General features: G+C 35.8%; 4 protein-coding genes, 1 non-coding gene and 2 pseudogenes across 12 annotated transcripts; 5 read left to right on the top strand and 2 right to left on the bottom strand.

Moving 5' to 3' along the window:
* The first annotated feature begins 22,097 nt into the window (after positions 1–22,097).
* On the top strand, positions 22,098–22,175 carry LOC129071440 (uncharacterized; annotated as a pseudogene).
* Positions 22,176–30,199: 8,024 nt separating this feature from the next.
* Positions 30,200–60,145, top strand: CUNH1orf141 (chromosome unknown C1orf141 homolog). The gene is made up of 6 exons (XM_054572193.1): positions 30,200–30,274; positions 32,881–33,041; positions 39,179–39,291; positions 56,066–56,135; positions 57,467–57,656; positions 59,558–60,145. The coding sequence occupies exons 1-6, from the start codon at positions 30,200–30,202 to the stop codon at positions 60,143–60,145; spliced, it is 1,197 nt and encodes a 398-aa protein (XP_054428168.1).
* An 18,910-nt stretch (positions 60,146–79,055) lies between these two features.
* Positions 79,056–125,971, top strand: SLC35D1 (solute carrier family 35 member D1). The gene is made up of 12 exons (XM_054574439.1): positions 79,056–79,503; positions 80,338–80,371; positions 80,469–80,555; positions 81,254–81,321; positions 82,861–82,932; positions 83,533–83,601; positions 85,705–85,807; positions 89,624–89,716; positions 110,199–110,266; positions 111,440–111,518; positions 114,597–114,679; positions 121,290–125,971. The coding sequence occupies exons 1-12, from the start codon at positions 79,088–79,090 to the stop codon at positions 121,396–121,398; spliced, it is 1,281 nt and encodes a 426-aa protein (XP_054430414.1). The 5' UTR covers positions 79,056–79,087; the 3' UTR covers positions 121,399–125,971.
* LOC129071474 (U6 spliceosomal RNA) lies at positions 106,546–106,652 on the bottom strand. The gene has a single exon (XR_008529255.1). It is a non-coding gene; the product is annotated as a U6 spliceosomal RNA (small nuclear RNA).
* Positions 125,972–141,571: 15,600 nt separating the features above from the next.
* MIER1 (MIER1 transcriptional regulator) lies at positions 141,572–198,251 on the bottom strand. Of its 8 annotated transcripts, none has more exons than XM_054574421.1 (16): positions 198,083–198,251; positions 196,900–197,000; positions 194,300–194,406; positions 193,726–193,810; positions 182,929–182,953; positions 178,347–178,492; positions 170,301–170,462; positions 169,292–169,424; positions 167,467–167,531; positions 163,894–163,966; positions 156,402–156,553; positions 155,574–155,655; positions 154,752–154,846; positions 151,750–151,877; positions 146,774–146,913; positions 141,572–144,486 (listed from the first exon to the last, which is right to left on the bottom strand). In XM_054574421.1, the coding sequence occupies exons 1-16, from the start codon at positions 198,147–198,149 to the stop codon at positions 144,182–144,184; spliced, it is 1,866 nt and encodes a 621-aa protein (XP_054430396.1). In that variant the 5' UTR covers positions 198,150–198,251; the 3' UTR covers positions 141,572–144,181. The 8 variants fall into 8 exon arrangements, with proteins under 8 accessions (XP_054430396.1, XP_054430404.1, XP_054430359.1 ...); XM_054574429.1 differs by lacking the exon at positions 194,300–194,406 and adding an exon at positions 182,759–182,795 and having other exon boundaries at positions 193,726–193,799; XM_054574384.1 differs by lacking the exons at positions 193,726–193,810; positions 194,300–194,406 and adding an exon at positions 196,772–196,813.
* A 96-nt stretch (positions 198,252–198,347) lies between these two features.
* DNAI4 (dynein axonemal intermediate chain 4) lies at positions 198,348–287,407 on the top strand. The gene is given in 18 exon segments (XM_054572654.1): positions 198,348–198,402; positions 198,405–198,516; positions 213,507–213,684; positions 224,449–224,633; positions 225,912–226,024; positions 235,714–235,870; positions 238,945–239,084; positions 249,848–250,003; positions 254,511–254,705; positions 260,207–260,412; positions 267,159–267,245; positions 268,477–268,628; positions 270,495–270,652; positions 271,374–271,495; positions 278,851–278,949; positions 279,572–279,798; positions 281,901–282,057; positions 287,343–287,407. Coding segments are annotated over 18 exon segments (2,550 nt in total). The 3' UTR covers positions 287,394–287,407.
* On the top strand, positions 270,321–270,425 carry LOC129071433 (uncharacterized; annotated as a pseudogene).
* Positions 287,408–288,358: the final 951 nt, after the last annotated feature.

Below are 288,358 nucleotides of genomic sequence, written 5' to 3'. Positions count from 1 at the left end.
TGAAGGAGGGAGCCATGGAGTTCATTGAAAGGAAATGCTCCAGGCAAACAAAACACTTTAATGACTGGGGCGGGGGTGGGGGGAGAAAAATAAGCTCTGGGGTGAATTAGGGGCCCAGTAGGGAAGCCACTGTGGGAGGAGCAAAATAAGGAAGGGGAAAACAATGGTAATTAAATCAGAAGAAAATAAATTCAGAGAACACTGCAGTGAGGGATGGTGAGCAACAGTGTAAGGCTCTGGAAGGTCTTCAGCTCTTCTGATAATTGAGTGACGTCATCGGAGAGTTTTAAGTGTAGATGTGAAAATGATTTGACTCCAAGGGTTCTAGCCTAAGCAACTATAAAGGTTGGATAAAGTGGTCATTGATTGAGGTGTAATAAAACTTGAAGAGGAAAATACTTTGCTGAGGAATGGGGAAGGGATTTAAGAATTTGTGTTGAGACACCTTAAGTTTAGAAGGCCTATTATGCATCCAGATAGAGATGTTGAATAAGCAGTTGGTCATATCATCTAGAATTCAGAGAAGAGACACAGGCAGGATATAAAAATTTGAGTTTCAACTACACATAGATGAAATTTAAAGTTATAAAAATAGATGAGATTACCAAGAAGGTAGATATAAACTAAAAATAGAAAAGGGAAGTCTTAAGACTGAGCCCAGAACATGCCCTTTGAAAGATATCAGGAAAAATAAACCAAGGCAAATTTTCTAATAACTTAAGAAAGTTACCAGGAAATTCATTTATGTATTATTGGGAAAATAAGTAGCTATATAAATCACAAAACTAAAGAACTTTAAAGCTAAAGTAGACTTTAAACTAAGGGATGATCAAATTCAGTCTGTTGGCCTTTTGGCAGCAAATACTTTGACCTTTAAAGAAGTAGCTGACTGAGTCATTCATCCAATTTTAATTTAGGGTTTTAATTTCAGTCAAATTATGGGCAATGATTGAAATATGAACTTTTAGTATAAAGTAGGAGGATTAGCGTAAGTATGCTCAGACAAAAGAAGCATCTAGTTTTAACTCAGGGGTTAAGTGGGTAACCACTCAATTCACAAATATTTATTGAATGTAATACACTTGACGGGATCATTTAAGAAATACAAATATGAATAAGACACAGTCTTTTTCTTCAGAAAGAGTACTACAGAAAATGAAGAATAAGTAAAATGTGATAAGAGCCCTAGAAAGGCAGAGATATTTCATGGAGGGTCAAGCTAAAGAAAGTTATTTTTCAGTGGAAACATCTTAGAAGGCTCCATAGAGGACATGACATTTAAAATAACCCTTAAAAAATGGTAGGATGGGACACTGACAGGTAGAAGGTAAAGGCCCTACAGTGGGAGTTTGTTTCACTCATGGGTGTCCATGTCCCAAAACCATTGTTATTGTCATCCATACTGTTTTCTTTCATTGTTTTCTCCCAAACTGGAGAAGCAGAAGGTGCATGAATAATTACTACGCAGCAGAAAGAAAAAAAGAACTACTAAACTTCACAACAGCATGGATGGAACTGGAGAGCATTATGCTAAGCGAAATAAGCCAGGGAGCAAAAGACAAATACCATATGATCTCACCTATAAGTGGAACCTAACCAACAATACAAAGATGCAAGGAAAATAAGACCAGCAACACTGAAAGGAAAAGAAACTAACAGAGACAAGAGGGAAGGAGGGAGGAGGGGGTGGGGAAAAGGAAGGGAAGGGGAAAGTCAAGGAACATATAGCAAGGACTCATGGACAAAACCAAAGGGGAAGAGCTGAGGGAGGGAAGGAAAGAGGGGGCAAGGGAAAGTGGTGGGGGGTAGGCAGACAAATGTATTTGAAAAAATAAATTAAGAAAAAGAATAGTATAGGAAATAAAAAATAATAATTATTAGTTTGAATCCATCAAGAAAATATGCGTATATTTGTAAACCCATGTTTACAGCAGCATTATTCACAATAACCAGGAGGTAGAAGCAATCTAACTAATGTTCATCAATGGATGAACTGATAAAAAAAAAAAAGTAGTATATACATGAAATGCAGCCCCTAAGAAGAGGGAAATCCGGTCATATATTATAACATTGATAAACCCTGAGGACATTATGCTAAGTGAACTAGCTGGTCACAAAAAAGACAAGCCCTGCATGATTCCACTTATGTAAGATATCTAAAATAGTCAAACTCATAGAAATAGAAAGTAAAATGGTAGTTGCCAGGGCTAAGGAGGAAGAAAAAGGGAGGACTTGTTGTCTAATGGTTGTAGCATTTTAGTTTTACAAGATGAAAATTGTCTAGAGATCTGTTGCACAATTTACTACTACTGTAGCACAATTAATACTACTGTATTGCACATTTAAAAATAGATGATGGTAAGTTTTGTTATTTTTTTTACCACACTTAAAAAAGAAAAGTGATCAATTGTAAGTGACTAAACCAAACCAGAGTAGTTTAGTCAAACAGAGGAGGAATTTTGGTTTAGAGAACCTAAGAAACAGTAAGAAGGCAGCAGGGCCTTCAGAATAACTGCAACAGGGCTTCTGAAAACCCCCTAGGTACCACCCTCCATCTCCTGACTCATCTTTCTCACTGTGAATCTGCGTTCTCCAGAGTGCCCAACATAGCTGATAACTCCCAGGTTTCACACCTTCAACTTTCTGCCACAGAAAGGGTGCTCCATGTTCTCCCCCTAAGTTCAAAGTGTTGAGAAAAGTTCTAAGTGATCCAGCAGGTCTCTGAAAAAACCGATGACAGGATCTTGTAAAAATACCTAACAAGGAGCCAGGTCTTATAAGAAGAACCTGGTAAGTCCTATGGGAACCATATGGTTGGGAATAGAATGGGATGGGAGGTATATCCACTAGCTATTACCACCCAAACTAGTGGTTTGAAACAATTGTCATTTCAGATCTGCATATTGGCTGGAGAAACCCAACTTCAGACTGTGGAGGCCAGGGTGGCTGCGTTCCTCACATTGGTCATCCTCCTTCTGGGAGCAGCAAGCTAGCCAGGGCACATGGGAGACCTCAGAAGATTAGGCTCAGAACCATCCTAACACATGCCATTGATCAAAGCCACAGGTCTGAACACTAGGTTAAGGGGCAGAGAAATACTTTCTGCCCACGGTGAAGCTTTAGTTAGAATGGGATACAGGTGATAGCATAGGATGGGAATAAATAATTTAATTTACCACAAAGTGGATATGTAAAATAGTTCCCAGAGAGCAAAAGACAAATACCATATGATCTCATCTATAAGTGGAACCTAACCAACAATACAAAGATGCAAGGAAAATAAGACCAGCAACACTGAAAGGAAAAGAAACCAACAGAGACAAGAGGGAAGCGGGGGGCAGGGAAAAAGAAGAGAAAGGGAAAGTCAAGGAACATATAGCAAGGACTCATGGACAAAACCAAAGGGGAAGAGCTGAGGGAGGGAAGGAGAGAGGGGGTAAGGGAAAGTGGTGGGGAGTAGGCAGAGACAAATGTATTTGAAAAAATAAATAAATAAATAAATAAATAAATAAATAAATAATATTTAAAATAAAAAAAATTATAAAAAAAAATAGTTCCCAGAGGAAAAGTGGATGCTGGGCAAACAAGATAACAGGTGTCCACTATAGTATTATTATGTAGATACAAACACAGTAAAATCTGAAGTAGTAGATTTTATTAATCCCCCATGTTAATCTAGAGAGCAATGAGAGCTAGTTAACCCTTACAATGTAACAAGCACTCTACTAAGAATTTGACAGCTATCATTTCAAAGGTGAATCAATATAATTTTTCCCATGAACTCTCTTAGCTAGGTTTCAAGGAAAGTGTGTGTGAGGATTCCAAGCTTGTATCTCTTTTTTTCAACTGTGGCTGTTTTAAGAATAAAGGAGGGAGGGGGGTAACAGGGAAAATAAGGGGAAGGGTCTAATCAAGGAACATGTATAAAGGACCCATGGACAAAGCCACAGTGGGGAATGATTGAGGGTGGGAGGTGGGGGTGGGCGGGGCAGGCGGAAGTGGTGGCGGGAAAATGGAGACAAATGCATTTGAATAATAATAAAAAAAAATTACACCACTAAAAAACAAAAAAAGAATAGACCATGCCTTAAACTTCCTAATGTTTGCACCTGGGAGACAAGCTACCAACATGGAACAATTGGAAAGAAATGTTCTGGACCCAGAGAGACCCAAATTTAAATTCGAACTTGGCCATATAGTAGTTGAATGACCTCAGACAAGGCACAGACCCCTTTCAGCATAGTTTTCTTCTCTGTAAAATGTGGGTAATACATATATACTTTAGGTTTTAGGGAAGGGTGAAATGACAGTATGTCTCTCAACTGTACATCACAGTGCCTGGTACATAAGTAGTTAATAAATGTTAGTTTCTTGGTTATGGGAGTAACAAATGAAATAAGGCAAAACTCCCGTATTGAGTTCAATGCTTTGCCCCTTTCCATGTTAATAATCTAATACCATTACAAAATGAAAAAAAAAAAATCTTAAATGAAATGAAGCACAAGTTTACTTAGGAAAAAAAGTAAAATGCTGAAATCATTGGCACTATTCTTGAAACCAAAATTTTATGGGGGAAAAAAAAAGCAGTTGTTTGTTTTGTCAACTATTTCTCTTAGTAGAATCTCTGGCAAACTAATTGTGAGCACTTCCCTTTCATGTTTCAGTCAGCAGTGGAGCTCATGTCGCTTATTTTTAAATTTTGTGAGGGGACAGTGGCTTAAACTCTGAGGAACTTACATCTTTCACCATTCACAATGTGCAAGCACGATTAAATTATTTTTAACTCAGGAGAAGTGTAAACCTTATAGTCAGTAGCTAACTGACTTTCTCTTTCAGGATATTTCTTCTCGGTGTCTCCTTTTCTTTACAGTATTGGAAAGTCAATGTTCACACCTGTAATCACATTGTACAAAGACAATTTATAATATAAATTAGGTTGTCAAATTTCTATTTTTTCATTTGACAGAGTAAATCTTGGGTGATAAATTTAATGTTTGTCTTCTTTAGACATCTTTATACTTTACACATTTCAAAAGTGGTTCTTGCTACGGCCTTGTTTACAAGAACCTTTATATTTTTCTGAGATTTTCTTCTTAAGTTAATACTAATCAGTTGTTAAACAAAAGAATGATTCAATGTTAGAGTTAAACCTTTGTTCATGGCTCACTCTAAAAACCAACAGAAAATTTTATTATATCCAGAACACAGTTGTGTTTAATGGTAAACAACTCTCCAAGAATTTTATTACTATTTATTTTATTTATTTATTTTTAACTTTTTTTATTGTTGACATTATTACAGATGTCTCTTTTTCACCCACTTTGCCCACCTCCACCCAAACCCACCTCCGCTTCCTTCTGTTGTCTCTGTCTATTGGATTATGCGAAATGTTCTTTGGTTTACTTTCTTTTTATAAAAATATATTTTATTGATTATGCTATTACAGTTGTCCCAATATTCCCACTTTTGCCCTCCTCCACCCAGAACCTCCATTACCTCCAGCAATCCGCCCCTCCCCCTTAGCTCATGTCCATGCATATACGTTCTTTGGCTTCTCCATTTCCTATACTATTCTTAACACCCCCTGTCTATTTTGTACCTACCAATTTATGCTTCTTAATCCCTGTACTTTTTCCTCCATTCTCTCCCTCCCCCTCTTTCAGCTGATAACCCTCCAAATGATCTTCCTATCTATGATTCTGTTTTTGTTCTGCTTGTTTGCTTAGTTTGTTTTTTAGATTCAGTTGTTGATAGCTGTGAATTTGTTGCCATTTTAATGTTCAGAGTGTTGATGTTCTTTTTCTTAAATAAGTCCCTTTAACATTTCATGAAATAACAGCTTGGTGATGATGAACTCCTTTAACTTTACCTTGGCCAGGAAGCACTTCATCTATCCTTTCATTCTAAAGGATAGCTTTGCTGGATAGAATAATCTAGGTTGTAGGTCCTTGCTTTTCATCACTCTGAGTATTTCTTGTCAGTCCCTTCTAGCCTGCAAAGTTCCTTTTGAGACATCAGCTAACAGTCTATGGGAACTCCCTTGTAGGTAACTCTCTGCTTTTCTCTTGCTGCTTTTAGGATTCTCTCTTTATCTTTAACCTTCAGCATTTTAATTATAATGTGCCTTGGTGTAGTCCTCTTGGTGTCCATCTTGTTTGGAACTGACTCTCTGTGCTTCCTGGACTTGCATGTCTATTTCCTTCAACAAATTAGGGAAGTTTTCTTTCATTATTTTTTCAAGTAATTTTCAATTTCTTCTTCTCCTCCTCCTCCTCCTCCTCCTCCTCCTCCTCCTCCTCCTCCTCCTCCTCCTCCTCCTCCTTCTGGCACCCCTATAATTTGAATGTTGGTACATTCGGAGATGTCCCAGAGGCCCCTTATATTATCCTCATTTTCTTAAATTCTTTTCTTCTTGATGTTCCGATTGAATCCTTACTTCTTCCTTATGTTCCAAATCGTTGATTTGAATCTTGACTTCATCCTCTCCATTGTTGGTTCCCTGTAGATTTTTCTTTGTTTCACTTAATGTAATCTTAATTTCTGTCTGGGTCTTTTTTATGCTGTTGCCATACTCAGAGAGTTCTTTGAGCATCCTGATAACCAGTGTTTTGAACTCTGCATCTGATAGGTTGATTATCTCCATTTTGTTTAGTTCCTTTTCTGGGGTTTTGTTCTATTCTTTTATTTGGGGCATATTTCTTTGTCTCCTCATTTTGTCCACCTCCCTGTGTTTGTTTCTATGTTAGGTAAACCTGCTTTGACTCCTTATCTTAATAGTGTGGCCTTGTAGAAAAGGCACCTGTAAATTGTGTGGGGCGGTGCCTCGGGTAATCACCAGGGCAAGAAAATCTGCTTCTCTGCTTTGTGGCGCTGTGTGGGAGAAGGTCTCAGAGAGGGGACAATGCCACTCCCTGGTTTCTGGAGGTTTATCCGGTACTCAACCTGTTTCCAGTCACTTCACTTTCTCTCCATATAAGACTGGTGTCCTTCCACCTGTTGCCCTTCTGCTGAATCCCAGATGGGGTTGGTCTGCATGAGTTCTAAGTCAGTGGGGGCCCTTTAAGAAGAGTCCTCTGAAAATCCAGCAATTTCTTCTGCCGCCCTAACCCCCACTGGTTTACAGCCAGAATTTATGGGGATTTATCTTCCTAGTGCTGGGACCTTGAGCTGTGTGCTCTGGCCTGGGGCTGGGATCCCTCACTCCTACTATATCCCTCCTGATTTTTATCTACATGTTAATGTGGGAACACCCATCCCATTGTCTCTCTGCACCACACTGCATTTCCCTGCCTCCCTGCCCATCTCTACTTCTCTACCTCTCCTACCTATCTGGATAAATGTGGCTTCTTTAAATCCTTGGCTATCCAACTTCCATACAGCTCAATTTCCTGATGGTTCTGGGTGATATTTGTTTTGTGGTCTAGTTGTAATTTTTTCTGTAGTTGTATAAGGAGGTGAAGCATGTTTAACCTACGCCTCCATCTTGACCAAAAGTCTGTTTCTTCATATTGTATCAATATCTTTTCCTTTGTGGATAGCAAAATTATAGATATTGTATATTCATTTTTTTAATATAAAGTTTTAAATTAGAATTGCAGAAGAAATTTAGTAAGACTGAAACAACTTATAAAATTGTCAATTTACCCCAACAAAGCATAGATTTCATAATTTTTTTCCATTATGAAAAATTCTGAAATCGAATTTCCTTTTCTTGAATAATTTGTTAACCTCAATAGATCACAATACATAACTGCAAGTTATATATAGAACATTGATTCCTTACTAGATACCTCTTTAAATATACTGCAACTTCAGCTGATTTTTACTTTAAGCAATTTTCCCATTACAAATATGAATGACTTATAGGTACCAACAATAAGAAAATATATTTTTATAATTTTACAGTGCTGTACTTGATTTGTTCTGTACAATAAAAAATAGTCAGCATTTTTTATTATAATTGACAGAAGTCCAACTGAAACTAGCTAAGCAAAATTGGGAATTAATGGGGAAAAAAATGGGGCTTCTTATAGAATTGATTGAATTTCTGTGGAGAGCAAATAACTTCGGGTATCTCAGGGAGAGAAACTTCAAACCTGACACAACCAGGACTCACTCTCTTTCTCACCATTCATCTCTCATCTGCTTAATTTTTCTGGGCATCATCATCTCCTCCAAGTTTTTTCCACTTGGAGCCCAAGATTACAGCCTTCTTATTCTATTCTTCAAGAAAGAAGGCGTCTCTTTCTTGGGGGGGGGGAAAGCCTTTGAGAAGTACTCTGCCTGCCCTATCTTGGGGCCTGTACTTGTTCTTCAGAACAGTCGCTTTTCCTAGGAAGATGAAATAAGTACTGGGATTGATCAAAACAGGGTTGTGTTCCCACTGCTATGGGCCAGGTGGAGGAATGTACTGTGATTGACAGTCCAACCACAACTAATTGGAAAGGGGGAAGGGCAATTTCCCCAAGGCAAAGTGTAGCTGTTAGCAGATGAGGGTGGGGAGAGAAGAGATACTCTACACTAATTAAAAATAAATAAATGAATATTCCTAGTCTTTATCTACTAGAGTTTGAGCATGTTGAGCCTCTTGGTTTCAGTCTTCTCTGCATAAGTCTGAAGGTCTGGTGGAATTCATATCTTAAGATCTCTTTACATCAAGGACTTGGTACCTCTTTGAAAAGATTTTAATCCCAGGGAAGGGAATGTCATGGCACAGAAATGTTGCTTAAGGACAATGGCCCAGGATAAAAGAAATGATCATGAATGTAGCATTATTTCTGTCTGTTATCCCATAACTCAGATTATTTATTGGACCAGCCCAATGGATTCATGCTTGAGTCCCAGCGTGAAAGCAGTGCAATGAAAATGTGAGTAAATCTGAAGGGCTATTTCAAAGTGATCTCTGTGGAATACTGAAGGGCAAGAGCTCAGCAGCATTTATGACAATAACTTTTGTAGTGACTTGAGGCCACACCCCAGTGCAGACATCTGCATTCTCAATATCAGGCCCTAGAGCATTAACAAAGACTTTGGTAAGCAGCGGTAACTGTGGCTGAAGCACAGGAGCCCCAAACTAGGCAGTTGCTTAAGTGTTCATGATATTCTGAAGAAAAACAAAAAACAAAAACCAAAAAAAAAACCCCCACTCAGTTGACTAGCCATGTGGACATACCATTTATTACTCACATTGTGGAGGAGTGCACCAGCGGTGAAGGGTTGGTGTGAGAGAGGCCAAACCTCTTCCAGTCTGAGGTTCATTATAAGGGGTCCTAGACAAAGGAGGCACGTGTCTTATGCATGACTCTAAAATACATTACCTCAGTGTGTATGTGCAAAGGGAAAAGGTCAAGAAGCAGTCGAAGGACAAAAAGACACACCCAAAAGGAGATAAGGAGGGAGTTACAATCCATTCCCAAAACAATATACATTCCTTCTGGCCAGGGGCCCCCTGGCCAGTCCTCCTCATGAGTGGTGGGAAAGCCATGTATTGACCCCACAGTGGCAAAAACTTTGGAAGATGGCAAACTTGTCACTTTTGTCATTGCATGCACAGGAAATAATAGTAAAGCTGAGACAACTTTATAAATTGTCATTCTACCCCAATAAAGCCCATATTTTTCACAAGATCACATAAAGCCAGAATAGGAGAGAAGGAGTTGATTGGGCCATACTCAGATGTTTTTCTGTGCCACATAATGTTACCTGGAGCTGCAGTCATCTGTGTCTCAGCTGGTCTGGAACACCCAAGATGGAACATTCCTATGGCTGGCAGCTCATGCTGGATCAGATGGGACTGTTGACCAGAGTGTCTCAGTTTTTCCACCATGACTCTGCTGGTTTCCAAAAGGGAATATTCCAAGCAAAGAATTGGAAGTTTTACATAACTTAAACTCAAAACTTAGAAGTTATACAATGTCACTTTTGCCCCTTTCTATTGATTGAAACTGAAACCAGGGCAAGCCCAGATTCAATGTGGAAATCATTTACATGAAAGTGTGAATACTGAGAGGCATGGTTCATTGGGGGCCATCTTTATAAACTAGCTACCACAGGCTGAGAATACAGTTTTGTGACTATTTAATGATACTGTTTTTCCCTACAGGCTAGCTAGGAAACATGATAGCCAAAAATATTATTCATTCATTCATGTATTCATTAATTCATTCAACAAATATTTAATTTCCTAATATGTGTTATTCACTGTACATGGTAGTAAAGACATTAATATATTGGGTTGGCCAAAAAGTTCATTTATTTTTATCCATAAGATGGCTCTAATAGTGCTTAGTTGTCTTTAATTTCATTTGAAACAGTTTTGTTAGACTGTATTGTAACAGCTGTCATATCAGTGTGCATTAAAAGGAATTATCAGAATTGGTGAATTTTTGTCTAGCCATTTAAATATTGAAGATGAAAGAAAATATGCAATATTTTTGGCATATTATGCTTTATTATTTCAAGAGAGGTAAAAACGCAACTGAAACACACACAAAAAAAATTGTGCAGTGTATGGAGACGGTCCTGTGACTGCACATATCAAAAGTGATTTGTGCAGTTTTGTGCCGGAGGCGTCTTGCTGCTACACAGTTGGGTAGACCAGTTGAAGTTGATAGCAATCAAATCAAGACATTAATTGAGAACAATCAACGTTATACCATGTGGGAGATAACCAATATACTCAAAATATCCAAATCAATAATTGGTATTGGTGAAAATGAAAACTGAATCTTTTACAAGAAAAACCATATGGACTTTTGGCCAACCCAATCAATGTGATGACACAGTAAAATGAACACAGACATGAAGTTACACAAACAAAGAGTTACAATGCAATGGCATAAAGGATAGAAAGGAGGCGGGGTGCAAGGACTGTGGGAGCACAGAAAAGAGGAGATAGAATAAAGTGACAGGGAAATTTTTTTTCTCCAAGGCAACAACCAAGTTGAGTTTCAAAAGATGTGTAGGAGAGGAATTCTCAGAAGGAGTAGAATATTAGAAAGCAGAATAAGGTGTGTCTAGGGTTCTGAGGGGAGAGGCCAGTGAGGTAGGTGTTATCAAGCTTGTCAAGGATCTTGTAGCTCATGCTGAGGAGTTTGGACATTACCTGATGGAGAATGGAAAGCCATTTAAAATTTTTAAGTAAGAACAGAGCATTAGTGTAGTATTATTTTAAGAGGGTCACACTAGCAGCACTGTGTAGTATGAGGATGGAGGTTGTAAGTTGTTTAGAAGGTTTTGGTAACTGCCCCAGTTAGGGAACTAATGAGGGCTTAACCCAAGACACAGTCAGAAAGAAAGAGAAGAAGAAGAATTAAGGAGGAATGAGAAGATTTAGTAGCTGATTGGATGTAGACAGTGAAAAAGAGGGAGGAATGTATTGGCATATGCTTGTATTGGTCAGGAGAGGCTAGGAATTCTGTGAAAACAATACTCTGTAATCTCCGGATCTTTTTTCTTTCTTGGTCAGCAGCTCCTCCAACTTGGAACTCTGCCATCTTCCATGATTCATGGCCTCTAAATTTGTCACAACTGAGAGAAAAGAGAGATTGAGAGGAGTGCCATTTCTCAGGTGCCTGAAAAATGAAGAAAAATACCATTTCTTAAGTGCCTTGGCCTAGAAGAGACATACATCACTCCCATTTCCACTGGTCAGAACCAGGTCGATGATCCCAACCTAATTGCAAAGGAGGGGAAAGAGTGTTTTGAAACATACGGATATTTGGTGCTATTACTGTTAACAATGTGGATCAGCCAGCATGGACTTTGAAAATGCACTCCTTGAGTTTTAATCAGTTCCTCTCCTTACTAGTCCTGTGGTTGTGGACAAGTTTCTGTTTTTTCATTTGTAAAATGATATTAACAATAGTATTTACCTCATAGGCTTGTTTTGATCATTGATAACTTAATGCACATAAAAGACAGTGCCTGGGACAAGGCAGGCTCTCAATTAATAATAATAATGATATTCAATTTAAAACTAGTCCAATATTTTCTTCTCAATGACCAGGTGAAAAGGATAAAGGATGTGGGATGAAACAAGTTTGGGAAAGGATATAATTAACTTGTAGACATGTTGAATTTCAGTGGAGAGGTTTAGAAGGCAATCAGAATGAAACTGGAGCTTCAGAAAGAAACAGGGCTGACAATTTAAACCTAGGAATCATCAGTAATTAGGAGGTAACTGAAAGTTTGGATGTGGGTGAGATTGCCAGTGGAAGTGAGTAGCTTGAAGGAAAATGGAAGTTTGAAGGCACAACCCTGAATAATACCAACATTTTAAGAAGAGGAGAAAAAAGACACTACATCAAAACAATCAAATCAGTAGAAGAAAACAAAAAGGAAGTAAAAGGGGCATTTGAGACAGTATCGATCCTTTTAGAATTAATGACAATTCATCAACATTTTACATTTAGTTCAAAGACAATGGTATTTGATACAAACTTTAAACTAATCAATAGATTTAAGTGAATATTATAAGTAGCTTAAGAGAAAATGTTTATCATGTTTATAATACAAGGAGTGAACACATAAGAATGCTTATAGTTATCAACATATAATAATTATTTTTGTCAGCATTTTGGTTAGGAAAACAACCCTCTCTTACTAAAAAGAAATGACTTCCTTTTTCTATAAGGAATGCCAATGCAAAGAAACAAATCAGGCCTCGGTGGCTGCAAAAACTACAGAGACATACAAAGTAAGAAAGTGGCTTAAGTATTAATTCAATAGTTTCACTGCACTGTAATAGTAGTTTCATGAATCTATAATAGATGTAAATGTGGGCAAGGGTTGTGGGACAAGGAAAGCATTAGAGAAAGAATCTTTCTGAAAACTTACAATACAGAAACAGCAGTTTAATCTCCAACTAGAAAAGGGCACATGTTGGGGAAGTTGCTTTGCAGCCATCATTACGGAATATTTGTTGTCATTTCAAGTCATCATTGCTAGTATTATTCCTTTTCAACCACCTCAACTTTGACATACTGCCACCAAGTGGTAGGAAGTTTATAAAAGAGGATATACTTTTCTCTGCATTTTACTCTTTTGAAACTATAGTACATTTCTTCTGAAATTCTATTTTATTCTACTGAAGTTACACACACACACTCACACACGAGATTACTTATTGGTCCCTGTTGATATACTGCCTATATCCCCTCAGTCAGCTCTTGAGGTCACTTGAAGCTTCATGAAATTCTTTTCTATGAGGTCTGTCCAGAAGGTATCCAGACATGTAATATGAAAAATAGAGACATTTATTGAAGAAGTACAAGAAACATTGCACAGCCCTGGCTGTTGTGGCTCAGTGGATTGAGCACTGGCCTGTGAACCAAAGGGTCACTGGTTTGATTCCCAGTCAGGGCACATGCCTGGGTTGCAGGCCAGATCCCCAGCTGGGGGCATGTGAGAGGCAACCACACCTGATGTTTCTCTCTCTCTCTTTTTCCCTCTCTTCCCCTCTCTAAAATAAATAAATAAAATCTTAAAAAAATATATTGTACATAGGACAATGACACCTCAGTCTCCTTCAAAGGAATAGGCACCTTGAGACCTCACACAATTCTCCCATTTGCCATCAGCTGCCCGGTCATATTTTCCTGAATCTCATCGATGGTATAAAATCTCTTCCCTTTCAAAGGTGATTTTAGTTTTGGGAAAAGCCAGAAGTCACAGGGCACCAAATCTGGGCTGTGTGGGGGCTGAGTCACCTGGGTGATTTGATGTTTCACCACAAAACTCTGTATGAGACATTATGCCTGAGTGGGTGTTTTGTTGTGATGGATCTGCCAATCACCAGTTGCCCATAGCTGCAGCCTTCTGAATCATCTGAATAGTTTCCTCGGAGAAATGATCAAGCTTAATGCAAAATTTGATACAGATTCATTGCTCTACCTATTCAGTCATTTTGAATGCAATGGCCACACAGTACACATGCTCACTCAATGGCATCTATTGCCCCCTACTGACTAGTACAGTGAAGTTGTCACTGTTCACACATGTACATTCCAGTCCATTCTCCTTGGCTGCTAGGTTACATCAATGTCAAGCAAATCATTCTTAGTATATTAACATTGGCTGGACTTTTTCCAGACAGACCCTATGCTAAAGCCATTTTACCTCAAGCATCTGTGTCTCTCTGCCTGGAGACTTTCCCTGGTCTGAGAAGCGTGCTCAGTCCATTTGTGGGGCAGGGTTATAATGGCCCAGAATAACCAAATAAATGAGGGGTGAGAGCTGTGGATAAATATCCTTTCTTCCTCATCCATTGAAGGAACAATTCCATATTGAGTCTGATCAATTTTATCAACTCTCAGAGCTACCCAGGGAAATTGAGTCCCAGTTGTCCACAGCAGTAATCCATTCATTAATGCATTGACCTTTCTTTTTTTCCTTGCTTCAAATCATCACTCTCCCTGGGATTACCTACTAAATAAACTCCTTGTACCAAACTCCTTATTTTTGCTTGGTCTGCTTTGGGAGAACCCAAATAAGATAGTAGAACCCTTTGTGATGATCTTTATATTTTCATTATCAATTCACTTTTAATTTTATTTTAAAGAAAAAATCTTTCCCAGCACTGTCTTCTAAGTCATGCTATTCATTTCAAAATAATCTAAAGATTGTCTCTTTTTTGGGAACCATCCCGCTTGGTTTCAGGGACTGTAGCCTTGCTGACAGGCGAGAGGGCCCCAAGGCTGGAGCTGAGCAAGGAGGCCTTGGGAAAATAGGCCACTATTCCTGTCCCTCTGACAGGTTTTGTCTCCTCACATCACCCTGCTTGGCCCTGGAGGGTGGCTGGTTAGTCAATGACAGGTAAGACCCCTCGATGGCAGGGGCAACCTAAAACAGGCACGGTCATATAGGGGCCATCAGGGAAGGACTTGGGAGACATGGAGAAGGGCAAAAGACCCTCATCCCTCAGCTTTGTCATGGCTGGAGTCCTCATTCTATCTGAAAGAGGTCTCCTTATTTCTTGGCAGCTATACCCACTGCCTGGCCAGGTCAGTGAAACAATATTAAGGGCATGTACAGCCCTAAACTTGATCAGGTGGTTCCTGGGGGCAATTATACCTGCAAAAGAAATGCGTTAAATCCTATGAAACATACTTTGCTAATAATGCCCTCAAGTTAATGAGTACTGATGTTTGGGGTTCAGCATATAATGTGATCAGGGTCCAATGGGTACCACCCTCTCTACCACACCTTGACCTGAGGCAAATGTCTGTGTTCCTTCAATTATTATCTATGATCTCTATTTGTTTTCTGTAAACATGGCCTTTTGAAATTGATTGATGAGCTTTGCATGCATGCTGTATACCCCTATGCATATCGTTCTCAATAAAAGCCCCCTTCTCTTGAAGAGCATTCGGGGCATTCATCACTAGAGGGAATCACCACCCTCTTTTCCTGCCAGACTGTCTGGAAAGACATTTCCTTCACCTGTGGTAACCCACAGGGGGATTCTGCACGGGACGTGGTACCCCCCATCAGTCTCTTAAAAGACTGCAGAATTTGTTTTAGTCACAAACAGGATACTCACTCTGCCTAGATTTTGCCTGTGAAGCACATGTTTGATTTTGTTATCTTGTAAGGAGGGATTATAAAGATTCTGACTTTGAAAAGAAATAAAATTAACCTCTTGCTTCCTAAGTTACTTTGTGAAAGAACTTAACCTCCTGAGTATCAGTTTTCTCATTTATAAAATAGGGATAATTATGCCTACCTCTTAAGCCTGTGGGGAAGATTAAATGAGGTTATGCCATGAACACAAGGTCCAATTAAAAGTGGTTCATTCTTTAATGAAATAACGTAGATAAAAATCTAGCAAAATACCTCACACGTATCTTAGTTCTTTTCTCCTATCCTCTTTCTCTTTAAGTTTTACCTTCTTTTTCTAAATAAAACCAAACAAAATTAAAAAACCCCATATTCTTATTTGTACCATAAAACCCTTCATAACCATTTTTCCTTATTTATAAATAACCTGTTTTTCTCTTTAATGCTCTCTCCAACCTATTCAATTTATTTTTATTTCTCTCTCTGTCTTCTCTTCTTCCTATCTCACCAGGAATACTCTTCTATCCAACTTTTCCTGTTTTTTCACTAGTCTACTATGACTATAATAATATTTTTCTAATTTCATTTTAGAGTTTTTCTGAACAGTTTAAAGTAATAAGACAGATTTCTTAGAACTTTTCTTTAAGATGATAGACTCCCTTGCAAAATATTTTGAACAAAATATATATATTTTATATATATATATATTTTATACTAGTTTTCTTTAGTGGTTCTGGAAAAGTTGACAAAATGAATTTGGAATTATAATATTTCCAACTCTTAAATTAATCTAAGCAAGAATTCTATGTTCAGCTCAGCAGTAGAGATTCTATTTTCATTCAGTTGGAATTATCCTCACTGATGTCAAGCAATAAAAATATTTAGATCTGATTTTATGAGTCAAAAGCACAACTAATCTACTCTATTATTACCCTATTATTTCTATCCTAAAATATAGTCTCTATTTAGGAAGTCTAAATTAACTTAAAATCTAAGTTAATATGTCTTGCTCATTTCAGATTTTCCCTGCCTTAGGATCAAAACAGATTACTGTATTGTATTTGTAATATATCTTCAAGAGCAGACCAGTTAGACAGACTCCAGCTTTTACCACAGACAAGTGTCCTGGTCCTTCTCTCAGGTACCACACTGTGGAACAGAGAATAGAAACATTTCAAAATTATCAACAGTGTTTTCCTGCCTACTCTTAGCTTTTCCATTTTTATTGGCCTACGCATTACTTTTGAAATCATTAAGTAAATTCTTTAATCTTTAGCTTTCTGGGTGAAAAGGGGGCTCCACAGAAAGTAACCTCACAGGGCATCTGATCATAAAATCAGAACTGGGCAGGTCATGTTGGGTAGTCACACCCCACAATATGTAATTTTTTTAGTAAAAGGTTAACCTGTGCCCTGGCTGGGTAGCTCAGTTGGTTAGAGCATTGTGCCAGTACACCAAGATTGAGGTTCGATTCCCATTCAAGGCACATGCGAGAATCAACCAATGAATATATAAATATGTGGAATAACAAGTCACAGTTTCTCTCTCTTTCTTCTCTCCTCTCTAAAACCAATTTTTAAAAATAGGTTAATCTTTGCCTTAAGCAAGTCCTGTTCACTGTTTCTGTTAACACACCTTCAAAATGCCTCCTTTCAGACTCCTCAGAAGAGAAACCACCCTCAATACAGCACATAGTCTTGTTAACTGACCTGTTATCTGGACCCCACCTTCCTTTCTCCCACATACATGTAACCTTCCTTACAGTCCCTCCTTAATTCCAAATGCATAAAAGAAGCAGCAAACCACCATTTTAAGAAGCATTTTTGTCTTTCTATTGAGATCTTGCTTCCAGGTATATCCTTTTTCCAGCTCAAATACATTTTTATAAAAACTCTCTATAGGTTTAGACATTCTTCTGTTCACTGCTTTGTGTACTTTTGTAAAAACTTTTTTGAATACCAAATGGAAACATATTTCAAACTGTTTTGAAAGAGGCTTTTTATTTTTCAGATCTTACAAGAAGAAAAAAATGCTTTTGTCCATACTGAAGTATTTTAATAAGTTGACTGCAATAATAATACACATTCATATATACTCCCTACTATGTATTAGTCTTTGTGCATTTAAAAAATACAAAATACCAACCCTGGCTGGTGTGGCTCAGTGGATTGAGTGCCAGCCTGCAAACTGAAAAGTCAACAGTTCGATTCCCAGTCAGGGCACATGCCTGGGTTGCAGTCCAGGTCCCCAGCTGAGGGCATAGAAGAAGCAAATGATTCATGCAATGGATTGATGTGTCTCTCACACATTGATGTATGTCTCCCTTTCTTTCTCCCTCCCTCCCCCCTCTCTAAAAATAAATAAATAAAATATTTTTAAAAATACAAGTGGGAAAAGTAATAAAGAATTTCAAAAGTATAAATTTACCACCCTAAGATAACTATCTTTTAAAGGTGTTTTATTGCAGGTTTTTTCTGTGAACAGAGACCCATGGTTTTGGTTTTTAAAAAAATCCTTCTGTGCGATAAAATCTTATCTGATTTTTTTGTTAACACAATGTCATAAACATTTTCCTTTACCTTTTTAGTATACTTTTATATCACTTTATTTTTTTTAATTTATTTACTTTTTAAATACATTTGTCTCTGCCTCCCCCCGACCACTTTCCCTTGCCCCCTCCCTCCTTCCCTCCCTCAGTTCTTCCCCTTTGGTTTTGTCCATGAGTCCTTGCTACATGTTCCTTGACTTTCCCCTTCCCTTCCCTTTCCCAATAGCTGCATCACATGGAACATCCTATGACTGGACAAAAATTTTGACAAGAAAATCTAAAAGTAGTAGATAGGCTTTGGAAAGAAATAAAATTAAGTTTAAATGCTGCCATCTGCCTCTTACTAGTTTTATGGTCTTGATCAGCATGCTTAATGTCTCAGAGCCCAATTTTTAATTTATAAAATGAAAAATAAATGAGTCAATATATGTGAAATTCAATATAGTACTTGACACAAAATAAATTTAATAAGTGGGAATTCAATAAATAAATAATAGATAGATGTATTATACTATTTTTAATTTTTCACACCATTATAAAGAATGTTACATCAACATTATTGTTCTTAATTCTTTGTGAATTTCTATGATTAATTTCTAAATATAAATTTTTAGAAGTAGAGGTGCAGGGCCAAATGTTACCTATATTTTTGAAAGTTTTATATAAATTGTAAATCACCATCCTAATAATTTACACTTCTACCAGTAGAGAATAGGTGTGCATTTTTCTCTGTTCCTTCCCTCAACTTAACATAAGGGAAGAGTTATAGTTTGTTGTTTTAATGCATATAACTTTGAATATTTTGTTGATATTAAAAATGTAATTCATGGTCATTTATAGGTATTCTTTTGCAAATGGACGGTTTATAATCAACATGTATTTTTCATTATATTTATCCTTTTCTTAACAATTTGTAAGATTTTTAAAAAAGATTTTATTTATTTTTAGAGAGAGAGGGGAAGAGAAGGAGAAAGAGAGGGAGAGAAACCCTGATGTGTGAGGGATACACTGATTGGTTGCCTCTCACACTCCCCGAACTGGGGTCCTGGCCTGCAACCCAGGCATGTGTCCTGACTGGGATTCGAATCAGTGATTTTTCGGTTCACAGGCTGGCACTCAGTCCATTGAGCCACACCAGCCAGGGTACAATTTGTAAGATTTTTAAGATACTCATTTTACAAATGTTGAGCAGTCTACCAAGTTTAACATGTTTGAAATTTTTGTTTTAATTTAATTTTGTTTTTTACTTAAATTTATTGGGGTGACATTGGTTAATAAGATTATATATTTTCAAGTGTACATTTCTATGATACATGGCCTGTATATTGCATTATGTGCCCACCAACCAAAGTCAAATCATCTTCCATCACCATATATTTGGCCCAATTTACCTTTTACTACACTCCAATTCCCTTCCTTCTGGCAACTACAACTGTTGTCTGTGTCTATGAATTTTTGTTTTATATTGCACATATGAATGAAATATATGGTTCTTAGCTTTCTCTGACTAACTTATTTCACTTAGCATAATATTCTCAGGGTCCATCCATGTTGACACAAATGACATTATTTAATCTTTTCTTATAGCTGAGTAGTATTCCATTGTATATATGTACCACATCTTCTTCTTTACCTAATCCTCTATCAAAGAACACATTGGTTGTTTCCATGTCCAAGAATAATGTTGCAATAAACAGTGAGGTGCATATATCTTTGCAAAAGAACATTTTCAAATTTGGGGGGTAGATACACAGAAGAGGGATTGCTGGATCATATGGTAACTTTGTTCTTAATTTTTTTAGGAAACTTCATACTGTTTTCCATAGTGACAGTAACAGTTTACATTCCCACCAGTAGTGAATGAGGGTTTCTTTTTCTCCACACCTCTCCAACATTTATTATTACTTCTCTTGTTGATAATATCCATTCTTAGAGGTGTGAGGTGTTATCTCATAGTTTTGAATTGCACTTCCCTAATAGTTAGTGAAGTTGAGCATATTTACATATCTGTTGGCCATTTGTATGTCTTTTTGGGAGAATTATCTGTTCAGATTCTCTGCCCATTTTTTAATTGGATTGTTTGGTGTTGGGTTGTATGATTTTATGTATAACTATGTATGATATATATATATATATATATATATATATATATATATATATATATATTTGTATTTATTTATTTTTAGACAGAGGGGAAAAGAGAGAGGAAGAGAGAGAGAGAAACATTAATGTGTGGTTGCCTCTCACACACCCCTTACTGGAGACTTGGCCTGCACCGAGGCATGTGCTCTGACTGGGAATCAAACCAGCCACCCTTTGGTTTGCAGGTCAGAGCTCAGTCCACTGAGCTACATCAGCCAGGGCTGAGTTCTTTATATATTTTGGATAGTAATGCCTTATCAGAACAATTGTTTGCAAATATCTCCTCCCATTTGGTTAGTTGCCTTTTTGTTTTGTTGTTGGTTTCTTTTGCTATGCAGAAGCTTTTTAGTTTGATATAGTTCCATTCATTTGTTTTTGCCTTTGTTTCCCTTGCCTTTGGGGTCATATTCATAAAATATTATCTAAGACCAAGGTCCATAAGTTTAGTACTTAGGTTTCCTATGTTTACTTCTGTGTAATTTATTGTTTCAGGTCTTATATTTAAGTCGTTGTTCCACTTTGAATTAATATTTGTCCATGGGAACAAACTGCATTCTAGTTTTATTCTTTTGCTTATGGCTTTCCAATTTTCCCAGCACCATTTATTGAAGAGGCTTTCTTTTCTCTGTTGTATGTTTTTCACTCCTTTGTCAAAAATTATTTACCCATATGCAATTAAAAGGCCCAGAGTAGCAGATTGGATCAAAAAACAAAATCCAACCATATACTGCCTTCAAGAGATACATCTAAGCTGCAAAGATAGACTCAAAGTGAAAGTATGAAAAATGATTCTCCAAGCAAATAGCATCCTCAGAAAAGCAGGTGTAGCCATACTTATATCTGAGAAAATAGATTTCAAGATAACAATGGTAACAGGAAACAAAATGGACATTTTAAAATGATAAAGAGGACACTACATCAAAAAGACCTAGCACTTTTCAGTATATATGTACCCATTCAGGGAGCACCAAAATGTATAAAGCAACTGCCAACAGAACGAAAGGGAGAAACTGATGAAAACACAATCATAGTAGGGGACCTAACTACTCCACTGACAGCTTTAGATAGATCATCCAAGAAAAAATCAATAAATATCAGCCTCCCCTGACACATTAGACCAGATGGGCATAATTGACATTTACAGAGCCTTTGATCCCAGAATATCAGAGCGTACATTCTTCTCCAGTGCATGTGGAACATTCTAAGGATATACCATATATTGGGTCACAAAACTAGCCTCAACAAATTTAGGAAGATTCAAGTCATACCAAGCATATTGCCTGACCACAATGCTTTGAAATTGGAAATAAAATTGCAAAAAGAAAGTTTTAAAAAAACCCAAACATGTGCAGATTAAATAGCCTACTACTCAAAAATGACTGTCAAAGAATAAATAAAAAGTGAGATCAAAAGATAGATGGAGACAAGTGAGAATGACAATATGACATATCAAAACTTCTGAGATGCAGTGCAAGCAGTAATAAGAAGGAAGTTTATATCATTACAGGCCTATAGAAAGAAACAAGAAAAATCTCAAGTAAACAACCTAACATTACATATTTTTAAAAAATATATTTTATTGATTATGCTATTACAGTTGTCCTGATTTTCCCCCTTTGCTCCTACAAGGTGCCAGCCGACGGGAGGCTGCATAATTGTTGCATTTCAAAAGTGCTGAGACAGAATGGACCTGGGATACACTGGTGGACGTTGATCACTCCTACAGTAGTAATAGTGGTGTGACTTGATTTTGAGTTTGCCAGTGGATTCTGCCAATTGTTATCTGATTGGTTGCTCATAATTAATACTCCCCAGAGCATGTACATCATACTTTTAAAACATCCTTGATACTGTTTCTTGGCCTTTTGGCTAAGATCAAGTGTAGTAAGTAAAACATCCTTGATATATTTTTTTAGAAGCATCTCATACAACCTCAAATTGGTGACAGAGAAATTTTAATAAAGTTTCCAATCAAAGAGTAAATTTTCTCTTCCTGTGTCATAACAAAAGGAGACCACACAGACACACAAAAAATTATGGTGTGGTTCTAAACCATGGGCGAGGTTTAATAGTTAACTCTTCCAATGAGTTTTTTAATTAGTTCTCATGATTTGTGGGCTGCATTGGTTTGCTAGGGCTTCCATAACTAAAAACCACAGACCGGGAGGCTTAAACAACAAAAATGTATTTTTCAAAGTTCTGGAGGCTAGAAGTTCATGATCATAGTCCCTGTAAGGTTACTTTCTTCTTAGGCCTCTCTCTTTGGCTTGCAGAGGGCCACCTACACTCTGTGTCCTCAGATGCCCTTTCCTCTGGCATGCTGTCTGTGTCCCAGTCCCTTCTGGTACAGTCATATTGCATTATGGTCCACTGTAATGGCACATTTTAACTTAACCACCTCTTTAAAATAAAGTTCCTGTCCCCAAATACAGCCACATTCTGAGGTACTGAGGGTTAAAATTTCAACATACGTATTGGGGGAAAGAGCATAGTTCAGCCAATTAATATGAGCTGTTATCAATATTTTAGATGTAAAAAAATGATTTTTTGTGTCTGTACTTGGAATGCGAGTTAAGGAAATTCAACCAGTTATCTCATTATTGAATAAAAAGTAATCATTTAACAGAGAGTGCTTATTATGTGGTCAATATGTAAGAAAAAAGTATAAGACAGAGGCCTTGCCTTCAAGGAACAAATATTTGAACTGGTAAAGCCAGAAAATGGAAATAAATTTTAATTTAAGCTTTCATTTTCTAGAAAACTGCTCAGTCTTTCTCTTTTGTGTCTGAATTTAGAACCACTTCTAGTTTTCCTGAACTCTTTCTTTAGTAGGAAACGGTTAGAACTTACTGAAGAGGCCTTCTTAGCAGAGCCTATTGAAGTTGGCAACACTAGGGGTTTTTTGTTTTGTTTGTTTAAATTTTTTTCAGTCCCAAAGGTTCTAACTGTTGAAATGAAGTAGTGTTCTGTTCTCAAAAGTAACTTTTTAATTTGATATTGTTATTTTTAGTAATGACTTAAATTCTAATGTGCTTATAATGTTGGCCCTGCAACCTTGAAATTATTCGTTGATGTAGCCAAGTCCTTGCAATGAGGCTTGTGGATGATTTATGGTGGGAGTGACTGGGAATTTTATTCTGTCCTAGTTGGCAAGGTCTCTATTTCATTGTGTTCTTTTTCAAAAAACTGTCATTACTGAGCCAGTAATTAAGAACATAAATCCAAATTTCCTTTGAAAATAATTTTACTGAATTTAGATTTGACAAGAACCACATTTTATAATAATTCACTCAACTTCATATTTTATCCCCCTCAGTAAATCATAATAAATTAACATAATCTATTACAGATAAACTGGGATTATTCCCTCTAAAATGTTATAATCAGAGACATCTCCAAATTAAATTGTAGTTTTCAGATCCCAGTTAGGCACTGAGATTCTGAGGTGGGGAAGTCCACTGTTGTTTTAAGTGAGCTTTTAATACAGTTAGAAAGAGATTTGTCAAAGAGTGAATCTCGATAGCACAATGTGCCAAGTTCTATAGTGAAGGACATGCCTGGGAAAAAAGGCAGGAAGCCTCCAGGGAACAGGAATAATAGGGTATGGCAGAGAAGACAGGAAACAATAGATTAACTGGAAAGCTAGACTGAGCCAGATCCTGGACTGTCTGTTCTTGAAACACCTTGTGCATCATCGGAAGAGTCTCTGTGTTATTCTGTAGGTAATGGGGAGCAAGTCAAGGTTTGTGGCCTGGAGCTGGATTTGATTGCTGTCCTGTTTAAGGAACATAGCTCTGATGGTATTTTGAAGGATCAATATTTGAGAGATAAGGAAGGGAGAGATAAGAAGGGAGTATATAGTACAATAACCTAGAGGAGGAAAAGTGAAAACTTAAAGATCTGAAGGAAGACAGTGGCAATGGAAAGAAGGAGTGAAAAGGTCTTGTTCAGTTGGAGTCAATGTTGCCTCATTGTTGATAGAACTTTGTGGAAGACTGTTGACCCATTCTGACCTCAAGATTCTATGAGTTAGTCTCCTCTGACCACAGAAGAACCCTAAATTCAAGAAGAGAACATTTTCCCCCAACTGTAAGTACATGTAAGAATGCTTCAGATGTATTTGTACATATTTAAGAAGTGAGATCTCTCCCACCCTGGTTAATAAATCATTTGCAATGCAGATAATTAGATCTATTTACTAGAGCAAAAACTGATTTTGTTTTTTGGCTTTTGTTGTTTTTTTTGTTTGTTTGTTTTTTTAAGGAGTTTCCAGTATGGAGACATAGTAATGCTTATCAGAGTAGCCCTCCTAAATAGGAGGCCTATACTTACGTTTTATAGGACAATGAGTTTTAGTTTCTGTTCACTGAACTCAGACTAAGAATTTAATATAAAATTGAGAAGTAAAACTATGAGAAAATTAGAGAAGGAAAGGAAACAAGATAATCAAATGACATGGTACAGAAGATACTAAATTCCCATATTAAAATAGAAGATATTGACTTACTGAATAAATTCTCATTGTTTCCCAAAGTTACAATGATTTAGATTAATTGAAGAAATATACTATGAAGGAAGCAAGTGGGCCATCAGATATATGGACACCATTGGTGATTGCATAGTGGCACGTATGGCAGACAAAAACAAAATGATATACAGATGGAGAACATGCATTTTGGAGCACTTATAGATGTTCTCAGGTGTCTTATCTTTCACTCGTAAGTATATCATTACTTGTATTTATTTGTTTTATTTGCCAAACATTTATATATCATTTACATTCACTCAATTAAACCTCATAGCAACCCCATAAATGTAGGAACTTTTATTATTCCCATTTTACAGATGGGGCAACAGAGAAGTTAAGCGATTAGTTCATGGTTACACAGCTGGTTAAGTAGCAGAGCCAACAATTCAAAACCAGGTATCCTGACTTCAGACTTTATGTTCCTAACCAGTACACCATGCTATTTGATGATGGGAGAGAAAGCAATGTTTTTTAATTCTATGGTTTGATCTAGAAGAACCTCAGCAGGACTCTGTCAAAGATTTGTTTATTCTCATAAATGTAAATGCAGGCTAAAAGCAATCATAGCACTTACAAGTGTCCATTGCCTTTATTGGTGATGGTTAATTAATTCATTCAGGTTGTTAGGTATTAGGGATGCAAAGATGAATTAGATATGGTTTCTCCCTTCAAGAAACAAACAGTATAAAGAGGGGATAAAACAAGTATATGAAATACTTCAATAGAGTGTGATAAATACTAGAATAGCAGTATATATAGTCTATCATGGGAGCATAGATACTGGACATTTCAATCATAGTGTATGAGGGAAAATTTCCCAACAAAAGTGTTATATTTATGTTGGGTCTTGAAGTATAAATAAGACTTATAGGATTGTCGGCAGAAGGAACAGCCAATGCAAAAACAACAGTAAAGGAAAATACAACACATTTGAGGAACTACAGGCTGTTCATTAAGACTGGGATATCAGGTATATGTGAGGAAGAGGCAGATAAGGTTAAAGAGTTAGAGGCAAAATCAAGAGCCTTGAAAAATAAGTCAAGGAGCTTGACCTTTGTCCTGAACACTGTAGGTAGGGGTTGAAGCTTTAATCAGAGAAGTATGTGAATGTATTTTTTAAAAATAATTCAGACAGATGAGAAAGACAGAATGGACCAAATGTGTGTGTATATATTTAAGCTATTGCAATAATCCAGGTAGCAAGCTATGGAATCCTAAACTGAGGCAATAGTAATGGCTATTACTATTAGTAAATGGCTAAGAGGAGAAAAACTAATATAAACAGATATGTTTGATGTATCATATACAAGAGAAAGCGATTGTGTGTGTTTAGGAACAGTTTAAGAAGGAGTTTTCTGGGAGAGTGTCAGCCAAATCCTCGTTTGGGGAATAGCTGCATTAGAATGACTTTAAAAATATACAGCCCTAGTCTTTACCTACATACATCCTGATTTGGGGCCTGGGGTGGCATCTGGAAATCTGTATTATTTGAAAGCCTTTGAATTCATTCTGAAGTGTAACTAAGATTGAGAACCATTACAACTTCTAAGGTTATAGGCTAGATGCCTAAGAGATAACTAATTTGATAGCAAATGTTGGAAGACATTTTTGGCTGAGGGAGAGGAAGGATGGGTATACTTTTAGACTTACATTTGAGCCTACTGTGGAGAATCTGGATTGATCTAAGTATGTAAGTTCAGGACTGAGAAGAGAAATTTAAAGCTGGTTTAAAGTTGCAAATAGATGGTGGTAGATGAAGCCATTGGGTTTGGGTGGTCATCCTGGAAGAATATCTAGAATGATGAAAGAGATGGCTGAGCATTTAGGAACACTAGTATTTAGGAAGTGATCTAAGGAAGAAGAGCAAGTTGAAGACACTGTCAAGGACTCTTCAGAGAAAGTAAGAAAATGTGACTATTGCCATAGAAGCTAAAAGAGGGGAGATTCATAGAAAAGAGTGGTAAATATTAGCCAAAGTTGCAAACATTGCAAACATTCAAGTAGGGTAAATCAGAACAGAAAAGTATCCACTACTATATAAGATGGTGACCCTGGTGACCTATGAGAGCAGATTTAGAGGTACAGTTTAGAAGGAATGGTGATGGTAGACTGAAAAGGAGAAGGAGTGTAAGAAATTAGAAACCCCAAGTATAGGCTGCTATTTAGAAATCTGGCAGTGAAGGAAAAATGAGCAAGAAAAATGGCTAGTAGTGTCAGGGAAGGAAATTTTTTATTTTTTTTACTTAAGAGTTTTATTATATTGAGAGAGGGGAAGGGAAGGAGAGAGAGAGAGAGAGAAACATCAATGTGTAAGAGAAACATCGATCAGTTGTCTCTCATGCCCTCAACTGGGAACCTGACCCACAATCCAGGCATGTGCCCTGACTGGGAATCTAACCAGCAACCCTTTGGTTTGCAGGCCGATGCTCACCCCACTGAGCCACACCAGCCAGAGCAAGAATTTTTTTTTTTAAATAGAATGACTTGAGCATGCTAAGGAGAAGAAATCAGTGAAGAAAAGAGATGAACCTTATAGGAGAGAGGATAACCAATGGAAGTAACTCTTTAAGGAGACCAGAGATAGGAGAGTCTAAAGTATATTGGGAGGGATTAGCTTTGGTTGAGAGAGGCAACACTTGCATTAAAATTAAAATGTAGGCAGGATGGGAATAGACTCAAATAAGATTTTGGTATTGGAGGTAGAAGTCAAAGAATTTCTTACCTAATAGTTTTTATTTTCTTAGTGAAATGGGAGAGGCTATCTGTCTTGCCTGGGAAGGTGGGGCTCACAAAGAAAATTGTCTGCCAGGTACCAATGTTCTCAATAAATTTGATAGAATACTTAGCACAATGTCTTTCATATAATATTCAACACATTTAGGTAGCCACTGGCCAAATAAACAAATAAATGTTCATCTTTAAATGATAATATATGCTCACAGAAATAGAACAAGCGAAGTAAAATATATGTCCACAGAAACAGAAAGTGAAATCAAAGTATGAAATATGCTGGTTTAAAGGAGACATTAAAATTAAAGATTAAATCAAGAGAGAACTAAAATACATAAGGTCTTACTAAGGAACATTTAATGTAGTCTTGATACATTTTGCATTATAAGATTAGTTTTTAGTTCTTGCAAAACAGTTTGGATATACCATCACATTAGATCTGATATTCCTTAGCTCTCAGCATTTATTTGAAGAAACACAGCTATGCCCTTGGTACCCTTGGTATAACAATGAAAGCAAGCATGATAGTGTTTGGGGCTTCCTCACCTCCACTTTCTTCCAGGGTCATTCATCCATTAGGAACCACTGAGACATTGTCAAAAACGCGTGAAAACATTTGAAAACAAGCAAAAAAGGTATTGGTTCCAAAATATGAAAATAAAACTGCAAAACAAACTAATAACATCCTGTCAATTTCATAAACTGTGAGATGTAGTATTTATAAAATTGTCATTGACCCTTAAAAATAACTGGCTGGTTTTTCTTAAAAAAAGAACTCGTGATATACACAGTGATCTTCCAGAAATCATATTATAGCTAAAAAATTTGCTCATAGCAAAATAAATTTACCTCAAGAACATAAAATCATAACCGAGTGTGTGTGTGAAATGGGATGATGTGTCACATATTAAAATGTCTGATGCACTGAAATAAGAGGGGTAGGACCTCATACTCTTTAAAAAGACCTGCTTTCTAGACTCTCTCACAAGTAAACATCATGTCTCAGTTGTTACTCATATAATTTATACCTTCCCAAAATTGGGGAACTCATTTACTTCGATATGCTTGTTCTTCCAGTTATTTACCATTCTATTTCTTACTGAAAAATAGAAGTTTTTGTCCCCAATAAAAGAAATTAGTGAAAAATACAGGAGCCTTGTCAACCTCTCTAAACTCATATATGTTTAAGTGAAACACAAAAATTAAAATTCCTTTAGTTGTTTTTAGAATATATGAGAGGTCTGGTTTCTGGGTCTGAAAAGACCATACACATATACTGTTCAGATAACCTATATTCTTCCAAAACCTGTCCACTACTCTCCTGTAGGATACCCAGAGAGTCTGAGGCATTCACACTGTGCTAACACTCTTTCTGCACTTCCCCTTCTGACATGCAACCTAAGGTTATGTGGTTTATAATAGGGTGTGCTGTCTGCTACAGCCCCATGACCCAGAAAAGTTCTTTGTCACATTGAATTACATCACAGGATGGAAGTGGAGGATCTGGATATAAGAGCACCAGCAGACAGCATGCTGGGATGGGAAGGCTCTCTCAGAGCACCAGGAATTTATTGCCAAGGCAATATATGGTGAAGGAAAGAGAGTAGAAAAGAGAACTAAAAGAAACCAAGTAAAAGAAAATACCTGATAATACCTGAACTTTTGACATAGGATCCTAAATCCTTGTCTTTTCATGTATTATCATCGTCTTTGTGTGATATTGATTGAATAATATATGAGAGAAATAGCAGAGTTGTTTTTTTTTGAGCTAAAAAGAACATTAGTGTAGACATTGATGGTCTTTAGAAACATTAATGAATTCAATACTTTCTATTAACCATATGATTTTTACACTTAAATACCAGTGGAAGCCATTCAATTCACTGAGAAAAAGTATATGATTATTCATCTACTCAATTTTAAGAATAAATCAAATCGAGGGAACTTTAGGTTTGTTTTCTGATCCTTGCCTCCACTCTGCCCTAGCAGTTTGCATTACATTAAAAAGGTGGCTTCTTTGTGGCTTTTAATTTTTTTCATATGAAAATGGAAATAAATTAGACTAGGTCCTGATGTCTAACATTCAGTTCTCCAAGTCTAATATGGATTACCTGAGCTCAGATGCAATTTTCAGCAATATTAATTAACTAGAAAATATGAACAATTATTATGGCCATAGGACCTAAGTAATTTGGCTGCTGCTCCTTTTGTGTGACTGATTGCCTTCTAAGTGCCATATTAACAGTCTTGTAACATTGCCCAATTTAATTTTAATGCAATTGGTTATATAAATGTGAGCTCTTGACATTTACTTTTATTAAAATTATATCATAACAAAAGAACATAGATATAAATCAAATTGCATATTCTTCAAGTATGCTTCAAGTATGAGTCACATCTGGTTCTCGTATGGTAATCTCGAACTTTGTTCAACTCACCTTTATCATACATTTAAACGTTCCTGGGGCCCTCACACATACGCGAGTTCTGATCATAGGACTTTCTGTCCAAAAAACTTGGACCTCTACAATTCTATGATTTATTGCATGATCTATATAGTTTTACTTTTTACCTGAAAACCTAATATAAAGGTAATTCTGTTAACTTATGCCTAAATAATCAATCATATGTTTAAGTTGTTTTAAGGATTTCTTTATTTTTCTCCTTTTTAAGTAGGAATTTATTGACTGACAATGGCAGAAAAAATTTTGGAGAAGTTAGATATTCTAAATGAGCATGCTAAGATACTCTTGGCCAGAAGAATAAAGGTTTGTGAAATAAAAGCTAAAATTTAATTTAATTATTAAAAAGTTGTCATTTCAAATGTGATTAATTTTACTTTTTAGTTATTATGAAGATATAAATTAATTTTTAAAAAACAAATAAGCATATTAGTTGAAAAAAATCATCTATGTAAGTGGATCCTATAAAGAATTAATTAGATATAGGGTAACTTCTAGATAGTTGCCATATTAAGTTATGGTATATTTAAACTGCTTAATATTTTTTTAAAATCCTAGGCAGTCACATAGTAAATGTGACTACACCTATTGTTCTTACTAATATGTTAAACATATTAGAAGTTATTTCCTTAGTTTATTAAAAGGGAGAAAATATTTAGTATAGTTACCAAACTAGAAATAAGTAAAGCTCATAGAAATTAATTAAATTAAAAAGGTTAGATCCTATGAAATTCAATTAATGAGAAATAATGAACAATAAATAATTAAACAATAAAGAATATAGTCCTCAAAAACAAAATTTTTAACACATATGAGCAATTTAATTTGGTTACACAAATTTTCAAAATGTATAACAGTTGGATAAATAGGGCATGAATAAGAGCTTTTTCATTTGCTTTTTTAATGACCAAAAAAAGGAGATAACAACATGTAAACCAGTTTGGAAATTGCTTTTTAAGTTTTTAAAAACTTTTTATTTTGAAATAATTATAGACTTATAGGAAGTTACAGGAACAGTATAAAAAGTCCCATGTGCCTTTCCCCCAATCACCCCCATTGGGGACATCTTATATAGAGCTGTATCTTGACTGTGGTGCTGGTTTACATACATCTGTAACGGGATGAAATTGCGCAATATCAAAACCAGTGTGAGTCATAACTGATATCAAGAACACTGGTATATTACTGTTAATAAGACTACAGATTTTATTCGGTTTTCACCATTTTAAACCTGCATTCATTTGGTCATTTGTATATTTAGTTTTATGCAGTTTTATCAAGATACAGCATATTTCTAACACCATAAAAATTCATGTTGCTTCCTTTTATTTATATCCATGCCCCTACCTTATTCCTTATTTCTGTCCCTGACAATGTCTAATCTCATCTCCATCTCTATAGTAATTTTGAAATTTGGAGAATGTTATACAAATGGAATCATTCAGTATGTAATAATTTTTTTAAAGATTTTATTTATATACTATTTTTTTAGAGAGAGGGGAAGGGAGGGCGGGAGAAAGAGAGGAAGGGAAACATCAGTGTGCTAGAGAATCTTCAGTCAGTTGCCTCTTGCATGCCCCCAACTGGAGACCTGGCCCACAATGCAGGCATGTTCTCTGACCAGGAACTGAACCAGTGACCTTTTGGCTCGCAGGCTGGCACTCCATCCACTGAGCCACACCAACCAGGGCAAGTATGTAATATTTTGACATTATTTTTCACTAAGCATAATGTCATTGAGGTCCATCTGAGATCTTACAGGAATTAATAACTTTATTATTATAAATAATATATAAATGGTATTGTTGAACAATATTCCATAATGTGGATATGCAGAGTTTCAATCACTCATCCACTGAAGGACATTTGGGTTGTTTGCAGTATCTTGCTTTTAAGAATAAAACCTGTTAAAAATAAGACAAAATAACGTTGCTATGAATGTTTGTATACAGGTTTTTGAATAAATATTTCTCTGAAGTGAATGCCCAAGAGGTGATTGCTGGTGCATTCTCTGTCTCTGACACGAAACAAGGTCGAGGCCACAGTTTGGGTTCAATTTCACCTCCTTGTGCCTCGGCCTGGGAACTGCCCCCAGGAAGTAAGCTGGGCCATAGCAGGGTTTGCTGCATTTGCTTCCCTTTTCTCAGGGATCGTGGTCCTTCTTGGCTGGTTTTCTAATGCCTGCTTACATTTGTTTTTATCTATTTAGTCTGCCTTTCTAGTTGTTTGAAGCAAGAAAGCAATTCCCATAGTTCTTCATCTAACATCATAGGCAAAAGCAAAATTTCCCATAGTCTTTGACTTGCTTTCAAATTTTTTATTTTTTTATTCCTCTGTGCTATGCTCTGAGAGAGTTTCTTAAAGAAGATTTTTGGCTCTTTTACTCACCCTTAAGCTATATCCTTTTTCCTCTTTGGTCCATCTATATAAATATTTGAACAAACTTCTCCTTTGATTGCTTTTTTAACTCTAGTACTTGCTCCTGCTACTAGACAAATGGTATGATTCACTACATATGTGGTCACAAGAAGAGGAACAGTTTGGACAAACTGGCCTGCTCTGGTTCCAATAACTCTATGGATCAATATTGTTTTTGCTAAAGATATATGTTGTTAAGTTCTCAATTTTAGAATTAGGAGAGACCCTTCATTATCATCTAGTCCAAGACCCTCATTTCATAAATAAGATAAGAACGGCTCAGGTCATGCAGCAATGGCATAAAATAGTTGGTGTACAAGGCCCCCAAATTTCAATTTATATTTCTTTTCAATTATTGACTAATTGACTACCACATAAATTGTATATTCATGTATATGTATAAAGTAAGGTTAATTTTGTCCTTTTCACACAGGATTTTCCCTATATGGAAGGTGTTCTTTTTTTCACAGTGTTATACTTTGGCTTTTTTGCAGAAAAACAGTCTTCAGAGTTGCATAAAGAAAAAGACTTTTGTTACACCCTTAACATTTGATTTTCAGTTGGAATTTGAAGAGGCTATTATTGATAAATCGACCTCTATGACAGTACCAAAGAGCACAGAAGACAAATCACAAGGAATTAAAAAAACAAAAAGGTAACCATCATAACTACTTCAAACTTTCAATATGGAGTTTTAAAACATTACTTTAGATTTGTCTTCGATTATGCAGTCTATGTTAAATGTCGGCTTTGTCAAACAAAGGTATATTACATCATGGCTATAACTTATACTAGATAAGCATTCAGAATATTCTTGTATATAAAATAGTTATTATAATATTACACATGTTAATTACAGATAGTAATTACAATTCTGAACTTTTAAAGAAAGACTTTTCTTGAGCTGTATTATATTGCCACAAATTAATGCCAGGATTTATTTCAAACTTTAACCAATGTACTACTGTCAACCGATGGTTGTTGGTACCAATTCATTGCCAACAGGAATCCCCAATATGGGGTGCAGTGAAGAAGGAAAATGTTCAGTATCAACAACTCAATTGTGATACAGCACAGCTGTGAGAACAGCAAGAATGTGACCAGCTCAATAGTGTTACAGCTCAATGATGATACAGCATAGCTATGGAACGTGAGGTGACCCTAGAGCAAGGCAGCTCTGGGGCAAGGCACTTTCCTGGCTGGATAGTTCTGCTCTGATCTGCCCTGCTTCGCTTGCTCTTCTCACTCTGGTTCTGCAAGACATCACTGTTTCAGCTCCAGCTGGGCAAAGTCTTCGGGCTTTGGTAGAAAGAGAAAGTGCACCCTCAGAGCCAGAGTGGAGCTGACTTACATAGAGAGAAGTCACTACGCCTAGTCTCTGATTGGTCTGTCTTCATGCAAATTAAAGTGCCAAATCCTAAAAGATTTTTTGGTAAAAAGGTACTGTCTTGATTGGTCAGAATGGAGCTGTTCTGACTGGTCAGTGAGGATGCATATGGGATATAACTGCAGCTCTGATTGGACAGGGAAAGTCCAGTCCTATTGGTTGAAACAATTCCAGGAACTCCTTTATAAGGGCTGCTCAGAGGGCAGGAACACAGTGTAGGCACGCAGTTCAGTGCAAGCTTCTCCCTGTATGTGCAATTTGCATGAAAGACCCCTGTGCAGAAATAGCTGCTAGGCTTTGATTTTTAAAATCTGAGTCCAGTGAGGCAGCAGGAGTCATTCTTAGTAAGTATCTTCTTTCTCAGGGTCTACATTGCAAGGAAAAAGAAAAGGTCCACCTTGAAAATTAAGTAAGGAAGTTTCTCTCTGTACTTACAAGGAGTAGTCTGAATATGTCAAACTTGGTCTTTCACTGGCATTTTATATGTATGTAGCGCTATATAATTTTTCTAAGCATCAGAAATGTAGAAGAGAGTCCAAACAAAAGAAATACTGATATGTAGAACCAATAGAACCTCTTTGAGTTTCTCCTATCTCCTCACTCTTGGCCTCTTAATTTCCTACTGTTTTTAGGGAGCTCTTAGATGTCTTTAAACAAATGTTTTAACATTTTGTCCACATTTTTTAGTTGTTCTCAGGAGGATAGCTGGTCCAAACCACCTAGTGTATTTCCAGAAATGAGACATACAGTTCTATTTAAATTAATTCTAGATTTTACTCATACTTGAATAATTCTCATCATTCTGATACAACTTACAACTTTCTAGGGCTCTAAACCAAGTTCAAGGAAAAAATCCTTGCAGATAACTTTTGTTTATCTTTGTTACAGTAGCTTTGCTATCACATACTATTGTAACTTTCATTTATTGATTTTCTTCTACAAATATTTAATTGACTGTTGTACTCTGGAGATAGAACAGCAACAGGGAAATATACCCGTGTATTAAAGTTCAGTGTCTGTGGGGGCAAGAGGAAATTCAGATAAGTAAACAGGCAAACACCAGTTACTACAGAGAGATTCCTAATGGGAGGATTAGCAAAAGTTTCCTAGAAGAGATGGCAGCTCAGGTGAGATCTAGAGAGTTAGTGGAAAGGCAACAGATTTAAAAGAAGAAAATGTGTTCCAGGCCAAAGCAACAATATGAACAGAGGGCCAGAGAGAGGCAAAGGAAGGCCCAGCTAATTTGGGGAACCAAGAGAGTAGTTCAGTGTTGTAGGACTTGAATGGGATATGGGGTAGAGATTGGAGAGGGGGCTAAAGAAGTGAGGCTAAAGAGGTAAGTAAAGGCCAGATCACCAAAGGCCAGGAAAGGGCTTTGGACAATCTCCTGAACAAGTATGGAGCTACTGAAATGTTCAAACAGGGCAGTGCATATTCAGATTTAGATTTAGAAATATCATTAAACAGCCAAAGAGGTCATTAAAAATTATGAGGGCTCCTCAGAGAACTTGACTTTTTACTCAATTCATATTATCTCCAGAAACTGCCTCTTCCAGGAGCAACCCATCCTTTTTCGTCCTTTTTAGTCATAACAGGAAGATTGCTTATATAACAGAGCATAAGGCAGAAAGTTTCTATCTTCATATCAACAATGATATGTTGGTTACATCAGTTTAATTGTATAGATTCGGTTCCTCCAAATCTTGAGGTGCAGCTCCTGAACTTACAAGCTATTTTAATTATAACTAAAATATGCATCTTCACCAGTGCTCACAAAACTTCACTGCAAGATTGAACCAAGATGTTGATCTATTCACACAGCTTTCCAAGGTTTTGATTCAGTAAGTCTGGCTTGGGACCTGATAATTTGCATGTTTAGTAATTTTCCAGGTACTGCTGAGGCAGCTGCTCCTGGTACCACCCTTGGAGGCACTGCTGTAGCTTATGTCCCGCTCTAATCATGCTGCCTCATGCCAGCTTCTATCCCGTTCTTTCCCTTAGCTTGCTGAAGGAACATCGTAGCAACTCGCAACCTGGTGCTGGGATCACCTAATTGATGAAACTTGCCCAGGTTTATTTGTAGCTGAGCTTTGCTTTCAAAGTAGTAATTTCCAACCCAACTGCACATTAGTATTACCTGGGGAGCTTTAAAATAATTGGATTCTACTTTAATTGGTTTGGAGTGCAGCCCAGACATTACTATTTTTAAGATCTCCCAGATGATTCTTTTATAAAACTAGGATTGAAAACCATTAAAATTCTTTAATGAAAGATGCCAGAGACATCTTTTCTATGTTATTATTAGCTCAGGATGTCTACACTTTTCTTGGATAAATGAGAACCGATAAAAGTGATTGCCTTTACGCTCTGGAAATATCTTCCTAGGATTACTTTTCTGATGAGCAGAGAGTTTTATGATCATTCAAAAATAACTCTCAGTCCTTTGTTTTTAATTTGGATATAGTCTTTACTATTTCTCAGTAGACACCAAACTTACTCTTTTCTGCAACTTGTTGTAATTGGATCTTTTACAAAAGATCAACGTATCAGCATTTGAATCATAGAGATGCCAGGAGGAGAAGAGGAAGAGCAAGGAATTGAAAAAATTCTTACTTGAAAAAATAATGAAAGGAAACTTCCCTAATTTGTTGAAGGAAATAGACATGCAAGTCCAGGAAGCACAGAGAGTCCCAAACAAGATGGACACCAAGAGGACCACACCAAGACACACCATAATTAAAATGCCAATGGTTAAAGATAAAGAGAATCTTAAAAGCATCAAGAGAAAAGCAGAGAGTAATGTACGAAAGAGTTCCTGTAAGACTGTCACGTGGTTTCTCAAAAGAAACTTTGCAGGCTAGAAGGGACTGACAAGAAGTATTCAACATGATGAAAAGCAAGGACCTACAACCTAGATTACTCTATCAAGCAAAGCTATCATTTAGAATCCAAGAACAGATAATGTGCCTCCCAGAAAAGGTAAAGCTAAAGGAGTTCACCATCACCAAGCTGTTAGTTCATGAAATGTTAAAGGGACTTATTTAAGAAAAAGAAGAAGCTCAAAACTCAGAAAATTAAAATGGCAACAAATTCACAACTATCAACAACTGAATCTAAAAAAACAAACTAAGCAAGCAAGCAGAACAGGAACAGAATCCTAGATATGGAGATCATTTGGAGGATTATCGGGTGGGAGAGGGAAGGGGGAGAATGGGGAAAAAGGTGCAGGGATAAAGAAGTACAAATTGGTAGGTACAGAATAGACAGGAGGATGTTAAGAATAATATAGGAAATGGTGTAGCCAAAGAACTTATATGTATGACCTATGGACACAAACTAAGGGGGGAGATTGCTGGAGGGAATGGGGGGATACCAGGTGAAGGTGGATAAAAGGGGGGATATTGGGACAACTGTAATAGCATACTCAATAAAATATTTTTTTAAAGAAAGGCAAAAATTTTTTTAAAGAGAGATGAAGTGATTTCTTCTTTAGCCAAACATTCAGTACTACATTATCACATGAAAATGGCAATTTTACCGTGTATAAAGTAGTAAAGAAACAGAAAATAAGTTAGAGGTAGGTGGATAAAGAATATTTTTTTAGATTTAATAGAGTGTTCTCATTAGAAAAATTTTTCCTAAAATATATATTCACAGTGATACCTGTCAAAATATTCCTTCTAGAAATATTTTTATGACAGAAGGATGAACTTACACACAGAAAACATAATTAAATATAAATAGAGAATGCAGTTGCAGCCTAGAGTGTAATTTAATTGGTCAAATCCCTTCTTCCTTTAGCTTAAAACATACCTTAAATTCAGTGTAACATTAGCCTGACAGAGATTAAGAGGATGGCATTTATAAACTCGTTGCAGCTTTGGATCCTAGCTTCGCTTCCTAGCGGCTGTGACCTTGGACAAGTTATATAATGTTTTGGTGCCTCAATCTCCTCATCTTTTACAGGAACGATAATAATAATATGTATCCTATAGAGTTGTGTGAGTTAAATGGTTTAATATATGTGACGAGCTTAAGAATTCCCATACAGTAGGCACTCAAAACAACAACAGAGACTGATTTCTCTGACTGAAGGGAGTTAGACTTGTCAATACCTGGGGGAGAAATATTATAGGCAAAGGGAAGAGCAAGGGCCAAGGTCCTTAAGTTGGAGCTTAAGTTCCTTTTCTTAAACCAAACAACCAGATAATTTACTGTGCCTCCACGTGGAGGTGAGGGGTGAGTGGGAGTGCACAGAGAGAGGCCTGGAGGGACATTCAGTGGCAATTCCTTTACTTAGAGATATGAGATTTGGGGGAAACTTCTTCTGTCTTGCAATGAGAATTTTAAATTTTATTTCAGTTTGACAGGAAACAACTGAAGGGAAATGACAATCACATTTGTATTTTACAGGAGTCACCACGGTTGTTAGGGGTAGGAGTGATAGCCTAAAGAGCAGGCAGAAGGTTAGAGGCATTCAGTGGTTCAGATAAGAGATGAAGGGTCTTGGGCTAGGGTGGAAGTGATAAGGAAAGAAGTGGGTTAGATTTGAAGTGTATTTCAAAGAAAGATCTAGTGGAATTTGCTGACAGATGGTGAATGGGGAATGAGAGAAAGAAATCAAAGAAGAGTTTTTGGCCTAAGCCTCTGGTTGAGTGGAGAAGGGGGAGGCGGGGTAAGGATCAGATTGAGAAGAAAGCAAGAATTTGGTTTTCTAATATGTCAAAATTCAGTTGGCTATAATGTGTCTAAAGGCAATAGTCAGGTAGCAGTTGGATATACAAATCTGGAGCTCAAGGAAGAGTTTGGGGTCTATACTATACATCTGGGGACAGCAACCTATAGGTAACATTTAAAGGTGTGGGGCTGATGATATTAATTATGGATGAGTGTCTGAGGTCTGAGGACAAAAACCATAAGCATTAAGAGATCAGAAATAGCATGAACTATATACCATTAACTTTCTTACATACCATCAATAGTTAAAAAATTGAGTGGAGAAAAATTCCTTTTTATACTAAATAAATGCTGTGATCTGGTACCTGAAATGATCCTAACTCAATGTTCCACCGCTTTGACTCAAGTCTGGCAGTCCGTAGTATCTCATTTAACAATTTTCCAGCATATTTTCTAAAAGGATTAATTAGTTCCTGAACAATAGTTTCTTGAGGTACACTCAGTTTTATGATAACAGCAGTTTCTTGTCTGTCTACTTCAAGTAAATGTCACTAATATTTTCAGCTCCTGCTTAATCCCAATCTTTTACACTTTGTACTATAATATATTAATAGAACAACATCCCAATCTTTATCAAAGGGACTTCACCACATTTTTCCAAATTTATTTTTAGATTGGTTTTATAAATTTTCTGATTATTTTAGTTGCATTAATTTTATTTCTTCCAGGTATGTCTCCTTCAAAAATGAGCCTGAACCTAGAAAAAGTAATTTTGGAAAGTTAAATTTAAGGCCATGCTTTGTGCCAACAAATATAAAAAATCAAGAAAGCAAGTCAATAGGTAATGCCGTATGTAATGTATTTATTTCTCCTTTGATTTATCAATGCATGTTTTTATTGTGTACTTTAGTATTTATTCATTTGTATTTTAAAGTTTCTTGATAAATTGATGTCTCTGCTGAAAGCATTTGCTTGAAAGTATATGGGTTATAACTGCAGTGTGAAAGATTTTAGTAAGCTATAAAAAAGAGTTTCTTAAGAGAAAGATATGTTAAATATTAGAATAGATCATTTATATAACTCAAAAACTGGGAATATATTTGTATGTTTATTTAGTTTTCTAGAAAGAAAATTTCTGAGTTTCCTTTCAGTTCAACCCTGAGTTCCCTTGTTATTGTTTTTTTTTTTAATCAATCAGGTATGGACATCTTGCTTAATAGAATCTTATTTTACAGGAATATTAATTTCTGTAGCTTAAAATAACCTTCATATATGGTAGAATAACTCTTCCCACCTTGTTCTTCAAGAGTAATGTTTCTATTTTCTCTTTTTCATTATGTTTTTTTCTTTGACCTATCAGGTTTTTAAGAGTATATCCTAACTCAAAATATATAAGTCTTTTCAAATTATCTTTTTGTTATTGCTTTTTTGCACAATTACACTGTAGTTTGGGGATACATTCTACATGTTTTCAGTCATGTAATTAACACTTGCAATATTACACATGACATGGTCAATTGTTGCAGATCTTCCAGGTACACTCCAAAATAATGTATATTCTGCAGTTGCTCAATGCAGTGTTTTTTTATATATTTATCTTTTAGTACAAACTTGTACATTGTGTTTTTTAACTCTTCTATATCCTTACTGATTTTCCTGCTTGCTTGTTCTCAGTTACTGAGAAATTTTAGATTTACTGTCTTATTTGTAGCATTGTAAATTTTTGTTTTATATATTTTTAATATAGTTTAGGCCATGTTAGTAACTGCATTAAAATTTTAGAATTATTAGATATATAGGGAATTTAACCTTTTTCTCTGTAAAGTGATTTTCATCTTATCCAATATTACAGTAGTTACAGGTTTCTTTTGGCTAACATTTGTATGGTATGTCTTTCTCCATCATTTTATTACCACCTTTCTATAACATTATGATCTAGGTTTATCTCTTATAAACATCAAGTTGCTAGATTTTAAAATCTACTCTGGTAATCTTTGTCTTTGGAGCATTTAGTCCATTTATACTTAATGTAATTAGCAAAATCTTTGGATTTAAATCTGCCATCTTATTTTGTTCTTCCTATCTCTCCTGTTGACCCTATGCTTCTTTTTCTGCTATCTCCTGTTTTCTTTAAGATTTAATTTTAAAAAATTTAAACTTTTCTCCTTTAGTAATTTGGAAATGATATAATCTCTTCCTTTAAATTATTAAACTAGAGATTACAATATGCATCCTTTCAAAATCTAATGTTACCATCCTCTGGACAATAAAAGCATTTTAGAACACTGTAATTATTTTACTCTCATGTTGAGTTTTACATTATCACTAAAGTCCAAAGTCTCATCTAGATATCATCTAAGTCAAATATAGGTGAGACTCAACATATGATCCATCCATCCTGAAGCAGAATTTGTCTCCAGCTGCAAACCTATGAAATCAAGCAAATTATGTGCTTCCAAAATACAAGGATGGGCCAGACATAGCATAGACATTCCCATTTTAAAATAGAGAAATAGAAATAAAATAAGGGGTGATAGGTCTCAACCAAGTCTAAAACGTAGTAAGGCAAACTTTATGGGATTTTAAGGCTTAAGACTAATCCTCTTTGGTTTGATGCTCTCTCTTCTGGACCCACTAGGGCAGAGGTCTTGCCACTACAGCTCTGCAGGGTAGAGTCACAACCCCCCATCCCAGAACTCTGCTAGGCAAGGATCCCATTTCCACAACTTTGCCCACTTGGAGTCATATTCCCAAGGCTTCAGATTGTCCACCCAAAGACTTTGGATGGAATCTATCAGGCCTGTTGCGACTGAGACAATGGCCTCCACTTTTGAAACTGAAGACGGGGCCCTGATTGTCTTGAAACTGCCTTCACAGTCACTCTCCTTTCCTGTTGTTCACTCTCCAGGCCTGTTGTTCATTTATCTTGATGAACAACACATGTTTGCAACAAATAGCTCTATGGTCCCATCCTGTAAAACCCAGGAAGTCCAACAACCTTCCTTCATTTTATCCTGTCTCCATCCCCTTCAATTCAAACTGACAGCGTCTCTGCTGGGGTGGCTGACTAGGTCTGTGGTTCACATACAAACCAATCTCCTTTCAATGATCAGTCCCTCCTACCCTTAGTGTTCTCTTTTGAATATACTTTCTCATTTTTTGTAATATGGACACACTGAGAATTTTCCAAATTTTTAAGTTCTGGGTCTTTTTTGCTTAGCAATTTTGTCTTTAATCCATTCTGCTCTTCTCACATTTTACTACAATGGTAAGGAGAAACGAAGCTGCTCCTTCAGTACTTTGTTTAGAAATCTTAGCTAACCATTCAATTTCATTGGTCACAAGTTCTATCTTCCACGAAACACTAGGACACAAACACAATTCAGCCAAGTTCTTTGTTACTTCATAACAAAGATAGAATTCTCTCCATTGTCCGATAGCATGTTCCTCCTTTGTGCCTGAGACATCATCAGAATGGCCTTGCCCATCCATATTTCTCCTAACATTTCTGCACATGATTATTTATGTATTCTCTAAGAAGATGGAAGTTTTCTCTATAGCTCTCCTCTTTTTTTCTTAGTTTTCACCAGAATTGCCTTTGAAATTCCTTCATGGCCCTATTGGATTTTTCTAGCATGCACATCAAAACTCTTTTTGCCTCTACCCATTACCCAGTTCCAAAACCTCTTCCATATTTTTAGATATTAGTTTCAGCAGCACTCCACTTCTCAGTGCTAGTTTTTCTCTTAATTCCGGCTACTATAACCCTCTACTAGAGCCTGGGTGGTTGAACACCCAGGCTATACTTATTTCTCACAGTCGTGGAGGTTGGGAGTCTGAGTTCAGGGTGCCAGTCTGGTCAGGTTGTGGCAGAGGCCCTCTTCCAGCTCTCTCCCATCTCTTTTCTTATGAGGGCTTTAATCCCATCTCAGGGGCTCCACCCTCATTACCTCATCTAAACCTAATTACCTTCCAAAGGCCCACTTCCACATAACATCACATTGAGAATTAGAGCTTCAGTGTACCCATTTTGGGAGGGAGACAAATATTTAGAACATAAAAACTATCCTGTCTAAAATATACTTCCCTGTAGTATTCTCACTCTCCAAAATCTATTTCTCTCACAGAATGTATCTCAATTTATAATTCTTTACTCCTTTGTTTCTTTACTCATTTTCTGTGTTACCCACTAAAATGTATGCAGCATTGGGCAGGAATTACAATTCCAGAATCTAACACCAGTGCCTAGCATATTGTAGGTGATTAACAAATAAGCGTTGATTGAATGAATACCACACACTCTGTATTCAGTTTGTTACGTCTAATTTTTAAAAATCTCATTTAATCCTCACAGCATTCCTGTTAAGATTAAGTACTATTATATCCACTTAATAGATGAGAAAGCTAAGAATCAGAGGGGTTAAGTAACTTTCCTAAGGCTACATAACTCATACACACACAAAGTAGGTTGTCATCTCAAACTATCTAAATCCAAAGTCTGTGTGCTTGACCCTACGTTATGCCAACTTTAAGACAATCCATTAAATGATAATCCAGATTAATAAAATTCATAATAAGAGATGGAGGGATTCAGGTTGAGGTAAATACAGGGTCTGACAAAATAATGCCCTTTTTTTATTACACAATCATAAGCATGTAATTTTGTAACATAACAATATCACACTCAAGCACACCATATGACGTTTTAGGTGAAATGTTCAAATTAAAACTATAAATTACTACACCCATATTATTACCCTACCAACCATATTCAAGCAGGCATTACTTCTGCTGAACTATGTATATCTCTTTTCAAAGGAATTCATGAAAAGATTTCTTTGACTGTCACGTATGATTCTATTTTATTTAGAATTTCATTTTTTCCCAAGACACAGTTTTATTGTGTCATAGTAAGTAATCGAAAGTCTTGTTCTGTTAATAGAAATTCACTTTTAAAGCAAATTATTCTAGAATATATTTAGCTCTAAAAATGTAAAACTAATTCTGTATAGCAAATAAGATGAAAACTACATCTCTAAAAAGTTTACTACATGTAGAGAAAATAATTCATTGAATTAAATTCAAAGTAGTCTAATAGTATGGAAATATCATTTATATTTGGATTTGTTTCTTTAGATCCAGAAGAAGAAAATCTAAAATCAAGATCTAATAGATCTTTTCTTTATCTTAAGGATATAGATGAGGTAGGTTTAATTTTTATGTTTATAATTACTTAACAGTAATTCAGATTAACCCAAGTGATTTTATATATGCTTCTACCAATCCCAAAACCAAATGGATATTAGTATTCAAAAGAATAAGATTTTAAAGTGATTTTATCTCTGATATTATGGAAAACTTTACATGCAAAGATAATAGAGAAAATAAGTTATTTGTTAGACAGTAAGTATAATAAAACTTATTTATTGAATATTATGAGGCCTAGCAGTTTTCATAAACTTGGTGAAGACAGGGCATCATAAACTTTACATGCATAAATTAAATACTTTTTTCAATTTAAAATATGAAAATATACATCTATTCATTAATCTTTTTATTCGTAGCCAAGACCATTTTTGAGCATGCTATAGTTATTTAAACTATATAATTACAATAACAACACTCTTGAGTCTTGATAATGAATTGAGCAGAGGTTCATGGACATACTGAAAAGTATCTGACTAGCCTTGAGCATTCAGCATGCCTTATATATCATTCAGTAGCTTTTATCTAGGAGACTAGAGAAAGAAATTAATTCAGAGAATCAGCAAAAGAAAGTCACTTAAGAGCGTCTCTTAGATACCAATTTATTTATTATTAACCTTGTCAGTATAGATAATGAAACATGAAGAAATACATACTTTGGACCATAATTAATAACGTCCTATAATTTTGTTGCATATTCTTGCTTTTTATGTTTTTAAAAATATTGGCAGGATCCACTGTCCAGAATATTAATTTTGTTTTCAACTACATGGTTTATTTGGGTTCATGTTTAATAAAAATCTCCCAAGAAAATTATAACATCACATTAAGTTTACTCATAATAAATTTATTAACATCCTATATAAAACATATAACATTTTAATTAAAAAATTAATTAAACTATGATATAATTTTAAAAATTAAATAATACAGCAAGACTAATAATTAGACAAAGCCCTTCTATATGTTCAGCTTCATTTTTTTGCCTGCTGCAACCATGTTCAACATTTTGGGGTTACAATTCCTCTTAGGAATAACTTGATAGTTCTAAAGAATGAGCTTCTACTACTGTTTGGTTTTTTTTTTGTTTATGAACTTTAAACATTAAATACTGAAGAATCAATAAAAGAGATTTGAATTAGCTTATTTACACTGCTTCACATCTCATCTCTCTTCCTCTTTTCTCTACTGGGTGACTACTTTTTTGCTTCTATTGTTAACTTTTGTGCCTTGAAATAAATTTTTTTTCTATCAGCTTTAATCACTAACTTATAATTCCCCTTTATATTAGATGAATTTTGACAGTCTTGTTCTTTTCTCCATACCTTTTCCATAGGTCAAACATTACTTTACTTTTACAATTTTGAGGTCAATGATTATATTCACTTTGCAACTCTGATTAAGCCCTTAAGTTTTGTCTATAAGTTAATTCTAAAACTCCAAAATTCTTTTAAGAGCATTTATGCTATTACAACATTGTAAATAGTCATTCATTGTAGAACAAAGTAATGTGCTAAGATTATGTTTCTTCTCAATAGATATAAAGAAATAGGCTCTCTTTTCTTATTCTTCATCAGTTACTCAAAAATAATGCTATGTATTAGTTTTCCACAAATTTAGATCCTGTGTGTCTTGTATCATTTTCTGGAGTTTTAATTGCCTTTTTTTCCTTGTTTAGTGTGATGATAATAGCAAACACTTATAGAGTACTTAGATTTGCCAAGCAGTGTTCAAAGGAATACATACATATATTGTTTTGTGTGTGTGTGTGTGTGTGTATACATACATCTATATATGAGTTTTATAAATATGCATGTACTAAAAGAAATATGTGTTTTATATACATTATATATACATAAATGTACAAACTTTACACCCTCAATAACCCAATACAGTAAGTACTATTATCATTCCTATTTTATAGATGAGGGGGGAAAGCCATAAAGAAGATAAGTGATTTGACTGACATCAAATAATAAGTGACAAAACCAGGAAGAACCCAGCAGTCTGACTCATATTTTTTACCTCTAAGATATGCAGCCTCCAAAAAAGGAAGCATGTAGCTTAAGTGGAATCCATTCCAATCTTCTTAGAGGAATTGTTCATGAAGTCCAGTGACTATTTGTTTTAAATTTGACCCATTAATTTTAAGCCTCTTTGCAATTGTCATTGGGTTATCCACCCTTGGTTTTGTTTCTTGAATCTAGTATTCCTTGTCTTATTTCTGGTATTTCATCTTTATTTTCCTAAAATACATCTTTAAGAAGTTTCCCTAGAAACGATACATGGATGTTTGGGAGTCTGTTTATTTTCTATATACTTGATTGATAATTTGGCTGAGTAAAATTATAGGTTCAAAATCATTTTTTCTCTAAACTTCTAAGACATTGCCCTACTGTCCTATACCATTCAATGTTGCTATTGAAAAGTTCTCAGTCTTTTGTAAGTAATCTTATTGTTTTCTCTGGCAACTTTTAGTATATTCTCTTTATCAGTGTTGTTTTGAAATGTCTTGAGGATATGACTAAGTGGTAATTTTACTTCAATTTATTTGGTTCAGTGTTCATTAGACCCTACTTTAAAGCCAAATATCTTTCTTTGGACCTAAAACATATCTTTAGAGTATATTTCCCCATTTCTTTTCCCCTATTTTCTCTGATTGTTAATCCATACCTATGATTCTGTTCCTCTTCTGATTGTTTGCTTTGCTTTTTTTTTCTTAGATTCAGTTGTTGATAGTTGTGAATTTGTTGCCTTTTTAATGTTCATAGTGTTGATCTTCTTTCTTTTAAATAAGTCCCTTTAACATTTCATGTAATAAAATGGTTTGGCGATGATGAACTCCTTTAGCTTTATCTTGTCTGGGAAGCACTTTATCTATCCTTCCATTCTAAAGGATAGCTTTGCTGGATAGAGTAATCTAGGTTGTAGGTCCTTGCTTTTCATCACTCTGTGTAGTTCTGGCCAGTCCCTTTTTGCCTGCAAAGTTTCTTTTGAGAAATCAGCTGATAGTCTTATGGGTAACACTTTTGTAGGTAACTCTGCTTTCTCCTGCTTCTTTTTTCTTTCTTCTTCTTCTTCTTTTGTTTTTAATTGTTCAAATATATTTGTCTCCATTTTCCCGCCACCTCCTTCCCTACTTTGACTTTGTCCATGGGTCCTTTATACATATTCCTTGATTTGACGCTTTCCCTTCCTTTCCAACCGCCACCCCCCTCTCTCCTTCCCTCTTGTTTCGTTTTTCTTTCAATGTTGCTGGTTATATTTTCCTTGCTTGTTTGTTTTGTTGCTTAGGTTCGACTTATAGGTGAAATCATATGGTATTTGTCTTTCACCGCCTAGCTTACTTTACTTAGTACAATGCTCTCCAGTTCCATCCATGGTGTTGTGCAGGGTAGTAGCTCTTTCTGCTGCGTAGTATTCCATTGTGTAAATGTACCATAGTTTTTTGATCCACTCATTTACTTATGGGCACTTAGGTTGCTTCCAGCACTTGGCTATTGTAATCTTTGCTGCTGTGAACATTGGGGTGCATAGGTTCTTTAGAATTTTTATAGAGTCAATGCAATCCCTATTAAAATACCAATGACGTATTCCACAGACATAGAACAAACATTTCAAAAATTTATATGGAATCATAAATGACCCCGAATAGCCACAGCAATTTTGAGAAAGAAAAACAAAGCAGGAGGGATCACAATACTTGACATCAAACTATATTACAAGGCGACTGTAATCAAAACAGTCTGGTACTGGCACAAGAACAGACACATAGATCAGTGGAACAGAATAGAAACCCCAGAAATAAACTCATGTCTCTATAGTCAATTAATATTTGACAAAGGGGGCAGAAGCATAAATTGGAGTAAAAATAGCCTCTTCAATAAATGGTATTGGGAGAGCTGGACAGCTACATGCAAAAAATTGAAATTCAACCACCAACTGACACCATACACAAAAATGAACTCAAGATGGATAAAAGACTTAAATATAAGTTGCGACACCATAAAAGTCCTAGAAGAGAACATAGGCAGGAAACTCTCAGATATCCCATGCAGCAATATTTTCACCAATATGTCCCCTAGAGCAAGGGACATAAAGGAAAGAATAAACAAATGGGACTTCATCAAAATAGAAGCTTCTGCATGTCTAAAGAAAGCATCAGCAAAATGAAAAGGGAACCAACCATGTGGGAAAATATATTTGCCAATGATACATCAGATAGGGGTTTTATCTCCAAAATATATAAAGATCTCTTGCTGCTCTTAAGATTCTCTCTTTATCTTTAACCTTTGGTATTTTAATTATGATGTATCTTGGTGTGGGCCTCTTTGCGTTCTACTTGTTTGGGACTTTCTGTTCTTCCTGAACTTGCGTGACTATTTCCTTTGCCAAATTAGGGAAATTTTGTTCATTGTTTTTTCAAGTAGGTTTTCAATTTCTTTTTCTTCTTCTTCTCCTCCTGGCATCCTTATGATTCAGATATCGCCATGCTTGGAGATGTCCCAGAGTCTTCCTATCTTGTTTTTTTTTGAATTCTTGTTTCTTCTTTCTCTTCTTGTTGAATATTTATTTCTTCCTTATATTCCAAATCATTGATATGAATCCTGGCTTCCTTTCCTTTACTGTTGGTTCCCTGTAGATTTTTCTTTATTTTACTTAGTGTAAACTTCATTTCTTCCTTTATGATGTTGTATTCAATGAGTTTTTTAAGCATCCTGATCACCAGTGTTTTGAAGTCTGCATCTGATAGGTTGCTTATCTCCATTTCATTTAGTTCTCTTCCTAGAGTTTTGTTCTGTTCTTTCATTTGAGCTGTATTTCTTTGTCTCCTCATTTTGTTTGTTTCTGTGTATTAGGTAAAGCTGCATTGACTCCCTGTAAAAGACACATGTAAATTGTGTGGGGTGGAGCCTTAGGTAATCGCCAGGGTGGTGCTTCTCTGCTTTGTGGCTCTGTGTCAGGGGAGGGCTCTGAGAGGGGACTGTGCCACTGTCTGGCTTCTGGAGATTTTCCCAGTGCTCACCCCATTTGCAGTCACTTCATTCACTCCTCGTATGTGACTGGTGCCCTGCCAGCTGTTGCCCTGGTATTGAGTCCCAGAGTGGGTGGGTTTGCACACATTTTAAGACTGTATGCATCCATTAAGCAGAGTTTCCTGACAATCTAGCAGTTTCTTCTGCCACCCCCGCTCCAACTAGTTTTTACAGCCAGAAGTTAAGGGTATTATATTCCCGGCGCTGGAATCCTGGGCTGTACAGTCTGGTCTGGGGCTGGGATCACTTACTCCCAAAGTATCCCTCCCGGTTTTTATCCACCACACATGAATGTGGGACCTCCTGTTCTACCACCTGTCTGTACCTCACTGCATCTCCTGACTTCTCCACCCCATCTCCACATCTCCACCCCACCTACCCCTCTCGATGAATGTGGCTTCTTTGACTCCTTGGTTGTTGGACTTCCATACAGTTTGATTTTCTGACAGCTCTGGGTGTTATTTGTTTTGAGATTTAGTTGTAATTCTTTTTGTGGTTACATGAGGAGGCAAAGCATTTCTACCTATGGAGTAGAATTTACTTTCTTAAGTTACTTTATGTTTCTTGAATTACCTGTTTCTTCTGGTATCCATGTTCTTTTTGTTAATCATGGCATGTATCTTTGGACTGACTTATTTTTTATCATATCTGGTAAATCTTCATTTGTTCATATTTAAGAACGAAAGACATAGATTAATTTTTCTATGAAACTGCCCTTAATTTTACAAATAAGTCTCTCTCCAGAACCGAAACAGCTTTATGCATATGGCAGAGTTCCCAACCAGGTAGCTTTACTGTAGGGCAAGACAGCAGAAACAGCTGTTTGCCTGGTAGTCATCTTTCCAGATGTTAACATGAAAAGAGTTTCATTCTGAGAAGCTAAACCAACACTAGCAGGAATTTCATTAAGAGAAGGGCATTTATTTTAGCCTGGGGTTAATTAAATACTATTTTTTATAACTCTATCTGTGGAATAAAGTAACTGAGAGATGGGGGAAAGCAGCAACGGTTCAGAAATTCCATAAACAGATTTACAGTTAAGCTGTCTCTTCACAATGCTTGTTCTTACTCCTACAATCAGTATCTGCCAATTCTAAGCTTGGAGTTTCATCAGAAAGATGGAAATATAATATGACATATTTTTAGTTGCTCCACTACTGCACTTAAAACTTCAATTAACTTTCTGTCTTTAAGAAATCTGAAATTTTTCATGGACTGGGGTTTGTTTGTTTTTTCCTCTCCTCTTTCCTCTCTCACTCTCTTCCCTTCTCTTCTCTTCTCTTCTCTTCCATCCTCTTCTCTCCCTTTCTTTCTCACACACACACATACAGCCCCCTACTTCTTCTCTTTCTACTGAAGCCCCATTTTCTATGTAGAAGCCCTCTCCAAATCTCTCTCTTACCCATGAACAATGATTGTTTGGGGAAAAGTACAAGTAGCCCAGCTAAAGGTGAAAGAAATGAACTGAAATTTAAGCTGCTGCTCAAAAGACAGAGTTAATATTTTGAGCCCAACCAAGTTAATTGGCTGCTAATGAATGAATAAATAAATAAATACTCTTTGTAGGAATATAACAGATTCCAGACTCTCCACATTATAACAGTGATAACATCCAGGATAAATCCAATTTGACAAAGAACCAAGAAAATGAAACCTAATCTCAAAAAGGAAGACAATAGAGAACAACTTTGAAAAGGTCCAAGAGTTGGAATTAATAGATTTTAAGTAAGATTATAACTATGCTTAATTAAAAAATAAAATATGTTCCCAGTGAATGAAAAAAGAGGATATCTTATAAGAGAAATAAAAACTGCTTTAAAATATGAAAATTCTAGAACTAAAAGTATATAATACCTAAAATTAAAAAAAAATTTACTGATTAAGCTTAAAACAGAACAGAGATAGTGTCAGGGAACTTTAAGATACACCAGTGAAAATTGTACAATATAAGAAAAGGAAAAATCTTTTTTTTAATAAAAAGGGATACAGGAACCTGTGGGACAATAATGAAAGGTCTGCCAAATGCATAAAAAGAGTCCCCAAAAGAGAGAAGAAGTAGAATAAGGTAGAAAAATAATGGTCAGAAGCTTCCTTCTTTGAGGAAGACAAAAATTTATGAATTCCAAAGCTTAGCAAACCCTAAGCAGGATAAATATGAAGAGAACCGTACTTAGGCACATAGTCAAACTGCTGAAAACCATAGAAGAGAATACTTTGAAAACAGCCCAAGGAAAACAAATTATATAACAATTAAAAATACTCCTGACATCTTACTAGAAACTATGGTGGTTAGAACTATAAATGCCAGTAGACAATGGAACATCACGAATATACTGAAAGAAAAAAAAATTATCAGCCAGAATTTTGTATCAAGCAAAAATTTCCTTAAGAATATTCTTACAACATTTTCAGTAAAAGAAAACTGAGATAATTTGTTGCCAGCAAACCTCTATCACAAAATATACTTAAGAAGGTCCTTCAGTCTGAAGGGAAGTGACATAGATTCTTATCAACGGTGGTTGTTGAATTTATTAAATATATTTTAAATATTGCAGCTATGTTAATTGCATTATTTTTCTCCTTTAACTTATTGGGTGATAAATTATAATAACATATCAGTTAGTAACCTTTAATTTCTTGATAATTTTATTTGGTCATTATGAATTGTTCTATTTGTATAGTGTTGAATAGTGATTTATTTTGAATTTGTAAAAACTCATCACCTTCTGGTACATCATCTTTTCAGACTTTGGTGCCAAGATTATGCCAGTTTATAAAAAGAACTGAAAAGTTATTGTTGTTTTTTTATTAATTAATGTTAGCTTAGTAATTTTTCTTACATTAAAGTTTCTTTGTTGGACTTTTGAGACATCTGTAGCCTATTTCTCTCACAACTCTCCTTACCTATTCAAACTTGTCTTTTACACTTAATAAATGATGTCTCCTGTTATAAGTATGCTATTTTCTTGACTGTCTTATGAATATTCTAGACTTCTTCTGAAATATGCTCATATTCAAATTCTAGCATTAAGTTCTTCTTCATTGATGAAATCTTTCCTGCCTATTTCAGCCCTCACCAATATTCCTCTTTTATAATCTCTTCTTTATTTATTAATTAGCTTGGTTCTTAGTGATATTCTCTATTATATTATTTACTAATGTTTCATGTATGCTAATCTTATCTATCCAATAAGAATGTTCACTCTTTGTGGCCTAGATTTTTATCATATGCTTTAGTTTTATCTCATTATCCAAAACTAAATATATTCTGTGCCTAATGTGAAAAAAATTGTGGTGTTAAACAAATATTTGATTTATTGATGAAGATTCACAAGTTACGCAGTTTATATTTACATATGCATATGTATATTTTGGATATCTATATATGTGTATTTAAGTGAAAACTTATGGAACCAATGTGAGACTCTAGCTTAGGAGAATCTGGATGATTTTTTCCAGTTTCTTCCCCTTTATTCAGGGCTATTATCCTGCACCAATTCTGTGTATGAGAGAGTAAAGTTTCTGTTTAAGCTGAGAAGGTTATTTGTTTCTCAGTATTTGAACTTTAGACTTTCCCTGAATTTGGGGAAATAAATTTTATATGGATATAACGGCTAGGCATTAAAGACAAAGAATAAAAATTAGTAAAAGTGTGAATATAGGCAAATTTTAAAATTTCTGCAGATTTGTTTCCTTATTCATAAAATGGTAATAACACCCATCTCATAGGGTATTTTTTTAGAATTAAATGAACAGCCCTAGCTGGTGTGGCTCAGTGGATTGAGCACCAGCCTGTGAACCAAAGGGTTGCTGGTTCAATTCCCAGTCAGGGTACATGCCTGGGTTGCAGGCCAGGTCTCCAGTAGGGGGCACGTGAGAAGCAACCACACATTGATGTTTCTCTCCCACTCTTTCTCCTTCCCTTCCCCTCTGTCTAAAAATAAATAAATAAAATCATTTTTTAAAAAAAATAAACATTATATTTTAAAGTACTCAAAGAACTAGATAGCTATTAATTATAATAGTTAGACATTCTAAATGTGAATCATCAAGTATAAATTATCAATATACACATGGAAAGAAATGGTTTCTGAAACAGTTTTTCCTTTTTCTTTTCTGATGTTTAGGCAGAATACGCTAAGCCTTTACATGATTTATATTCAAAGCATAGGAAAGGATGTAGAAGAACATTGGGTTCTACAATCTCTTCTATACCCAGCATTCAGTCTAATACTTATAAGAAGAAGAAAGATGCTATTTTATTTACAGGTATACACATTGTGTATTTATATTAAAATAACTAAAAATTAACTGCATCTAACTTTTAGACATAGCATTAAGAAAACCTTTAACCAGGGCTATCAGAATCTGGTCATATTACCATATTATTTCACTACTTAATAACGTCTGAAGACTCTCAGTTAGAAAAAATGATAAAATCCAGATTGCCTAGTATGGAATATAAGCGCTCAAAAACCTTTTATTTTCTCTTTACCCAGACTGATTCTAGTCATAATGACCACTCTGTTCCACCTACTCTGTGATTTGAAACATTCTTTTCTGTATGCTCAGAACATATTTTGCCACCTGATAGATTCCCATTCATCTTTAATAACTGGGACACAGCAGTTAAAGATTAAATGTGGCCTAAACAATAAGATATTTATAATATCAAATAATAAGTCCTTCAGTAAAGCAATTCCAGGGCTGATTATTTCAGAGGCTTAATGATGCCATCAAATATCCACTTCCTCTATCTTTCCTCAGCTGTCTTACCAAGGAGCTTATCTTCCCAGCCTTGCTATACAATACAGTGACTACTAGTTAAGATAACTTTTATGGGTAACAATATCCACTGAAAAAGAAAAGCTCTTTGGTCCCTTTGTAAAAATGAGGAAAATGTTCCCCATAAGCCCTCCAGCAGACTTCCCTTTGCGTCTCCTTGGCTAGAACATCTCCATGCACCTGTACCTAAACCAATAAATCATGGTTGGCTTAGAGCAGTTTTTCCAAATTTTAACATGATGACAATAAAAACTACTTTTTATATTACAATCCAATATGTAGTGGAGCAGAAGATTCAGATTCACGGAACCCTAATTATTTGTCTTTCTCTGTGTAAGGTGAACTTGATTGCAGTCTTTTAGTTTTCAGTACATTTATTACTAAAGATCCATGTGATGCACTCTATTTCATTTTTAAAATGCTGGTCAGGAGATGCTAAATTGATTTAGTGTCTAAATTGATGAGTTGTAGCTCACATTTAGAAAGGCATAGGCTTAGATCATTCAAGATTCACCCCTTGAGGTAGGAAGGAGCCCAGAATCACTTGAAGGACATAGTTGCTTAGAGGAAGACAAGAACAGAGTTCTGTTTAGAAAAGAAAGGGAAAAATAAATGTTAAATAGGCAATCCTCTTTTTTAACACATTATTCTTTAAGATTCCACTTATGTGTCTCATCTTTTCCAAAGTGCTCCCTGATATCAGTGACAGGGTGGTATACTCATTTATCAAAGCAAAATTCCTTTTATAAAATGTCTTGAGTCTCTCTGAGGAGAAGGCATTATAATTCTCTTATCCAAGTCCCAAGCTAAGACTTCTGGGACAGATGGCAACATAAATAGAAAAAGAAGAAAAACTTATTAAATTAAATTAAAGCTAGAACATTTTGCTCCAAACTCAGAGTACATCTGTTATATATTACAATATGAAGTAGTTTGAAAGAAGATTCCAGAAGTTGGTGCACACTTCCATCTCGGTTTGACTTAGTTCCTGTATACTCAGTTGGCAGTGACAAAGATTGATTTTTAGTTTCTTTTCACAAGCCAGGTTACTGCAACACAGCTCTTTGTTTCAAGCAGTGGACCTTTCTCCTACTTGCCTTTCCCATTTGTATGAATGGCATCTAACCAGCTGCAGAGGCCAAAAACCTAGAAGTCATCCTTGATTTCCTTTTTTCACTTATACTCCATATTCAGTCCATCAGTCAGTACAGCTGGTTCTATATCCAAAATATAACCTGAAGCCCATCATTGCCTCTGCTACAGTCCTTGTCTAACCCACCAACATGCCTTACCTGGAACACCGCAACAGTCGTTACTCCGTTGCTACTCTTGCCATCTCCATTCCTCCTTACCGCCACAGACTATCCATCTCTGAGTGGTCTTTCTAAAGAATAAATCGAACTATTTTATTATTCCATTTAAACTCTTCAAATGATCTTCATTATAACCAGACTAATATCGCAACTCTTCACTATGGCTTTTGTGGTCCTGTATGATTTGGCCCCTGCTCTTTGTCTCACCTTATCTTACTCCAATATCCCCCTCATTCACTATACTCCAACAACACTGGCTTTTCAGTTCCTTCAGATTCCAAGGTGGTTTCACAGAGACCCTTACACTTGCTCTTTCCTCTGCCTAGTAGGCTCTTCCTCAGCTCTTCACCTGGCTGCCTCCATCTCTTCCTCAGATTCTTGAGGGAGGTCTTCTGTAGCCTCCCTTGGTGAAGTACCATGTATACATTTTTTCATAATACCTACATGTATTTGAAATTATTTTATATATTTGTTTTGATCAATTTACTTATTTATTTACTATTTCCTCCCTCTAGAACAGAGCTTCCTAACGAATATACTGTGGCAACCTGCTGTGCTCAGAGGGTTATAGGTGTGCTATAGGTGTGCTGAAATATTGATCTTTTAACCTTCAAAACTGCTGGGTTGACCCTAAGGTAGTCTGGATACAGGTGCACTCATGTGTTTATCCTGATGTGCTATGCAAATGATATTACTTAAAGTGTTTGCCATGTTGTGGAAAAGGTTGGGAAGCACCACACTAAAATACTAACTACTTGAGAAGAAGAAAAAAAATAGAATTTATTACAAATAGCATGTATGTCTGGGGACACTTTTAAGAGGATAGAGAAATGCTGGATTGGCTACCAATCATACTTGGAAGAGTTCAACCTTGGACACTTTCTTTATGTCAGTTGGCCAGATCTATTTGACATTTGCTAACTAACTTCCCTCCATACCATCTAAGGCTTCCTACTGGCTAATAAGACTTTACATATTGGAAATATTTGTAAATTTGGGAATATCTTTCTGCCACAAAAATCTTCAGGACCTGTTTTATGTTTATTTGTCTTAGCTAAACATTAGATATTTGATAGTATAATTAGATCCAAGATAGCCTTTTCCAATTCTATCTTGTTCACTGTAAGAAGCCTTTACTAAGTAACCACTACAGATCAGGACAATATACCAGGTGTTTTGTATATGTTATTTTATATTGTAAAATATTTTATATAAGATATTTTCTAAATGCCATAGTATATATGTGCCTTTCATAAAAAATCCTTTATAATTTCAGCTCAAACTGAAAAAAACCCTAAGGAATCTTTTGATTTGGTTGGTCACTTAGAAGATTATGTAAATAAAAGGTAATTTATTTTTAATATTTAAATACTTTATTTTGTTCAATGATTTTTTAATAAAAAGAGTTCTGCCTTTTATTTTCTGGAAGACCAGAATGAATTTATCCTGGCTTATTACTATTTAGTAATCCAATGACTGATCCTAGACTGTTCAGCTAGTCAGCATTACATTCAAATCTTGAACACATGTTCTATCTGCTGCAAGTTTATAGCCAATGGAGAGAAAGACATGGAAAAATGAATGGAGAGAATAGCATACTGGGTTTTTTTGTAGTAGAGGCACAAATTTAATTACACTGCAGCATGGATGTAAGAAATGTAGCTTTTTATTTTTGTAAAAGGTCATAATCATTTTCATGAGATTCTCAAACTCTGTAATGAAAAAAATCGTATTAACCCAGTGTGCTTTACAATTTGTTTGGAACAATAATACGTAGGCTTCTTAGGTTTATCTTAGTCCTTTTTCTTTCTGAGATGGACTTTGTGACTTTGAGGAAAGACACTTGACCAAGGGTCTTTGTCAATATCCTTGTGCTGCTGTACTCATTCCTAGGTGTTCTGTGACTGTTACTCTCTGTGGTTCATGTATGTATGGTCTATTCTGTCTGAATTTAGATGGGTTCACTCTTAACTGTCATTAGTATGGTAGGACTCTCTGAATCTCTGCCATGTCCTTCCTCTGCCTGCCCTTCCGGGGGTGTCCAATCTGCAGCCCACTCAGGATGGCTATGAATAAAACCCAACATAAAAATAATAAATTTACCTAAAATGTTTTTTTGCTCATCAGTCTTTGTTAGTGTGTGTATATTTAATGTGTGGGCCAAGACAACTCTTCTTCTTCTCCCAGAAATACCAAAAGGTTGGACACCCCTGCTAGACTATATCCAACACTTATGGCAAGTTTTTGCCATGGGTTACCCCATCCTTGCAATGCAAGCCCCTTGGCAAACCTAAACTTGGTGACTATGTCACATGTGAACCAAGGGAGATTTGGAATGAAAACTATATCATCTTTGTCTAACCACTTTTCTCCCAGAATCTCAAAAAGGATGTAGAGATGTCTCTCTATCTTTGGTGTCCTCCTCAACACAGGTAATATCCTTTCTCCCACTCAAAAACCAAAGAGGCACACAGAATACTGTCTTGCTTTCACCACTGATTTGCTGTCCCCCCTGCCAAACCAGGCAGGAACACATGTTTTGTCAGGTTGAAAGTCTATAGCAGAGGGTTGGGGGGAGATGTTGGCAGTGACTTTGAGGAATGGGTGAGACAGACAAAAGCTGATGAGCTGAAATCAGCCCTATAGACATTTATGCTGAACTTGGGTTCATTTTCAGAAAAAAATCTCTTCAAACGATGAATGATTTTCATGCAAAAGAAAATAAATCTGACAGAAATGATCAATTAAATGAGTATTGTTCAGCAGGAAAGAAAAGCTTGATCCCCTTATGCTTTGAGGATGAACTGAAAAAGCCAAATGCCAAGATAATCAACATTAGTCCTGCAAAGACTGTAACTTCGCACATGGTAATAAGAATATCTACTACTGTTCAGTAAATATGTGTATTCTCGCTCCTTCTGGGAATATATATTCTAGTTACCAGAATCTTTGATAATTCCTTCTTTTGGCTTCACACTTGTAAAGTCTTAATGCTCTTTTTGTAGAACCACCACCCTCAAACTGGGGATTCCTTTGCACCAGCTGAACATTTTGTTTTCTTTATGAAGAATGTTTTATCAAATTTTCTTGATTGTAAAGAAATATAAAACTAAAATGGTATTTAAAAAAAATAAATCATGCACTGCCCCATGGGTCAGTTTGTTGCATTGTCATAGCCGAAAGTTTCTGGGTTTGATTTCCAGTCAGGGCACATATCTAGGTTGCAAGATTAATCCCCAGTCTGGGCAACATCTGGAAAGTAACTAGTCGATGTTTCTCTCTCACAACGATGTTTCTCTCTCTTCCTCTCTCTCTAAAAGCAATGAAAACATATTCATGGGTGAAAATTTTAAAAAATGAATCATGTATCACTTTTCTATCAATCCACTTTAGCTATATCAACCAGAATAGACATTTATTAAAGGCTATTTGGTAGCTCAAACGGTCTCTAGGAAGGCTGGGAAGACAGTCTGTCTTGAAAGGTATCCAGTCAGAAGTCACCACATTACAGCCTCAGAGTGCTCTACTGGGGCCCATGCTATAGATCACAGATAACAGTTAACAACTCTGATTGTGCACAGGGGACACTATTTCTAAGATCTTTGCCACTGCTGCCCTTCAATGCTAGATATATCTACCACCATCTTCAATAGAATAGTTTTCACAATGCTCATTTTTTCATAGTGATTGCTTTTTCTGAACTAAAGACTTGTCTTAGATACAATTTATTGGTAGAGCCCAGGACACAAGCCTGTGCCCTAATCTCAAGGGAGGCTGATAAAGCTAGTTTCTGCTTCTCTCTAAGGGCACATGGACTTGAAATGTGAAAAATTCCCAAAGGTATTGGACAGGCCAAAAAATATGACAAATCTCCACTACGGTGGCTAAGTGGATAACACTGGCATTATCAATGGATTGCAAAACTAAATCTTTTGTCCTTTTTGGAGAAATCATAGGTATTAACCTGTCTTTCAAAATAAGTATACTAATATACAATCAGATGGATCCTAGTTTCTTATCATTTTAATTATACTTCTAAAGGTAAAGTAGCAGTCATTGAGTCAAAGTTTACGAACTAAATAGTAGTAATCTTCATATTTAACAGTTTCTTTAGAGTTAATTTTTTTGCCCTAGAATGGAAACTTGTGAAAGAGTTTAGTGAGTAGCTCATACATGCAGATTTTTCTACCACTGAGATAAAAATAATCTATTTTTAAGTCAATCTACTACTTTAGCTACTTTATTCTACAAATATGTACATTTATCACTTTTTATGTGCTGTGTTGGGACATAATAACAAATGTAATCATTGTAAAGGTAATTTTAGATTTTCTAAGTTATTTATTAGGATATCCAGACTTTGTAATTTGAGCTTGTAATCAGTTAGGTCCCTTATGACTTTTGACTCAATCCATTTTTTGATATATATTTTTTTAATTTTTGGACATGGAAGCTAAGAAATGCCAGAATAGTGTTTCATTCTACCAATATCCCACTTTATTTCAGAAAGGATTTTAGGAAGCCAAAAGTTCAGATTTTAGCCCTAACATCTCAGTAGAATGTTAAGAAGAGAAGGAAGTGTGTCATATACAAGTACTTGGTTGTGTGTGTGTGTCGTGTGTGTGTGTGTGTTTGAATACCACTATTGTTCATATTAAAATTCCTATGTAGTCATTTTCAGAATATTTTATTTTATGTTTAAAAATATATGTAGTTTTTTCTTGCCTCAACGGACTGATGACTAAGTACTCTTTTCTTTAATCTACAGGAACAAAATGATACAAATCCCATAATTTTCCATGAGACTGGATATGTACAAACATTACTTTTGACAAAAAATAGATTTCCTCTCTATCCTATGGAAAAAAGAAGCATTTACCCACATAAAAAAGCAAATTTTGTTTTAGAAAAAAATCATGAACTTCTCAAATCTTTAATTAATGATAAATTTATTACTTCTTCTAAACCGAAAAGCACTGCACCAACAGCATGGAGGAAAGGTATACAAGCCATAACTTTTGAAGTGAGCCATAGAGTTGTAGCAGATAAATTAAAGAAGAAAACTACTATGCAGACATTCAAAAACACATCTTGGAATAAACTCCAAAATTTCTCAGGACCTTTTTCCAGCCTAACAAAGAATTTTGTTGGTTTCCTTGGTAAAACTGTAATTCAAGAAATGAGTCCTAAAGCTGGCAAATTTGAAAGACTGCTGTCTACAGTAACACCAATGAGCAAATTTAGTGCCTCACCTGTCAAATATTGTTCAAAGCCTTTAAAAAATGTACTCAAAGTCCATAAATTACATAATGTAACACCACTGGATGATTTGTTAAACCTTTTGAGTGGAAATTAAATGTCTCGTAAAATACTGTTAGAGAAATACTGGAGTAACAAGAATCAAAAAGTTTCAAGATCACTGAAGAAATTCTTATCTAAATAGAAATGTTCTGATGGATGGTATAAGAAAGCAAAGCATAGAAATTGGAGTTACAAATCAACAGTAGTCTAAGAAAAACCAACATTATTACAAAATAAGAGGACAAATGAAATAATTATTAACAAGAGGAAGTAGTTCATGAATTTCTATTATTTCAACTGGATTCCTCAATCACCAGCATTCCTACAGTAAATAGTGATTTGGACCAAGAATGTCATAAACCGATTCTGGAATCTGGCTATTAGAAGCCAAAACATCAATAACTTTATCTGAATATATAACTGAATATAAAAATGTACCATTAACCTGATACATGAGGAATTAATCATATCAGTGTTTTGGATAATCATTGAAAAAAGGTATTTTACATTAGCATTTCATGCAATTAAAAAAGGCTTTGTAAAATTTCAAATAGTTTTTTGTTAGTAAATGTTAGCACTTTGTTACTATAAAAATGCCTTTTTTCAAGTATAACTTCATTTTTTTCTGAATTGTTAAATAGTTTGAAGGAATAACATCTTTCATAAACTAAATAATTTTGGTAGCAAAATATATGAAGTGTTGAACATTTTAAGTATATTATTACATTCCTATCTCGCTGTTTCTCATTAACTTCCCATTAACCCAAACAGTATAAAGGTAGAATTCAACTTAGTAACATGATGCATTTCAAAAGTTAGTACTTGAGGAGGTGTGGGTTTAATTAGAAACATTTTAGTTAGGGGAAGGCTTTGGAGGTCTTTTGAAAACTTTCAAGGGTGAGGAGATAAACTTGCTCAGGTTCTTGTTTCCACTTCAGACTGGAGGTTTCCTCATGGTGTGTCATCAGGGCTGCTCTTGGCTGTCTCTTCAGAAGATGCAACGGTTGGCCCTCAAATAGAATGACAAGGACAGAAAATGGAGATGGGAGGGGGTGGGGGGTGCTTGGAAACTCTAAATGACAAGCAAGAGAAAAAAGGCTTCAAGCTAAGGTGGTGGGCTCAGGTATGTCAGAGGTAGGGGAGGAGATACAGGCTTTCCTGGCTGTGTACCTTTCTTCTGGCTCCTGGCTGGGGAGAGGCTGCCGCCGCAGATCAAAGGCAGGAAGTCATCCTCCTCTTTGTCCAGCAAACTGAGGCTGGCCCTCCTGTTCTCTTTACTTGCTGTCATCTATCCCCTTCCCACCTAAGTTTTCCCTCCTCCCAGGCTCACTAAAAAGCAAAACAGTTTCCCTAACTACCCTGCTGGTTGAGATAAAAACACACTCTTTTTTAATCATTGACAATAATAATAAAAAGAAATAGAAAATGTACCTAATGATAGCACAGTAATGATGATTTTTTATTTCCTGATATTCAGTATAAGATAGACAACTGTGGGCCTTGGACTTGGGCAAATAATGTAAACTATCTGAGCTTCACTTTACGGTATCCCCTCCTTAAGATGAGGACATCATTACCTACTACAGCATTATTATTTTCAGGACTAAACAAATAATGTGAAGTATCTCAAGCATGGTAAGAAGTCATTAAAGATTTCTTTCCTATTCTCACCTGTTCCCCTGCTCTTAATCTAAGTATAAATCTTAAAAGATGTTCCTCAAAGTCTCTTAATTCAATCTTTTCTAAATTACATGTTAAATCTAACCACAGTATTTAGACTTTAGCCTATAGTAGATTCAAAATAAAAATGATGATTTTTGTATTAGCTCCTTTTGTAGGTTTCTGCTTGAGCTTGTGAGCTTTATCCTTTAGGAAGGCACTCAGTCAACTTAAAAATTCCATTTGGCTGATTATTCTCCATTAAAACAGCTGGGTAGCTGGGAGCAGTGGATTTTGGGAAGATGGCAACCTAAACTCAGCACCTTTCTCTTTTACTCTCAGCTTAAACCTATCATCTCCTAAATCAAACAGCTGCTGGGATCTTCAATCAGCGGGGTGCAAGGCTACACATGGTTTCCATTCTAACACTGAAATCCCAGTATGGCCCTGGAGACCAGTCCCTTAGTCACAAGGCAATGATGGAGGTTGTATAAGTCGGGAATAGCTGGCCATTTGGGGTCTGTGGATTACCCCAGGCAGAGGTTGTCTTTTCCCCTTTATAAGTGTTCCTGGTCTCTCTGGTCCCCTGGGAGGCCAAGAAGGAAACACTAAATCTGGGAGAAAACTAGAAAGTCAGAGATCCATGAACTTTCCTTTAGATGCCTTACCAGGGGATTGGGGTCTACTTTCTTCTGTAGCCCTGGTTCATAATGGGTAAGACTTTGTCTTTCACAACTTAAGACTGTAGTCGCTAGATACTGCAGTAAATAGACCTGAGTTTCGCTGAGCCAACTAAGAAAAATAGCAATCGATCTACAGGGCCCAGCACTTGACAGTGGCCAGCCAGGCAGAATGTAACAAGGAAAAGGGGAAAATGTGAGAATTACCAGAGATTTCACCAAGTGATGGGGGAGAATAAGTAAACATAGTAGCTTTGTAGGATCAACAGTAAGAAAATTTTTTGACAAAATGAAAGTTTTTTCCTATTTGCTCACCCTGCCAAGTCCAGTGCACTTAGTAACCAGCTATAAAAATAAACAGAACACATAGAGGTGCTAGAGAGGACAAAGACAAGGGACAATTTCATGAGAAAAATAGTAGAAGCACTTAAGGATATTCAAGTGCAACTCCATCCCACCCTTACCCCTCCCACACGCATATGCATATTATGCCATTTTCTATAAGGCAACTGTTTAGTTAGATTTGTTATTACTCTCAAGCATAATCTTAATTGATAGAAGAGTTAGCTATTAATTGAATTAAAAACAATAAGCATTCCAAAATAAAGGGAAATGGGATTAATAAAAAAGACAAGGAAAATAAAAAACAACAAACAAAATCATAAAAATATTTAAATCAAGTATCCATCATTATACAATATTTGAATTGGTTGGATTTTCCCATTAAGAGACAGACTCTCAGACTGAGTTAAAAAATGCACTTAACAATATATTGTTTATAAGAAATACAGTTCAAGCAATAAAGAAAGCTTGAAAATAGAGAAGTGGGGAAGGAGATACCAAAATAATGAAACCAAAAGAAATAGGAATGGCATTATTAATAACAGATAAGCTAAAATGTAGGGTTAAGAACAATAACTAAGACAAAGAATTACTTATGTTTTATGTGATAATAAAAGTACAATTTATGAAAAAGATATAACATCTTTGGTGTACTTTGTAGGTACAAAACAAAGTGTCTAATTATTTAAAGCAGACTATTGGAAATCCCAGAAGAATATAATAAAAATAAATTATAATGAAAGACCTCAATTCATCTCTTTCAGAGTTAAACAAGTAAAACAAAACAAAAGTACAGATACAGAATAATTATTTAATGAAATTAATAAAGTTGATATCAATATAGACTTTCTTTCTTTGAAACAGAGATAATATATTTTGGAGTTTATCCATAGAAAATTGGTTATGTGCTAAGGTACAAAAAAAACACTTAAACTTTTTACAAACAAATGTAGGGACTTCTTTTTTACAAATAAATGTGGAGACTTCTTAAATAATCCAATAAAAGTTGGAATTAAAACAAAGCAAAATCCAAATATATTTACTATTTAAGAATGAAAGGATGAAGAAGAAAACTCAAATTATAAAGTAGAATATAGTGAAAAGGAAATCATTTCATTCCAAATCTTATAGCACACAGATAAAGCTAGTTCGAGAGAGAATGTATTGTTTCCATTTTTCTCTCACGTTTTCCCCCTCCTCCTCTTACCTGCTTCTCCTTCTCCTTCTTTTCCTTAGTGAAAAGGATCCTAAGGTTCTCACCTTGGGAAAAGAGAAAAAGTATAAAATAAGTCAGAAGAAATTATGAATAGGAAATTAATACTGATAAAATACTTAAGTAGAAATAAAAATATAGTATAAAAACATAAATAAAAGCAAAATGTTGTATTGTGTGTTTGTTTTTAAAACACACTAAAATGACTAAACTTTTCTCAAGCATGATTTAAGGAAGAAGAGCAAAGAAAAAAACAGTATACGATTATAAAAAAGAACCATAGATATAGGAGAGTTAAAAAATCGTAAGAAATATTACATGTAAATTAATGCCAACAAATTTGAAGATCTAGAAAAAAGTGGGTGGTTTTCTATCAAAAAGAAAATGAATGAAATTTTCCCCTAGGAATGGATATTTAAATAGAACAATTCCCTAGAAGGCAGTGACATGGACCAGGTCTAGATGAGTTCTCAAGTAATTTTTCTCTATTATTGAAGCCTGTGTGGTTGGCAGAATTCCAAAGATATCCCCCCAAGATACCCATCCCTTGTTATTCAAACACTAATCTAGATACTGCCTGGAAAGGACTTTTTGCAGCTGGACATAGAGTGACTATCTATCTGACCTTAAAATATGGGAATTATTCTGAATTACTGATGTGCCTAATGTAATCACATAATCCCCTAAAAGCACAATGCAGAAGTAAGAGAGAAGTGGCAAAAGAGAAAATAAGAAAGATGGGATAGAAATGGAGATTGGAGACTATTTCATAAGGGAAAAAATGTTAAACAATTGTTTGTGATATTCCTGATTTTTCACAATTATTCATTTCCTCCCTGCCTTTACCACGCTTGTGCATAGCTGACGTGCTATTCCCCTACTCTGTTGACTTAGGCTTGGTCATGTGACTTATTTTATTTTTTAAAAGATTTTATTTGTTTGTTTTAGAGAGAGGGCAAGGGAGGGAGAGAGACAGAGATATCGATGCTCGAAAGACACATCAGTTGGCTGCCTTTCGCACATGCCCAACCAGGGACCTGGCCTGCAACTCAGGCATGTGTCCTGATCAGGCATCGAACCAGTGACCTTTTGGCTTGCAGGCCAGCACTCCACTGAGCCACACCAGCCACGGATATGTGACTTACTTTAATCAATAGAATGTGAGCAGATATGACGTGCATTATATGGTTTTGCTCCTCTTGCTCCTGTCCTCCACCATGCAAATAGCATGTCTCAGTTAATGGCCATTCCTTGAGCATGGGTGCCAGTCAGTATAAGACAGATGGAGCCAAGGGCAGCTAAGTCTTGCAGAAACCCTGAAGAGCCTCAGCGAATTCATGGCCCTCATGTAATATGATCAAGAAATAATTCTGTACATCACTAAGACAATGGAATTGTTTCTATGGCAAAGAGAGATTAAAACAATCTTTTTGACACTTTAACCTTTGAATTTAATTTCTCATAAGGAATTTTATATTGGGAGGGTGTTGTATTCAAAATTGGGCATTTCTGTGTTGTTAGCATTTTATGGGAGTATGTTAATCTTGTGACAGAATCTCTTATGGATCATATTGAGCAATGAATGGTCTGGCCATAATTTAAGATGGGAAATGGAAATTTTATCTTGACACATCATGGTCTTGGAGTTAATTAATATAATGATTAATGTATTCTGGATGCAAAATTAACCCTATTGAACAGCATGTCTGAGGACACCCAAAAGGCGCAATGTTGGAGCAATCTCATAAGTAGGACTTCCCTGCTAGCTACTAATCTCCTCTCCAGAGGGTGCTAGACCCATCCCTGGTTGACCATGGACTGATGAGTAAGTTCAAAAGGTAAGGGAAAGTTAGGGAAGAACACATTTTCCTCTCCTCTTGTTTCCCTCTGGAGAGATTTCTCTACGGTAACACTCATGGTCTCATGCGCCCATTACTCACTTTTCTTTTTGAAGTCTTATTAAGGGTGATAACAATTAGCCCAAGTTTCTTGACTGGGTAGGACTAATGTATTTAAATAAAGACCCTTAGCCTAGGCAATTGATTATTTTCTTCCCTGTTTGCCCCAAGTCAGAGAGAGCAGCAATAAATAGAGTAAATCTGTGTGTTCTGCAGACTCAAACATTCCACTGAAAGGGATATCCCATATTTGGAGGTGGGGAGACAGAACACAGTTGTAAATAAGTCCACTTAGTTCTCAAACCGAAACCATCCTCTCCAAACAGCCTGAACTGTGTGTTATGATTGCTATCAACCTTCCTTCAGCATCTGTCTCTCAATTACTTCCAAATTTCAGTGGGGAAGGTGAGCATTATTCTTTATGTCAACATATATTTTCCGATGTACTTTCCCAAAATGCCTGTAGTCAAAGATACTGATTCCATCTTATGACACTGAGTGTGGATATGGATGGGGTGGCAGGAAAGTGCCACCAGAGCAATTCAAACTGTTTGCCAGTCTTCAATCTCCTTCGCTTCCTGAGTTATATTTTCCTAGATCTCTGAGTCTAACACACTAGGCCAGCTTCATCTATTCCCATGCCTACTCTAGCTCCTAAATCACTAGCCTGGGCTGAACCTAAGGCCCTACTTATTCCAGCATGGTGACTGGAAATTTAACATACTTATCTACCCACAAGGAACACCTACTTTGGGGAATATACATCATTACATCTGAGATGACATTTTACCACCTTAACCATATTATCACTGGCTTTGGGTTCTTGGGTTCCCTAAAATAGAAATGGTGAAGAAATCCCAGAGAAACTTGATTTTATTAAGCTTAGGCTCGAGCACAAGGGAGGCAGCACAGAGGAAAGGAAGCACTGACTCGCGGTCTGGCTCTGCTTGGCTACTTTTATAAGCAAGAGACAAAGCAGGCTTGTGAGAAAAGGCAGGCTTTCTGAAAAAGGCGGGCTTGCAGAATTTTTCATTTCCAGGTGGGGTGACTTCTTCATCCAGCTCTGTTGCCTGGTAACTATGTTCACGCTTGCACTTTGGGGTAAGATAGTGAACTGCTCATTACCGCCACTCTAGGAAGGTCATGTATTGGTCAAATCTTGATCAACTGTGCCTGCAGGTCAGTAGTTTCAGTATCTTCAAGTAAGCAAGCTTTTAGGAGGGAGATAAAATCTGCCACCTCTGCATTTTTGAGTCAGCAGTGGAGGGGTAGTGACGTTCTTGCTATCAGCTTATCAGGCATTCCTTCTAGCCAACTGGTCTTAATTTGACTTCCTCGCCACTGGGTATTTTTCCATTCCTGGGCCCTTATGCTTCCTCACTATAAGCAGCACGTCTGGAAGCTTATCTCTATATTATGTGGGGAAAAAAAGAGGCCACACACTAAATCTGACAAGCTCAGGGGAGGTCTGCACAGTGGGCCTTACAAACTCAGGGACCTAAAGCAACCACATAGGGTGGTCTGAAATTAAAACTTCCCAACTAAAAGCAAGTCATGGCGGGAAGTCGTGTCCTAACTTAGGTCAGTATCTTCTTTGAGAGAGGTCAATCTTTACCTTAACTGAGCCTGTCTATTGTCGTTTTGCATCTATGATAACATACCTTTGGAATGTCAATGTAATCCCCTTTTCTCCAGCCACCTTAGGGCCCAATCTCCCACCAAAATGTGGTTATCTTGTTCTCCTGTTTACATCTCTATGTGCTGTAATTGTTAACTACCTTAGACATACCAATGTAAAAGAAGTTATGTGCCTCTCCATTTTACTTTTCATCCCATCTCAGAGATTTCCCCACTTTGCTTTCTCCTGCCTCCGTAATCTATCACTGGTGGATTTCATGTTAACCCCCTACGTCTTCCCCTTTGATTCTGATGTATAAGACAGGTGGTAAAAACTGCCACTTTTCGGAGCATTTTCTCAATCTGTTGAGAGGTAGCTTCCCAGCAATTGTCATCAGTTTGCCTCAGATAAATTTACAAACATTCTTACAGGTTTGGATGTTTCTTATGTGGATAGTTACAGAGAGTATTAAAGGCTTCGTACACCTGATGTAGCATCTTTGTATACCTGAGTATTGCAAGATGTGTTTACTCCTATCAGGAGCACACAGCCAGGTACCCATTTTAAAAAAGCAGACCTAAATGTCTGCTAACTTTTGACACATTTGATCCAGCAAAATTTCTCCCTTAACTCTACTGCTCTTAATCATCGACCTAGATGTCCCTTCCAGGTATCACCACCAACTCTCCCATTTACTACATATTTGGTAGCAAGGCAATACATTTCTCCTTTTTCACTTCCACTTCCTTTTCCCTATCCCCATCATTCCTAAATACACACACACACACACACACACACACACACACACACACGCGCACGCGCAGCATAGATTTTTGTGGGGCTATGAAGCCTCCATAATTAAAATATCATAGTCTAATTTTAAAGCAGAGAACTCCTTTAATGTTTTAGTGTCCCCTGATCATCTGGAAGGGAGTGAAGTCACTATTCTTAAAACAGTTCATGCCATTTCCCTGCCTTGTTAATTGTTTGTCAGCTAGGAAATCTGACAACAATCAGATAGTCAAAATTATTCACAATTGCCCTGGCTGGATAGCTTAGTTGGTTAGAACATCTTCCTAATATGCCAAGGTTTCAGGTTGGATCCCTGTCAGGGCACATAAACGAGAATCAACGATTGATGTCTCTCTTTAAAAATCAATAGCTTTAAAAAAAGTTATCGACAATTAAAGTGGACAATTTGAGGAGAATTTAATAGGTGGCTACCAACAGTTCCTTCAGTTCAGTGTAAGGAAACTACAAGGGACAATTTAATGCCCAGAGCTAGTAACCATACTAGGCCTACAGGGCTGAAGGAAAGGGAGGATTAGAGGTATTGGAGAAGAACAAACTTTACCCTCTGGTACTCTTTGGATGGTCTAATAAACAAACATGAAATGGATTAGGAAGAGAAAGAAACTAAATTTAACACATACATATGTTTGGGAACCCGCATATATTAGAGAGCCGGAGATAGAAAAGGGAGTTAAAGTATATAAGACATCCTGAGCTAGGGATAAGGTAATGTGCCCTGGAGGCTTCAAAATGTCTTTGCAGGATGATAACAGACATTTAATAAATAGAAATTTGCCCTGCCCTATAGATAGGTCAGAGGAAGCTCTCTGTATAATCTCTTACGGGCAAGGCCCCAGATTCAAGTTCTTCCAGGTAGTCATAGGAGGAGCAGAAGTTTCTCTTGAGCCTGAAGCTAAAGTTGGCATTTACTCAAAACAATCTGAATACCACAGAGACACATCCTGGGGTGGTTCATTCTGATCTCCCACAGAGGAATGATGATAGAAACAGGAGCATGACAGCCCATGGTAATACCCCAGGGAGGAAGCCGAGGTATAAATAAACACCCTGGAACCTCACTTTCCTTTTGCCCTCTTGTGCCTATAGTGCCTCCCATTGGCTAAAATCAACCAAAAGTCCAGGGTTTAAGACAGGGCTGGGGTTACAGTGAGGGAAGAGAGGTGCCTAGGGGACAATATATAAGGAGGTGCTGTCAGAGTCCTGCAATGCAGGGTGAGCCCCGAGAGTGAGTGCCTCCTTAAATGTCATGCCCTAGGGGCCTCTCTGGCCTCACTCTAGTCCCAGCCCTGGATTCAGAGAGCCCATTGATATAATTCATAGAAATAAAATCTCCCAGGGCACAGAGCTGGGTTGGTGAGTAAATTTTGGAATCAACTGGAGGATATTCAGCACACACTATCAGGAAATTCTTATTAGAGTAATTACAAAATCTGTGGCTTCCTCTGAACCTCCTTGATCTACTATTCTTGATCTAGGCGTTCGGTTTTATTTTTCCTTTGCTTAATCCCTTTACCTTCTTCACTGAGCCCCCTACTCCACACCCTGACAGCAGTCAGTTTTCTGTATCTATGAGTCTGATTCTATTTTGTTTGCAGAGGATCTGAATAGACACATCTCCAGAGAGAACATACAGATAGCCAATAGACATACGAAGCGATGCTCAATGTCGCTAAATGTCAGAGAAATGCAAATTAAAACCACAATGAGATATTACCTCACACATGTCAGAATGGCTATTGGGTAATTTTTAAAAACATTTCTCCTTTTCCTAGAAGCCCCTCAAATATTTTAAGACAGCAGATATGTCTCATTTTTCTCTAGGAGTCAGATGTTCAGGATTAGACCCAGGTGTGGTATGAGCGGCAAGGTATTTTATTTCAGTGCCCAAAGGGAGAATCAAAACCAGTCATTATTAAACCTGAGGAGGTATTATTAAAAGTAAATCCTATTTACCACCAATTTAATTCTTTAAAAAACCTTTATTGTATATGTTCTCTGCCCAGAAAATAGGCAGGACATTGCGTTTATAATTATAGAAGTAGATGACAATAAGAATGAGACAAAGAGCAGATCAGACCAGCAGTCACAACGTAGATTCCAAAGTGGCATTTAGTTTGTCAACATGCCTAATTTATTTTAGTCAATAGTTAATTTGATCCAAATCTAAGCGTAGACTTCTATGTGAACCAGAAACTAAATATAATCTCTCTGTTTCAGATATGAACTGCATGTATTTAGTGGCAATAGGTGGTAACTAATGCCTCTAAAGCCAATTTTACGTAATTCTTTTGCCTTATTTTTTTCTCCCAACACCCTTACTATCTTGCTCTTTTCCTCTTTTCTTTCATTGATTTGCTTAGGCCCTCAGATTTAAAAAGGATCTTGAAAATCTCCTAGGCTAGAGCTATCGTGTAGAATGCTCTGCAACGATGGAAAGGTTCTATATTTGTGTTGTTCAACATAGTAACTGCTAGCTACATGCGGCCATTAAATACTTAAAATGGTTCTACAGCAGGGTTTCTCAGACTCAGTGTTATTGACATTTTGGGCTGGATAATTCTTTATTGTTGTCGACATTGCTGAGAAAATCCACCATGCTGAGTGGGTCCCGGCACAGTTATTCTATTTAACTTCAACCTCATCCTCTCAGCTCTCAGCAGTCTTCTTATTGAACTCCTGTTCACTTCCCTCCACACAGTCCATGGTGACTGTTCCAGACTCTCCCACTGTGCTCAATTCATGATTTCACCCTGCCCACCAGTTCCAAGAATAGGAGGAAAGCAAAACCAGTCACAGCTGTAATATGAGATTACTTCCTCACGTAATCCTAGAGTTTAGTTAAAATTTCCAGTTCCCATATGGGCGACAATACTAGTCATCTCTGAATTTCTCTATCCTGTGAGAAATTCAAGGTGGGGTTACTTGTCTCTTTGGATCTAACAGAGGGAGTTCAGTGTAGTGAAAAGAAATTTGGATGGCAATAGAAGAGGCCAGAGTTCCATAAGTCTTAATGATAAGACATATGGCTGATTCAGCAAGACTTTCAACCTGGCCTGCCCTGGATTCTCCATCTGCATATCATAAACTTTTAATGACTTTTTTCCTCAATATTTTAGATATATTTTCAGGTCTAGACCTTTAAGCTTCAACCTTCTTCTCTACTGTACAGCTTTTAATCAAAAGTTGTTTGAGTACCAATGATGTGCCATCATTGTGCTAGTTGCTGGTAATGTAACAGTGACTAGAGCAGTCTTGACATATGTCCCCATTTAATTTGATGGAGACGCTACCTGTCCAATGCTCCATCCTGGGAAAACTCAGCTTTAGGGAGAACAATCAATTTAAGCAATGAGGTTGTATTTCTCTAAGGCTAACCCATTGGGTATCAGGAGAGTGAAACTAGGCCTCTCAGTTCATGATTTCTTTCATGTAGCTATATTGACTGCTTAGTAGAACCAGGGATTGTATGTAAAAGACTCAATAAGCACAGTACAGGAATTGGCCAACCAAACTTATAACTGAAGAAGGATGTCACTCCTAGACTTTCTCCTTTGGTTGCTGGTTTGTGGGAATTCCAGAGGAAGGGTTAGCATGACCATGGCAGTACATTGAATTTCAGAGGACCAGGGCATGTTACTGTTTACCAGCACTTACAGAAATATTCTTATATTCTAGCTATAGAGTGACCTTACTGGTGTGTTGCTTCTGAATATCAACCTTAAGTAGAATTAATGAGGCAATATGGACACACAGCTATGTTAATTAATCAACATCATTGGCCTTTTCAGAGTCATCAGGAGAAGCCTGCAGTATCCCAACATTTCTTAAAGATACCTGCATGGATGTGTATATGAATGTAAACCCTACATCTTAACTTTAATTTCCTCTTTGACTCCACCCAATTTTCCACCCCGGGACCTCCCTCTCTGGGCCATCTTGTAGCTCTGCCTACCTCAGAGTCCAAACAGGCCCAACACTTCCTTGTATTCATTCACATGGTATCTTAATCTGTGTAGTACTTACGGATCCTAGATTACCTCAGTTGGCCCAATATATTGTTTTTCTTGGAAATAACTCTAATAGTTATTTTCTGCCAGGTGTGGAGAAGACATACTATGCTTTTGTAATCTAAATTATGAAAAGAACCACCTCACTTTTTCTTTCTTCTTTCCTACCTCTTTTTTAACCTGTGTATGTTGTATAGTACTGTTCCAGGTACTAAGAGTACAATTGTGAACAAAAAGAAGTCCTCCACTCTCAGGGACATGGACCATAAAGCTAAGCTAATGAAACTTAAGCTTCATGCCCTTCACTTATGTAAACTTTTTCTAGGTCCTTAAGATGGATCCTAGAAAATGTTCACCTGGTTTATATATTTTATGCATTCTATAAAATTTACATAGGTGAGATATTTTAGCTATAGTTGATTAAGAAGAATGCTGTCTCTTTCCATTCCAATTTTTCTACCATCATACTTCACCTCATATCAGATAACATTTGAGTGGCAGAAGGTATTTTGGAATTCCTAAGGAAAAACTGAGTTCGAGATATGTCTGGTCTGGGTTTAGTAGGATATGGATATATGGTATGTAGTCACTTCTATATAAACCTATTTAGTTTTTTTAATGTGTGAATGGAATCCAAGAAAACTCCAACTGTCTCTTGTGCTACTTTACCATGCAACACAAAGTTATAGGTCCAGAGGACATATTATGAAATAAAATGTGACCCTGACCAGTGTGGCTCAGTTGGTGGGTTTTGTCCCACAAAGTGAAAGATGACTGGTTCGATTCCCAGTTCAGGGCACATGTGAGAGGCAACCATTTGGTTTCTCTCTCACATGGATGTTTCTCTCCCTTTTTCTCCCTCCCTTCACTTCTCTCTAAAAATAAATAAGTGAATAAAATCTCTTTTTCAAAAACATTTAAAAAATCTTTTTTTAAAGACATTTTAAATTTCTTTTTAAGATTTTATTTATTTTTAGAGAGAGGAGAAGAGAGGGAGAAAGAGAGGGAGAGAAACATCAGTGTGTGGTTGCCTCTCACGTGTCCCCCACTGGGGACCTGGACTGCAAGCCAGTCATGTGCCCTGACTGGGAATCACACCGGCAACCCTTTGGTTCACAGGCCGGCACTCAATCCACTGAGCCACATCAGCTGGGGCAAATGAATAAAATCTTGAAAAAAAATAGAAATAAAATGCATCCTACATTTGGCCAGTTCCAAAATTTTGTGGCTAGATGAAAAGAACTAAGATCTGAAACATATAGAGTCTAACGCTATGTCTGAAACCTTCCTCCAATAATCAAATATAATTATTAGCAGAGAATTTGGGCCTCATCAATACTTAGTCAAAACAGAAGTTGTCTCTCTTTTGCAAATGGTAGTATAGCATATGCTGTTATAAATGTACTATACAATTTTTTCTGTTTGGTGGTAATCATGCAAAATAGAATTCATCAGAATGTATGTTTGTAGGGCACATTTGTGGCAGCACTACAGTGAGTTTGCCTAGGCGTGAGGATGCATGTTCTGCAAATCCCATTTATTAATAAATAATCAAACCAGTCAAACCATGCTAGAAAAAAGACTGAGTTATTTTTCTATTACCTCTATCAGAAATATATTATAAACTCCTTGGCAATGGACAAGGAAACACTTGATTGGTGGTGTTGCTCTTATATCATTCAGGGGCAAAGCAGACGTACAGTCCTTAATAGTTCTTAGTTCATTCTAGCTACCTTGATGACCATGTTGGTGACCAGAGCTGTTTCATACCTGGGGATATATATATGTACAATTGTATATTTAATTGTATGTGTATATACAATTATTATATATCATATATAACAATAATATCTATTATATTTATATATTATTCACATATAATTTTATCATTATATTAACATATAAGTACTATATAATTATATATTAATGTATTATTATTAATTTATGTATTTAATTTTTATATTTATATAAAATAAATATTTTAAATATGTATACATAAATATTTATATAGGAAATAGAAGGATATACAAAGAAATATATTATTTATTACTTTATATATTAATATATTATACAATTATAATATAATTATATATCAATATTTATTATATATTATTTGTAAAAATACAATTATATATTATTTTTATACTATATAATTATATATCAATATATTATTTTTAATTTATATAAAAATTTAATTATATACCACAAACATGTATATATTGTTTATAATATTTATACTTATATAATAAAAGTATATACTGATATAAATATATATATTAATTTATATATCAATATATTATATAATTATATATACTAATTATATATAACAATTGTATATAATTGTATATACATATATACATATATATACAATATATGTATTGTGTATATATGTATATATACATATATACACAATATATGTATTTATACATATATGTATATTGTATACATATATGTATATATGTATATACAATATAATTGTGTATATACATATATTATACATATATGTATTGTATAATATATGTATATATGTATTATACATATATAATACAAATTGTTATATACAATTGTATATAATTGTATATACATATATACATATTATACATATATACAATATATGTATAATATGTATTATACATATATAATACAAATTGTTATCACACACAGAAGCAGTAAATACGCAGCCAAAAGTATAGAGCAAATTATAGAACTATGACTGGCACAATAAAAACATATTAATTTTCTGCTGTTTTTCATATTTAAAATTTTTGTTAGTTCTGATTTCTTATGTTGGGTAGATATCCATTTTTGTGCCTCATTTTACATAGTTAATTTTAGATTTTTTAAAAGCAGTCTCACAAAAGTTTCATAAAACTTGTATCTATTCTTGCTCATATAGCTAATATAGAATAGAAGAGGAAGTACCAGGAAAGCAGAGTGAGAGGGGACATCCAGAGAATCAGGAGAGGTCTGAGAGACTATGGTGTCCGGACAGTCTTGGGAAGTGAGTGCAGATAAAAGAAGGGAAGTGCAAATGCTGTCAAGTGGTCAAGCAAGGGAAGAACTGAGAGTGCCTTCTGGGTTTATTTCCATGGAGATCATTGGAGACTTGGGGCTGAGCAGCTTCAGTGTAGTGGAGAGGATAAAACTAGTTTGGTGTGAGCTGAAGAGTGATTAAGGGGCGGTTATGGAGAGAGAAGAGTCATGGTGAATAGGTAGAAGGTAAGGTCCACCAGGATGGAAGATTCAAAGAAGTTGACTTAGGATGAAATTCAGTTGTAAACATGTTGAATTTGAAATGTCTTCATATTTTCAAAATGTTGAATTTGATGTCCGTCATGGGAGAAAAGAAATATGAGTCATGTTAACACATGTACAGAATCAATTTCCTTCATGGAGAAACATGATGGCTAAAACAGTGTTTTGATAAAAAGACACGATTCAATTACAAAGATTTTTCTGCTTGTAATTCCACCTATCAAGATATACAATATATATAGAAAATAGATTGACGTATCAAAGAGAACATTTAAATCTATTCTTTACAATGTTATACAACTTTTTAAGATATGGTCTGATCTTTATTCAAGTTTATCAAATAATATACAACCCCCCACATGTAATTCTGTGATTAATATTACTGATGTTGGGAAACAAGTCTGAGCACCTAAAATACCTAAAAGTATCTGAAAGTCTAAATATCCTATTTTAAATACCCTACTAGGGTATGGGCACCTATCTTATCTTTATGGGTACCTATTGAGAATGCTTGACTCTGTTAGACGTAACAGCATTTTACTGAAGATCCACAAATCATTACTGGTGTTGAGAAAATTCAATGAAGTTCTTGGCCTGTCTATGGTAGATCTTTAATATTTGTTAACCAATATTCTAACCAAGCTGAGAAAAACAACAGTAGTTGCTTGGGTCAGTACTGTCAGGAGATTTATTTTGATTTCACTTTGTGTAACTTTGCAATTGATTTATAGCAGAATTTACACCTAGCATTTCATACTCCACAGGGCAGCCCTTGAACTATTATCTTGCTTCCTTTAGTGACATCTGTTGTTACCATGTGACTTTATAAAAGAAACTTTTATTTTGATAGTGTTATTGGAAGTATAAAATTGGTCCAACCTCTTTGGAGCTCAATTTGTTAATTCTCTTAATTAAAACAACAACTGTAGACTTTAATTAAGCAATTCCACTTTTAGAAACTTAAAGTTGACTAGACAAGGCTAATCAAGGCTGTATTGTTTATGAATTGAAAAACTAGCAACAACTTAAATGTACATAGGAAGAGTTACATGAATTATGATGCATCTAGCTTACAGAATTCTCTGCAGCCATTTTTTTCCCCCAAAGAAAAATGAGGTAGAATTTCTACATTTCCACAGAAAGGCCTTTGAGGACCACTAAGTGAAAAGAGAAAGGTTGAATGATAATAATTAAAATAACAGTAATTATTAACACTTATAAAGATGTACTATATTTTAAATACTTTACCTTTATTAGCCCATTTAATTCTCACTGCCACCCTGAAGTGCATACTATTGTTATCCCCATTTTACAGGTGGGGAAACTGAAGCACAGTAATATCAAGTAATTTGCTCAAGTAACTGGCACAAAATTAGTGTCAGAGGCAGTGTCTGGTTTGAGGATTGGTATTCTTACCTAGTTTTTTCTATATATGTTTTTAAAATGTATAAAATATGTGTGTAAATATTTGTGAATAGGTATCCATGTGTGTATGTATTCATATATGCACAGAAAATGGCTCTAAGCATAGCCTCTAACCTGGTATCAATTGAATCCTCTGAGAGGGGGTTGGGGTGGAAGAGGAAGAGGGAAAGATACTGATGGGATATGAGTCTTTTTGGCTTGTTGGCTTTTGTTATGGGGGACATTAATATTTTTATAATAATTTTTTTACACGGGATGTTTCTCAAAATATAATTTTCTTTTGCTGCTAGCAGTTAAAAAAGAACTTTGGCCATTTTCCTCATGTTAAAAAGTTATACCATTCACTGGTTCACTTAACAAAAACATTGAAACTGTCCTAGAAACCCCTGTCTCTCCCAGTTCTCAAGAAACTGTCTAGTGGAACAAACTGATATGTAAACATGTGATCCAGAGCCTCTATAAAGGGTATGCACAAAGATGGGTTCTGAAAGAAAAGTAAGAGTTCTTCAGGAGTCAGGGAAGGAGTGAGAAAGAAAAAGCATCCTAGGTGGAGGGAATCATGGGAGTAAACACGTACAAGACATTGGAACCCACATTGTTCTTCAGGGATGTGTGTAGTTTGACTTAGCAGCTAAGGGAGAAAAACATGAGGACTGTCTCTAACATCATGTAAGCCGTATGAGCCATGTTAAGAACTTCATCCTGTGCACCAGCTGTTCCTAAGGAACAGAAAAAGCAGGTGTGCCCAGAATAAGTCAAAAGATATAGAAAAAAGATATGCATACATTGGAAGGACATTCTGACATATGCTACATGTGGATGAACTTGAAAACATGCGAAATAAGTTAGATACAAAATGACAAATATTGTATGATTCCACTTATATGAAGTACCCACAATAGTCAAATTCATAGAGACTGAAAGTAGAATAGTGGTTCCTGGAGGATGGGGGATGGGGGGCAGTTACTGTTTAGTGGTCACATAATTTCAAATTGAGAGGATGAAAATGTTCTGGATATGGGTAATAGAGTTGCGCAATAATGTCAGTGTACTTACGCTACTGCACTGTATACACAAAAAGCCTTAAAATAATAAATTTTATTGTATATGTAATTTACCATAATAAAAAACAGGTTAAAATGTTAATTTTTGTGTTATGTATATTTTTACAATTGAAAAATATGGAAGAAAAAAGAGATAAAGTGATATAGACAAAATACTTAGGGAAATAATTCAAAGTTCTTTTTCCTTCATGACAACTTAGGTATGTCTTTTTTTTTTTTTTTGCTTAATCTGATAATAATGATTTGCTTCTGTTATATAATAATGGCTACTATTTACTGAAAACTAGCTCTGTGCTAGCTTTCCTTTCATGGAGATAAGGAGATGCAGTTCAGAGAGCTCAACTAACTGGCCCAAGAGCACACACCTGAAGGGCCATTTGTAGGACACCTAGAATTGGAATTCAGCTCCCAACACCTTGCTCTGTCACCAGTTCACAATGTGTTTGATTATCTTTTTTGACATGTCAATGTTTTTCTTTAAAAAATTCCCTTGATCTGCAAAGAATGTACGTTTGATGTGTTTTGGGGTTCAGAAAATGTAAAAAGCCTGCGGCAACGCAGAATGAAAAGTTGAGTGTTTACTTTTGATCCACCTCTGCCACTTTTGAGTGGCTCTGACGCTCTGCAAGAGAGACCAAGAGCCTTCAAAATGAGTTTAGATGCACACAACATATGACCTACTCAGCCAGCCACCTGCTACTGAGTGGAGGAGGGTCTGCATCTCTGCTGCCGCAATTATCTGGAGAATAGGCTTCCAGCCCCGCAGCAGCCAGCCAGCTCCCGCTACCCCAGGTGCGCGGCCGCGGGGGAGACCTAGCGCGGCTTGCGCGCAGGCGCAAAGTGACGGCGTCGCTCCGCGGCTGTTCTTTGCAGCCTGGCGTTCCGGTGTTCCCGAGTGGTTTCCCTTTGGCCTCTTCTATTCGCCCCGCACTCAGGGTGGCTGCTGCCCTTTCTCCGTGCCCTTTCCATCCCTTGGCCAGGCCTAGTCCTTCACGGCCCTACCCTTTGACCTCGCGTTGCACAATGCCAGAGCAAAGCCCTGGGGGTGTGAACGCAGGCGTTCCTACCCCTGGGCGGGGACGGGAGGCTGTAGTGCGGGGAGCCGAGGCGGAGAGCGCGCAGCCGGCCCGGTCCCTCAGCTCCAGCCCCGCGAGTTCCCCGAGAGCTGCAAGCCGCCGCAAGCCCCTGAGCCGTTGGGCCCCGCCGCCAGGCCCGCCCGCTGCTGCCGCCGCAGCTATGGCGGAAGTTCATAGACGTCAGCATGCCCGGGTTAAAGGAGAAACCCCCGCGAAACCCTCCACACACAGACATGAGGAGAAGCTGGGGATGGCGTCGGCCGAAACGCTGACCGTGTTCCTGAAGCTGCTGGCCGCTGGCTTTTATGGCGTGAGCTCCTTCCTCATCGTGGTGGTCAACAAGAGCGTGCTCACCAATTACAGGTAGGGCCGGGGCGGCGGCGGCCGAGGCCGCGGAGAGGAGCGAGCGGCAGTGGCCGGACGCTAGCTCTCTGGACTTTGGCTACCAAAGTTAAAGCTGAACAAAGTTGGCTGGGAGCTGTGGACGGCGGGCGGCTGACACGCGGCTCGGGCGGCGGAGCCGGCTGGGCGCCCCGGCCTGGGGAGGGGGATCCCGCTCCCGGCGCGCAGCTCCGGGCCGCGTTCGGAAAGCGCCTGCCGGCCGTGCCCGCTGAGCAGTGCCCGGGAAACCCTTCGCTTCAGAGCGCTGAGCGAAGTTGGTTGGTGACCTGTTGGCCCCTGTGCATGCCAGGCAGGGAGCAGAGCGAAGGGTGCCCTCAGTGCTCCCCAGCCTGGGTCGGGGAGCGGGGCTTCAGGGTTCCCCACTTCGCTGACAGCCTCTGGGGACGTGCGCGTCCTCAAGCCCATTTAAAGTGAGCCTGATGCTGTCACTGGAACCCTGACGCAGGAGCACTTCTGCTTTAAAGGTGTGAGACCGTTGAAGAGACCCATGTCTTCACTTCCATCCGCCCCCCACCCCGCCAAAAAAAAAAAAAAAAAAAAAACGTCCGTTGCAGGCAAAGGACTGAAATCGTAAAACGGGACAAGATGAGACAAGTGGCCGCCCGAGGCTATGAAATCAGCGGTGTTGTCTGACTACCTGCAGGGATTTTTCTCACCGATATTCACTTAGATTAGGGGTTGACATTGGTGTGTTTTGTATCAAAATGCATGTTAAATTTGTCGGTATGCAAATTGAATTCACAGAGTTACGTTCGAGGTTTTCTGACACTGTTCCCCCCCCTTACTGTTTTGTAGATTTCCCTCCTCACTATGTGTTGGACTTGGCCAGGTTAGTTGGAATCTTCAGCATTATGTGGTTTATGTCGGTAGAACTTCTCTGTGTGTCTTTATATGTGGAACAGTAAATCTGTGTTCTCTGTTTGCAGATGGTGGCTACAGTGGCAGTTCTCTGGGTGGGAAAGGCTCTCAGAGTAGTCAAGTTTCCTGACCTTGACAGTAATGTACCTCGAAAGGTAAATAAATAGATAGATAAAGTAATAGTTTATTTTCTGAAAAGAAATCACTATATATATTTTTTTATTAGTGCCTTGCTTTTTTAAAAATTGCAGCCTTGATGTTGCCCAATCCAGACTGGGTGTAATGAAGATTGAAAAAATGTTATAATATGTATTTTTTTAAAAGTTCCATAGTCTCTTTAAAATTAAGGGAAAAAAGCCCCTAGAAACCATGTGCTCTTTTTTAACTAATGAACACTTCTGGGGAGTACATCCATTTTCCATTTTCTACATTTAACCTAGACAGCGTATTCTTCATTCATTATTCTTCGGGTTTATATTCTTATTCTTCTGTCTGCATCTGCTTGACTCCACATGAAGGTGAAACACATTTCCTTTTTCTGCTGACGTTAGAGCTGTGGATAAATACATTATCATATTTTAAAGTAAATGATGTGTTTGTCCCACATATTTGATCATATTCATATTTGATTCTTTTTTTCCCCCTCCATGCTTTCCTTTCTCTGCCACAGTAGTGCTATTTATTGAGGAATAATGTTTGGGCACTGTATGGGGGCCAAAATTGTGTATGAGAACTAATCTTATGTTTTAAAGGGAAAGAATTTAATCATATAAACAAAACTGTTTCTGTTTGAAAGGCCCTGTTTTAGCTATCTTTATTATTGAGTTTTGTTATCCCTTTTTAAATTTTCTAGACGTTTCCACTACCTCTACTATATTTTGGGAACCAAATCACGGGACTGTTCAGCACAAAGAAACTGAAGTATGGATAACTTTATTTTCCTAGTGAGGTTAATAAATGTATTCTTGAAACTGTACTTGAATGTCAAATATTTAACACATTGTTATTCTGAAATAAGTGAAAGGACCAGAAGGCTTCTGTTACTAAATAATGATTATGTTAAAGATTTTAGTTTAAACTCTTTAAGTTTAAAGGGAAAGAGAACATTTATTTGTTTTGGGTTTTTATCCCTCAGTTTGATGATAGAAGTCTTAAAGAATTATAAAATGCTATGATAGGACATTTTCATACGAGGCATTTAAGATTGAAATTCTTTATTGTAATTTATAAATACTATATTTTTGACAAATTCCGCAAGCAAAATCAGAGGGTAGATATGAGAACTTTTGTAGTTTTCCTTTTAACATGTAGTAAAATAACACCCTGGTTTAAATATGATTAATATTTTACTCGTTGCTATATAGCTGTAGAGGCAGCATAATCACTTTTAGAAAGAAGTGATAGGTCTCTACTCCATGACAACATTGTCTTATTATCCTCTAAATTCTCAATTGTTGGCTTCTCCACTTAAGGAGTACAGTATGTTGGGTGTATGTGATGTTAAAATTATACACACGAGGAAACCATTTAACAGAAACCCATGGCTTTACCACTTCCATATGAGCTAAACCCCTGGCATAGTTACTGGATGATTATAAAACAGAATGGGGAGATCTCTGAGGATTGGAGACAAAGTGTTTTTTATTTCTTCTTTCTTCAAACCCAAGAAACTTGACAGAATGACCATGATGATATTTCTGGAGAGGGTTCCATGGAAGTCAGATTTGTCATGGTCAGGGCATCCTTTTCCATCAGTACCCACTTGGAAAGAAATGCAGACCTGCTACAAAAGCTGCTTAATAGAGTTTGCTCCTTTTCATTGGTGGTCATCCATGCATTCATTCATTCACACCCTATCTTTGATTGCCAACTAAATATAAAGCACTTTGCGGTGAGATGAGATGTATTCATAAATGACTATATTATAAGAGGCTATATTTTTGATCAATGCAAGCAAAATACTCTTGGAATTTAGAGGAAGACAAAATTACTTCCACAAAAGGACAATTAAGGAATGTCTCATGGAATTAGATTATTGTAGATGTTATTTGGAGGGTTGGGAGTGAGAACAGAGTACAGTAAAGAAAGGAAAAGAGGTCTTTTTCTCTTAAAGACTAACATGGTTACTCTTCAGGGCATATAGTGTATATAAGTAAAATAAAAAAATTGGCTATTAGTAGTCTTTGATAATAGATATATGATCTTTACCATTTCAGAGTTTGGTGTTTCTCATTTCTAGTAGTTCTGTAAAAGCAACTTTCATGCTTTCAAATAAGAATTATTTCTAGAGAGAAATAAGGGTTTAATTTTATCACAGATTAATCAGCATGGAATTTCCATAATGGAAGGAAAAGATTAGCATTATTTGAAAATACTAATTTGGAGAATCTTTTAAAACAGTTAAAAAATAAATTGTTAAACTTTATTTAACCTAATTATCCTTTTTTTTTTTTTTTGCAGCTTGCCAATGTTTACAGTTCTGAGAAGGTTCTCGATCTTGTTTACAATGTTTGCTGAAGGATTTTTACTCAAGTGAGCTAAATTTCTAATATATCTAGTCTTGAACAAACTTTAATAACTTTGAAAAAGTACCCAGCATAATAATTGTTTAATTAAAATATTAAAATTGTTTGTCTTGCTTCTACTTTATCTTTTAGAAAGTTTAAGCAACTTTATCCCTTTGCTTTAGGAATTGGTAGTTAATGGGAGCAGTAGTTGAAATGTTATAAATTAGAGTTAGAAACCTGTCTGAACATGAAATATACTTTCAAGAATTCTTGTACCTCCTGCTGCCACTGGGTGAAGCTGGGTTGGTATAGTTTTTAGTATTCCTGTCTTTGCTACTTTACTGCAAATGTGTTGACCTTTTTCTATTTAAAGAAATTGCAATTTTGCTGAAATTCAAACTCAATAACAAATAAGAATAATGAAAAAATGAGATACTTGTTTATATAATAAAATAAGTTTTTGCTTCACCAGAGGGGTTCTTTTAAAAATCCAGTTCCTCAGGAACATTTAAGATATGACTGTTTATAGCTTCTTTTCCAAAGAAAACATCTCTCATTTGTTTTCTTTTTTTGCCTATGTTGTAAAATGAGTCTGTGTATATATTTAAAATTTTATATTTTGTAGGAAGACTTTTTCTTGGAGTATTAAGATGACTGTATTTGCAATGATTATTGGAGCCTTTGTAGCTGCCAGGTAAGATGTAGGCCTATATAAACTTATGAGCACATTAGAAATTATCAATAATTATTGATAAGGATCAGTTATAATAATGATAATTTTTATAGGCTAAATAAGGATCGTATCTTTGAAAAGCATCCAAAAGACTCTTTAAATAGTTAAATTTTTTTTGGCTTTTTAAGATCAAGGCTAGCAAAATCAAATTCTTGGGATTCTTAAAAATTAAATTAATATAATTTAGGATTTATTATACTATCTTCCACTGATTGAGCACATACCATGTGCCACACAATATATTTGACATTTTATACATATTAGTTACATAGTCACAACTCTGAAAGGTATGGATGTAATTTTTCCATTTTACAGTTGAGGAAACTAAAACCTAAACTTAGTAACTTATTCAAGGTCATATAGCTAGTAAACAGCAGAGCTGGCTGGAATTTGAATCTGTGCCTGACTCCAGAGCCTATGTGCTTTTATAAACCATGTGGCATTTTTTTTACTTTGCATGCTGCTAAAGAAAATAGTGTCTCAGAAAAGGCAAGTGATAAGGAATTATTTTCCTTGTGGAATAATTAATAATAGAATTGCTTTATTTGGCCTTAAGATATATCACAAATGCTATAACATGTAGTTTATTAAATTATTAAAGCTTTTTCCATTGTTCTTAAGTTTTAACTTTCAAATGGATGAATAAAGTGTATATCCAAAGATTCAGAAAATTAAAATGATGGCTGGAAGCCTTCTACAACATTTTATTCAGCTCAGGGCATGCACATATGGGTTTGATAATGCCAGAAATTCTGCCTGACATGTACTTTTTTTATTTGGGAGTTACAGTGTACCTCTTGGATTGTCTCATTTACTTTCATCATATCCCTGTGGTATAGATGGGGGAGGAGGGGTGAGAAATATAAGTCAAATTCTATCCACCCTAAATCTCCAAGTGAGATTTTATTGTTATAAAAAAAATGGATGGGGGAATAGAATCATCGGATACTAGAATTTCATTATATAGCTAACTGCTTTTCCCTCTAGACATTATTGCCTCTTTGGAGAAAAATTCTATATGAGCATCCTCCCTTTCTTTTTGAGGTACCCTCCTAGTTCTGAAGCACTTCCTTGAAGTTGTGGGATCCAAAATTGAGCCAAACAATAGGAGTTCCTCAGGGAGCTAATTCTGGCCTGCAAAGTTTCTGAGAAGGATTACTGTCTGGACCAGCCTTGTCTAATTAGAACCTTTTACTTGGGAAAGAGATTTTGGGGGAGGAAGACTGACATTAGGAGATTGTTGGGCTGCTTGAAAGAGAGGGTATGCATTAGGCTAGTTCTGCCTAAAAATGCAGCGGCATAGAGCTCCTCAGAAGTCTTATTCCATGTAGTAGGAGTTTAATATAAATACGTAGTATCTTTGCAAAATCACAGAATGTGGGACCATTATTTAGCTAGGGTGTTAAAATATGAAGGGATACTTTTTTTAGATTTTTATTTATTCTGTTGCGTTTAATGAAATCTTATCTCTTCTACATACTAGAAAACTGCAGTTTCCCTAATGCCGTTAAATAAACCACACAGATACATTTAACAATTATTTAAGTATTTTAGTTCCTATTGTATGCTTTTGGACTCTGTTTTAGCTTGATCTCACACATCAGAAATTCCACCTGGTAGCCCAATCATCTGTGCAAGATAGTCTTACCTTTTGTGTGAACCTTTGGAAAATGACATGTTAACAACTCATCCTTTCGGTTATGTTACCTGTGAAATTGTGCTCTGATGCCTTCTGGCTGCTTCAGATGTATTGTAATAGTGAATTTGATCGCTTGTTGTTGTCTGACTTTGAATTCAGAGCAGTGTGCTATTTAACTTACATGATTGTTTACTCCTAATGATTTTAAGTGTTATTCCTTCTCATTTCTGAAGGCTCTATTGAGTATAAAATTGCAATTTATAACCAAAAATCAAGAAATACTAGTAGTTGATAAAATGCCTAATGTTCATGTACCTATATAAGAAAATGTCCTTGCAAATACTGTATTCAGACCTATTTTAAATTAAATGCATGTTTTTTTTTTTAATCTAAGTCATTATTAAAGTGTTGCTTATGTTTTGCAGCTCTGACTTAGCATTTGATCTGGAAGGATATGTTTTTATTTTGATAAACGATGTCCTGACAGCAGCAAATGGTGCATACGTAAAACAAAAATTAGATTCAAAGGTAGGTAGCAATGTAAAATTTCTTTAAGAGATGTTTACTGATGTTGGGGGATGATAATGCCAATTCATCTGGGAAAAAGCAGGGAATAAAGAAAAATACTTAGGAGAGCTGGGAAAGAAACAGAAGAACTCTGAGGATAGAAAAACATGCTGTAAATGTTCATGGCTGTGTTTCAGAGGACTTGCTGAGGGACCTGGACAAGAAAGAAATACCTGGAAGCCTTTGAGCAGATTTGAGGAGAAGTTATATTGGAAAGTGCTACAGAAAAAGAATAGACTTTGTGTATTTTTCATACAAATGATGGGAAACTTTAGGGAGCATTAGGATCTTTCTCTCTCAGGGGCAGCACCTAGTTCCCTGGCCTAGATCTCATTCACATGAACTTCATATACCCAGCTCTTTTCTCTCAACTTGCAACATGCACACAAAGGCTTTAAAGATAGATATCTGTTATTAGTTTGTCTACTCTATCCTTTTTTTTTTTTTACTATATACTTTGAATATAGACACACTAAATTTATTTTTAGACCAAGTCAGATCATCAGGAAGCTGAGTTATTTGAGCCACCCTGCTTTACTACATGGTGGTATGCTCATAAGATTACATTATTATAAGAAGAAGCTATATGGAACTGAGCTTTACATATCATAGGGTTGTTATTGAAGGGAGTTTCCCTCTAGATATGGATAATGTATCCCATATGGGGTCCTGTGTGAGCTTTTTGTCATAGTTATTATCATGGTTTTTCCTGAATAGCTGGTGTATTTTATCTCATTGTAACAGATCATGGCTTTATCTTATTTTTCTACCCATGTTTTCAGCCAGATGACCTTATCTGCTTAGTTTTTAGTCAGCTCTAGTATATGTGCAATGTTTCTGAAACTATTTCAGGTCCTTTTTTGGAGTTCAGATCATAAATACCGCTCTTTACCTACTCTTTAGTAGTAATAGTATTGAATTTATATCATCTTGGCAAGGAGATTTGCCTTCTCCAGAAAGAACTGGAAAATGCATGGCCATCCCAATAGTTCTGACTTTCAGAGAATGTATGTTTGTTTGTTTATTAAAAGATTTTATTTATTTGCTTTGAGAGAAAGTGGAAGAGAGGGAGAGAAACATTGATGTTTAAGAGATACATTGGTAGGTTGCCTCCCTCACTGTCCCCAGTTGGGGACCTGGGCTGCAACCCAGGCATGTGCTCTGATCAGGAATTGAACCAGCAATCTTTTGGTTCACAGGCTGGCACCCAGTCCACTGAGCCACACCAGCCAGGGCTAGAATATTTATTTTTAATATCCTTGAAGAACTAGGGACAGTGTAGATCTGTTTCCAACAAATTTTCTTTGAACATACTTTTTATGTCTTGTTCTCCACCTGCTTACCTTGACAACTCCATACAATGATTGCATTTTAATGGAGGCTACTATTAAAAAAAAAATTTATCTTACTGAAATAGTGTAAGAAAAGGGACCAGTTAGAGATTTAGTTTTATTCCATTTTTTTCCCTTCAGTCCATCTGTTGTCTTGGAAAATAGATATGAATAATATTTCATTTGTCCAGCAGCCTCAGCTGTCTCAACAGTATTGTCTAATAGGGTTTTTCTGTGATGATGGAAATTTTCTATATTTCTGCTGTCCATTAATGGTAGCCACTAGCCACATATGGCTGTTGAACACTTGATAAGTGACTGGTACAGCTAAGGAACTGAATTAGTAGTTTAATGTAATTATAATTAAATTTAAACAGCTGAATATGACTAGTGGCTGCCATATTCAACAGCATAGTTTAGAGTATATCCTAGAACATAGAAAAAAGCAAGGCGGGTTTCTGAGTATTTTATTCCTGGGAGAGCTCTTTAGTTTCATACTCAGAAATGACTTGTGACTTATTTATATGAGACCCTTTCAGCATATTGATCTGCTTTTCATGGATTAGGAGCAACAAACTAGAGGATGGAATTCTGTTTAGAGGCAGAGAGAGGCTTACCAGCAGTATAAAAGGTCAGCTAACAACAAGGGAAAGAAACAGGAAAACTGTAAAAATCAGATGGAAGTACTCAGAAATGATTCAGGGGCTATTAACATAACATTAAGGGCAGCACCATATAAGGACACAATATAGTAATGCATGTTTATGATAATGCCCTAAGTTAAATTTTAGTCTATGTACCCCTTTTAAGAAGGCAGGGTAAAAGATATTCAAAACAGTTTAAATGTGAAAAAGAAAACAGAATTGTTTGGTATTTGTCCGTTGTCTGGATGGTGTGTGCGTGTGTGTTTTATGTCAAATATGGGCATCCTTTTTAAGAGATGGGTAACACTCATGTCCCTAGCTGACCGGGTACCTGTTGCTTAAGGTTCTTTGGTTCTATGGCTTTTTTCTTGTTGCATTAGAAAATAGATGTACCTTTTCACTGAGTGTTGTGGTGGCCATAAGCGATCAGTTCTTCAGTTGATCCAAGAGATGGTAAGGTCACATTGAATAGCTTTTAATAAATCATGAGTTTTATTACCTGTAATTTCAGAACTGCTTATAATCATGGTTCTTTGAGCATGAGACATGTGGCATAAAAACTTAGTGTTGTGTTTCAGACATGAATGCAACTATTGAATTTAAAACATTTTTAACTTTAAAGAAATCACACAAATAATACATATTTATAATAGAAATAGTAGAAAACACAGATAAACAAGAGGAAGAAAGTGTAAATCTTCCTTAATTCTACCATCAAGGGAGAAGCACTGTTTTGGTGGATATCCTTTAGTGTATATGTGTGTGCATGTACATACTTTGTGTAAAATTTTAAAAGAGCAATGATATAATGTTTTCTAACCTGTATTTTTTCATTAGCACTGTTTCATGAGCACCTTTCAGTATTAAACATTTTTAGTGGCTGCATAATATTTCATTGTATGGTTGTATAATAATCTAGTCAACTAGTTTTCTGTTGTTGGATATTTGTTGGCAGTTTTTCAAAGCTTCTTTTGAAAAAGTGGTTTGATTTTCTTACATAATTCAGTGATCTCTCAGTCACAGAAGTTAGGCAAATACCATGTCCCTATCCTCACTACTCCTTCACCCCCCTGGCCTCTCCACTCCCACCCCCTCAAACTCGGGCCTGCTTTTGCAGGTGACCCTGCTTCCTGATGAATGTCCCAGAAGTTCATGAGTCAGAGCTAGACCCAGAGTTCTCATAGGCTCCCTGTGTTTGAAAATGTGTGTGGTCCTTCATTGCTCCCTGGAAGCTGAGGTTACAACTAGTCACACTATGTTTTAGGAATTGTATATATAATAATCTTAATTTTTAATGTACTTCGCATACACATTTTCAGAAATACTTCACTGGAAGGTTACATCTGTCTGTGTTGGTGTAGGTGTGAGTCTGTATGTCTGGATCTGTCCATCTATCTCTCTTAATGGCATTCTGTTATGGTTCTGAAAAGCCCACACTAACCTGATGACTTCTGATTCAGTTCTGGAAAGGGAAGGGCTATGAGAGGTACTTCTATAGAGATGTGTATATGTGTTCTAAATAACCTCTTTCCTAATTATTTTTTTGAAGTAACAGTTGATGTCACTTTTATTTCTCTGATCTTAAATACTCAAGGAATTTATTTTAAATAAATTAAAAAACTTATAAGTCTGTTTTTTTGTTTTGAAAGTCTAGGCTATTTTATGTTTGATAACTTCTGACTTGCTGCATATCATGTGGGGGAGGTGTGTGTGTATACACACGCACGTGTGTAACTTTATACAGGGTTTTGTATATCTGTCTGCCAGAACCAAATGAAATGCCTGATTATTTACTTTCCTAGGAGCTGGGAAAATATGGTCTTCTCTATTACAATGCACTATTCATGATTCTGCCCACACTGGCCATTGCGTATTTTACAGGAGATGCACAAAAGGTAGGACTTTCTAACTATGGTTTATTGGCTTATGTTATTTAATTGTGTTGTTATTTATAACCAAAGATAAATTGGAATTGTTAAGTAATGTGCTTATTAAGTACCCCAAAACTAGTAATTTACTTTTTAGCTTGCTAATGTCATGCTAACCTTTTTTCTTGGCATAGGTATTGGATAGTACAAAATTCTCAAAATAGCTGCGGCTGTCAACATAAAAATAGTGCATGCCAGCCAGTCTAGTGTCCTTTTCTTATGCCCCAGAAGGACAGAGGAAGGGAATTTTTACATTTCCATTGAACTGCACAATAGTAGCAAACTCTCCTTGAAAAACAAAAAAATCTTGAAATAGTAGAATTCTTCACACTTAAGCAAAATTCTAGACATCTCTAGAAGCTCTCTGTTTTGGTGTAAAATTTGTCATCCTGGCTTAAATCCTAAGCTGGTTTTTTCCCTCAGGAGATATTTAGTGCTGTGTGGTGACTTAACCATATAAGTAGCAAATAATATAATAGTTTATGCATTTTCTGCAAATGTTTAGCTAAATAAATCCAGAATAAAGTAATAAAATAAATCCAGACAAGAATTTTTTTTTCTAAAACAAGCCCATATTCATAGGAAAAAAATTTGTACCATTTTGTTTGAATTCACAAACTTTTGCAAATTACATAAATGGAAATCTAAAACTCTGCCAAGGATTTCTGTACCAAGATTCCCTCTAATGATTCCCCTGGCTAGTGGTTTCTCAGAATAAATGTGTTGGTTATTTACTCTAATAACAGTGACAATTCACACAAATCAGTGTGAGCCAAAATAAAGAAAAGATTTTTGAAAGTAGTTAGACTTAAAAAAATTGCTCTTGAATCAAAGGTAGGAAAAGACTGCTTATCAAGCTGTTGTTGAGTTTTTTTTTTTCCCATTAAGAACTTTCTGTAAAAAAACTAGCATAGATCATTTTGAACATATGTCAGTGTTTTAAATGAACTTTGTGACCTGGCTGCCAGCAGGCCTACAAATGGCATCAAAGTAGAAAATGCAGTTATTACTCTAATAAAATACATAAGTATTTTGTGGCTACAAAAAAAGTGGGAAGAGAAACTAACATTTATTGAGTCCCTATTATGTGAGTGTAGTCACTTTATGTATGTGGTATAATATAGTTTTCATAACAGCTTTAGAAAGTTTGAATTAATCTGTATTTTGCCAATGTGGAAATAAAGGTTCAGAAAGACTCACTAGCCCAGTGTCACATTGTCTGTGGGCAGTAGAGTCAGGATTTAGATCGAAGCCTGATTCCATAGACTGTGGTCTGTCCGTGGTGTTCTGCCTTTCGCTAGCAGGCTCTGGCAGAAGCAACTACTCCTTAGCTTTGGGGCAAGAATGTAATGTAAAATAACCAGGCCCCTCTTGGCAACACAGACGATTTCAAATCTTGAGGCCAATCTGTACATAAGAAAGTTGAAAGGATTAATGTGGTTAGGTTATTCTATGCACTTGGCAAATATGAAATTTCCATTAACTTGAAACTGACTAGTAGCTACTTGAAAAAATGGAACCAAAGGAGACATTTCTTCATTCCAGAGTGATTATCATTTAACTACAAGTTATATGCATAACTCATGCATATTTCATAGTTTAATAATACACATGTAATTTGAAATGCTTCAATATAATTAAGAATGTTAACTGTGGAAAAATTACTTTGTCACCTGTATTAAGATGAGATTTTAGATTTTCCTCTTCTTTTTTCTCCTAATGAAATGCCAGGCTAAGGTCAAAAAAAGATTTATTTTGAAAGAATAATGGTTCATCTAAACTTTAAAGTTGGGATGATGAACTAATTATGGAAGCTGAACTCATTGCTTTGTAATCAGACCCTATTAGTATTTTGGGTCTCACATGTTTGTTCATTCTCACTCTTATTATTAAAGTAACATGGTTCCTAGTGACACATTATTAGGGTATAGGTGGACACACTAACTGGCAATTTTACAACCCTGTGATCTTTTTCTTACACTTTCTCCTTAACCTACTGTCCTTCTAACATTTTCAGGTAGTTAAGTGCTATTGTGTGTCTCATAGTGTTAAGCTCAGGTGATAAGAAAAAAGATGAGTTAGGTAGTATTCTTACCTTTGAAGACGATAAAGTCACCTTTTGGAGCAGATCTGTCATCATAGCAATAAACTACTATAGGTATTATAGGAGAAATGCTTTGGGTGCATTGCAGGGTATAAAATGGAAGAGGTTCCATTCTCTCTCCTTGTTGGAGATGGAATGTCTAACGGAGCTTTGCCTATGCACAACATTAAAATGTAAGTGATGTGAATAATCAGTGTTGTTTTGGTAGATTATGAGTTAAATTTGAAACTTAGAAGTGAGAATTCTAAGTTTGACTCTGTTCCAAAATTACTGAGAATTAAGTTCAATTCAGACTGGTATTTCTGAGTATCTTTCTTATGCTAAGAAAGCCCTATGCTGAGTTCATCTGAGAGTATATGAGAACTATATAACAGAGTTTTTGCCATACAAGAAAGTCATTTGTTATGCTACAGAGATGGTGTAAGATCCAGCACCAAAGTGCCTGTCTCTCAGTCACTACTATAGGTAGTCAAGTTAGGAAGAAACTTATGTGGGTTGAATATAAGCAAGATTAGCCCTTTAAAGGATATAGGGCTTGGTTGTTTTATCTACCAAATGCAACAAGTAATACTAACCTGTTCTAGGTGTTGTTGAGCTATAACTTAGAGAGGTGGTTGAGTGGTTTGCTTTTATTAACCAGCTCAGAAACCATGGGTGGAAGCCATAGACAGCATAATGTGTCTCAGAGGCTCATAAAGACTACCTGCAGGAGGTTGCAGTTTATTTCTTCCACTGGAGAATTCATGGTAGTCAGTGGGCTGTGTGAAGTCTGGCAAAAAGAGCTCACATTAAAGAGTGGGATATGTGGCAGGATTTCAGGTAAGAGTTTTCTTCTAAGTCAGGTTCATTTTCAGTGAGTGTCCTTTAGACCCGTGCTTTTCCCCCACAATATGTATACCTATAAGCAGACAGACACTCATGTATGTGCATGCATCTTTTTAAAGACTGGGTCCTTTTTCGTGTGACAGTTTATCTTTAAATAAAGCTGTTCCCATATTAACAACTTGGGCCTATTTCTGGCCTTTAGTAATATTTTACCTGTAAAGTATGATGCCTTGTAAACTATTTTCCCCGATCCTCATTGTATACCTGTGAGGGAAGTTGTTACCTGATTTATAGAAGTTAAGGACGTGCTTAAGGTTGCACGGTGGCAGAGCTTAGAGCCTGTCTGATTCCAAATAGATCCCTTGCTGCTTGCATGACTACATCTATGCTCCCTCCCTGACTTATATTTTTCTGTTGTTTGGACATTCGTGCAGGGCTTTCTTGCAGAAGAAGCTATTGAGTATGAGAAGTACCTCAGGGTAGTATTAGACATGGAGTCTCCGCAGCTTGGACTTGTTACTTAATCATTTACAAATAATCATATTCCTTTCATTTACCAAATATTTATTCAATGCTTATATGTGTCAGGTGCTGTTCTAAATTTTAAAAAAAGAGACATGTTGCTGGTTTAAAGGAGCTTATGTACCGATGTGGTGAGATAGACTAAACATAATTGTATAATAAGAGCTACAATGAGAACTAAAATGAGGAGAGTGATTGGAGAAGTTCTATATTGGATAAGATGGTTAGGGAAAGCACCTTTGTGAGTTTTTTTTTTTTAGTAAACACTCAATAGGTCTGAGAGGGCAATTTCTGTGGCTCTTTAGAAGGGGTAATCTAGGTCAAGGGAAGAACTGTTCTAAGTGTCGAGGTGGGAGTGCTTAGTTTTTTTATGAGGAACATTTTCTGAATAAGTAAATATCAGGAAAAGTCAAGATGGGCCATGAAAGATGTGGAAGAACAAAAGGTACATTCTAGATATAACTGATAGTATGAGTACAAGTACAACTTTAAGAACCAGACTCTTCAGTATGATTAGGAGGAGAAAATCAAAGACTTCGGAAACTTCAGAAGAGACATTAGCATCTGGCTCAGGCCTCTTATTTCACAGGTCAGGAAATTGAGGTCCAAAGAGGGCTCAGGATTAGAACCCAGATTTCCTGACTCTGACTATTACTCTCACTCTCCAACCATACCACCCCCTGCTTCCTTCTAAGTTGGGATCAGTGCTAAATACAGGAACTCGAAATTTACTCTGCAGATAGTGACAAATCCCTAAAAGTCTTACAAGGGAGAGACTTTGGGGCCAGAAGGCAGAAGGCCAGCAATCTCTAATTCTCCTTCTGACCATAGTCTGACTTTGGACAAGATCCTTCTACTCTCCTGCCCTGCTTTGTCATGTGTAAACTGAGTAGGTTGGATCAATCAAATTGGTTGGTTCTCTAGGTAGGGCCCCTTCCAGGGCCAAGGCATAGTTTCTAAGAAGTAGAAGGCATGCCAGTTTGAAGATGAGGCTGCTGTTCTGACAGCTGGCATGAGCCCAGCTTCTTTCTGACTCCTGATAACCAGAGCTGATAAACTATTTTCATCTGTTGGGCTCCTGGTTTTCTTGACCCAGATCTGTTCGCATGGAAGCTCTTTATGTGCTGAATGAAAAGATCTCTACGATAAAGTGTTAAATGAAAAAGCACAGTGTAAAAAAGTATATGTATATACTACCTTTTGAATAAAATAAAAAGAAAACTATAGAATAAAATAAATAAAATAAAAAGTACCTAGAACCAGAGAGTTGGTCCAAAACAGAACATAATCTAAGAAAGCATCTTTGTATATTCAATCTGTAATCAGAGCTACTACTCAGCCAATATTGAAGATTATAGGCCATGTGGCAAAGAGCCCATCCAGTTCTTTCACACAGAATGAACAATATACACATACATTTTAGTCACTATTTAAGTAGAGAAATTGGAAGAATATACATGAGACTAATAAAGTAACCACCTGTGTGTGTGTGTGTGTGTGTGTGTGAGAGAGAGAGAGAGAGAGAGAGAGAGAAATACTATGTGGCTGTGAGGGAGTATGAAACTTTCCTCTACCCTGCAAGGTTCTTTCAACTAGTCTAATAATTAGAACTACGTGAGACAGAGTAACAAGAAAAAAATAACTGAATTTAATTACATGTGTATGTATGGGAACCCCATATACATGTGAGGTTCAGGGACAGAAAGTTAAAGTGAGATATATATGACATTCTGAGGCAAGGATAAGGAACGGCACTTTGGGGCTTCAGAGGAAAGTCATTACAGGTTGATAAAAAGAACACATGTTTAATAATGAGTAGTTTGCCCTACCATATTGATAGGTCAAAAAGGTTATTTCTGACAATCTCTTATGGGCAAGGCCCGTAATTTGAATTTTTCCAGGTAATTACAGGAGGAGGGATGGAAGTTTCTCTTCTGCCTGTATTTTGTTGCGTTTAATACAAAATAAACTGCGTGCCACAGAGGCACATCTTTCAGTGTCTTGTTCTGAATCCCTACATAGGAACAGGAAGGGGTGGGAGACTCTTACTTATCTTTTTATATTTTTTGGTTGTATAACCATGTGAATGTATTTTAAATTATATTTTATAAAAGTAACAGTAAGAAAAAGATAAAGCCCTGGCTGGTGTGGCTCAGTGGATTGAGCACTGGCCCGCAAACCAAATGGTCACTGGTTTGAGTCCCAGTCAGGACACATGCCTGGGTTGTGGGACAGGTCCCCAGTAGGGGGCGCACAATAGGCAAGCACACATTGATGTTCCTCTCCCTCTCTTTCTCCTTCCCTTCCCCTCAGTCTAAAAATAAAAATAAATAAAATCTTTTTTAAAAAAGTTTTTTAAAATTATTTTTTATAAATAATGGCTATTCAGTGATGAATTCTAAATTTTAAAATAACTGGGGGAAGTGGGACAAATTAACTTATTCTCATTCAGATTTGCATACTCTTGACCTACTGTGCAAATTGAAACAAAATCAGATCCTAATTATTTTTCACCAAACCCCTGTATTAACCTTGGTAGGCAGAGGAGGAAAACCGTTGTTAAGAGAGGAATCTCATAAGAGGGCCCTGAAAGGTCAGCTCCCAGGGAGGCAGGAGTTATACAAAGCAGTAAAGGGGCCTACACAGCCTTTAGCAAGAGTTGAAGGCCAAGGAAGAAAAAACTAAATTACCATAAAAATGGAAAGGGAAATTCAGTCAAACAACTAATACCAGTGAGCACATCATATTGTACAAGTCACTGGCAAAGCATTCTGAGAAACCAAACTTCTGTGTATGTGTATGTGTGTGCGTAATTTTTTTAAAAAGTTTATTCAAGATGCTCAAAGTCCTGGGTTTGCCAGAAATCAAGGAACCGGTATTTCAGCATTTAGTTTTTTAAAACATATGTTCTCCTTGAAAAAAAGATTCTCCTTAAAAAAAAAAGACTGTATCATGCAAAAGCCAGCTTACTGTTAATAAAAGATATCTTGTTAACTAGATAAAGGTGGGGCAACCGTCATTTGACGACTTCAGAGTGTCAGTTAGGACAGACTGTGTTTAAACTTGTTAGTTGCTGCCTCCAAAAGGGAATGTCTGCAGCACAAAGCCAGTGATTCACAGTTTCAGGAATTGGAGCCTGGCCTTCTGACAACACACCCTGCTAGGTGTTCTCATGTAGGGATAGAAGAACAGACCCCTTGCTGTAGGTCTTACAAGGCCAGTACTGTAAGCACTGGTACATTGTATAATGTCTTCATTATATCAGTGGTTCAATTACATGGCTTAGATGAATTTTACAGGAAAACTTGCAGCACAAATTGTCTAGCTAAAGGTGTCTCCTAATAAACATTGCTGACTAAATAAGAAGAATTTTTAGGTTATTGGTTTAGCTTCCCTAGAGTTGTTCATCTTTTCTGGGTCACTCCTTGGACCATAAAGACTGATTCTCAAACCCTGAATTAATTATTCTTCGCACATGGAGACAGGCCACTTCTGCTTTCTGGATCTTGGTATTCCCATACATAAAACAAGATGGTTGGATCAGTTATTTCCCAGTTATGAATGACTAGATCTTTCTCTCTGTCTGTATATCGTGTTTTGACAAAGTAATGTTTTTTAGCTATTCTCACCTTTGAGGATATTCAAATACAAGTGACTTGTTAAGCTGGAGTTAAGTTGTTAAGGTTTTCCATAGGTGGCAGAGCCTAGATAGCAGAGGCAGTGAAGACACCTGAGTTCCAACTCCCTGTCTGAGCCAGGAGCAGGAGTTAGAGCAGAAGTTGCGGCACATGGTTATAGCAGTACAGAGAACAGAGTAGGTGACCCAGGACTACTTTTTCAATGTAGAGAGGGAACTGTGCAGATTATTTACACCCCTGACATTAACTTCTGTCTTAGCATGTTTTTTAGCAGTTTATTTTTTGGGATAAGGATTCACTTTCTTTCAACATAGTTTTTTTGGAGAAAGAATTTCCAAAATAGAACTGTATCATTCATCACCCATTTTTTTTTTTTTTTACCATGAAGTCCAAAGACTAAGTGGTTTGTTTATTTTTAGACTTTATACTATGTCAGAAGATATCAAAACAAGTAAGAAAATGTCTCAGTCATGATTGGAAATTCATTTTACATCGAAAGTAAATTGGCTATTTGGTGCTCATTTAATTTTCCTAGGAATGAGAATGGTTACATCTGATACTAAAGTACACATTGAAATTATTTCATTAGATAAGAGGTGGTGAATTGGTGCTGTCATCCTCTGCTCTTTGTAGATAGCACCACATAGTCATGGCACTTTTTGCTAAGCCTAGCCATAGCCTCGGATGGTTCACCAAGACAGTAGTCCAGACACTCAGAATCAGTTGATCAGTTTATATACAATAACTGATATCACTTATCTGGGATAAGACAAATCTGATTGTATCCCTGGACTAGATTTTATTGATTGTGTTGCTGATTATATAGTTTTAGTGCCTAATATTACTTAGATACTCCCTTTCTTAATTTCCTTAAAGCAACTAAAGAACACTTTTTCATCAAACTTTTTCCAAATATTTTTATTTAAAAAGAAGTCTCATTCAAACCAAATGCCCAGTTTTAGGAAGTTCTTATAACCCATTTGCCCACTGGTTATACCACATTCTTTTCATGCCTGTGGTGCATGTTGGCCTGTATTTACATTACACCCACCAGTACCTAGAATCAGAGCCTTGGTTCAAAACACAAGGTAATCTAACAAATTATCTTTGTATATTCAATCTGTAATCAGAGCTACTACTCAACCAATATTGAAGATTGCAGGTCATGTGGCAAAGAGCCCATCCAGTTCTGTCACACAGGATGAACAATCAGGTCATTTTCTTCAGGCTTCTATAGAGGCAGATGTTGTGTTTAAAATTTTCTTCCCCTGATTAACAGTGCACGTGTTCTCTGTGACATCTGTGTTAGGGAGAAGAAAATCTATCTTGCAAATCTATCACTGAAAGATAGTAGTGGTGGAAGTTTAAGTCAATAATAATCTCTTCTGTATGTGCATTTTATATACATTTAAAGTGTCTGCATTTCATTCTCATTTGAGTCTCATAAGAGGCAGATGGAGCAGTCTGTTTTCTATGTTTGAAATATAGATAGCAGCTTCGAGTGGTTATAATGGATTTTGGATTTATGATGGCTTCACAAAAAATTAATGGCAGTTAGAATTAGAACTCCCACTTTTCGACTCAGCCAATAACAATAACTGGAGCCATCTAGGAGAAAACAAATCAGAACATGTTGCCTTGCTTTGCTTTTCCCTGTATACAGATAGAGAAATGATAGATGTGGAGCTGTACAGGCACCTGTTAGCTGGATAATTTTCAGACAGTTACTTAACATTTTGAGCCTGGGACTTAGTAGGCACTTAATACACAGTGGCTTTTACCTTTTCCTTTTTTTAATGTTATCTTTGTATAGGGAGAGTGGACACCATTGTACTGTTAGCATCATATTTATCCTACAGCTATACTTTCAGATGGCTGCTGCTTGTTCTGTGGCAGCCAAAGATCCATTTATGTGACAAAGCAGAGGAATGCAGTAGGCTGTTTGTGCTATGGAATGGCCTTCTCCAAAGGTAGGCTGAGTATTTAGGGAAGGAAAAAATCCCATGAGAATTATCTTGCTGTTTTTGAATTTTATATAAATGGAATCATGCCTATGAGATATATTTTTAATATTCTATAGTTATTATGTTCCCAAAGGGGACTGTGGTATATTTGGTGTACTTGTATTAATAAAATGTAATGCATAATGTAAAGAACCTTGGGCTTGGAGTATATAGACTCAGATCCACCACATATTAGATGTACTATCTAAAGTAAGTTACTCATTTTCTTCTGAGGATAATAAGGCTTGGCCTTTTTACCTCACAGGGTTGTTATGAGAATCAGATGACATGATGTATGCAGAAGTACTTGGTAAACTATAAAGCTTTCCACAAATATTATATAAGGCAGTATGTTTTTATTGCCACAGTTTATTCCTTTATCATCAGTAAATTGGACTAACTCACCTTTAGCGTAGTGCTTCAAGGCCTCCCGTGGTACCTGGCACATGGTTAGAACTTAGTAGATGTCAAGTTGTACATTTAGATTAGAGGAGATGTTTAGAGCTAAAGGAGCAAAGGAGCTCAGAGGTATTGAGAGGTTTATTGGAGGTCTTCGCTGGATAACTGATCACCTGCCACTCCTAGGTCACTGATAAAAATAAAAATAAAAACGTTTATATGTAATAGACATCACTTATTGAACTAGGCTGCCTTCATAGACATCAGGCGTCATATCCCTATTGTTTTTAATTTTGATAACAACTCTACGAGGTAGGCCTTATTCTTTTTTGTAGGTATACAGAAACTAAGGTTCAGAGAGTTCATCATGGTCCAACACACCAACTTATTCTTTACAGATTTTGGGGTAAAAGAGTAGCTAAATCCAGGAAAGGAGGATGATTTAGAATTGAAGAAAATTTTTAGGTTTGAGATTTCCTTTAAGTTACTCATCCTGGGTGTAATAAGGTCTCTGCTTATCGAGCTGATCTAACGCGTTAGAACTGGTAGAAGACTTAATTTACACCCAGTCTAATCTCTCTCACAGAAGCTAAGTGCTATAATGAAGCAGTACCCACAAGATACTGGGTTCCTGAATCCTGTGTGCTGTTTTTTTAGGTAAAGTTACTTTTCCTGCAGAATACTGGTAACTGTCCGAAAGATACTTCCAGTGCCCAGTTGATGGTTTGCTGGGTTATTCCTTTTCTCTTCAAAGGAAAAAAAAAATTAAACTCAGTGCAGAAACTAACGAGTTATATGCCAATAAAATGACATTTTCCATTATAAAACTTTAAAGCATATAGACTTAAACTTAAAATCTATGTAGCAACATGTACAAGTAGGTATATAGATACATTAAAAAGCAAAATTCAATTCAGCTGCTTGTAGAAAATGATGTTTAGCCACAGCTCATCGATGTGTAATCTACCTCAACTAGTATTTGTATTTAATAGTCCCAAATGCTTGGAGCTATGCAGAAATGACATGTGACATAGTCCCTGCTTTCAAGGAATTAACAGCAGTCTTGCTGGTAGAGGCAGGTCTCCTGAGTGATAGGCTGTGCTTTGTTGTGCTGTAATAGTTTTTCATCAGAGAGGAGGTTGTATTTACAGGTATGGAAGAACATAGCATGAGACTGTATGTATGAATTCTTTCATTTATTACCCATTCATCCAAAACAACTATTGAATACCTACCATTTGCTGATTGCTTTATTAAGCACCGTGGGTACAGAGATAAACCATCAGGGCATTCATGGTGTCTGGATAGTCACATACATACATACAGATTGTCAAATATAAACACATAATCACGTACATGCAGTGTCAGTAGTAAAAGAAACACTTAGTGTTCTGGACAGTTTGGCAGGAAAGTCACTAATGTAAAATGTTGGATTTATGCAAAGCTTTCCAGTGGCAGCATCAATTAAGATAGGTTTATAATTTAGCCCAAGTTGGTTTGGCTAATTGGAGTAAGCACTGGCCTGCGAACCAATGGGTCACTGGTTAAATTCCCAGTGTAGGGCACATGCCTGGGTTGCAGTCCAGGTCCCCAGCAGAGGACGCAGGAAATGCAACCACACATTGATGTTTCTCTCCCTCTCTTTCTTCCTCCCTTCCCTTCTCTGACAATAAATAAATAAATCTTTTTTTTAAAAGATAGGTTTATAATCTAAATAAATAATTGAATGTGCTCATATGTTCTAGTTAATATCAGGGAGGATTTACCTTCCTGCCTTAATCTACTAGAAAACCAAACATATATGAAAAATGTTTCTCAGACATTGGACAATAGGCAGTGAAAGATCGTTGAGAGAGAATGGATGAGAAGAGAAAAGAAAGATTTTTTTTTTAAAGGAAGACCCACATGGGACATTTAGGGATGAAAAATATAATAATTTGAATTAAAAAAACAAAGCAGAAGGAATTAAGCAGCAGATTAGGCACAGCAGAAGAAATTGATCAATAAATTATTGAAATAGCAAAACAGACTTTCCAAGATAAAGCACATGGAGGAAAAAACAAGACTGGAAAACAATGAATTAATGACATATGGGATAATATCAAGCAGTCTAACATATATGTGATAATAGTCCTGAAATTAACAGCTGAATTTTTTTTCTAAATTTGATGAAAACTTTAAACCCTACACATACAAGGAAGTGGACAAACTTTAAGTAAAATAAATCAAAGGAAACTGTAGCAGAAAGAGGGACATTTCAGAATGCTCATTGGATTAATATATCGAGTGGGTATAAAACTCCTGCATGATTATGTACTTGATGAGAGAGCTTCAATATATATAAAACAAAGCTGATAGACCAGAATGGATAAATAGACCAACCCACAATTATGTTGAAGATTTGAACATCCTCTTTCAATAATTGATAAAAACAGTGGTGTCCCTCAGGATATAGAAGACTTGAACCACATTATCAACCAACTTGGTCTAATTAACATTTATAGAACATTTCATTCAACAACAGAATACATATTCTTTTCAGGTGCACATGAAACATTTGCCAAGATAAACTATATTCTGGTTTATAAAGCAATTGTTATTAGTGTAAAAGAATTGAAATCATACAAAGTATGTTCCCTGGCCAGAATAGAATTAAACTAGAAATAACAAAGATACATGGAAAATCCACATATATTTGAAAGTGAACACAGCTCTAAGTAACACATGTGTCAAAGAAAAAAAATCAAAAATAAAAAATATTTTGAACTGAATGAAGATCAAAACACATATCGCAAAATTTGTGGGATGCAGCTAAAGTAGTGCTTAGAGGAATATGTATATTTTAGTGTGTATATTAGAAAAGAAGAAAAGTTGAAGATCAGTGACCTAAACCTCTCCCTTAAGAAACTAGAAAAAATTAGAGCAAATTAAATCCAAAGTAAATATAGGAAAGGTAAGGTAAGAGTAGAAATCAATGAAATAGAAAACAGAAAAGCAATAGAGAAAAACAATGAAATGGTTTTTTGAAAAGATCAGTAAAACTGTTAAACCATGGCCATTTGAGGTCAAAAAATGAGAATACACAAATTACCCATATCAGGAATGACAGAGGGACATCTTCACCATTCCTGCATATATTAAATTAAAATAAGGGCATATTATGAACAGTTCTATGCCATAAAATCAAAAACTGAGATGAAATGGACAAATTCTTTTTCTTAATTTTTTATTGCTTTTACTTCTTAAAATCTAATCCTTATTGTATTTTTTTCCATTACCTTATACCCCACCTCCCCCAGAAATCACCATACTGTTGTCCATATCCCTGAGCCCTTTTTCCTTTTTGCTCAATCCCTCTGCACCCCACCCAGCTATTACCTGTTCTCCATCTATGAGTCTGTCTCTGTTTTCCTTGTTAGTTCAGTTTGTTCATTAGATTCCACATATGAGTGAAATCATATGCTATTTGTCGTTCTCTGACTGGGTTGTTTCACTTAGCATAGTATTCTCCAGGTCCATCCATACTGTCGCAAAGGGTAAAATTTTCTTCTTTTTTACAGCTGAATAGAATTCCATTGTGTAAATGCCCCATAGTTGTTTCATCCACTCATCTATTGATGGACACTTGGGCTGCTTCCATATCCTGGCGATTGTAAATAATGCTGCAATGAACAAAGGGGTACTTAGGTTCTTTCATGTTAGCGTTTTGGGTTCCTTTGGATATGTTCCCAGCGGTGGGATCACTGGGTCAAAAGGCAGATCTATTTTTAATTTTTTGAGGTGTCTCCATACTGCTTTCCACAGTGGCTGCACCAGTCTGCATTCCCACCAACAGTTCAAGAGGGCTCCCCTTTCTCCATCTCCTCACCAGCACTTGTTTTTGGATTTATTGATGATAGCCATTCTGACAGGTGTGAGATGGTATCTTGTTGTGGTTTTAATTTGCATTTCTCTGATGATTAGTGATTTTGAGCATCTTTTCATGTGTCTATTGGCCATCTGTGTTGGACAAATTCTTGAAACAGACAAACTACTAAAGCTCACTGAAGGAGAAATAGATAGCATGAATAGCACTATTCTATTAAATAATTAAGTAACTAATTAAAATAATTCAAAGCCCTAATTAATAGGGCTGTTTAGCCCTATATCTATTAAATAATTTATATTTGTAGTTAAAAACCTTCCCAAAAAGAAAACTCTAGGCCCTGATAGCTTCACTGGAGAATTTTACAAAATGTTTAAGGAAGACATAATGCCAATTCTAATAAATTCTTCCAGAATATAGAAAAGGAGAAGACATTTCCCATTAATTTTTATGAGGCCAGTAGGCCCTCTACTCATGGCTGACAAAAAAAATTATGGGGGAAAAAATATAGTAAAAAAAATTCAGCAATTTGTAAAAAAGGCAATATATCATGGCCAAGTTGTGTTTATCTCAAGTTTAAAGCTAATGTTCGAAATTCAAACAGTGCAGTTCAACATATTAACAAGAGTGAAACAGTAGAACCATGTCAATAGATGGAGAAAATATGTTTGACAAAACCTGGCACCGCCTTATTAGTTTAAAATTCTCAGCAAACAAGGAATAGAAGGGAACTTTCTTAACCTAATAAAGGACACCTACCCCCCTCCAAAAAAAAAATCTATTGGTAACATACTTAATGGTGAAAGAGTGAATACCTTTTCACTAAGATTAACAACAAGTCAAGATGTCCACTCTCATATAATGTTCTATTCACTATTATACTAGAGGACTTCATTAGTGCAATAAGGTAAGAAGAGTAAGAGATTAAAGTCATATAGATTACAAAGGAAGAAGTAAAAATGTTTCTATAAAAAGCATGACCATATATGTAAAAATCCTGAAGAATCTAGAAAAGAGTAACTAATTAGTTTAGCAAAATTGTAAGATATGAAGTCAGTATAGAAAGATTAACTGTACTTCCATATACCATCAATGAACGCTTAGAAACTAAGTATTAACATTTGTAATAGCTTCAAAATTGTGAAATACTTGGAAAAATTTAACAAAATATGTCAGTATCTGTGCATTAAAAATAAACTATAAAACAGTACTGAAAGAAATTTTAAAAGACCTAAATAAATGAGTTTTATAGTTATGAATGTTTATGAATTAAAAAACTTGATGTTGTTAGTTTGTCAGCTCTCCCCAGAGCAATCTATAGATTCAACATGGCCTCAATCCCATAGCAGAATTTTTTGTAGAAATTGATAAGATCATTTGTATGCAATTTGCAAAGGATGTAGATTAGTCAAATCAATTTTGAAATGTTGGAGGATTTATTCTACTTGATTTCAAGACTTCTTAAAAAGCTACAGTGATCAAGACAGTATGATATTGGCTTATGGGTAGATGTAGATCGATGGAACAGAATGGGGAATCAAGAAATTGAGATAGAATATATGATCAATTGTTTTTGTACCAAAATTAATCGGTGATGAAAGGATAATCACTTCAAATGTTGCTGTAACAATTTGACATCTATATACAAAAAAAAATTAACCTTGATCCTTACCTCAAGAAATACACAAAATTAATTTGAAAAGTATTAAGCCACATTGTGATCCCCACTCCCCCCAATTCATATGCTGAAGTCATACATCCAGTACCTCAGAATATGACCTTATTTGGAAATACGGTCATTGCAGATATAATTAGTTAAGATGAAATCATACTGGAGTAGAGAGGACCCCTAATCCAGTGTCTCTGGTGTACTTATAAAAAGGGCACATTTGGATACAGACAGCCCCATAGGGAGAATGCCCTGTGAACATGAAGGCAGGCATCAGAAGGAAGCCTCCACAAGCTAAGGAACACCAGAGATTGCCAGCAAATCACCAGAAGCAAGGGGAGAAGGATGGAACAGATTGTTTCACAGCTCTCAGAATGAATCAACCTGCTGATACCTTGATCTGGGACTTTTAGCATTTAGACAATACATTTGATACAGCAACCCTACCCAACTAATAAAGGATCATAGACCTAAAATCATAAAACTAGAAGGGTACATAGGAAAAAATCTTTGTGACTTTGGGTTAGACCAGGTTTCACAGAAAAGTCATAAAAAGCAAGAATTATAAAAGAGAAAATTGATGTTAGACTACAATCAAATTTTTTTTCCCAAAAGATACTATGAAGAAAATGAAAAGGCAACTACAGACTGGGAGACAATATTTTCTTTTTTCTTTTCAACTTCAGTTATTTTATTTGAAATGTGACAAAATTTCATTAACACAAGATTTTAGTATTGTAAGATCAAAACTTTAAAGAAAAAGTATTGGTTCGGTGCTTTAAAATAACATAAAATGGAAGCATGATAGAGGGTACTAAAAATCTCAAAGACATTTGCAATAAAAAAATCTTAAAATCTAAATTTTTTTTTGCAAATAAACATCAAATTTCTACTTTTAATATAAAAACTTATATTTTAAGACTATACATATAGCACTTTAAAATGTTCAACTGTTGCCCTGTCCGGGTGGCTCAGTTGGTCGGAGCATCATCCCATACACCAAAAGGTTGCAGGTTCCATCCCTGGTCAGGGCACATACCCAGGTTGAAGGTTCGATCTCCTGTTGGGGTTCATATGGGAGACAACCACTCAGTGTTTCTCTCTTTCCATGCCTCTCTCTCTAAAAGTCAATAAACATATCTTTGGGTGAGGATTTTTTTAAAAAGTTCAACTGTTCATAAATGACCAAAGGAATACTAGATCATTCATTTTGTGAAAATGCAATTCGAATATGGGCAGCTATATTTGGTTTTAAATAAGCTACAATTTTATGATATACTAACACTCTTTATAAAGTTGGTTCCTAAATCACATCCCAAAATATCTCCACCACTTAGTTTGGTATTAAGTCAATTAAACATTGTAAAATCTGAGTATTTATATAATGAGAACTTGTCAAAGTATGAAACTTCATACTGAATTTCTGAAAGTTTGAGTTTTGTTTACCATTATTTAAAATCAGAGGGAGGGGCATAAAGAATTAAATCACAAGATCATGAGATGAGTAATATATACGCCTATAAAGTAAGCAGAAAAGTACAGCAATTAGGTTGGTGTTTGCATATTATGTATGTGCTGTAGTGTCTAGGCACAACAAATTAAATTGACATTTTCAGTTCTTCAGACCCAATGAATTTAAAATATAGCTCATTTTTTCCCAAATATATTTAACAGTCCACCTTAACTAAATTCCTTTTATAAATCCTATATTGCAAGCACTATAAAATATTCCAAAAGCAGATGAAATTATTTTAATTATTTCATTCTATATAAAAATATGGAACGCTTCATGAATTTGCATGTCACACTTGTGCAGGGGCCATGCTAATCATCTCTGTATCGTTTTAATTTTAGTGTATGTACTGCTGAAGCGAGCACAACAGTATTTTCATAATCGTATATGTGTGTGTGTGTATATTATACAAGTCCTCAATCATATATATATTTTCAGAATATATTTTCAAAAACCTCTTACAACTCAGTAATAAAGACAAATAAATTGAATAAAATTTTGAAAAGATTTGGACAGACACCTTAAAGAATTAGTAATGATGGCAGATAGGCATATTAAAAGATGCTCAACCTCATTAGTCATTAGGGAAATGCATGTTAAAATTACAGTTAGATATCATTTACTTATTAGAGTTGTCTTAAACAGTCCCAAGTGTTTATGAGAATGTAGAACAGTGGGAATTCTCATATGCATACAGTACTGGTGGGAATACAAAACAGTATAGCTACTTTGCAGAACAGTTTGGCAGTTCCTTGTAAAGTGAAAGATATATTCACTGAAAGAACCAGCCATACCATTTGTAGGTATTTACCCATGAGAAATAACATGTCCACAGAGACTTGTATTGAAAGGTTCATTACAACTTTATTCAAAACAAGTAGCCATGGAAACTACCCAAAAAATGTCCACTGACTAGATAAAAATATTGTGGTATAGCCATAAGATGGAATAGTAATCAGGAATCAAAATGAATGAATTACTGATACACATAAAGCATGAATGAATTTCTTATGTGAAAGAAGCCAAACATAAAAGAGTGTATACTGTACAATCCCATTTATATGAAATGGTTGAACAGCAAAATTCTGGTAACATAAAGTAGATCTGATGTTGCCAGAGGCCATAAATAGGGGACAGGGATTGACTGTATAGGGCAGGAGGGAACTTTCTAGGGTGATAAATATTTTTGTCCAGCCTTTCTGAAACATAATTGACATATGTAAGTTTAAGGTATGTGAAACATTGATTTAATACAATTATGTATTGAAAAATGATTACCATGGTAGCAGTAGTTAATACTTCCATCATGTTACATAATCGCCATTTCTGTTTTGTGATGAGAACATTTAAGATCACTCAACAGTTTTCAAGTATACAATACAGTATCGTTAAGTCTCCTACCAGGTTGTACATTAGATCCTCAGAACTTATTTATCCTATTGCTGGAAATTTATACCGTTTGACCAACATCTAGCCCCCACCCCCATCCCTGGCAATTCTACTCTCTATTTCTCTGAGATCATAGAGTATTTGTCTTTCTCTGTCTGACTTATCTCACTTTGCATAATGCCCTCAGGTTCCATTCTTACTATTGCTAATGGCAGGATTTCCTTTCTTCTCATGGTTAAATAATATTGCAGTGCATACTTGGGGGTGTGTATGTGTGTGTGTGACATCTTCTTTATCCATTCATCCATAGATGGACACTTAGGTTGTTTCCATATATTGGCTATTGTAAATAATGCCGCAGTGAACAAGGGAGTGCAGGTGTCTCTTTGAGATCCTGATTCCATTTTCTTTGGATGAACACCCAGAAGTAGAATTGCTGGATCATATGGTAGCTTTAATTTTAATTTTGGGGGGAACCTCCAAACTGTTTTCCATTTAGGCTTTACCGATTTATATTCCTACCAACAGTGCACAAGGGTTCCCTTTTCTCCACCCTTATCAGCACTTGCTATATCTTTTTGATAATAGCCATTCTAACAAGTGTGAAGTTATATCTCATGTCGAATACCTTTTCATCTACCTGTTGTCCATTTATATGTCTTCTTTGGGAAAATGTCTTTTTAACTTCTCTGTCCATTTTTTAAATTGAGTTATTTAATTTTTTGTTGTTGAGTTGTATGAGTTTCTTAAAGATTTTGGATATTAATCCTGTATCAGATATGTAGTTTGTAAATATTTTTTCCCATTCACTAGGTTGCCTTCTCATTTTGTTGATGGTTTCCTTTGTTGTGTAGCAGCTATTTGATGTGTTTCTTATTTTTGCTGTTGTTGTTTTTGATGTCATATCCAAAAGGTTCTTTTCTTTTAAAATGATTTTATTTGTTTATTTTTTAGGGAAAGGGAAGAGGGGGGAGAAGGAGAAAAACATCAATGTATGGTTGCCTCTTGTGCGCCCCCTACTGGGGATATGGTCTGCAACCCAGGCATGTATCCTGACTGGGAGTTGAGCCAGTGACCCTTTGGTTCTCAGGCTGGCAGTCAATCTGCTGAGCCACACCAGCCAGGACCAAAAGATTGTTATGAAGACCAGTGTCATGGACCTTTTTAGTTTTTCTTCTAGGAGTTTTATGGTTTGCGACTGAAAATTTTTTATCATAATTGTAATGATGTTTACATAACTATGTACATTTATCAAAAGACTCATTGAATTACACTTAAAATTAGTGAATTTTATTTTTGCTATGTTATGCACCGAATGTCTACTATCGGTCCAGTGCTGTGTTAGGAATATGATCAGATAAATCTCCCCACACACCTCATAGTCTGTAGCATTCGTGTAGAAAGACATAGCTCAGAGAGATAAGAGCTCTACAGAGTATATCTGCTGAGGCACAAAGGAAGGAGGTGATTAGGGCAAGTTCCACAAGGAGGTGCTTGGCCTTTACTGTGATGGATGAACAGAAACCAGGTCAGTGTTGAGGGGAAGGGCGTTCCAGGCAAAGGCATGTGAGTGTGAAACTGCATGTTATGTTTTATAAACCACAAGGAGCCCAGCATTGCCAGAGCCCTACACCTGTGAGATTTATGTCAAAGTGGCAAGAGTTGACGCTGGACAGGTTGGCAGAGAGTTAAAAGATGAAATGTTTCCCAGATTTGCTTATCAAATTCAAATTAAGAAATTATGTTCTTGAGAGGGAAATCTTCCCTCTTGGATGAGAGATGAAATGATCAATGCACCCATTCTTGTCTCTTTGTTCCATTGCATTTGGCTTAAAAACAAAACAACAACAAAAACATTGCATTTACAATCAACCTTTATAAAATAGTAATTCTGCCAGGATACACTTCAGCTGAGTTTGTGTAACTAAGGTGCTTGGGCTTTCACATGTTCCAAGAAGAAGATATGCTTTAATGTTTGAGAAAGCCTTTAATACTAGCCATCTGGGAGAACTGCTGAGATTTGCCCGATGTGGCTTGTGCCTTCAAGAAAATAGTCGGTTTCTTTGTACCACAAGGGAGAAAAACAAAAACTCCTTTGCATTACATTTTGGAAAGGAGGAAACCTCCTGAAACTGCTTATTGGTTCAATTCCATATATATGAAGTTCTTGAACATCATATGGCCTTGGAGGGATGCAGGGACATGTGCGGGTATTTGTGTGTGTGGTGGGAGCAAACACACAGGATTTTGTTTTTTTAATTTAAGTGTTTTTTAGAGAGAGGGGATGGGAGGGAGAAAGAAAGGGAGAGAACACTGATTGGGTTACCTCTTATACTCATCCCAACTGGGGACCGACCCTCAACCGGGTATGTACCCTGAGCAGAATTGAACTGGCGACCTTTCGTTTTGTGGGACAACATTCAACCAACTGAGCCACACCAGTCATGGCCACACAGGATTTTGATTAACAAATAGAATGGTTAATTTTGTTCTAAAATCGAATGCTTTGTTGTATATTACAGGCAATGGATTTTGAAGGCTGGGCCGATACACTCTTTCTTCTGCAGTTTACCCTCTCTTGTGTGATGGGGTAAGCCTTTGTTACCTTATTATGGATAGTTTTCCTGGAGAAATGTGTTCTATGGTCCTTTGGTGCATTCCTCAGTATCCTGTTTTGTCTCTTGAGTGTATCAGCTTAGAATAATTAAACCTCCAGATTCAGGTTGTTTCACAGCCCTTGGGAATGTGCCCTCAGGGCAACTCATGTGATCCCAAAGTCATGCTTAGAAGGATGGAGAAAAACTAATATTTACCCAATACTGTAGCATGCGATGAACACTGTTATAGTTCAACAATATTTTTCACCATATATTTCATACATTATTTTATTTTATTTCTACATTGACCATTTGGGATATACTGTTGTTTCTTTACTTATAAGAAAGTAGGCTTAGAACTCAGGTAGATTGTCTAAGTTTGCACAGTTAGTAGATAAGTGGCAGCCCTTGAATTTGGGACTGTTTAAGTCCTCACTAGCAGGTTGACTTCCTCTTGGAACAGTATCGCAGAAGGCTGGAGGGTACCAGCAAATGTGCCTCTTCAGCTCTGTATTTCCCTAACACATTTTTTCCTCAACCAGTCAGTTCAGTTGATACGTGTGACTGCACCTGGCACAGGCTAGGTACATAGTGGGCTTTGAAATAAAGTTGACACAGTGCCTTAATAATGTTGCACTCAATTTGGGTGTTCCAACTGCTGCCACTTAGTTATTAAGTGCATCTGTATCCTCCTTCTCTGTATCATTCCAGTTTTAGTCTACATGCTGCCAAAACGAGCATGCTATATCCCTTCTTAAAGTAGTTCTAATTTGGCGTTCTTCCATCCTTAAGAATGTCTCTTGCCTTCAGCCTGGTCATATTGCCCTAACGGGAGGTGCATAGCTGAGCCAAGGCCTGTGAGCTCTAAGCTTTCTGTCTAGATTAAGTGAACTGGTAGGAATATAATCTAATGAATGATGGTTTCAAGGTTTTGGTTACAGTAGCTGGGAAAAACACCTGGTCTGTAAATGGACATGTGTTTCTTTTTAATGAAATTTTTTAAAATCTGAAGTGGTAGTACAAGCCGCAGTGAAGTAGGAAAGCTCACACTCAGGGACTAGAGTGTGCTGGAATGGCCAGCATTGATTGTTTTTCTTGGCTGGTGATTGTTACAAAGCAAGCAAGTGGATCTTACTTATAAAGTGCCTCTTCCTTCTTCATTCCAGGTTTATCTTGATGTACGCCACAGTACTTTGCACTCAGTATAATTCTGCCCTTACTACTACAATAGTTGGCTGTATTAAGGTGAGTTGAAAAAATACTTATCTTTTGGGTAACTTCTTTATTTGAAAACTGTTGCTCTAAAATAAGTCTGGCTGTGGCCTTAAGTTCCATAATCCTTATTTCCTCACTTTTTTTTTTTTTTTTTTGATAGTTTGACAAATGATGGTGATGGTCTCTGAATCAATCTTTAAGAAGTCAAGGAAAGATAATCCCTACTTTCAGGCAATTTAGCTCTGAGGAGTATGAGAAAAGGAGAGTATGTTATCTTAGAGTAGAAGATGAAGAATTTGGCCTATTTCTGAACAGGGCAGATGACAGGCTCAGTAGTGAGGGGCCTGTCTCTTTAACCCCTAGTGAGAACTGTTCTGTTCTGACTCACCGAGTTCTGGCTGTTCTGTAGGGAAAGGAGGCCTGCCAGGAGGCAATCAAGGGAGTTTTCCTATGCCTGAGCCAAACCTTAAATGGCCCACTTTTAAAAGCTGCGTCTGACATTTCCAGTGATGTCAGTTCCTCCTGAGCCATTTTATTTGAGGAGGGCTCATTTGTCTTCAGCCAGGAGAGCCAAGTGGACTAGAATATTGAGCTGAAGTTAGTGGCTTGAAGCCTGAGGTCTCTTTCATCTGACTTTGTAATTCTAGTGCTTTAAGATCCAAGAAGCCACAGCAGGCCTGAAATCCAAATAAATTAGCAAGGTAGGCTTGCTTTCTAAAAAAGGTGAAACAGAGAGAGGTAGATCCTAGATCACTTGAGGAAAAGAGTGCAGTTGCCTTTGGGACTGGCTTTATGATGTCCCTTGTCAAAAAGCAAGGTAAGTGGTTGCAGAGATAAAGTTTTTACTGCTCTGCTGTGTTCTCCTTTGCACCCCTAATGGAGTGGTGTCCACATGACCTTATTTTATAAACTGGATTTGGGTTAAAATTTCAGAAAGTCCATGACTTCAAATCATGGAATTGGAGTGTTTGGTGTGAATAAAACTCTAAATTAAGCTGTAACAATCAGTTGTGTGAATTCCCATGAAGTCTAGAGACAGTTAATCTACAAAGATCTGGCTGGCTGACATGATTTTAGTCCCCCAAATTAGCTCTCAGCTCTCCTTCAGTTTAAGGCAGTAAGGGCTTTAAGAGCAAAGTGGATGGCTTGCATCTTCAGAATAAGAGCAGCAAAAACAGGGTCATTGGTCCCATGTTTTTAGCCAAGAATAAGGTTATTACAGGAAGGCCTATGCTTAATTTTAATAACTAAACCAATTTGCTTAGAATTCTTAGGCATGGGGTACAAATACAACCATGCTTTCATTAACATGAAGCCCAGTATTATTCTTTTGATATTTCCTTCTTTGCGCAGTCCAGAGGGATTAGTTTTATTTCCAAACTAGAGGGAAGGGGAAAATTGGATTGTCTCATTAGCTTATAATTGCTGTCACTCCTTACCGCCAAGTGGTGTCACTGTTCAAGGGTCTTACACCTCCTGACAGATGAGAGTACACTGATGCGCGCTTGCTATTTCAGTGTCTCACGTGTGACAGTGGAGCTGCTTTTGTTAGCCTCTCAGTACATACCCTTTTAGCTCTTCTGTGCTTGAGGATCCTAACCTTATAAACCCTTAGGTCAGCATTCCTTCCTTGTTCCTTTTAAGTGTGGTAGGAAAATTACTTAGAATAACTAGTTACAAATGGAAATTCCTAGGCTTGCCTCAGATGTCATCGAATCAGAATCTCTAAAGTAGAGCCTGGATATTATCTTTAACAAGGTTTCCGGATGATTCTCAGGTATTACTAAAATCTGAGAATTAGTTTTTAGCTACCAGACTCTTCTGTGCATCCTGGTTAGTTCTACTGTGGGGATTGGTGACTTTTCCTGACAGAGAACCTTTGTGAGGTTGCCCGTACAAACTGTAAGAGTACTTACAGTTTTTCTAACTTCTGTTTGGTTTTGTGCAGTAAAGATTGGGTTCTCTCTTCCCTTTCTGAAGTTCCTTGGTCAATTTAGGCAAATTAATCTCCCTTCTTCCTGCATCTGTGGATCTCTGTATTTTAAGAGAGGTCCTGTTAATATTTTGCCAAAGTTGCCTAGTGTTAACATGATATTTCATTGTTTTCCCCCTCAAATAATTAAAAGGATCTGCTCTAAGGTAACTTACTTTCTCTGTCCATACACTTAGGAGAGGCTGACATAATTTTGAATGCTCAAAGAGCACTCCATTATAGAAATAATTTTAAAGTTTGTTTTAGGCATTTTAATAGCACTATAGCACTTCACTTTCTGCTTCAGAGGCCTGATTCAGGAAAGCCCAGCTGTTGAAATGTTTGTGACACTGTTTATGGCAGTTGTAAAGGCAGAAAGGGAGGCAGTGACTTACAAATGTGAAAGAAAGGAGGTTAGCGAAGAATTGAATAATAACCTTGGAAAATTTTATTTCACCTTTGTGGTCTGAGTTTAATTAAAGGAAGGCCAGCCAGATAAACAGAAGATGTTTACATCTGGGAGTTAAAGGGAGTCAGGAGAGGTGATTTTAGGTATGCTACTTTGAGATGACTCCCCATGTTTTTTTTTTAAGATAATCAAGGAATGTTCCTCTAAAAACTGTCTTCGTGTTGGTAAAGTCCCCACCATCCCCTTTATCCTGTTCAGAAAAGAGGGAAAGGTGCTTGTTTGTAAGCAGGCTTTCCTTCTTTAATGTCCCCTCACAAGTCAACAGTTGTCTCAATGAGAGGAAAAGCATTCTTTTCTAAGATTGCTAAATGCACCTTAGTGTTTTCTAACCCTTAGTAGCAACAGTGTTTCTCTGTTTAGATTTATAATGTTAGCCCATACCTCAGAGAAGAGAAAGTTTGATAATCATGTTAGTATTTTTCAGTATTGGTGAAACCATTTAGTTTTTGGAGAGAGAGATTGGGGAGAGGCCAATGTCGTCATTTCCCTGTTAGTGTTGTTCTCCTACTACACTCATTTTAGGATTGGTGGATTTTCATTATTGTCTGTTGATTTGTTTTTGCATTTTAAGGATAGGTATTTGGGTCATAGCATGGGTGAGTTTATATGAATATTTAAAAAGCTCAGTTAAACTTATGTAACAGTGTATTGCCCTTTTTTTTTTTAGAATATACTAATAACTTATATTGGAATGGTCTTTGGTGGAGATTATATTTTCACATGGACAAACTTCATTGGCTTAAATATCAGGTAAGTAAAAATATTTAAATATAACCACTTTGACAAGTAGGCCTTGGATACTCAAATAGCATCACAGTGAGGTGTGGCTATTTAATGGCAAATTTGTTCATTTATTAAACATCTATGGAGTGCCTACGAAGTATTATATATTTAACATCTTTAGGTAGTACTTTTTAAGGAAGGAAGAGAAAATGGTTCCATAGTTTATGCATAATTGCTGGGGACTCTTTTTCTGGAAGTTGAATTCCTTTTACTTAACCCTTCAAGGAACAGACCTTTACTTAGTATGCGAGATGGCAGTACACTGTTCTCAAGAACGTTCAGGGCTAGCGAATACCAGCTCTGGTAGAAGTGCTTTGTGTGTGTCTGACTTTGGCCATATCACTGCATTTCTTTAGATTTTATTTATCTTCATCAATGATGAGGGTGACTTGTATGGAATATCTTTTTCAGCTCAAGACTTTTGAATCTCATGGTTTTATATCTATTTATATTCTTAAAAATTATCAAATTTGTATTTGGGCCAGACCTCTGTCCCAAACTCAGGCTTCTATATCTCACAGCCCACTTGACATCTCCAGCTTACATGTCCAAAACCAAACTCTTTTTAGTTTCTCCAAAGTCTGATCCACCTAAAGCCTCTGCATCTCAGATGGAGACACCCTCCTTCTAGCCTTTCAATTCAAAACCCTTGGAGTCATCCTTTATTCTTGAATCTTATACTCAGTATCTAGTGTGTTAGCAAATTCTGTTGGCTCTACCTTCAGAATATATTCAGAAAAAGGACCACTTCTCACCATCTGCATTGCTCCATCATCATCTAAGCCACCAATATCTCTTGCCTAAATTAGTGCCTGGTCTTCTACACTTGTCCCTAGTTTGACTCATTCCCCACCCACCCCATTTCCTAATTCTACCCTGCAATTCTCAGTAGGGTAGACAGTGTATTCCTTGTAAAAAGTAAGTCAGAACATATCCACCTTTTATTCCCCCACCACCCTCCATGCCCCAAAGTCTTAAGAAGGCCCTCCAAGGTCTATTTAATCTCCTTTTTACTTACCTCTCCAGTTTCAGCTCCTGCTTCTCTTCTCCCTCATTCCACTTCACCTACATAGAGTTTCTTGCTGCTCCTTCAGCGTGCCGAGCATGCTCTCCCTCTGTGGCCTTATACAGGCTACTTGCTCTGCCTGGAACACCGTACTCCAGACACTTGCGTGGCCAACTCCTTGACACCTATAAATTTTTGCTCAAATGTTACCTTCTCGAGGAAGTCTGCCCTATCTTATTTAAAATGGCACCCTGCTTGTCCCCTTCTGATACTTTCAAACACTTGTCTTTTTAGAGTCGTTAGAATGAAATAATCTAATGGGTATAAAGTACTTAATTCACTGCTTGACATCTGTGCTTAGTAAATATCTATTTCTTTCGTTAAAATTTGTGAGGAAGGGCCAGGATGTAAGGAGCAAAATGGTGAACCAGCTCTGACTTTAGATGTGGCCCACGTTTCATATATTTCTAAAAATCTAGATTAAAGAGTCACTATATAGACCTGTGTCAGAGATGCCTTAATTTTCTTTTTGTCTCCTTAAAATAAATAACCTGATAGCCAAAATGAAGCAAAAGCTTTTGTTTGCATTTTTAGATCTGTGCAGTTGAAATCTAAGATAATCTCATAACAAAGTTTTAATATCTTTTTTTCCCACTTTATTTTTCATGTGTAAGCTGTCACTGTCTAAAGCTTTCACAATGGCGTGGGTGATATATACAAACACCCTGCAGAGATGAGGGGGTTAAGTATCTTTTTTAACATTGCAAGCTACTTAAAATAACTTTCTAAGTACCTGAGTATATTGGAATGTTACAATTTATGTCAGCCTAACATGTATTAAATCCAACATCTTGAAAATTCTTCCAGTGGAATTTCTGTTTGTGTCCAGGAGTGCATTATAGTTCTTGTTAAACAATACTATTTTGTTAACAAGGTTAGATGATAATGTCGTTGTGGTATTGTGATATCTGTCCTAATGTGGTATTGTAATAAATTTTACATGTCATACCTCTTTAATCCCTGCTTTGGTACAAGGCTAGGGAGAATAAATCGTGTCTTTAGTTAGCCAGGAAGCATTCAAATTATTGATAGCATTGGGATTAGAATCCATGTAACCTTCTGTTCAAATACTATTTCCATTACAGTGTGCTTTTCAACTTTTGTAAAGGAAAATATATATTGTCTGATTTTTTTTCACTTTTTCTCTTTAAAATTAAAATTATGGCTTTGTGGTTTACATTCTCTTGATGTATCTTCCACTGGTTAGTAAGCAGATTCATAGATTCTGCATTTTATTTTAAATATGAAAACCATACTTAAGGTGGCTACTTTCTAGATTTTACTTTGACTGGAAATGATATCATTTTGTCCTTGGCTGACTGAACTTTGAATGAAATCATTAATTGATCTGTATTCTTAAAGAATTCCATGATTAAACCCAGACACATGTAGCTCTCCTCCATCCTGCTTAGTTTTTCTCCTGTTTTAAGACAAGTTTAAATAGCCCTCTTGCTGGTATGACTCAAGTGCAGGAAGCAGGAGGTTTGCATTGGTAGCTTCTCAGTTCCATCCAAATTTGATTCTGTGATTAGAGACTTTTTTCTGGCAGGTCTCTGTTGAGAGTCTGGCCGTCTCTAAGTGTCTTTTTGCAGTAGCCAGTTACTAGGGTGCTCATCCAAGCCCAAGACAGTGACAGAGAGGGTGGGGAATGAATAGTGAAGGGTGGGGACAGAACATGCTACTCTACTTCTATCAGTGGCAGGGCTCTTGGCCTGTGGCTTTAACGTAGCCTTTCCAGATAATGATATCATCATCCTCATAACTTCCTAGGCTGGAATTCTTAGAATCTCTGGAACTCATCTTTATCTGTGATTCTTTTTCCCTTCCATTAAAAAAAATTAATGTATATTTAAATAGTAAAACCCACCCCTTTTAGTGTAGAATTTTATGGTTTTGACAAATGCATACAATCATGTAACTCCTGTACCACATTCAAGATAAAAAACAGTTGTATCACCCCCGCCAAATCTCCCCATGTCCCTTTCCATCGAATCTCTGCCTCTGACAAATAGATGTTTTCTATCCATGTAGTGTTCAGAATGTCATATATTGATACATAATATTATGTAGCTTTTGGTCCAACTTCTTTCATTTAAGATTTTCTGTTACTGTATGTATCAGTAGTTTGTGCCTTTTTATTGCTAAGTAGTATTCCATTATGGATATAACACAGTTTATCCATTTACCAATTGAAAGACAATTTTGCAGTTTTTATCTGTTTTGCGTTAGCTGCCAAAACATTTGCTTAGAAGTTTGTGTGTGAACACAAATTTTCATTTTACTTGTGGTAAATACCCAGGAGTGGAATTCCTGGGTTGTATGGTAAATGTATGTTTATAGGAAATTTCCAAATTATTTTTGAAAGTATCTGTACCATTTTGGTTATCTTAAAACATTTAGGCATATAGAATAGCCATTCTGGCCAGAATTCTGTGACTAAGGGACTTCTCTTTTTAAAATCTATGCACAGACCAACACTTATCCTAGTACAGAAGGGACATAAAGAGATACCTAGGAAGGCAACAGATTGGAAGTCAGTGCATGTTGAGTACCTGGTAGATGATGGCTGCCTTTACAGTGTCTTCTTATTTGATCATCCTCCAGTTCACAACAATGAAATTGAGTTTCAGAGGGGTGAAGTAACTTGCCCAAAGGCACAGAGCCACCATAGTAAGAATCAGAACAGAGATTCTAACCCTGATACGACTTTAAAAATATGCCCCATAATTTAACCATGTGAGGGGGCACATGGGATAAGAAATTAAAATTGCCCCTCTTTATTTTGAACATTCCAAAGTCTCACTGCTTACTTCCTGCCTGGTTTGTCTTTATTCTCCTATTTCCCTTTGCAGGCAGGGTAAGAATCAGAATTGCTGAACCCTTTCTGTACATACATTAAAGAAAGTGACTATTTTGTATGTAAAAGCCATAGACTAATGTTTATCTTCATGGTATTTGTAATCTAGCTGGGAAGAGTCATTTATTTATAAACAAATGTTTGGTAGGTACCCTCCAGGTACCAAACATTGTTTTAGGCAATGGAGATAGAACTGCTATCAAAACTGATCAAAACCCTTGCCCTTCATGTGGTTTTGCCTCTACTAGAGGAGTCAGAGAATGAATGGAGATGGATGAGGGAGCTGTTTGCTGGTGATAAATGTTAGTTGTGAAAAATAGTACTGCAGAAAAATAAAGCAGGGAAGGGGGGATAGGGGCTAATTTGAGGGTGGGGGCACTTACTGAGAAGGTTGCATTTTGCGTAGAGACCTGAAAAAAATGGAGAGAATGAGCCACATTGATTCCTGGAGGAAAGAGCAAGGGAAAAGGCCCTGAAATGGGAGTGTGCTTGGTTGCCCAAGGAGCAGCGGGGAGGCCAATGTGGCGGAGTGCAGTGAATGACGTGAAATGGGGTGGAGGGACACTCTGGTAATACTCTTTTTAATTTAATTTAATTTAATTTAATTTTACTTTATTTTTTATTAAATTTACTGGGGTGACACTGGTTAACAAAATTATACAGGTTTCAGGTGCACAATTCCACAACAGATCATCTGTACACTATTTTGTGTGCTTGCCATCCCAAGTCAAGTCTCTGTTAGGGACTACTTTTTTTGTTTGTTTGTTTTGTTTTTAATTTAAAAAAATTTTTCAATTACAGTTTACGTTCAGTATTACTTTGTATTATTTTCATATGTACAGCATAGGGTTAGACAGTCATATTGTTAGGGACTACTTTTAAGAGATACAAAGATGTTGGAGTCTTTTGAATGGAGGAGTGACATGATCTGATTAAGTTACAATAGAATTACTCTGGCCACTGTGTTGAGATTAGACTGAAGGAAGAGGGAAAGTGTGACACGATTATGTTACTGGTAATGCCTTTCATTTATAGAAGAATCATATGGCATTTATAACATTAAGCATTTATATAGCATTAATAATAGCAATAACAAGGCACTTTTTATACATTCTTTCAAAAGAGCTTTCAACAACTGTTTTTTAAGGATTTTATTTATTTCTAGAGATGGGAAGGGAAGGAGAAAGGAGAGGGAGAAAAAGGTTGATGTACAAGAGATACTTTGACCAGTTGCCTCTTGTACACCCCCAGCTGGGAGGCCTGACCCGCAACCCAGGCATGTGCCCTGACCGGGAATCGAACCAGTGGTCTGGTTTGGTGCCCGCACTCAGTCCACTGAGCCACACCAGCCAGAGCTCAAGATGTTGTTACACAAATGTCGTAAAGTAGCTACCCAGACTGACACCAGTAATTAAAGTTGTGGCAGTCTCAGAAACTGGAATCAAACAGAGAGTTGCTTAGGAGACTTCAGAGAAGAAAGCATACTTAGGATGAGGCCCTGAGCAGTAGGTAGGCTTTGGAGAGGTAGAAAAGGGAAGGGTGAGTATTCCAGCCATTGATCAAAAGCATGAAACTCTGAATGTAGGTGTTAGATGGGAACTGGAGAGGACGAGCAGTAGGTACTCAGGTATGGTTAGGGTAAGAGGGTAACATTGGAAAGTAGGTTGGCGCCCATGTGTGTGGTGTCTTGAATATTTCATAAGAGGAAGAATGAATAGCCACCGAGGAGAACACTCTTGAGAGTTACTAACAAACTGCATATAGACAAGAGTAATCATTGTCTCAAAAGAGTGAACCCTCCTGGTGGTAGGTATGGTGGACGAGGGAAGGGAACCAGCAACCAATTCAGATTGAGAGCTCAGTTAGTGAGTGTTCCACTGTGAACTTGATTCTAGTCAGAGAGAAACCAGCTCTGTGAATCTCCCAGGGTCTGCATGTTTACTTATTAATTGTGATGATTTTTATTTTTATTAAAAAGAACATTTGTCTTGAATTATTATTTTCAGAAAGGCAGAAAATACAAATAAAAAAGAAATCACCTATAATTTTACCATTCAGATGGAACCATTGTTAATATTCTTGTTGTGTTCCTTCTAGACTTACTCTGGTGCATATCAACATATATATTCTTGTTCATTTAAAAAAAAGGGATTAAGTAATATTCAATGTTTTATGAAATTATTTTTTCATTTAAGATGTCATTGCCTGTTTTTATTTTCTATCATTTTAATGGATGCATGGTGTTCTATTGATGAAGTTATATAATTCCTCACCGTGGGACATTTACTCTTAATTTTCTGCTATTATAAATTTTGTGGTAAACGCTTTGTCAATAAGTCTAAGAAGATGTGCACAATTCATCAATGAAGTAGATTGCTAAGTCAAAGAATAAACAGAATTCTAAGGTTTTTTATTTCAACTTACTGTCTTGCAGAAAGCTTGTATAAAATTGGCACTCCTGCTGACAAGTACATGCAAACATTCCTTTTCCGAAGCATCAGCAGCAGTGGGCCCTGATGGGGGAGTGCCTCTTGGGTAGATGAAAATGCTGCATCTGTTTTAATTTTATGTGCCATCCGCCCCTTACACCAGTCTCGCCTACATTTGCCATTCTGTCCTTCCTTCCTCCCTGACGGTGGTGTTTTGTTTTGCAGCATTGCTGGGAGCCTGGTATACTCCTATATCACTTTCTCTGAAGAGCAACTGAGCAAACAGTCAGAGGCCAGTAACAAGCTGGACATTAAGGGGAAAGGAGCAGTGTGACCAGAGGATTGCTTCAGCGGCGTAGGCCCCAGAGTGTGATCAGCTTGGAACACTGGCAGTTCTTACACGGATACTGCGGTGTCTTGATTGTGGAGAAAATACCATTCCTTTGCACTTACACAATCCGAGGATTGATTGCTGCCTTTTAAAATTTTATGAGAGAAACTTATAATTGACTCTGTTTTAAATATGCTGTTTGAATTAAGTTATATCAGACTGGAAAATGCACCGGGCTTTTAATTTATTTTTCTTCTGTGCCGACAGTGAAACATCAGTGTTTTGAAACTATTTTATTCCACAGTTTGATATCCAGCTGTCCCTGAGAGCTGCATCTATAAAGTGCTCCAAGTGGAGCTCTGTCATCCAAATTATTGCTGCGTCGGGAGGCAGTTTTAGCCTTCCTTCTGCTGGCAAGGCAGCGGAGTATCTGAAATTTCTCCTTTAAATTGTAATTCTTAATGATTGAATTTTTTTCATAAGGATATCATCACTGCATTTGCCAGAGACAACCTAAGGCACTAAAAAAAAATATGAGAATGTTCTGCTTGTCATGTTGGCTTTCGTGAGAATTCATGGGACAAAGAGAGTGCATTGCTTGAAATAATGCTCTTCCCTTGGTTGTGTAGGATGGGGATAATGACGTGATGGAGCAAGTAGGCCTTTTACTCATTTATTTATCTTTCTGATTCGCTCATTCAACTAAAATGTATTCACTATGTAACATGCACCAGGCATTGTACTAAGTGCTGGGAGTACAGAGATATTTTTTGGAAGTACAATAGTTGAATGATCTCACTCCTGTTGAAGTGAGTGATGGTAAAAGAGAGAACCTAGCTCTGTTGATCCATTCAGAAGATGTGACTGTGAACAAGACACACACACACAGAACTTTCTTCACTTCTCAGAAACTGCAGTTCTGTAAGTGGAGTTAGAAGCGCCTGCTCCTTCTCGCCTACAGTGGCGTGAAACTAAATGCTATTATGTGAGATCTAATGCATGTGAAGAGCTGCCTTTTGTGAATCACGTGGCTTAGAGAGTGGCTGGCAGGCAAGGTAACCACCATACATTTACCTGTGCTTCCCTTTCCTGGCTTTAGTTGCTACTTTTTTTACCCATCTTTGAGGCAGTATTACTGAGTCTTACATTTCTGAACGTACTGGCTTGAGGGGAAAGGCCTGTTAGATGTTTCTGGATTACCCCGGTTTGGACTTTGGCGTGTCAGTGTTAGAGCCACCACCTTCCTTTCTCCTTACACGGCATGGGCACACCTCTCTCCTCTGGCTGCCACCACCTACACTGTGTCCTTTGGCTCCCTTAATGAGGACGCCAGCATCCCTGAAGACCAGGGCTGCATCCGGGGAGAGCAGCTGTGGATGGGCATGGCCTGCATCGCCTCTCCAGATGGAGCACAGTGTACCCGTGCGCTGGCCCAGACGCGTACGTGGACTCTGTGATGAGTGTTTGCTCCGGCCGGCTCTGCAGTGACCGTGCAAGAGCCTGAGCACCTTTGCATCAGGCACCTGCTCATTCATTGGGTTTGGAGCCCACTGGGCTCCTCTGACCTAAACAATACGTATTTTGGTGCCTCGACAGGGGACTTGGAAGGTTTTGATTTGTTTGTATTTTTTGGAGAAATATGTGGAGGTCATTTTCATATTTATGCTTTTCCTTTATTTTGTTTGGCCTTTATTAAAGCCTGGCCAGTGGTGCTGGGTCCCTAGAGTTGGCCTCATCGCCAGCTTTCAAGTTACAAGCTCCATGTCTGAGGTCCTAAGGCTCACTGTTTCCCAGTATCAGCCAGTCTGAGCAACTCGCCCTGGGAGAATAGGACACTATCTTGTGAAGGATGGTTCTTATTATCCTTGTTTCACCAATGAGAAAACAAGACTCAAAGAAAGTAGGTGATTTGCTAATAAGTCAAAATTTATGTTTTTTTCCATTGAACTATGCTGCCACTAATTAACTGCCCTTGTCTTCAGGTGTAAGGGACCAGGGATGCCAGCGGGATAAGCTTGAGTTCTTTCAAGGAGGCAAGTGGTTGGTTGAGTTTGGAGTCAGAGAGGAATAGGCTTTGCCAATCGGGGAGCTCTGTGTGGTGGATCACTACCTCCTGGGAGAGAAGAGGCAGTATGGAGTTAAGTCCTTAATTTGCCCTATACGACAGATGAGTTGGGGTGAGAATTCTGAAAGCCGAATTGTTGGCTTTCTCTGTTGGCTCCTCTGTTTTGAGTTAATGACATTGAAGTCCTCTTTGGCCAGTTTGCTTTTAGTGCCAGATTGATTTGAATAATCCTGGTTGGTGAGGCTACATGTTGTCCACGTGTCAGGTGATTTTTAATTACCTCATATGGCATTGACTTTATGAGTCAGTCATTAATAGGGTCCAGCTTGCATGTAGATTGTATCAGGAATCCATGGAAAATTCGGCTCAGTAAAGCTGATATAAGATCTTCATGGAAAGAAGGATAGAGTTTCACCTTTGCATGGTTTGGAACAGTACCTAGGAATTTAGGGCCACCTTTGCTTTTGTTACCATGACCTCATTCAGTGAGCAGAGATTTACTGAGCATCTATTTCATGCCAGACATTTTGCTAAACATTTTGTTTTGGGTGGCAAAGTTATGCTCAGAGACTGAGATTGTTTTGCCAGTATTTTATTTAATACGTGTTCACTGTGGGAATTATAATTTCTTAAGCCAGTAACAAAATAACATACTCCAAAGCCATGATAGATTAATTACACTATTGCTCCAGGGAAGGGAAGATGAAAGAAATAAAGTCCAAATTTAGTCGAGGTGTACCTTTTATACAATATTGGTTCTCGGGAGAGACAGCTTAAGCAACAGAGACCTGTCTTCAGTGGCCAGCACAAAAAGGAAAAAAAAACCCTTGTTGCTGGAGCAGATCCCTACGGAATGATGGCACTAGTGTTGGTGGACAGGATGTCCTTCTTGGAGGGGCTGCGGCAGGCTTTTGTCACTGCTGGTAAGAGTTGTCATTGTCTTGGCAGACTAGTGCCAAAGGTCTTCAGAGAGCTATTTAGATCACCAAGGGCCACCTTGCCCAGACAGAACTCTCGAATAGGCCTTGTAAACTCTCTTCACAGAATTTTAGGCCACTTGCAGTTTAATGTCCCCTTGCCAGAGTTGCTTCCTCATTGAATGTTTTTGGTTGATAAGCCCCCAAGATCACCCCTCAGCTGCTGAGATGATGTCATCAAGACATCTTTTGTCACTTTTATATCAAAACAGCTTTACTCTTAAAACAACTTTTTGTCGTAAACAAGTAGGTTTGAAATCACATCAAACCAATACACAACACTGAGTTCTGGGGAAACTGAGATGAACAGGACATGGTTCTTGCTCATAATTCTTGAGCAAGACCCTGACGGAAAGCAGCATTTGAAAGGAGTCAGTGATGTGAGAGTAAGAGCGCTAGCAGTTACCAGTATGACTGATGAGGGGTGCCCCGTCCATAAAGCTGAAGCTTTTTCTTTAACCTACGAGGACTTTTACAATTCGTACTAGGCTTTTAGCTCTGAGATGTGCCAGGCTGTTAGAATTCCATGGCTACCCTGGTCCCTCCTCTCTGTACTGCACATATTCTTACTTCTCCATAACTTCGTATTATTGTTTCCTCATCAGCAAAACTGTAATTGATATTTCCCTCCATGGGGAAAAAAAATAATATTCAAAATAAATGAGATATTGGATGTGTGCCTAGTATGCATTAGGCACTTGGAAGATTTTGTCAGTCATTTTATGGTGAGACTGTAGGCAAAATAAGCTTCTTAATTCATGCTCCTTAAACACTAGAAGCCTGAACAATGTGTGTATTTCTTGAAAAATGTAACCCTGTACTTTGCCTCCAGAATGCTTAAATAACAGTTTCTGTGTAAGGTCTTTTTCTTAAATATGTAGTGGATATAATTGTGGCCATTATGTGATGCAGGTGATTCCACCTGTTTTTAAAAAAGGTTGAAATTGTACATTTCGATAGTAAGTTTCAAAAACAAAAATTATTTTATCTTAGAGGAAGATAATTACACTTCAGAATGGTGATTCAGTTAAAACTTTCCCAGTTTGTCACCTTAAGGTAGCTCCTGTGCAGGCCCATCGTTCCTTCTTCCTGCCTCCAAATTAAGAGGACGGGCTGCCTCCGCGTCTGTGTTTGTCTCAGTCGGTGGTGCTTGTGAACTGCTGGCACCAGCTCTTACTGTTAGATGCCACTTCATCATGGTATGAGGAGATATTCTATCGTGGGTTTTTTTAAAGTTTTCTTTTTAAAAAATAATTTTTAAAAGAAATCTACTGGTTAGATTGTCTCACAAAAATATTTTTAGAGATTATTTTGTTCATAAATGTTTCTTTCTCATGCTGATGATCAACTGATTTTTGTCTACAAATGTTGGCTTATTATAGTATTTTTTCAATATAGATTCTATTTACCAAATGCCATTTTAGTGTTTTTAAGAGGTACTGAGGATTGAGATATGTAAATCAGGTGACATAACCATGAAAATTATGTGCCTAAATATTTTTGTAAAGTTGTCAAATAAATACGTTTTCCTGAACACATGTATCTACGTTTTGTTTATCTGTTCATCCACTGATGGTCGCTTGGGTTGCTTCCACCTTTTGGCTATTGTGAATAATGCTGGTAATCGTGGTGTTTTAGTTTGTAAGTGTGTCAAAACCTTATTTTCTTTTATCTGGCCTTTTATTTTGTTTTTTTTTCTTTGATTCAAACTGGTCTCACCTAGTGCTCTGACTCACCCACCTCCCTTTCCCCTGCCTAATCATTAAGCCCTCAGGATGGTGAGGTTCTGGTCAACATCCAGTAGTTTTAGGAACAAGGTCCTGGGTCTAACGACTGAGTTTTGTCATTCTAAACATCTGGGCCTCAGTTGTATTTTAGCTCTGGACCCACGGAAGCGGAACCATCCCACAGAACAAACCCTTGTGAAGTTGGGCAGAACAACTCCATGGCTGACATCAGGACCAGATACGACGATCAATTATCCCCTACCCTAGCACCAACCAATCCATAGAGACCACAACGCTAACTCCTTTAGTCACCATCGTTAATGATTTTTCCCCTATATAACCATCCCCTGGAAGCCATTGAGGAGTCAGGTCTTTGAGCACTAGCTTACCTGTAACTCCTGACATGGTACCATCCTTACTTTGTTGGCTGCAAACTTCTGTGTCTTACTGGGCTTTGATGCTGGAGGCAAACAAACCCCTTCAGTCTGGTAACAAGTTTGGGCTGTTGTAACAAATTACCATAGAGGGAGTGCTTTAACCAACAAATATTTATTTCTCATAGTTCCAGAGGCTGGGAAATACAAGATCGAGGTGCCAGCCAGTCTAGGGACAGCCCACTTCGGAGTTTGGAAGTGTTCATTTTCTCACATCCACACTTGGCGGACAGCAGAGGGAGGAAACAAGCTATTTTGCTTGTTACAAGGGCTCTTATCCTATGAGGACTCTACCCTCATTACCTAATTACCTCCCAAAGTCCCCATCTCCAAATACCATCACAGTGAAGATTAGGGTTTTAACAAGAATTAAATATGAATTTGGAGGGGGACTCAAAACCAGAGTAATGGCTATGCAAATGTGCTTTCAGTTACTTTGGAATTGCTGGGTCATATGGTAGTTCTATTTTTAATTTTTTGAGCAACTGCTGTGTTTTTCCCATTGTGGTTGTACCATTTTACATTTCCATCAGCCGTGCATGAGTGTTCCGACTTCACATCCTTGCCACCATTTGTTTTATTGATAGTAGCCATCCTAGTGGGTGTGAGGTGACCACTCATTGTGGTTTTTTAAAAAATCGTTGACACTATTACAGATGACTCCCATTCCCCCCTCCCCGTTTGTTCCCCTCCCCACTTTTCACCACATCATTGTCTCTGTCCACGGGCTATGCACATACGTATAGGTGTTCTTTGGCTAATCGCTTCATTTCCCTAACCCCTTTCCTCTTGTTTTGTTTGTTCATCAGTTTATTCTGTCATTAGATTCCACATAACTCATTGTGGTTTTGGTTTGTATTTCCCTAATGTTTAGTGGTGTTGAGCATCTTTTCATATGCTCATCTATTTATATATTTTCTTCAGAGAAATGTGTCTATTTGAGTCCATTTTTTAGAATTGGATTTTGTTGAGTTGTAAGAGTTTTTTAAATATATTGAGTTTTAGCCGCCCCTTATCAAATAATTTGCAAATATTTTCTCCCATTCTGTAGGTTGCCTTTTCATCCTTGTAGATTGTGTCCTTTGATGCACAGTTTTAAATTTTGATGTAGTGCAGTTTATCTATTTTTACTTTTGTTGACTATGCTTTGGTGCCATTATCCTATTTTTTCTACCAAGAGTGTTATAATTTTAGGTCTTCTATTAAGTCTTGGATCCATTTTTAGTTAATTTTGTATATGGTGTAAGGTAAAGGTCCGTTCATTTGCATGTGAATATGCAGTTTTCATGACATTTGTGTGTTGGAGAGACTGTCCTTAAGGCGTGTGTTTTATTAACTATTCTTTAAAGATTTTATTTATTTATTTTAGAGGGAAAGGAAGAAAGAGAGGGAGTGAAACAATGTATGAGAGAAACAACAGTTGGTTGCCTGTCACACACCCCCAACCTGGCCCACAACGTGGGCATCTGCCCTGACTGGGACACAAACCGGTGACCTTTCGGTTCACAGGCTGGCTAAGCGCTTAATCCTCTGAACCATACCAGCCAGGGCTTAACTATTACAAAGTCCTCTTAGAGTTTGACTTTTTATTTCTACTGTGTGATTTATATGCTCTTTCATTTAGCCCTTAGCTGGCTTTTGCAGTCAGGGCTGTCCGAGGTGGGGACTCCACAGAAGAGGCGCTGTTGAGAGAAGAGCACAGAGCTGGTTCTTGTATCCACAGCAGGTGAGCAGTGACCAGGTACCGCCAGGACTTCTCTGCAGTGCTCGTCACTGTGTTCGCTCAGCTAGCCAGCCAGCCAGACTGAGCTAACTGGGACAAGCATCCAGCCTCTGACTGAGGCCTGGCACAACCATGTTTTCCAGATGCTCAGTGAGATATAATTGTCCAGTGTAGTTGTGGAAACCACATTTGAACGCTTATCAGTCTGATTCAAAAGACCTTTGCTCTTCACCACCATACTAGGTTCTTGTTACTCCTGGTCTGCTTATATTCGACTTGGGGGTACTAAGTTTATCACCACAACATACATGTCAGATGCCATCCATTCTTCAAAGTTCAGACACCATGGATTTAAAGTTTAGGCGCAAGCTGGTAAACTGATTGAATCTGAGAAGGTAAGGCAGCCATGCTTTTTCTGCTCAGAGGGCACGTGCTGATAGTGCCCTCTTGTGGTAACAGCTGCCATTGGCGGTAAATGGTGGAAAGCAGTTGGCTTTCCAAGAAAAGTAGTGTTACTGAGGAAGGCTTATTAGGTGCTTTCATGGAGTTAGGTCTTTATCACGCCTTTTCACATTACAGTACTTTACCATTGCACAAATGATGGCTTAAGCAAGGCTAAGGGATTTGTCCAATTTACCTTAGCTAATAAATTTAAATCTGTCAGGCACCAGAGGGGAGGGGGAAGGGGGATAAAGGACCTAGTCCTTTGGGACTAGGAAGGGCCTAGTCCAAGCAGCAGCATAAATGACCTATGGACATGGACAACAGTGTGGGGATTGATGCGGGGGGCGGGGGGCGGTGAAGACATGGGCAAGCAACAGGGGAAAATTGGGACAACTGTAATGGAATAAAATTTTACTGCCTCTACTTAACATGTTTAATATTTTCTCTAGCCTTTTGAATATATGAAAGGCAGTTATAATTTATAACAATGTTCGTGTCTAATAATTTTAACATCTATGTTATTTCTGGGTTTATTTTGGTTGATTTTCTCCCTAGTCTCATGTACCCTTGAAAGTTAAACCTGCATATTTGACTTACTGTCAATACCAATATCTCTAATTCCTTTTCAAACAATAAAGGGGCCAGAGAACACTTTAACTTTAAAAAAAAAAAATCTGTACTTTGATTCCCAAACCTTTTCTTTCCAAAGAATGCCAGGTTAACACCTCTGTGATCAGGAGAGTGCAGTCTAGAGCACCTCCTCACGTCTGCTTATGCTTAAGGTAATTTCTTTCTTTAATGAATTTTTTTGAGGTCAGCATAAATGATGACAGATTCATGAAACCAGCGGAGAAAGTATGGGAGAAAGAATGTCATTGTGCCTGGGAAAGGCAGTGGAAAGATTTTCTTGGAAAAATGCCATTTGAGCTGATTGGTTAAGGACAACTAGGATTCAAATTAAGATATTGGAGGGGGCAGCCCTCTAGCGTTCCAGGGCCACTGTATCTGCTCCTGTCTGGACTTCGTTCCTCCTTGCTGTCTTCACAGCACACGCCCTCACCTCCGTGGGCCTTCCCCGAGCAGCCTGCTGGAAACGGCCCCTGGCGCACTCTTCCCTTCCAGTGCTTTATCTCCATAGTACCAGTATCCTCCAATCCGATTTAAGCTTTATGACGGCAGATAGGACGGTATGTTTTGTTTACTGTAGTGTCCCTGGCTCTAGAACAGTGCTGGGCACATTACAGGTACAGACTATTTCCTGAGTGAATAGAGTAGCCACTTAATAGCTACATTTTTAAAGCACAGCAAGGCAGAAACATGGCCTTATCTTCATTTTAGATAGATCATGCCAGCTGCAAGATTTGAATTGTATACTGTAGATCAAGTGTTGACAAATTCATATCTTACAGGAGCCAGAGAAGTAAAAAGTGTGAATCTGAATGAATGCAATCAATATATACAACAGTAAGTGGTATGGCTCGTGGTTACTACCTGCTTCAAGGTATTCAAATTAAAACTAAAAAAAATCTGCCAGCTAGATTTGACCCAATGGCTACTCGTGTGCATATCTGAAGAACTACTGTTCACAAGATCACTGAGGATGCCATTCAGATTACTGTCAGGTAAGGGAGGTGGCCAAAAAAAGGATAACAGTCCAGGTTAAGTATTGCATTGGCCAAAAAGTCAATTTAGTTTTTTCTGTAAAATACACGTTTATTTTCACTATTAACTTTTATTGATTTGGATATTCTGAGTATGTCGGCTACTGCTATTGGCTTCTAGTTGGTAGAGGCCCGGGGGGCTGCTAAACACCTTCCAATGCATAAGACAGCCCCAAAGTAAAGAATTATTTGGCCAAAATGTCAATAGCACCAAGAAACTTCGCAAACCACTTTTGACATGTTTGATCCCTCACAGCACCTTCTCCGTACACGACTGCAAGTCTTTTGCATTTCAGTTGTGTTTTTACCTTTCTTGAAATAATAAAGCATGATATGCCAAAAATGTGTATTTTCTTCCATCTTCAATATTAAAAATGGCTACACAAAAATTCGCCAATTGTTTTTAAAATCCCTGCTGATATGATAGCTGTCACAATGCAATCCAACAGAACTGTTTCAAATGGAGTTAAAGACAACTAAGCACTAAGAGAGCCATCTTATGGAAAAAACTAAATGAACTTTTTGGCCAACCCAATACATCAGCTAAAGAAGGCTGTTGTATAGTCCTGGAGAGAAATGATGGGGTTCTACAGTGCAGCTGTAACAGCATAGAAGAGATTTATTCATGGAGATAGGATTAACAGGTGATAAAATCGGTTCCTATTTTTCACTTATATGTAAAGCTGTTATGAATTTTAAAAATAAAATAAATATCTTGTCTTCAGGAGACCATTTGAACTTAAGGAAACCGAACGTGGACGTTTTTAAGGTATTTGACTTAGGTTTCCAAGTGTTTCCCAAAAAAGGTAATAGTTCACATGTAGCAATGGAATAGAGTACCTGCTCTGCCACAGTAAAAATCTTTATTGAGCATTTGCTACATGCCAGGTCTTCAATTTTTCTTAGCACCTCCCATATTGACACATTTTAACTTGCTAACCAGGCGTCCAACCTTTTGGCTTCTCTGGGTCACACTGGAAGAAGAGTTTTCTTGGGCCACACATTACATACATTGTGACACATAATCACAAAAAAATCTGTTTTAAGTAAATTTACGATTTTGCATTGGGTCTCATTCATAGCCATCCTGGGCTGCATGCAGCCAGTGGGCTCTAGGCTGGACACCCCTGTAACAATCCTTTAAAGTAAGTCCTATTATTGCCCTTATTTTAGTGGTAAGGAAACAGCACAGGAAGGCTCCATTGTTTGGACAGTGGGTGTGAGAGTCTTTGCTTTACAGAATATAAATTTGCCCTCCTGTAAGGCTACCTTTTGTGCTGAATTTAGGGAGTTGCCCAGGACAGAACAGTGTAATGTTTGCATATGAAAGAAATGCCAAATTACTTGTTATTCTTTTAAATCAAATTAGAGTAGTTCCCTTCTTGCCACCTAGCAGGAAATTCAATCCCAGTCCTTCTCTATAGTTACACAAGATTCAATGGAATTAATTGCCTGTTGCCTGGAAAATAGAAGAGGGACCATTTTGCGTTCAGCCCCTCATGGTCACTGCCGAACATCTTAGAGACTAACTCGGAGGTGTTCTGTGAAGGCAAGTGGCGACCACAGATTGCAAACTTTGGAACGGTAATAGTTTCTACTACCGTAAGTTTCAGCTCCTGGAGTCCAGCCGGTCTTACACTGCACGCAGCCTTTCCTCTGATGTGTTGGCTAGAGAATGAGACTCTCATTCTAGCTGTCCTCAGAACCTACTTGTTTTCCCATTTGGGGGTTTTCTCCTTTCCAGAACTCAGGCTTGCAGGGAATCAGGCTAGGACAGGTTGTTTGCAAGTAACAACTGCTTTCAGCCTTCAACATATATCGTCCCTGAATGCAAAGATCTAACTTAAGAAAATGGGTGAACAAAATCCAGATCATTGGAAAGGATGTCGTTCAACCTCTCCACGTGGCTGTTTCCCCATTTGTAAATAGGAGACATGTTGTGAGGATTGGTTTATAATGAGTATTTAGCATAGTGAATGTTACAGCATCTAGTAACAGCACATGGTTTTATGTGCAATAGGCTTGTTTTAACTGCCGGACTATTCTTCTGTGCTCAGCACATGCTCCTTTGGGAGGAATGCCTCTACCCCAACTGTTCTGACCAAATGAGAATGAGAGAAGCTGCTGCTTTATGCGGGCCACCTGCCAGCCACTGATCCACTGGCTACTGGGTGGCTAATAGAACTTCACTGGCGATGGGGACTGATAGGCCAAGGGTTGAGGCGATGGCACTAGCCACACACATCAATTATTAAATGCCATGAAAGAAAAGGACAGAGGTATCAGGTCTTGTCTAAGAAGCTCAGTCTAAGGTAGTTGAGCTTTGGACATCCTTTTTTTATTTTGGGCCTTAGGTTTTCCCTTCTGTAAAAAGAGGTGACCAAGTGGGAGGCTCCAGGAGGACCACACGGGGGCTTTGGCACGCCCCTCTCCCCCAGCAGCTTCAGTTAGAGACTTCTTGTTGGCTCTGCAAAAGGCCCAGAGTCCCAGGTTCTGGTGTAGCTACTGTATGTACCACAGCATGCTGCTTTTGGCTTCCTGTTCATGTGCCTCTTTCCCAGATACACAACAAAATAAAGGAAAGTAGAATCAACTCCCAAGTGCTGGCAAAAAATTAAAGGCTGCTACGTTTGCAATTCTGAAATCCACAGTACCTGAAAACCAAGTTTTTTCTTGAGTTTGTTGTCAAACTCACTTGGTAGTAATATCTGACCTGAAATTTGTATGGGTATTAATACATCTTATTGTGGACATATGTGCTTTTTACCAGAGGTTCTAGACCCTGCTGTAGATGTTTTTAAAAGTACACTTCCCTCTCTAAAATCTGAAAAATATCTGGCCACAAGGACTTTAAATAAGGGAGTGTAGACCTCTACTAAGTCATTATCTAGTGCTCTCAAGAGATTTTTCTAAGTGATTTTACAATCCCAACAGCCTTGTAATACTGACACAGTGGGTATATTCCTTATTTTACAACTGGGCACTTTAGTGGTTTTGTTTAGTACAAGGTTACAAAGTAGTGGCCAAATCAAGAGGAGAAATCTTGAAATACGGCTGAATCTGGATGAGTGGGATGCAAATAAGTGGCATGATATAAAAAGGCTGTATTTTGAACAGGAAGATTCTGAATAAAGTACGTATTTTTAGACTACCTTTGGTTGAAATGCAAGTACAGTATAAGGTATAGACAGAGATAAGGAAATGCAAGGCCAGGCACTGTGGGAATTCGGACTGTTCTGAAATGGAGTATTTAGTACTGTTCATAAATATTAATGCCATTGCTTTTCCCGCTGGCCAACAGGATATATACCTTGTAAATACCAGCCCTGATATAAAACGACACTGGTTCAGAAACACTTCTAAAGTTTCTAACTGTAGATGGTGAGTGGACTTTTCAACAGCAAACTTAACCTCAAATTTAACTAGAGGAGGAAATAAAGGACTGTACTACTGCTAATATCCAAGCCACAAAAAAATGACGTGGTTCCTCTATGGATCCCAGAGGGTGATTCAAGCTGGCAATGTAGTGACTGCCACCCACATTAAATGTTCCTTCTCTTGCCCCACAGCCCCCCTGAAAATCAACACATCATAAGGTGAGGGAGAATGCTGAGGTACAGAATTACACAAAAGCAATGGGAGATGCTGGTTTCATAATTTAACCAGAGATCATTTGAGGAAAGAAAGGTTTCAAAATTCCTGGAGTTGGACCTCAAAAAAATACAAAAAAAAAAAAAAAACACCCCAGAAAACCCTAGGAAGGTCAGTGTCATGGTAGAATGAGAAGACCCCTTTGGACCTCCCCTTAAGTTTACGCGTCAAACACCTCTAATCCAACAAAGGTTCCTCTTGCTCAACACACAAACATACCCGAGAGATCCATGCATCAGTACATCTGAAGGTGGCCATATTAGAATGGGCAGAGATAGACAAGAGAGGACAGGGACGGTGTCCGCAGATGCAGCTTGGCGGCTGCCGCAGCCACAGCTAACACTAGTAGTGGAGGGGTGGAGGTGTGGCCCCACACTACGGCCTCGTGGAGGGTAAGAAGGGATCAATGCCTGAGACCCTGCTCCACCCCTGCCCTAATCTATGGCGGGGGAACACGGGAGCAGTAGCGGTGACATGTCCACAGCCCTGTGGCTATAGCACGGCAATCTGGCAGCCATTAGCAACCAGGAGGCAGTGCTGAGGCTCAAGAACCGGGCACCTCCTGCCTGCCACATGCCTCCACCATGGTGACGGTGTCCCGAGAATGAGGCAACCCAGCCATGGGGGAAACCCGTCACCGAGGTCACTGAGGAGTTAATTTCCACATCCAAAGCAACAACCCCCCGCCCAGCCATGAAAACAAAGGAAACACCTCTCATTATTAACCTGCTTGAAACGTTAAGATCAAAACAGTGTAAAACAAGAGCTTACCACCTCAAATGAGAAGTCAGAACAACCGAACAACCCATCAAATACCATGAATGACCAAGGTAACACAGAAACAAAACAGTAGGTCTCTAGAAGCAAACTTCAGGCATGGAAGACTGATGTAAATGACAGAATTCAAGATGGCAGTCATGAAAAACTCAACAAGATACAAGAAAACTCAGAAAGGCAGTCCAATGAGCTTAGGAGTAAAATCAATATACAAAGAGTACTTGGCCAAAGAGATTGAAACTATAAAAAAGAACCAAACAAACTCTGAGGCCCAAAATTCAAAGAGATGAAGAATGCATTAGAAAATACTGGGAATAGAGCAGACCAGATGGAAGAGTATTGGCGAGTTCAAAGACAGTAACCTAAAAATGACACAGGAGGAAGAATAGAAAGAACTACACAGAACTGACTGACTACATCAGAAAGAGCCACATAAAGGATAATGGACATTCCAGAAGAACAGAGGGGGAAAGAATAGAGAGCCTATTCAAAGAAATAATTTGAGAACTTCCCAAACTTAGGGCAAGAACTGGACAGTACAGTACAAGAGGCTAACAGAACACCTAGTTATCTAAATACAAAACACCTTTTCCAAGATGTGTTATATTGGAACTGTCAAAAGTTAATTATACTGAAAGAATTCTCAAGGCAGCCTAGGAATAAAAGGCAGTAACCTACAAAGGAGAACCCATCAGATTATTATCAGATTTCTAAGTAAAAATCATACAAGCCAATGGAGAGTGAAATGGTATATTCATAATATTGAAAGAAACTACCAGCAACAAAAATATATCTAACAAAGTTATCCGTTAGGTATGAAGGAGAAATAAGGCCTTTCCCAGAGCAAAGGTGTGGGAATTTACCACCACAAGACCTGCATTCCACGAAATGTCATAAGGAGCACGTCTACCTGAAAGAAAAGGATAAAAGTATACAAAACTTTTAAGGAAGGCAACAAACAAAATGAGAAAAGCAGGAAATTACAACTCTATTTAAGATTAGGATATTAAACCATTACAATACAAAGGTTAAAGGGGAAAAAGCATAAACAATAACTATAGCTACTGCAATTTGGTAACAAATACACAGCATACTAAAAGGGATTACTTTGTGATAATAGCAGTATAAACGAGAAGGCAGAAAAATACTGAATTTGTATAGGTAAATGAAGATAAGATGCTATCAAAAATAAAAATGACTTTTATCTATGAACATTTTATAAAAGCTTCATGGTAACCACGGAAGTCTAGAACTGAAACATGAAACATTAAAAAAGAGGAAATGAAGAAAAACAGCACAGAAAAACAACAAACTAAAAGAGCACAAAAGAACACAAGGGTAAAGAAACAATAAAGACACACAGCAACCAGTTAACAAAAGATAAAATGACTGTACGAAGTCCCTCATATATCAATAATCTCCCTAAATGTACAGGAATGGAACTCATCAATCAACAGGCACAGAGTAGCTGGATGATTTAAAAAAAAAAGACCCAACTATATGCCACCTTCAGGAGGCCCATCTCTGCCCCAGAGACAAATACAGCCTCAAAGTGAAGGAGCAGATGATATTCCAAGAAATTGATAACCAGAGAAAGGTGGGTATAGCCATACTGAGATCAGATCAAATAGGTTTGAAGATAAAAAAGGTAAAGAGACAAAGATGAACATTTTGTAATGATAAAAGGGACAATTCCAATTCATCAAGAAGACATACACTCATATTTACATGTACCTGACCTAAGAGCACCAAATATAAAAAGCTATTAAAAAGACCTAAAAGAAGAAGTGGACAGTATTATGAAAAAATACAACAGGAGGAGACTTTAATAACCTACTTGCACCAATTGATAGGTCACCCGGATGGTAAGTCAGCAAGGGAAATATCAGCCTTAAATGACACATTAGATCAGAAAGACATAATATTTATAAAACTTTCCATCCTGAAATGATAGAATACACATTCTTCTCAAGTGCACACGGAACATTCTCAAGGACAGACTTTTATGTTGGGACACAAAACTACTCTAAATAAATTTAAAAAGATTAAAATTGTACCAAGCAAATTTTCTGACCACAAAACATGAAACTGGAAGTCAACTGCAAGAAGCTGAAAAAAAATCATGAATATGTGGAAATCAAGCAACATGCTAGTAAACAAGCATAAGGTCAAAGAACACATTTTTCAAAAGAGATCAAAGAATGCAGACAAATGAAAAAATATGACATACCAAAATTTTTTGGATGCAGTGTGTTAGCAGTAAGGTAGTTTACAGCAATGCAGGCCTATATCAAAGAAACAAGAATCCAAAATAGACAATCTAACATTATACCTTAACTAGAAAAAAGAACAAACAAAGCCCAAAGCAGTAGAAAGAAGGAAAATACAAAAATCAGAGGTGATGTAAATGAAATAAAGAATAAAAAGACAATAAAAAAAGTGATGAAACAGAGCTGGTACTTGGAAAAGATAAAGTTGAGAAACCTCTAGCTAGTCTGACTGGAGAAAAGAGAAAATACTAAAAATCACAAGTGAAAGAAGTCACAACAGATACCTCAGAAATGCAAAGGATTACAAAAAAATACTATGAAAATCTATATGCCACCAATCAGACAACCTAGAAGAAATGGAGAAAGCCTTAGATATAACCTTCTTAGACCGAATCATGAAGAACTGTAAACCTGGACAGACCAATCAATAGTAAATAAACTGAGACAGAAATCAAAAACTGCTCCTTTCCACCCGCTACCAACCCCTCCCCCCCACAAAAGGCCAGGACCAGATGGCTTTACTAGGGAATTCTAACAAGCATTCAAAGAACATTCAATGCCTATCTTTCTCAAACTCTTCACAAAAAAACTGAAGAGTAGGGAATGGTTCCTAACTCATACTACATGCCAACATTACCCTGATACCAAAACCAGGCAAGGACATCACACAAAAAAGAAAATTACAGACCAGTGTCTCATATGATTAAATCCTCAACAAAATACTAGCCAATCAAATACAACAATACATTAAAAGGATCACACACCACAATTAAGTGGGATTCATTCCGGCAACACGTGGATGATTTAATATCCACAAATTAATCAACTTGATACACACCATTAACACAATAAAAGATAAAAATTATGATGTAAATAGATGCATAAAAAGCATCTGGCATCATACAACAGCCATTGTGATAAAAACTCAGTAAAATGGATATAGGAGGAAAGTACTTTAACATAAAGGCCATATATGACAAACCCTCAGCTAACATTATACTCAGTTGTAAAACACAAAGCTTTTCCTCTAAGATCAGAAACAAGACAAGCTTGGTTGCTCTCCCCTTTTATACCAGTTATTCAACATAATACTGGAAGTCCCAGCAAGAGCAATTAGGCAGGTAAAAGAAATAAAAGGCATCCACTGTAAAAAAGCAGAAGTATCACAATTTGCAGATGACATGATTTTATATATAGAAAATTTTAAGGACTCCACCAAGCTATTATAAATAATAAATACAGTAATGTAGCAGGATACAGAATCAATGTACAAAAGTCTGTAGCATTTTTACATACTAACAACAAAATCTCAGAATGAAAAACAATCCCATTTACAATCACAACAAAAATAATAAAATACCTAGGAATAAACTTAACAAAGGAGATTAAGGACCCGTGTACTGAAAACTACAAGACACTGATGAAATAAACCAGAGAAGACACAAAGAAATGGAGAGATATTCTGTGTCATGGATTAGAAGAATCAACGTTATTAAAATGTCCATATTACCTAACAGAGTCTACAGATTCAATGCAATCCCTATAAAATGCTGATGGCATTTTTTACAATAGAACAAAAAATTCTAAAATGTGTATGGAACCACAAAAGACTGAGTAGCCAAAGCAATCCTGAGAAATGAAGAACAAAGCCAAAGAACACACTTCCTGATATTTAACTATCCTACAAAGCTAGAGTAATCAAAACATGATATTGGCAGAAAAACAGACATACAGACCAATGAAACAGAACTGAGAGCCCAGGAATAAACCTACACATACATGGGCAACTAACTTACAATAAAGGAGCTAAGAATATACAGTGGAGAAGGAAAATTTCTTCAGTACATGGCTGAAAAAACATTCCTAATCCAGGGAAGAAAACAGACACTCAGGTCTAGGAAGCAGAGTTCCAAACAAGATGAAATCAAAGGGGCCCACGCTAAGACATAATGTAATTAAAATGGCAAAAGTTAAGGACAAAGAGAACCTTGAAGACAGCAATAAAGAAGTCACAAAGAAGGGAAAACCCTAATGCTATCAGCTGATTTTTCAGCAGTAACTTTACAGGCTATAAGGAAGTCTCAAGAAATAAGATAGGAACCTACAACATAAAATACTGTATCAGGCATGATTATCATTCAGAACTAAGGGAGAGTAAGAGTTTCTCAGAAAAGTAAAAATTAAGAGTACACCACCACTAAATTGTGTTTACAAGGAATGCTAGAAAGTCTTCTTTATGCAGAAAGACCATAACCAGAAATAAAACACAGAAGAAAAAAATCTCACTGGTAAAGGCACATATATAATAAACACTATGAATCAAGCACTTAAGGCTAAGATGAAGGTTAAAAGACCTTCAATAGATCTATGAATATATATGAAGCTCAAGAAACCAGAAACCAAAAACCTACAAAAAAAAATACAAAAAAAACACCCAACCCAATCAAAACACTAAAGAAAACCAGCAAATCAAGAGATCAAGAGAAGGAACAGAGAGCAACTAAAACAACCAAAAAACAATTAGCAAAATGGCAATAAGCACATACCTATTGATAATCACTGTAAATGTCAATAAACTAAATGCTCCAAATGAAAAGATACAGGGTGGCAGAATGGATTAAAAAAAAAAAGACTCATCTATATGCTGCCTATAAGAGACTCACTTTAGATCAAAAGACACACACAGACTGAAAGCAGAGGGATGGAAAAAGGTATTTCATGCAAATAGAAATGAAAAGCAAGCTGGAGTAACAACTCCCGTATCAGACAAAATAGACTCTAACAAAGAATGTAGACACAAAGGAGGACATTACACAATGATAAAGGGGTCAATCCAAGAAAATGTAACAATTCTTAATACCTATATGCTAATTTGAAAAGATACCCACACCTCTATGTTCACTGAAGCATTATTCACAATAGCCAAGATATGGAAACACCTACGTGTCCATCAGTAGACGAATGGACAAAGATGTGGTTTATACAATGAAATATTACACAGCAATAGAAAAAATCTTGCCATTTGCAACATGGATGGACTTACAGGGTATTATGTTAATAAGTAAAGTGAGTCACAGAGAAACATATATACTGTATGATTCCACTTGTATGTGGAATCTAAAAAAAAAAAGAAAACCCCAAATAAACAAAATGTCTGATGCCATTCTGATCTCTTTTCAGTTCTGAAAAATTAAACCACTCCTAATTCAAGGTCCAGACTGTCTCTTTTTCTCTTTAAAAAGTTTATGTATATTCCTATTAACCCAAAGTCCACTTTTCATTTTTCTTTCAGAGGGAAAAGAACAAAAACCATTTATTTATAACTATCTGAACTCACTCTACAAACAACTTCTACTTGGAATGCAGAGACACATTTAGCCAACTCTACATTCAGTTATTCATATTAATAATGCTAAGAATAGCAAAAAAGTGAGTTTGTTTAATAACCAGACTAAATTTCCATTTGGCCTCACCTCTTCTAAGCTTTAGGAAATCATTAGACTCCCCACCCAACAGTGAATGACTTGTATAATCCACAGTTGTTACATATAATCAGCCGTGCAGTAAATGTTAAAAACAAATGGTCTGTCTTAAGGAAGAGTACATGTATTTCATGTTGGCTTAATTTCTAACAGAAATACTATGTTGGAGGAAAATACTACTTAGCTAGAATTATATGGCAAGAGTGTCTAATGACCTCCCTGGGAGGGTGTCTACTTTTGCTCGTCTTTTGCCTTCTCTGCACTCAGCTGTCCCTCCTACCATACAGCACTTACCTGTTAATGCCTTCTTGAAGGGAACATGCCGCACTGCTGAGCCCACAGCCCAAGGACAACAGCTGGCACAAGTACAGGCCCAAATATTGTCCAACAAATATTTGAAGTATATGAAAACATGAGGAAAAACCTGTCATTCCTGACATTTAAATGTGAAGATTTCAGCACCAATGTAGATAAAGGAAAATTAGAATTAAGCTTATTCACAGCAAACAAAATGACATTTTAAGTATAATATACATTCTAAGTCAGTCATGGAAGATAAGAAAATACCCATCTTCAGAAAAGGAAAATTCCCATGTATATACAGATGTCAAATAAATACCAGTACAATACTAGTTAAATAAGTAACAGCACAATACTAAGGGTATATAAATAATAATGTTATAGAAAATTGGTATTAAGAGATAAGGAGGCTAATCCAAAAGACAAATCAATCATCCAAAATGAGGTAGAAGAGACCAGGAGCCACTGAAACCCTACTTCGTGAAATAGGTATGTCTGGAAGCAGAAGGGACAGAGATTGTATATATTTTATATTGTAAGTAATGGGCATCATACAAACTCAAAACCTGTAATTCAAATCTAGTGAATCAATCTAATGAAAATCAAACAGCATTATGGAGGCAAATGTGTTTAAAAAATATTTTAATAAGCATATTCAGAATGGCAGACAGGGACTGGGAGGAAGGAATTATTTTACAGTGCAAAATTACTATGCATAAATTTAAAAACATCTAACTCATAATTTTAAATGTCTATTTAAATATTTTTTCAAATACATTTTAAAGCTCAACAGATTTATGTTGAACTGAGTTGCAAATTCTGAACTCTATTTGAAAACACATCATAGAACAGAATACCACTCCAAATGAAAACAATAGTGCTTTGCTGGGGGTGGCAAAGACCAAGTAACTATTGACAAAGGCTTCTTTTCCCGATGCAATTTGTCAAGAGTTCAAGAATTAAGAAATGTACTAAATATGAAGCAAATTAGATCATATCACTAAAAATTTTATAGTGCAATGACTTATCAAGTTAAAATGGCTGCATTATGAAGAGCAAAGTACTGTGTGAAATACCTGTATAAACACAAAATATAATTAAATATTCCTTTATGAAAAGCTGAGCATTATGGATTATAATAGTGGAATGTCTTTCATTAGGCATACTTTAAAAAGATAAGATTAAGAAAAAATTTCCTAACATGTATACATGTGCCGTATTTGCAAATGTGCCTGAGAATTTACCAAAAATGTTCCTGCAATATTAGTCTGCAAGAATTTCACAAACCTGCAAACAAAATGCATCTTTTATAAAAGGTAAAAATGGTGTCTTAAATATTGCAACAACTTAAAAGGTACAACATTACTATTCATTTGAAACATTTCTACAGTCTTTGACAAAGAGCTGGGATACTTTGGATTTGTTTTAATAACATCTGATTGAGAAAATGGATTGTGATCATCTGTTAAAGCTGCCATTCTGGATAAATTAATGTGCTGGGTAAAACAAAACAAAATAAAAACAAAAGAATTCATGCTTCTCAACACTTCCACCTAAAACTTGGATTTACTTGGATATGTATGTAACAGTGAATGTACATTATATGAAGTCATGTCGTAAAGTGGCTTTTAATACTGTCTGGGGGAAAATCTTGTTCACACTGGTGGAGGGAAGCAGTCTGAACATATGTTAATAGTAATACTTCATGGGAATAAGGCCTAAACCATAGTATCTCAGTGCAAACCTCTACTTAATTGCATTAGACACTAGATCCATTAAAAACAAGATCACAGATTTATTTTCAAAAGGCATTGGCTCTTGAACAAATGGCTGATGAACTGGTGGAAGCATTTGGGGTATGCCTATGTGATAAAAACAATAGTTAATAATCTTTTATAAAAGTTTGGATATAGGTTGGTCTATCAGCTGTATAAAACTACATTTTTTAACAAGAATTTTGCACTAAAAATAAAATGGCACTCTTGAAAGGCTATGCAAATGGATGATCCTATTTGTAATCACAGAGCAATAGTTACAGTATATCTTATTTTCATTTTGGAAATACACTATCAAATCTGGAAAACTAGATTGTAACTAGAAAAGTCCAAAAACTTTTCCAAGTTCATCTCTTTTTCCTCTTAAAAATCAATATTGTTGCCCGCCAACTCCATGTGTGTGCCAATTATCTAAGTATCACTTGACCTTTTCCCCAGTTTATTTAATGCAAAAATGGGAAATTTCATAATGCATACAAAAATAACAACAAGATTCTGGTCAGCATGATACATTTAAGCATTTAAGCCAACATTAAACTTTTGTTTTGCTTCAAAAATAATTTTGAAAATTATAGCAAATACAAACAAACTATGCAATCTAAGTATCATGCTTAATTTCAGAATTCTCACACTATTTGTCCCTAAGTAGAAATTTGAAAAAAAAATTTTCACAATCCTTCATGAATGCTTTTACTGTCTGGATAAGAAACATGACTTGGTTACTACACAAACACTTAAAAATTGATTAGAAAAACCATAGCAAAATAAAATGAAAGCTGACAGACTCAGAATATCAATTCCTCTCATAAAAGTTTACCAACTGTACAAGTTAAGAAAATTATACAAGCTTTTGTATTAAGAAAGGACAGCTCAGTCAAGACATATATGTACTGTAAAAATCTTTCAAAGGCTACAAAGAATCTGGAAAAATACAGAATGTATTTCTTAAGCCCAGATAAGAATATGGAAGACATCATTGATGTCAAGAATTTTACATATACAAACCTGACTTGGTTTATTTTTAAACTTCTATATATAAAAAAATCATGCTAACATAACTTTCAGGATTCATAAGGGTTTCCTTAATAATGACACTCAATTTGTATACAGAGAAAAATGTCTGAAAAACATTTCAATGAACTAAAAAAAAAATTTGGCGTTAAGCAGAAAATTTTTTTCCTTTGCCATCAAACTAAGCAAAAAGTATCTTGCAGTAAAACTTTAAGATTAATACATCCAATGAGAAGGTACAGATACATCTTTAGTTCATTCAAATTTATTAAACTATTTGTTATATCCTTAAAAGGGTCCTTTATAATTTTAAAATAAAAATTCTACATAAGGCAGACTCTGAAATCTTATTTACTAAATCTATGACTCAATTCAATTTTCAAATTTTAACTAATTGCTTCAAGGAAATCAAGTTTTTAAGGTAACCCATCAATCCTGAAAATTATAGTTACACCTGGATATACTCCAAAGAAAGTAAAAGTCTAAAATTCAGTCATCTGTGTTTTCAAGTTCTTCAAATTTTCCATGTGAGATTGTTTCTTGGAAAAAATCAGAAGAACCTGGACTTTCTTTTCCACTGCTGTTTACCCTTCGCCTTTTGGCAGGTCTCTCACTTTTTTCATCAATATGGGCAAGTTTTGGGTCAGTGGTAAGGTTATCTGTTTCATAACCATTACTATCCATATCTGCATGAAGTGGTTTCTTATTTCCACCTGTTGGTCCATTAATGTGTAACCCTTCAACTTTTACTTCTTCTTTGTTTAATATTTCACCCGGTCCATTAGATGATACCCCTAAGTTGGAAGAAACATAAACTGCTAACATTAAAAAGTTAAATTTACAGACTATTATATGACAGTTACTGTAAAATAAATTTTCATCAAGGAAGTAAAATATCAAGTCTGCTAATGACCTGAATTCTGACTCTATTTATCTAGTAGCTGTATGATCTTAAGCAATTTATTTATATTCTCTGTACCTCAGTTTCATCAGAAATACAATGAAGATAATAATTTACCTTATAGGGTTGTGGTGAAGATTAAATAAGTTAATAAATGTAAAGAATTAAGACAGAAGTTGGCATATATTAAGACCACACTGATTTTACCTGACAACAAACAAGCACTGGATCCAGCAGTCATAATAAGTTGAATTTAAGCAAAGAGATGCACAAATTATTCAGATTTAACAAATGGCTATAACTTTCTAAAATGATGGGGAAAAAAGGATTATATTCTTTAGAAGCTTGACCTTTATACCCCCATATAAAATCAAGATGACATGACTTTTTTATTCTTAATGTAAATCTATGGGTATTACTGTACTTTAAGGGCAAAGATCATATACTACATTTATCTAACTACTTAAATAATCTTGCCATGTTAAACATTAATGCCTGTATTATTGAAGGATACACTTGAAAATGCTAAAAGTAAATACCTATCTCCATGATAGGTGAGAAAAGAACCTAATTATTCTAATAAAAGCAAGTAACAGTAAAAAGGTCATGCTGAAGTTAATCACAAAATAAAACAGAAGTTTTGGGGATATTTAATGTAAAAATTAGAATGTGTCACTAATGATAAGATTTAATTAAAATATACAGTATAGAGGATGAGCATCAAATATTATATTCTGGTCAAAAAAAGATTCTGTTTTCCCCAACTCAAAAGTACACTCAAACCATGAATGCACATGGGATTATGCATCATGATATTGAAGGCATGATTTTGTTGTAATAAGCCCAAAGAGTTGGTAACACTGTGATTAGGTCAAAAATAACTGTAAGATTTCAAGACGCTAATAAAGTCCCTTACAAAAGAAATAAAACTGGGTTGCAAAGTTTTTTCCTTTCCTTGAGAAACCTGAGAAAATTGATTTTTAGGCACCCAATGTGAATGGCTTCTGGGCTACAGAGTAATTTATAGGTAAACTTATGAATCTCCTAGGCTAACTGCATGTTCTCATCAAACTATTAACAAAGAACAAGAAAAGGAAATTACTTACTTGACATTATGAGCAAACAGGAAAAGATGGAAGTAGTAACAACTGAGTTTCTACCCCTAGTCCCAAGGACAGAGTTTCAGCTTTTTATCATACTTCACCTGGATGTGGCTAGCATTAGATATCACATCAATAACTCGTTTTTGACCAGGAAATGGCTGTTGTGCCCTAATTTTTGTTTGTTTGGCTTGTACTGAGGGAATAGAGAGGGGTCATCAATGAACAAAGTACAGTATATTCACTACAGCAGTGCCAGCATTTCTCTTCTAGTTTCTGTCACATCAGAAGGCAGGCAGGCAGAACTTAGCTCTAACTCTCCAGCTTCTTCCTAAAGAGGACTGAAGGACTCAGTACTTTCTGCCTGGCAACTATCTTACATAGGAACATCATTTTTATTAAATTAGAAGTCTGACTAGGTCTTACTGATCAGCAGAAGGATCTTTTTGGTCCACTGTATTATTATAAACAAGAACATTATCTGAACCTTAATCATATTGGTATGCCTTTTGCTTCTTTTTTCATGGAGATATCAAAGAAATGTTTCTATAGAATATTAATGCCTGTGACACCTGCTGTATCTTTTTGTATCCTTCAAGGTCATTATGCTATCAAAGAGAAAAACATTCAAATCAGTGCCTTTGTTATCTACCTCTTAATCTATATGGTTAATGCACCTGTCTGATTAAGTTATAAGCTTTTAAAGTATTTTAAAAATATCTGTATTTCTGATATAAAATGGCTAGAGTTTGGGCCTAAGAGTTAACAAGAATACTTATATTCAGGCATCCCAACCAGATAAGAAAATAGGTGCTGCTCAAATAGAATAAATTTCTTAAAAGAAATGGTCCTGTTGACAGCAGTTTATTAACCTTACTTTTCAGTGATATTGATGGGGAGTGTTTCCAATTAATTTGTATTCCATGTGTATTAATATGTATGTATATATGTTGATATTATATATGTTTCGTCTGGTATTTACAATTATTACTCTAAATTCTGCTTTGGAAGTTTAATAGAAACCAAAACTGAATACTCCAGGTTACAAGAAGAAACAGAAGTGTTTCTTTGGTTGCTTACCATTTTGATTACTATTGCTTACAGAGCCATCTTCTTTCTCAGACTGGCTGTTACTACTGTTTGAGGCAGTTGGGGGAGGGGATGGTGCTCGACTAGAAGCAGCACTTTCACTTTCATCTAGAAGACGATCCATGTAATCCCTTAAAATTAAGTAAAATAATAAAGTAATTATTCTTATATTAAAAAGCTAAAAATTAAAATTAAATGAGGTTACATTTAGAAGGCTTTATTACAAATATATCCTAATTTTCACTTATATTCATTCCAATGCCTCATCTATCACACCAGGATCTGAACACTTAAATGGAAAGTTTCTTTTGGTTACATATTTGTAGGAAAAAATGACTAAGAGCTTTTAACTAGCTAATTTTAGAGACCTGTAGGCAGTTCAAAAACTTTTAAAATTGTAGGCAAGTACTCAGGGTGGCCCAACTAAAATCAGAGGATTTAGAAGTGAAGAGATAGGGGTGATATCCATCAGAAGAAATACAAAAGAATTTCTGAACAGACAAAAACTGGAATTTTAAAGCTCCTAAAGACTATCTGATGACTACAGCAACACCTGAAGGACAAATGAGGGCCTAACAATGAATCACCTTAAATTTTCCTGGATGCCTTCTATATTACCTTTCTGCTGGATATGAGCTATAAGTTCACTAAATTTCTGGGCTCATCTGCTCGCTTCATCTGCCAGTGTATCATTAGACATGAGTTCACTTCTTCCCCAAGTCATTCCTGAACTTTATGACATGGGAAGATAGTTGTGTACATGACACTGGTTTGGGATTAGACAATCTGGGCTAAATACTAATCTCTCTGAAATACAGTGTCTTCATTTATAAACTGCATGTAATCATACATACCTATCTACCATATAGGGTTGTTGTATAAGATATGTATAGGAAAGTGTTTTGTACACTATAAAGAGCTACTAAGTCACAAGAATAAATGTCAGAAAACTATCGACTGTGGGCTGGCCACCTGTTTTTGTGAATATTATTTTACTGAACAGAGCAACACCCATTTGTTTACACAGTGTCTATGACTGTTTTCGTACAACAACAGAGCTGAGCAGTTGCTAGAAAGCTTAAAGCCTGCAAAATAAAACCCTAAAATATTTACTCTTTAGCTCTTCTACAGAAAAAGTCTGCCAGCATCTGCACTGGAATAACTCCCTGAAGGCAGGGACATGTCTGTTTTGGTTACCACTGCACTTCTGGTGCCCAAGTTGTACATAGCATAGAGTAGAAGTTCAATAAAAACTTAAGTACACATTTCAAAATTTCCTCAGAATGAGTATGATAGAAATATTAAGTCAAATGTTTTCAAATTTTGTGAGCAGGATAAACAAAAATGTAGATAAAAAGAAAACAGTTAAGGGCTTGGGGCTTTACTCAAAGCCACCGAAAGACAATCAACTATAGCTATAATCTCAAACTTCATGACCACATGAAGTTATGGGGGTTCTGGGGGATATAATAAATATAGGGATGTGGTACCTGACCTCAAAAAGCTTCCAACAATCTGAGGTACAAAACTAATACATAGCAAAGAAACACATATGACAACAAACTGAACATGTGAAGATTCTAAGGCCTATTTTCCTCATCTATAAATGAAAAAATTAAATTTGATCATCTTTACAAGACCTTCAGCTTTATGCCATTCAGCTTCATAATTACAGAACCACCACCATATTGTTCCGTGTATAATGTGCACTTTTTGCCCAAATTTTTGAGGGAAAAATAAGGACGTGCATTATACATGGGTAGTACTAATTCTGTATCTATATAAATGCTTTTAATTATTTTATTTATGCTTATGCATTAGAGGAGTAACTCCAGAAAACAACAATATCTGTATGCAAAGTAATACCCTGAAATACAACAATTGGTTTTGTTTCTGAATATAAATAAAACATTGAATTAAAAAATTAAAATGGAAGGTTTCTTCCTGAAAGTTTGGGACAAAAACGTGGGTGCACATTATACATGGCAAAATACAGTATGTAACATACTTGAAGCACATAGAAATATATGAGCATACTGAATACCAAAGGTAATTTAGAAGCTAAGACTAACAGAACAGATGATACACAATGAGGAATGTTGGAAATAAATTCGGTACAGTGGGAATGGATAATGGAGGGCACTAACAGCCAAGGGAAAAGAAAACTAGAGTTGAGTAGGTATCAAAATTATTTTAAATTTCTGAATTTATCAATGATATTGTGAAAGGATTATTATTATTTCCTAATGATTAATGGAATGGAGAATACTTAAGGAAGTGGAGTCAGGTAGACCATCTAGGAGGGTGGAGCAGCATTCAGATTACCAGAGTCACGTTAATTTTTACTTTAAGAAAAGAAATTAAATGGACGGCTGTTACAGTAAAATCTCCAATTTGCATATGGCTACCAATTCTTCCAAGTAGTGAAGACAGAATCTGTATTAGAATATTTCAAAGGCTATTTATAGGCAGAGAGCAGCAAATGGAGTTCATTCTGGTGAACAAATGCAAGATAACAATGTAAGAGTAAAATGTACTCTAACTATGGATTTTGACTAAAAAGATAGATGAAAAATTGATTCAGATTTTTGTGTAAAGGCATTAACTTAATGTTTTGTAGAGTCACCTAAAGTGCAACTAAAAACAGAAAGCAAGCTAGAAAAATATGTTTGGAAACAAACTGGAAAACCATCTCCATGCCTACAGAAAAAACACCATTTCTTCCCATCTAGAAAATAATGTGCAGTCTAGTTACAGCTCTTATAGAACATGTAACACAGCTACAAAGAGATATGAGTCAAAAATTATAGTTCAGATAAAAAAAAAAAGCAAACTTTACAAAAGACCCAAAGAAGACATAACCAAAGCCTACAAAACCATATCTTGCCTAGGGAGGAAAATGCATTTGTTCACTTCATAGCATTATACCAGGTGATCACTGTTAACTCTTAAAGCCTGAGAAAAGAAAAAATATGGGATTACTTTGAATTGTGGTTACTCCCCCTACAGAATGCCTAACCTTAAGAGGAATCGAGGTTACAGATATAAAGTATCTTCAAAAAGTTTTCAGAAGCTATGCAGACAGTTTTAGAGAAACTAAAATGTTTGGCAGCACATCACTACCTAACCTGTGTAGCTTGACACAGCAGACCAACTAAGCCAGTCCACAACACTTCCCCTGGCAATTCTTATGTTCTCATTGCTGATGATGACAGACTGCCTGTAGTTCACGTGTGAACATGATTTCTAAAATGGATGAAAAAAATGAAAGATGTTCCCTACAGAACAGCTTGAAAACTGTTGACTGTTTTAAGACGTTATAAAAACTAGATAGCTGTATCTAGTTCTATTTCATTATGCCTCAACAGTACCAATAGAGTATATAGTACAGAAAAAAATTATAAATGTCTAACATTTCACAATTAGACAAAATTTGGAATACTATTATTATGAAATTCAACTCTAGCTATCATGAACTTTAAAAAGTGGTGAGGCAGAGTCCACTGTACCCATGATTTGCAGGAACAATCATAATCATTTATTCCCTTTTATATAATTTTTGCTTTCGATTTTATAGTGTTTGATCCTCTAGCAAAGTGACCAGCAATGACACATGTAAATGAACATGACCAAGAAAAAGTCCAGCCTATGAGTTTGAAAAGCATAATCAAATATGCATACAAGCACATCCTTCAAAGGCAGTTATTTGGCCAGCCTTAAGCATTTTACTGGTGAACACTGACCAAAAGAAGTCACATTTTACATTGTTTTTATTCCATAAACATTAGGTAATAATCAGGGATAATATGGTAAAGTTAAGTTCGCTATAACAACTCATCAACATTTTAAAGCAACTCATGTGAGAGGACAGGCTCCATACTCTACGTTAGCAATTTTAAACCAGTATGCAGCAAGAACTTTTTAAAGCATGCAATACCTGACTATTTAGTCAGGTGCACTGACCTCTTTATACTTAGATTGTCAAATAAAGATAAAATGACAACAGCCAACACAATAATAACTGTCTGATGAGAGTAAATCAAAATTACACATTATTTTTTTGTCAGATTGGCAAAAAAAAATATTTTGGTGTGCTGCATAATTTTAGTAATTAGTTTACATGTGCCATGAGATGAAAAGCTTGAAAATCACTGCTCTATGCACTTAAATAACAAATTACTAGTGGCAAAGGGAACAGTGTTTCATTCCAAAACTAGACTGACTGAGGGCTAAGAGAATTTGGTGCATGGGGATTTGGATTAGATATACAAGGCACTTTGCATAAAGAGTGGATATGATTAATAATTGCATTACTAATTATTAAAATTATTTCTGTTAGAGGAAAGGTATCAAGAAATCTAGAAAAAGGTAAAACACCATGCACATATCCTTTCCTCTATAAAATATAAACTTTGTAACAAAGAAAATGCAATTTGACCTTTTTAATTATATCCCTATGTTTTTTCCCTTTTACATCATCTATACCCAAATCTTATTTTGGTTCCCGGGATCAAAAGTAGATTAGACAAGGAAAAATATTATTTTCCCTTCCTCTTTAAGATGCCTCTATTAGGCATATAACCCTATAGTTGTAGGAAAGATAACCACTCTTCTATACTCACTGCTCTCACAGTATTATCAGATTAAAACTGTAGGTACTTCTGCAATACTAAATGGAATAGAATTTAACAAAAACATGCTTTCACAACTGTTCTGATCCATTTCTTCTCAGGAATCCTACTGAAAACATACACTCTAACATTTGCTTTGATATATTTGTTGCCTTAAATAACATGAACTGTAGTTTACAACATTTTATAATACAATGAAAAGTCTAAATGTCCTATAGATATGTCAATAATGGATAAATTTAAACTAAAAACTAATCTTATTAAAAAATTAAGTTTTCAAGAGAAATTGAGAAAAGCTTAGTAAAATATATGACTCAGAAGAAAGTATAAACTCACGTTACACCAGGATGAAGATTATATTTCTTTTTTCCAAATCGCGTTTGTTGAGCAAAGAAATCGTAACGTTCAGATTTTTTCCACATATAATAGAAAGCTACACATTCACCAACTGACCTTGTTCGAACCTGTAAGAAACAAATACTTGTTTTTAAGAGTCATCTCTTTAAAGTAGTTACTTCATAGAAAATATCTAAAGTTTGAAAACAAATTTAGCTGGTCCTTAAGTAATATATAATACAATGTGTAAAATACAGTACTGCAGCAGCTGTGTTAAAAACAATTCTTTCTGAACTCCCACTAAGAGAAACAATACACTGGGCAACAGGTCAGATATTTAACATCATGTTTTTAAAAGGCTATCATCTTAATTTACTGAAACAGTAAGTACTTCTCTATTGAAAATGTCTCTATGTGGCATTTAAATTCAAATCAATGTTATAAGGAGTTTCTAAACACTTTCCCAACAGTGATCCAGACTCAACTTCTGCACTTTCTACAAAGGCTGAGACTAGTCCTCAGTGAATTAAAAGCTATTACAATAAAGCTAATACTTTGTGTACTAAGCAACTCCAGTGATTACTGTGCTATACCTATTTGTGTAACTGAAGGGGTTCCACTTACATAATGTTCAACACCTATGGGACTGGCATGTTGACAAAATTCCATTTCACTACTTGGCTTGGAGAACTGGAAGGGTTGATGTGTATTAAAAAAAAACTGGGAGTTTAAAATTAAAAAAGGTATCTGCATGGGTGTTTGGGATGCAAAAAAATATAACTTTAACCCATAAATTTCTGTCTTGAAGCAGGTATCTTATGGGATTGATTGTACCTAAGGATTTGCAATTTGATGACATCCTGTTTCATTACTTGACATGTATTTTTCTTACTCCCTCTCTGCTTGCATTTTACAACTCTGGCCTATGTTGCTCTAAGACTGAAAGATATCAGGGCTCAAAAAAAAAAATGTGTGTGTGTGTATGTTTATCTTTTAAACTCTTTTTTTGTTGTTGTTGCCTCCATTAGAATCTTATTTCTAGACAGATGTAACAAGCCAAGTAAATTCTACTTTGAAAGTAAAAATTGAAGACATTTTGGGGCATGCAAAGTTAACAGTATTATGAAAAATCCTCAATAAAATAAGCCTGCATAATACAACTTATGATTAAGTTCCAAATTCAATTCCAGGTGTAAGAACAAAGTCTTAATGTTTTCACTGGACCATTCTTCTCCCTTTTAAAGAACACTGTCTCCCCTTTGTTCACTACAACAACTAGTAATTATTAGGTATAGGTCAGCTAACTTCTGTAACACTGAAATATCACTGTCCCAAATACAAAAAGTGGGATTTCTGGGGATGTGTTGCCGCTTCTAGTTACACCACCTTATCATTCCAGGGGTCTCCTCCATAGGTAATCCACCATGGTTTGGTCAATACTGTTTAAATTCAAGCAGGAATGCTAGAAAACCATTGCCCTAAAATATTATCCCTTCAACCATGAAACTGTTTGTTTGTTTTTTTAACAACCAGAAACATAATGACCAGTCATTAGCACTATGCATTCCTTTCATAGACTATCAGTCACTGTATTGGAGGTTATCGATTCAGATACAACATTAAGAGGTATAGCTACCTCTTTTAGTATTGTTTTAAAAACAATGCTAAGCCCTTGCGAGTATGGCTCAGTTGGCTGGAGAGTCATCCCCTAAACCAAAAGCTTGCAGGTTCAATCCCTAGTTGGGACAGGTATAGGAGGCAAGCAATCAATGTTTCTCTCTCACATTGATGTTTCTCTCCCTCTTTCTCCCCTTCTCTTCCCCTTTCTCTAAAATCAATAACCATGTCCTCAGGTGAGGGTAAAAAATGCTAAGACTCAAAATTTTTCTTAGTTATAGCTGATGTCATATACCAAAATGCAACAAGATAATCAAGAGCAAAATTAAGAAAAATGACCTTACAGGATTTGTAAGCAACAATTTTACTTATGAAACATAAAATAGATACTGATAAAAATATGTGTTGAAACAAGTGGACACCATCCAATCACACCCACAGGTATATAAAAGGAGTATGTTGTGACAGACTATTTAGAGCCTCAGACGTAAGACCAAATACCGTTAACATCATCCTAGACAAGTCATCACATAAGACTTAACTGCTATCTTCAAGGAAACATGTAAAGCCAAGATCTTTGACATTTCTATTTGCTAAAGATGTAGTATTTTTAAGTCTGGAAATTACTTAACTTCCTACATTTAAACTCCTATATTTTAATTTTGCCTGTCCTAATGCCCTACAGGAACATTTTTCTAATCTACATAATTATGCAGTCACTCTTGAAAATCTTACCTGATTTCAGCTACAAGAGAATTAAACCTAAAAATAAATCTGCAAGTAACTATGACGTTCTTCTAGGTATAAACTGACATTGTATGATTGATATTACCAATATGGAATGATGATCATGCTAAATATAATTATCAAATTATAAAATTTTAACAATGTATAACAATGCTGAGTTGTTAAGATATTCTTCCGGAAAATTAAATCCTAATTAAAATCCAATTAAATACTAAGTATATGATTTTAGACCACTTAGGACTTAAGCAAATGTAAAAAAATTTTAACTGTAAATAACATGTTAAAAATGCTTTACAGTGTCAAAATTAAAGACCTTCATAAAAAAGAAAATCTGTCACAGGTTGTAGAAAATAGCTTTAAACAATTACACTGTATACACATATCCCACCCAGAAGCTGATGAACATATTTGCAAGTGAGTCCAATATAAAGGCTTCTAATATTATGTACTGAAAACAGTCACCTGGCAAATTCATGCCAGGAAGTTGAGGCATGCTTATAATAACAATTCCCTAAACATCAACATGTTAAAATTTCATTACAGAACTTTTAACATTAGAAAATAATTAAGATATAAGACGTTCTGGGTTGTTAACTAAATTTCCTTTTGGAAAAAAGAGAGTATGTATCATTACTTACTTTATTAGCCTGAATCAAATGGAAATCCTTTCCATAGGCCTTCAGCCCTTGTTCAAAATTTCTACACTCTTCCTCTGTCCAAACAGATAATTCCTCTGACAAAATGGGGAGAAAAAACTGTTAAGCAATATTCCCCCAAATGCTGTATATAACAAACATACTGAGAATAGAACTACAGTTTTCTGGTCACAATGAAGGATTTTTACCTTTAAGTTTTATTACCGACCGATTGCTGCAAATATGACAAAAACTCCTTACTAATAAAATTCTGGATGATGCACTAGCTCTCCAGCCTTAATCTGGGCCACTTTCCCCTTTATTCTTTATGACCAAACTCTACTAGCCAGCTTTCAATTCTTAAATTTGTTTTGTTCTTTCTTTAGATCTTGTGTATGCCATTCCTTTTGCCTAGCATTATTTCTTGCCTCCTACACTCCAGCAAAAATGTAACTTTGTTCAAGAAGTCCTAACAGCCTCACCCTTTCTCTCAACTAGATTAAGTCCCACTGCAATAAGTTTGAAATGCATCCTCTAATTTTCTTTTTAAGAACTCACAGCTCTTTTTCAGCTTCTCTACTTAGCCTCTATGTACCATGAGAGCCGGGACTTTGTTTATAGTTATGTTGTTAGAACTTAGTAGACCCCCCAATTTTTGTTGAGCTAATCAATGTTTCATTTGTTACATAATAATATAAAAATAGTAGTCTTAGTGAAGCAGGGTGGGAGCCAGTTTAGAGTAAAAAAAAACATATAGCTGGGTAGACTGAAAAGTGTAAATTTTAAATTTTAAATCCCATGAAAACATTTAATATTTATTCTTACCTCTAGCTGCTTTTACATTAAATCTTAATCTTCTCAATGCTTCTTCTGTGTCAAAATTGCATTTAACCAATTCATATAATGCCTAGAAAAATAAAGAGCTTCAATATGTGACCCAGACTATGAATAGTTCAAAGCTACAATTTCTTAAAAGAGTAAAGGCTTTTCTAGAATCCATTGTTTTCATCCCTTCTGGAGGATCAATAATCCCAGTGAATACAACATGTGGAACACTAAGGAGAAACAACCATAAATTTAATCCTGATAATTAACTATGAAGAAAACAGGATTAACAAATACTCTAACTTGGTAGCCAGAGTATTCACAGGAATTTAGAAATAAAAAATTATTTTATAAAAATCACAAATCCCTTTTTTTCTGGCCTTCTGCGGTTCCTATTCTAAGATAATTTTAAACATATCAGAAAAGAAAAACATTGATTAAAAAGGGTAAAAAAATAATGCTGTCATTAGGTTTGTGGTAAGCACTAGTCTACCGTGTGCATAATAATGTTATACCAGATGTGTATTACCAACTTGATGATATCCACATTCTCAGGGATATCCGAAGAAACTTTTTTTCAAAAAGCCTAGTAAAAATATATATACAGGCAAAGTGAAAATATAAAGATTTTTGTTTATTTGAGGTATCATACCCATGAAGTCGGTGTGTTAACACCAAGTGTCTTATGCTACCTATAACTCAGATTCTTTTGAAAACATTTTAGAAATTTTTGGTGGACAGACACTGAATGGGACAGCATTTACACTTTAAAACATATATGATTAATTTATTTAGGGAAATTACAACAGTTACTTCTTATTCATATACCTGTTCATTGTCTTTTATGTGAGATCCTTCAGGAATTGCTTCTACACCTTTCTCATCACCTGTTCTTCTAGACGCATCCTTAAGAAATACAATCACTTTATCCTCTGGTAAGTACTCAGGGTCCCACAGGAGCTGATCATCATTTTCATATACTAAATTAACAAAACATAGTATTTTTAAAAATGCTAAATATTGATAGTTTGTGTTAAAACATATCATTGAACAAATAACTGATACTTAGAGTCAAAATGTTACAAATTGATAGGTAAACTGTCCTCCCACTACTTGCCTGACTTCAATCTTGGGCAATATTCATAGCCTAAGTGAGTAAGCAATCTAATCAGAAGTACCACTTTTTACCCCTTTCAGATTCTGCCTGACTTAGCTTATTTACCAAATTCCAAGACCTCTAGGTTTGTTTGAATAATACCACTAGGCCTTACTACCAGTATGGGTCAATTACTTCCCTTCTCCCTGTCTCACCTGTGAAATGGTGATAGGAATCCTATGGCAGAGGTATAAGGTTTTAAAATACTTTAAAACAAGTCTGGCACATTTTAAGGTTCAATGGATGTTCAACATTTTTGAAAAGGGGTGTCTAAAAAATTGCTCACCCAAATGCTATCACTCTTATTTCTTGAGGCAATTTTTTCTTACTTCTTTGTATTGTTACATTGTTGCAACTACATTATAATGACTATAAGTAATTTTTATAAAAACAAGTCAGTATATTTTTAAAGCATTTAGGTTTCATCATCATAATTTCCATTATAATAAAATTAAAGCCTAAATTTCATCAAAATTTAGAAAGTAAAAGGAAAGGAGAACCTAAGAGAAAGCCTTGTAGAATTCTAAATGACAGAATATAAAAACAAAGACAAAATTAGTAAGATACAATCAGTCACAAGATAAAATATCAAAAGTGTGGCACCACAGCAGCTAGGGGAAGAAAATGTTTCAAGGAATAATAAACTGGTTTAATGCTATAAAGTGACCAGACTGAACACTGAGAAAAGGTACACTGAATTTACAAAGAGGGAGATGTCTCAAGAACTTTCTATGCAAAGAGAGAAGCTGAAGACATATTGGAGAAGACTGAAAAGTAAATGGAAAGTGAAGAAATAAAGTAGAAAACTCTTGGAAAGTTCATTTCTGAGGAAGAATAGGGCAGTAGCTGTAAAGAAACTATAGTTGACCCTGGCCAGTGTGGCTCAGTTGGTTGGAGGGTCGTCAGGTAAACTGAAAGGTCATGGGTTCCATTCCCCATCAGAATACATGTCTATGTCGTGGGTTCAGCCCCAGGTCAGGTGTGCAGTAAGGGAGGCAACCCTTTGATGTTTCTCACATGATTGTTTCCCTCTGTCTCTTTCCCTTCCCTCTCTCTGGAATCAAAGAGCATGTCTTTGGGTGGGGATAAAAATAAATAAGTACAATTTTTAAATAAACAGACTATAGTTGAAGAGTTTTTGGTTTTGTGGATTTTTAGAGATAGATGAGACATTATCATTTAACTGCCAATAGGGAAGAGACAGCTGGAGAAAGACTGACTCTAAGAGTTTACAAAAGATGACTGACAGCCTGAAGTTCCTTTTGCTATGAAAAAGTAATTAACAACTAATTAAACATTTCCTATGTATCAGGCAATTATGCTAAGTGTTTTCAGATAAATTATCTGCATCATCCAGAAGACACATAAAGTTTAAATATTGTCACATTTCAGTTTCCCAAAATTTATAATCTTTAAAATACAGCTCAAAGGATAAACTCTAGAAACTTTTCCTTCATAAATCTCACTTCTTTTTAAATCTGCTGGTAGAATTCTAGTGAAACTCTAAATTGTAAATACAATAAAACTCCCATAATAATGTGAATTTGGATATACTGCTATTGATTTCTGCTCTCTACTCAGTCTCTGTTCCGTGAAGGGTGCAGACTGGTTTTTGGAGTGATAGAGAGGCGGTGGACAAAACCTTACGAGGAAACCCTGACTTAGGAAGAGAAAGGTAAAGAACGGGTCCTTGAGTCCCCAGTGTTCTCCCAGTTATATCCCCATACGAAGCCTATTAAACCAGTACAAACTACCTGGGAGAAACTTCTGGAATTATTCTGGAAGTCCCACATAGCTACAGGATACAAAGATAGGCTGATTTAAGCTAAGTACACAAGCATCACCAGATGGTGGCAAATGGCAAGTCAGGCCCCTAGAACTGTGATAGGGTAGCCTGAGAATATGACACTGTTTTATGCAATTACAATAGACTAAAAAATAACCATGCTGTGAGAACAACTGCATTTTCACAGAGGCTAAACTATGCTGCCTTTCTAGAAATAGGCCAAATTATTTTTCAGTGAAGTTTACAATCTAAATAACTTTTAACTATGATCTAAATAAAACAGGCAACACAACTGATATTAAAAGTATGTTGTAGAATGACTAAATGCCAAGAGGTAAGATTCAAAAGAACTCCACATTGAACTACTGAGGAGAAATACCATTTATAAATATGATATGAAGGGGAAAAACTCTTTAATAGCAACACAAAGGAAAAAATACTTCATTATAATTAAAGTGACATAAACACACTAGATTTTGAAAGATCACAATCACTGAACTGTAATGACATCTCCAGAAACTATTTAATTCTAAATGAATTACCAAGCCTAAGTACTCAAAATTTAAAAAGCAACCACAAATATATCTACCTTACTAGAGGATATAATTTACATGATTATATCTTGTACATAAGTGAAAGGGTTCAGAAGGCAAGAACTCACCCACCGTACTAACACAGGTTAGGTGGGTAAGTGCTGCTTATGGCATTTTAAGTAATCAAATTAAGCTTCTTGGATAAGCAAAATGAGTTGCAAAATAATTTAACAAAGTTTATTACACGTGCGTTAGCAGGGGGAACTACTGTAGAAAGCTGAGACACAGCCATAACAAAACCATAAGCAATCTGGGAAATTAGTTCCCAATGAATAAATGTGTATTTATTAACCTCCTGGGTTTTTTTTAAAGCGTTATTCCATTTTTAATGCCTTAAAGATTCTAATTAATATATTATGAAGATGGAAATGCTAATCCATAATCAGCATTATATTGTACTAATAATGTTTACAACAGAAATTCCCACAATCTTTAAAGATCTTATTATGATTAATGGCATGAATTTTAAGTTGTCTAGCTGAGTTTTTCCAGTTACACAACTTCACTTGTACAAAAGACCTACATTAGTATGTTTTTTGCTAATCAAAAAATATCTGAAGATGATTTTCACTTTTATGAAAAAAGGCAAAAAGTTAAAATGGCATTTAGCCCTTATTTTGAAGTGAGCCTTTATAGAGCCAGTGTGCCAGAGTGGCGCCACCAAGCTTCTGCCCTGGGAACTACACTTAGCATCTCAGCATCAAGCTGCATAGCTTTGAACTGTCTGTATCTGTGATATATCTCTATTTTGTGCATCCACTGACAAGATGTGTCCTGAGATAACAGAAAATCCTCATATCATTCCTGTTTTACTATATGTTAATGTTACTTTAGGTTTGATGTATTATTTGGTATGATTTGGTAGGTTATTTTCAGGGTCTAGAAATGCTCAAAATTTTTTCCATGTGGTACAATAATAGTTCCCCCTTATAAGCAGTTTTGCCCTGTGGTTTCTGTTACCCACTGTCAACTGTGGTCTGAAGACCTCTGCATAATTCACCTCACTTCATCTCATCACATAGACACTGTATCCTCTCACATTACCACAAGAAGGGGGAGTACAGTATGGTATTTTAAAAGACCAGATTCACATAATTTTTACTACAGTATAATTGTTTTATTATTATTGCTGTTAATCTCCTACTGTGCCTAATTTATAAATTAAACTTTATCACAGGTACATATATGTATAAGAAAAAAGATATATATAGGTTTTGGTATGACTGTGGTTTTACTGTGGTGGTAGTCTTGGAATATATTGCCCTTGGACAAAGGAAGAACACTATTACTAATTGCTTCTATGTGCCATTTCAGCTAACAAAAGGTTTTATAGGAACCCTCCTCTTTGGATAGTGAGAGAAACCTGTATAGGTTAAATAAAATGTCTGTTTCAACAGTATTATTATCAGGTAAGAGTAATGTATGTGTTCAGTTTTTAGTAACTTAATTTGTCAAATGCCCATTAGAAACAATTTTCATAGTCCTTTGCTATTCACTGCTTCATAATTCCTAACCATCACTTTCTTACTCTAAAGCTTATGTCAGGCAACCATAAAAATTTGACTGGGAATTCCCTGAACCTTGCTTTCTTTTTCCCTAAGTAAGCCATCTAATTCGCAATTAAATTAATCCTAGGTTCCGAATCTTGGCACTACTGACATTTCGGCTGGATAATTCTTAGTCATGGAGGGGAGGGGAGGTTCAATTTTGTGCACTGTAAGATGTATACAAGCACAACATTCAAATTATTTAGTCTTATCATTTAGTCTTATCATAAAGTTGCAGTGTCTGTTCAGTCTAGTACATGGGAGTGACAATAAAACACACTTAACTTAGAAAATTCATGCCTTTCACCTACTGTGGGAATTAAACCTTTTCTATATGCTGAGTGAAGCCGATACCCATCCTGGAAGCCCCAAGAATGGATAAATGAGCCAGGGCAAGCCAAAGTACTTACTTACCTCTCTGGTCACAATAATTACTTCTGGTTGGACATATGACTCAAGCTAAGTCAATACAGGTTCTCCTTAGACTTTTGCTGGTGCAAAGCGGGATGGGGAAGTTGTCATTTTTGCTGGTTCTCTAGCTATAAGGACTGTGTAAAGTATAAGCCAGGAGCTCCCAAGTGGCCACCTTAGCTTGTCTGACAATAAAAGTAAAAGAAAGATGCAGGGACACCAGATATTGTAAGAACTACTGAATCTAGCTATATTTGAAGAAACACCTTTCCAGTAAAGCAATTAAGTCAATTCTTTTTTTCACTGAAGCTAAACTGAACTGGGTTTTTATCACTTGCAAGCAAAAGAGCATAAACTGATGCTTTCTGAAAATCTGGAAAAAATAAAAACCCTAAATACAATGGACAAGATTAATCATCTACTGAATATTAATGCCACTTGCTGAGCACTTACTATGTGCCAGACACCATGCTTCTAAGTGCTACACATAAAATTGTCACATATAAATCCTCACAATACGTTCTATAAATAAATGCTCTATTATTGCTAGTTTATAGAGGAGGAGAAAAAATTAGGTAACACGTCCAAAGTAAAATGCCAAATACTGATCCAAGATTACTGACTCTGTATACGTTGTGTTAACACCATTCTGTACCCACCCAAGAACCAGTCACCAAATTTTACTGAGTGACTATGTGATAAAAATCATCCTAGGAATTAAGGATACAAAAGTGAGTAAATGATTATAATATACTGTGTTGAGAATAAATGGTAATTTACATGTATTTAAGAAAATATTAACATGTAATTGAAATTTTGTAATCAAAATAGATAGAGGTTCAAAGGAGCATGACTTGAATATGACTGTAACTAATAAATCTGATTTATGTAATTGTTTGGAGCGATAACTGATAAGGAATATGTACTCTAAATAGAGCCTAATACAAAAAGCAATCAGATATAACAAAGAAAAAAATTTATCAATGTGCTTCCAAATAATAACAGGGTTTCCTTATAGCAATAAAAAAATTCTAATCCATCTGTCAATTCCTACAGTAAAGATATCAGGATATTTTAGTTTATGGAACTTTTATCAAAATAGCCAAAACCAAATGCTTTCCCTTTTCAATGTGTTCACCAAACCAATAAAAAATACCTGTAATTGTTAAAGAAAAAAAAAATGCACAAACTAGCACCTTCCCTTTGACAGCTTTATTTCTTAACAGTGTGGTTTACATAAGTTTTGCATGTGTTTGGTTTGCATGCACAGTGCACCTTAAATAGAAGCAAATTCTGAGTATTACAACAGAAGTTAGAATTCCTGAAACTACAAAGCTTGAGGATAAGCCCTATACCACAGCGCCTTCCAAGACAGTATCACCCTGCTAAATCTAGTCTGATCCTCACACAATCTAAGAAACTTAAATTCTCAAAGTAAGAAAGCTTCATTAATCACTGCTGTTTGAAAAAAAATAATAAGTATAATTGCTTTCTAAAATTGTTAAAAAGAAAAACATTAAATCAAAATTTTAAAAGTTAAGAGATTATGATCACTTACTGATATCTGACAATAAAACATGTTAAAATAAAAGAGATAAAACATATTAAAAGATAATTAAGCTACCTTTAGCTGTAATGTTAGCTTGCCACATATAAAACTGAGATGTTTTCCTTCCTACCTACAAGGAAATTTAATAAAATGGAATGTCTTTCAGTTCTTTATTTAGATAAAGAACTCAATGGTGAACATATACTATTACATAGCATAAGAAAAACATAACATTGTAAATTCAATTACAAAAATCCCATACAAAAGCTAATGAATCACTTATTTTTGCATATAATTACAATGCATTCACAAAACGAATGCATAGATCTTCATTATATAACTACGTCACTTCATATCGATACCTTTAATGTTCCAAGAATTTACTTGAAAGTGAGTGAAAATAATTACTGGTATGTTAAACATGTTTACTATCACTGGAATTTACCAGCGTGTGGCCTTCCTTTATTCGCCTCTGATCTGCTGCTTGCCCTGAAAGCAGGTGCACACCTATGATATAAAGTAAATATCTGGAGGAAATGCTAACAAGAAAACAAAACAACAAAAGACTTCTACAACTCCAAAAGGATCTGCATATGTAAGTTGAAATGTTGAGAAGAAAACTGAAATGAAAGATTTCTAGCACTGAGTGATGTCACACTGCACATGAACTCATTGAAAACACATATACACCCACAACATTCTTTCTAGAACTCACCTAAAGTGAGTAATCTGAAAAAGACTTAAAAAAAAGAATCCTCAAGTATTTTATGTTACTGGAAATTTAGGTATTTTTGACTTACTCGGGACTTTAAGATAAAATGATGAAAAAAAATCATGTAAAATTTAAGTATATAAGTTGTTTTCCCAAATTATTTTAAATACACAAGTATCAAAGTAATCAAGTTTAATAAGTAATGTTATGTTTCAGAAGCAAATAAGCTTTTTGTATCATTTACTCAAGTTTTTTAGACCTGTCCAACATCTTCCACTGATGTGACTTTTAAAATTTAAATTATATAAAAGGGTATATTCAGGCTATTTAAAATATGAATAAATAAATAAGTCACTTAATACCAAAATAACAATTGACTTTTTTCACTAGACTTGTATGAACAAAACTGAAAAAACAGAAAACATATTTCTTCTTATAGAAATAATGCAGGCCCTCTTTCATAATTCAGTAGGGTAACATAAACTGTCATGTCTTAGCCCATTATAAAACAATAGTTCATCACTTCAATGGCATGAATTCAGCTATTAACTTTACTAATAACCCACCTTTTTCATTTTCTTTGTATCTACAAACGCCAACAGGAATCTCCGCTTGAAACATGGAGCCCACCATAATCTCCTATTTTAAAAATAACATAAAACATTAGTGAGGCCCCTGGCCAGGTAGGTCATCCTGATGCGCAAGGGTAGCAGATACGATCCCGGTCAGGGCACATTCAACAATCAACCAATGAAGCATCAATAACTGGAACAACAATTGAATGTTTCTCTCGTCTCTCTCACTCAAATCAATAAAAATAAAATTTTAAAACATTAGTAAGATCTAGTAAAAGATTTTATAACCAATTTCTAGTATTACTACCTTCTTACTCAAACTGTTCCTGGTTTCCCTGTCATACAACACAGATGCAACAATTAACTACCTCAGAAGTATTGTGAGGATGAATGAGTTAATAATAGACAGGAGCTTGGATATGATTGGATGAAACTATCTGTAATAATAATGGGGTGATAAGCAATACAACAATGGATACAAACTTCAAAATATGGAGAAAAAATGAATTCTTACTATTCAGTTAGTAAGATCATTGTGAACACTAAAAAATAGTCAAATTCAGGCATTTTCAACTGAATCTACACTCTATACTATGGCCCTTAGGTCAGCAACATTAGTGTCGCTGAGGATAAAAGACATGGAAATACTCAGGCCCTATCCCAAACCTACTAAACAAGAAACTGGAGATGGGACTCAGCATATAAAGCTTGTTAATGCTTTAACAAGCTATCCAGTTGATTTTGACATATACAAGTCTAAAAACAAGAGCTTTAAGATAAAGGAAGTAATAAAAGGGTTTGTATAAAGCTCAGTAGAGGCCAACTGCATGAAACGCTGAACTAAATGGATAAGCAAGCTAGTGTCCAACTTTCATTAAAATGATACAAAATGAAAAAGCAACCCCCAAAACATAATTAAATCTTATTTTAAGAAATCTGGTAATCGAATTTATATAGTCAAATCACATATTAGAGGAAACTGGCTGTTTAAAACAACATTAGAGATCACCACTGAGATTTTTATGACACACAGGGACCAGACTCTCTTTTGCCTGATGGCTAAGTGATAAGAATAAATTAACTGCATTTTTAAATTGAAGACTTAGGGGGGAAAGGTACAAATCTTGGTCTAGTAAGTTTAAATAACTATTAGGATTTGAAAATTTCCTCTCTCCAGTTACTGTCACCTCACTGATGTTAGAAATTGTTTTCCCCATATTTACGTGAAGAGATGAAACTCAAAAAAATTAATTTCCTCAAGAACACACTATTAGTAAGTTCTGGGGCTATCACTGGAACACAGGTTTGATTCCAAAGATGTTTCCTCTACCCCAGTTTCTATAATAATTCAATTTTATCTTACAAACCTTAGATGATCTCTAAACCTAGACAATTTTTTTATTGCAACAAAAATCATACTAAAACAAAACAATCTGAATTTACTACAGCCTGCTTTATTATAGACTATTGCTGAGGAAGCAGCTAACACTACCCAGCAAAGATCTCACTTTCCCCTTGTTCTCGCCCCACTTAGCTTTTTGTTCCCTCATTTAAAAAAAAAAATTAACATCTAATTAAATACTATATTGAACACTCTGGATATACAAACAGTTGACTTATGTTGGAGAAAGGCTATACAAACTTGAATGTGTGGTAGAAAGTAACAATCTAAGATGACTCAAGGTTTCTAGATTTTATCATTTTAATTTCTACATGGCATAAAACTCAGGAAAAAAATTGGATTAAAAACCATTTCCCCCAAATTGGTCACACAAATAGTAACTTACGTGATCCTTATTTTCTGTCTTCAGACCCATCCTTCATTCATCACTCTCAATTAATTAACACATACTATACTGAACTAACCTTCCCTTACCATTCTAACCCAAACTGATGTCTCTCTCTTCTAAACATCTTTTTGGAAACCTGTAACAGATCAATGCTGGCTGAAGCCCAGAATCCCTGGGTAGCCCAGTCCAAGTTCATTTAAATACTCCATTCTTCCTAATAGAATCTCTAACTATGAGGTTCTCTTCTTTTAATCAGTAAGGGGTTCAGCTCTTTTTTAGGTTTGACCCAGGCATCCTTAAATTGACCCTTCACCCCCCAAAATTAGGAAAAGCTCCAAAGTATTAACTAAATATTGAGCTGGCCAAAAAGTCTGTTTGTTTGTTTTCTGTTAGGATGGCTCTAGTAGTGCTTAGTTGTCTTTAACTTCATTCGAAACAATTGTGTTAAGTTGTATTTGTGACAGCTGTCATATCAGCATGCATTGAAAAAAAGTCAAAATTGGTGAATTTTTGTGCAGTCATTTTGATGTTAAAGATGGAAGAAAATATACAACATTTTCAGCCTATTAGGCTTCATTTTGAGAAAGGTAAAACGCAACTAAAATGCAAAAAAGGATTTATGCAGTGTATGGAGAAGGTGCTGTGACTGACTGAACATGTCAAAAGTGGTTTGTGAAATTTCGTGCTGGAGATATCTCACTGGATGGTGCTCCATGGTTGGGCAGACCAGTTGAAGTTGATAGCAATCAAATCGAGACATTAATTAAGAACAATCAACATTATACCACTCAGGAGACAGCCAACATACTCAAAATATCCAAATCAATAAAGTTATTGGTGAAAGTGAAAAATGTGTCTTTTATTTTAAGGAAAAAACTAATGGGCCTTTTGGACCAACCCAATAATTAAACAATCATGACAAATGCAGGAAGTGCACTCAATTTGAAGTTCTGGGCTATTCTGCTTTCAAAGAAATGATTGTTTATGCACGAAATTTAAAATCATTATGTAGGAAAAAGAATAACCGCAACAACAAATAACTTAAAGGAATTTGTAAGAGCAAAATCAGGTGATTTAACAAGAATGACATTTCTTTTATATAATGATTTGCTCTGAACAATTTTATGTGACATTTTGATACATTTTCATATGTCAGTGACTTTGCAACAGCTTATAATTAATTCAATTTAATTGTATGGTTAAACAGTGTTATACAATTCTGTAACTTAAAACTTGTATCAATATATTATCTTTAGATTCAATTTAGAAATTAACATCTAATAATGCAGTTTTAGAAAAGCCCAAATCTATTTCTTCATACATTACACTTGGAGTTGTAAACATCAACATTAACATAGGATGGAAAAATTTGTAATCTAAATTATTAAACAGAATTTACTTAACAAATACTAATAAGCCTCCACAATTGTTTTTCCAAGTATATATACATATGTTTAAAAATCACATGTGATACTTTCTATAGTGCAACAAAATTCTAAATTAACACTAGTTCAGAAATTTGGATGTCTAATCTTGATTTGAATGCCATCTTGCTCAACAAAGGCCAATTCTTTCTATACCATTTAGTTTATAAAAGGATAAACACCTGAATGTTTTAGGGGAAATCTGAACATCTACACAACATTTCAATGTCACAGAAGGGCCTACTCAACTTTACCTCAACTTTATCAACATATATGTAGTTAGTATAAAAAAAAACCAACATTGCACTTAGCTTTTTAAATATTAATTTAGATAAAATGGCTCTAACTACCTTTTTCCAGTCTTCAGATGGAATATAATCTTCATCTTCTTCAGATTCTTCTTCTATTTCGCTATCTAGAATAAGCAAGACAATACTACTATAACATGATTGCCTCTCCTGTATCTATATATTTGTATTTTATTTTTACATCTACTATCAAAATATTCAAATATGCCTAAAAATATTTAGAGTGAGATCAAGCTACCTCTACTCAAGTAATACTCTATCAGTAATAAAACAAAAACCAAAAAAAACCCCAAAAAGAGGCCCATAAACCTTCTAGGACAATCCTAATCTTTGACAGCTGTATTCTCATGAAATAATTTTCTACAAAAACTTCAGGAAAAAAATTTAGAATCAAAATAATCTATTTCTACCTAATTCTTCTACCAACAGCTTGGTGACAGAATAAATCATATGATCTCAATTTCAGCCTTATAAAATGAGAATTTGGACAAAACAGTGGTTTCCAAACAGTGTTCCTTGAAATACTGGGTACTTTATAGCATCATTTGGGGGGGAAGCATGGGAAGGGATGGTTTGTATAAAGCCCTCCATTCTCTCCAACCTCTGCTTTGATTAGACTTTGTGTTTATATTTTGGAGTATGAATGTATTTACAGAAAAGGGTGAGAAATTTGAAAACTATTAGATTCTCACCATCTTCTCAACTCGAAAATGGTATCCAAAGTTCAATAGGTAACATTACACATAGAAATTAATTCCTACTGTGGAGAAACTAAGATAGACAGTTATGTATAGCTTACATGCATACAGCACAACGGAAATACCAGATTAAATACTGATTCAAGAAGCAGTCACTTCTTGTAAATACTGATTCAAGAGCAGATCCCTTGAATCAGTATTTCAATCGAATCAGAAGTAGCACCCCACTTTGTCAAGGGATCTGCTCTCTGTTAACTAATTAAGGGATTAATACTACATTTCCCTAAACTTAACACAATTATTTCAGTAACTAATCTCTTCTTGCCCTGACACACTTTTCAACTGGACAATATCTTAGATGAAAACTCAATAATTATTAGCAGTACTACATTCTCTTCTAAACTAAAAGCATAAAAAGAAATCATTCATACAAAGCAGTAGCCATGTTTAATCCCTTATTACATTACTACATTTCACAAGAGGTTATTGTTCTTCAAGTGTTTTCCTTCCTTTTAAAGTACAGAAATTTAGGCCAAAAATTTAGTAACACTAATCACTGACTTTTTTAATCAAAGAGCTGACTTTTAGAGTGAAGATTACTATTTGGAATGAAACACTGTGGAGCAGATAAAACATGCAAACATTCAGGATAAATACATTAAATATTGTCCCAAGTCCTGGTCATCTATGACTAGATCATAACTGTAGAAAAATTAATAGAGCTCTTTCTCTGCATAACATACTCCTATCTCAAGAGTCAGTAACTTCTTCAGAACTAGGAGGCATTAATTAGAGAAAGTAATGCTTACAAATACATCTAAAAATAGCTAAAAGGTAAACAAAGTAGAAAAGGTAAAGAAAAAAGGAAAAGACTAGGAGGAAAAAAAAAAAGATGACCATGAAACAAACTAAATGTAAGAAAGGGCTAGGAAAAAAAAACATACTAAACACGAGGTACTATACAATGACATAACAATTACTGCAGCATATTCATGAACGAGAAGGCCTAACATTGCTAATCTATAACCTAGAATAAAATCCCATTACTGTTAAGTGAGGTTTCAGGGTAAATGATTCAAACAGAGCAGAGAAAAAGAAATACTAAAATTTTAGGCGATATATTAAATAGTAAAAATTATACCCCAACAATAGCAACCAGTAACACTTACTTGTATCAAAATATTTACATCGACGTGGGCGGATTATTTCCTGCGCATCCTGAGAAGCAACAGATTGTGATGGATCATCATTGGATGACTGAGTTTCATCCTCCTGACCTGACGAATCCTTTATATTTTCTTCCTGTGGAATCATAATATGCTTTAAGATGTAGAAAAAAAAATTGGAGATAAAAGGTCACAGTATTCCAAATACAACTAGAAGACTAAATAAATACACTAACTGTACCATGTTGTCCTGGGTTGAATCCTGGAACAGAAAAAGGACATTAATGGGAAAATTGATGAAATCTGAATTGTTCAATTAAATAGTATGGTTCCAGTGTTGATTTCTTAGTTTTGATAAATATACCATGGTTATCTAAGATGTTAACATAAGGGAAAGTTTTGGGTGAAGAATACACTGAAAGTCTCTGTACTGTATTAGACCCTCTTCTGTAAATCTATAACTATTTCAAGACAAGTAAGAAAAATGAATATAAAACTGCCAATTAGACTTTATTATTTAAAAACAGAATACATGTGTTTTTAAAAGTTGGTATAAATTTATTTAGACTAGGCATTTGAAAAGAAATCTGAATGTCACAGATGAAACTATTACCCCTCAGGAGTGGATTACAGGAGACTTATATTTCTGTGTCTTAATTCCTAACATTTAAATGTATTTTCTATTTATTTTTTAAGGTTTTATTTATTTTTAGAGAGATGGCAGGGAGAAAAAGAGAGGGAGAGGAACATTGGTTGGCTGCCTCTTATATACAATTGGGGGCCTGGCCCACAACCCAAGCATGTGCCCTGACTGGGAATTGAACCAGTGACCTTTAAGTTCATAGGCTGATGCTCAATCCACTGAGCCACACCAACCAGGGCTAAATGTATTATTTTTAAAATCAGAAAGAATAAAGACAGATTACAAAAATAAACAGTCAAAATGAATGCATCAAAAATTTTAACTCCAACAGTAAACACTACAATCTTAAAAATATGTGTATAAGCTTACTTTATTTTCTCCACTACATCCACTGTTATCATCATTATCAGCATCTTCATCATCTTCACCTTCTTCTTCCTCTTCTTCCTCCTCCTCATCTTCTTCAGGTAGTCGACTAGTACTATCATAACCATAAAGGCTGAGAAGTTCCTGAATTGGCATGTCGCCTTCCTAAATAGGACCCCCCCCCCCAAAAAAAGTTAATTTGTAAATAAGTGACATTTTATATTGCTATGCTTCACAAATTACAGAGTATTCATTCAGTACAGATGAATGTTCTTAGGCCTGTATCAAGAATTCTCAAATCATAAAAAAGTAAAACTAAAAATAATTCTGAAAGCTAAGAAAATTCTTGTTTTTTAAGAATTTCTGTATGAGACTGACCAATTCAAATTGCCAACGACAAAAGTCTTTAAGTACAATAAAAAGGAGCATTGGTTTAGAACTATTTTGTGTCATCAATTCAGTTAATGTACACCATCAATTAACACTATGTATAGATCATCTATGATCACACTTAAGGGTACCATATATAATTTCGGAGTGGGGCAATAAAATAATTAAACAATAAACAGACTGTAAACAAAGTTAACAAACCCAGAAAGGGAGATGAAATTCAGAGCCCACTCAACCCAAATATGTTAAAAGAAAACAGCAATGATATAGTACATAAATAACACTGAATTGCATTAGCCATATATTATTTTCTAGGGTTATCTATAATTACATACAAAACCATCTCATGCAATCTTTATTATTTGCTTCACAAAATTTTTATATTATTTCCATTATACAGATGAGAAAACTGAGGCTGATAGGTTAAGCCACTTCTCCAAAAATTACCTAAGTTACAACTAGTGTAGCTAGATTTCAAGTGGAATTCCCAAAGTCCATACCCTTTATCAGTAAACCACGCTGTCTCAGACAGGAACCTCCCCCATCCCCACAAAAACATACCCTGAGGATGAAATGAAGAAACATCTATATACACTAAAATGAAGTCAGCTTCCCGCATAAGGTACTCACTCTAATCAGTCATCAATACGATTACTGACACGAAGTATCAGGGAAACATGACAGAATTCTGATTATTAAAAGAAAATCTGACCCAATCACTTGATCTCTCTCTCTTTCTCTCTCTCTCTCTCTCTCTCACACTCACACACACACACACACACTCACACACACACACACACACACACACAGAACCTTAACAGAGTTAGTTTAGAAATTAGCAAAAGGGTAATCATGAAACACAACATGTTTTGTATTTCTCCAGTAGTTTCATAGTCTTATTCACGGGCAGAAAGTAAGCCTGGCCACCTTGTCACAGGATGGGTACAATGAACTGGATGATATAGCCTGATGTGACTTAGACACTAACAATAAACTCCTATCACTCAGAATTCGTGTACAACAAGCAATTAATGATTATAATTTTTATAAGTTTTCTTATAAAAATAGGAAGAAAATGCTGTTTAACACTTCTACTTCACATCGTATATAGATGTTCTAGTTTTAAGTCAGTTTGTAAATCTGTTTCTGAAAGAGAAATAGATTCTAAAAGCCCTAACAACCTACAGCAGTCAGACTGAAAAGTGGTAACTATGTCAGGAAAGACATTACCATCCCAGCTGAATGACCAGCTGGCATACTTAACTGACATCTCATATTGTAATTCTCAAAGTGCAACAGTATAGTGTTTGAGGTGTTCAAGGACCTAGTCCACAGAGGTATCTGGTCCATGTACCAAGCATTTGGTACAAAAGACAGAAATTTGGAAGTTAGGAGTAAGGATCTGAGAAGTGAAACAGAACTTCAAAATCAAGAAAGAAGTAGAATAAGAGAAAGATAAAAGATTGGTTTTGTACACAATAACAACAAATAGCTGCCAAAAGGCATCCCTCTATGTGCCAGGTATTTCAAGGAAAGAAAAGCAGAGTGAGAATATTATACAATCTTATTAGATCTTTAAAAGTATCAGGTGGAAGTGTTCACTACTCTTATTTGTAAATATTCGGAAAATCAAACAGAAATATCATGCACTGACAGAAACTTTACTACAATACCTACACCTTCTAATCCTACCTCATTACTTTCCATAAACTCGTTCTGTGCCACAAATTAGAAGTAGGTTTAAAAACTGTGGTCACCACTATGAACAAGAGCCACTGAAGTCACTAGTATTAATAAGGGCCAAACCAGAAAAACACTATAGTTTAAGTATGCAACTTACATTTACATGGACCTTAAGAATTTGTGAAGAGCTTTTTTTAATATTTATTTTGTCTTTAAAACTATCCTAATGTAAGTTAGTATTACCTCTACTTTTTTTACAACTGAGTTAACTGATGGTTTGAGAGATCACACAAAACAGGCAGGTTACCAAATAAATGTCCTTAGGCTCTCTACCCTTTGGTCCGTCTTATTCAAGGGCAACAGAACCACCTTGAGAGCTTTTTAGAACAGATGCTTGAGCCCCACCTTATAGTTTCTGTCTAGTAAATCTGAGGTGGGGCCTGAGTATCTAAATTTTTTTATAAGTGCTGGAGATAGTGACTCTGTGTAAGAACCACCTATCTCACATTTCTAAGATAAAATATCTGCAAATCAGACTTTCCAGTGGGGGGTAATAAAGTTTGATCGTTATCTTTAACAGAAACTTATCACCAACACCTGGCACCTGACATTTAGCTCTGTCAAGTGTCAAAAGAACAGGTACCATACTAGCTGCATGGAAAGGGATTTTTATTTTTTTAAATCACTATTCAGGAATGTGGAATGTCTGACATCCATGGTTAGGTTAAAATTTTTTCTCTTGGATACATATTTGAGAAGTGTGACTCACTTTATAAAAATTTATTTCTCTTAAGAAAGATTTACCAATACTTCCAATACTGACTAGGCAGAGAACAGAGGGTCAAAAGCAGATGATCACAGTGCATATGGAGAACTGCTTTAATTTGAAAAAACAGTAAGAGAACTGGCAGATAGAAAAAAGTCAATCAAGTCAGAAAATAACTACAGAAATATAGAAACAAAAATGAATAAGTAGGTTACTGCAATTAGAGCAGAAGGTATCTGTAATAGCTAAAAAAAAGAAAAAGCTGGTATTTTTAACGATTTTCTCTAGTTTTACTTAGTTTCTAAAAAAAATAAAATCTGTCCTATTCTACTTTTGACTTGGTTTGAGAGTAGCTGTTGAGCAGTGACTGACAACTATGGCAGGGCTTAGGGAAAATCATACATACAACAAAATGTTAGAGATAGACTTGGAGAGACTAAGCTAAGATGGAGTCCACTGCTGTAAGTTACATGTAGCATAATCAGAAGCTAAACTAAATGAGTGGTCATGGTAAAGAAAAAACTCAAGAGACTTTGTGGAAGGAATCTATAGTACTTAACCATGAGATCAAGAGGTCCTAGTAACACTGAATCTCTGGCTCTAGACATTCTTTGGACCCAGATATACATTCATATGACTTATGGAAAAAAAAAAAATGAAGATCTAAAAAGTTTTACACCTTAAATGTTTACTCGCAAAGTTAGTTTTAAGTGGGTTCCATCATGTGTGAACAAAATCTCTACCTATTCCATCAAGAAAATACTTGCCTAATATAAAAACAAAGTATATAGTAGTATTATGCTTCTGTTTAGATATTAACTTTTATCTTAACCTCTATCACCGAGTATCAATTATGTAAGCAACAGTCAGAGGAAACAAGTTAATAACCAACAATTATGACCCACTGTGGAATACAATACTTAGAGTTTGACAGTAGCATGTAAAGTATCTTACTTGACCTGACATATAAAGTGAAGATCTTGCAACAAACACTGGGCTAAAACTACAATAAAAACCAAAATCCATTTTGCTAAGGAATCCTCACTTTCAAGTTCAAATAGTGTTCCTAACATGTGCTAACTGAATCACTAAAGATTTAGCAAGGCCTATCATGTAAGAATCATTTTTTATTGTCTGTTCCCAATCCTTTCTACTTTTATACTCTTTTTCCAGGAATATTCTCTTGTCCATTTCAAGCATGTATTTTAGTGAAAGCTCACTTCCCAGATCACAAAGCATCTGATCCAACTGAAATCACTGCATTCTCTAACCATAGATATGGAATAGGCACATGATCCCAAGCATGGCTAAAGTTTCTAGGCTTTTAGCAACAGTAATTAAAGAAACACAGACTATTTCAAGCAGTAAATCTGGAAGACCTAGGAACTGATAGCATATGAAGAAAGCTGGTCTGAAAAAGAATATCACCATGTAGAAAAGCAGAAACAGAAACATACTTTGGTGACACGTGAGTCCCTGAGGTCTAGATATTCCCCTGTGTATTATGAGTTTTAAGTGTGTGTGAAAATTAAATGTTTTAAGTGCATATTGCTATTCCTAGCAAACAAACGTCTATTGACTATGGAAATGATTGTGACCACCTATATTAGGATCACCACAATAAATCCTGACATATATATCTAATTCTATTAAAATATTTAAATGCTAAATTTATATAACTACAATATCTTTTACACTGCTAAGCTTCATGCAAGCAAATGTAATATACATCAAAGCTTATTCTATGAAAAGCTAGTTTTCATTTAAAATGTTAGAATTTAGATGGAATCGACTTAAAACCATAGACTATACAATTACTGATTAGTTGTGAATCAATCAACTGTCGGAATCCTGTCACAATTTCATCAAAAGTCCATTTCATACAACTAAAGTGCCAGGTAAAAACCACTTTAACCAATTCCTGATATAACTATGTTTCGCTTTTATAAAAGCAAATCAGGACAAAATCTTACTTATTTTTAAAGAAAAAAATTTAAAAATCAGTCTGTTTTGGTTCATAGCTGAGGAGTCTAACTACAATAAATCCAACACATGGCCCTGAACTAGCTTAGCTACAGGTTACAGATGAAAGCATTGGTAGTTGCTACATAAACCTAAGCCTTAATTATTTTGGAAAAAGTAATTAGAAGTATCTAAGAAGGTGTAAGACTGTCTTGTTGAAATAAATAATAAAAGACTGGTTCCCTTGTCTTTCTCTTCCTTTCTGTGTCCCCTATATATTAATTTTATTTTAATTACTTTTTCCCAAGGAACAGTCATTTGAAAGTAAATTTTGGGGGGCTATTAGAAAATAGGGAAGGTAGAATAAAAAAGAAACAAAGATAATCACATGCCCAAAATCCAAAATTTTAGCAAAGCCCCTTAGTATCTTTGTACTAATTAAATGTAATAGCCTATTTTCTGAAACAGACAATAATCATTCCATCTTATAACCTGTATTATAATCTGCATTTGATCATCTCCTAACTACTTACTCAATTACTTAGGTAATGTAGAATGTGAAAAGATACAAAATATAAGATTTTCCTCCTTTTATCCCATGGATGAGTTATTCAGAAATAGGAAAATACATGTAAAGTGAGAGAAATTTCTGTATATATAGGCAAATAATTGATTTCATGAATATATGAAGTAGTTGTGATTATTATATCATTCGTTTCTTCTGAACATCACCTAGGCTCTGAATTATCCAAGCAACTTATCTGTCTTTTAAATGGCTTTCCAGCTCCTTCTACAGTTCTGACTCCAAGTTCTTCATGTGCTTTTTAACCTATTCTTGAAAAGTTTTCATAATAACTGCAGTTATAATGATGTTTTGGTCAACAATGGACCACATATATGATGGCGATATACCACATGGCCTAGGTGTGTATGGTTATACCACCTAAGCACTCAATGATATTTACATAGTGATAAAATTGCCTAACGATCCACTTCTTAGAACATATCCCTGTCATTAAGCAGCACATGACCATACACATCATTGCCACTAAGATCAATTCTGTTCTCTGGCTTAAAATAATAAAATACTGAATTACTTTGGCATTGTAGATTAACCAAGCCTTAACCACTAAATGATCCAAATGGGACCATCTGACCAGATTTCACTAAATATTAAATAGGACTTCTTTTCCAGCTCTTTAAATGTATACTTTAAAAAGTTCCATGCTGGAAGTCTGAAACAAATATTAATCTTCATTATTACACTAGAAGTATGACAATTCATTTTCTCCATGATATTATGTACTCCAAATGTTTAAAGACTGGCACTATCTCTTATTGATTTCATTTTTTTTTTTTTATCATGGAGTACGGCAGATCATATATGGAATAATTTTAATTAGAACACACCAGATTGATTTATCCATTCATTCAAAACTTTGAGTGACATTGCTAAGTACTATGAAATACACTGATGAATGAAACAGGCATAGTCCATCCTCCCACGGAACTAAAGGAGGGTACAGACAATGAACTAAACAAATATAATTAGAAATTGTGTTTGGTATTAAAAAAAACACTGAATTACGTATAGTGGTTTAAAAAAACTTAATTCGGAGACAGAAAAGGCCATTCTGAGAGGAACATTAAGTCCAGGCTTAGGAGGATAAGGAGCCAAGCTCAGAAAGCACATACTAGTGAATGAGAATGAGCTGAAAAGCTTGGAAACAGGCAGAAATCAGCACATCAAAGAATAAAAGCAGCCTTGTATCACTGTGGAAGAGCATGACAGCGCAGTGTAAGACATGGATGAAGGACCATATCATGTAGGTGACCATGCTGGCCAGATCAAAGAATCTAGATTTTCTTCTGGTATAACAGGAAGGCACTGAAAAGTTTTAAACTGGAGGTTGACATAAGCTAATTAATATTTTAGAAAAATCATTGTGGCTGCTGTGGAAATATATTAAAGGGAAGAATGGAAAAAGGAGAAATAAACCAGTTAGGAAGCTACTGCAATAGTCTAGGCTAGATATGACGGTGACTTGGGAAGCAAAGATGAAGTGGTAGAAAAGAGATATATTTGCAAATAGCAGTAATAACTTATTTAGGAATGGGTTTCAGGAATGGTTTCTGAGTTAGGCAACAAGGCAAATCGTAGTACCATTTTTGACTGAGGTGAAGACAGGGAAGGAACAGGTAGAGAGGAAGATCAACCAATAGTTCTGTTTTGGACATTTAAAATTTAAATAAGTCTATTGAGATATCTAAGTAGAAATGTCAAAAAGGTGGTTAGATAAACAAAACTGGAGCAGAGAATATGCTAACGCTAGAAAAATAAACTAAAGTACTGAGCCTACAGATACCATAAGAATAGATTAGAGCACCTACTAGTTTAGTAATCTTCAAATACGATGTGCTAACTTAAATGAAGATACAGATTTGAGCCCCATGCTCCCCCCGCAACCCACAACATTCTACATCAGTATGCCTGGGGAGAGGCAAAGGAATCTGCATTTCTTACTAAGTCCAAGAGTGACTGTGAAGCAGCTGACCCTCATACTACATTTTTGAGAAGCACTGATCAAGAAACAGAAGAAAGTCCAGAACTAAGAATTGGGAAACTCCATATTTAAACCCTGGGTAAAGAAAGATGAGTCTGCAGAGGATAATGAATAGGAACAAATAAACAGGAAAAACTAGAGTGCAGGATACTCCAGAATTTAAATACTAGAAGGGTCATACACCACTGGCAATAGAGAGAAAACTGACCAATGGGCATCATAATAAAAGCACTGGTCATTCTGATAGGAAGGGGCAGAGACAATCTAAAGCACTTTATAGCATAAATGGGAACTAAGGAAGATGATGACAACTCAAATTTTGGCTACAAAGGAGAATAAAAATAAAAGGTGCAGTAATTGGGAGAGAATAAAAGGTGTGTAAGAAGAAATTTAGGATCCTTTTATAGTCCATTTTCATCCGATAACTGTGATGTTTTACGAAAGTAACTACTTGAATTCTATTTCTAAATAGAATTCTAAAGAATAAAGTTGCTTCTTAAAAAAAAAAAAAAAGCCTTCCACTTCAAACTTTAAACATCTTACCTATGACCACATAGAATTTTCCAGTATCAATTGTATATAATATCCCTTTCCCTCCAAAAAACACAACCAAAATTTCAAGTGTTTACTCTCTCCACAAAAAAGCTATAAAGGCTTCATCTTCAAGTTCTTATTGTTCTTTACCCTTGCAAGATCCTCTATTTCAGAGCTGAAGTTTGTTTCTCCTTCCATCATTTCTTCTTCTTCTAATGTTCGTTCATCATCAAAATCATGAACCAGCATGTCAGCTGATGGATCAAATTCATGGTCATCTGATGTTGCTGAACCTCCTGGTAAAGAACATTTTAAAAAATTTGATAAATTAAGTGTATCTTATTAATATTAACATGTTATTTGAAGCTGGCTATAAGTTAAATAAAAGTACAAAAAAAAAAAAGCTATGCACAGCAAGTATTATTTGTTTTCTGAAATTCTTGGTCTTACCCATAACTACTCCCACTCCCAATCTTCTCTAAAAGATGTAAGGGATTATTTTTTTTGCCTTGTCTCATCTCTATAAATAGTTACAAATGCAAAACTGGGAGGTGGGAGGGTTCAGATTTTAAAAATGTACAGCATTTAAAAAAAAAGTATTGTAATCTTCTAAACATGAAACTTGAGTTGTAAAGAATAAGTGGTCATATCAAATAAGATGGTATTTTGCGTGGGAAAATTCATAGTGCTTAATCATTTGTTTGATATTTAATAGACTCAGTGAGTATAAACCCCCGTGGACCCTAAGAAGGATATATAGTCATGTGAAATATATAGTCATCTGAATACATATATATTCTAATGAAAATGATGCTGCACTCAAATACTATTCTTCCATTAAGACTTCCATGAAAATGTATTCCAATATATAGGTAACTATCCTTAACTTACTTAGATGATTTTTATATTAAATAATCCAAAGGTAAAATATAAAAGCAAAATGTATTGAAATTGCATACAGCACTCTTATGAAAGGCATTAAAAATAACCTAGTAGGTAACTGATGTGTAAGCTAATTTATTTTTAGCCTGGTAGTTGGGGAATACTACTGTACTCAATAGGTCAAGCCTTGTAATAGCAGACTGCAAACGTTGGGCTTACATATTCAATAAACCAGTCCCATAACTGGCTATTGTCAAACATGCAAATAAGTTTGAAAAAGCACTGTTTACTAATAAACAAGTGAGTTATTTAATATTAAAAATCAATTTAAATTATTAAAAGTTATATTAATAGATGCATATACTCTTCCATTTCACTCCAGTAAAAGAATCAATAGGTAAAACAAAGCCATACAGATGCTGATTTGTTGAAATACAGACTAAAAGCTCCAGGTTTTTGTCACCTCCCACAATTTTGAAAGTTAGAACCATTTTTTGAGTGCTTACTATGTGCCAAATACTGTACTATGCTCAAGCACTTCACATACATTATTTCATTTAACCTTCAAACAATCCTACTAAGAACAAAAAGAAAAACTTGAGGCTCAGAGATTTAAGTAGCTTGTTTAAACTCATAGAGCCAGTAGGTGACAAGGATAGAAATTGAATCCTGAGCCTGCTAATTGCAATGCCTGTGCTTTTTACTGCACTCTAAGCCTCCTGTAAGTCACAACCTCAAAAACAGTAGGTATCCTGCCTCAAAGAGTACTTGAAGAAAACCTATGTTCACTATGATGAATGAATAGCAAGCCAGGTCAGATGGCAAAAACACTTAGAAATCATTGTACCCTCTGAGGAACATAATAAAATATTGATATTAAACATAAAATAACTAAATATTTAATTGCTAAATCAGGTATCATCCTACGGTATAATATAAAAGTTAAATTTATCGAAGTTTTACAACGATTTATAAAAGAAAAACATTTAGAAAAGTATATTATCTTAATTTCTTTTGAAAATTAAGAAAACCATGACATAATTTTAGTAGGGCACTTCATTGCTGCATGAGGGACTTGCATAGTTTGAGAACCACTAATTTAATTGTAGCTTTTCTGTCCCAATCATTATCCCTTCTTTCTCAATTTTTAATGGAAAACACTCCAAAAACTTTTCAGTTCACCTAGCAATGTTCTAGGACACTCAGTCAATAATTATGTATTCCTACAGATGATACTATACTTTCCTTCTCCCTTATATGCAGAAATATCCAAAAAAAACTCCACAGAACCACTTTGTATACTATTATCCTAGTCATAATATAATCCCTATTAGATGCAAATATTGTCAAAATAACTTGACTTAATTTGTAACTACTTACACACTTTACAAACTTAAACAAGCTCACAAGTATACAGACCAAATCATGAGTGTTATATAACTTACCTAAAGTCACTCTTTTTTCATATTTAAAGCCTTGCCACTTCCTTCTCTCACATGAAATAGTGTGTATGAACCTTTTCTCCCTTCTTTAATTCCTTTCCTCACATATGTACTGTACTTTTTTAAAATAAATTTTTGATTTTTTTCTTGACTTATTTTGACTTGTTTTATTTGATTTCTTTTTACCTTGTTCTTTGGGACCAAATAATCATCCTATTCCTTTTTGTTAATTACTAAGTCCCATTGTTAGGCTGTCTCTTATGGAGGAAAAAAAAAGTCTCAAAAATAAATTATTAGGTGTAGGGAATCTGGTGCTTTGTGTAAATAAATATTATGTTTCACAGTTAAAGCCAGTATCAGTGCTTCGTCATAAAATAACATACTGCAAAATTACTAAAAAGTACCTTACATTATTTCAAACATTCAAAAGATAAATTCAGTTTATAATATACCATGTGCACTCATTAAATCACTTTATTACCTCCCATCTCTAAATCTCCACCTCTAATGGCTACTAGTCTTATAGGTTAAACTTTGTATTGTGCCTCCACATTGGTTTACAATGGTGGAGTCTCCAGACAAACCACTTAACTTGGGTCATGTGACTGTTATCACTAAAATAAATTCCAAAGTGTAGATGTTACAAAGGACACAGCCTTTCACCAGTGGACCAAACATGTATTTACATGAAGCCTCTATTCTTAATTTTTTCCAACTCGTGTTAATTGCCTAATTATCAGTATTACTGATAAGAACAATAAACATTCCCTTTGGCAAAAGCCTGATATAAGAAACACTATCTATCTCAAAAGATAAACCAAAGATTCAATGTTTGTATAAGAATTTAGCAAGTAGTAAAGAGCATCAAAGACATTTGTATTCTTCAAGCTCTACTATTCTTCCAATTCAACCTAAACTGATTCCAGTACAATGGGAACTGAGAAAGTCATTCATTAATATAATTTTTGGAGAAATTATTTTTATGTACCTATGTAGTGCCTGATGAATGTCTCAAAGAGTCATAGAATATCTAAAACTCAGTCTATTTGCAATGCCCCAATATTAACAAAAACCATCTAAGACCTATCTTTTCAATAAAAATGATTTATGTCTAAAAGAAAAAGAAATTAGAAACAACTCCATGTCTTGTAAAGGACACAATAATCTAGTATTTATCTGAGGTCAGACTCCTTCCAATTTCAACCATCCAGAACATACTTGTAAACCAGGAAGTTGAAATAAACGTGACAAAATCAACTGTCAATTTAGAATGACTCTAGAGGTCTTCTAGCCACCCCCCCACCCACTTCATGCATTATACTACACAGAGTACAATGATACATGCTCATGAAAAGAACCCTGATCCATTAAAAAAAGCCTTACGTTATATTAAGCATTTTACAAACTTTCTAAAATTTAAAACAAAGAAAGGTGATTGCTTCATTTATCTGGAAAATTCAGTAATACAGCATAACTAAATCTAAGATGTTTTCAAGTGAAATATTATAATGCCTCGGAGAGCTCCCTTTCTTTCTCTTCTTCAGCTATATTAGGCTGTCCCTTAATCCAAGTACTTCATTACGGAAGGCAGTACTCTCTCAGTCACGTCCCAGAACACTGAGTGAGAAAGACTGGTACCAAACTCCTCCTTGACTTCTATTTAGCTCCAACCAATTGTTGCCACAGAAATGCTGTAGCCAGTGGAGCTGGAATCTCTTGACTGATCATGAGAAGCCTAAATCCAGATTTTTATATAAAATATTCAAATTTTTAAAGATCACTACCCTGGCCAAACAAAATGATACTCATTTGTGGCCCAGATTTGGTCCAACAATCACAACCACCTCTAAGTTAGGGAAAAAAAAAATGAATTAGTATTGTACTTGAAGAATACAAATATCCAAAGATGTATGGCCAGAGGATAAAAACTGATCTTATTCAAATATAAAAATAACTTCCTTAATTTACAACATTAAATGTTCATTTGTTGAATGTTTTTCTTATTTTATTTTCCTTTCTTCACTAAATGTTTAAACAATTTTTCTCTCAAAATACTCTGAATTTCCTATACAAGCAAATATTTCTAAGCAGTTAATAATTCCTTTTTTAAAAGTATACTTCATATATAGTTCAGGTCAAATAGCAATTAAAAACTATGAGAAATACATGTGGAAATTTTTTTAAAAAAAGAAAAAGAACCCACAAATAGTCACGAGGTTGAACTCACAGCAGCCTCACCTGTACTTTCATGGGCAGTCAAATATTTCATCCATTTCTTTTTCCCCAGAGAAAAGAAGCATTCAGAAGAAAAGCAAGTCAGATGATAGTCTAACTCCTCTAGCCTTTATGCAACTAATAGGACAAATGTTAGTCAAATTCAGGTTATAAAAAATATAGAAAATACTTACCTGGACTTGAAGACTCAACAGATGGCTAAGAGGGGGGAGAAAAGAAGAAAAATTAGCATTTTTGTGCAGTTATCTTTACAAACATTTACAGGAATTATTCAACGACTAATATGACATCAAAAACTATAGTAAGTTTGAATGTCTGAATTGTCTAAGACAAATGAAAACTTCCCATACAATCCTTCCTCTGACATCTATTTACACATAATAGGAAAATTCGAAACACTCCTGAATCTAGAGACAGACAATAATATGGAACTGATTGTTTTTAAAGGTAAATGAATCTCATAACATATATGGTTGGTTACAAAGAGATGATTTAGGTCTTGAAAGTTTCTGAAATATTCCCTCTTATCAATATAAGAAAACTATGCACAAGGTTTGCTATCAAGCTGATCTATGGCTTAAAATGTATGAGAATGGATGCAAGAACAATTTAGGACATTATTTTAACTAAAAATTATATTGCAAGCAAGCAGAAGGAAAAATTAAAATGTTACTTAAGCACCAAACAGTACATTATGTTAACTTTACTAACAGACTACATATTTGTAAATTATCATAAAATTAGCAACCTTTCATGCTAAGTCTGGAGAGGTTAAATTATCTGATAGAATATCACAAAGACTTCCAATTGTAATGCTCTTTCTGCGCCATTCTACCTCTCATAAATTTAACCATATGTTTCTGGAAAAATGTCAAGATAAAATTGTTAGCAACTTATTTTAGTAATTTCACCACTTGAGAGTTTGTGGCTGTTTTATCTAATTCATTTAAAATCAAGTCATCTACAAATATAAACTCCCATAAGATAAATTCAGTAACAGACTCAAAAGATGCTTCAAATGATACAAACTTTGTAACTAAAACCTTGCCTATTCACTCAGATCTAAATATTTAGTGCCCAACAGAAATCAGAGAAACTGGAAGGCCAAAAGCACTAGCAAAGAGAAAGGGGGATATTATTGTAGTATTTTCCTTCTTTCTCCTAACAAATGGCACAGAGAGGCAAGAACAAAATAGAAATGAGGAATGTGCCCAATATTTCAAACGGTAGGCATCAAAACTCCACTTTGAAAACTGTCCACATTACGCTATTGTAGTAAGTATACACTCCAAATTCCACATGGTGTCTTAGGTTCTTTTAAGACATTTTTTCAAGGGTCCTATATTATTTTCTTTTCATTCTTACAAGAGAATGGTTCTTGCCTACAGCACTGCCTTGCTCTAACAAAAAACTGAGTGGTTAGTATTGCACATTTTCAAGCGATACCATCTTTATTTAAGTTACTCTGCCCCAACAATAAAAAACAAGTGCTACTTTTTAATTCAGTTTCTCTAATGCAAAGCTGAAGAGCAGGGTGAGAGAAGAGAATAATGTAACCAAAAAAATGGTTTCTAGTTTGCTTAACTTCTTTCAGGCAGAGCTACACACTTCTGGCTGATAATAAATTTACCGACCACACAAATGATTACAAATCAGTATTTTAAAAAATCTTTTATTTTATGTAATTATACTTTACTTCCCAAGTTTAAGAACAACCCTTGTGCAAGGCTACAGCAATGCTCATGACTATCTTCATCTGGTCCCAGGTTCACTGTCCACTGAGTAGCTTTACATTGCTGTTATAATCCTTTTTAGTGAACTTTTGAAACAGATGTGCAGGGCATAAAAAAGAAAAATCAGCATTTCTTTCAAATTAGTAGGCTAAAAGAAATAGTTCTTTGAGCATTTAGTTCTTTTTGAACACTCCACTAATTATTCCATTTAATAGTCTTTTGATAAAAAAGGCTTTCTGAATAAAAATAAGTTGTTTTACTGAGGAAAAAATGGCATATATTCACTGATGTTAGACACTTGTAATATCAGATACTGAATGGTGATGGTGTCTGTATACTTTAGTTTGTAAAAGGCCTCAAACAGTACTAAATGCCAATAAATACTATATTGATTGTTGTTTTCTTGGTAAATAGTTACCAGGTTTAAGGTCCTGAAAAAGGCCAAAAATATTTTCAATTTACTAAGATAATAAATATCACAAGGCCTGGTGGCATTTGTAAGTATAGCTGGCATAAAATATAATTCCCTGAGTTCAAATATAGCATTAATCATCATACTATGTCAGACATAACTGGAATATTTCAAAAGCCATCATTTGGCTGATGATGTATCTAGAATAGAACAGGAAGAGAGGAGGTCTGGGTCATTTGCCTACATATATACATTTTAGAATTGCATATTTAAAATAAACTTCTATTGTACTGGTTTAGGGAGGGTGGGGAATAACAGTTTCTTGAAAGTAATCATATCCAATTAAATAAAAGATGATCATTAACTAAATTAACAATGATCATTAAATAAATAAATAGAGAGCTTCTGGGAAGCTGGCATTTTAAAAGTTTACACTATAAACCACTTTTGTCAACCAAGAAACAAAATGATAATCTTTCAAATATATGAGGTTAGTATCATAATACATGATATTTCAGTATGGAATGAGGGCATTTTTTATTTAGGTATTTAAAATAGCAAAACTAGCTTACATTTATATAGGACTACATATATTCAAGTGCATAGTTACTTATCATAAACATAACCTGCCCTACCTACCTCATTTTATACATTAGTAAACCCAGGGAGATAAAGTGACTTGATCAAGGTTCCACTGTAGGTGAAGAAGGCAGAAGTAAAGGGCCTGATGCCTTCTTTACCTCCCGTGGAAACAACTATGTAAAAAAAAAAAATTTCTCTTCATTTCCTTTCTCCATTACCCTTACTTTCTTCTTCTTTTTTAAATGGTTTTCATTTGTTCAAAGAAAGTTTAAAATGTGACTTTGAGTTGTCACTTGTCACGTATTATCCATGTCTCCTTAGGAACTGGCATCTCTTTTAATAGTACCTTCCAGGAAAACTGCCATATCTACCATTAATGACTACAGTAAACTGGAAAGGGGAAGGAGGGGAAAAAATAATAAAACTATAGCCATACAGCCCTGGCCAGTGTGGAGTATCATCCTGGAAACTGAAAAGTGGCGAGTTTGATCCAGGTCGGAGCAAATGCCTAGGATGAAGGTTTAGAGGTCCCTGGTTGGGGTGCCTAAGAAATGCAACTGATTGATATTTCTCTCTCACATCAATATTTCTCTCCCTCCTCCCTCTCTGCCTAAAATCAATAATCATATCCTTGGGTAAGGATTTAAAAAGATATAAAGCAAAACTGAAGCCATATACTCACTTGTAACAGTATCTATTTTTAATAAAAGTTCAAACTATAAAATGTAAGCAGTAAAGACTTTACATTGGAGATTAAAATATATTTTAAATGCACTCATGCCCTGGCCGGATGGCTCAACTGGTTGGCTCAGCTGGTTGGAGCACTGTCCAGTGCACCAAAACGTTGTGGGTCTGATCCCAGGTCAGGCAAGGATGGGAAGCAACCAATCAATGTTTCTCTCGCACATTAATGTTTCTAGTTTTCTCTCCCCCTTCCTCTCTGTCTAAAATCAATAAACACAACACTGGGTGAGGATTAAAAAATATATATCTATATAATGCATGCATACATTATTGGTAGAAACGAGAGTTAGTTTAACTGCTCTGGATATAATTTTGCCAAAATGAACTTACCCTACCGATATGCCTAATAAAGAACACCAAAATATTCTTTACCACGAGATGTTTATTACCACAAAGTTGTTCATAGCCAAAAGTTGGGGAAAAAATTTTAATGTCCATCATTTAATTAGTCAGAAGTAAAATACCGTTCTTCCAAGCAACGGTATACTATTGATCCAATTAATCCATTATAAAGAATGAGAAATCTTGTTTGCACTGACTGGGGGAAAATACAAATATATATATATGGGGGGCAGTGGAGAGAGATGCACACAGACACAGAAATGTGTGGAGGAAGGGAGTACATTGGGCTAGACTATACATAAAAAAATTTTTTCCCAAAAGGATACACAAGAATCTGTTAACAACAGTTACCACTAAGGAATGGTTTGTGGAGGGAAAGCTTCTTTCATTTTATAACTTTCTGTACTGTTGGAATTTCTAACTACTTGCAAGCATTACTCATTATTTTAAAAAGAAAGTCAGTGGAGATTTGTCTTGTGGAATTACGAGACATTTTTATTTTCTTAATTATTTGATTTTTAAAAAACCTAGCACTTGCCACTATTTTTCCTTTAACAAGTCTATAATTTTGAAAAATAACCTAGTGTTCTTTAGTGTTCTTTTAGGTACATATATAATTATTTGAGATGGAAAACAAAACACCACACACACACACAGTATGAGTAGGTTAAATCAAATTTAAAAAATGAACTCTAACTTTTATGGCATTTTTAAACCTTGACCCATATAGTATACAATTTAAGTCAATAAAGTTAATACTTGTAACAAATATTTAATGCCTCAGATGTGTTCCAATTATTTTGTATCTTTCTAGAACACGGTGAGAAATATCCCATACACCAGAAAACTAAATTGGGAGAAAGAAAAAAATCAATTAGATTATTATCATTACTAAAAAATTAGTAATTAGTAAAAACATGAGGCAATCTTTAGATTCTTTAATTCCAAGCAATCAAAAGCATATTTTCAATGAGCATAACTGTCTGAATTAATCCCCCCCCGCCCAAACTAATTGCACCACCATTTTTTTAAGTGTTATCGTTACCTACTTAGTAATGTAGGCACTAAATCAGAGATTCTCACACAGATGGGCCTGATAGTAGACAGGAAGGAGCTAGGGGCCCTACTCCAATGTGAAAGGCAAGGAGAGCTAAACCCTAAGAATTCAAAAGCCTAGGTTCCAGTCTTAACTGTGCCATAGACTAAACTGCACAACCTAGGACAAATTACATAAACTCTTTGCTTAGTTTCATTTTCTCTAAGATTTAAATTTCTTCAAGCTCAAATTCCTTTGCGATCAAAGTTCTTTACTTTTATTATGAATTTCTCAGAAGACATACACTACTAAGGAGTTGTTTAGTATGTTTAACAGACTCTTCTAAATTTATTTTTTTTAATTTAGGACTATTGGGAAGAGAGGATCTCAATTTCCAAAAGCTTTCTGGGGGCACATTCTTGATGAATTTCATATCTACATAACCATAATTATAAGTCATTCTTCTAAGCCACAGAATAAGTCAAACAGAATGGGTCCCAAGCAAAGAATGGTTCTTGAACAATTTAATCATCGCAATGAATTTTGAAACTATTTGCAGATCTTGTGAAACGTATACATACTCAATCAGGACTTCAAGCAAGAAATTTCTATACAGCTAATTACATAAAGACATGCTGAAGTTTCAATGGCAATGTTTTATTTTCAAATTATTTGGTAAACTGATTAGTTTCACTTACAAGAATTCTCTAAAACTAATTCATTTCTATATATTTCCCACCAACCTTTCCTACCTTTTCAAGCATTTTATTACTTCTTCTGAATAAAGGTTTTTAAGGAATCTCATGCATTGGTGTTCTTGATTACTTTCAATAAATCCTTACTAGCTCTTAAGTATAAATACTAAAAAAAAAATTCCATTACCAGTATAGAGATTTAAGACTGAAATTCACTGTAGTGAAACAAGTTTTGTTTAGAGCGGAAATTAATACTATCAAGAAAAGCAGTTACAATGATTCCATTTCCATAAAAAACAAAGTCCAAATAGACTCAGAAAATACTAAGGAGTATGTTTTTAAAAAAAACAAGGGGACAGATGTGATAGTGAATAAAGAGATTAAGATTACACATCATTTTTGAAAATACTAGAATACTTAAAACAGATAAAAGCAACTCCATTAAATTTTCTTCTCTATATAAGAAATATGGCCTAGGTGAAAAGATAGGTCTTGAGCTGTGCTGTGGCTTATCTTTTTCCCTTGAGAAAAAGTCCCTTACGTGTTTACAAACTCTGAAATAAAAGGCAAATTGTTTCTTCCCAGTGGTCCCTACACCATGTTCCTTGTAACACCCAAAGGATCAACTATTTCTTCTTCTTTCCTTCTCACCATTTATAAAATTGTGACTATTCTGTAATTTCCTTCCTTTAAGTGTAACTAGAAGAGCCTCCTTTTAGAATGTTGATAAATAACTTGACGGGATAATAAACAATGAGAAATATTACCAAAAAGTATTTAAAAAAGGAAAATATGACCCTTGCTCTAAGTGTACTAAATACTCTTTCAGTGTTATCACAATTTGAAGAACCACTGAATACATATGTCGTACTATGAAATGAGATGATCAGACAAGTATGAGAAATTGGTGTATTCTATTTATATCTAAAGTAAATTCGTATTCAAGAATTAAATGTTTTTGTGAAAAAAAAAAAAAAGGAAAAAAACAAGGCCAGGTTCATGCTCCTATGTAGGAAATAACAAAAAAACCCAGAAGCATAATACCTACATTTTTCTCTGGAGACTTGCTTCTTCCATAACCTGTTTTCCCCTCAGATTTATTGAACAGATGCATATTATTCCTATACACTTACTTTATTTCACCAGTTAACTTCAATCCTCAGGTCTACTTAACCAAGCATATAATAACCAGCACTTGGAATTATTTTACCACATGCATCATAAAGAATGAATCTCCTGAAAGTTCACACAAAAGTAAAAGCATTTTATAAACAAAGCATTTCTCCTTCAATTTTTTAAATGACCAGTCTCTAAAACCATCCTAATTATTAAAATGTTGAAATCAGAAAGTTACAAGTTAATTTTATTTTTCACCTCTTCACTTGTTTTAATTTTTTTTTTTTTTTTTTTTTTGGTGGCACACAGATGAAGGTTACTCTACTCTTTTTCCAAATTCACTATTTAAAAAAAAAAATCTACAAGTAATTGAAGAATATAAAAAAATGAATTTTTTAAAGACACAATCGAGGTCATTGACCTCACAGGTGTGGCTCCGCTGGTCAGCTGGTTGGGCATTACCCCGCAAAGCTAAAGGTCACTGATTGGGTTCCGGTTAGGGCACACACCTGGGTTGTAGATTCCGTCCCTGTTCGGGACATGAATGGGTGGCAACCAACTGGATGTTCCTTCCACACATCCATGTTTCTCTCTCTTTCCCTCTCCGCTCCCTGTCTAAAAATGAAATAAATATTTTTTTAAAGATACCAGATTACTAAAATATGCGGAAAACAAAATTCAGACTTTTTAAAACAAAATTTTTTAAAAGATTTTATTACTTTTAGATAAGGGAAGGGAAGGAGAAAGGGAGAGAAACAGGAATGTGTAGTTGCCTCCTGCTCGCCCCCCACTGGGGACACAGCCCACAACAGAGGCCTGTGCTCTAACGGGGAATCGAACCAGCAACCCCTGGGTTCACAGGCATGCACTCAATCCACTGAGCACACCACCCAGGGCCAAGAGTTTTTCTTCTCGAAATTGAACCATGCATGTGTTCCTACTGTAGAGTTCCATTCTCGGAGCGATGCGATTTTTAAGAAAACTAAAATAAGCACTTGAAAATATTAGGAAATGCTTAGTGACTCAAAATGCTGCTTTTCCTCTCACGCTAATGCAACCATCTTTAATTTCTAAAACAAAAGAAATGTTAATATACTTCCATTTATATAAGTTTTCAGAGCTGGGCAGTTACAATTTCTGGGTCAGGTTTTTTAAAACTTAAAATTTCACCATATTTTCATATACTAAGCTATTTTCCTTCAATAATATCTTGTTTTAAAAAAATGACAACATAACTTAAAGCTCAAACCTATGCCAGACAGCACACTGCTGCTTATTCAATGGATATTCACTGAAAGGCTGATCGCTAAGTACTATTTGATAAAATACATGTAAAACTAGCTATATACAACTCCTTCCCCCGCCACATACAAAGGAAAAAAACAAATAAGCAAGCAAGAAAACACTTAAGATTTGCCAGGACTAAAATTCTTTCAGCTAAGTGAAATAAATCCAGTCACATTTAAGTAAAATACAAAGTGCTGCTTTCTCCAACTTATGAGAAATTGAAATATAATTCTTCAACCACCAAGAGCCAAGAAATGAAAATAATCCCCACTGAACAGGTACTCGAAAAGGCCTCCAAAAATATTTTCCATAATTTAATCGTATTTCTATATCCCAAAGTTTACGTATCATGGATTTGATGCAAGTACTCACCATTGAATCCATTTAGCAAATAAGACAGACAAAAATTGGGGCTGATGGTTGAAAGAACCACCTATTCCTGAATCTATTTTTTGGCTTCCTCTGAAACTATAAAAATAATTTACACAAGAAAAATGCCTTACCAATCGTTAAGAGTAGCTCTACTCAAAGAAAACATAAAAATCTTAAAGTATCACTTCTTGCACGCCGAAAGGTAAAGAGTAACAAAATTCTTCCGAGGGTAAGAAAAAAAAAAGTTTTTTAAAAAATCGGATGTTTATGGTTTAAAGGAAAGGCAAAATTTAAATATCCAGTTCATACATATACAAGGTTCAAATTAAACAGTGTTGTTGCCCACCAATATGAGGCCCAAACACGTAAAATAAATACCACTAAAGAAAGGGCCTTTGGGATCTCGTTTAATTAAAAAGAAAAAAAAAAAATCTTCTACAAGGTAGAAAAAAAAATTAGAGGGATAGAGATTTGGAATGGGGCAGGGGTGGAGGGCGAATGCCAGAGAAGTCAGGGAGCGGGAGGTAGAAAGCAACTCTGCTGAAATAAAATGAGAAAAAAGGTTCTACCTTGAGGGCAGGGGATGGAACACTTTGGAGGAATGAGGAAACTCCCCCCAACCTAGAGGGCTGGATTGCGAAATGCTAGGTTCATTTCTCCAAACTCATTTTATCGCCATCAGGAAAATTACAGAGTTAATCCAAGGCCGTCCTGCCTTAAGTTTTCCCCACCACCACAAACTAGATGTCAGTAGCAAACGGGTGGGGGTGACGCGAAAGGGCGCAACAGCATCTTGGTTAGGGAGGGAAGAAACTTCGCAAGAAGAGGAAGCAGCAGCTCCTCTCTTGGCCCCTAGTACCGGCCCGCGAAGTTGCGCCACAGACGCCCCTGCTCAGCTGGCGCCCCAACCCCGTCCCTCTCCACACGCAGTCCTGCGCAGCACTCGACCCTTCAAACTGTCCCCTAAGTCCAACTACACCTCCGCTCCCTCTCACCCCCGCACCCATCCCAACTAAGTTCCAAGAAAAGCTTCCGCCCAGAGCGCGGCCTGTTCCGGACAACAGGTGGGCAGTGGAGCCGGCAGGGCTGGGCCTCTCCTAGCCAGGCCCACTCCACTCCTCCCCGGCCAGGGCCCAGGGGTGCCCGGCTCCGGGACAGGGAGGGGGAGCTCACTCCCTTACCTCCGCCATATTTGCCGTACTGACGGGTCACATCTCCGCGGCGGCCGCAGATGGGTCACGGCCAGAACCCGGATGTGAGACTCGGCAACGGGACTCCAGCCGCCGCCGCTGCCGCCTCTCGAATCCCGCCGTCTCTGCTTCGGCGGGAACGCGCAGGAGCCACCCGAGCGCGCCCACCACGCCCCACTCCGCCCCCTCGCGGCGACGCGGCAGCGACCCGGCTGAGCTGGACTGGAGCGAAAAGGCCAGCGTGCGCGGGAGCAGGACTGACGGCCGGCGCGCAGCCCTCCCGGGTGCTGCGCAAAGGGGGCGGAGTCAAGGTGGGTGTGGAGGGAGGTGGGCAACTCCGAGAGGGGCGCCTCCCCAGCCCTAGCGGATCCGGGCGCAGGAGTCCAGCCAGAAGAGAGGGCCCTAGAGACTAGAGAAGTCAAGGAAGGAGGCCAAACGAACTGCGTCTGGAATTCACACCGATGGGAAAAAGATACGTTATATTTTACATGTAGGCCTTTTTCGAAGTACATTTGCTGGAAACCGATGTTGCTGTGATGCAACAACGGCAAATAGCTTTGAAAGCGGTTATCCTTTGACAAATATTCCTTTCAGTTGATTCGCGATGAAAAATGTAAAATTTGGTAGTTCAAAATTTCAGCGGTCTGGGCAGAGATTAAGAAAACGGATTGTGCTAGGTAGTCTGCCATCCTCCTGTCTAATTGCATTTTCCTCACACCTTCTGAGATGCCAGTAGCAACGTAAGTGTGCAGCGGTTGAATTTTGCACTCGAGAAAATTTTAAAATGTGAAATATTGAAAAGTTGCTCTTTGTTGGACGTAACTTCCGACTTAACTGCATGGAGGGGAGAACTTGCTTTTATTTGCAAGGCCTGAAAGGACTGCAATTTGGAAGTTTATTGTAATGTATTGGCCTAGAACTGTCAATGGACCTCAATGCCAACTCTGATGATAGCCAGAGCCAATGACTGCGAAATAACAAACATGTTTCACTTCTATTACTCAGGCAAATACTGGCAAGTGCCAAAGTAATATTAAAACGTGCATGAACATATATTTTACTAAACCAGAAGTTTACTAAACCAGCAGTTTAAAAGTCGTATTTCAAAAAGACAGTTTTTCTTCCCCAAATGTTCAAGGGTTTTTCTTAACGCAATTTTTAAAATGACTACAAAAATCAACCAGTTAAATATGAAAATTACTCATTCTCTCCAAAAAATGTAATGCCAACACTACAATATATTGTATAAGTGTGCACACATAAAATGTTTAAGTTAACATTGAACTTACAATGCAATATGGGGGAGGCTGTTTTCTTATGATATTTGTATTCCCTTAAAATTGTAGACTGTTAAGCAGTTTCCTATTTTTAAAGATTCAACATTAACTTGAAATTCTTATGTCCAATAATATTTGTGCATTTACAGGTATATGAAGTAGCTGCTAAGTGAAAGGACATTACCTGGTAATTTGACAGGAAAAGAGTCCACAGACAGTCTGTAAACCAATTAAACATAAACATCTGATGCACATTTTCTACTGAAAGAAAAGCAAGGGAAAGAAGAGAAAGGAAAACTTTAAGGTTCCCAAATCTACAAACAATTTTTACCATTAACTGTACTGTACAGTATTTTCATTTTATTTTTTAGAATACTTATATAAAAGTGTTTTTCAGGATTCCTTGGGGGGATAAATATTTTAGCCTAGGTATATAGTTTCTAAGTTACCCTGTTGAATTACCTTAGTCCTTAGCACTTGAAATAAAAATGGCTTTTTCACATAATTTTCACTTTGAGATGCTCGATGTAAACAGATAAAGGCAAAGAATAGTGGATGCACATAGACTTGAGGTGGGTAAAGATAAAAATAATAAGGGGCCTCGAGGTAGAAACTCAGGCTTTATAATACCATGGGGATAAAGGAGGATTTTCCATTTAAATACGAAAGCTGGTATATGAAAATTATGTAGCTAGCTACCAAAAGGAAAATTTTTAATTGCTGTCAAAAATGCAAGGTACAGGAATAGTTTGCTTGCCTAAGCCCATTTAATCTTTGATTCTTCAGTTAAACCATCAACAAAAATCCCAACTGTGATAAAAAGCTGGGGACTACAGCCTTCTAAACTACTCAATGAATTCAGAGACTGTCAGGAAAATCAAGGTCTGAGAAATACCGTGATCTGCTGTGTATAATGCACACTTTTTTGCCCAAATTTTTGAGGGAAAAATAAGGGTGTACCTTATACATGGGCATAATATTATATCCCATGTATAATGTGTACAACGTGGGTGCACATTATACATAGCAAAACATGGTACTTGAATGGGTATCCATCTTACTGATGACCTTTAAGTTTATTAATACTGTGTATTAACTTTACTAATTTTAAGTGGCATTATGGTAGAGAGGGGGAAAAAACTTCTCTACATTATTCTCCTTCCCATTTTTATAAAGGTGGGTTCAGTGATTTTTTTCTTTAGGTTCAAAGATTCTAAAAGTAAAGAGAAACAGCTCCAATATTGTAAGTCATCAGTAACACATGACTACTGAATTCAGTACAGTTCTACTCCCATTTTATTCTAGTGACCTACTTATCTTTACAAATTTTAGGAGCCGCCTTAAAGAAAGTCAAGTCTTTCTCAAAACTCTTGCTAACCTCTTCAGTATCAAATATGTAAAAATTAAGGCATAGAATTTTAGTGTTGGATGGGACCTTTAAAGTGTTTAGTCAATTTCTCCATTATTTAGGTAGGAATCTCTCACTATCTTTCCCCACTTAGTACTTATCTTTTCTGCCCATGTTTAAACACCTCCAATGACTCACTGTACCATGAAGAAGCTGCTCTTTAGGAGAGAAAAAAAAAAAAGGCTCTGACCTGGCCAGCGTCGCTCAGTTGGTTGAGCATTGGCCCATGAACTAGAAGGTCACCAGTTCAATTCCCAGTCAGGGCACATGCCTGGGTTGAGGGTTTGGCCCTCACTGGGGCACCAGAGAGGCAACCAATTGATGTTTCTCACATCTATGTTTCTCTCCCTCTCTTTCTCCTTCCCTTTCCCTCTCTCTAAAATAAATAATTTTTTTTTAAATAAAAATTTTAAAAGCTCTAATTTTTGGAACATTCTTTTTATTAAATCAGTATCTACCTCCTTGTTACTTCCATCCATTATCCTGAGTTCTTTGGTGGTCTTCTTTGTATTCAAATGGAAACAGTCAATGTTTACTTGTATACTTGGGTTAACAAAAAATAAATGTTGAAAGCCAATTGATACTAGAAGAGCTTAAAACAAGACATGACAGTTAAAAGCATGAGAAAATTCACTATTACCTATGAGTTGTGAAATTATTCACGGTTTATGGTATTTATTAATGTAACATTCATAATGGTAGTTCTGTTCATTGTGGTGTCATATTTAAGTTAAACTAAAAAAAATGTGGTTAATTCCAATTTTATGTGATTTTGTGGCTAATGTCCCAAAACAAAACAAAACAAAAAAATCACTATACAAAGCCTGAATAAATGCCTCTTTAGCTCCCATTCCTCACCTAAAGGCTTCCTTACTTTCAGGGAAACTAACATCAACTTTTACCACATTAAGCTACTCAAAACTGCTATTATATTGGGAAATTATTTTTAAGCAATTTACTGAATGCTCCATTAAAAAGTTATTAAACAATTTTATAGAAGTTATAACACACACACAAGAACCACTCAAGTTATTATTTTGCTGTTAACGAAAGCATTTCAAAGTCACAATTTTACTTCAACCAATACCTTAAACTAACAAGTAAGCTATGGAAATTTACATATCCTAAGAAATATAACCTTTTATTCAGTACCAACACCTTATTCAAATATAAGTAATATATACCCATATGGTATAAACAAACTGTTATGCAACTCAAAAAGGTACTTCTCAAAAATGCACCAAGAAAATACTTGTAACAATTTAGACTCTGGGGCTTATTTGAATAAAACAGATTAATATAGCACATTTAAAACCCTAAAAACAAATTCTATTGCTAACAACTTTCAGAGTCCCTGAGTTCCTTTTGAGATTTTGTTACCATTTCCTAAAATTTTTATTTAAAAGTCACAGCCTACACATCATGTGCAGGTAAAAATGTATGGATAACTACTAATTTGGTTGAAAAATACCTAAATACCAAACAAGTTCACCTACTTTTAAAAATGACATTTTAGATAAATTGCGAATTACTTTAGTAGGCAGGATGCAGAATGCAGGTTACAAAGCAGTAATGCATTGCATTTGGAAGCCCCTCATCTATATTGACAATCAGCACCATTATCTTTATGTTAGTTTGATTTTTATTGTTAATGCCAGCCCAAACACTCATATAGCTTTTTGATTCTTCAAAGAACAGTTTAAGTTTTCTTTTCACAATTTTCATACAGAGAGTTCTATCCAGTGGCCCTATTTTATCAGATTATCAAAAACTGACATTTTTTTAAAGTTCTTATATTGTTGGCATGTTATTTATATCTCACCCAAACTCTGGAAATTATTGGCCCATCAGCGGTTCTCAAACACTGGAACATATCAGAACAGTATATTTATATTACTTGAGGGAGTTTGAATATTCCCTCCCTTAATCTCCAAGTGTGCCCCTGCCTACCAGCATCACATCCGTCTTGTCTGCATTGAACCTCAACCAGTTGGTTCTTAACCACGTCCGAAACTCAGCCAGGCACTGGGAAAATCGAGCCACCACACCATCTGGATCAAAGGAAAGAGAGCCTCAGTAGTAACTAGACCAGAGAAGATGATACCACAATCTCACCATTTACCCTGTCTCTATTTTTTTTTTTTTTTTAATGACCAGGAATTAGGACAAGGACCTCATGACAATTTTTGAAAACATTAACTAATCTTGTGTCATGCAATTTGTAACCAATGGTCAGGGAATAAAAGTGACCCAATAAATAGGACATCTCATTCTACCCATAAATTAAGAAAGGTTCAGTCAACTCCAAGTCATCTCAGCTAAGCAGCCTCAGAAGACTGGCTAGCTTTGTAACTGCAAACATTTTTCAGCAAAATTAAGAATTTAGCGTTGGAGAGAGCTTGAGGGATAACTGGGGCCCAGAGAGGGGTAGTGACTCGCTCAAGGTCACACAGCTAGTGAGGACCAGAGGTGAGCTATGGGCCAGATATCTTTCCACTAAAAGCTGAAGAACAAGGCCATTCAAAGGCGGGGGAGGCATCTGTCCCCAGGAATCTTTCCACCGACTGGGAGGACCGCCGCCCCTCACAATAATGCCCTCTCTGAGTCTCTCTTCCCTCCCACACTCCCTCCAAACAGATGGTTTGCCCGGGACCCTGCTCACCACAAGGGCTGCAGTGCGAGCAGTAGCCTCTCCCGGGCTGGGACAGAACCCGCAGAAACAGGGGAAAAGAGGCGGAGCCACAGGGGGCGAGGTCAGCTTAGCCCCACCCCGACCAGGATCCGAGGCCGACAGGAGAAAGGGGCGGAGGCGAACAGACAGGGCTAGGCGAACTCACTCCGCAGAGGATTCCCAGCACGCCGCAGCCACCTCCAAAGCAAAAGACTGGGCTGGGAGGGGGGTGGGCCACGAAGGGGAGCTGCGCATGCGCCCTGGGTCACCAGCGCAACTCTGGGACGAAAGGCCAGCTGGGCTGGTTCTTTTGCAGCCCCTCCCCGGAAGTTAAGGGTCTTCCGGGCGGTACTCTGTGGTGGGGGAGGGGAAGGAGAGAAAGGAGACCGAGGACAACTCAGGAGTCCCTCATCCCAAAAAAGGATTAGGAGAGGAGAGGTGGTTTATTGAGGCTGCACTTACAGCCGCTGCTGCCGCTGCCGCCGCCACCTTCACTGCTGCCGCCACCGCCTGAAGAAGCCCCATCCATCCGCCTGCAGCCGGGGAGACTCAGAGCCTGGGTGGGGCTTTGGGCCAGGGCCGCCAGCCTCCTTCTTCTAGTCGTCTCCCCGAGCTTCCTCTTGCTCCACCAACCCTCTGCCCTCCCCTCCGCCTCCGCCCTCCTCCTCGGCCTCCAGCCGCCAGCCAACCGCGCGGCCGCTTGTTGAGCCTGGGCTCCACCGTCTCCATGACGCCCGGCAAACATTCCGGTGCTTCAGTCCTGGCCGCTAACACCTCGGGTTGGGGTACAGGGACTCCAGAAGCAGGCAGGGGAGGGGGTGATCGACCACCTCCCAGCCAGTTGCCACCATGCCCATTTCTCCGGTAGACAGTCGCAAGCAGCCGAACCTCGGATTGTAAGTTCCGGCGCTAAAACCTTAGTCTATCCCTGTGGGTGGTGGAGGGAACCGTTGTAGAGCCTATCGCTTGCTGCATCTGGATTCAATAAGCAGCCCTCGAAGTTTCCAGGCCCAGCGGCAGTGTCTCTTTCCTTGGCCTTAATACAGCCTTTTTCAGATTCCCTGCAGCTGTGCTTGCTCTATAAGAAAAGACCGAGTTTGTTGAGAACCTTCCTCATAGCACCTCTCCATGTTTTCGGTCTGCAGTCCCAAGGTAGTTGTCTGCATGCAGTGCCTATATGTTCACTCCTCTCAACTTCTGTGAGCCACCAAACTGAAAATTACTTTGCTCTGAAATCGCGGTTTTCTTCCGCCCCCTCCTCATACCATCCTCTCTTAAAACGCATTCCTGCTTACTCTACTCTTTTGCAACAGGTGAAGAAGCTGGAGAAAAGCACACAGCTCTGAGCTCTTGTCTCGCTTATGCCTTCAAAGTGTATCCTTGGTGCTGCCCAGCAAAGCTGCGGAAGTTCCCTAAACACTCTCCCACACTTGCAGACTTTTTTTCCTTTTCTTGTCTCCAACTTTGAACATCTCTCCAATCTCCTCCAGCAAGTAGGACTTGTTGGAAGTTTTTGGGAGAGAATCTTTTGTTCTCTTAAATGATATTCAGATTTTTACTCATTCTACCACTCTAGCAAAACAACTTTCGTGAAGGTCAACAACAGCAATAGCTGCCCAGCCACGTTCAGTGGCCGTGTCTGTTTCACTCTTAACCCACCCATCAGCAGCTTTGATCTAGTTTATCACTTCTTGAGTTTTCAGTTACTTCCTTTGGTTTCTGGGACACCACTCTTCCCTAGTTCTCCCTTTGATTTATGGATCCTTTTCAAAGTACTTTGCTGGGACTTCCTCTTTTCTCCTGTGTCTAAACATTGGAATGTTGCTGGGGTAGTCTTTAAACCCCTACTATTCACTTTTGTCCCTTTAAAAATCACCTATACACCGATGATTCACAAGTTTATGTGTCTAGCCAACACCTTCCAAGAAACAGACTTTAAAAAAAAAATCAAACATCAAAAGTTAAAAGTCAGTATCTCAGAATTCATATCCAAAACAACTTAATCTCTAACCTACTCTGCAGTAAAATGGCAATTTTTACTCTTTCAGTTACTCAGTTAAAAACCTTGGAGTTACCCTTGACTTCTTTAATACCCCACTTCATCAGCCAATTCTACCACTTCCACCTGGAAAATAAGTCCAGGCTACTGCTCTGATGTAAATCACTGTAACACTGCCAGCAACCACATATATGGTCTTCTTGCCAAGACCCTCAACACAGTAATCACTGTGGCTCTTCTCAAAACCTTCCTCTGCCTTCTATTTCATTAGAAGTTTCATGATTTTCATATAGAGAGTTCAAAGCTAACTACTTACATTGCCTTACAGTATCTTACCTTGGACTCATCCTCTTGACTGCACTCCATATTGTTCCACAATACTATCAGGCACATTATTTTCCCACTTACTTCAAGGTGTGTACATTTGCTGTCCCTTGGAATACTGAACACCCAGATAACCTCATGACTCATATCCTTGACATGCCTCCTTATCAGTCCTCTAACCACCCTACATACATATAATACTTCCTCTTTCTCAACACTGCTTTATTTTTCTCCATAAAACTTAGTCCTACTTGGGATACTTTGTTAATCTGTCTTCACCCTAGCCATGGAACTCCATAGGAGCAGAGGTTTGTTTTTTTTTTTATTGTGTTCATTGTTATTGCCTAAAATGAAGAAGGTACTCAATAAATTTTTGCTGACTGAACAAGTGAATGAATGAGTTTGTACTTAAGTGACTGGTTACTCTTCATCTTGTCTGATTTTTGCCTTTACAGGGAGGTATGGAAATCTCAAGGTAAAATTAAGTTGAATTCATGTAAAGTTTTTAAAAAGTCATACAACTGGCATAGTAGCTGGCAGAGTGCTAGAAAAATTCCCATGGGAATTTCTGAACTAATGACAAATTCATAGGAGATTACTATTAAGGAAAGGATTGGGTGGGAGAGGGGAAGGAATATAACCTTAACTTTTTGAGTTAACCATGTTTTCTAATTAAAACAATTTCACAGACACTAAAGTTTACAATGGTTTGACCTAATAGTATGTTATTTCTCATCTCCCTTATTTTAGGACTTGATCTTGGAAAGGATCTCATGAAACATGTATTTATCAGTTTTCCACTTTTCACTCCCATTTTCCTTATTTTGGGTGTTTCCCATTGGCTTAACAATATGGGGCAATCTCCCATGTAGCAAAAACTGCCATTATTGATTGTTCAATGCTTTTCTCCCATTTCTCTGTTCATCATCTTTATTCCACTAACTTACATGTTCATTCATTTCCTTTTGATTTTTAGAATTTTCATTTGTTGAGCATGTTATCCACTTTTTCCATTAGAGTCATTAGCCTATTAATCATAATTATTTTAAATTCCCACTCTTAACAATTCCAAAATCTCTGCCATATCTTAGTCTGGGTCTAATGCTTGCTTTGTTTCTTCAGACTGATTTTTGCCCTTTCGTATGACTTGTAATTTATTGTTGAAAGCTGAACCTGTTGTATCAGGTAATATGAACTGAGAGAAGTAAGCCTTTACTGTGAGGTTTTATGTTTATCTGGCTAGGAATTATGTTGTTTATTTGCTGTAGCTGTAGGTTTCTAGGGCTTTAATTTTTTCTATTGTTTTTATCTCCTCTGTATTTCAGGTTTCCCTAGAGGCTCCTTCTTAAATAGAATGAGCCTTACAATTCTTCCCATTGCAACCTGCTGTTATTATACAGGAGCCCTGTTGATTTGGTGGTAAGATATGCAGGGAGAGAAAGTGTTCCATATTCTTATGATTAGGTCTTAGTCTTTCAGTGGGCCTTTTTCCCTAGGCTGTGACCTTCATAAGTGATTTTCAGATTTTGTTTTTTTTCTAAGGTGTAACAAAAAGGTTAGAGGGACTTAGACTTGGGTATTCTCCCCCCTCCTCTCCTCCCTACCCCACATTGGTAAGGCTCTGGTAAATTAGTTTTCCTTGAGGTCAGGCCCTTGTTTAGTGAAACTGAACATCTGGGTATATTTCAAAATGGTTACTTCCTGTACCCCTGCTGGAACTATCAGTTTTTTTTTCCCCTAACCCTCTTAATGAGCCTGGAGAAGCTCACAGAGGTATAAACCACGAAAGTGTGGGGGCTTTGCTAAGGCTGGCCCCCAGAAGTTTATAATCTGAAAATTAGTCTATATTCAGTCTTTAGCAATTAGTCAATTACCCTTTTAAGTTTTGCTACCAGTTGCTGGCTCCAGTGGCAGTTTCTGTTTCCAGTAAGTTGTGATTCCCTGTTTCCTCCTGCCTCTCACACTTTCAGGTTTGCTGCAACCTCAGTTCTGTGTTGGATCTAAGAAGACCTGTTCAGTTTGCTCAGCCTTTTCTTGTTGTGAAGATAGGACTGAGGATTTTCATGGTCTTTGCATCTTAGACCAAACACCAGAAGTATATCTGTTCACTTTTTAACTCTTTCAGTCTTGTCTCCATCTCTGTAGGGAAACTACTCAAAGGTCAATAATGAATTACCTAAAGGTTTCAAAAGCCACCAAATTAATGGGCTTTCTTCTCCACCTCTCCGCAGCATTTGAAAATTTCCCTCTTTAACCCTAAGTTTACTGGCTTAATTATTACTCGTCTAAATGTCTCTTTCTCTTTATCTCTATTTTCTCTCCTTTGCCCTTTTAGCTTCACTTATATCTTTAGGTTTTTATTTTGAGACTCAGTTCATTTATTATCTCAATGCAAAGATTCTCAAATCAGAATCTCCAGCTCTAACTTTTTCTTAAAATTCACTCTACTCCTTTATTTTCAGCTGCTACCAGACAGCTCTACCATGATGTCCTGATGTCTAAATTGAGCATGTCTATAATTTAACTCATTGTGTTTTAGAAGTAAAAGCTAATCTAATCTGAAGGCTACTTTTTCTGAAGCATAGTTTTGATCACCCTAACTCTATGAGGTAGATACCATTATTAACTTTAACTTACATATAAGAAAAGAAATAGATTAAGAAACTTGCTCAAGAACAAATAGTCTGAGTTAATTGAGTGTTTGAACATTTAAATTGACCTCTTTGAGCTTAATTTTTCTCACTTGTAAAATGTGGCTATTGAATATCTCACAGGTTATTATAAGATTGAATTAGAGAAATATAGGTGGAAGTTATTTGAAATTTAAATTTTAAGTGACAATGTTATTATCAGTCACCAAGTCCTGTCAATTCTCTACTGTTTTAGGGGTTTCTGAGATGTTTTAATGAGGCATGATAAGACACAGGACAAGGAAATGACTGTCATAAAGGAAGAATTTATTTTTTTCTAAAGCTTAAATCCCTAGGAACAGAAAGCATGGCATGCCACACCGCATAGGGGACCACACGAGAAAGTACCAGGGCCAGTTAGGAGACTGAACAAGCCAGGGAAAAACACAGGCAAGAACCTTTATTGTGGTTTCTATAGGAAGGAACAGGCAAAGCAGAATAAGCAGGTTTAAGATTGTTTTGTTTGAATAATTCCAAAAGGCTCTGGACATAGGGACTATCCTTAAAGTCTGGTTCCTGTGTCTGGGGTGATGAGAGCAGTGGCCCAAGAGTGATATCTCTGAGTGCTTGATAAAGGAGGTGGTTGAGGGTCTGGGCTCTGGATGGTTGGTTTGAATATGAAAAGCGTACTGTGGGCGAGTCCTTACTGTGTATAGGAATTGATTAGCCTCAGGAGGGGAGGCCTTCCAGGGTCAGCAAATTCCTAGATGTCAAAGAATCAAAATACAGAAAATAAAAAGCTGTGCTTAATAAATGCTATATCTTGCATTTCTTTCTACATTTGCCACCCCAGGTTAAGCCTTGATTGTTTCTCATCTAGACTCTTCCTATAACATCTTAACTAATGGTCTTCTTGTTTCTAATATGTTCTATATACAGCTAAATTTTTCTGAAGCATGATTTTGATTTTTCTGCTTAGAAACCTTCAAAAAGGCACTCTCTTGATTGTATAATAAATTTTAGACCCTGGCTGGTGTGGCTTAGTGGATTAAGCATCGGTCTGCAAACCAAAGGGTCACCAGTTCGATTCCAAGTCAGGAGCACATGCCTGGATTGCAGGCCAGGTCCCTGGCTGGTGATCCAGGGTGTACACGAAAGGCAACCACACACTGATGTTTCTCTCCATCTCTTTCTCCCCTCTTCCCCTTTCTCTAAAAATAAATAAATACAATCTTAAAAAATAAAGTCAAATACTTAGCCTGGCTCTTTCATTTTTTCAAAGCTTAACTCTGCTTTCTTTCATGTATCTAATTGAATCATTTTAGGATTGCCTGTGTATCCCTCATGCTTTTCCACTGTTACTGTTCACAATGAACTTTGCTCAGGGGGCATTTCCTGTTCCAATACCCCTTCCTTCCTTCTCCACTTGCATCAGACACAAACACACCTACACATACATAGCCTATATATTTCTATTGAATTTCGTCTCATTCAAGGCCTAATCCAGATAACCCTTTCATGACTTTTCTACTTATTCCTCTCACCCAAAGTAATATTTATCGCAACTCTCATCTTTTGTATACCTCATTGGAGGCAAATACGATTTTGTACTTGCATTATAATTATATGCATGTTTTATCACTTTTATTAGATTGTAAATGCCTTAGGGCCCATACCTGATTCATATTCTATCTCTATCAGCATGTAGCACAGAGCTTATGTACTATGTTTTGAATGAATGGAAGAAAATGATTTGGTTTAGATAGGCACTCCCTTTATACCATTAAAATGGGAAGTGGCTAAAACGGACCTTTTAAAAAACCTCTCCTACTTTTCCTATTGTAGTTATTTCATAGTGCGATTTAGGTATATATAGGATGGTTTTAATGTCATTGCCCTTTTTTTATAAAAATGACCATCCATTATTCATTCTACAGATACCAATTGAATGCCTTTTAATTTTCAGTTACACCCTAGATACTGAAGACATAGGAGTGAACAAAAAAAAATTAAGTCCCTGCTTCAGGAAATTCAAGAATGTAGAGCTACATGACCTCTTGTGTTATGACTCTGTTATTAAGTCAAAATATTTTCCAAAGTGGTTATCCCCTCCTGAATATTTTTATTGCCTACTAATTTGTCACTATTGAAAACATCTGTTTTCTAAAAGCCACGCACCATAAATTTCTAATATAATTGGCTACAGGTACTTTAAATTTCTTTTAAAAAGTATACTTCTGTCTCTAATTTCTTAATATAGTAGGCAGAGTGCTAATGGCTGGGACTAAAAATTGTGGACATGATAAAAATGGTATCTTTCCATAAAACGTAGTTGAAGACTGGGGAGTTCACTGATAATGCTCTCATAAGATCCTAGTGACTTAACCAAATTGTCATTTTTGTCTAAGTTCCCATAGGAAATAAAAGGAAGAAGTGCTTCATGAGTAAATGTGAAATGTTTTCATTATGCATCTATTCAGTTTGAAATGTCTGGTAGATATTTGGCTTGGGCTACCCAGTAGGCTGATAAACATTTGAGTATGAAGACTGAGAATGTTTTGAGTCGAATGTAATGATTTGGGGGTTATTCACTCATTCAACAAATATTTATTATGCAGCTACTGTGTATTGGGTACTATTGTAGGCATTAGGAATATAAGAAGAAACAAAATAGCCCCAAATCACTACCCTCACAGAAATTTCATTCTAAAGTTTGGGGAGGGGGAGGATGGGTAACAGCTAATTCATAAGATAAGAAAAAGATACATGAGTAAGAAATGCTAAATGTGGAGAATCAAGGTGGCGGAGAAGTGAATGGAACAAACTGACCTCCTCCCAGGACAAATCTGGAATTACAACTAAATTGTGGAGAAGTCACCTAGAACAAACAACTGAACAATAGCAAGAGAGGAGCATTATAACCTCAGACAGAAGAATCAGCTTTAGCATGACTTAACTGGTAAGGACTGCAGGAGAGACTCACTGGGGTGCCCATGGGTCGCAGCACCAGAAGAATATTGAAGCGGCCAGTTGGATTCCCCTGAGGAGAGCAGGGTCTAACCCATAAGCAGGGGTCCCCAACTTAAAGCACCAAAGCCCCCAAAATATACAGATAACAGCCAGCTGTGAAAAGCAGCAGGGTTGCTCTCTGCCAGAGAGAGGCAGCTGGAGATACAAAGAGAATTTTGAAGGGCCAATGCATAAATTTTTATTTGCAATCACTTACCCTCATCTCTGGCAAAGGCGGGGGCACAGTGGGCTAGAGATGCTTGAGGAGAAACTGGGGAAGGAGGCTTTGGGTAAGAACTGAGAGAGTTGCCGGTGGGATCCTGGTGCTGACTCATCCCTCATACAGCAGCAGCTATATTGCTCAAGCAGACCACTCCCCTGAGTGGCAACAGCATGAGAGGACACAATAGCCCCTTCCCCAGGAGGGACTTGGCCCTTTCCTGGTGGTGCTAAAGCCTGACTACTGAGTACAGAGTGGCAGCCACAGATAGTAGATCCCTGGCTAAAAGAGGCACAGACTGGCCTAGAGGAGAGACTGGAGACAGAGGCTTTGGGTAGAGAACTGAGAGTGGCTGGCAGGATCCCAGGGCTGACCCCTCCCCCATGTGACAGCAGCCATCTGGCTCAGGCAGACCATACCCCTGAGAGCAGCAGCATGAGAGGACCTGATAACCCTGCCCCCAGGAGGGACTCTGCCCCACCCTGTGGTGTCTAAGCCTGAGTGCTAAGTACAGAGTGACTAGATTAACAGCTGGAGGAGGTAAGCCACAGAGAGTAGAATCCTGGAAGTCTCAGACTGCCTAAGGTCAGGCAGGGTCAACATCTGACATCATCAGAGGCAGATCCAGAAAGAAAAAACAATGGTCTCCTACCACAGAAGTTCACACCACAAAGTCAGAAAATCAAGACAGATCAATTTAAGAACCAGAAGCAAAAAAGAAGAGTCTCACAGATATTGGGAAGACTAAGAAACACCCCCCGTTGAAGGGAAAGGAGGAATCCCCAGAAAGAGAACTAAATGAAATAGAGGCAAGTAAATTATCAGATATTGAGTTCAAAACAATGGTTCTAAGGAAGCTCAATGAGCTCAGCGAGCTCAGAAGGAATTACCAAAAACTACAGGGAAACTACGAGGAACTTCCTGAAAACTATATCAGCATGAAAAAGAACATAGAAACTATCAATAAGAGACAAGAGGAAATGAAGAATACAAATTCTGAATTGAAGAACACAGCAGAAGGGATCAAAAACAGAAGGAATGAAGCCGAGGATCAAATCAGTGAGCTGGATGATAAGGTAGAAAAAAGCTCCCAGAAAGAGCAAGAAAATTGGAAAAAGACTCAAAAAAGCACCAAGAGGCACTGAGGGAAATGCAGAACAACCTGAAGCATAATAATATCCATATAATAGGGATACCAGAAGGAGAAGAGGAGGAGGAGGAAGGGAGAGAGAATCTGTTTGAAAAAGTAATGATGGAAAGCTTTCCTAATTTGAGGAGAGAAAAAGTTACACAAGTCCTGGAAGCACAGAGGGTCCCATTCAAGAGGACCTCAAACTCATTGAGGTCCACTCCAAGGCACATCATAATTAAAAGGGCAAATATAAAAGAAAAGCAGAGAATCCTAGAGGAAGCATGGGAAAAAGAGGTAGTAACATACAAGGGAGCCCCGATACAAGGACTCCTTCATAGCAGCTGACTTCTCAACAGAAACACTACAAGCCAGAAGGGAATGACAAGAAATATTCCAAGTTATGAAAAGCAAAGGCCTGCAACCAAGACTGTTCTACCCAGCAAGGCTCTCAATTAAAATGGAAGGCAAAATAAGGAGTTTCCCAGACAAAAGAAGGCTAAAGGAATACATTTCCACCAAACCAGCATTGCAAAATATGCTAAAGGGACTGCTTTAAGAAGATGAAGAAAAGAGTCTCTGAATACCCAGTTCCTTTCACAGTCACCAATACTTGATATTACCAATATTTTTAACACTTATTAATATGATTGTGACAATGATGTTATTTTAATTGTTACTTTATTATTTGTTGAAACTAAACCTGTTTTTGTATATTTCTTGACTATTCCTATTATTTTTAAAAAGCTTTATATGACTTTTTGGAAGAACTTTTTCCTAAAAAAAACAACTATTAATCCTTTTTTAGATGCGTTGCAAATACTTTCCTATTCTATTAATTGTTCTTTAACTTTTTTATATGTATATTACTGTACAGTCTAAAATGTTTAATATACTTTTATTGTCAATATTTGACTTTATAGTGTCTCGGTTTGAATATGTTACTTTAGGGCAAGAAAAATATTATTTTGTATTTTCTCCTAAAACTCCTTAGATTTTACATATTGATTTTTAACACACCTGAATATTTTTTGTATAATATGTGAAATAGGGCTCTATTGTTTTATTTCAGGTAATAGTGGTCCATGCACCTTATTTGTTGAATAAGCCTTATTTTCCCCATTGATTTGAAATATCAATTTAATCATATATTACATTGTTAGACAGATATATACATTTGTTTCTAGAATGCTTATTTTATTTTATTGATCTACTTGATTATTTCTGTGCTGGTGTCATGTTGTTTTAATTGCTGAGACTTTATAATGGATTTAAATTCTGTTATATTTTATAATGGATTTTGACATTTAAAAAGTAAAATCAATCTGCATTTAAAAAAAGAAAAGGAAAGAAAGAAGGAACTCCTACCTTTTGCAACACATGGATAGAACTGGAGAATATTATGCTAAGTGAAATAAGCCAGTCAGTGAAAGACAAATACGATATGATCTCACCTATAAGTGGAGTCTATTCAACAAAATAAACTAATGAACAAAATAAACTACAGGCATGGAAACATGGAGCAGACGAAAGTGACCAGAGGGGATGGGGAAGGAGGACAATGGTGGAAAGAAGAAGGGACTAAACAAAGAACATATACAAATGACTCATGGACATGAACAACAGAGTGGGAATTGACTGTGGAGATGGGGGCAGGGTGGGATGGGTGGAGGAGGCCAAAGGGGAAAAATTGAGGCAACTGTAATAGAATAAACATGATTTAAAAATTTAAAAAATGCTAAATACTACTTGTGTGTGACATATACAATTAGTAAAAAGTACAAAGGTAGAAAAATAAAACATGGGAATATGAAATACTTGAAAGGGGTATTTGACATTTTAGATAGGGAAGCCAGAGAAGGTCACACTAAGATAGTTTTAAGACCTGAAGAAAGTGAGGATGCTAAGCATTTACATGTATAGGGAAGAGAATTTCTGGCAAAGGCAATAGCAAATGCAAAGGCTCTGATATGGAAATATCAAGGATGCCAATGCGATTGGAGCAGAGTAAACAAGACAAAATGCATAGAACATGAAATCAGAGACCTAACTGGATGCGTGTTGGACTTTTTTAGGTCAGAGAAAGAACTTAGGCTTTTACTCTAAATGTGAAGGGAAATGAATAGAGGGTTTCAGGCAGAGTAGTGATGTGATCTGACTTGTGTTTTAAAGGCTCACTCTGGTTGCTGTGTTGAAAATAAACTTCAGGGGATTGAGGTTCAGCAAGATGAGTTGGAATGCTACTGCAATATTCTAAGAAAGGTGGGATAGTGTTTGGGCCAAGATGGTGGCAAAAAGTTGGTGACAAATGGTTGGATTCAGGGCATATTTTGAAGTTTTTTTCACCAGAGAAACAGAAAGAATAGCATTACCTTTAACAGAAATGGGACTACTGCAAGAAGAGTACATTTGTTGGATGGGGTGAGGGCAAGATTGTGGGGTACTCAAATTTTGGACATGCTAATTTTTAGTTAGAAGTGTTAAGAAAATAGATGAATATATTTTTCCAGTGGTCCAGTAAGAGATATATGGGAATCATCACATAAATGGCATTTAAATCATGACAGTGTGGATGAGTTCACCTAGGCTATGAATGTAGATAGGAATGGGAAGAAATCCAAGGATGAAAAAAAGTAGAAGGAAAACTAAGTAAGGAAAATATCCTGTAATCTAAGTTTAAAAAAAAGGTCAAAGAAAAAAGAATGAACAAATGGGTAAATGCTATTGATAAGTAAGAAAAGAACATTGAAACAACCACAGGAATTAATATCGTGGAAGTGACTGGACCTTGGTAAGAATCCCTTTGGTGAAATAACAAAAATATGATAAAGTCAGGGTCAAAAGAGTATATAAAGAAGGAGGTTAGAAATGATAAGTGTAGACAATTTTTTTCCCCCAAGGATTTGCTATAATTAAAGGAAAGATGAAATGGGATGGTAGCTGGAGAGGTAGATGCAGTCAAGAAGTTTTTTGTTTAAGATAGGAGAAATAACAGTATGTTTACATGCTGAAAGGAATAATCCAGTAGAGAGAGAAAAGCTTGTGATAGATAACTTTTGAGAGAGAATTACTACAACAGTGTCCTTTTAAAGGCAAAAAGAGTGGAATTTAGTGCACTTGTAGAGGAATTGACCTAAGCTAAATTCATAGATAACTCTTCCAGCATAACATGGAGAGAAATAGAGATTATAGGCACAGATACAGGTAGGTGCCTAGATGTGACAATGGGAGTATTTGGAAATTACCTGATTGCTTCAATTTTCTCGTTGAATCAGCTAAAGGTAAAGATGGGAGAGGAGTTGTTGGTCTTCAAGGAGAGAGTATGATATAGTGGCCTTAGAAGGTGTAGTTAAAAAATGAATCAAGAAAATGCACTATGATTGTTGGCACATTAAAGACCTACTTTCAGGTAACAAGCCATTATATAAAGTGAGCTCTAACATCATGTTTGAATATTTTTTCCTCCAGTTTCATTTAGGTGCTCAGTTTGAGTTAAATTAAAATATAGTGTATTAATAGAAAATTTGAAGTATAATAAGGCAAAAGATCAGGAGACAATCACCATTGAAAAAAATAGTTTTTACTCAGGGTTCCCAAGAGCAGGGGCCACCTCGATGCCACAGGAGACCACGTGGAGAAACACTAGGATCAGCCACCAACCAGAGGGAGAGGGGGAACTGTGGTAAAGTGTCTTGATTGTGGTTTTGGTTAGAAGAAATATGTGAGGCAGGGTGGTACATAGATGTAGGATTAGCTAGTTTGAATAATTTCAGTGGATTCTGGCACATATGGTTCCTAGTTACCAGATACCTGGCTATAGGGTGATTAGGGAAGGTGTACAATGCATCAGAGTGCAAGAGCCCAATAAGGGAGGTAGTTGGGGGTGTGGACTATAGATTAGTTGATTTGTATTAGAAAATCATGCCCCTGGTGGTGAGGGGCAACATGGGAGGCAGGAAGCCAAGGAAAGGTGACTTGGACATAACAGGTTATCCAGAACAAGATATGTTTGACCAATGCATGTAGGGCAGATGTTAAAACACTGAGTTTATAGACACTAGAAACATGGTTAATGTATAGGTGCAGACTCAAAGTAAGATGATAACTGGAATTAATAAAGTTTTAGTTTTGCTGGAAATTCAAAGAAGAAAAGGAGCGAGAATGTAAAGAGTGATTATAACAATTATGGATTCTATTAATGAACCTTAAATTCAGGAGAAAAGAGATTGCATGAAAGGGGTGGGTAAGGGAATAAAACATGGTAGCAACAAGGGTTTGAGGGTCATAACAGAGTTGACAGGTGTTTGAGGTTGGGGTTTAAAAGAGTGAATAAACTAGAAAAATAGGAAGTGATGGTTGACCTTGCTATGATCATGGGAACAAGTAGCTGATGCAGCAAGGACAATAGTATTTATTTGAGAAGACTTCAAGGAGTTAAGAAGCCATAGTATAAGGATTACCTTCATAGATATTGAAATACTCAGGAATTGTGCCAGGAGCAGTATTGGAGAGAATCAGTACTTCAGGATAAAAAGTCTTCAGGTGATGAGGGAAAGGAAATAGTGATGATAATGGTAGATTGCCAAAAGGAAGTGGAATATAAGTAGTCATTGAATCCATGGGTTTTGTTACATTTACTCAGGGATAGTATATATGGTGTGAAAACAGATAACTGAGGTTTGAGCCTAAGTGCAGTCCTCAAAAGAGGAAACTAATAAACTAAAACTAGAATGGAAAGACTGGATTTTTGTAATGATGGGAGAGCAAATGCTAGGGGAAAAGAAAATGAGTTGAAGACAATGTTAAAGGAATGATTTCCTTGATGACTTGTGTATTCTGGATTAAGTATAGAAAGAAGAGAAAACTACGAAGTACTAATTAGCAGAAGATGGTAGGGCCAGGTGATTGGAGGTCACAAGGAGGCTGAAGAATAAGAGACCAACTGGAGAAGTTAATTTTAAGAAGAGGGGGGAATGGTCAACTGCCAGATGCTGCAAAGATAAGTGCTGAAAAGAATCCCTAGCACTTGACATTTTGAAGGACTAGGTAATTTTAATGAAATTAGTTTCTATGCAATCGTAGGAGAGGAGAGAATAGAACTGGATTGTAGTGAATTATGAAGCAAATATGAGGAGTAAGGAAGTAGCCAGTGTTATTGTCTAATATTTTAAGAAGTTAGACATGAAGGAGAAATATAGTAATAGATAGAAGAAGACATAGCTAAAGGAAAGATTTTTAAGTTTAGGGGATGACTGGAGCATAATTTTATTCTCAAGGGGAAAAGATAGGAAATAAGAGGTAGGAGACAGGGAATTATTGATGGAAAAGAGTCCCTGAGAAAGTAGTAAGAGACAAGTTTCAAAACATAGATAGAAAGATAGCCTTAGATAAGAATGGCAACTCTTTTACTGAAAGAGGAAGAAAGAAATGAAAATGGGTTTATATGAGTCTGTAGAATGTGCGAGAAGAATGTAATGAAGGTGGAGAAATAATTTAAGGAGTTTTTACCTGATTGATCATTTTTATTAGAGATGTTGGAGGTAGTCATTTAGAGACTGAAGGGGAGAGGGTGAGGTAGACACTTTAAAAGAATGTAGCATGAATGGAATTCATTTACTCATTTACTTAAAAAATATTTATTTTATGCCCACAATATACTGGGCACTGTCCTGGGTACTATGGGTATAGCATTGAACATGACAAAGGTCTTGTCCCAAACATGCTTATGTACTTAGTAGAGGAGTGGACAACAACAAAGCATCAAGTAGTAAAAACTGCAATGAATAAAATATGAAAAATATATGTCATTTAAAAATATTTTTGTCTGATCTTTTATGAATTGAAACATGAAATTATTGTTAAAATGGTTTCTTTGAATATGTATTTTCTTTTTAAAATCTAAAAGCAGTTCATCCTTATTTTATAGAAATCCACAGTACAACCAGAGTACTAGAATTAATAAATGATAGGATAGATTTTTCTCTTAGGGAATTTACAGAGTAGATCCAAAAATAAAATCAAAATTTTTCTCTGGGATATAAACATTTTGCTTATAACTTCTCTTCTTATTAAAAATTATTATGTAGTTGTTCGAGTATGAAAATGATATTCTTTCCCAGACTTACACTCATGCTTCGATCTGCCTATGCAACCACACTCTACACTTTGTGCTTACTGCATGTCAGGCACTTCCTAACCATAATGTATAAATTAATTCTTTTAATCCTCAAGTAACCTATGAATTAGAGGCCATTATTATGTTCATTATACAGATAAGAAAACAGACCCAGAGAAATCAATGTAGACTTTGGATCGGACTGCCTGGGTTTAAATTTCAACCCTAGTTTGAATAAATAATAGCAGAGTTACGTGGAAAAATTGACATAATGCATGCAAACATTCTAGAATTATGCTTACACATAATGAGCTCTTAAGTAGCTATTATTATTTCTTATTTATATGTTTAGAGTGTTTCCATGTTTCTAAAATGAAAGTATGTTTTTTTCTTTTTTATTGTTGGTTAGTTTCTCTTCAATTGTGGATTCTCTGTATTATGTTTTCTTTTCCTGGTATAGGAACATTGGCATACAGCCAAAGAAGACTATTAGTTTTACTGGCCCAGTAAAAGGAGCTCAAATGAAAGGATATACTGGTGCAAATCAAAGCAGAATGGGTATGTCAAAAACCATAATGGTTCTACCAGAGATGAAAATAGAAAAAATGAATATTCCCACCACAAAGACAGTCACACAGGTAATATTCTTTAGAATTCTGAGTTCACTTGAAAATGACACCTTGAAGAACTTGATGAAATGTTAAAGGTAGCAAATATGCTGCATTGAAATAATCACTTTCAATATTGATGTATTGATTTTATTGGTCTTTACCATATAACATAACCTACAGCATAATATTGGCAGTTGGCTCCTATAATTCATTATTGGCAATAATATTAGAGTGGAATGAGAAAAGTCTACTCATGACTTTAAGAACTAGTTGGTTATGATATTAAATGTAACTAATCTAGTTATAATATAGGTAGTAACTGTTATCCCCTCTTCTTTGCCATATATCCCAGAACATATCATAAAATGAATTGTCATAAAGTAGGTTATCTTATTAGAGAACTTAAAATTAAGAATTGACTTTTTAAAACTTTTAATCAACGTATAACATATATTTTGTTAAAGAGGCCTGTGATACAGAAAAGTTTATAATACATAAATCTGAATGGGCTATGCAATGATTTTTTAGATATGACACCAAAAACATCAGTCCATTAAAAATAAAATTGGTAAACTGAACTTCATCAAAATTAAAACTTCCAGTCTTTGAAAGACACTGCTAAGAGAATGGAAAGAAAAGCCACACAATAGGGAAAGTTATTTACAAAACATATATCCGATAAAATACTTGTATCCAAAATATATAAACAATGTTCCAAACAATATTAAGACAACCTAATTTTTAAGATGAGTAAAACATTTGAACAAACACCAAAGTACATATTTAGATGGCAAATGAGCGCATCAAAGATGATCAGCATTAGTGAAATGCAAAGTAAAACCATGAGATCCTGCTACACACCTCTTGGAATTGCCAGAATTAAATGACTGATCACACCAAATGTTGGCAAGTACGTGAAGGAACTAGAATTCTGATATACTGCAAAATGGAAAGCAATTTGGCAGTTTATTAAATGTTAAATATATAGCTACTATAGCATCCAGCCATTCCACTTCTAGGAATTTACCCAAGAGAGAAGGAAGTATAAGTATACAAAGACTGTATGTACATGAATATTCATAGCAGCTTTATTGATAATAGCAAAAAAAGGAAACAACCCTAGGTAGTATTAATAAATGAGTAATATTTGCATATATATTTCATGTACTATTACCTTAATCAGCTAAGGCTTCTATAACAAAGTGCCATGGAGTGACTGGCTTGTAAGCAAAGAAATTTATTTCTTAAGTTCTGAAGGCTGAAAGTCCAAGATTAGGGTGCCAACATGATCAAATTCTGGTGAAGATTCTCTTTCAGATTGCAGACTGCCAACTTCTCATTGTATTTTCATATGTCAGAAAAACATTTAGGGAGCTCTCTTTCTTCTTATAAGGGCATTGATCTCTTTCAGGAGGGCTCCAACTTCTTATTACCTAATTGCCTCTCAAAGTTTCCATTTCCCAATACCATCTCATTGGAATTAGAGTTCCAACACATAAATTCTGAGAGTACACAAATATTCAGTTCATAACAATTATATACACATATTGTATACACATTTATATGCTATACATATGTATAACACATACATATTATATAATATTAACAATACTATGTAAAAGAGATAATCATGACCAAGTAGGAATAATGCATGCAAAGTTGTTCCAACATTTAAAAATCATTACTACTTGCCATATTAATAGACTGAAAAAAAAACTGATAAAGTATCTAGAAAAAATTTAACATACATTCATGACATAATTTTTTAATGTTTCAACTAAATGGAAAGGGACAGGATTTCCTCAGCAGCATTCTACAAAACCTATAGCTAATATCATACACAATGATGAAATACAGGAACAGGACAAGGATACCGTCTTTCGTGACTTCTATTCAACGCAACAGTGGGTATTCTAACCAGAGCAATCAGTCAAGAAAAGACATGAAAGTCATTTAAAGTGGAAACAAAGAAGAAAAATTATCTCAGTTCACAGATGACGTGATCTTATGTGTAGAAAACCCTAAAGATTTCACATTAAAATAAATTCAAAAAAGTAGGTTAGGAAATTAATGCAAAATATCCATTGTGTTTCCACACAGTGAGCAATGAACACACCAAAAATAAAATTAAGAAAAAGATTTCCATTTATAATAGCATCAAAAAGAATAAAATACTTAGGAATAAACTAAGGAGGTGAAAGCCTTGTACACTGATAACTACTGAAATTGCTGAAAGAAATGAAAGAAAACAATAATAAATGAGAAAAAAAATCCCTTCTGCTGGGAAGATGTAATATAGTTAAGATGTTGATACTACCCAAAGCAATCCACAGATTCAGTGCAGTCCCTATTAAAATTTCAATGATGTTTATTTACAGAAATTAAAAAAAAACTATCCTAAAATTCACAAGGAATATCAAGGTACTCCAAATACATAAAATGATCTCGAACAAAGTTGGAGGTCTCATGCTTCCTGATTTTAAAAGTTGAAGTAATCAAGACAGTGTAGTACTGGCATTAAAAAATAAATAAATATAGTAGGCTAATGGACTAGAACATAGGGCCCAGGAATAAACCGTCGATATATGTCAAACGATTTTCAACAAGAATGCCAAGACTATGCAATGAGGAAAGAACAGTCTTTTGCATGAAGGTGTTGGGAAAAGTGGACATTGACATGAAAAGAATGAAGTAGTATCTTATACCATATGCAAAAGTAACACAAAATGAATCAAATACCTAAAGGTAAAAACTAAAACGATTAAATGCTAAGAAGAAAACATAAGGGGAAAAAACTTATTGACTCTGGATTTGATAATGATTTCTTAGATATAACACCAAAAGCACATACAGCAATAAGAAAAAAACAAACATTGGAATTCATCAAACATTAGAAACTTGTTTTTAATGATTAAGGGTCACAACAGGAAAGTGAAAGGCAACCCATGGGATAAGGGAAAAAAAGATGAAAATTATATATCTGCCAACAGGGTAGTATATAGAATATGCAAAGAACCATAACTCACAACAACAAATAAACTCATTTAAAAATGGACAAATAATTTGCATAGATATTTTTCCAAAGAGGATACACAAATAGTCAACAGCACATGAAAAATGCTCAACATCAAAAATCATTAGGGGAATGCAGATAGAACCACATGAGATGCCACCTCACACTCATCAAGATAGCTACTTAAAAAAAAAACAAAAAACTAACAACACAGAAAACAAGTGCTGGTGAGGATATAGAGAAATTGGAATGTTTGTGCACTGTCAGTAACAATATAAAATGATACAGCAGCTATGAAAAACACTATTGTGGTTCCTCAAAAAAATATAAATAGAATTACCATGTGATTCAGCAATTCCATTTCTTGGTCTATAGCCAAAAGAATTGAAAGCAGATACTTGAACTGATATTTGTACACCCATGTTCATGGCAGCATTATTCACAATAGCTAAAAAGGTGGAAGGAACCCAAGTTTCCATCAAGAGATGACTGAATAAACAAAATGTAGTATATGTGGATATACATAAAATGGAATATTTTGCAGCTTTAAAAAGGAAGAAAATTCTGACACTTGCTATAACGTGGATGAAACTTGAAGATATTTTGCTATTGAAATAAGCCAGTCACAAAAGGGCAAATACTGTATGGTTTCACTTATATGAGATAGCTAGAGTAGTCAAATCCTTAGAGACAGAAAGCAGAATAGTGGTAACCAGGGGAGGAGTAAAGGGGAGTTATTGTTTAACAGGTAGAGTTTTAGTTTTACGAGATGCAAAGTGTTCTGTAAATGGATGGTCTGATGGTTACACAACAATGTAAAAATACTTCATGCCACTGAACACTTAAAAATGGTTAAGATGATAAATCTTATGTGCACTTTACCACAATTTTTTTAAATTAACTTTTCCAGCATGATAGCATGAAGTTTCCATTACCCACTCCCTAGTGAAATTGGTAAAAATTATTATTATTTATTATTATTTTAATCCTTACCTGAGGATATGTTTATGATGTTTACTGATTTCAGAGAGAGAGGATGGAAGAGAGAGAAACATCAACGTGAGAGGGAAACAGATCAATTCCCACACCTTGACCAAGAATTGAACCCACAACCTTGTGGTGCATAGGATGATGCTCTAACTAATGATGCCACCTGGCAAGGGCAAAATTATTATTTTTTAATCTATTTAATGCCTTAGGAAATGGACCTAAGGGTAAAAAATAAATGTAGAATCACCTATTAATGAAAGTTTGGTAAGGAAGGTGAGAATCTGTGGTATTTGAGCCAAATCCACTCCCTCCTATACCCCTCACATTTTAACAAGGCAAGCACTTTGCTCTTGACTGCTTGAGGCCAAGAACACAGAACTTGCTTCCTCTCAGCTCTCAGATGGAGAACTTTCTTTCCCAGAGGCAGAACTTCAGTGTTTCTCATCCTGCCCCCAAATGCCTGTTGTTGAAGCTAAGTCCTCTGAGTATGGTTGAGAGGTGTGGACTTTTTTTCTGCCTAACCATCCCCTTATCCCCCGCCCAATGATGAGGTCAACTTTATGTGTGGCACCCTGAAAATGTTGGGTCCTTCCCCTGGTCCATGAACCTATGGTTCCAAGTCAGGAAATGTGAGCTGAGAAGACCTAAGGCTATTGCTCTAACCTCTCTGTGTTGTCACTCATAGGGAAGTTTAACATTGTCTCCAAGCTCAGTTCTAGGGAGCCGGTGGAGAGATTTAACCTGAGGGAAAAAAGCAAGCTATAAAAACAGCTCCTAATATCTTCTGAAAGTAACCAACTTTATTTGCAACAGAGCATGAAGTTTAAACCCAAGAGTACCCTCAAAAACAGTGGATGTTGTGGTAGGAGGCAACTGGGAGATTTTTGGATCTCATGAAGATATGCCTGAGACCATAGGCTGTCTAATTTACAGGGAATCAGGGGATAAGGCAGCTGGGAGGAGCCTTTCCGGAGTGAGAACAGATATCAAAGATTGACCTCAGAAACTACAGTCTTGCACTGCATAATGTTTTGTTCAGTGGTGTACCACATATACGCCAGTGGTCCCATAAGATTTTAATGGAGCTGAAAAATTTCTATCCCCAATCATGCTGTAACCATCATAATGTCATGGTGGAATACATTACTCACATGCTTATGCTGATGCTAGATTAAACAAACCTATTGCATTGCCAGTCATACAAGTACAGCACATACAATTATGGACAGTACATAATACTTGATAACAACTGTGTTACTGGTTTATATATTTATTATTTTTATTGGAGGATACTCTTTCTGTAAAGAAAAAATTTGCCGTAAGAGTATGTTGCATTACATCAGCTGCAGCCTCATGTTTAACCTGTCTCTTGATACCATCATTTTCTCTTGTGCTTGATTTAGTCTCATTATTTTGTTTATCGTGGCCCCTAAGCATACAAAATACACTGCTAATGTTGTCAGTAAGAGACTATGTTGAGTGATTGATCTGGAAACAAAATTAAAAGTGCTTGAGGACTATAGAGGTGGAAAATCAGTGATGGTTATAGTTTGCTGATAAGGCAGGTCCCATACCCCTTAGCTGCAATCTTGAACAAGAAATAAAAAACAGAAACTGTTAAAGGATCTGCTTCATTGAATGCAATGAGATTAACAACATTTTGAAAAGGATCTATGTTGGACATGGAGAAGCTTCTAATGATCTGGACTGAAGACCAGACATAGTAGTATACCTGGCACTATGACAATCAAAACCAAAGCAAAAAGTTTGTGATGTTGAAAGAAAACCGTGGATTCAACTGTGATGTTGAATTTATTGCTAGCTCTAGGTAGCTTAAATGACTCAAGAATCATTATTCTCTACATAATGTGAAAGTAAGTAGTTTGCAAGTGCTGAAGAATTTTTGGAAATTCTAGGTAAGTTGGTTGTGGAGGATAATTACTTGCCAGAGCAAATATTCAGTATGGATGACATCATATTCCGTAAACAGATACCTGAAAAGAATTTCATCTGTAAGGAGAAAAAGTCAATCCAGGTTTCAAGGCTTTTAAGGACAAGATAAGTCTTCCTTGGGGGCAATATTGCAGGCTACAAATGAAACCCTTTGTGATCTTGCATGGGGAGAACACCAGGTCCTTTGAGCATATCCATAAGCACACAGGTCAGTGTATGACAGAAGCAATAAGAAGTCATGGGTGATCCAGCTGCTCTTCCAGATGCTTACCTGAATTACTATGCCAGCACAATGAAGAAGTATTATTTGGAGAAGAACATACCTTTCAAGATTTTCTTATTGTTGTTAACATTCCCAGATATCCTCCTTTTATTGACGATCACCATCCCATATCAAAGTAGTATTTCTGTTTTCAAACTCCACTTCTTGGATCTAACCAATGGGCCAAGCAGTTACATCAGCTTTTCAGGCCTACGACCTGAGGAGGACCTTTGCCCAGTTGCTATTGTTGCAACTGAGGAAGACACTGAGAGGATGTTGGTGCAATTCTAGGAGGAGGACACACCTATAACTGCATCAAGAACCTTGCTTGAACTTGGGGTGATATGACCAAGGAATGCATAAACAGCATCTGGAAGAAAACAGTCAAGAATTTTGTCCATGACTTCAAAGGATTTGTCATAGATAAGGAAGTTGCCAAACTAGGCTGAGGGTGAGATGGCAAGCAACTTTAACACGGGTGTGGATGAGGGTGACACTGAGGAGCTCCTGGAGGTGGTTCCTGACTTATTGACTAATGAGTTGTTGGAATTGGAACAGGAATGCATAGCCAAAGAAGAAGCAAGAGAAAAGGAAAGTGCAGGAGAAGAAAAGGAAGAGCCCATAAGAAAATTCAAAGTGAAAGGTTCAGAGACTTCAGCCAGCTCCTCCATGGGTTTGTACATGGGAAAATTCATTAAGCTGTACATTTATCTGTGTACTTTCTGTATGCATATTTAACTTCAATACAATATATAAAAAGTAAGTGCTGTTCTTTAGGAGTACATGCTTAATAAAACTATAAAAACAAGACAGGAAATGATTACCAAAATTAAGTAAATAATTATCACTGGGAGGAGTGAGAAGCTGTGATCAAGAAAGAGACAAAAGCTCGGCACCCTAGCTGTGATCCAGAGAGGCAAAATCTTCTAGACATTCTATGAATGTTCAATTTTTTTGTTGTTGTGATTATTAGAACATTTGCCTTATATTATTTAACTATATAGTTTTAATTACATTTCTGTATGCATTCAATTTCATAATTAAAAATGTAACCATAATTTAACATTTCAATTAAGCTACATTTTCTCCTGGCTGCGGCCAACCCTCTCTTTTTTGGGGGAGTGTTTATGAAGCCCTGTGTTTTTACCCATTATCTAGCCTTCTTTACAGTAGAGAAGCCTGCTGGGGTGGGGGGAGTGGAGAAACGACTGCTTGGCGCCAGCCATGAAAATCCTCAAAGTGTCCACAGCAAATCTACAAAATCCTGTTTGAAGAGAGATAGTGCCAAAATGAGAGGAGGAAGCCCCCTCCCTTTCCGGTGTTCCCCTCTCAGGAGAAGCAGTGCAGTGCATTCCCCTCCTCCTGATCTCTTTGATCTGCTTTTCCTCTCCATCCTTATACAAACCTCCACCTGCACTGAGATTTTAAGATGAATTTTTCTGAGGACATGAATCTCCCATCATCTCGAATTACCAGCAATTTGAAAATAACCTCTTTCCTTTTTCACCACCACCTATCTCATGAGTTTGTCTTTTGTTGCAGCAGGCAGCCAAACCTGGGTTTGGTTACAAAAAGATGAAATATTAGTAAAGAGCAAACCAAGAATACAAGGTGGGGCAAAAGTAGATCTACAGTTGTTCATATGGAAAATAATACAGTAATTAATAAATAATAATATAAGAATACACTCTATTTTTTGCATACTTATAACTGTAAGCCTACTTTTGCCCCACCCTGTATGTATTCTGGAAATGTTTATTAATAAAAATGTTAAGTGGAAAGTAAGGTTTTGGACTTCCAGTCAAGATGGCAGCATAGGCGGACATGGTTTGCCTCTTTGCACAATCACATCAGAATTACAACTAAAACATAGAACCCACCCCTCACAACAGTCAGAAAACTAGTTGAATGGAAGTCTGACAACTATGGCTTAAAGAAACCACATCCATTCAAACTGGTAGGAGGAGCTCAGATGCAGAATGGGCTGGTCCCAGCCCCACCCCAGGCCCTGCTGCCCAGGGTTCCAGTGCCAGGAAATTAAGTCTACACAACTTTCAGCTGCAAAAACCAGCAGGGACTGAGTCAGTGAAAGAAGCTTCTGGAGCCCCAAGTTGTTCCTCCTAAAGAACCCACACACAGAATCACCTATTCAGACTCATTCCTTCTAAGCGCTGGGATGGCAGCTTGAAAGGCACCATCATACTGGGAAAAACAAGCATCTGGCAGCAAGGGGAGCAGAAGCCAATGTCCCTGTTCTAAACCCTCCCCTACAGAGCCTCAGAGCCAGCAAGCTGGTGCCATATCTGAAATTCCATCAAACTGGCTAACACTGTTTGACCCACCTTGGAGATCCCTAAAGGCTCTACTTCACCGAACTGATAGGCCCACCCAAGCTGCTTTTCCCTGTGAATAGCTGGTCTTGGTTCAACTTCCTAAATCCCATCAAACAAGCACCAGCTGGCCTCAAGGAGCCCCAGGCCTGGCACCTGCAGCAGCCAGCCTAGATTCACAACTTGGCTTCGTCTGGGAATCTCTAATTCCAGAATGAGTAAAAGCCATCTCAGATTGCTTTATAACTCAGGCAGGGTGGCCTCGACAAAACACAGGTTGGGGTTGACCTTGGCCTGCACCACCTGGGAAACCCCAGGGCCAGCACACTTAGTGGACAGCTACAGACCATGCTGGAAAACTGCCATACTGCCCTTGCACAGTTGACCTCTTCACGGAGGGCAGAGGGTGGTGTTCAGTGGTCACAGCCGGTTCTTGCAGCTGACTGGCCTGGATAGATCCCTTCCATGGTTCTGCCAACAGCAATCAAGGCTCAAATACATGAGGAGGGTGTACTCAGCAGACATGAATGGTGCACCTCAAGAACCTAGCTTGGGTGATAGGGGAGGCTGTGCCACTGGATCATACAGGACACCTACTATATTAGGCCACACTGCCAAGACACAGTCATAGCACCTCTAATACATAGAAATGAACACAGGGGGGCTGCTAAAACAAAGAGACAAAGAAACATAGCCCAAATGAAAGAACAGATAAAAACTCCAGAAAAAGAGCTAAACAAAATGGAGGTAAGCAGTCTATCAGATGTAGAGTTCAAAGCACTGGTTATAAGGATGCTTAAGGAACTTAGTGAGGATCTAACAGTATAAAAAAGATCTAGTCAGAAATGAAGGATACACTAATTAAAATAAAGAACAACTTATAGGGAAACAACAGTAGAGTGAATGAAGCCAAGAATCAAATCAATGATTTGAAACATAAGGAAGAAAAAAACAACCAATTAGAGCAACAAGAAGAAAAGAGAATAAAAAAAAAACAAGGACAGTATAAGCAGCCTTTGGAACAACTTTAAGCAATCCAACATTTGTTTCAGAGTGGTGCCAGAAGGAGAAAAGAACAAGACATTAGAAATCTATTTGAAAAAATAATGAAAGAAAATTCCCCTAATTTGGTGATGGAAATAGACATGCAAGTCCAGGAGGCAGAGTCTCAAATAAGATGGATGCAAAGAGGCCCTCTCCCAGACACATCATAATTAAAATGCCAAAGGTTAAAGAGAGAGTCTTAAAATCAGCAAGAGAAAAGAAATTAGTTACCTACAGGCGAGTTCCCATAAGACTGTCAGCTGATTTCTCAAAAGAAACTTTGCAGGCCAGAAGGGATTGACAAGAAACATTCAAAGTCATGAAAAGCAGGGACCTACAGCCAAGATTGCTCTACCCAGCAAAACTATCATTTAGAATCGAAGGGCAGATAAAGAGCTTCCCAGACAAAATAAAACTAAAGACGTTCACCATCACCAAACATTATATGAAATAAAGGGACTTATTTAAGAAAAACAAGATCAAAATTATGAACAATAAAATGGCAAAAAATACATATCTATCAGCAATTGAATCTAAAAAACAAACTAAGCAAACAAGAACAGAGACAGAATCAAGGATATGGAGAACATTTGATGGTTGCCAGATGGGAGAGGGATGTGCGTGAATGGGTGAAGAGGTGAGGGGATTAAGAAGTACAAACAGGTAGTCGCCAAATAGCCATGGGGTATAAAGTAAAATATAGCAAATGGAGTAACCAAAGAACTTATGAGCATGACCCATGCCATGAACAATGGTGTGCAGATTGCCTGAGGGAGTGGGGGATAGGGGTGAAGGAAAAAGGGGAAAAATTTGGAAAACTGTAATAACATAATCAATGAAACATAATTAAAAAAATAAAAGAAAAAAGGGGCAAAAAAGAATGGAAGGTTTTTTTAAAGTTTATACAGAAAAAGTAAATATACAAAAATAATCTGAATGAATAGTAACAATTTATCTTTCTGAATTTTCACAAAATTAATATATATTGCTTGTATATAAATAAAACATAAAACTTAAAATATATGCCTACTTAAAAACTTTTTAAGCATAAAATCCTTTATCATTCAATTTTTTCATATTTATCCTGCCCTAAAAATATTATACTTATTTTCTACTACTTTTATTTCTATGTTCTAGGACTTATTATTTTGGAACCTCACCTTGTAACTTATTTTGTTTTATATTACCATTTTCCACAGGTGTTTGATGCAAATGGAGTTGATGTTACTCCTCGACCTCTGTACCATACAGATCCACTTTATGTTACAGGAAAGCCAAATATACTATTGACATCACAAGAAGGATCATTGACATCAGACTATGTAGCTTCCCATAGCCTTTATCAAACTACACTAAATCCTAGTTTGTTAGGGCAGTTTACGAGGTACAGTATACTATTCCATACTTTTTAAAAATATCATATATATTGTCTTAATTTAAGTTGCATATATGTAACTTAGATGTATGTTGTCTCCAGTCTCCCAGCTCCACTCTATCATATCTATGCTCCTCTCCTAATTAATTTAATTAGATGTAGAACTTTGCATGTCTTAAGTTCTTCTGCACTTCTACCAAAACATTTGTGAAAAAAATATATAAATTTTCCTCAATATTTCCTGTAAAACCGAAAGGGAGGGCTAGTATTACATACCTACAGACATATTTCTTCAGCTTCTTTTATCCTGCAATTTATGGGGAAGAATGGCTTTTCCTTTTCCCCCTCTATTCTCTGATGCAAATCTCTGTTCTCCTAGGGTTGATTTCTCTATTGTTCTACAATTTTCTTTTTGTAAATGAAATGTTATGCATTTATTATGTAGATTCTAATATACTTGAAATTTTATGAATGGTTATAGTGGAGAAGTTCAGTCTTTGCAATAATTAAAGAATACATCCTAAAACAATGTAAAGATTATGAGTGTGTATTTTTCACTCTGACAAATTAAAAGTTCCAGATGTTAGCTATGCATGAGATTTAGGAGAGGAAATGCTGCTCTAGAGTATCCGAGGAGTGCTCAACAAAACAAAGGATATTTCAGTAAACTTGACCCACCCTTTTGGAGGGAAGTTGGGACTATAAATAGAAAAGAGGAAAAAACATATCTTGGGTAATTTTAAGTTCATATATTTAAGGTAATTATTATGGGATTCTTTAATGTATTGATTTCCCACTGAGTACATAGATTTTTTTAAAAAATAAATCTTAAGAGGACATTTATCAAATTGAGTTAGTCACATTTAAGATGGGATTTGAATAATGAGCAGAAAATTGGTGAAAAATGAAAGGAAGTGTGTTCTAGGCTCAGGTCCTGAAGATTGAGGAATTAGGGGGGAAAAAAAGATGAAAAAGGGAAGGAAAGAGTGATACTGAAAATGGAGAGTCTAGGTAGGGAGGCTGTATTTTGGGTTTTTACCCTAAATATATTGGGAATCTATTGAAGGACTTTAGGCATAGTTTTGACATGTCTTATTATTTAAAATTCTTTTAAATGACTTTTTATTTAAAGAATATTAAAAGTGAACTTCATGTTTGAAGTACTAATTAATTTCTATCAATTTTGCTTATGATTATAGTATAATTGATTTCTCAACTGATGTTTTCATTTATGTATTTAATTATCCCTAAGGACATCTAAATAAGTGAATAATGTTATTGTTAAAGGTCAGTTTTAGGAAGCAGTACAGTTTCTAAGTCAAGTGTATCAACTACTGAATCAATAGCAGAAGACCTAGAAGAAGCATCCTATAAACGGGAAGGATTGACTAGCTTTACAGGTAATGAAAATACAGTTATTTATTTCAGTAACAGACCATTATTTCTTTAGCAAATATGCTCATTATTTTTCGGATACTTGAGATAGAAGAACTATGGTAATGAGTGGCAAATGCTGGTTTGTGCAGTAGCCACATGAAAATTACCAGGGTAGTAACTATCCCTATAATTCTAAAATTTCCAAGGTGGCTCTCTTACACTGCCAGCCTCAGGAATCACAGACCAGAGTCCAGAGAGTCCCAGCCATGAAGCTTCCAGTCATCCTCTCCCAGGCATCATCATGGACAGTGCTAACTTCTCCCAGCAAAGGGATTCTCCATTTTGTTTTGATTCTGTAAATTTTGTACCTGTGCATATTCCAAAGAAGCAATACTCCTCCACAAACAAAACAATTCCATGACCTTCACCCCAACAGGCCTCCTATTTGGCTCTTCTATGACTGGTGAACAGCTCCACAATAGACATACTAGCCCATATTGCCAACAGAGTCCACTATGAAGCCGGTCTTCCCAACAGGCCAACTAGTATCATTGCTTAATAAAGAATGCTGTACCTTCTAAAATCCAAAGGAAAAAAAAAAAACTCCATAGGTAATGCAAAGGATTATGAAAGTGAAGGTAAAAGAATGAGGAAGTAATCATATATTTGTCAATTTCCATGGTATAAATATTTTCACCACAACAAATTTCAAGCTACTAACATGAAATTTCTGAATGTGCAGGTGGGAAGAAATGCTTAGTATCACATTATTATTTAGTATTTTCACCATACAGATACAATAAATACAAATAACTTCAAGAACTTAGATAAAAGTAATGTAAGAAGTGATGAGTCCTGAGTAATTATTATCTTTGTTTTTAATATACTTAATTGTTTATATAATTTTATTTTCAATAATGACTATTTAAAAATTACCTCAAATATATTTAAAATTGTCTCATGTGATTCTAATGCATAACACTTTTCTAAATTAGCATTAAAAATACCAATGCCTATGTCACACATCCAGAATTCTGATTTAATTATTGTGAAATGATGGCTGAGCATCAGGATTTTTAAAAAGCTTTCCATGTGATAAGAAATGTGTGACAAGCATGGAGAAAACCATTGCAGCAGTGGTTCTCAAAGTTTGGTTTCCAGATTAGTAGTGTCAGCATCACTTGGGGATTTGTTACAAATACAAATTCTGGGAAACCCCCAGCCCAGACATAGGGGTGCTCTCCCAGTTTCGCTCCAACATGTAGAGAGCTTAGAAGTCATTACATTTGTCTTGTAACAACAACAACAACAACAACAACAAACCGGCAAACTGAGAATTAATAACTTTTCTTGGAACCAACAGAAAACCGAGGCAACATGGCAAACTGCCACTCCAAAATCTAGAGAGTCAGGCAGTCCAGAGAAATACGGTTCTCAAGATTTGCTTACCATAAGCTGGAGAACACCGGAATGATTATTTTCATAAATTGCTGTAAAGCTAAATGCTTACTAAAATGAGAGTAAAAAATTCCTGGGGACCACAGTAATGGGCATTTATACAGGCTTTCATGCCAGGAATCCACTAAATTCTCTCAAGTGAGGATCTAAAAAAAATATGTTAGGGGCTTTGAATAGGGGGTAGTCATTTTCAAACTCTCCCGGATTCTTCTTCTTCTTCACAAAAACCTAGTCTCCAGGATTTAAAAAAAAAGCCAGATAATGATTTTGATACTGTATCTCATTTGGGGGAAGGGAATTCTACCCTACCATCAGTCTTCCTTTCTCACCTTAGGGTGGGCAAGAAAAAAAAAAAAGAACAGAGAGCAGAGCTTTAAGGGATTATATTTGGAATGCTGAAACCAGGTAGAGGAATAGGTGACAGGGTAAGAAAGCTATACCCTTGGAGTAGGGACAGAAATATTTATGCACTTATCTAATTATAGAATACTTCCCTTCCCCCACACCTTACCACCATGCCAACAAACCTTAAGAATAAAAATACTGGATTACAGCTGGAAGACCTGCAAGACACAGTTTTTGTGAGGAGCAGTACAAAGAAAAGCTGATAAGTATAAAGCTACCAGCCACCTCCCCCCACAAAAAAATATAAAAGTAAGGACTTCAGTGGAATTTGAAGCCTCTGACACTTGTAACTAAAACAAACATTAATACAGCCAGACTCCTAGCTTGATAGATTGTTATGGTAAAGTCCTATTATTCTCAATACCTGTTACCTCAGTCCACATGTCTGACTTTTAACAACTCTTAAAGTATGTGAAAGACATGAAATAATATATTTTGAAGGGATCAAGTAAGCATCCAAACCAGACTCAGCTATGCCACAAATTTTGAAATTATCAGAGAATTTTAAATAATTTTGATTAATATGTTAATAACTCTAATGAAAAAAATATACAGTGTGCAAGCTGTGTAATGCCAGCAGAAATGAAAATTAATCCAAAAGAATCAAAAGGAAATGCTAAAGATAAAGAACACAGTAACAGAAATGAAGAATATCTTTGATAGGCTTATCAATAGACTTGACAGCACTGAGGAAATAATCAGTAAATTTCAAGACAGGTTAATAGAAACTTCCCAAACTGAAATGCAAAGAGAAAAAAGAAAGGAGGAAAAAAACCCAGCAGAGACATCCAAACACTGCGGGACAATATCAAAAGATGTAATATGCATAATTTGAGTATTAGAAGAAAATGAACTAGAAGAAGTATTTGTAGTAACAATGATTGAGAATATTCCAGATTTAATGACAGGCATCAAAGCACAGAATTAAAAAGTTTAGGAAACACCAAGCAAGGTAAATATCCAAACAAAACAAAATTAGGAATATTATATTCAAACTGCAGATAATCAAGGACAAAGAGAAAATCTTGAAGAAAGCCTGAGGGCAAAAACACCTTACTTACAGAGAAACATGGACAGAATGAACTTCAAGAATAGAATGAAATCTTCAAAATGTTGCAAGAAAAAACTGGCATCCTATAATACTATTTCAACAAAGTTATACTTCAAAAGTGAAGGAGAAATAATTTGTTTGACAAGTTCTGAGGGAATTCACTGCTCTGAAAGAACTGTTAAAAGAACTTCAGGCAGAAGGAAAATTATGAAGGTCAGAAACTTGGACCTACCTAAGGAAAGGATGTGCATTAGAGGAGGAATAAATGAAGGTTAAATAAAATCTTTTTTTTTGTTGATCTTATTCTTAGTTTACTCTACAAGATAGCTATTTGTTCAAAGATATAATAGAAACAGTGTATTAGATGTATGTAACATATGGGTAATTTACATGGATGAGAGTATGGCCCAGGGGATGGGAGAAAGAAATTGGGAATGTGCCTGTGCTGCATGTGAAGAATGACAGTGCTATTTGAAGGAAGACCAGGTTACTTCTAAATGTATATTGTAAGTCTCAAAATGAACCACTAATTTTTTTAAAGAAATAAGTGTTATGCCAAGAGAGGAGATAAAGTGAACTTATTGAAAATGCTTAAACCTGAGGTCAGAAAAAGAGAAAGAAACAAAGAACAAAGGAAATAAACAGAAAACAAACACAAATGTGCTAGAAATTATGTAATGATAAAGGGGTCGATTTCACAAAAAAAGATATAATCCAAAACACACGCCTATGTACAAAGCATAGGAGTATGGGAAAAACTGATAAAACTGAAAAGAGAAAGACACATCTACTATTATGGCTGGAAACTTCAACATCCTCTGTCAATAACTGATAGATCAAGCAGGCAGAAAATCAGTAAGGCTAACCTGGATAGCACTATCAACCAACTTAATCTTGTTGACATTTATAGAATGTTCCATTCAACAACATCAGTATACATATTCTTCTCAAGCTCACACCAAAGATTCACCAAGATAGACCACATTCTGGACCATAAGACACCCTCAACAAATCTAAAAGAATAGAATACAAAGTATGTGCTCAGGCCACAACAGAAATAAATCAGAAATCAGCAATAGGCAACTGGAAAATTCCCAAACATTTTAATATTAAACAGTGCAATTCTAAATAACCCATGGGTAAAATATATCGCATGTGAAATTAAAAAAAAATTTTGAACTAAATGAAAATGAAAATGCAACTCATCAAAATTTGAGGGATAAAGGGAAATCAGTGCTTAGAGAGAAATTTATGTACTAAATGCATATATTAGAAAGGAGATATAAAATTAGTAACTTAGGTTCTTAGGAAACAAGAGAATGAAGAGTACATTAAACATGAAGCAAGCAGAAGAAAAGAAATAGTCTTAGAACAGAAATCAGTGAAATTAGGAACAGAAAAACAGTAGGGAAAAATCAATGAACCAAAACCTTGGTCACTGAAAATATCAATGAAATTGATAAACTTTTCTCTACACTAACAAAGAAAGCATACAAATTGGCAATACGAGAAAGAAAGAGGTGTCATCACTACTGATCCCATGGACCAAAAAGGAAAACAAGAAAATAGTACGAACAATTCTGTACCCATAAATTTTGAACTTAGGTAAAATGGACCATTTTTTTAAAAGACCCAAACTATCCAAACTCACTTGAGAAGAAATACATAATCTTTATAGCTTTATATCTCTTTATACCCTTCCCCCTAAAATATCATGTTCGGATTATTTCAACGGTCAACTCTACCAAACATTTAAGGAAGAAACATTTTTTATTTTTTTAAATATTTTATTTATTGGTTTTTAGAGAGGGGGAAGGGAAGCGGAAAGAGAGAGAGAGAAATATTGATGAGAGAAACATCAATAGGTTGTCTCTTGTAGTACCCCCATAACCAGCAACCCAGGCATGCGCCCTGACTGGAATTGAACTGGTGACTTTTGGTGTCATGGAATGACACCCAAGAACTGAGCCACACTGATCAGGGCTAAGGAAGAAACACTCTTACATAGTTCAGCAATTTCCAACCTTTTTCATCTCATGGCACATATAAACTAATTACTAAAATTCTGCAGCACTCACACAAATATGTATTTTTGCTGATCTGACAAAAAATATCGGTATAATTTTGATTGATTCATATCAGATAGCTGTTGTTATATTAGCTCTTGTAAATTTTTTATTTGACAATTTAACAGAAAGAGGTCAATGCCCCTGACTAAGTAGTCAGGTATTGCATGTTTTAAAAATTCTTGCAGCACACAAGTGTGCTACAGCAGCACACTGGTTGAAAAGAGCTGATATAGTCTAGTCCAGAAAGTAGATAAAGAGGAAACATTCACCAACTCATTTTATGAGGTAGCATTAGCTTAACACCAAAACCAGGTAAAGACATTCTAAGAAAATTATAGGCCAATCACTCTCATGAAACATAAATGCAAAAAAAGAAATCTTAGAAAGATGATATTAAGTGAATGAAAAGGCAAGCCACACACTAGCAAAAAAATCTTTGAAAATTTCATTTATGACAAAGAACTTGTATCCAGAATATATGAAGAACTCTTAGAACTCAACAATAAAAAAGAAAACCCAATGAAAAAGAGCAAGAGAGTAGAACAAAGACTTCACCAAAAATATAAACATATGGAAAATAAGCATATGTAAAGATATTCAGCTTCATTTGTAGTTAGGAAAATGCAAACTAAACAATAAAATGTCATTACACACCCATTGAAATGACTAAAATAAAAAAAACTGGCAATACCAATTGCTAGCAAGGATATGAAGTGATAGGAACTCTTGGTCATTACTGACAGGAATGTAAATAGCACGACAATTTGAAAGACAATTTGGTGTTTTCTTATAAAACTAAACATAGCATTACCATATAACCTGGTGGCTCCACTCCTAAGCATTCAACTGATTTGAAAAAATATCCACACGAAAACCTGTACTCAACTGTTTCTAGCCACTTAATCATAATAAAAAGAAATTGGAATCAATTGAAGATGGCCTTCAATAGGTGAATGGATAAATGAACAAGGGTACATCTATACAATAGAATATTATTCAGCAATTAAAATAAATGAGATATAAATCTGCAAAACAGCATGGAAGAAACTTAAATACTTATTCTAAGTCAAATAAGCCAGTCTGAAAAAGCTAGTGTGTTTATCATATTCTGGAAAATGCAAAAGTGAAGAAACAAAATATTGTAGATCAGTGGTTGCTAGGGACATAGAGAGGGTTGAAGAGGAGAAACTAAATTTTTTAGGAGGGTGAAATTATTCTGTATGAAACTATAGTGGTGGATACATGAAGCTATGCATTTGTAAATCCTAGAAACAACACAAAAAGTAAACATTAACATACTTTAAAAAAAAACAGTACAATTAAGAGGCTGAAAGACACTTGAATGGGCCTTCTTTTACAAATGTATGACATCACCTTTCTGAAAGAGTGGTGGTGGTTGACGGGGGGGGGGGGCGGGCGGGGGGCGGGGGGGGCAGGTACAGACTAAACAGTATTGAAATTATGTAGAAAGTGTAAGATTTAAAATGTGGAATTGAATCTAAAACAGTATACTCTAGTTGATAAAGTCATTTTTCATAGGGGGATAGGTAAACAATTCTGAACCATTACACCTGTATACTAGGTTTGAACACATAAATAAATGGAAGTCAGATGGTGAGAAACAGATTTCACACTGTTGTTGGAGAGAGATAACCAACAAACAAGGGAAGAAGTGTAGAATTATACATATGGTACTGGATGAGAATCAGAAACATTAATATGAACTCATGTTTAGCTCAATATAGATACAGCTTGATACATGTATATAGATATAGGTCTATACATGGGTCAGCATAGAAACAAATATTTCCTAACTCTGTGCTAGGAACAATGTCCAAAGGCCTAGAAACAATGCTATCCCAGTAGCAATAGTTACCCAGTAATCAGATTTTGGTTTCTAATACATTCTCCAATAAAAGGAACCAGGGATCTGTAGAAAAATGATGGATTCTAGGGCCAAAGCAGGGAATACTTAAGATGATCAGAAAGTAAACAAGAAAAAACTATAATAAACAAAAATGCTGGGGGTATGTAAAAGAGACAAAGCAGCCAACAGAAAGAGTTTCCATGGTCAAAGGTGGAAAATTTCAAAAACAAAATAAATAGCGTAATTTTGGATTATACCCCAAAATATAAAGTAAATACCCATGAGTCCATACTGATATAAATAAATGATTGAACAGGTAAATTGATGGGGGAAAATAGACAAATCTCCTGTACAAAACAATTCCAAATAATTTATAGATATTCCTCCCTCAAGAAGGTGGAGCTTAACTCTCCATCCTGTTTAAGTGTGGGCTTTGCATATTGATTGCTTCTAAAGAGTACCGGATGTAGAGGAGAGAAGAGTAACTTGACAGCAGAGAAACCTTACAAATACTACCTCAGCTTAAGGGTAACATCATCAGTGGTAAGTCATGCTGATGCCATATATCCTTGATGTGATATGATGAAATGACACTTTACCTCTGTAGTCTTCCTAGTAATCCACAACCCCTCTCTGCCACCAGGCAAACACAAATTGAAAGACATTCTACAGAATACATGACCAGTACTCCTCCAAACTCAAGGCTGTCAAAAACAAGTCTAAGAAACTGTCACAGTCTAGAGAAGCCTAAGGAGATATGATGATCAAATGTAAAGCATCTAAGATAAAATCCTGGAAAAGCAAAAGGACATTAGTTAAAAACTAAGAACATGGGGAGAAAATATGAATTTTTATAATAATGAGGTATCAATATTGGTTTATTAGTTTTAATAAATGTTAACAATAGGAAAAACTGGGTACAGAGGCAAGAACTCTGAAATATATTTGAAAATTTTCTGTATATGTAAAACCATTCTAAAATAAAAAGTTTGTTGTTTAAAAAATGTCTAGCAGAGAGTCCCAGCAACCTTTAATATGCCTTCCAGATGATTCTAATGCATGCTAGAGTTTGAGAACCATTTTGCTGTTTAATCAAAAGGAAACTTATGATTGGGAAAGCTTATAATTTTAGTGCAAGGTATGGACAAAACATCATCGTACATGCAGATTTTCTCTGGATTGTTTCAGTGAATAAATGAATAAGTTACATATCTTTTGCAGAAACTCATAAAGAAAGTATCTTTATTTACAAATAATCTATTTGTGAGGAGGGATAAGAATAAAATTCCTTTATGACTCAATTATATTGTATTAAATAATTGTATCTCACCAATTCTGGCCTAAGTAGGAATGAAGGAAGGTTTTCACAGATTGCTTCTATTAGCATCTCCAAAGGTAGCCAAATATGGCATCTCTTCTCTCCACACAGTTCTGAATGAATTGAAAAATATGGTAAGGGTAGTTATGATAAATTGGAGCCAAAATATGATATTACAGGTAAAGGCCTGCTGTGGAACTCCCAAATTTAGCAGACATACCCACCCATTCATTAAAGTATCTAGACCACCTCAGGCCCACCTCAACCCTCTTAAGGGACACCATGAGTAAAAGTGTGGAGAGGAGCCAAGATTGTCATACTAGAGCTCCCTCTTTCTGGAAGAACTATCAGGAGTAGAGAAGATGTGTTCTCTCCATCATTGATAGTAAGTAGGAGCACACGAGGCAAATTGACACATTTGTGATGCTTTTCTAGAGAGAGAGGAATATGTAGTCAAGATCTAATTGTAAGCCCATTTTAGAGTTAGGGGATCTGAATCATGAAATAGGTTCTATAGGTATATGGGGGAGTTTTCAGAAATTTCTCAATATATACCCAATTTAAACAATATATTGACATTGGTTGATAGATCCAGGCAAAAATTTTTTTTGCCAATCTTGGCCTATGTCTATGAATGGTAGTTCCTCTGCCAATTAAGTGGAAGATTGACTAGACTATTACTTTCCTGGGATTAGTGGAATTAGTAACTTTTATTTTTTAGGTTTTAAGGAAGGCGTTTTTCTCAGGCTCTGGGCCTTCTTAAGAGGAGACTGAGCCTTAATGTGTGGAAAGTATATACCCTTAAGTTTTGTTTTTCTAAAGCTATTCAAGCTTTACCCTTCCCAAAGACCCATGGATTGCTGCTTCATACTTTGTTTTTAACAGAACACATTGAACTCTTTCTGACCTCTATACATTGTCATGGCTTTTTATTACCCACACAACCAACTCCAAACTCCTCCAGCCCTGAATGAAAGTTTTTAAGGACCCCAGACCTCTGACTAGCCTAAATGTATTATTTGTATTGATATGGAGCCTATTTTAATCTTATACTTAACTAGAACTTCCACTGGAAAGTCTTTGGTTCCTGGTAAAGATAATTAGAGGTGAGCTATAATCTAAATCAAAAGACAAATGATAGGAAGGCCAAATAGCAAAAGGTTATTGATATAGGCTAGAAATTAGCTTAAACTCAAAGACGGGTTACATACTATGTCCACAGAATACACTTGCCCATATTCTTGAGTATTATCTACAGTCAGTCATCCCATTCTCCCTTTTACTATTATGGGATGGATGTAATGGGATGCCCTTGGAGTTAAGACTACAAGTATGGGACTGGAGTAGGCTTGTATTAGGAACAGAGACTGCTTATGGGCTCTAAGATCCAGTTTGGCTTCAGAGGGATTGAATAGGCTACATCTAACAACATGGCCAGTTCCTTGACCATATAAAGCCATCTGTAGTGTATGATCCATCTTGATAACTTCTGAAATGAAAATTTAAAATAGCAATTAGTAAATTATTTTTGTTGTGTATTTTAGATTTACGAGTTATGAGGAAAACACCTGGGAAAACTATAACAAAAGAAGACATGGAGAAGACCATAGAAATAATACTCACAGAGACAGAAACACTGAGACTTTTTAACCTACCAACAGTCATGATTTCTCTAGAATCTGAAGAAGCTGGGAAAGTAATGTATGTATGGATCAACTGTCTGCATTGCTTCTGTAATTTAAATGCCAAGACAGAGTTTCTTATTCTTTTACTCTCTCCTTGGGGATTACTGGAAAAATACCCTGGTGTATGTGCCTGGCAAAATTACACATAAGTTACATATGTGCCCTGTGACATTATATTTAAAGTGTTTATGTTGCATGTACTTTTTTTCTAGAGGAAGAACCTATAGCTTTACCATATTCTTTTACAAGTAGGAGAACTACTAAGTTAAATCATAAAAGAAATAAAGGAAACTTCCAAGTCTCAATATAGGTTTTAATGATTTTTATGCACATACAAATTATTTTCAAATTAAAAAGAAAGGACTGACAATTTTATATTCAGAACTTAACAAGGAAATATATGTTATGGGAAAATAATTGACTTTACTATATTAGACTAGATCTTCCATTTCTCTTTATTAATGAATATAAATAGATTACTAGTCTTTGCCTCATGTAGTTTGAACCACTGTTACTAGGTGCATACACATTAAGGATTGTTGTCTTTGAAGAACTGACCTCTTTATCACTATGTGAGGACACTCTTTATCTCTGATAATTTTCCTTGCTCTGAAATGTGCTTTGTTTGAATTGATATAGTTACTATAAATAAATTATTAATGCAGTTATTAAGATTATTTACCTTCAAATAATTTGAATATGATGTGTAGTACCAAGAAATCCACTAAAATAATACTTTGGGCGTTATTCTTACCCAAATATAAAATATTATAGAATTGTTTATACTATAAAATATAAGTACAATTAGATCCTGAATAATATACTTTTTAAATGACATACTTTTTAAGAGACAGCTACTAGAACCAAAAAATAAAGGGAAAAATTACAAAGGGATAGGTAAGTGATCTGAAATCAGAGAAAGAAAGATCTCAAAAGCAAATGTTATATTAGCTCATGGATCTAGAGTCCACCAGTAAGTCATGGGTTCCTAACAATTTGAGAAAGCTAAAAGAGATTCTTTTATTAGACCCAGACTCTTAAAAGGATCTTAGGTCAGTAGGGCCTCTTAGCTACTATGATAAAAAAGCACAAATCTACTCAGAAGGAAAACATACCCAATTAGGCTCTTAAGATTCCCTTGACTGAGTTTGGTAGAAGTACCCTAAACCCATAAAGATTACTAATTTTTATAAAAAGCCATTACGAATGAGAATTAAAAGAAATATGAAACCTTAGATCTAGACCCTGACGACTATGGATAATGATATTACCAAATATAAAATATAAAATATATGTGAAGTATTTAAATGAGAGAGTTAAAACACCATTAACATTAAGAAACTATCAAAATAATGACATATTTGGAAAAAATCTAAAAAATTTAAAATATGTGTATATAATTGTTGAAATTAAAAAGTAAACACTGACTTAGTTCTCGAAATTAATGGTAAATATTAAATTTAAGTAAGACATAATTAAATATAGATTCAATAAATTGGATCAGAATACCATACAAACATAGATCTAGATAAATTATACAAAATAAAGTTTGGATGTAAGAATAGAATATAAAGTATGAAAAACCTAAAAAGATATTTACAATAGAATAAAGGTCTACTGTACATCTAATGAGTTCCAAAGGAGCAGGAAAAAAAAGAATGGAGGAGAGGTACTATACAAACAGAGTGGATAAGGACTGTTCCAAACTATTTAAAGACACCATTCTACAGAAAAAGGAAAAATTGAAAGAAATCTGCCCTGGCTGGTATGTCTCAGTGGACTGAGTGTCGGCCTGTGAACCAAAAGTTCACTAGTTCAATTCCCAGTCAGGACACATGTTTGAGTTGCAGGCTAGGTCTCCAGCTAGGGACAAGCAAGAGGCAACCAATCGATGTATCTCTCACAAATCAATGTTTCTTTCCCTCTCTCTCTCCCTCCCTTCCCCTCTCTCTAAAGATAAATAAATAAAATCTTTAAGAAAAAGAAATCTACAAAAAAAGAACTCAGTGCACTGTACTGATACTGTATTGAATATAAAATATTAAAAGATTTTTAAAACAAGAAAAAAGAAGAACATATAATTTATAGAAAAATAATTTAACTGATAGCATTATTAGGGATAAAGAAAGTCACTTCATAATGATAGGAAGGTATAATAATTCTAAAGTTGACTGAGGGTGGGGGAAAGGGGCAAGGGAAAGCAGAGGTGGGAAAATGGAGACAAATGTATTTGAACAATAAAAAGATAATATTAAAAAAAATTCTAAACTTGAATTTTTCTAATAAAATACTCTCTAAGTATATGAAGCAAAAATTGAAAACTTGATAAGTATCCCATTAAAGATAATTAAACACACTTCTCTTACTTATTGATAGATCAACCAGATAAAAATAACTATACATGTAGAGAATTTGAAACAAAAATGTAATTTAATGGTTTTACATAGAACTTTACATTCCACAAATGGAGAATACACATCCTTTTCAGGCAAACACAGATCATTTATAAAAATCATCCATGTACAAGACCATGAAACACTTTAAAAAAATGTAAAGGAGTGATATCATACAAAATAAATCCTCTAACCACAGTGGAATGAAGATAAAAATCAAGAACATAAACCTTAACTAAAACACAGACACATTCACATGCACATTTGGAAGTTAACAAGAACATTTTCTGAATTCTTCATGAATCAAAGGACAAGGTCATAACAGAAATTTAAGAAATACTCATAACTAAACAATTATGAAAATAATACTTGTAGGATGATACAAAAGTAAGTAGTACTTTGAGGGAAATTTATAGCTTTAAGTATTTATATCAAAGTTCAGAAAATTTCTGTGGAGATAGTGCTAGCACATCATTGGTGGGCACTGAACGTAGTAGTGGGATTGAGAGGTATAGCATAAAAAATTCCTTTGTTGGTAGTGTAATGCAATCTCTTCCTAAGGAGTTTTATGATCTCTCACTTTTGGTGCAATCCACATTAGGAAGGTAATTGTAAGAAAATACATGCTATAAGGAGATGATATGTGTGGTAATAATTCATTTTTATTAATGAGTTATATATACTTCATTTTTTATAGCCAGAGAAACAAGGATTATGAGGACCTGTGTAGAAACAGATTAGGCAATGACTTATATGTTGAAAGAATGATGCAGACTATTAATGGAGCACCAAAGAACAAAGATGTTCAATGTGACACAATTAAAAAGGAAGACAAAGGTAATTTATGTTTTAGTCTGCTCGATAATCTATCCTGTTTTAATATACATTCTTTAAGTCTGTCAATTAACAAGTAAATGTTAAAATATATAAGACAAAAATAGAAATAATTTGACCAAATCACAACAGTAACTGGGTACTGTAATATACAACTTTCAGAATTTGACAAATAAGTTAACAGGTAATAAATATAGATATGGAAGATTTGAATAACATAAGTATCAATGTTGATTTTTACATAGACTATATCATAGAACTGAAAGTATTTTCAAATGTTTATGAAACTTTACAGAAACTAATGGTTTCTGTTACAAGGAATAGCAACTACAACTAATATCATTTAAAATGTGCCAGACACTATTCTAGGCCTTTCACACTATTCAAGGCCTTTAACCAGTTTAATTCTCAAAGCAACCTTAAGTGGTAAGTACTATTATTACCTCCCATTTTATAGAGGAAGAAAGAGGCAAAGAGAAGTCAGCTAACTTGCCCAAGGTCACTCTGCTAGTATTGCAGACAATGATACCGCTACAGTCTAGCTTTAGAGCCTGCTTTCTTAACTACTAACTATCTTTCAATGTTTATAAATTAACAACCCTAAGAATACTGTATAACAAAAAAATCTGTGAAGTGTGGACAAAGGGGTAATTAGAAGAAAGGTTATAATCTTAATGGTCTTGATCACTCAGCAAAACTATTCTTTTAAAAGACAAACTTCTAAGCAAGTGCTAAAACAAGAACAACTTATTACCAGGAAAGTTTTGTGGCATCTTTCCTTGCTCTTGACCTCTTGTCCTCCTTGGTGTGGTAGTGGTCTTAAAGACAGCACCTGCCTTCCCTGTATGAGCCCTGGCTCCTGGTTCCAGAGGTAACAGAACAGACCTTATTCTCAAGGAATTCAGTTTGTGTGTTTTGCCCTGCCTGGGAGCTACCTGAAGGATACAAGCACTTGACTGCTTTTTTGTTGCTGTTGTTGTTGTTGTTTGTTCATTTGTTTCTGCCTAACTCATAACTCTCAAGGGGCAAAGCAGTTGTGTATATTATGTTCTCCAAAAATGCTGTAAGGAAAAAGAAAAACTCATCTTTATCTGAGGCAAAAAAATACAACTCAGTCAAACAAGAGATACATGAAAGCCTGGGAGAAAAAGCTGGGAGAGAATGTCTTTGGGAAATTAAGGTATTGAAAAAGGCTTGCATATACGAGGGAATTTAGAAAGTCAAGTGCATGCCTAGAGCAGGATGCACACTCACAAAAGACCTAAAAATATCCCACACTTTTACCTCTCACTGATCGCTAGGCTCAGTACAAGCAGGAAGTGAAGGCTCAGTCATAGTTGTAAACAGCCTGTCTGAGCATTGAAGGAATAGCCCAGTACAGAGCCATTCTGTAAAACTGGCAGAGGCCTTTTTTTCCTTTTATTTGTTTCTTTGTTCCTTTTTGCTTTTTTCTCTCTCCTTTTTTTTTTTATTTGAGGGAGGAGGAATCCAGGTGTTCAAGGAAATCTCTGTCAGAACACAAGCTGACCAAAAGCTAAGAACAAACACTTCTGAAATGATAAATGACAAAGAATATAGACTTTATAAAAATAGTTTTAAAAACATCACTAAACAAACAAACAACTACTACTCACAGAAAATGAGAAACAAATCTTAAGGAGCAGGAAGAATCTGATTTTCAGAGTTATACATTATCACTCATATCATATTGTATTAGCATATCATATTACTCATTATAATACAAAGAAACAAGAAAGTATGGCCCATTGAAGGAAGCAATTTAAAGAAACTCTCCATGAAGAAGTACAGACATTAGGCCTACTAGACAAAGACTTTAGATCAATCATGTTCATAAAACTAAAGGAAGCTATGGACAAAAAGTTAAAGTAAACCAGTAGAACGACATACAGACAGATAAAGAATATCAATAAAAAGATAGAAATTATAAAAAAGAACCACAGAAATTTTGGAGATTAAAAGTACAATGAAAAAACTCCCTAGAGTCGTCAGTGACAGATTTGAGCAGGCAGAAGAATCAGCAATTCTTAAAGATAGGTCCATTGAAACAGTCCAGTCTGAAGAGCAGAAAGGAAAAAAAGAAGAAAAATGAATAAAGCCTGAAGGACCTGTGGGACTGCACCACGTATACCAACACACATATAATGGGAATTTCAGAAAGAAGGGAAGAGAGATAAAGGGGCAAAAAGAGTATTTGAAGAAATAAAGGTCAAAACTTCCCAGATTTGATAAAACACATGAATCTGTATTTCCAAGAAGCTCAGCAAACTCCATGAATGATAAATACAATGAGAGTCACACATTTTGAGACACACCATCCAACTGTAGAAAGACAGGGAGTCTTGAAAGCAGCGAGAGAAAAGTGACTCATTTTGTACAAGGGATCCTCAGTAAAATTCCAGCCAATTTCCCAGCAGGAAATGTTGAGGCCAGAAGTCAGCGGGATGACCCACTTAAAGCACTGAAAGAACAACAAAAACAACAAAAACCTGTCAACCAGTAATTCTGTATTTTTCAAATAATCCTGATAAAAAATCATTAACTTGAATAATAGATATATTCTCATGAGGGAGAAACTGAGACATTCTCAAATAAAGAAAAGAAAAAGGATTCAGCATAATAGAACTGCCTTATAAGAAATGTTAGGAGGAGTCCTTCAGGTAGAAATGAAAGAAACACTAGATTTAAAGACATATGCCGAAATAAAGAACACCTTTTACCAGTGTTTTTTATGTTGGCGTATGTCTTTAAATCTAGTGACCACCACATATGTAAATACAAAGGGCAGTACTGTAATTGTTGTCTGTAACTCTTATTTTTTTTTGCAATACAATTTAAAAGAAATGCATAAAGCAATCATTATAAATCTATGATAATGGGCACACAATGTATAAAGATGTAATTTGTGATAACATCAACATAAAGTGGGTGTAATCCAGCTGTATAGAAGCAGTTTTTCTATGCTATTGAAGTGAGGTAGTATTAATTCCAAATAGAATGTTAAAACTTTAAGAAACTATAACACCCAAGGCAAACATCAAGAAAATAATTTTTAAATTACAGAAAAGAAAATGAGAATGGGATCAAAATGGGTCACGATAAAAAGATCACTAAACACACAAAAAGGCAGTAATGGAAGAAATAAGGAACAACAAGGATGAAGGACATAAAGAAGACAAATACAAAAATGGCAGAAGTACTCCTGAACAGTATTTACTTTAAATAAATGGATTAAACTCTCCAATTAAAAGTCAGATATTGGCAGGATGAATAAAAATATCTAAACATGGTCCAACTATTGCTTTCTAACAAAAGTCTCACTTTAGATCCAAAGACACAAATCTATTAAAAGTAAATGGAAGCAAATAATAACCAAAGAAAGTTGAGATGGCTTTACCAGTATTAGACAAAATAGACTTTAGCTAAACTTGTTATGAGAGACAAAGAATGTTATTTGCTGATAAAAAGGTTTAATCCATAAAGAAGATATAGAAATTATAAATATATGCACTCAATAAGAGAGTCCCAAAGTATATGAAGGAAATATTGACAAAATTAAAGGGAGAAATGCACAGTTCTACAATGAGCTGGGACTTTAATATACCACTTTCAGTAATAGAGCAATTAGGTTATCAACAAGAAAACAAAGGACTTTAATAACAGTATAAACACAATATAGTAGACATCTATAGAACATTCCATCTTAAAACAGCAGAATACACAATACTTTCTCTATTTCACAAGGAAAACTCTACGGAATATACCATTATGTTATGTGACAAAACAAGAGTTAATAAAATTTAAAATATTAAAAGTTTCCAAAGAATTTTTCTGACCACAATGTAATAAAACTAAAAGTCTATAACAGAAGAACACCTGGACAATATAGAAGTATGTAGAAATTAAACAAAATGCTCAACCAGTGAGTCAAAGGAGAAAACACAAGGAAAATTAGAAAATAGTTTCAGATTAATGAAATGAAAATACAGCATAATAAAGCTTAAATGAAAGTAGTGCTTAGAGGGAAATTTATAGCTGTAGATATATTGAAAAATAAAGGATCTCAAATCAATAACCCAACTTTACACCATAAGGAACTAGAAAAAGAAGATAAAACTAAAACAAAAGCCTGCAGACAGAAGGGAATAACAAAGATTAGAGTGGAGATGAGCAAAATGAGAATAGATAAAGAATCACTGAAATCAAAAGTTGTACCTTGAAAAGATCAACAGAATTTACAAAACTTTAGTTAGGTTGACTAAGAAAAAATAGGATAGAAGACAAATTACTAAAATGAGAAATGGAAGTGAGGACATTACTACTGGCCTTGCAGAAATGAAATGAATTATGAAAGAGTATAAGAATGTTTTTTTCTTTCATATGTTTCAAATCATTGATTTGATTCTCAGCTTCATCCACTCCACTATTGATTCCCTGTAAATTTTTCTTTATTTCACTGAGTGTAACCTTCATTTCTGCCTGGGTCTTTTTTATGCTGTTGAAGTATCCAATGAGTTCCTTAAGCAGTTCCGATAATTAGTGTTTTGAACTCCGTATCTGATAGACTGCTTATCTCCATTTAGTGTAGTTCTTTTTATAGAGGTTTTTTTCTCTTCTTGCATTTGGTCCATATTTTTTTGTCTCCTCATTTTGGCAATCTCTGCGTTTGTTTCTGTTTATTAGGTAGAGCTGTTTTGACTCCCTGTCTTAAGTAGCGTGGCCTGTCTGGATGAATGTGGCTTCTTTAATTCCTTGGTTGTTGGATTTACATACAGCCCAATTTTATGATGATGTCTGGGAGGTATTTGTTTTGTAGACTAGTTGTAATTTTTGCTGTGCTTGTGCGAGGAGGCCAGCTGTGTTTATCTACACCTCCATCCTGACTACAGCAAAGCTATCATTTAGAATTGAAGGGCAGATAAGGTGCTTCCCAGACAAGGTAAAGCTAAAGGAGTTTATCATCACCAAGCCATTATAACATGAAATGTTAAGGGGACATATTTAAGAAAAACAAGAAGATCAAAACTATGAACATTAAAATGGCAATGAATTCACAACTATCAACAACTGAATCTAAAAAACAAAGCAAACAAGCAGAACTGAAACAGAATAATAGATATGGAGATCATTTGGAAGGTTATTAGCTGCGGGGGAAGGGGAAGAATGGGGTAAAAGGTGCAGGTATTAAGAAGTACAAATTGGTAGGTACAGAATAGACAGGGGAATGTTAGCAGAATAGGAAATGGAGTAGCCAAAGAACTTATACGCATGACCCATGGACATGAACTAAGTGGGTGGTTGCTGGAGGGTTGGGGGGTGCTGGGAGGAGGGGAACAAAGAAAAAATTGGCACAATTGTAATAATCAATAATTAATAAAATATATTAAAAATAATAAACAAATAATGAAAAAATAAAAGAGTAGTATGAATAAGTTATGTCAATAAAATAGATAATTAAATGGAATGGACAAACTCCTAGAAGCACACATATTATGAAAACTGACTTAAGGAGAAATAAAATCTGAACAAGCATATAACAAGAGATTGAGATAGTAATTAAAAACCTCCCAACAAAGAAAATCTCAGGACCAAATGGTTTCACTGGTGATTCCCACCAATCATTTAAATAATCAACATTAATCTTTAAATTTCTTTTTCAAAAAAATGGAAAAGAACACTTCCAAACTGATGAGGCCAGCAATATCCTGATACCAAAGCCAGATAAAGACATAACAAGAACATTACAGAGCAGTATTGCTTATGAATATGGCTGGAAAAAAATCCTCAACAAAATACTAGTAAACTGAACCAGCTGCATAATAAATGGATTATTCACAATGACAAAGTGGGATTTATCTCAGTGATGGAAGGGTGATTCAACATACATAAATCAATCAATGTGAAAAACAACATTAATAGAATGAAGGAAAAACCCCACATGATTATCTCAGTTGATACAGGAAATCAGCTGTCAAAATCCAACACAGTTTTGTGATAAAAAACACTCAACAAACTAAGAACAGAGGAAATTTCCTCAGCCTGATACAGGGCATTTATGAGAACCCACAGTTAACTTACTCTACGGGGGAAAACTGGCTTACCCTAAAGGATGAGGAACAAAAAGAAGATACCTACTTTCCCAATTTCTATTCAAAATTGTAATAAAAATTTTAGTCCCAGCCACTAAGCAAGAAAAATAAATAAAAAGCATCAAGCTGGAAAGGAAGAAATAAAAACTATATTCACAGATGACATGTTCTTAAGTGTAGATAATCCTAAGGAGTACACACTACACTAATAAATGAATTCAGCAAAGTTGCAGAATAAAAAATCAACACAAAATTCAGTTGTGTTTCTGTATACTACCAATGACTACTCCATAAAAGAAATTAAGAAAAATAATTGCATTTATATAGCTCCCAAAATAATAAAATACTAAGGCGTGGATTTAACGAAGGAGATAAAACACTTGTACAATGATAACTAAAACACATTGTGAACTTCACAAATGTTTTTTTTCTGTTTTTGTTTGTTTGTTTGTTTCCCCCTTAGGTGGGACAGGATGGCGCGAATGCACTGGTCCTAAGTATTTTTCTTTCCTCAGGTCAGTTAGGCTCATACTAATGACCTAGCAGGTTGTCTCTGGTTAACTAGTTTCTCTGAGGGCGGACCTCGTTAAGAAGAAAAGAGGGCCCTGGTGTATTTAAAAATGTTTCATTACCCCTCCCCATCACCAGAACCATGAGAGCATTATTTTCCCTGATACTTACTGTGGGAATCTGGTCAAGCTCCTAGAGTTACAGATCACAAAATGTGAAGTCTCTCTGTGACTGGGTCATCCTGGAATTCTCCAGCAACTCCTAGTACAATTCAGGTTTTCGTACCCCAGCACTGGTTTCCACAGTGGTTCCCACTCCTGAGTCTCTGCTCCAAAGAAGCCATGATTTCCTGTATTTGCCTGTTTATCTCTCCAATCTTGGGAGGCAGCAGTTTTCTGTGCCCTTACCTCCCTGTTAGATCCAAGAAGAGCTGCTGATTTTCTGTCTGTTTAACTTTTTACTTGTTCTTAGGACAGAATGGTGACTTCCCAGCTCCTTAACTGTGGAACTAGAAATTGCCAAGTCCCATCTTCTTACCCTGAGGATAGAATGCTCAGGTGAATCTGCCCAGATTCTTCTCTGTATCTAGCTTGGCTTTACCATTCTTAATGTAGTTCCTTTCCAACAGGCCTCTTTAGAAAAGGTGAGAAAACTCATTTCATGCACAGACATCTTCTGTTACACCCTGCTCCTGAGAGTTGTAGAGAAACCATGGTGATCAGAAAGTATAGAGCAGCGCAGTTACTCTGATCATATTTTCACAGGATATTCAGTGCCTAGCTTGTCACGTGCCCTCCGTGGGTTATCGGTGACACTCTGTTTCCCTGTATTTTCCCTATGAGTGGCTCCTGTAAACGCTTAAGGAAGCTGAAGTCAGACTGCAGCCCAGACTGTTCTAATTACCTTCTCCTCAGAGTCCTCATCTAATAGCGGCGATTTTGTTCTCTTCTTATGCATCTGTGAGAGTGTTTGCTATTCCATTTTTCAAAACTAGGAATACATCGTATAGGTATACATATGTCAGAGAGTCTTACATGGGGTTCTCTAAGAAGAAGCCTCCGAGAAAAGGATTTGAGTGTGTGTAATTTATTTCGGTGGTGATCCTAAGAAACACTTGTAGGGGAGAAAGTAAGTGAAACAAAGGGTAGGGAGCTAACGAAGGTTATGTTATTTAACAAATTACCTATTTGGGTGACTGAAGTTTAATACTATTAGAGAACTCTGGGATCCAGAGTTATCTCACTAGGCCCAGCTTTTTCTAAATCATTGTCTGAGGGCTGATAGACTTGTTAGTTCCTTAACATTCTTGGACTTCAAAGTGGCCTTGGTGCAAAAGATGACCCTAAGCAAAGAAATACAGGTTCTAGCAATTGGAGGCTGGCCAGTAGGAGGTAATGCAGAGTGGAAATGGAGAGGGCACCAGCAGCATCTGCTACGGAGGAAAAAAGAAAGACTTAAAGCAAGAGAATGTCCAATCCAAAAGTTAGGGAAAGTGGATACTTCTTTTGGAGGTAGCTAGAAGGGAGAGAGCTATGAGAGAAGGACACCCAGGGGATTTCTAAGCACCTAGGGATGTTCAATTTCCTATTATGGCTGCTAAGTACATGGTATTAAGTCTTTCTTGACACCACACATATACATGTGTTATACACCCTTCAGTGAATGGTATATATTTCACAATGAAAATTTTATTAAAATAATAAAAGACAGTTTATACTAAAGAATTTGGATACAGACCAACTAAATGTTAAAGTTTTACAGATGTCTTCCTTCACTGATTTTGGATGAAATTGAAAGAGATTTAGAAGTCAGAGAGATGGAATTCAAAATATTATCTTTATTACTGGTAAAGTTAATTGAAAAATATAGCCATAAATCTGTGGCTAAGTGGACTTCCTATTTCTTACCTCCAGAATAGAACTTACCAACAGTAATTGGCACAACTAGCCAAGTATAGATCTCCTCTGTAGAGGTGAGAACAGGCCAGAAGGCATGCTCCTGCAAGTTAGCAGACCTAACAAAAGAATCCAGAAGTGACTGAACTATAATTCCTTCCAAACTCTTCTATAGAATTAGTCACTTCTCTTTCCCTGGTAATGAGCAAATGAGGGAGATAGGCCAGAAGTGTTAATTTAGCTGATGTTTCTTCTGTAAAGATTCACAAAAAGTGAGGAAAAATTTTCTCAGCTAACAGCATATATATATATATATATATGTGTGTGTGTGTATATATATATATATATATACACACATAGTAATTTATGATAAAGGTGGCATTACAAATAAATGGATAATACAATAAATGTATTAGTGTTTCTGGCTAACTTTTGAAAATACAGTTAAATCTTAAAACTTTGAAGATTTCATAAAACTACTTTGTCTTCTAAATATACTATACTACAATAAAAACTTTTTAATAAAATTTTATGTGATATGAGCTCATTTTATTAAAATATACACATATTTGCTGCATACAAATACATTTATATGTGAATCTGGAAGGACATATACCAGAATATTAGCAGTTATTATCTCTGGGTGATGGACATACAAGTCATATTTACCTTCCTTTTTTTTTTTTTTACAGTGATCATATCTTTTTTACTCCGCTAAATAGTAAAATTATTTTTCTGTAAATGTTATATAGCCAATTGCTATTCTTTTATACTCTGAGTTAAAACTACTAGAAAGAAACAATGTCTTTATAGTTTTAAAAACTATTTAGACATATCTGAGTCTCAAAAATGCTCAAAACATGGATATAAGTAGGAATACTTTTCCTGATACTAGTTAACATAGCTCCCTTTAATAACAACATAAAATTGGAAGGTTATAATCATTCATTATTTATTATTCCATCTTGTAGATGATATTATGGCATGTAATTGGAGATTTTTCTACTTCTTAGACTAATTTACTCAAATGAACAAATATAAAATTACCAGTGTTACTATCTTCAAAGAAGAAACAACTGTAAATCACTCTAACATTTTACAATTATTTTATTAGTAGCCATGTAACAATATATGTCTACATATACAACCTAATAAACTTTCAGTTTAAGGAAGAAAAAGGGTAAGTAATTCAATATTCAAAGACAATTTCTTTCTATGTTCTTTTACTTCATGAACATAGAAATTATACCCTTTTCAATTCAGCAATATGTACTAAGTATTTATTCTGTGTATGATTTGGCTAGATACTATTAAAATAAGTTCAAAAGATAGAAATGTTATTGTAAAATGTGAGTTAAGATTCCTTCTAATTGAAAACATTGTTGAATGTCAGAGAGCCTTCATTTTACATTATGAAAATAAAACTTCTAACAATGAAGTGGTTGCATATATTAGATCCAGATCCTGCTTTTATTTTCAGGGGAAAATTCTTTATTAAGTCATTATAGTTGAACTGGAAGTTTAGTAAGTTTAGCATGTAAGAATATGTCATCATATGGTCACTGATAAAATAATTGTTGCATAAGCCTTCCATCTTTATATCAGCAATGAAGGGTTGGGAGCATTCTTTTGGAGTCATTGTAATATTTGCTCATTTGAATAAATAAGATAAACAAAAAACTTAAAATGGAATTTAAAAACAATACCACTTTACCAGTTTTTTGAGAACAGAGTCTGTCATTTCCCCAATATGTACAATCTTTTCAAATAAGTATATAGGATTTTTCTTGATAAAATGGAATTAGATGATTATAATAAATACATTCTATAGAATATAACATGTTGTATGTTAACCATAGTAAAGAAACATTAAAATCTTGTTATAATATGATGGTCTGTGCCTGTATCAACACAGTCCATATCAACAGACTCGTAAGATCACGCTGCACCAGCTTGTGTAAAGGGGTGGGAGGTGTGGGGATCAGAGAAGATGGTGAAGGTAATTTGGAGCTATCACTAAAACACTAAAGTATTTGTAGGTGCTAAAAGTTTGAAGGCTAAGGATCTCTTAAGGTGCTTAGTGATTTATTTCTTTTTTATTTTTATCCACTTCTTGCCATTATGGTTAAACAGTAGTACTTTTTTTCTAGACAGTAGATATTCTTATCGTAGATTCTGCTATGACTAGTTATTTATAAGCTATGAATTAGAATTTGGTTTATCATAATTTTTACCTTTCTGTCTCTTTATTTAGGCATAATGTCTACTACTTGGGATTTGTACGATTCTTATAATGCTCTGGAGCTTTCATCTTTACCAGTAAAACAATCTATAATTGATTCAAGTAATAAAGCAAGCATACCTCCTAAAGATCAAGACCAAAGAGGGCCTGGAAGTACTACAGAAAAAAGTGAGAGTTCAGTTTTTTGAATGATGTTTTTGCATGGCGTTTTTTTTTTTCCTTGGTGACACTATTACAGATGTTCCTCATTCTACCCCACCCCTCCCCCTGCCCCACCCTGCTCCTACTTTGTTGTTTGTGTCCATAGTCTGTGCATATATATTCTTTGGCTGATCTCTTCCAGCCCCTCCCACCACCATCCCCTCTGAGACCTGTCAATTAACTCCTTATCAGATGTTATTGGCTAATATGTTCTCTCATATAATGGGTTCCCTTTTCATTTTGTTGATGGTTTCTTTTGCTGTGAAGAAGCTTTTTAGTCATGAAACTAAAAATTCTAGAAGAAAACATAGATAGTAATGTCTCAAATATCTTACATAGCAATATTTTTGCCTATGTATCTCCTAGGGAAGAGAAACAAAGGAAAAATTACATTTTTCAATAAATTATTTTTTAAGCAGTTACGATATTTTCTTTCTGGTGGAAAATGAAAAGTATTTTCGTGTCTATATTCATGAGGGATAATGGTCTGTATCTTCTTTTGTACTTTCTCTGCCTGGTCTTTGAAAAACACAACAATTTCTTTTTTAAAAAAATATGTTAAGTTTCCTTTATGGTCTAGAATATATATAGTCTATCATGGTATATGTTCCAAGTGCACCTGAAAAAAATATGTATTTGATTTTCATTGGATGTCAATGAGATGTTTCGGTTGGTGTTGTTGAGTTCTTTTGTATCATTGCTGATTTTCTGTCTAGTTATTCTATCAAATCTTGGATTTGTTTGTTTCTTCTTTCAGTTCCAGCAGTTTTTCCTTTACAAAGTTTACAGCCTTGTTTTTTGCTGCATAAACATTTAGGATTATTATGTCTTCTTGGTGCAATTGTTACATAAAGCTGCTTGACTCTGGTAATTTCTTTTACTCTGAAATAAGATTTAACTGATTTTTATGTAGCCTCTTCTGTTTACCTTTGGTTGCTTGCCTGAAAAATGGTATATTTTACCATTTTGCTTTATATATACATATAAAATACATATTTTTTTTACCATTTTACTTTATACTTAGATATATTGTATATTTCAAATAGGTTTCTTGTAGATATTACATATTTGGTTTATGATTTTAATCTGTGTCAGTTTCTGACTTAAACTGATATATTTAGACCATTTATATTTAATGTAATTATAGATCTAGTAAGGTTCAAGTCTGCCAATATTTGTTTTCTATTTGTTCTGCCTGATTTTGTTTCTCTCTTTTTCCCCATTGTTCATGTTGGTAATTCAAATATACATATTTTTTACAATTCCACTTCAATTTATTTATAGTGTTTTTGAGTTTTGTCTAGCTTTTTAGTTTTGCTTTATATATGGCATTATACATACATAGCATCATAATCCACTGGTTTTGACATTTTTCCAGTTAAAGTTAAGTGTAGAAATCTTACCTGCCTTTGTATCCTTTTACTCTTCTATATTTACATGTTTACTTTAAATATTTCCTTTAAATATCTAGCAGAAATATTTTTACATTTAGAACTACATCAGACAGTGGATGACAGTGTCGACCATCAAATATAATTAAGAAACCTCAAGAGAAACAGTGTCTTGTATCTATCCACGTTTTTATCCACTGTTCTGTTTTCCTTTTTGATGTTCCAATATTCCTTTTGTTATCATTTCATTTCTGTTCATAGAACTCCCTTCAGCTATTCTTAGGGAAGATCTGTTAGCAGCAAATTCTCTTACATTCCTTCATCTGATAATACCTTAATTTCCCCTTTTATTCTATAGAATATTTTCAGTGGATATAAAATTCTGGGTTGAATAGTTCTTTTCTTTCAACACTCAAATAATCTGTTACTTCTTCTGGCCTCCATGATTTCTGATGAGAAAACTGCTGCTATTTAATGTATTTCCCCTTTATATGAGGTGTCATTTCTTTCTTACTGCTTCCTAGCTATTTTTGTTTTTGTTTTCAAAAATTTGAGTATGATGTGCCTTAGTGTGATTTCTTTGTATTTATCCTCTTTTTCAATTTACTCAGTTTCTTAAGTCTGTGTGTCATTCTTCTTTGCCAAATTTTAGAAATTTTCAGCTATTATTTCTTCACAATTTTTTCAGCCCCTTCCTTTTACTTCTTTTTGGTGTACCAGTGACCTGAATGTTAATTTTTGTTGTTTGTTTGTTTGTTTTTCTGAGGCTCTGTTTATTTTTTTCAGATTCTTTTTCTTTCTGTTTCTTAGATTAGGTAATTTTTCATGTTTTCTTTTTAAGTTCACTGACTCTATTCTGCTGTCAAACCATCTATTGAGTATTAAAATTTTAGGCAGTGTCTTTTTTAGTTCTAAAATTTTCATTTCTTTCTCTTGCTGATTTACTAAGACTTTATTTTTTATGATACTTTCTGTTATTTCATTTGTCTCAAGTGTGCTCATAAATATTTATTAAAACATTTTTATGATGGCTGTTTTAAACTGTCAGATAATTTAAACACCTGTCATCTTAATATTGGTGTCTATTGATTGTCATTTTTAAAAATTTAAGTTGAGATTTTCTTGATTCTTGATATGATGAATGACATTTAATTGAAACCTGGAAATTTGGGATATTATGTTATGAAAGTCAGGGTCTTTTTTAAACTTTTCATTAACAGGCTTTATTTGACACTATTCTGACAAGGGAAAGTGGAGTTCACTGCTTCATTGCTGTCAGGTGAGGTAGAAGTCCATGTTTTCTACTTGGCCTCCAATCGTATTAAGGGATGGGGTCTTCTCATTACTGCTGGTTGGAAGTGGGTGGGGATCTCTGACTTCCATTGATACCTTCATGGATGGAAGGAGAAGGGAGTCTCATTACTGTTCCACAAGAAGCCTCACTTGGCACCATAGAGTGGGAGTTGGCCTCATTATTGTTGAGCAGTGATGTAAGTTCTTATTTACCAGTCCAACTCTGGCTATTCTAGTTGGGAGGAAAGTCACCTTTTTACTTCTAGGTAGTTGTGAAATTCCATGTTCCCCAATTGGCGATTATGTTTGGTAGGCATGAAGGTCCTGGTTACCCACTGAGCCTTCCCTGACATGGCACCCACTGTAAAGCTGGGATTTGGAATACCTTGTTACAACCTGGCACAGGTGGATGTCTAGGCTCCTTACGTGGCCTTTATGGCATGTGTGTTTCTTTTTTTCTGTGGTGTTTGTCTGGAGTAGAGTGGTTATAACATAAAAGTTTTCTTTCTTGCAAGGCTGTCTTTTTCCTGACTCTTTGGCTAGAGAGAAGAGGCTTCTTTTTAGGCTTTTTTTTGGCCTGCATCTATTTGTGTTTCCAAGTTGCTTGCTTCTTCAGCTCTGCGTTTGGAATATACATGGCAATAAGAGAACCCAGAGAATTCACGACTGTCATTCCTTGGGTCCTGATGACTCTAGTTGCTTTGTCTTCTTCTTCCAAAAACTTTTAAAGCTTTCTTATGTCATTTATATATAATATATAAATGTAACATATATAAATTTATATATAACATAATATAAAATTATATATAATATAATATACTATATTATATTATGTTTAATATAATATATTAAACATATATACTATATATAAATGGCATAAGAAAGCTTTAAAAGTCTTTGGAAGAAGACAATATAAATAGTCCAGGGTTTTTAGTTGTACGTTGTAGGAAAAACAGGTAAAAATGTGTCTATGCCATCTTCATGAATGCAGGACTGCCCTTTATTTGGTTTTTAAAGTAAGAGTGTGCTAGGTTATGTACACATCCCAATTCCTGGAACCTGTAAACATATTACCTCACATGGCAAAAGAGGCTTTCCTGTTGTACTTGAATGAAGATCTTTAAAGGAGGAGATTATTTTGTGCCATTTGAGTGGGCCCTATCTAAGCACATGTGTACTTAAAAATGGAGGATCTTTCCCAGCTGTGGTCAGAGAGAGGTAATGTTGCAGACTTTGAAGATGGGGGAAGGGTGTGGGTGGCCTAGAAACTGGAGAAAACAAGGAAATGAATTCTCCTCTAGAGCCTCTGGAAAGGAACATAACTCTGCTGACTTCTTGGCTTTAGCCCAGTGAGACCTGCAGCCAGACCTCTAACCTACAGTACTCTAAGTCAGTAAATTTGCATGTTTTTAATCCACTAAGTTTTTGAAAATTTATTATAGTATCAATAAAAAATTAACAGAGTTGTATAATATTCCTATAAATTAATAATCAGATCAGACCTTCATCTGAAGACTGATTATCTTATTTTAATTGGAATAAAAAATGTATAGAGATGAAAATTATCTTTTGAAAACTACATTTTTGAGTGGTTGGTAATTTCAAAACAAGGTAATATATGTATATATTGCAAATGCTTGGTATATAAAAGATATTCAATAAATGTCTATTGAAGTTGTTGCATACTAGAAGAAAACAGTAATGACAAAATGTCATTTTTAAAATATTTAGAATGCACAAATTATCTAACATTATTTGTCTTATCATTACATTATGTTCGTATTTTATAGATAGTGAAGCTAGTTCTATAATGGAAATAGAAAATGTAATTCTGTCTAAAATGCATGATGATCAAGAAGACCACTCAGATGCAATATTCAAATCTGAAAAGTTTCAGCAGGACTTATTTTTTATGGAACGAGTTCTAATGGAAAATATATTTCAGCCCAAACTTGCAGCTTATCGGCAGCTTCCTATTTTAAAAGGTATTTAAAGAAATAATCACATTTAGACAAACTCAAAAAATTTAAAAAGTTAAATGGTATTATTATTTCTAAATGTAATCTCAACTGGGTTATCACTTATGAGAATATGTGTTTATGTAACTTTCAGCACTAAACATGCGAGTAATAGTAGAGACCAGACTAGAAAGCCCACAGCAAGTCATAGTCCCTTAAATTCAAAACTTCATAAGCATCTGCGGTTCCCGTGTCCCTGCATTCAATTATTCTCTCACATTCAAACTTTTCAATTGCCATTGGTATTTCCCAGGTTCTGGCTTTCATTTCCTCTCCTTAATTTTATAACAGGGTCCTTCTTTCTGTTCTCATTGCTACAAATCTCATCTCATGTGTCCTCAGAATATTTTGAAGGATTTTTGAGATGATCTAATGCAACTTTCCAATATTTGAATGAAGAAAATAAAGGCTATATAAACTTTCTAAGGTTATATTGTCCATGACAAAGCTAGGCATTCAGCCAAGATCTTTTGATTTCATTCCAATTCTCTTCCCACTCTGCCATCTTGCCATGCTGATGTATCATAAACACAGGTTTGAACATGGCATTTAACTGCTAAAAATCTTCAGTAACTTCCCATTGCCCAGAATAAATGACAAACTTCATATGTGTTGTACAAAGATAATTGTAATCTGGCCACAGACTACTTTATCCCATTGTATGACATTGGAGACCCTAAATTAGACCCTGTATTAGACTTACCAAATTCCCCCTACAAAAACTAAACATTCCTTCCTTACCTTTGGTTGGAAAATACTTAGTCCACCCTTCTATCCATCCCATCTTTGCCTATTGTATTCCCATCTTTCATGTATGCATTAGGCCAAACTGCTTCATGATATCTTTCTTAATCCCTCAAGTCAAAATCAAACTTCTACATCAAAAAATTAGGTTACAAATAACATGTGTGACAAATGGTTGTAAAACTATGTCCCTTCTCTCCAAGATTATTGAAAAACTATGTCCCTTCCTTCGTATTAGTTTGATATTTAACATTTTCATCATATGTGTAAACTTTTAACCCCATATTTAAAGAGTTATAAGGTTGAAATTTTATACTGTATATTTTGACATTTTAAAAACTGTTGATAGATCACTTCTTTAAATGTATCTCAGAAATGTAAATACTGTAGAAAAAGTTTTAATGAGATAAGATTTACATACAATTTAATGAAGATATTTTAACTGTATAATTTGATACATTTTGAAAATATATAAGTCTTTGCAAGTAGTACCCTACCTGAAATAAGGAATATATCCAATCAATCCTTAAAGTTCCCTTGTGCTGTTTCCAGTTAAACCTTACCCACCTCCCAGAAGGCATTACCTGATTTCTCTCACCATAGATCAACTGTTTTGGTATATCATATAAGTGGGTTCATTTAGTAAGTATTGTCTGGTGTCTGGCTTCTTTCACTCAACATAATGTTTTTGAGATTCATCTAGGTTGATGCGTATATATGTAGTTCATTTTTTCCCAAGCACTGTTTCATTTCATGAATACACCATAATAATTTTTATATTCATTTATCTATTAATAGATAACTGGATTGTTTCAAGTTTTGGATATTATGGGTAAAGCTGCCATGATCATTGTTGTATGTCTTTTTTGTGGACGTATGCTTTTATTTCTCTTGGGGTAAATACCTAGAGATGGAATTGTTGGGTCATTGAGTAGATTTATGTTTATATCACTATATGGATTAGTTTGTATTGTCTAGAATTACACAGAAATTTAATTATACGTTATGCTCTTTTACCTAGTTTCTTTTAATTCAGCAAAATTATTTTTAGATTCACTTATGTTGTTGCATAGATCAGTAATTCATGTCTTTCGTTACTGACTAGTGTTGCATTGTGTGAATATTCTACTCTATGCTTATCCTTTCACCTGTTGATTGATATTTGTTTCCAATTTGGGACAATTACAAATAAAGTTGGTATCAACATTTGTGTACAAGTCTTTGTGCAGACATTTGCTTTCATTTCCCTTAGGCCAATACCTAAGCTTGGAATGGGTGGATCATATGTCAGACATTGTATATTTAACTTCCTTCTTTTCTAATATATGCCTTCTAAGTACTGCTTTAGTTGAATTTCATAAAATCTGAATATGTTGTATTTTCATTTTATTAAAAATATTTTTAAATATCTTAGACTTTTTCATTGACATGTGTTATTTATAAAGGTGTTACTTAATATCCAAATATTTTGGTATTCTCTAACTATCTTTCTGTTATATATTTCTAAGTAATCCCATTGTGGCCCTAAATTATACCTTTAATGATTTTTTTTAGATTTGCTAAGTTTATTTTATGATCCACAATATGTCCTATTTTGAAGAATGTGCTATGGTACTTGAGAAGAATATGTTTTCTGATGTTTTTGGATGGAGTGTTTTATAAATGTCAATCAGATTAAGTTGGTCAATAGTGATGTTCAGGTTATCTATGTACTCAATTCTTATCAGTTACTAAAGGGGGGGTGTTAAAATCTCCAACTGTAGCTATGAATTTTATTTCTCCCTTTAGATTTATTATTTTTGTTTTATATATTTTGAAACTTTAGTTACACATATCATTTTGGGTTGCTTTGACTTTTTGGAGAGCTGACTGCTGATTTTTCCAGTTTATACAGGCAGAAATCTGGGGAATATATGTGGGAATTGGTGTTTAGGGTGTAGGATAATGATGGAAGGTATATAAAGTTAGATAAGGCCAGAATTGTTATATGAATCCATTCGGCAGAGATTCTAGTTTCAGTATTGTAGCTCAAGGGATTAGAAATGGCTCTAACAGTTTGTTTGTTTGTTTTGGTTTTCTAATAGACCAAAATGTGACCTTCACTAAATGAAGTCGAAATGTCCGATTTACCCCAGTGTACTGTAGAGAAAGGTATTCAAAGCCTTAGGGACTTTAGAATGTTAGAATGATTATCATGATGACCTTAAGACCCACTCCAGGAGGGTACAGATAACACACTTTTCACCACATTGTAAGAAATAAATTTGTGAGGTGGGGGGGCCAATACCCTTCGTTTTCAAAGTATATTTAAAAAGTTACACTTGAAACCTATATGATCCTGTTGGCCAGTGTCACCCCAATTGTTTCATTTTAAAAAAAGAAAAGAAAGTTACAGAGGTAGTAAAAGTGAGCAGTAGAAGAAATGACTAAGGAAACGTTACAGAGGCACAAAAAGATTAGGAACGTACACTTGAAAAGAAGATTTGAGTGAGCATACTTTACGGGTTGGCGGGGCAGAAGGAGAAGAAAGAGAGAGTGAGAGACTAGCATCCTTGAAGAGATCTGTGGTCACTCTTCTCGGTAGTTCAGAAATTACAGGAACTGCTGCCGCTGAACTGGGATAATTAAATACAATAAGGATAATTGGACCCTGAGGAAGCAGGGGCTCAATGGGAGCACTTACACACACACACACACACACACACACACACACACACACGTAGGCGTGCTTACTATAATGGATGAAGCAATAACCAATAACCAGAATAGCCTGACTCACAGAGATCCATGGCATTGGCTAGTTGATCATGACGCCCCTAAAAGAGAAATAGGTAGGTGGTGTATTAGTTTGCAGGGGGCTACCGGAACAAAATACTGCAAACTGGGTGGCTTAAACAATAGAAATTTACATCTCAAAGTTCTGGAGGCAGGAAGTCCTAGATCGAGATGCCAGCAGAGTTGATTTCCTCTTAGGCCTCCTTGACTTGCAGATGGTCACCCTCTTGATGTCTCTTTACATGGTGTTTTCTCTTTGCATGTGCATCCCTTGTATCTCTCAGTATGTCTAAATTTCTTCTTTTTATAAAGATACCAGTCATACTGGATTAGGACCCATACTAACAGCCTTATTTGAATTTAGTCACCTCTTTAAAGTCCTTGTCTCCAAATACCATTACATTCTGAGGTACCAGGGGTTAGGGTTTCAATATATTAATTTTGTGGAGACACGATTCAGCCCATAACAGGTAGTTTCTTCCTAAAGTCTTACTTGATCCTGTATAGGAAAAAGAATTCCAGGTCAAGTGAACAGAAGTCTTAATTGACACACCCAAAGTCATAGCCCCTCAACCAATCCCTAGCCAGTCCATAACCTAGAAATCACTGAATGAAGGGGAAACTGGATCCCATTGAGAAGGCATCCCACTACACTGCCAAAAACATATACTGTGAATATTTCTCCCATAGGGACTTAGAGGCTTTTACTAGAATTTCAAGGATAACAGAATGCTGGCTCTGAATTGACAGTAATTCCTAAAGAGCCACAATGTCACTGTGGTCCACTAGTCAGACAGTAAGGACATATAGAGGTCAGGTGATCAATGGGGCTTTAGCTCAGGCCCATCTTACAGTGGGTCCAGTGGGCCACTGGAACACATCCTGTGGTTATTTGCCCTGTTCCAGAACATGTACTTGGAAGAGAAATTTCCAGCAAGAGGCAGAATCTCCACATATGATTGTTGACCTGTAGAATGAGGGCTATTATGGTAGGAAATGGCTAAGTGAAAGCCACTAGAGCTGCCTCTACCTACGAAAATCGTAAGCCAAAGCAATGGCACATATCTAGAGGGATTTTAGAGATTAATGCCACCATCAAAGACTTGAAAGATGCAGGAGTACTGATTCTCACATCTACCTGGCTTGAGAAGAAAACACATGGATCTTGGAGAATAACAGTGGGGTTATTGCAAATTTAGCCAGGTGGTGATTCCAATTGCAGCTGCTGTTCCAGATGAGGTTTCCTTGCCTAAGTAAATTAACACATTCTTTGGTATCTGGTGGGTAGTTATTGATACAATGAATGCTTCCCCCCCGCCCCCCAAGACTCATTGGTAAAAACCACCAGAACTATTTGCTTTTGGCTTGCCAGGCCAACAATACACCTTTACTGTCTTGCACAGGACTATATCACTTCTTCAGCTTTATGCCATAATTTAGTCTGCAGGGACCTTTCCCTTCAACAAGACATCACACTGGTCCATTATATTGATGGCATCATGAAGACTGGACCTAGTGAACAAGAACTAGACTTATGGGTAAGACATTTGCATGTCAGTATGAGAAATAAATCTTAAGGAATTCCAGGGGCCTTTCACCTCAGTTAAATTTCCAGTGGTGTGAAGTATCCAGCTCCTCTTACAATCAAAAAAGAGGCATAATACATAATGGACCTCTTTGCATTTTGGAAGTAATCTATTCCTCCTTCAAATGTGCTACTCTGGTCCATTGGTTGAGTGACCTGAAAAGCTGCTAGCTTTGATGGGTCCCCAGAACAACAGAAGATTCTGCAACAGGCCAGGCAGCTATTCATGGTGCCCTGTCACCATATGATCCAGCAGATCCAATGGGCTTGTAGTGTCAGTAGTACATGGAGATGCTGTTCGGAGTCTGTGGCAGGCTCCCGTAGGTATAGAAGACAATAATCTTTTCATTTGATTTAATTTTAGAACCAGAACCTGAAGAGCCTGAAGACTTTTTAGAAGGTGAAAAAATTGAAGAAGTAGAAGAAGAGGTTAAGAAGGAAGAAGAAGAAATAGAGATAGGTGCAGAACAATCAATAATACCAGCCAATTTGGAACGACTTTGGTCCTTTTCCTGTGACTTAACCAAAGGCCTTAATGTGAGCAGCCTTGCCTGGAATAAAACAAATCCAGTAAGTTATTGAATATTTTAATAATTGCTCCAGCATTTAAGGGCTGTTGTTAAGTCCTTGAACCCCTAGTTTTAGAATGCCTCTGAAGCAAGTTTATGTTTCAAAGAGGGGGAATACAAATAGTTATGAAAAATGTTTTTCTTCTTTAATATAAAAACATTACCATTGTGATTTTAGGAGATGTACTTGGAACATGACACTCCCTGAACCCACATCAGATATTGAGAAATGAACTGGAAAATAGTATATAATTGATTTATTTTAACATTTATTAAACCCATGCACCCAAATTTGTATTCTCCTTAAATTAATTATATTCAGAAGTATATACTTCATCCAGTAACAGTGAAAATGTGCAAAATAATTTTGAGATTCCTTAAAATGCTATCACTATTAATAATAGCAGGTACTAAGTAGTACTTACTATGTACCAGGCATATTATAAGCATTTTACTTGTATTAACACAAAATCTCTGTGAGTTAGGTATTAATTTCCCCATTATGTTGATGAGAAAATTGAAGCACAGAAAGGATAAACAACTTGCCTAAAGTTATGCAACTTAAGTGAAACAGCCAGAGTTCAAACCCACACATCTGCCCCTAGGTCTCTTGCTCTTAACTACTACACTGTTAAAATAATCTTTAGACAAATTAGATGAATCATCAAGCTGGGGAATGGTATGTTTGCTTGTAAAAACGAGATGATTACAGAGTACTGAGACTTATTTTCTCCTGGGGTGCATAAACTGCTTCTGAAGACATGATTTTCAACTAGTTATTTCAAAATGCTTTTATGTAATGGCAATACCTTTGGAATGAATATTCAGTGTATTTGTAAGTGATCAAAACTAATTTATTTGTTTAAATTGTATTCTATTATGTATAAGCATTATCCTTATTATTTTATATATATATCTTTTAAGATACTATGTGAAAATAAGATAGCTGTTATGGTTATTCAAAAATAGAATGTCTATAATCATTTTTGTTAAAACTTAAATAGCATATAGTTTAAATTATATATATTATTTTTAATAAAATAAAATACTTTTAGTATGGATCTATAAACAAACTTTGGATTTTGCTTGTTGTTCTTTTTCTAGTTCTTTTAAATGTAAAATTAAATTGTTTATTTGAGCTTTTTCTTGTTTCTTGAGATAGGCCTGCAGTGCTATGAATTTCCTTCTTAGTATTGCTTTTGCTGTGTCCCATAGGTTTTAGGTTGTTGTATTCTCATTTTGATTTCTTCCTTGATCTCATTGTTAACCCATTCATTGTTTAGTAACATGTTATTTAGCCTCCATGTTTTTGTGTGTTTCTGTTTTTTTCTTGTGATTCATTTCTAGTTTCATACCATTATGGTCAGAAAAGATGATCAATATTACATCAGTCTTCTTACATTTATTGAGACTTGTCTTGTTTCCTAAAATGGTCTCTCTATGTGAAAAGATTGTGTATTCTGCTTCTTTGCATTGAAATGTTCTGAAAATATGAATTTAACCCATCTGATCTAGTGTGTCATTTAAGGCCACTGTTTCCCTGTTGATTTTCTTTTGGGGAGATCTATCCATTGATGTCAATGTAGTGGTAAAATCTCCTTCTATGACTGTATTACAATTGCTCTCTCCTTTTATGCCTATCAAGATTTGCTGTATATATTTAGGTGCTCCTACATTGGGTGCATAAGTGTTACAAGGATTATCCTCTTCTTGGATTGATCTCTTTATTCTCATGTAATATCTGTTTTTGTCTCTTATGATAGCCTTTGTTTTAAAGTCAGTTTTTTCAGATGTAAGTAATGCTATCCAAACTTTTTTTCTTTCAATTTTCATGAAATATCTTTTTCTATCCCTTTACTTTTAGTCTGTGTGTATCTTTCATTCTGAGTCTCTTGTAGACAACATATATATGAGTCTCTTGTTTTCTTATCCATTTAGCTACCCTATGTCTTTTGATTGACATGTTTAAGCCAGTTACATTTAAGGCAATTATTGATAGGTATAAATTTATTGCCATTTTATTTTTTATAACTGTGTTCCTCTGGGTTTTTTTTTTCTCTTCTTCTTCTTCTTCTTCTTTTTTTTTTTGTTTGCTAAAATATTATTTAAAATTTTTTTCTTTCTTTCTTTCTTTATTTTTAAATACATTTGTCTCTGCCTGCCCCCCACCACTTTCCCTTGCCCCCTCCCTCATTCCCTCCCTCAGCTCTTCCCCTTTGGTTTTGTCCATGAGTTCTTGCTATATGTTCCTTGACTTTCCCCTTCCCTTCCCTTTCCCTGCCCGCCCTTCCCTCCTTCCCTCTTGTCTCTGTTGATTTCTTTTCCTTTCAGTGTTGCTGGTCATATTTTCCTTGCATCTTTGTATTGTTGGTTAGGTCTGTATTGTTGGCAGATCAATTGGAGGGAGTCACCCAGGCCAGTCAGCTGCAAGGATTGGTGCTGACCATTTACTACAACCCTCTGCCCTCCGTGGAGGATCAGCTGTGCAACGGCAAGGTGGTGGTGCTCTGAAATGGTCTATAGCTGTCCACTGGGTGCACTGGCCCTGGGGTTTCCCTGGTGGTGCAGGCCAAAGTCAGTCCCAACTGGTTTTGCCTGGAGCCACCTTCCCTGAGCTATAAAGCAATCTGAGAGGGCTGCTACTTGTGCTGAGCTTGGAGATTCCCAGTTGAAGCCAAGCTGTGAAACTAATCTGGCTGTGCTAGTGTGTGGCCTGGAGCTCAATGAGTCCAGCTATTGCTTGTTTGATAGGATTTAGGATGTTGTAAAGCAGCTTGAGTGGGCCCATAAGTTGGGTGGGGAGGAATTTCTGAAGATCTTCAAGGTGGGTCAAACAGTGTTAGCCAAGTTGATGCAGTCTCAAACATGGCACCAGCTTGCTGGCTCTGTGGCTCTGCCGGGGGAGGGCTCAGGAAAGGAACAATGACTTCTGTTCACCATAATGCCAGACACTTCAGCCTCTCCCAGTATGCCACTGGTGCCCTTCAAGCTGCTACCCCAGTGCTAGAGCTCAGAGGGAGTGAGTCTGAGTAGGTGAGTCCATGTTTGGGTTCTTTAAGAGGAATTGCTTGGGGCTCCAGAAGTTTCTTTCACCAACTCAATCCCTGCTGGTTTTTGCAGCCAGAAGTTGTGGGGACTTATCTTTCTGGGACTGGAATCCTGTGCTGGGGCACCTGGTGAGGGGCTGGGCCTGCTCTCTCCTCCTGATATCCCTTCCAAATTTTTATGTGGATGTGTGATAAGCCTATTCCGCTTCTGCACCCCTCCTACAGTCTCAATGGATGTGGTTTCTTTAATTCTGTAGTTATCAGACTTCCATTCAACTTGATTTCTGATGGTTCTGAGTGATGGATATTCTATATTTTAGTTGTAATTTTGATGTGGTTGTGCAAAGGGCGAACTCTGTCTGCCTACACTGCAATCTTGACTGGAAGCCAGAGAGGCTCCATTGTATTTTAAATCAATGATTTGATCCTCTGCTTTATCCAACCTACTGTTATTCCTTCTAGTGTACTCTTCATTTCAGATATTTTATTCTTCATTTGTGAGCAGAGTTTTTTTTTTTATGGTGTCTATGTCCTTTTTTATGTCTGCTATCTCTCTGTTTAAATTTTTATTCAGTTCCTTGAGCATTTTATTACCATTTTTTTGAACTCTATATTTAGTATATTGCTTACCTCTATTTTATTTTGTTCTCTTTCTGGATATTTTCCTGTTCATTCATGTGGGGCATGTTTCTTTGTCTCCTTGATCACCTGAGCTGGGTGCTCCAGGAATGTCCCTTCTGCGGGTTATATGAGCTCTCCTGTTGTAACTGAATCTTGATTGCTATTCAAGGGAAAGTGAAGGGAATGGCCCCTGCTTTACAGCCACACAACTCAATCACTGACACCCTCTAAGTCTTTCCAGCTTCTGCTCCCTGGCTCACATAGCTGACTTCTCAGCAGGGCATGAGCTCTGTAGGGTAGGATGACATGGGGACCAGTGGGCGGAGATAGTGCATTCTCTCAGGCGGATGCTATAATGAGGGGGCTACTCCACACAAGAAAGGTGGTGTCTGCAGTGTGGGAGAAGGACTCAGAACAGGGACCCTCTCAGCTGTCCCCTCAGCTTGCTTCCCAGAGCCACAAACCCCATTCTCTCCTCACATGACTATAGTCTGCTCTGCCTTTTCTCTGCCAGAGCCCAGGGTTAGTGGCTGTGAATGAGATTTTATTGCTTGGCCCTTTAAGTGTGTGCCTGTACCTTCGGCATACTGAGGTCTCTCCCTTGTGGACAGAATCCCTGCTCATTTTCACAGCCAGCTGTTATGTGGGCACCTCTTCCTGGCTTTGGTGCTTTGAACTGGAGAGTGAGGGATGGGGTTGAGAGCCCATGCTTCTCAAGGGGAAGCTTTGTAACTTCAGTATTCCTCAGAATCTCAGCTGCTGCCTGTGGGAGCAGGCCTGGCCCTTTTAATGTCTCCATTCTTTCTACCAGTTTCAATGTGGCTTCCTTTGTAAATTCTTTATAACACTTCTCTGTTCAGGTCATCTTCAGTTGGTTTTTCAGGTTGATTGTTGTATATTTTAGTTGAAATTCCAGTCTGGGCCTAGGAGGAGGTGAATGTAGCTTCTTCCTATTCTGCTGCTATCTTGGATCTCCACTAGCTTTTTAAAAATTAATATAGAGATTGGGGCAAAAGTAGGTTTACAGTTGTGAGTAGGCAAAACACAGTTTATTCTTTTATTATTATTTGTTAATTATTGTATTATTTTCCATATGAACAACTGTAAACCTACTATGTCCCACCCTGTATTTCTATTATGATTAAAATTAAATAATTGTGAATGAGCTAAAATATGTATGACAGATGGCATATATAAAGTCTGTCCAGAAGGTATCCAGCCATGTAGTATGAAAAATAGAGACATGTGTTGAAGAAGACACAAGATACAAGAAACAAGAAATGTACATAGGACAATGATGCCTCAGTCCCCTTCAAAGTAGGTATGTTGGGACCTCACACAGTTCTCCCAACTGCCATCAGCTACCTCATCATATTTTCCTGAATCTCACTGATGGTCTTAAAACTCTTCCCTTGCAAAGGTGATTTTAGTTTTGGGAAAAGCCAGAAGTCACAGTGTGCCAAATCTGGGCTATTGGGGTGCTTAGTCACCTGGGTGATTTGATGTTTCACAAAAAAACTCCACATAAGATGTGATGTACAAGTGGGTATGTTATTGTGATGAAGCTCCCCCAGTTGCCTGTAGCTGCAGCTTTCTGAATCATCTGAATAGTTTCCATGGAGTGTTCAAGCTTAACACAAAATTTGTTGCATATTGTTGCTATTGCTCTACTTGCTCAGTCACTTTGATTATTATGGCCACACAGTACACATGCTCACTCCATGGCATCTATTCCCCCCACTGACTAGTACAGTGAGGCCATCAGTGTTCATACATGTGCATTCCAGTCCATCCTCCTTGGCTACCAGGTTACACTGATGTCACACAAACCACTCTCGTTATATTAACAATGGCTGAACTTTTTCTGGACAGACCTAGTATTATATATGTTATTAATCTACTCTACAAATATTTATTGAACATTTACTCTGTGCCAGGAACTCTGTTAAGGCATTAGAGATACAGTTATATGGGTGGGGTCTAATTATATATAGACCCCACCCATATAATATTTTAATGCACTTTATAAAAGAAAATAAATAGTGCCATGGAAGCACATAAGAGAGGCTTATGAATGCTTCTTAGAAGAAGTGGTGCCTATGCTGAGTCTAGAAGAGGTGAATAGGAGTTTGTTAATGCAAGAGTATAAAGGATGGTGATGAAGAGTGTTAAAGGCAGAGGGAATGGTAAAGGGAAAGATAAACTTGACTTGAAAGTAGGATGATAGTGGGAAAACGTAACAATATTTTTGATTAAGGTATTCTGATTACAAAAAACAAGACTGGGTTTGGTCAATCATTAACTTTTGTCTATATATACTTATAAATCCCATTTCTTGAAATGATCGGCTGTACTCATCAGTTCGGGTTGCCATCATAAAATACCACGGACTGGGTGGCTTAAACAACAGAAATTTATTTTCTCACAGTTCTGGGTGCTAGTAAGTCCAGAATCAAGGTACTAGCTGATTTCGTTCCTGATGAAGGCTCTCAACCTGGCTGAGATGGCTATGTCCTCACACTGTTGAGAGAGAGAGCTCTCGTGTTTTCCTTCTTTTTTATAGGGCTGATAATACTACTGAATAGGACCCTACCCTTATGACCTCATTTAACCTTATACCTTCTAAAAGCCCTATCCTCAAATAGAATCACACTGGGAATTATGACTTTTATATATGAAGTTTGAGGGAGGATTCAGTTTGTGACACCTGTCTTTAACTTAAATGTCTTTTATTTTACATTTGCTATGATCAGATCATTCTAAAAGACCTATAGGATATTATAAGGTAATAATGCAATATTTGAAGATTATCTCAGTATGTAAAAGAATTTGTTAGCAATTCATTCTTTTGGAGTACTTATGCTCATATTCTTTAATCTGAAAATCTGATTATTATTATAATTTTGCTTAGGCAGATGAAAGTGTGAAGTAAAATAGATGGTACACTGGTATTTTTTAAATCGAAACTGAAATGTCTTATCACTATGTTAAACACAGTTCATTTATATGCATCTTTATACATTTGCCAATATTTGTATGTGACACTCTCTTATATTTAATGTATTTTTCTGGTTTTCAGGACCTTTTGGCTGTAGGCTATGGGCATTTTGGATTTAAAGAACAAAAGAAAGGATTGGCTTGCTGCTGGTCAATAAAGAATCCCATGGTAACCCAAACAGAAATAAGACCCATTTGTATTATATTAAATGATGACACAATTATCATAAAATAGATTGTTGTATATGATAATTAAACAAAGTCAAGACAACTTTTCAAGCAAGACTTTTTTTTGGTTTAAATACATAACAATGAAACTTCATTTATAAATTCATTTAATAAATATTTATTGAGCATCTACTATGTGCTATTAGATCTGATGGTCCATAGTTGAACCATTATTTTTCATTGCTGCTAATTATGAAGAGGGAATTTGCAAGTGAAAATCCCTTGAAAATTATGTTTCGTTTAATACCAGGTTGTTTGTTAATATGTGTATCATAGTTCCCTATCACCTTATAAGATGGATTTCTGCTTTTTTCAGCTGATATAAAATAGATTAATATGACCATCTTATTGCCATAAATTTTTCAAAGAGAATAAGTAAAAATCAGGGAGGTTTTTTGGTTTTTGGTTTTTTTGCTAAACAGCCCTAGTCAATTTGTTAAGTTTACATAGCTTTATATTCAGTTTTAACTCAGAACAGAAATGTAAGGTGAAAAAGCTTAGAAAAGTATCAGAAAAGCATATAAGAGTTTTTATAAATATACCAAGACTGTTAGGAAGATGGGTTTCTATAGCATAAAAGAAAGGAAAAAGCAATTTTAAGCAAGTAGAAGGATTGCTATAAGATTCGTCATCAGTAGGTTGTCTTCTTTTCCATGTAGGGTGTTAAAAACAAAAAAGCATTTAGATTAGACATTAAACAAAACAGTAAAACTTTTGACAGAGTTGTAGAAAAGAGTACCTTAGAGAGTTTTGTAGCTTCTACCTGTTGCTTAGAAATTATTAGGTAATACAAATAATGTCTGAAACAGATACTAGATGGTAAGAATACATGCTAGATAATTTGTTTGGAGTCCATTATTTGTTTCTTTAAGAAGGTAGATCTGTGATGATCGTGCAAAGCCCGTTGAAAGATTGCCAAAATTTGATAATTCTTGTAAAAGCCCATCCTGTCTTTTTTAAAATTACTGAGCTCTGAGGATTCATCAAAGGAGAGGAAAGGAGGTTTTTTTCTCATCTATACTGGAAATCAGGAAGAGAAGAGTAACTAAATGTAGACTAACTCTCCTTACATCCCCACGGCCACCGGACTGCCCTTCAGCCATCATCATGCCCTTCCTACTGCGGCCTACAAAACTAAGTTTAAAATGTAATATAATAATTTTTTTATTCAGTGGCCAGAACGTATTTATCAGAGTCCATATGGAGTTACTGCTGTGGACTTTTCAATTGGAGCACCTAATCTTTTAGCAGTTGGCTATCACAATGGCACCATTGCAATTTACAACGTACAGAGCAACAGTAACGCTCCAGTTCTGGATAGTAGGTGAGAATCCAAGAATTAGATAAATGTATACTACATACTTACTTAGAGTGGAGTAAAAAGTTACTGTTATTTGGTTTTGAATGAATGTATATGTTGTTGTTGAGAGCGATGCCATTATTTTTCTAACATTTAATAATTTCTCTCACTGTCTCTCCAGCTGAATGCTTTGTCCTAGTAACTCCTTCATCTTTTCTGCCCACCTCACCAACAAACTTTCTTTAGCTTGACAGTTTATACTTTCTTTTAAGAAATATTTTTTCTCAGCTTTATTGAGGTATAACTAGAAAAACTGTATGTATTTAGGTTGCACAACGTGATTTTTTAAAGGTGTACAATGTGATGATTGAATATATGTATACATTGTCAAATCATGACCACAGTCAAGTTAATTAGCAAGTCCATCCCCTCACATAGTTACTTTGTGTGTGTGTGTGTGGTGAGAACACGTAAGATCCACTCTCTTAGCAAACGTCAAGTATACAATACAGTATCATTACGTATAATCACCATGCTGTATATTAGATCTTCTCTACTTCCTCCTTTTATAACCGAAAGTGTGCACTCTTGCCTGCTGTGCTGTTACCTCCTGAAGGAAACATTCCCATTTCTTTCCTTTATGCATCCTATACACACCTTTATTACAGCACATATATCACAGCACATGCTGTACGAAAATCATTTACGTATATATCATCTTTCTGAGGAGACCTATAAGCTCTTTGAGGGCAAGGATTAAGTCTTTCTTTTTGCATACTAGTATCATTTGTCACATGATATTAGATAGGTAACAGAATGACATAAATGATTAAGAATGAGGGAATGAAATGAATTTAAACACACAAAGCAATATACAGATGATATATTATAGAATTGTACATTTGGAACTTACATAATTTTATTAACCAACGTCTCCCCAATAAATTTAATATTTAAAAGAGAAATAGATCTAGAATTTATAAAAGAATGAGTCATATTGAGAAAATAAAAAAGTTAAAGGGGAAAGATACCAAATATGTTAGGTTTTTGTAATTAACTAAATATCAAGGGGGCAATAATGAGATAGAATATTTACATTAGTGTTTGAGTAAACTTTGCTAAGACTCAATGGAAATAAGCATTAAAGACGGGGTTCCTAAACTTAACTTTGAAATTATTTGCAGTTTTGTAAGTGCTGGCTTATTTTCAAGAAGAAAATCACAGATATCTATGATTTTAAAAAGGCTCAGAATTATTATTTTGGAGATTTTGCATAAAAATAATTAAGACATTCACTGGAAGGAACAGAGAAACCCATTAATCTGATGGAAGAACAGTCAATAATCTGACAAGTGATTTTAAAATACACCGAGAAGTGAATAAAACTTTAAACAGCTTCTTCATTTATGCTATGAAAAAAATCCTTATAAAGATTCTTATATATATTCAATATATCTAAAATAAACTAAATTTTTTCCTAGACAACTAGGAAAAAAAAATAAAAGGAATAAAGTAAATGAAATAGATTTTGAGAAGAAAGGAAATAACTTGCTTTTGTATTTGTTATGACAACCAATATAATTAAAGGCAGTAAAAATTTTTTTTTAAGGAATGAGAAAAATAACAGTGAATATCAAGTGGCAAAATTATTATTTTTTCTGTTTTTCAAAATATTTAAAGTAAAAGTCTAGTTCTGAACAATAAAAACATCATTCTATTGCTTCTTGGCTTTTTGGCTAAGATCAAGTGTAGTATCTGTTCTTATCAGTTTAAAAACATCATTCTATAAGTAGGTCATGGTGTTCTCCAGAGCTAGCCTTAACACTTGTACTCCAAGTTTTTAAAAAATATATTATAATAATTCTATATTTAGTACTTTTCCTGTTTCAGTGAATCACCTCAAAAACATTTGGGACCTGTATGGCAACTACAGTGGATAGAACAAGATCGAGGAACAACAGGTGATGACAAAAGAGAGATACTGGTTTCTATATCAGCAGATGGAAGAATCTCCAAATGGGTCATACGGAAAGGACTGGACTGTCATGGTAAAAAATATATCAAAAATGTATATATTTCAAATTTTCTTTCCCTTGTTATATGCTGAATTAAAAAATCCTAGTAAACTGTGTGTAGGAGGTGACAAATTTTGATTTTGCTAAGTAAGAAAATAAAACTGGGCTTGGTCATTGTTTTTTTAAGCATCTCATTCTGGTATTTGCTAATTTTAATCAAATCACATGCAAAAGATAGCAGAAATCATTATTTACAGATGAGATACATATCTACAATACTTCCTCATGTGGTAAAAAAGGAACATATTTTTTCTTTTTTTTACCCTTCTAAAATAATTTTAATAATCAAAGTGGTTTGGGGACAATTTAGGATTTCAGTTGAATCTAGTAACACTCTCAAACACTATTATTTATAAACTTACTTTTCTAAGGCAGAAAGCCTTTTCCTCTATTTTCTCCCTGTCTTTTTTCCTTTCTTTTATCTCTGCCCTGCATCATGTGAAGTCACGTGGCAATTGATTTTTTTCCCCTGGTATGTACATCGTCCACTCACCATCTTAGCTTCTTCTAACTGCTAAAAATCCCATCCTGATCCAAGGGTAAGCACCTAAACCTTACATTTTCAGAGCCATGAAAGAACAGATCTAATGGCAAAATCACACTGTTTCCCCATGAAGAAAATAAAAACCTGTGTACCTCTGCAATTTGAAAATCTTGAGGAACCTAAGAGATATATTTTTTTCTTTAAAAAAAGATTTGATGCGTTTGAAGCGAACTACTACTGGCAGCAACAAAAGAGGAGGGGAAAAGGAAAAGAAAGGTGAAGCTTTGATATCTCGACAAGCTCCTGGAATGTGTTTTGCTTTTCATCCCAAGGTAAGTTATTTCAATTGATTATTTACTGTTGCATATAAAACCTCCAATAATTGAAGTGTATTAAGATATAAAGCAAGACGAAATGTTAGAATGTTACAATAATTAATATTGTATCTTGTAAGTAAAAAAAAAACAAAAAACAAAAACAGACATAGCTACCAACTGAAGATAGATTAGCACATTCTAATGGACTTTACTATGTCTTTATTTACTTTTCCAGAGGAAAGGTCTGTATTTCTAGGAACTATGGCATAATCCTCTTTATGACTGCGTGTTTAACTTGAATGCCTCTCGGTGCCCTTCCTGTGTGCTCTGCTGCTCTGTCATACTGACAGAGCCAAATGTTCTGTATAGTTCTCTGTATCCTCAGTGTGAGCTGTGACATATTTCTGAGGATCAGGAAGGCCACTTAAGTTCATGCTTATCAAGGCCAGAGTCAGATCAAAGCACAGGTCCTGAAGTTCTACTTTTTTCAAATTCTTTTTATCTGGATGGGCTTTGGAGTCAAAGAATCCAGCCACGATGACACACTTCTAAGAAAACATAGCCTTATGTTTTCCGATAATTACGCAAACCAAAACTTGAGCTCCTATCTGTTCTATCCTATCATCCAAAAGATATTTAAGGCTTATTGTGCCTCTCCTTCCAGTCTAAGCTTACTACTTGTTAATGTAGCTCAGGCCTTTATTATGTTTCATTTTTCTAACACTGCTGTCCTATGCTAACTGCCTTCATTTTTAAATACTTGTAATCTACTTTTCACCTTAATTCTTGACCAGTAGTTTTCAATGTGGGCAGAGCAGTGAGTGTTTTCCCACCAGGGGACATTTCACAATGTCTTCACATTTTTTTTAGTTGTTGCAGCCATAGGAGGTAGGGCATGGGGAGGAATGCTATTGACAACTAGTGAACAGAGTCCAGGGACGGGGCTAAACATCCTATAATACATAATACAAGCACCATTGCCATCTGCACTTCCCCAGACAAAGAGTTAGCTGGCTTAACAGTTCTGGACTGAGAAACTCTCATCTGGTGTCCTAAAAATGTCCTTGGTGGAAGGAATTCGAGATTATTATATAGTCTGTAAAGAAAGTTTTACTTCTTCCTTTGTAATTTGGTTATCTTTTCATTCTTTTTATTGCCTGATTTCACTCCAGGACAAGGATGAATGGAAGTGGTAAAAACAGACATCCCTGTGTTGTTCTTGATCTTAGGGAGAAAACATTCAGTCTTTTACTGTTAAGTATGATTATGTACGATGTAAGCTGAAAGCTTTTTCAGGAGGTCCGATTATATTACCATTCGTTGAGAGTTATTTTTTTGTCAGGAATAGATGTGTTTATATCAAGTGCTTTTTCTGCATCTATTGATATGATTAAATATATTTTTTAAAAAGTTTATTAATATGGTAAATTACATTAGTTGATTTTTATTTATTTATTTTTTTAATTAAAAGCCAAATTATTTTTTAAAAGATTTTATTTATTCATTTCTAAAAGGAGGGAATGGGAGGGAGAGAAAAAAACATCAATAAGTCAGAGAAACGTGGATCAGTTGCCTCTCGCATGCCCCAAACTGGAGACCTGGCGCACAACCCAGGCATGTGCCCTGACTGGGGAATCCAACAGGCGATCTTTCAATTCACAGGCTGGTGCTCAACCCAGCCAGGGCTAAAAGCCAATTTAAAAGACTTGAGTAGCTAAACAGAAAGTTCCCAGAAACACAGATGACAGCCGTGTTTCTAGCTCCTTTCAACCATGAAGTCCTGTGAGCACCCCAGCAGCATCAATAAGAAAACCCCAAGACTGAAACATACTTGAGCAATAAGTACTTTCATTTGACTGCCTCTGGGAAAACTCAGGGACTCTACATAAGGGCAAAGGACACACATGCACACAGGCCAGGTGGCTCCTACAGTCACCATACTTCTACAACAGCAACCTCACTTCCCACAGTGCCCCTGGGCCTCTGTTGAGGAGGGCCTCCCTCGTGCCCTTCCAGTTGACACACTGCTCATAAAGAATCCCTGCCACCACCCTTCCCCCACCCCCGACAGGAAGCCCTGGGACACACAGTGGGAAGTAGATACTGTGCATTGAAATTGAGATAAAAGGCACATGCCAGACAATACTACGCACCCTCAGTTCACCACAGCTTTAGACAATCAAGTGGTGTAGAAATATATGCTAACGAAGCAGTGTATGAAGTGGAGGGAACAGTGATGAAGAGAAAACAAAACTAAACACTGTAGTCTCTGGTGAGGGAAAAGGGAAACCAGAAGAAAAGCAGGAAGCACAGAGTTGACACAACCTTTTATCTTCTATCAATACTTGATTTCTGCTGACCTCCAGAATCCAGATGCTCCAAGAGGAGGGTTGACAGATTTAGCAATAAAAATACAGGATGCTTGCATTAAATTTGAATTTCAGATAAACAGCAAATAGTGTTTAGTGTATGTCCCAAATATTGCATGGTACATTACTTATATTAAAAGTTATTTATAAGTAATTATTTTCTTTTTTCAACTTTAATTAAATTTGTAAGAGCGATATTGGTTAATCACATATATAAGTTTCAGGTACACAACATCTGCATACTCCATTGTATACTTATCACCCAGTCTAGTCTCCTTCTGTCCTGTAGAATATTACTTTTTTTTTTCTGGCAACCCTATTAAGGAGGTTCAGCTAGCTTGAGGCTACTCTGATTACATCCTGTCAAAGAGCCATAGCAAGACTGTCACAGGGCAAAGCACAGACACTTCACCCACCACAGGTCGGGTAGGGTGGTATGTGATCCTTTTAGCTGCAAAGTGCTCAAAAATCTAATACTATTTTGGCAGGACAAGAGGGTATGTACATGGTGGGGTTGTCAACCGCTATCTGCCAGGTGGAGAAATTTTCCTTCCATCTCAAATAAAGAGAGTCAGAAGTATTACAGCTATGGAGAGGCAGGCCTACTGGGTTGAGGAATCTGACTCATATGCCCCAGGGCAGGCTGAGCAACTCCGGCTTGCTGTCCAGAGAGCCAACATACTCCAGCTCTCTTGGAGCAACTAAAAGACCTCAAAAGGCACACCAGGCTGAACAGACACACACCTATACACACCAAGATGTACAGAGAGGGGAGGAACAGGAAGAGAGCAAGGTAACCTTTATAGTAACTCAAGAGGAATGACAGCAAAAAAAAAAAAAAAGTCTCAAGAGGGACTACAGAACTCCCTCACAATGACTGGCAAGACATTTTGGTTGGTTGGTTTTATTTAGGGGGTTACCCTTCAGTGGTATTTCCTTAAAATGGAAGGCGACAGAGAAAAAAAGACCACAGAGAAGCCGCAGAGACACGGCTTTTCAGTGGGATTGTTAATTCCACCTCACCAGGCCCATGGTGCTATCAGAATCTCAGGGCAGATTTGACCATCAGATCCCACATCCAATGCACTGTTGGGACCAGGTGCCAAACCTAGCTCCTCAGGATGGAAGAGGAAGAATAACAAGTCCGTGACTGATGTTACTTTCCCAGGCATGAAGAGGACCACATTATACTTTTCTTTTTATAGCCTCCTCCATGGGAATTCCTAGTCCCTATTAATCTAGCATCTCTGAAACTGTGTTTCTAGAGATGATAATAGGTGTTGCATAGGAACAAAAGAAAGTTCAGGAAATGTTGCATACTTATTAAAAATCATAAATTCCTGCAGTAGAGGAACCTCTTCAGCTTTTATTTATATAGCTGGTCCCTGGCTTATCTGATCACAGATCACTTTTAAGGACCATCTATTCCCATCTCATAGAACTTTAATACTACTTAACCAGTTTTGTGAAAATGTCTCATCCCAAGAATGGGAAGGATGTGACAACATTGGGGACCCCCAGGAATCACACATAAACTGGATTTTAAAAATTAGTGTATTATAAAGTTTAAGGCAATGATTTGAAAACTGGAGAGACTTGTCCTTCTGTGAGGCACTTGCTCAATGATAACTATAGCCAGTGAAGCTGAAATTCAATTTAAAAGCAGACAGGCAAAAGTCTACAAGGAACAACGTGAGGCTGCTCTGCTTAGTGGTGGCCTGGCCAGGACAGGAAAGAACAGCGCTTGGTGGTCTCTTGGGGGTGTCTTCTCTTACCACTTTGATGGGACACACACACAGACACACACCCACCCACCCACCCAAAGACAAAACTTCCTCCTTAAGGTTCAGACTAAACTGCAAAGCAGCCATGTACAGACTAGCCTGTCTTTGTTCCTCCAAAAGCTCAGTAACCTGGAGCCTGATGTCCAGAAGAAACAAATGACTATGTTGGCATTGTTAAGTGCTGTCAAAGGAATCCCCTCCCCCAACATTACTTTTTACTTAGTATCCTGCACTTAGTATCGTTTAATAGCTGTAAAATATGTAGTGATGTCACCTAATTCTTAATTTGTGTCTTCTCTCTTTTTTTTTCTGATTAGTCTGGCTAGAAGTTTATAAACTTTACTGATCTCAAAGAATCAGCTTTTGCTTTCTCTGATTTTTGTTATGCTTTTTTTTGTTTTCCATATCATTGATTTATACTTTTATATTTATTATTTCATTACTTCTAATTTGGTTTTATATGCGCTTTACTTTTCTAGTTTCTTAATGTGGAAGATGAGATCATTGATTTGTGACCTTCTTCCTAATATAGGCAAATTGTGCTATGCCTTTCCCCCTAGGTACTACTTCGGCAGCACCCCACAAACTGATACGTTGTATTTTCATTTTGATACCTAATTTCCCCTTTGCCTTCTTCTTTGATAAACAGGTTATTTAGAAAAATGTTATTTAGCTTCTAAATATTTGGGAGTGACCAGGGATCTTTCTGCTATTGATTTCTTATTCAATGTCATCATCATCAGAAAACAAACAAAAAAAAATGGAATCCTTTTGAATTTTTTGAGATTTGTTTTAAAACCCAGAATGTTATCTTTACTCATAAGTGTTCCTTGTGCACTTGAAAAATATATATAATCTGTTGTTGGAGTGGAATATTCTATCAGTGTCAATTAGGTTAAGTTGATTGATGGTGTTATTTAAGTTTACTCTACCTAGATTATTTTCTGTTTGTTCCACCAATTACTGAGAAAGAGGTAGTGAAGTCTCTAACTGTAACAGTGGATTTTTCTATTTTTCCTTGTAATTTTATCAGCTTTTGTTCTATGTATTTTGAAGCTTTATTTTAGGTACATAAATGTTTAGAATTATTATATTCTCTTGATTAATCAACTCTCTTATCATTATGAAACAGTATTATTTATAACTGACAATATTCTTTATTCTGAAGACTATACAGTATGATATTAATGTAACCACTCCAGCTTTCTTTTAACTTGTGTTATCATGGTTTACCACTTTCCATTCTTTTACATTTAACCTATTTGTATCTTTATATCATTTATTTATTTATTTATTCATTTATTTATTTTTAATTATTTATTTTTATTGTATTTGTTCCGTTACCATTTATCCCCCCATCTATACCCACTCCCCTCACCCCCACAATCAACACACTGTTGTCTGTGATCATGAGTTCTTTCTTTTTGTTTCTTTCTTGTATCTTTATATTTAAAGTACATTTCTTATAGACAACATATAGCTGGGTTTTGCTTTATTATCCAATCTTACAATCTCTGCCTTTTAATTGTGATGTTTAGATCATTTACATTTTGTTTGATTATTGGTATGGTTTGGTTTGAGCCTATTATCCTGCTTGACTGTTTTTCTGGTGTGGGGGAGTGTAATATGTCTGGCCTCCTTGCCCAGAGACAGGATTCTGAAAAGTTGCCTCAGCTACAGAGCTCCTTGTATGTTGTGCTGAGCCTCCTGTTGCAACTGTACTATAGTTCAACTTAAATCTCCACCCATTCCTATTTTACTCAAAGAGATTGCTCCTGAGAAAATGCCCCTATACAATTTTTGCATGGAAATCTCCGAGTCTCAGAGTTTGTATACTGAGTTACCCAACTTTAGACTGTAATCTCTAAAGATAACCTACTACTAAATGGTCTTGGGTTAATTATTATCCAGATAAAATTAGATTTAGACTTCTACTCTATCATATTTTAAAAACTTTTAGAAGGAAATGTAGGAGAACATCTCTATGACCTCAAAGTAGGAAAAACTTCTTAAACAAAGCACATATAAGTGCCATATATATACAGCTACATTGAAATGAAAGCTATTATTTACCGAAGACACTAAAAAATTAAAAGCCATACACTGGGAGAAGATATTTGCAACATATTTAATAGATAAAGCATATGGAATAGAATACATAAAGAACTTATACAAATGAATATGAAAATAACAGATAATTAGTAAAATAGTCAAGAAATATGAACAGAAGAGGAAATAAAGTGTGTTCAACATTGTTAATATTCACATAAATAGCATTCAAAACCATTAAGTATAATTTTATACTTAATAGATGGTAAAATTTAAGATTTTTGATATAACCAGCTATTGAAGAGGATGTGAGTCAAAGGGAACTTTCATTTACTGCTGAATGTATATCTGTAATACTACTTTGGGGAAAAACTGTACTTTTTGTGTAATTTAAAACTGCATATACCCCATGATCTAGTAGTTTCAGCCTTAAGTACTGGTATACACTAGAGCAGTGTGTCTCAAATTTTAATGTACATATAAATTATTTGGAAATCTTGTGCAAATGCAGCTTCTGATTAAGTAGGTTTGGGATAAGGCCTGAGATTCTGCAGCTCGAAAATGCTCCCAGGTGATGCTGACCGCACATGATTAGGATATTGAACACTTACTTTCAGACTTTTTGACTATGACTTCACTATAAGAAATACATTTAAAATCCCTATTTAATACACGCATTTAGAGCTACAGAATTCTGAGACACCATCTAGTTCAATTTCTTATTCCCAGGAAGAATCATTTCTTCAGCATTACATACATAAATAGTTATTATTAAGTCATCTGTCTTCTCCTTGACTAGTTCTAATGAAAGAATACTTAACTATTTCCCCGGACTGCTAGTTTCATTGTCAGATAGCTCTAAGTGTTAAAAAGTTTCTTCCTCATTTTAAGCCAACATTTGTCCATGTAATTTCTGGGTAAGATGTTAAGTTCTATCCTCTATTGCAGCAAAGAACAAATCTCTATTTTCTTTCCACAGGAGGGCCATCAGGTAGTTTAATTATTGTAAAATCATGATAGAAAAAGATAACAGACAATTATCTTTAAGGTAGCATTTCTGGTTTTGGTTCTTGAATTGATTGTAACAGAGCCTGAATGTTCTAATCTTCTATGTAGCACATTTACTAATGTATCAAAATCCCATGCATTTTGATTGTTTGTGTTGTAGGACACAAATATCTATTTGGCTGGCACTGAAGAAGGTCATATTCACAAGTGTTCTTGTTCATACAATGAACAATACCTAGATACCTACAGAGGACATAAGGTTAGTTTAATTATAGTAAGCATTGAAAAATGTATCATTTAATATTTCTGAAATAATAATATCATTATACACAGTATGTTTAACATGTAATAAATATACAACTTCAGAATTAAAAGTACCAACTCAGTGCTTTCTTATATGGACACCACTAATAATGTGTGGGGCATTTTATTTGGCTTCCAGATATCCTCAATTTCTTTTTGCACATTATAGAAGCCACAACTTTTATTTGTTTTTGGAAAACTTCGCACATTGATAACATGCTGATCCCAAGATAAAATGGTCCCTTGCATGTACCTATTCTCTCTATCTTTTATGATTGTTCCATCTATGTTTTCTTCATTTCTGTTTTTTCTTAATACTCTTTATATTTTTAAGTAAATATGTATAATATGTATTAATACTTAGTGAGTATTGTATCAACTATATTTTTATATTTTTGTATGGCATAATTTAGAGAAGATTCAATTTATAAGCTTACTCTCAACTGAAATAATATCCACACAATAATACATGGTGGATAAATATAGAAATCTAAGCATTTTAAATTTGTTGGTGAAGTTTAAACTATCAGATATTAAATAATTTTTACCTATGTGTTTTAATTTATTTTTAATTTAAGGGTCCAGTGTATAAAATAGCATGGAATCCATTTTGTCATGATGTATTCTTAAGCTGTTCTGCCGATTGGGGCGTTATTATATGGCAACAGGAGAATCCCAAGCCATTTTTGAGTTTTTATCCAACTACTTATGTTGTTTATGATATTGCCTGGTCTCCAAAATCATCCTATATATTTGCAGCTGCCAATGAGAGCAGAGTGGAGATTTGGGACCTTCATATCAGCACGTAAGTGTTAATATTTTTCTTAGGGATGTTTCTAGTAGAAACAGTTCAAACTCAATGACACCTAATAATCAATATTAGAGGGAACTGTACAGGGTTGGGCAAAAGTAGATTTACAGTTGTTTGTATGGAAAATAATACAATAATTAATGTATAATAATATAAAAATAAACTGTTTTGTGTACTCACAACTGTAACCCTACTTTTGCCCCACACTATATTTACTCTTAAACAAGTAATAGTTTATACTTGTGAGAGTCCTTTAAGAATAAAAATGCATGCTGAGATGTTATATTAATATTAATAACTTACATGGTTTTAAAAATATTTGAATGAGAATAGGTTATATCATTTATCTCCTCAAATGATTAACATGCTGATGAATGATATCATAAAAACCTCTAATTTCTTTTAATTGCCTGTTTATATAAGAATGCAGAGGCAGTTAATTTTTTTAGCTAAAGATTTTCTATAATAAGATAAAGAAAAGGAAAAAATAATTATTTTTTACAAATATATTTATTCTCTTACCTGGTTTCAAAATGTATCAAAGGGGCATGCATGTAATTAACATTTTGAATGTTACACAAAAGTTATTAGAGTGTCATTTGCATCCATCTATTCTTTATTTAACTTTATTTTTATTGTTGACACTATGTCCTCATTTTCCCCCTTTGCCCACCTCCTCCCAGCCCCCGGCCCCGCTTCCCTCTGGCCATCACCACGCTGTTGTCTGTGGCTGTGGGTCCTGCACATATGTTCTCTGGCCAATCCCTTCACCCAGGGAAGGGGGACTTTCATCCAGCCCCCTTCCCCCTCCCCTCTAACAGCTGTCAGTCTGTACACCCAGCTATTCCTGTTTAACATGTAAGTTTATGTAATGCTACAATAAAGTGTTTAATGAGTCCACTTCAGTTGGAAAATATTGGAGATCTTTATGCTAGTTTCAGCAGAAGGAGCAGGGAAAAACATTCTTGTTTACAACAAATGATGTAAAATTCAATAAGTTTATTCTTAATGGCAAACTTTTTCCCTAGAAGTTAGTAATTCAGTAACCTTAAAATTTCATGTCTTATTCTATAAAACAGTTTGAACCAAAAATCAATGATTACATCACAAAGCAATTTATTTTTGAGTATGAGATGACTAATGTATAATGGATAGTGGCTAATTAAATGATCCCACATCTGATTTTAATTTTTCTGGTAAAACTTATAGCTCCTAAAACAGCATTTCTTTGAAAGAAATACTCAAGTTGCTGCTTTTGTTTGTTTTTTACGGGCATCAGTGGATGCCTTGGATGACCAGAGGAGGAAAAAGTCTTGTTCAAAATATTCTTTTATGTTTCAGAGGTTCATTTGGACCAAAACATCCTTTTATTAATATGTTTATTATTTAAGGGGTCGTATTAGTCAGGGAAATAGAACCAATAAAGAGAGGAAGGGAGAAAAAAGGGGAGGGAGGAAGGGGAAAGAGAGAGAGAGATTGAGATTGAGAGATCGATATTCATTTTTGGGAATTGGTTTACATCATTGTGGTGCCTACCAAGTCCCAAATCTGCACAACAGCCTGGCAAACTGGCATTTTCAGCAAGAGTCCATATTGCAGCCTGGAGTCCATAGGCAGTCAGGAGGCAGAATTTTATTCCATTTCGGGGAACTCAGTCTTTTCTCTTAGGGCCTTCAGCAAATTGGGTAAGTCCTACCCACATTCTGTAGGGTAATCTCCTTTATTCAAATTCTGCTGATTTAAATGTTAATCATAAAATAAAAAAAAAAGAAACCTTCACAGGAATGCATAGATGGGTGTTTGACCAAACAACTGAGTGCCATAGCCAAGCCAAGTTAATACAGAAAATTGACCATCACAGGAATTTAAACTTGTAAGTTCACACCTTAATTGTGAATTGCTTTAATCTGTCTAATTGAAATGGAAAGTTTTGATGAATAAAGAATAAGAAACAGTTATTTGGATTTTGAAAATGCTTAAAGAAGCTTTTGATTTTTGTTACACAGGATCACCAAAAGAATATCAGACTTCTCTTAGTCTGTATATATAAAGAACATATTAACAATTGAATTTACAACTAAAATATTTCATTACAGTTTGGATCCTCTAATTGTGAATGTTGCCAACCCTGGAATCAAGTTCACAACTGTTCTCTTCGCTAAACAAACAGATTGTCTTCTAGTGGGAGACAGTGATGGACAGGTTGCTGTGTATGAACTAAGAAATATGCCCACTGCTTTGGATTCAGGCCGGGTAAGACTCAAAAGTCAAAATTTATGTAACTTAATTTTATTTAGTTGCAATTTTGTATAATGCAAGGGATTTAGATTTCTTATTTCTTAAGTATGGTGCAGTAGAAAACATCTAAGTCCCAAGAATTGCTACCTACTAGACATGGCTCCCAGACTTACTTGAGCCTCATATTCTCTATCTGTAAAGTGAGAATAATAATTTTGTTGAGCATAATGATTATAAAAGTTATATGGAAGAATGTAAAATTGTGCCTAGTATATATTTAGGACTTAATAATTAATTGTTAAGTATTGTTGAAGAAATAATTGTTAAATGTTATTGCAAATATTCAAAGGCTTTTACAAGAAATAATATTTTTAGATATTATTCAACATTCCCAAAATAGGCATTTGTTTCTACTGGTTTAGCATTATCCTATTACCTTTCTCCAATCTTCAAATACCAAAACTTTGTTGTAAAACTTTGAAAAGCAAAGCAGTATCAATAGATGTCCATTATTTTTAAGGTAGCTTTTCAAGTTTTTCTGTTTCTTATGTTTAAATTTCTATTTTAAGGAGCAATCAGGCAAATATTACAGTAAACATAAGCATGTTAAAATATGAAAACATTCACAAATCATTAAGAAAAAACACTAAGACTCCAATAAAAGAGTGGGTAATGATTAGAAACTTCATTCACAAAAAATGACTAATAAACTATACTTTAAACTTTAACCTCACGAATAAAGAAATAAAAATTTATTACATTAAATTAAAATGTGATAGCATTCTTAGATATCAAATTAACAAAGTTTTAAAATTTTAAATGGGCTTCCTCTGTACTGGCAAACAATTGATAAGACAGGTCCTCTGCTATACTGATGGTAGAAACAGAAATTGGCAGAACTTCTGTGGAAGCAATTTAGTAATATGAACCAAGACTGTCCACTTCTGGGACTCCATCCTATAGAAATATTCATAAAGGCAATAAAATAAATTAATTACAACATAATTTGCGATAGGATAAAAAAGAAATAGAAAAAAATGGAAAAGAAGAAAGAACAACTTAAGTATCCAACCCGAGGGAAATATGGCCAGAGAAGTCAGATGTGCTGATTAGATTTGGGTCACAAGTAGGAGGTGGAGATTTACTCCAACCATAATGATTTATTTGACTGCAAGTGTTCGATAAATAAATAAATTTAAATTAAAACCACAAATTTATTTGTTAGAAATTTAATATGACAAATTGCCTTATATGCAATGAATAGTTAAAATACCAAATTTAAAAATTTCATTAATACAAAAATAGCAAAATTATCTGTTTGATATGCTGCATTATTTCCATATATAATTCTTATTCTTCTGAATATAAAATTATGTTTTCCTGATAAAGAAACAAATAAACAAATAAAACATTTTAAGTAGTTTTACAGATTATTTTCTCAACTGGCTGAAATGCATGTTGACTGTGGACATTGAAGGAGATTTTCCTAACTGCCTTGGCTGGCAGGCTGAGCCCTGATTTACAGCTCATTTCTCAGTGCCCTCCCCATGGAGTGGTCTCCAAGCCAACGTCCCCTAAGGTCTAGTTACATATTACTTACATTTTCCATCTTTTCACAAAGATCTGCAACCCTGCCCCTGCTGCTGCATCACTTGATTGGTTTCTATTCATTTATTTGCTCTGTGATTAATTCTAAATTATTACATTTTCCTATGTAGTAGCACTACTGTCTTTATAGATGTTTAAATGATATCTGTTTGGATTTTCCACATCTCCCAGAGCTTTGTTTAATTTGTTAGTAGCCTAATGCTAAGGAGAAAAGAATGTTTATAAAAACCTCGTTTCTATGTTGATAAATTGGAAATGACCTAAATGATCATTAGTGGAGAACTGTATAAATAAAATATGGCACCTTCACATGAGTGACTACAATACAAAAGTTGAAATGATATTTATTTCAATGTGTTAATATGACAAATTTGGAATAAATCTTAGAAAACAGTGTTAAGTGATAAAAGCAAATTTCAGAAAAATAAGCACGATGTTATGATGTATGTGATGTTATTTAAACACAAAAATTAAAATTGTGTTCTAAGTTGACATATTTATAGTTAGTAAATGTATAGACTGGAATGTTGAAGAGAATGTTTCATTTTTGTGTTTGGATTTGAATCAATTAGAGACATCTTTTATTTTGAACCTTATGCCATGCAAGCAGAAAGAAGGCTAAACTCAGAATCTGAACAATTTTGTTTCTTCTTTTCACTGTTGACACTATTACAGATATCCCCAATTTGCTCCCCCCAACCCACCTCTATCCAGCCCCCAGCTCCAGTCCAGCTTTACCACACTATTGCCTGGGCTATACAGATATGTTCTTTGGCTAACATTTTTGACAAACTAGTGCATGTGTGCTAATGATTTCATTCTTGGTGAGCAAAATTTTCTTTTAACAAATATATTCCATACATTAATAAATAAATACAGTTTCTTAATACAAATAAATTTTTATGATTTTTGTCGTAGTATTTTAAAGGCTAAGGATTATATTTTTGGGAGGTTAAATAAACTATTAATCAGTTTTTATGTTACTTATAGCCAAACACAAGCTTAACTCATATATCCTTTCTTCTTTCTTAGCTCTTCAAAGAATTATAATTTATTGGGTTGGTCAAAAAATTTGTTTAGTTTTCTCCATACAATGGCTCTAGTACTGCTCAGTTGTCTTTAACTTCATTCAAAACAATTTTGTTAGATTGTACTGTGATAGCTATTATATCAGCATGCATTTTTTAACAACTTATCAAAAATTGAACTTTTGTGCAACCATTTTAATATTAAAGATAGGAGAAAATATGCAACATTTTCTGTGTATTATGCATTATTATTTCAAGGAAGGTAAAAACACAACTGAAACACACACACAAAAGATTTATGCAGCATATGGAGAAGGTGCTATGACTGATCAAATGTGTCAAAAGTGGTTTGAGAAGTTTCTTGGTACTAATGACATTTTGGCCAAATAATTTTTTGCTGTGGGCTGTCTTATGCATTGGAAAATGTTTAGCAGCTCCCGTGGCCTCTACCCATTTGAAGCCAACAGCAGGAGATAGCCAACATACTCAAAATATCCAAATCAATAAAGTTGTTGGTGAAATGGAAGATGTGTCTTTTATTTTATGGAAAAAATTAAATAGAGTTTTTGGCCAACCCAATATAAAAGTAATTTGAAGTCTCTAATGTCAAACCATTATTTTCTATCAAGATATCTTATCAAGTAACATTATGACCTATAATTTCCCTATTAATTTTAACCCTGAGTGAATCAAAATTTTGGAAAGCTTATGATTTTAGTCTACATGAAAAATGTGTATTAAATTTATGGTAAAGGCTGCCTCTGGGAAGTGAATGCTGTGAGAACAGGATTGGAGAGGGTTACTTCAAAGGGAACTTCAGCTTTATCAGGAAGGTTTTATATCTTTTATTAAAAAATATCCAAGGCGAAGATGACATTCGTCGATTTGGAGTGGGTATGTATTTTACAAAGGCAAAGTACCAGACAGCACATGCACCAAGCGTGCTGCAGGAGGGTTCATTAGGGAGACCCATGGAGAGAGGATCAATAGCACTTTTAGGATCACAACTGCCCCTCATCTCCGCATTGCCCATCCCCCTTTGTGGCCTTGCACAGCAGGAAAAGGGGAGGGAGATGGATCCTTGGGCTCTAGAGGTTTTGAGGGACAAGATTTCTGAAACTCTGGCCCGTCCCTGATGTGATCAAAAACCAGAATATTACCGCACTGTGACATGCAGAACATTGGCTCCAGCCCTATCCCATCAAGTCAGGGTTCATGGGCAGGGGTAATGTCAGTCTGGTTCCTAGTGTGGACGGGGACCTGAGGTTCAAGCCTTGAGATTATAGCAAGTGATGTAGCCTGCTGTCAACAGGATTCACTACCACATTAGCATTTATTGTTTGTTGAGACTCGAACACTTCTCCTGGCATGATGGGGTTTGGTTGCTGGGGGCCTAAGTCTTGCATTGCACAGAATTAAGGTTTAAGCTTTTGGTAGAAGCCAGTTTCAATGGGGCTTTGCACAAAGAAACTCCTTTCCTGGGGGCAGCCTCTAGAGAATTTATTTCGCGATAGTATTTCTACTCTTATGTTTCATTGTACAAGTGTTTGCCATCTTTTTCTATGTATTTTGGGTGTTTTTACCTTTTCCCCCCAAATTAAAGGAAAAATAAAAGGTAAGTAATATCTTCAAAATAGAGTTTTAGAAATATAGAAACACACATATTAAATTAATGCTGGGAAACATGGAAGGCAGAACAAGTAGACCGTTCTTTGAGCAAATATTTACTGAGTATGCACTATGGTAGGGTTTTGGGCTATAAGAATATTACAGTGAAGAAATTACCGTAGTAATCTATTATATTTGTCCAAGTGAAACTGAACTAGAAAGAGGTGGGTTTGTGAAACAACCTGGCAACTGGTTTGGAGTGTCAGGACTTGAAGGATGGCGAAGTGCCAAAGAGAATTATAGTACAGGCTAAAAGGCAGAAACTGGCTTACATAATGTTGTCTAAAGTGTTTATAATTCTTTAGAGTTTATAAAACACTTTCACATACATTAGCTCATTCAACTCATAATGATATTTAGAAATGGGTGTTAAATATTTCCAATTTACATTCAAGGAAACTAAGATTTCTAGATAAAAGTGATTTTCTTAGGATTACCTTAACTACGTGATTGAGAAATCTCCCATCTTATGCTTCCAAGACCCATCTCTTTATCTTTATTAAAACTAATCTCCCACTGTTGGTTTCATCCTCTTACATGTGATCGTTTTACTCCTTTAGTACAAAGATCATTATTATTAAATGAAATACAAAATCCACATAAAAATTGAGACATTTTACTCTCTCTAAATCAAGTACTACAGATCATGCAAAAGCCTAAGATATTGCTACAATTAAAAGTTATTATACAGATGAGGAAACTCAGGTTTATGCAGGAAGTTAAACAGGAGCTGCCAAAATTGTTTCTTTACTGAATCCTTGTAAAACTGTTTTATCAAACTTCAGTAAAAGAGTCTTTCAAAGGAAAGAGCAGGTTTATACTAGGAAGTGACTGTTATTATTTAAACTTACCTTGGTGTGTTTCCTTTTTACAATCTTATCAGATGCCTTTTATATATGTATCCCTGACATAAATTTTAAATGACATTTTAAAAACCACTTTACCTCTTAATTTGTATTTTATTGCATTGTAATTGTGTGACTTTCTCCTTTTCAGAGAGATATGATAGATACTTTGCTTGGACCCAGGCCAAACCAACCAGGATAATTCTTCATTACCCCCATCTTTTCTTGTTATTGTTTTAAAAAAAGGAACAGTGTTTAATATCCAGTAGTCTGATTTAGATGCAATAAACTGGAATTTTGATTTTAGAAAACAATGTTTAACCTATAACTTCTGTTTAAATTTAATAGAAATTTAACTTTTATTTCAGAGATATGTGATTAGTTTTTTATCTAAGCTAATTTCAAGGGTATTGGGATTTTCTTAATTTTTGAAAGATACTTCTACTCTATTTCTTGACCATATTCCAAGTCATATACATACTCATAAAATGTCTAAATATTTTAGAAAATTATTATTCCTTAGAAGGAAAGCTTGGACATTATTAAAATTACTTAAACAAAAATCTTTGTTAAGACAAAGTTCCAGACACTTAAATTGGTATGTGAATTATGCAGGCGTTAGGATTTTGAGAATATTGGATTCTCATACTCAACTTTAAATCAAATTGTATCCTCTGAAATCTGAGAACAGGCTGTAGAATTTTACTAGATTATTTAACAAGCAAAAGACATGACAGCAAATGTCCAAACTGCACTGTTTGACCAGCAGGCACCACATTCCCAATTCAGTGAGACGAGTTAGCCTGGGACGTATCAGGGCACCCTCTTCTGCACACTCAGAATTTGCTCTGGGTTTTAAGCCCAGACCTAAGTGGGCCCATCAAGAAAATAGAAAGTTCCTGATCTGTGCTCACAGTTTGCATCAGGATGTTATTCTACTATGGGCTCTAGGGCAAAGTTGTAGAAATAGAAGGAGTAGGAGTGAGCAACTCCTCCAGACATAGATCGCTGACAGTCTGTTCCATGCTGCTTTAACAAGTCCTGGGTTTTCTCAACTGAGGCTGCAGGACAGTATGGCCTATATAACATGTTAAATGAATAGGACAGGATAAGGCATTTAGAACTCACTAAACTCTCTGAAAAATGTGTGTTTTAAAAACTGAGAAT

Source organism: Pteronotus mesoamericanus, unplaced genomic scaffold, assembly GCF_021234165.1.
Source record: "Pteronotus mesoamericanus isolate MK-2021 breed Mesoamerican mustached bat unplaced genomic scaffold, CSHL_Meso_final contig_105, whole genome shotgun sequence".
Lineage (NCBI taxonomy): Eukaryota > Metazoa > Chordata > Mammalia > Chiroptera > Mormoopidae > Pteronotus > Pteronotus mesoamericanus.
This window is presented reverse-complemented; position numbering and strand designations above follow the sequence as displayed.

What these genes read in the sequence shown, in the direction of transcription:
- CUNH1orf141 (XM_054572193.1), top strand. Translation starts at nt 30,200, where the DNA reads ATGGCAGAAAAAATTTTGGAGAAGTTAGATATTCTAAATGAGCATGCT. An exon ending in TCAAGAAAGCAAGTCAATAG is followed by an intron (nt 39,292 to 56,065) that starts GTAATGCCGTAT and finishes TTATAATTTCAG; the next exon opens with CTCAAACTGAAAAAAACCCT. An exon ending in AGACTGTAACTTCGCACATG is followed by an intron (nt 57,657 to 59,557) that starts GTAATAAGAATA and finishes TTTAATCTACAG; the next exon opens with GAACAAAATGATACAAATCC.
- SLC35D1 (XM_054574439.1), top strand. Translation starts at nt 79,088, where the DNA reads ATGCCAGAGCAAAGCCCTGGGGGTGTGAACGCAGGCGTTCCTACCCCT. An exon ending in TATGTGTTGGACTTGGCCAG is followed by an intron (nt 80,372 to 80,468) that starts GTTAGTTGGAAT and finishes CTCTGTTTGCAG; the next exon opens with ATGGTGGCTACAGTGGCAGT. An exon ending in TTACAGGAGATGCACAAAAG is followed by an intron (nt 89,717 to 110,198) that starts GTAGGACTTTCT and finishes TGTATATTACAG; the next exon opens with GCAATGGATTTTGAAGGCTG.
- MIER1 (XM_054574421.1), bottom strand. Translation starts at nt 198,149, where the DNA reads ATGGATGGGGCTTCTTCAGGCGGTGGCGGCAGCAGTGAAGGTGGCGGC. An exon ending in TTTTCCTGTCAAATTACCAG is followed by an intron (nt 182,954 to 193,725) that starts GTAATGTCCTTT and finishes CCCCCCTCTTAG; the next exon opens with CCATCTGTTGAGTCTTCAAG. An exon ending in ATTTGATTCAGGCTAATAAA is followed by an intron (nt 151,878 to 154,751) that starts GTAAGTAATGAT and finishes TGTTTCTTACAG; the next exon opens with GTTCGAACAAGGTCAGTTGG.